The following is a 288,358-nucleotide window of genomic DNA, read 5'->3' on the forward strand; positions in this document are numbered from 1 at the left end:
CTAGAGATTCACGTTCATATTTTATTTAATATGCTAGAACATATTAGAAAACAAATAGAATAAGAAAACAAAATGCAGATAAGTCTTAAAAGAATCGTTAGTGTCGATTTAAGAATAACTTAGAAATTTAGAATTAAAGAAAGGATGATTGAACAACTATCGATCCATAAATCATTTAAGTTGATCTTCGACCCAATGTATATAATGAATAGAAATCTTAATTTTTTCAATCTTTTTTCTTGCTCTACATATGAAAGTATATAGCTCAATCCCAAATTGCAGCTTTACTAGCAATATTCAGCATACAAACGATGCACAGGGAGTATAATTCGACATCAAATTGGTATTAATACATCGACAGAGAATTCATCCTGACTTCAACACAACATCTAGCCAACTGCATAATATAAGGAGGGAGACAACTAGCTATTCTATTCATTCCTAAGAGCATCTCCATCTCAATAAAATCTCACAGAAAGATGAATGACTAAAAATTAGTCTAAAACATATCATTAATATACGCACGGATGAGTTGAGGCTTAAACTGAAATCCGAGCTAAGTCCTCAGCTTTGATCAAAGATATCTTGACCTACCATGGATGAACTGTGCAACTAAAAAATATTAAATTTTTAGCTGAAATTATCGAATTTTAGAAGACGATAAACTACGTATATTAATTACCAAATACTACTTCTTTTAAGATACATACAAACAATATGGAAAATATCAAGATATCTTGCAGTTAAAAGAATATAATCCGAACACTAAGATGCTAGTTTTCAACTTTGGGGTATAACCATTCCAACAATACCACAGATTATCTTCGTACATTTGTATATACTATATTCATAACTTAAAAAAACATTGTGTTCTCGTTGTTCTAGTTTACATTAAAATTTTGTACTGTTTTAAAGTCCATTATATTTTGATAATAGATATAATAAATACTAAATTATTTATAATATAAATTTATTTGTATTTTTTTTATTATTTCTGTCGTAACTACAACATTGAAAATTACTTAAGTTGGATACAATATCTTCATTATTTCTGGTTATGTATGTAGATACTTTATGTAAACACTATTATCTGCTATTGCTTTGCTTTAAATAAAATTCTGGTGTCACGTCCATTAAGATATTCATTGACCATCATGTTCACTGGTGTGGAGTTATAGAAAATTTTTCTTTTTTACGGTTTCAAAGCGACTATTTAATGCAACAAAACCAAGTTTCGTTTAATTAATACAATCAAACTTTTTAAAATGTCGCCAATAAAAAATGGATCTCAGGTGCAATCTATATCAAGAAAGATTATAAGACTGGCTTTATTGCTGTAATCATCTCACTATAATGGACCAACTTAAAAGTTGAAAACTTTAATTGTAGATAACAACTTAATTAAAATTTCTTTTTCTTAATTATTAAATATAGGAGGTCTTCTGGTGAAGTTCAGGATTCAAACTCAGCAGTTTGTAGATTTAGTATTCGAATTTATGAAGAATCCGACACATGCTTGACAGTGCGAATATTAAATATTTTTAATTTGAGGAATTGATGCCGGTACAAGTGTCTCTCACATCATCTATCAAAGTTTCCAAATTACCAGATTTGTTCCAAGGAAGCCAGGCGTGAGAGAGAGTTTCGACCCAATATTAATGGAAATTCAGCAGTCATTTCATTCTAAAAGCTAGTTTGCGCTGCTCTATAATTGCTCTAAAAAAGTACCCCCCCCCCAATGAATCATTTTACTTTCAGAATTAATTATATTCAATAGATACTATAAAAGACAAAATATATATTACTGCTTTATTTGACATTAACCTAAGCATTTCGATATTCAATGAATTTTTTTATTATTATAAATTATAAAAAATGTTTAAAGCACATTTTTACAACAGCAGGTGATTATTTTATTCTAATACTTCAACGTTCGGTAAACTTAATAATTAAAAAATCGCAAAAGGCTCAATTTATCAGTGAAAATGATATATACATTACCTCTGATTTTTTGATTTGCATTACTTTTGATTTTTTGTTGATTATATACATTACCTTTGAATTTTTGGTGATTATGTACATTAACTTTGATTTTTTGGAGAGTTTAATGAATGGATTTATTTTGATTCTTTCAAACATAACAGCGAAATTAATGAGCTTAGTAAAGAATTCAAAATTGCCAAGGCAGGAATGCTTTCATAAAAAGAATTATTGTCAAATGTTTTGTTATATTATGGAGGCATTCACATTAGCTCTTAAGGACTGGCACTATAGAATGGGTTCCGAAAGCTTTATCTTTAATAACGTATTTTTATTTCAAGAATTTAATCGTTTCTTTGTTTTTTCCTTTTAAAAAATTGGAAACAAAGCTAATCTTTTGTTAAATTCTTTTAGAATGTCAAAGGATATATAGAGGTATATTTCTTTAATATTCTTGCCTTCACAGTGTTTTATGTGCTATATAATGCAAAATCTTCAAATACGTTAACTATAACTAAACAAAGAGCAATAATTTTATTAAATATATAATATTAACCAAATAGAAAACCTTATATTTTTAGACCCATGCAGTTCGAATTAGAAATGACCTGCCTTATATTTCGAATCTAATTCACATATTTTACAAAAAAATCAATTAATACAGATTTTGATATTTTGGTATCATTTATAAATAACTTCCATAATAGGCAAAAGCCTAGTATGGCAAAATAAAAAAAATAAAGAAAGAAAGAAAAAGAATCCAGATTGGAAGACACTGGAGCAATGAAATCTGGACAAAAATTTAGTAACAAACTTTAACATTTGATGAGATTTTTGCCATTGTAGGAACAGAAGATGGAACAGTAATTATAATGAATATAAAGTAAATAGAAAATACAAAATTTCATTAACGTGCAAGCAAAAAAAAAGCACAGACAGAAATAAATAATATGTAGTAATAAATTAATTGAGGAAAAAATTTTAAAAAGAAACGAAACTGTTAAAATAATTCAAATTATTTGGAAGAAATGTGGGGAAAACATGACAATTAGAGCGCGCAAATGCTGTAATATAAAAAAAAAAGGGTTTTTTTCGGGCAGGAATTCAAACCATGGATTCTTTTTTTCCTGTGAAAGGTATGACATTTGCCCAAAAATTAACCCCTAATTTTTGGAATAATTGTTCAAATCATAAAATTAATAATTAAAAACTTTGGTTAAATATATGGTTTTTAATAAAAAGAAAAACATTATACTTAAAAGGTTCATAACTAAAACAACTTTCTTGCGTTTTTTTCTTAAAAGTTTACAGTTCATTTGATAAAGACCAAAAATTCTATGTTTATTTTACTCGAGACTTTGTTAGCATTAAAATATTGTAAGTTTGTAAGTCAACATATTATTTTTCATGTAGAATTTTCAACCGAAAAAATTACTTTTCTTTTACCTTTAATGGAGAAATATCTCTGGAAAAACTAAGAATCAACAATTTATTAAAATTCATAATGTACCGAACTACAATAGGCCTAATCATTTGCATTTATAATTAAGAATTTTGTTTTTCTTCATGAGAGTTGATTCGTTTTTAAATATAATTATAATTAAGTCTCTTTTTTTAGCAGAATATTCAGTATAATTGTATTGATATCTAAAAGAAAGTCGGATCATTGTCATTTATTGGATACAACAAAGCATTATAAATATTAAAACACACTTGAGCAAATAAGGAAAAATTAATAAGTCATACGGAAAAATATTATGTTATGAAAGAAAGATCTGACCAATGAAATAATTGTGGGTTAGTTTGGGCCAAATGTAGGAATTTCATTAATTCATTAATTAAAAATAAATGTAGCAATTAGAATATTAAAATTGGAGAAAAAGTTAGAGGTTTTTAATGCAGACTTAAATTATTTTAAAGTTTCTTAATAAAACTCAAAATGGAATTCACCCGGAATATTTTATAGAAGATCAAATATTAGAACAAACGAAAATTTTACTGCACTTAATTATGAGATTAAAGCTAAAAAGAAAACGAACAACTATAATTCAGCTTGCCGCATTCAACCATTCATTTGTTTACCTGCTTCGAATCATATAAGTGAGATTGAATTAATTTAGATGAGAATCCGAAATCATGCAAAATTACATTATACCTTGACCATTGAATAATTTATTTACACTTACGAAAAACGTCAACAACAATATTCATTTCCATTTTTTTTTCTTTCAAAATCACATTAGTTTAGAGAAAGTTTAAAGAATCACACAGTCCGCTTAGTTTCCGTATTTCAACTCAGTTTTTGTTACTTTTAATTCTTTTATGTATTTAATGTAATCAGTTGTCTTTCGAGATGAAGGATAAGAGAAATCTGGTTGTGAACACATAGAGATGCATACTCCACGATTTTTTGAATCACAAATAATATTGCTATTGTTATTTTTAAATATGCGTTCCAAATATCTGTTATTTCAATCATATTATTAATTAAAAATTATTACTTAATATTAAATATAAAATTTATTAATTGTAATTAATACTTAATTTCCTAATTTAAGTAACGTGTGATTGAATTAATTTATCTGTTTCAGCTTACTTCTTAAATTTTATTTCTTTTCTCAAAACTATTTATTTAATAGAGTGAACCATTTTCTGGAAAAGATGAGTTAAAAATATATGTCATTTCTTTAAAATGATTACTTTAGTCCTATATTCTACCAATAGATGGCGCCAGCAGTAAACAGAGTACATGTAATCAAAGTCAATCATGTCACGAGCAATTAAAAATGATCTGTATGGAATAGTGCATCATCAAATACGAATATCGGTCACTCCCGTAAAGTGGAGCGGTGACTTCGCACTTTCCAGTGAAGCCTCGCACTTTCTGGTGAAATCACCGCTCCGATAAATTTCAGTGATATGCAATTCAATGATACGATACGATAATTCTAATAACCGATCCGTTCACTTTTCAATCCAATCACATATTTCTTTCGAGAGCTTCCATTGGACAGATAGTATCGATTGTTACTTTCCAGTGAAGTCACCACTCCGGCAAATTTCAGTGATATCGTATCGATTGTTACTTTCTATCGTGATCCAAAACCTGTAATCGAAATATCATCAGTATCAAGGATTTGAATCACACCCCTCTTTGAAAAGTATTGATCACTTGTATTTGTGACTTTTTGATATTGGCTACGTAATAACCGCTCTGAAAATATTCGTCATCCCTATGAACACATAGAAATTATTGTTAATACCAAAGTAACGATCATTCTACTTCGTAACAAGTGAAGAATAAAATTCCTATCCAGTCCATCAAAAAATATTTGTCATTTTTCTTTACATACACAGTAACAATAATAAGATATTGGGATGGCAACTAAGTAATTGCGGATTTTTTTTAGAAAATCAAAGAAAAATTTTTCATGGAACTAAATAATTTATTCTGTAATGTATTGCCCATTTTGATCAATGACCTTTTGCAATCTTTCAGGCAGCATCATAATCCCACGTTCATAAAACTTCTGGTTTTTATTAGCAAAAAAACTGAATCAGGTTCGATTTGACATCATTGTTACGAGCGCCTTTGGCTAAAAACTAATTTTAACTTTAATCATTCTAGAGCTATAACTTGCTTTTACAACTCTAAAATCAGAATTAAATGCGCGCGAAACCAATGTATGTTTTTGTATATGGCAACTAAATATAAATATAGCATGTAAATAGAATTGTAATATAGAGAGATAATAAAATGGAGTCAGATTAATAACGAGTGGATTATTTCACATTACGATCCCACATCTTTGAATCTTATTAGCGGAGAAACTACTGAATGAAATGAAATTCAGGTAGAGTCTCGACAATCATCATCATTATTGAAATGTTTACCATTCAAGGAGTTTTGTAAAGCTCGAAACAAAAAGTAATCAGATGGTGCAAGGTCAGGACTATATGGTGGATGTGGCAAAACATCCCAACCAAGCTCCAATAATTTTTGCCGAGTGACCAAAGATGTGTGTGGCCTTGCATTGTCATGATGGAATACAACACCTTTTCGATTTGTCAATTCGGGCCGCTTTTCTTCAACTGCATTGTTTAATTTCGTTAGTTGTTCAATGTAGACATCAGAATTGATCGTTCGGTTGGGTGTTAAGAGTTCAAAGTAGACAATTCCTTTGTAATCCCACCAAACTGATAACAAAACCTTCTTTTGATGAATATCAGCTTTTGCAGTTATCAGTCGTTTTAAAAATGGATCGTTTTCATTACGTTTATTTAGCAAATCGCAGCTGTTTATGCGTTGCGTTTCTTTCAGTTCGTGAGGAACCCATGTATCGAGTTTTTGAACATAGCCAAGTTATTTTAAGTGATTTTCAATGCCTGTATGTGATACATGAAGCTTCTCTGCCATCTCACGTGTTGTAATGTGACGATCCGAATCGATTATTGCTTTGATTAAATCGTCATCAACTTCAACTGGACGACCAGAGCGTTTTTCATCTTTGAGTGAAAAATCCCCAGAACGAAATTTGGCAAACCAATTTTGACACTGCCGTTCTTTTAAGGCTTCGTCACCACAAACAGCACATAACTTTTTATGAGCTTGCGATGCGTTTTTCCCTTTGCGGAAATAAAAAAGCAAAATATGACGAAAATGTTCCTTTTGATTTTCCATTTTTCAACGAACGCCAAACGAAAACTACGCAACCGATCAAAAAACCTTTTTTACTGATTGACAGCTGAATTGCCAACTATCAAATAACAAAATGTGTTTTACATTTGTACTACGTCTGCAAAGCTAAAAATTCAACTGAAGCCATATATGAGTGAAATCCGCAATTACTTAGTTGCCAACCCAATATAAGAAAAAGTATATGTCGGCTTAGGAAAAGGATCTCTATAAATGTATTTCACTTGCTGTTTAAAATTATAATTTTTTCGAAATATACTGTATGAGAGGTAAAATTAATTATTCAAAACGAAGATGAAAATCTTTAACATCGATTGAGTAGCCTTACGTTCGCGCGTGGATTATACATTAAGCTGAAAAGGCTTCACGGGCGGATATCTAGAGTTATTCCTTAATTTTTGTCTTTGTTTATTTTTTATTATTATTATTTTATCAACATTTGGTGAATTTCAAAAACAAAATGCGTAATCATCAACATTTAAATAAGGAAATGAGATGAAAATCTTCGAGGCACAAGAAGTAAGAGAATCTGAAATGCAGATTGTAACAGATTTTAATATAACGTCCAGCATCATGCTCGACTTATGATAACTGTGGTGGTAACATTATAAGCCAGATAACAACTTCCGGAGAAGAGAGTACTCTTTTGTCTAGTGGTTATGTTACTCGGCTATGAACCCTAACGTTGCGAGTTCGAACCTCAACCCGCACAATAACCATTTAAGGATATCTTATTCGTAGAGAAGGTTTGAAAAAATTTTAAAGAACCATGTTCAACTAATGAAAGTCAATATTTACCCATTAAATTTAGATATAATAGCAATGGAAAAGCTTTTTTCTCTATCATAACTTTCAGTAACAATATTAAATCGTGTTACGAGGGACAATGTTTCCAGAAGGCTATGAGAAATATAAGCTTGTAAAAAAATCATGACGTTTACATCCGATTCATTCTGAGCACGGGAGTACTTATTATTATTATTATTATTATTTTTGATGATGAGAACATTTCTGGGCCGATAATCATCTCCGTCTATTCAACAAAGGCATCTATAGTTGTGGAAGAAATTTGTGCCTTCATATATTTTCAAACCCTTAAAAATTTATTGTTTGAAATCCAATTAGAACGGATCAGAAAATAATTAAATATTTAATACAGAAGAAATTTAATTTCTCCGTTTTCGCCCATATCTTCTCCTTCTGAATTATCTTGCCCTATTCTTGATGTCATTTCCATCGAATTGATTTTATAGCGATTGGTTATAAGCGAGGACCGAACTCGCAACGTTTGCATTTTTTGCTGAAATGTGGTGAAGCTTTAAAGCCAGATAGTGATGACGAATATTTTCAGAGCGATTATTATGTAACCAAAATCAAAAAGTCACAAATACAAGTGATCAATACTTTTCAAAGAAGGGTGTGATTCAAATCCTTGATACTATCTTACTGATGATATTTCGATTACAGGTTTTGGATCACGATAGAAAGTAACAATCGATACGATATCACTGAAATTTGCCGGAGTGGTGACTTCACTGGAAAGTAACAATCGATACTATCTGTCCAATGGAAGCTCTCGAAAGAAATATGTGATTGGATTGAAAAGTGAACGGATCGGTTATTAGAATTATCGTATCGTATCATTGAATTGCATATCACTGAAATTTATCGGAGCGGTGATTTCACCAGAAAGTGCGAGGCTTCACTGGAAAGTGCGAAGTCACCGCTCCACTTTACGGGAGTGACCGATATTCGTATTTGATGATGCACTATTCCATACAGATCATTTTTAATTGCTCGTGACATGATTGACTTTGATTACATGTACTCTGTTTACTGCTGGCGCCATCTATTGGTAGAATATAGGACTAAAGTAATCATTTTAAAGAAATGACATATATTTTTAACTCATCTTTTCCAGAAAATGGTTCACTCTATTAAATAAATAGTTTTGAGAAAAGAAATAAAATTTAAGAAGTAAGCTGAAACAGATAAATTAATTCAATCACACGTTACTTAAATTAGGAAATTAAGTATTAATTACAATTAATAAATTTTATATTTAATATTAAGTAATAATTTTTAATTAATAATATGATTGAAATAACAGATATTTGGAACGCATATTTAAAAATAACAATAGCAATATTATTTGTGATTCAAAAAATCGTGGATTATGCATCTTTAAAACCAGATAATAGCTACGGGACACGAGTAATTACTTTTGTCTTGTATGCTTGTCACTCGGCTACGAACCCAAACGTTGCGAGTTCCGTCCTCGCTTATAACCAATCGCTACAATTTCATCGATTCATTTTTCTTCCAAAAATTTATGGAAATTCACTATGCAGATCACCAAAACAATATCTATTTTTAGAAAAATGTGTAGATTAGCCATGTTATTAATGGATTTTAACAATTTTTAATTGAAGAGCTTCTTAGGAATTTCCTTAATTTAAATAAACTATTTTTTCTTTATAAGATATTTTGTTACTCTGCTTTGTTTCCCTACTTTCATGAGGTTAGAAATCAAAGTAAAATACAATTATGTTTTAGAATAGAATCAATTTAGTCAGCATCATGACATCTCATCTCCACTCTTTTATTTAGTTTTCGTAAAAACAACAATCGGCGAAAACGTGCTTTCTCATATTAGTTATTTTGACATTGTTCAAGTGGCATCTTTTTTTCTCGTAAGTCAAAATAAATGTCAGAAGCATGATGTATGCTTTGTGGATAAATTTTAATTAATTTAATTTATACTCTTAGATTGTTTTATTATTTGCAATTCTCAATTTTATATATTTATAATTTTATGATTGAATCAAAGTTTTATTAAGAATTTTTGTTAGTTTCTTTGCACTGTTTTCAGAAATTAGAAGTTACCAAATTATTAATGCTTTTAAAATGTAAGAACCTTGATGTCAGCTAATTGTGTCCAATACCGAGGATTTTTTTTTTTTGAGTTGTATTAACCCTTAACTGGGGATGTGAAATTTTAGGACTTATCTGGGGAGGTTCGGTCAACGAGACCGCATTTCATTTACACTCAAATTAAATTTTCTTATGAATGTAGTAGTATGAAAAGCTGCCACTATATTTTGCAGGTATTTTTCTTGCTATATAGATATGTTTTAGAAATTTTTCAAAATATATTATCACTGAAAAAAAGTAAATGCGTTGGAACATACATTTTCATCTCAAATTACATGTTACAATAAATAATATTCTTGAAAAAACATATTAAATTTTACTTTTTAAATAATATTGATTTTTACAGTATATGGAGATATATAGAAAACATTATAATGTAAAATTCAACAATTATGTGAAAAATAAAAAATAAAAATGACAATGGGTAAAATTGGACCTTTTTTTAAGGGCTTGTATGACTTTCATAGTACGGTTTTCTAGGGCATTTTAAGCGTACAGGTTAAAAACTAGTATAAAAATCAACCTATAAATTATATATTTATATATATATATCTTGGTATATTTATAAATTTTTCAAAATACATTATCACGAGAAAAATTAATTATGTATGAACATACATTTCAGAATCAATTGAATGCAAACTTTCATTGAAAAACTCTTCTGTACAATTAGCTTTATCACTAAAATCACTTTCTACTTCATTTAAAAGTATCTGGAGCACTGCTTCATAATACGATCAGTAGATTGGATGATATTTCGGGGCCCAAGTTTTAGCTCCATCTACTAAGCCTTGTTTATCACTGGGACACTAACAGGGAGGTGCTATTTTAGAGACCGCACTCAAAGAAATAACTGAATTATTTTAAAAAGCATCTGCTGAAATCGATTGAAAAAGTGCACATGTATTGAAGGTCACAAAACAGGAAGCTACAGGGTCAATCCACTCAATTGAGCTAAAAATACAGTAGAGGTGACCGAAAATCCATCGCTAGCGGTCTCACTGACAGCACATCCCCATTTAAGGATAATTACTTAAAATAATATAAATGAACTGTGTATCGTAATTTTAAAATTCTTCTAAGAATTGTCTTTTATTCTTTTTTTTTTAATAATAGGGACAATTTTGAAGAATATATCTTTTATCAATATCTTTTTTGTTTGCCCCACATCATTTTTATCTGCTTCACTTTTTACCTGTTTAATTTTTTTCATTGTTGCTTTTTTTTTTTTTTTTTAAATAAAATAAATCTAATGTGTTTCCTTTGCTAATCCTTTTTTAAATGCACAGTTTCTTCAAAACACTAATAGTTTTGTTCTTGGAATTAAATTATCTAAAGCTCTTAAGGAATAAGTAAGAATTTTCTTTGCATAAAGAAAAAAATGTCTTATTGATATTTAAAATCAAATTTTTCTTTCAATTGTAGTTAGGAATATATTATAATTAAAAGTGCAGAAGCATGTCATACAATAGCATTTATTATGATTTTTTCTACATTGTACAAGGATTGAGGAAAAGTGTAAATGCTCATAAAGTTATTGTAAAGCAGAGTTTTTATGTTTATTTTAGTATTTTGGCTTTTTTTTTAAAATTTATGATTACACTTATTTGTTTTGTGAATTATATATATAAAATAACATATATAAAATCCATGTTAAAAATTCTTTTAAGAATAGGAATTGTTTAAAAATCCTCTAAAGAGGATTGAACGAAAAACATTCAATATTCAGCAGCGCCCTCTTAAAAATAAAATCTATAGTCAAAGCATTTTTATTTATTTCAATTTCTCAGAATGTGCAATAAAATTTTAAAAGTAAATAAAAATCCTAGTTTTTGTTGTACTACAGTATACGAATTCTTGCTGCATATATAGCATGAAGTTTTTAGTTGTATTAAACATCAAAAATTAGGATATCTGTATATTTGTTTTTGTTTATTTATTTATTTGTAAGTAATTATTTTCTGATATAAAACTAGTATAACTTTTAATGAATTTTTTTTAACCGCTTTTTATGCAAACATTTCGAAATATAAATTTTGGTTGTGAAAATTAGTTTATCTTTGCTTTCATTATATCATTGAATATGTCATTTTTAAAACTTTAAAATAGTTTGATTTTAGAAATTAAATAATTTTAGTAACCAGTTATACTAAATACAATCTATGCAATTTTTGTAGATTTGGAATAATGTTATATTTTGAAACAAGAAAACAATGTATGTATTGTGGAAGAAATTATGCATATTGATTGTATTATTATAATTTCCTTTTGAAGATCTCAAGAAATTTCATCATGAATTCCATGTCAGGGATTTTTGAAAAAGAGCAAAAAAAGAAAAAAAGCCAGAAGAAAAACATAAAAGAATTTGTAAGCATTAATATAGTTTTACTTAATCCTCTATTGCTTTAAAATTATGTTTTATGGCATTTTTTTATGTGATAGTATAACCATAACTTATAATTCATGTTATCAGTTGCATTGACTTTATATAGTTCATTCCTTGAAATTTTACTTTTTAATATTCTATTTTAGTTTTATTTAATTTCTATGTAGAGTATATTATTTTGAAAGGGCTAGCACTCTTTTTTGTATTTTTTATATAACTGTTTCCTTGCGAAAATTTATTATTAAATTACAAATGTCCACGATGCTTTATACTTTCACTTGTTTTATACATGTGTTTCAAATTATGATATTTTTAACCCCAAATTCATGCACAGCCAATACAATGTAATGAATTAAAATGCTTAGATATTTTCAAGATGAAAGCTACTTGCTAATTAGAAAGTAAAAAAATTGAAATGATTGTGTGACAAAACCTAATTTTTTAAATAATTTTATTTCCTGTTCACAATAGTATTTTACTCTTAATAATGTATATTTAGTGATAATTTATGCAAGTTTCTAAAACATTTTTTGTTGGAAAGACATAAAACTTTTGCCTTTTTAGCAAATGTTGTAATGAATTTTTATTTCATTTTTTAGTTTGAAATAAAATTATATTCCATATCTTAATGTATACATTTTATTTATATTGTATAAAATTAGTTTTTCTAAAAAAAAATATTTAGTGATGTAAAATTTTTGACAGAGAAAGAAAAAGAAATCCGATGCTTCATTAGAATCACATAAAGATATTTCTAAACCCTTGTAAGTAAACATTTGAATGATTTTTATTATTTCTTTTTTCAATATTGTAATTTTTAATTCTCCCTCCCTATGTATATATCATAACTGTATTGCTATATGTATTAATATGTAAGCTAAATGTAAGATGTATTGTTCACAGTTTACTTGGTTTCATAATTATGAGTTCTCCATATTTTTTTCTCTAATTTTTTTCCCCCCATTCTTTTTTATTATTACTTTTGGCCATTTAAAGTAGTAAATGAAATTCTATAATAAAAGACTATGTGATGGCCTAACAATTTTTATTGCTGATAACACTTTTTAATGTGTAATTAGATAATTATTTAAATTATACCATTTTCAGAATTACTTGAGTTATATGAAGCAGAAAATGTTTTCAGACAAGTTAGTTATTCGAGTTTTCCACTTGATTTTTTCCTCCTCTCTTGCAGAAAACGTAAAGAATCCAAATTTGAAGAAGATGTTGTTTTAGTAAAGCCAAAAAAATTGCATAGTATGAAAAAGAAATTGGTAAGTTAATAGTACTTAATAATTTGATCTCATATCTTGAATATTGTTATGATAATATTTTTATATTATGGCAAATTATAATTTCAGTATTTTTAATCAAATTAATACTTGTGTAACTTTTAGGTTAATCGAGGTTTTCAAAAAATTGTCAAAAACAAATGAAATTATATCAGTACTGATATCCAGATATTCTTATAACCAAGCTTTCATATCTGAAAAAAGAAATAAAGTTGTTTTTAAATTACCAAGGTTTCAATTGTGTTAATTTATTCTTGTAATACATATAAACTCTAAGTGAAATAGGAAGAGAAAAGCATTTTAGCATATGTTGATAAATATATATTATAGATGCTGGCAAAATTTGTTCTATATAATTTATTATAAAATCTAAACTGTCATCTAATAATGTAATTAGTACTGTTTCACTCTTATCCAAATGCATTAGCCTATTGTACATATTGATTCAGCGAATTAGTTTGATACATTAATTTTTTCCTCCTCCCATTTATGCATAAATACAAAAATCTTCAGATCTGTATAAATTTTTGCTGTCAGAACTTCTAAATATTATATGCAAACATATTAATGTTACATATGTGTGTGTGAGAGAAAGACAGGGACAATTTGGAGAAAAATCCTGGAGCTCTTTAACACTTTATTCTTCATAATTTTGAGGAAATAGTCATTTTTTTTTATTTATTATTAAGATTTTTTATCTAAACCATGGCCAGACAATTAAGTAGGAATAAAGCAGAAAAGAAAGTATTTTCAGTTCACACAATTTTAGAAAAGAACTTCCACCAACATAATGGTTTGGTTCTATAGCAAAAATAATAGCTCATACAACTCAGAAATTGAAATTACAGTGAAAAAGTTCAAATGATTTGAAAGTTAGTCTTAGAAAATAGATTAATTAGAAATTATTATCTACATATTGTTACAAATCTGCGATGCGGCTTTCCAGCATAGTTGGTTCCATGGGAGGTCCCAGAGCTTGGCGACTTTGGCGCCAAAATAGATTATACCTGAAACATTGAGAATTTTCCCAATCCGTCCAGTAGGAACGGAGATACACCTCGAACGTTCCTGATTGGTTGAGAGGCTTCTAGCCCTGCCTCCTGAGACCTATAAAAGGAAGCACCCGCAGCTGCTGGGCAGCAGTGAATTGGGTTGCGAACCAGTGGAGTTGAAGAGTAGTGGTGAACCGGGGGGGGTGAATTCAGTGGTGGACCAGTGGAGTCGAAGAGTAGTCGGAAGCGACGGTGAAGAACTCGTCTTCCAGGGACTAGCGGAGCAGCGACGGAGTAGAGCTGCTGTGTATACTGTTGTATGCTGCACATCTTGGCTGAAGATAATCGTCTTCTGTGCTGTATATAGTTGTTTTCTCTGTGCTATCCTATGTGTCTTCGTGCAAATAAACGTCATTGTTTTATTTTCTACTGCCGCCTGGTGATTGATTGTTCTCCACACCATATAACTCCCACTATCCAAACGAACCCCTGGAAATTTCGTAACAATATATATACAGGGTGATTATATGTAAAGTTACGATTTCAAAAATCAATAATTTTGAAACTACTAGTCAGAATGACTTGATATTTAGCAGAATAATCGTGAGGCAATGGAATTTTGTTTGGTGAAAAAAAAATAGTTCCAAAATATGCCAATAGATGGCACTGACAGGGTTCACATTGTCTAGAGATATGTTAATTACTTATTCTTGGCATGCATACCGCTGACATAGCTGCCATAAAAGTGCAGAGCACCAGCTCTTTGCCTGAATGCTTCATCATGACTCTGACTATGAAGGATCCCGCTCTGCTCTTTTTTATGAGAACGTTGTCTGTGCACTTACAGCTATCAGGAAGTTTAGGACAATAAAATCCATAAAATTGGGTCGAAAAAGCCACAAGTAGTCTGCAAAAAATGATTGCTAAATTCAAAGAGACCAGTTCATTTGACATGAAACGGGTTTGAGGAAGGAAACCGGTTTCGGCTGCGGCAGTGGAAGTTGTTACTACAGCATTACAAGAACAGATTAACAATGATGCTGGAATTAGCAGTGCACAGAGAGTTGGCCGAATGCTGGATATGAAAATCAGCATAGTGCGTAAAGTCCTATGGAACATCTTATGCTGTTATCTGTATAAGATAACTCAGGTGCAGCAGTTGCTACCTGCTGACCTGAAAACATGTAAATCTTTTGCACTACTATTTCTTGGCCGGTTAGAAGTAAACAATGAATGGCCATGGAACATTCTGCAGTCTGGTGAAACCCACTTCCATTTGCATGGTTCTATAAATATGCAAAATTGCAGGATATGGGTGACCGAGAATCTGCTCCAGCTACAGATATTACCTCTTCATTCTGAAAAGGTCACTATGTGGTGTGGAATAATAGCAGCATTTATCGTCATTCTGTTTTTCTGTGAGGAGATCACACCTGCGGGTCCTGTTACCTGTTATTTGCAAGTGTTATAAAGCACTTTAGTGTAACCATGTTCTTCAGCACTTCAACAGCAGTGACAATGTGTGGATTGCACAATATTCATGCAAGATAGCACTCCTCCACTTATTGCTATTCCTGTGAAGCAGCTGCTGAATGCTCGTTTCAGACATGATAGGATCATAAGTTACCATTTTCAAACAATGTGGCTGCCACATTCCCCTGACTTAAACCCATGTGATTTCTGGCTTTGGGGGTGCCTGTAAACAATCTAGCAAACTTGAAGGCAAGTATCACACTCTACATTCATTGTATCAGTACAGATACCCTCCGATCTGTTGTGGAGCATGCTGTTTTGCACTTCCAATTAGTAGCGGAATAAGACGAATGGCATATTGAACAACTTATGCCTTAACCATTCATCAATAAGGTGTTTGTTCCATGGAGCTCTTTTTTTCTTTTCATTATCACTGTTGTTGCTATAAATATGTATTCTTGTCTTATCGCTAATTAATTTTTAGTGAACCCCTGATCCCTAATGTTTCCTTTTGGCTAACAATATTCCTGTATTTAGCAATTCTTTTTTTGGTCTTTCCCTTGACAGCACCATCTACCGGTACATTTTGGAACTATTTTTTTTCCTTTGCCAAACAAAATTCCATTGCCTCAATATTGTTCTGCTAAAATATCAAATCATTTTGACCAGTAATTATAAAATTATTGATTTTTGAAATCATAGCTTTAATTATAATTATAATATATAATTTAATTATAATCGCAAATTTAATTATAACTGTATGTATATATAATGTAAAACATATTTTAGCTGTCACATGGCTAAATAGAAGGAACTTTTGATTAATTTTAACAATTCCATTTTTTCCAGCACATAGGCATAATTTATGTACATGTATGAGGAGACCATAATTTATGTATGAGGAGACCGTATGAGATTCTGATAGGATTTCTTAGACATGTGTAATCTTAGGAAATGGAAATTTAGATATCTTTAAAAGAATATTATAAGCATTTAAGATTATTATTCCTTTGCTCAGAGAGTGGGAACCTGCTGAGACTGGCAGTTTTATAGATCATGTGATAAAAGTAATTAAATTAAAAGCAGAATTGGATCAGGAAATAAAAGAACATTTTAGAATGAAATTAATATGAACTAAATTAAGATAAAAATTAGGAAATTAATTAGGTTTTAAATTAGATTAAGAGATATCATTACATGTTTATATATGCATACACAGTAATGTAAACTGAATAAAAATACAACAATAAAAATAAAAGATAAAAGCTGAATGTAGTCTGCAGAAATGATGAAAAATGCCTATAAATATGGAAATATTAGAAAAAAAGATACATGTGATATATAGTATTTTTCTTCTACTAAATGAAACAGCGCCAGCAACCTCCCCCGCCCCACTTAGTTCAAAGTTTTCAAGAAATGTGGTAGAAAATGTGTAATGAGGAGTAAATTGCTGGCCATAATTGTCAATGAACTTTGGCAGTACATAAACATTCTACTAAGGAACAGGAGTTATCTTACCTGTAATCTCTTAATTTACATCGACTTTTTTCTTTTTGCCAATTCAGTTTGTTTTTTAATATAAAAACAATTTTGATCAGAATTTTTGTAACAAAATTAGAAATTATATATAAAAATCACACAAATTTTAGAATTGCAACTGAAATTCAGATATATGTGTTTAATGATATTTGAAATTTTTTGTTTCATGAAATAAATGCTGTAACTCATAACAAAAAAAAAAAAAAAAGTGGCTTGGTGCATAGAAAGATGCATTTTATCTAAATTTATGACATACTATGGCTGGATAACTATTGAAAATGATCTGAAGCTCCATTTATAATTTAGGTTCTTACTTTTTCAAACTTTTGAGAAAGAAAGAAAAAAAAAAGCATTTATTTATGTTTTTCTCAAAACAACTGATTTCAAGTTATGGTAATCTCATGTTCAATAATCTGCCATCCTAGTCCCACTAATAGTTCAAAGTTTTCAAGAAAGGAAATAGAAAATGTGGAAGGAGGAACAAATTGCTGCCCATCATTGTCAATGAATTTTGGCATTACATAAAAAAAATAGATTGCTGCTCAGATTTTATAACATTTATTATATACAGTTTAAGTTATATATTTAGTAATTTTAGTCAATCATCATGAAATTGATAGAATTTCTGACCGTTTAAAGAATTGAAAAATGAGGATTGAAAGCTTCTTAAAAAGACAGTATTGTAAATGTCAGTCTATATTAGTTTATGTTTGTGCATTTTCTCTTTTAGGTTTCTGAATTAAAGGAAGCCCAAGGAATCTTGGGTGCTACAAGACCTCCTGATGAAAAAGAAAAAGAATTACAGGAACTTCTTTTTGGCTGCAATCCAGAAGATCTTGAAGAAGAGCATAGTGATAATAAATCAGATTTGGAGGAACCAGTTGTTGAAGAAGTATGAGATGAAAATTTTATTTATATTATTAATTTAATTATTCAGAAAATATGAATTAAAAAGAGGTCATTCTGGTAGAGAGTAAAACATCCATTTTTCCAAAGTGATTCAGCATGGATTTCATAACAATTTTAATTACTTCTAATAATTAATAATTACTTCTATACAGTTTTATGATTTGGCAAATGAAAAGTGGAATCACCCATTAATTAGTTTATTTCCCACTCTTACCCCCCCCCCATTTAGCATAAATTAATCTTTGGAAATCTTACCAATTCAAAATAAATATATTCTTCTTGAAAGTGGAATTATAGTTGTAAATAAAAAAATTAACTAATCTTTCTGACAGAAAATGACAGATTCCTATATTTTACTTACAAAAATCACTATTAATTTTAAGAATCTTTCTTGCCTTTGTTGTGATCTCCATGCTATATTATTTATTACAATTATCAATTCTTGCAATTTATATACAATATATTAGAAAAAAATATATTCATGAGTTGTAACCTCTTGATACTTTTCTTAGTTTGTCTGAGTATAATTATATTAACTGTTTTTTGTTTTTATTTGATAGTAAAATAAAAAGGTATAATTTTTTGCAGACTGAAAAAGATAAGAAAAAATTAGCTGCTTGGGAAGATGAAGATGATGAAACTTTATTGTAAGTTGTTGTTTTTTCCCTCCCATCTACATAACAAGAGTTACAAATTACATTTTTAATACAACGAAAACATTTTGACCATACCTTAAATTATTCAGCTGTAAAAAGAAAAGTAAAAGCACTGCCCCCCCCCCCTTTTTTTGTAATTTTATTAAATTTTTATTGTAATTTTTTTTAATGTGTCGGAAGAATATAATTTTCCCAATTCACCTTTTCGTCATTACTTAATTGTAATTTTGTTTAAACTTAATATTTATTTCATATCAGAGCTTTTACAGTTTATTCAAGTTATTTACTAAGAAAGACAGTTATGTGATTTTTTTCTCTTCAGTTGTACAATAATTAATATTCATTTTTGTATCGCATTTAATTCTTATCTATATAAATTTAATATCTGCACTGTTCAATATTTAATTACTCTTGTTTCATTCTTTCTTTCTGTCCATCTCTTATTACTAATTCCTTGATTCAGTCACTGGTTAATTCATGAAGATCCTATGAAATATTGACTAAGATTTTTTATCTATTGCTTTAAAATTCCCATTTTCATGTTATAAAAATATGGCAGTCATACTTTTCAGTTTCTTCCTGCCAATCCACATTGTTAGAATCTTTGCATGCATTTGCATTTAATTTTTCTACGATAATATTGGTTAGGGAATAGCTATAATTTAAATGGTATTGTAAAATATAAATTCTCAACTATAAAAGATATAATTTACTAAACTGAACCTGCAATTCTGTAAAATATCCTTAGCAGCAGTGTTACCTATGTTTATATGAAAATTATACAAGTGGCTATTATTATTTTGTTATCAGATTATTTTGTTACAAAACAGCATACTTTCCAATGGATCGTGCCCTTTTTCCTGCTTTTAAAATAAAAGATAGGAATTCATTTAAATATTTTTGTAGACTTCGTTATTCTCAATTATCATTAGAAAGATCAGTTATTTCTATATTCAATATATGATTTATTATTTTCCCAGAGTTGTAGACTTTGTTATTCTCAATTATCATTAGAAAGATCAGTTGTTATTATTATATTCAGTATATGATTTATTATTTTCCCAGAGTTGTAGACTCTGATATTCTCAATTATCATCAGAAAGATCAGTTGTTATTTCTATATTCAATATATGATTTATTATTTTCCCAGAGTTGAAGAAAAAGCGAAATCTCTTAAAAATGTCCATCGAAGTATTACAGTTCGAGGAGATGAAAAATATTCTAATTTTGTTCAAGAGAAGTAAGTTTGTATTTTTATAATGAGATTTATATTTTCTATATATATGCATGCTTTTGTTGAAAACAAAAACTTTATGTAATATCTTTTAAATTTTAATTTAAATTTTTGAAATGTCTTATTCCTTTCTAATTTTATTGAATAAAATTTTTTTCTCATTATAATTAAATAAAATACTGTAAATAGCTGTTTCTGAGCCATACTAATATTTAAGATTTATAAAATGTTCTTCACTTTTTATTATATTTTTTTTATATATAGACTTATTAGAATTTTATGAATCCATGAATGATTAAAAGTGACTATGGCTTAGAAAATAGAAATTATTCTTGTATTTTGAGTCAAATATTTTGAATTTTAATAATTAAATTATAATTAGACAATAATGTAATTATTCTATTTTTAGTTGAAATTATTCACTGCTAAAATAAAATTTAATCTTTTCCATTATTTTGAAATATTTCAACCTATTACTTTTTAACTTTTAAATGTGAAGATTTAATTCAAACTTCATTGAATGATAAAATGTTTGCATGCATAAATGTTACAGCATATTTGCATTTTATGCAACTACCAAAGTTCAATTTTAATAGTAACACATTTATGTTTAAAATTTTCTTAACTCATAAACTTATTTCTTGCTCACTAAAATTTAAATGTTGAAAATTTTAACCTTATTATTTTAATTATATTTTTACTTTCAATATGTCATTAGCTAACCAGCTAATCATCATCAATTCATTAAAGATTTCATTAGTTTTCTTCTTATCTAGATTCATCAAGATAATGGGTAATCCCAAATGGGCTGAACAAGATAATAAAAGTAAAGATTCAGGTGGTAAGTAGTTTCAACAACACTAATATTTTGAAGACATAATGAATGATTCATTATATTGTTTCTAACTCAACAGGATTTTTTAAAAGTTATTTTTCTGTCTTGTAAATTGTTGTTAGAGCATTGATTATATATATACATATATATATATATATATATATATATATATATATATATATATATATATATATATATATATATATATATATATATATATATATATATATATATATATATATATATATATATATATAGAGAGAGAGAGAGAGAGATAGTTAGAAATAAGCTATTCCATTAAAAGTACTCTCACTCCCCTTCCTTGACTTTCAGTTGTTGCTTTTATATTTTAAGAGTTACATAGGTCTTCCTTGAAATCTTTTTGTATTTTTCACTTCATTCCATTAATTAAAAATGTTTACATTCATTGTCATCTCAAATTATTATTCTCATATATAAGAAAAATTTGTGTAACAGATTTAATTAGTTATTCAGTTTTTCATTTTTAGAATTATTTTTTATGAGTACAATTAATGAAAATAATATAATTTTGTTTTCATCAAAGAATTTGTTTTGATTATTCAATCTTTGATTTTTATTTTTTTTTTATTTTGATAAAATGGGGAGATGTCATTTTTGTTTTCTAGTAAAGGATTTGAATTTCATTGAATCTAATGCATTCATTAGATTCAATGAAATTCAAATAAAAATTAATTTAATAAAAAATGCTTATTATATAATTGAATGGTAGTCATTTGGTTCTTTATCTGCTGAAATCATTTAAGATGCAGATTAGAATATTGCAACAATGAAAATTTTTAATTTAGATTATCAGTTAATTTCATTTTAATATTGTCTATCAAAATGCTAAAGCCTGTATATCATATATAGGTAAAATGGGACTTCTGTTATTTTTTAGTTTCAGTAACAATAATTGTAAATTTGATCATTATGAGTATAAAAAATCAATATTAAAAGTTTTGATATCCAGTACATTTAAAACTTAGGTTTATTTAGTTGCTTTACATGTAGTAATAGCAATTGTTGCTTGCTGAATTTCCTGCAATACAAAAACAAAACTAAGACTATAAATTTCTTAATTTTTGTTGTATCAGTAAATTAATTTCTAGATACGAAAGATGGATCTAAAGATTCATTGAAATTTAAATCAAGCAATATTTCCCCTATGCTGATTCTAGTATTTTAAATTACATACCTGTTTTTAATTTTGGATTGAGGATCTTCAGATTTATCCAGATAGATTGAAATATGTTCATGCATCTGTGCTAATTCTTATTGCTATCTTTTAAAAAAAATCACAAATGAACAACCCTTAATTTCACTTTTTTCAAATATTAAAGGATTATAATTTTTTTGCCTTCAAAATCCTAAGCAAATGTACCATAAGATTAAATTCATTAAAAGCTATTTACGTTAGAAAAAAAAACAATAAAATTTTAAGAATTACCTGCTGTTTTAATTTTGAATTATATGCTCAACAAGCATAAGCTTCTTCTATAGTAATATATTAATTGTCATATTTCTAAATGGAAGCTTCACTCACAAATGGTTACTTTTTTTATTTAATAACTCTCTAAATATGCAATAATGAGCTGTGATGTATTTTTCAAATAATATATTTGATTTTTGCATACATAGTATTTTTGTTTAAATCGTCAAAATCTTTCTTTAAAAATGAAAATTACTTATTTCTATGATGTTGTGTTTTTCTGGCTATCTGGTTTTTCAAAATATCTCTCATAACATTAAAAAAAATGTTCTGGATCATTTTTAAAAGTAATTTTTTAATTTATGAAAAAAACAATGACATTGTAATCTTATCTAATTTTTGATGATTTAAAAACCAAACCTTACAACCTGCCTTTTTTATGTAGCTATCAAATTATAAAGTAAATCTGTTTTCAGTTTTCATTGTTATACATGCTTTTATTATGAAGCAAAGGCATCATATTTGATGGATACAATTATTTTAAGTTTAAATAATGGCTGAGCTCATTTCTCTTTACAGTTTTTGTTTATTTTAATTATTTAGTGTTATTTTCGACATTTTTGATTAAATTGAAAGTTAACAATAAAAGGTAAGTCATTATGGCTTCACAAAAAAAAAAAAAAAAAAAAAAAAAAAAAAACTGTGAAAGGAAAATGGGCAATTCTAAATTTCAATATTGACAAAATTTGATATACTCGAGAGAATTATTAAGAAGAAAAAAAAAAGCATCCTCTATAATTGACGTACCTTGGAATGAAAAGAGAGAAAAAATTATTTTACAATATACAGGTCTTGAAAGCAATGCTTCTTTTTCATGAAATCAAAAATATGTAGAAATTACTTGAAACTTTTCTAATTGCATTATGTTATATTTTGAATTAGGATTTCTATTTTCAAATGAATGATTACTGTCATATTAATTTCAATTGATAACTACATGCCTTTTGTGACCGGTTTATTTACTCTATTAATAATTGTTATAGATTTCATTTGAATATTTTATGTAATTTTGGAATGGTTTCATCAGAAAAATATTTTTAAGCATCAAATTTTTACAGACTTGTAATCAGTTAAAATAACTGTTCTGTTTGATATACTGTGCATCTCCTTAATCTTCTGTCATCTCACTTAAAATTTGAAATGGAAGTATTCAAATCTCTACTAATACAATAACTTTACATGTTTATGAAATGTAAAATCATTCAGCATTTAAATTTTGATATACGGTAGAATGTTTCATAATTTGCTTAGTATCTAAGAGGAGTATTCAGTAATAATTTCTCTGGTTCAACAAAAATGTCAGTTACTAAATTAAGAATACAATTTTTAAATTACTAAAATGATAATATTTTTTGATACTCTAGTTATATTGCAGCAATAGTGTTTAAAAAAGGATGCACTTTAAAAAATTTCTATCTTTATTTACTTGTGAAATTAAACTGAACTGTAAGTAAAATAAAATTTAAAAAATAATTGATAAATGTATACTTTAAACAGGAACTTACTCAATGTAGAAAAATACACTTAATCTCCATACTGTCATTATCAGCAATGGAAAGAAAATCAATGGTTGAAATTTTTGTAACAACAATAGAAAATATTTGTGTTTTGTTATAGCTAATAGTGTAAAATATGCATTAAAATATTTTTAAAAATGAACAATAAAAACTGTACATCTAAATCAGTATCATTCAGATTATTTTTTGAAATTTATAATGCAAAATGATTTTTTGTTGTAATTTTTTTCAGCAGCTATGATAATAAGAGGTTAAAATTTTATATAATTTTTAGTTATTTAAAATTTTAATTAAGATTTTAAAAAAAGAAACGAAGAAATTGCACCAAGATGCATTTTTCTACCCTTCTAAATACATTTTGGAAGGTTGGAAAGAACAAAATTTGCATATTTGGTTGATCTATTGTGATATTTTGTCTTGTTAAATACCAGACACAAAAACACCAACTTTCTTATTTAGTTATTTTTATAGAGATAAAAATTCTGTTAACAATATAAAGTCCAAAAACACTAACATTTATTTAATTAGTTATGTATCAGAAAAAAAAAGGATCAAAGTTTTTACTGAATATAGAAGATTGCTATTGATCTTGCCATTATTAAGATCTGTTTACAAGGAAGAGGATTATACTATAAAATTTAAAATTACAAATAAATTGATTAAAGATGACCCTTGATGAAATCTTCAGGCTGAATTCATTGTTTTTCTTCAAATTTTCTTTAATTTTTCATTTTATTCTACTTTAATGCATCATAAATTCAAGACTTTTTGATTATTTTTGGTTTTATATTTTAATTTATTTTAGATGAAAGTGAAGATGAACTTCTTCAGAAGACTGGAAATTTTGTGAAACAATCTGAATTTCTGCCTAAAGGAACCATAAATATACGAAAAACTCCCAGTCTAGTGGATCCTAATATGAAAGCAGTAGGTCTTGTCTGGAGCATTATCTGTCATTTTAAAAATAAATGTCTTTAAGAAATTCTTCTATTTAGAAAATATGTTTTATGTTATTTTAATGATAATTTCTTTCTCTCTTTTTTTAAGTCCATGATAAAAAGTGTTGAATTTCATCCAACTTCAAGAGTAGCTGTTGTTGCAACTGTAAATGGCACTGCAAATTTATTTCAAGTAATCTTTTATTTTTCTTCATGGTTATGGAATATCTCTACTTTCTTTTATGCATATAGAATATTGATGTGTGTGTGATCATGAGTGTATGCAGATTCTGACTTGTCATCAAGTTTGGAAATTTCTACTAAAAATGCTTAAGCTTTGAAAAATATCATAAGTTTGAATTGAATTATTTTTTACAATGTCTGAAATTCAGAGAAGTTTTAAAAATTTATTTCATTGTAAAAGGTTCATTTACTTATTATTACATAATTTTTTTTAATGAATTTGCTGAATTCACTCTTTTGTTTGTTATTGTTGTTGTGAGAGAATATTTAAAGTGTGAAATGATTTTTGGAAATGTTTTTGACTTTATTTTCATCATTCGTTTTTTACAGATAGATGGAAAAATAAATGCAAAAATTCAGTCTATATATTTCGAAAATTTCCCTGTTCATACTGCTCATTTCAGTGTTGATGGAACTGAAGTAATTGTGGGTTCTAATAAATTTGTACATTTCTTCTCTTATGATATGCTTGCTGGAAAAATAAGTAGGATTCCATGGCAAAAAGGTAAATCTCTTTTATTAATATTGTATTTTAAAATCTTTTTCTCAAAATAAATTTGTAATTGATTATTAAGGTATTATATCTGTACTTTATTGGTAGAATATTTACTTATTTGCATTTTCTGTTAGCAAATATACAATTCATTATTTCCCTTTGAATATCTACAGGAATGGAGCAAAGAAATATTCGTAGGTTTCAAATGTCGCCTGATGGCAAATACATTGTAATTCATGGAAGATATGGCAACATTCATCTTATGAGTTCCAAGGTTTGTAAAATTTATTGCAAAAAAAAAAAAAAAAAACTTTTTTTTTTTTTTTTTTTTAATTTGTCAGAAAATTAATTTTTAAATTCCTGTGGTTATAATAATAGTCTATCTATATTTAGTGTAATTGCTATTATATATATTATAGAGATACAAGAGCAACTTTTCTGCTCTAAACTTTTTACTGTGATTATTAATTGTCAATATTTGTTTTTTAGTCAAAGGAATGGATAGGCAGTTTGAAAATGAATGGTGAAGTTATTGCTACTACTTTCAACAATGATGGCTCAAAAATGTATTCCCATGGTGGTATGTTTTTTACTATTATTTGACTGAATTCTAATTGCATTTTATAAATATAGCTTAATTTGATTCATGATGTTTTACTTATTACTTTTTATTTATTAAATATTTCTTAATTGGATGTCCTTTTTATGGTATTTTTAGTGTTCTCTGTCAATAATGCTATCTTGTTTAAAAAGTTTTTTTTTTTCTTTCTTTTCCCCCCTCCCAGATACTGGAGAAGTATATGTTTGGGACATGTCAAACCGAAAGTGTATCCATAAGTTCGAGGATGAAGGTTGCATCACTGGTACAGCTATTACAGTTTCACCTAATGATCAGTTTTTAGCAACTGGGTTAGTGCATTTGCTTTATTTTTTCTCCCCTCCGTTTTGGTGTGTATTTCAATAGCATTGCTTTTATGTAATATCTACTGAAGCTTAAAAGCAATAAATATAGATTCTGAAAGCACTATTAATGGTGAAATGGCAAATTATTGTTACATAACTTAGGTGTGAGTATTAAAAATATGAATTCAAATCTATGCATAGGTTTGATTTCCATTTGTTACAATTTTAATATATAACTAAGGAATTATTCAAAACCAATAGTTTTAACTTTTGCTGTATATTAATACTTTATAAAATCAATCATAGTGCTACAAATACATTTAAAAGTGCACGTGTTTTAAAGAAGATTAAATTTCAGTACAAAATCATAAAAGAAACTTATATTAAATGAAAAATTTATTCATATTCAGTCTCTGAGAATGTTGTAGGTAAATCATAACTGAATAAATTTACCCTGATATTTGGGAAAAAACTTATAAATTAGAAATTGTAAGTTAAAATTTAAAAAATAATGTCTTTAGAATTTTTAAAATAAATTATGAATTAAAAATCATTCTAATCCCAATATTTAATGCAATAATAATATAAATTATATGCTGACATTGCTAAAAGTCATTCTATTTTTAAAAATACTATGCTGTGTAATTGTAATCTATTCTTTCTTATAAACTTCCTTTTGTAAATTTGAAATAAGCTTATAAAATTGTACTACTTTAAAATTCATTGTGCATAGTATTAAGTTTTATACATCTTCTGATAAAATTGCATTCAAATGTGTAAGAAAAATGCATTCATAATAATTTATAATTGCTTAATTTCAAACGTACTACTTCCAAATAATATTTATACTTCTTTCTGGGGTTCTGTTTAGTTTTTCTATTTATTTCTGGTTACATAATATCAGTTTATTAAGTTATTTGTTATACTTTTGTATTAATTTTTTTAATCTCTCTTTAGGTCTGACAGTGGAGTTGTAAATATTTATGATAATAGTACAATTTATAATAACCCTTCACCACAACCTATGAAAATTTTATTAAATCTTACGACTGAAATTACTAACTTGAAGTTTAATTCCACATCAGAAATTCTGGCCATGTCTTCATCATTTAAGGCAGAAGCTCTTAAACTGGTTTGTATTTTTTTTTTTCACCCACATAAAATCTTCAATATAAACTTCCAATTCTATTTTACATAAATATGGTTTTCTTTTCATGCATTTTTTAATTCACTGTAAACAATTTTTTAATTATTTATTGTATTAAGTGATTTTGTTTTTCAATTTTATATAATCCTTAAATGATTGTCAAATAGAGTTCTCAAATGAATGTTCAATGAAAGAATGGTGTTTTAACTTTTGTAATCTTATATTTTTGTGAGAAATTTTCTCAAAAGATAGCATTACATATTCTGATAAAAGTGTTTATGATATTAAAAATTCAAAGACTGAAGATTACCAGTTGTAAATTTTTTTATTTATTGCTGCATTTTACATAGCAAACAGTTATGCAGTTCATACATCTGCATTTATACTTAAGAATTGTTTCAATTTCTGTATTAAAAATTGTTTTAATATATATCGCTTTTTGTTTGAATTGATTTGAATACAATTGTCTAATTTGAAATACTGAATCCAAATGTCAATTCCAAAAAGTTATATATATATATTTTTAATTTTCTTTTGGCCCTTATTTTTAAGCATATACAATATGGTGTATTAACATTTCAATTAAATTATTATTTTTACTGTATTAAGCCGAATAAAATTTGGAAGCAAGATGAAAAATACTGGGAGCATTTTTAAATATTTTTTTGAATGCCAAAATATAGCAAAAAGCAAAGTTTCCAACATGGGAAAGTAGTTGGAAACTGCATTGGTTGTTGTCTGCAGTAATTTAGATATCATGATGAAAGATCTGATGATAACATTTGCAACTTGCCACTTTCTGCATTTTACATTCAAGTCTTCAGTTTTCATAGAAAGAATGTTTGGTCCTTTGTTTTCACTTATAAAATTGTTTGGTTTAAATAAAACAAAATAATTTTAATTTTCAATCCCTTCTGCAAAGTACTGTGTTGTAAACAAGTCCAGAAAGATACCAACCTCATTTATGATCTCATTTGGATTGAAATTTGCACCATCAAGACACAACTGCAGATGTAAAAACAGATAGAAATCTGAAGGGGTCATGTCTGGGATGCATAGTGTATTTTGTATTGAAGCCCATTCCAGCTTGTAAGAGCATCCAGCTGATGATTTTACTAGCATGTGAACAGATTTTCTCTTGATGAAAGAAATTTGCCTTCCTTTTGAGAGTTTTTTCGTCTTTCATGAATAGCCGCATAAAATTTGATTAGCATATTACATAGTTCATAGTTTGTCCAAGTACTATTCAGATAATTCCATTAGATACAGAGAAGTCCTTTCTTGTTAGTAGGGGCCCATCTTGCAACCAAACCTGCTGACCACCCTTTTTTATGGCTTATATTGTTGTAGTTCGACCATTTTGCATCATTGGTCACAATTCTGCCCAGAATTTTCTCTTTCCTTTGATCTTTGAGAAGAGCCAGACAAACCACTTTTCTCTTGCTCTTGTCTTCAGCCGTTAATTTGTGAGACCCCCAGCACATTAATTTAATATTATGCATTATTAGATGTTAACTATTGTTTTTTGGTAAACATAGTACTCTAATACAATGGTTCTGGTTGAAACATTTCTTTGTTGAACAATGATTTGCTTTAACTGCTTATAATCAATGTCAATACAGCAGCTAGAATGTGCTTCATTTTCAGTACCAAAATTCCAGCTTTAAACTTCTGAAACCAAACTTTATAATAAGAAATAGTATTGTTACTTAAACTTTCACTGATTTTCTGGTGGTAATCAATCACACTGAGTTTTTATGGAACTTATAATATTCATTCTAATCTGCTGATGTGTTAGCTCCATTTTAAATACTTTTTTGATACACAAAACAACAAATTACACTAATATATAGTTCTGATTTTCAGCTTTGAAATGCAAAATCCCACTTGTGGAAATGCTAACTATCACAGAAATTTTTTAATCAACCGAATTCAGTATTTTTAATCAAAGTATGTAGATTTCTTAATTTAAATAAAGTTGGTCCATAGAAGTACTCGGGAAGTATAAATAAAATCTGCTCTTACATTTGTGTTACTATTTCAGTTTGATGAGTAATATATTCAGATAAGATTTTGTAATTTTGATTTAAAAATTTCCTGTAGTTAAAATAACTCAATAAAAATAAATCTATTTTTGTACTAATGATACACTATTTTTGTCCAAAGCCTATAGATTTCTTCATAAGGAAAATTAGATTTATGGAAATTTTGTGAATTATGCTTATATTCAAAAGTGTTTCATTATTTGGAATAATTTATCTAAATGTTTTTTTTTGTTTTGTTTTTTTTTAAATTTTAGGTCCATTTTCCTAGTATGACTGTATTTTCTAATTTTCCTGTGAGAGGGGAATTCATTAAGAATCCTAATTCATTAGATATCTCTGTCAACAGTGGGTATATGTGTATAGGAAATAATGTAGGCACAGCATATATATATAGGTAAGGTTTCCCTTAGTTTGTAAAACAAGTTCTGAACTACACATTTCATGTATGTTTTTAATTTTAATTGCTTTTTTTTTTTTTTTTTTTTTTTTTTTTTCCTTTCAGGTTAAAGCACTACAAGAATTACTGAGATTTTGTACAATGTAAATATTTTGTAATAAATTTTTTTATATAATTATGGTGTATTTAATATGATTGTCTTTATGTGCATAGCCATTAGTATTTTATTGTAGTTCATATATACTTATATCTCCTATATAAAAAAACCCAAAATTAAAAAAAAAAAATTAATTAGATTTTGATTCAAAATTTAACTTCTATTTTGACTATATTTTCAACTGTTTGTTCAAATGTTTTTTATGCTGTTTTCAGTATTTGTATTAAATGAATAAATAATTGTATTTCTTTATAAATGATAAGCTAATTTCTTAATCAAAACTTTTTAGCAATTTAATCTTTTTAAATGTTTTAAGAGATTAGTCTCATAAATTTGAATATCATTTAATTTGGAATTAATTTAAAGTACTTTTAAAAGTTAGAGATTAAATTTTTTAAATATTTCTTATAACTGTTTTTTTTTTTTTTTTTTTTTGCCTTTATAAGAGGAGCACAACAAAGTTATGTTTTGTAACAGATAAGGAAGCTACAAATTATTTTCCCTTTACCCTAATATAATTTTATCTATTGGCTTAACTAATCTGTAATCCAGAGATATCATTAATCCAAATACAGTAGACTCCCGATTATCCGCGCCTGCCGCACTAAGTTTTTTTTTTTTTTTTTTGCTTTCAAGCAAAGAGAAAATGCTTCGAAAGCAAGAAACAAACACAAATGACTTATTTCTTCAAAAAGGTGTAGTTTCACAGTTATGCTTTTGTAATTACATAATATATTACGCATTAATTTTTCTGTGTATCCTTGACGCCGCTCGTAAGTACAAAGCACTTTTCTGATTTCATTAACAAAATGCATTTTAGGTTAGTTTTGAGTGATATACTAAAATATTAAGAGTTAGTTAAGCATTTCCTGCTGTTTATTTTACGTTTTATTATACATAAAACGATTTTTCAAAGTTGGAATGACTGTTTTCTCTTTTTTCGGATCATCCACGATTTTTGTTATCCGCGGATAATAGGGAGTGTACTGTATTACAAAAAATTTGCTAATCTAATACTTCAACTATAAATCAAAAAAATTATTTAGTTATAATTTCAAATTAGTTACAAGTACAAATAGTAAAAAGAATTATAACTAGATTGTCATCTATTTTATAATATTAAATAAGCATATTAATTAATTCAAAAATATTTATGGAAATACAATAATTGAAAACATCTTAAATTATATATCATACAAAATATCTTCATTATGGAATCTGTGCTGCAGAAAGTTATTTTGATAAGTCTTTGATTTACAAAATTGTAAAAGGTAAAATCAATATTTTTTCCCTCCACAATTTTTTTATGAGATAAGTATTTTTTTTTATGGCTGTAGTTTTCAAATTTATAGTTATAGTTCTAATAAAATGCCAAATGTCTTTAACCCAAAGTACTCAATTTTATTTAGGCAGCCTTACTTTCCCTTTATTTGTAAAGCTGTTACTTCTTTAAAACATATGTACTATTAAGTATAAAAATTAATTCATTACTCAAAAGAAAAAAATAAGTACTTAGGAGTTAAAATATCTTGTAATTGCTAATTTATGTTTCATTGATTTCTTTGAAAATTTTCTTATAAGTTATAATTTACAAGAAAATTACATATTTTTTTTATCTGAAGTAAATAATTTTTCGTGTAAAAACTAGATTGAAGGAACACACATTTTTAAATAAAAAAAACTGCATTTTGGAAAAAAATCTTATTTAAAAGTTTTTCAAAATAAACAAAAAAAAATGCTTTTTTTTTTTTTTTTTTGTCTGTCGAGTGGAGTGAAAATTCTTGTCTATTTATTAATAGCTGTAAATATTATCTGAACAAAGAAAAAAAAATTATTAGATAACAATTGGAGTTACAATATTAGATTATATGGAGTTTATTTATATATCAAGTGCACTGATCACAGAATTATCTTTTCTTTCTCGTTCACAGAATTTAAAAAAATGGAATAAATGTGAACTATTATTAAATAAAGTACATTCTTATAAAATTTAAAATTCATTTCTAAGCAAAATGAAAATTATAAATATGAAACATAATATTACTTTAATAGAAGTAAAATTATGAAATAAATAATTTAGTATTAGATTTTTAAAAAAGTCCTCACGATCCATTCCAGTGAAGACTGTTTACTGATTTTAGTAAGAAAGTTAAAAGGTATCTACTGCATAATTGTGACATTCATTCTTTAAATTCTTTTAGGTGATTCCATAATTTTTTTAAAAATCATATTAGAAAACCTTGATTTTAAGTAGCAAATTTATAAGACATTTTGAAATTTTAACTTTATTAATAGGATAGTAAAATGGCTACACTAAAGTCTTTTGTTTCCTATGTCAGTGAAATAGTAGATCTAAAAATCTATAATAGATAAGGAGAAGAGGTAATGGCTTCTAAGAGATAACTTTATGATTAATGGATTTAAAACAAATTTTCTTGCCATTTTCTGCTTATAAAATTGAAGTCGATGAAAAATTATTTAAAAATTTTGATTAAAATGATTATTGTTTTTGATATCTAATTGATATGTTTCTTTAAATTGTTTTACTATGACATAATTTTCTAATTGTTATTATGAAATGAATAATGAAGAATAAAAAGTCAAGAAAAAAATTGATAAAAAAGAAAAGACATCACTTAGTAATATTTAGGAAATAACAAGCACCTTTACAATTATGAATTTAAAAATAAATTTTTTCCTCCCATTCTGAAAAATTTCCTGAAATTCATAGTTTTTTAAATGAGAAACAGGGCAAGAGATTTTGCAAGATATAAAATACATAGGAAAATCATATCTAGGATTGAAATGTAAATATGATGACAAAATCTAATCACTAGCTTTCCTTTTAATGAAATATAAAATAAATTTGTCTATTTTTTAAAATCAAAATTTTTAGTTTCCAAATGTAAAAATTCTTAATACAGTTAAAGAAAAATAATTATTTTTGAAATTGGTACAGCAAAAATTTTGTAATAATTTGTTGGTCTATTGTAACAGTGGCATTTTATAACTTGCTAATTCTGTTAGTTTTAAAACAGAATTTATGAAAAAAATTATTGAATTCTTAAACTAGTTTCTGAAAATAACTAATATCTTTTTATTTCATTTTTTTTTTCTTTATTAAAATAAGCAACTGAAGAAATCTTATTCTTAACATAGAAATTTCATGACTCTTTAAAAGTGACAGATAATTTTTCATTTTCAAAAAATTAACATGCAGTGTCTTTTTTAAAAAGAATGTTTCTCTAATTTTTAATTATTCATGTAATAAAATAAGTTCATTCTTTTTCTCTGGCATCATAATTATCAAAGAAAATGTTATTTTTTTCCTTCAAAATCTTTATTTTTACTATTTTAGTAATTAATGAAAATAATTTTAATGTTATGGTTTTAAAAAATTACTTTTGCTTTTTATTGTTAAGATTTTTTTTTTTAATGTTTCTTTTATAAAATGTCATATAACAGAGCCTGAAAAAATATGAACATTTACTGTGAAAATGTATATCAAAACAGTTGGTTTTGACATATTTATGTCTAGAGTGGACAGTTTTATCTGCTATTATCATAATTGTTAGCATCTTAGAATTAGCAATTTTTCAATAGTGCAATCATTTTGAAAGACTTCACTTTAAGCTCTAATTTGATATATATATATATATTTGTCACACAGCTGTTGAATTCTATAATATTCAAAGTGCTATAAATTGGATAATTCTATATAGCAATAGGATGAGGAGGGAGAGTAACTTATAACTACTATAATTATGACAAGCTATATATAAATTTATATACAAATTATACATATAGAAACTTCCAAAAATTATTTCGGACATTTTTTTTTAAATAGAGATTTTACGGCATAAGGATTTGAATTTCCAACTGAAAAAATATCAATAGAATAAAAAGAAGGAATTGAACAATCTTACTAAGAAAGTAAGCATGGCTTGCAATACTGCCATTTCTTCAAGGACATTATTATGAGCCAGATAGAGATTCTTGAACTATGGAGCAAGCTCATAGATTATCATACCTGTAAGATCTTTCATATCCATAACACATATGGTAATTAAACTTAAAATAAATGAATTTCAACAATACTGACCACAGTTTTCAATTAATAAAATATGCTCTCTTTTATACATAAGGTAAAGAATATAACGAGAGAAATTTGCATAATAGAGAAAAAATATGCATGATCTTAAGAGATTTAAAAAAATAATTACTAGAGCAAGATAAAATGAAATTGGTTTATTGCTGACACATTTTTAATATATTATTTATGAATGCTTTTTAGGAAATTTAAAAACACTAGTAAAAGATTTGTCATTTTGCAATCATGTACAGATGGTCTATTCTTTAGCAGATTTCGCATTGACTTGCAAGTTTGGCAATAAAACCAATTTTTTTTTTTTCCTTCAAATATCTCACTGAAGTATTAAATTTACATAAATTAATTTGCCCTTGATGTTTCACTTAAAAACTATGTACCAAATTCCATTCAAACAATTTTTAGTGTTTTCAAGTTACTCTGTTCATAAAGAGGCATTTTTCATTCACTTAGACTGGAAATTTAAAAACACAAAAATTTGTCAAAAGCTATAGGGGGTTTTTTTCCCCTCTCTCTCTCTCTTTTTTTTTAATGAAAACAATGCCTTCTGTTAAGTGTTCTTCATGTATGAGAAAATATAAGAATGAAAGAATACTCCATGAACTTTTAACATTGATCAATATTATGCTTATGCAGAACACTGCAAATATGAAAAAAAAAAAAAAAAAAAAAAAATTAAATTCTATCCTTTTATATTTTATTGTGTCACTATTAAAAATTTATCTGAGCACATAAATAATTTAATAATATAAAATATCTGATTGTCTGTATATTACATTTCAAACTCAAATATAATTTTCAGAATGAAATAATCTATAAAGACACTGCGCTCAACATAAAAATATATATTTCTTAGAATAATTAACTATACATATAAATATATAATCTTTACATATATTTAACAATAAAATTAATCCATAAAAGGGTATAGCTTAATTATTCTCTATGAATTATGTACATGTATGTAAATAATTTCTTGTATTATTCTGTTAATTAACATATCAATTCCAAACAACATTTCATACATAAATTAGTTTTATCCATTTTAAAATTGTATAAAAAATTTAAATCATAATATTTAGAATTTACATAACTAACTGATATTTGAATTTATAATGTGTTAAACTATGATAAAAGTTTTCAGAAATATAAACTTTCCCAAAGTTCAAAACGGTGATAAATTAATTTATAGAAAACAAAAAGGAGAAAAAAAATTTAAAAACATTTTAGATTGAAGCACTTACATACTTAAAAATCAATATGTCAAGCATTATTCATTCATTAATTTAAGAAAAAAACAGATTTTGAGAATATCTTCTTTAAAAAATAAAAATATTAGAACATTGGAATGACAAAAATTAACTTTAATTAGAGAATTGGCAGATATTGAAAGTTGCAACTTGAATTTAAGACTTAAATTGAGAATCTATTTAATCAAACCCACCATCTAGAGATGGATTTCCATAAAAAGTGTTAAAGTATTTAACATATGCTTCACAGTGTTCCCCTGCTTCAAAATCTGGGGAACCTCTGAGACGAATATTCCTCCGCTCAAAAAATTTATATACAGAATAGAAAATTCTAGGATCTCCAGTTTGTTTGGCAGCTGCTAGATATTTTTGTGCTGACAATCCATCTATTCCACCACAACTTCTAATAAAAGATAAGGCTTGGAGAATCTTCTTCTGTGATAATAGAACCTCAACAATTTCTTCATTAGAATTTTGTAATCTTCTTAACATATCTAAAGCAAGTTGATAAGCAGGTGGATAAACCCCTTGAAGCGACAACATCAAACATACCAACTGTTTTGAATCATTAAGGATTTGATATTGCAAAAACTGATGAAGCTGATAAAACTGTTTATTTTGAACTAATATATTAATGAGTAACTTACACAAATAATGCTGGACAAACTGCTGATATTGAATCAAAGAACGGATATACTCAAGTAAAACAGATATGGAAAATTTGTAATTAACATTTTCACCCTCAAAGACAGAAAAAACATGAGAATACATGTCAGATTGGTCCACCATAGTCGTTGGTCTAAATATAGACACATTCTGAGGACTGTGCTTCTGATCCAATTTTTGTAAATCGATATTATGTCTATACACAGCATTTAACTTATCAAAAATTTTTGCTAACGTAGCAAGAGGTAATGAAGCTCCAGGTAGTATAGCATCATGACAAACTTTTAAAATAAGAGATTTTGAGTTTTGACGCAACAACAAAAAATTAATCAGCAAGCACTTATCTGATATGATATCAATTATAGGTTCATTATTCATAACTACATACCACAAATATCCCAATTTTGGATCAATAATAATATTGGGTTGAAAGACAACCCAGTTAGGAGAGTATAACTCACATCCAATCTCTTGTTCCATAGTTGGGCTATGACTAGGCATTGCTGGGATTTTTATCATAAAAGGTTTAATTGGGCATCTGACAATAGGTGTATGCTCACAGACATAGCCATCTGATTCACAAGGGATCTGTATATCAAACAACATAGATTCTTTAGATGCTTGGTGATGAACAACAATGATATTATTGATAACATTTATTGCAAAACGTCCACTCTTATCTAAACGAAGAATATCAGTTTTACGAGGAGGACCATCTTTCATCATGCTGTAAATAGCAATCTCTGCACCTGGTATCCCTGCTGATCGAGGCTGATGACGTAAAACAAATATACATGTTTTATTATACACTGTACCAATACTAACATCTCTTTCCAAAAGACTTATTTTCTGAGTTTTGGGAGCAGCTGGGAGATCTATTTCAAATTTTGATAACTTATAAACAGAACCTGGTCGGAACTGGAAAGGATGCATGGTGTTGCACAAACTCCCAGAAGATAGCAACAACAAAGAACTTTCTGGATGATAAACGTACCAATTGACTGACACACTGTACATTTTCAAAGACTTTAGAGTATGTTTTTCGGGTATAACTTGAAAATGTTCAATACCACGATCCATGACGAAAACTATTTCATTGACATGTGTCCAAGAAAATCCTAATATTTTCATATTCTTCACCTTACAGCTTTGGGAATATTCAAGATTATCTGGTTCTCCATTGAAGTTGATAAATTCAATGGATTTATAACCTCTTTGAACTGACAGAATCTTTTTGTCAGGAGAAAATTTTATAGACATTACATCTCCCTTATCAACCATGCGAAAGCTATATGATGTTTTGTCCAATAGTCCTTTGACAACAACACCCGTTGTTCCACCAGAGCGAACGGAAAATACTTGCCGATTGGCATCATCATAAAACACATTTGTAAGTTTACTCACAGGTTCAAACCTGACAGCATCTGATCCCAATTCTAAAATGTAGTTATCTTTAGAAGCCAACATTGCGTTTAATGTCAATCTTTACATCAGCAATCACGATTACCTGCCATCCACCTCTGTTTACTTCATTCAAGGAAAAACAATTTTTTTATCTGTCATTACTTCACTTCAATTCTGTAACACGTTTTCCTTTACAGTCGAAATAAATAATTACATAGATAAAAACAGCTGATGGGTTGTCAAACCTCGGGACAATTTTTTTCTGATGGATTTTACTGTCAAATCGATGACTATCGAAATCATTAACTTTTGTACTATATCCAAGAGTTCTAAAACATTAGGAAATTGAAATTAGTAGATGCATTTGACTGCCATCGATCTATAATAAAATGCTAACAAAATCCAAATAACACATTCCAAAAACTTATTATTCTTATTTTAAAGATAGTAACATGTTTTATTCAGCATGTTTATAATCAAAATGAAACTTCAATAGAAAGACATTTGTAGTTCCGGTAGGCTATGCATTTCGCTACGTGACGTCATTCTAACTCAGAAAAACCTTCCCTACTGCTTTGAACTACCAATCAGCTTGCGTCTAGTTCTTACCGTATCTGTTTATGGGATTATACAAATTGTTTTGGTTTTCTATTAGGTCTAAAGCTAGAAATACTGAGTTATAATCGGAACTCGGATTTTAGATTTTTTTTTTTGTGTGTGTGAAATTAAATTATATACACTTCATAATTTTTGAATTACACTATTTCTAAAGAATGATTCTGATATCTAAAAATTTGAATTATTTATTTCAAAGAACAGTTAAATGTAATCAGAAGTCAAGATTATAAACATCATTTTAATCATATTCAACTCTTGTCATATTAAATTCCTTTATGTTTATCTTAGATTATTAACTTTTATATTGCATAAAAATAAGTTAGACGATATTTTTGTAAAATATAATTTTAATTTTCAAATGTTGTTTTTACTGTCATTTGTTAGTAAACCATATTACAGCCGCCAAGTTAATTATTAGGTGGGTTTCCACGCTTTCTTTTAATAGTCGTGAAAATATTAATTTTTTTAATGATATACTGCTTTATAATGGCTGAGTTATGCTTTTTAAAAAATTCTGTGCACTGCATATTAATCACTAGTTTTTTCTGAGTTAATGAAAATATATTTTTCATGAAAAGTATAAAACAATCAAACAAAACTTGTTTAAAATTTGCTTCTTGATTTGTTTTATTTGTTGTTTTTATTTTTAAAACTTATTTTTTTTTTGATAAAAATTAGTTTTTAACTTTCTTTGACATTTTAAAATATTTTTATTTTTAAGAGTTTTTTAAAGCAAATGTTCTTTTTTGAATTATCTGATTGAATGTTAATTATTTATCTATATTTTTCTTGTTTTTTTAATTATTTTTTTATTGAATTTTATCCAGATTTAAATATTGAACACTGAGATTTATAATTTTAAACTTGATATTATAGGGCTAAAATAAAGTTAAATTTTCCCCATTGATAAATTTTTGAGTGAATTGAATGTATTTTATTTTTTTTATATATTAAAGAAAAGTCTTGAGCCAGAAAAATAACTTTTTGGATATGTTTCCAAGTTAATTTTTTCTTTTGTTAAATTTTCATATTTTTTAGTTGATTATAAGAATATCGATTACTATTTAATCTACGCGTTTTCCTGTCATTTTAGTAATTTCACTGAAATTCTTAATTGTTTATTCTTACTTCATAAAACTATTATAAGATTCCATTAAATCAAAAATTTTAGGCAAAATGTTTAACTGAAGGACAAAAACATATCACTAATTGTCAAGAAATGCCACCTTCTTCAGGAGAATTGTGGGGGCATCATTTGATGCCCCCTACCATTACTGTAGATTGCTTAATGCCAACTGGAATAATCATTCCATTAATATGTGTTCGAGATGCTACTCTGGAAACTGTCAAATGTAAGTACTATGTTAAAGAATTTTTTTTCGTTCTAACATTGTATATAGTATCACTGCATTTGTTTATCTAGATCTAGAAACTTATGCATTCTGCATTCTTTGCTTCACTGAATTTTGATTTTTATGTGTAAAGATTTGTATTAATCATGTTTGATTTTTAATTTAATTTCATATTCTTCTCCCTAAGTTTGACTACAGTTTTATTAAGCATAAATTTTGCTTAAAGTATCTGTTTTCCATTATTGTAAAAAAAAAGTCTTTGTCAGTATTGTTAAAAAAATTCCATCTCTTTTTATTGCAATTTTTGTGGATTAAAATGTTATCGAATAATAAAAAAATCTTCACTTATGAATATATATTTTTTGCTTTTTCAAAGCAAATATTTGTGTTGATTAATATAAAAGTAATTTTAATTATTTTTTTAATGTTTCTACAATGATTAGTTATTGGTAAAATTTTATAAAAAATTGTTTAAATAAATTTGAAAATAATAAATAATTTTTTGAATAAAATATTTTATATGTTGTTTGTTTATGCTTGAATAATTTTTTTTTAATATTTTTGATATAAATTGAGAAATAAGTTGAATTAAAAGAAGAAATAATATTGGGACATACAGTAACTTTATTTTATTGGAAAGGAAATTTTGTGGGTAAAATTTCTATAACTTTTATGAAATCTTAACTAACAGTCATTTTAATTATCATAATGACATTAAATCCTAATCGTAATTGATATCAATCCTGATGATAAATCCATATTGAAAATTTTATTCCTGGATTTATTTGCACAAAGGGTGCTTGTATACAATTATTGCTTGATATGTGAATAATAAATTAAGTTGATTTATGTGAAATTTCAAAGTTTTACGAATTCATGCTTGCATAAAATTGTTACATTCTTAATAGGTAGTAATGACTATTTTGTTTAACATGCAATGAGAGATTTGTTTAGAGTACCGTGTTTCTGAAAATATATACTAAATATAAAAATAGTTCTTTAAAAATTTTGTTTGTCGAAATTTTTAAGATACTTGTCATTTTTCTTCCCTCCCATTAATGTCAAGTTTAGCTAAAATTTGATTAGAAATATAATTAAAGTTCTTGTAAAGAGTAATATAGCAATTATTTTTAATATGATTTTTTTTTCACCTTTCTGATTATTTAAAAAATGATAGTGTGTATGTTGTGTGTGAGAGAGAGTAAAGATGGTAGTTTTCCAGTTAGAGAAGGAAAAGTCCTAGATTTTAAATCATTAGTAATAATATTTTCATTGCTTAGTATATTAAATCAAAAAAATTTTGTATTTGATTATATTTATTTATCTTATTTCAAGATTAGCCCATGAGCATTGTTGAAGGAGAGAGAAAAAAAAGGACAATATGTAAAATATATTAAATTTGTTTTGTTGATTTAACATTTTAAGAAGTTTATGATAAAGGCTGATCTTTATGGAAGATTGTAGATAATTGAAACGAAGAAATTTAAAAATTTAATTATTTATTAATGAAACTTTAATGTTTTACTCAGTATTTGCAAGAGAAGTTTTCAGGTATTGCAAAGTTACTATTTTCTTAAAATAAACTAAAGTGTAATTTCATGATAAAATTTTTTATTGTACTTATAAAAATATTTTTATTTATTATTTTTTTAAAAAAAAGCTTCTTCTTTTCATAGCTGATTTGTGGCATGAAGCTAAACGATATCCTCTTCACCATAAATTGGCTGAGCAGATGTCTTATATATTTGTGTCTGTCACACAAGATGCAGAGATTGAAGAATTTTATGATGAGACTCGACGTCTTTGTGATCTGCGATTGTTTCAACCAATTCTCAAAGTGGTTGAGCCAAAAGGCAATAAGGAAGAAAAAATGCTCAATTCTGAAATAGGTATAAAAAATTGTTCATTCATGTACTCCATTTGAATTACAAACAATATTTTCTTTTAGTCAAATCAAAATTTATTACCATTAATTGGAGTTCTGGACATGTTAATTTGTCTAGAATATTTTGATATCAGATTTTTAAATATTAATATTAAATATTTTGCATTAAAAATTTTTCATTTATTTTCACTATAATATGGCCAGGAAAATAATTATTTTTATGATTTATTAGTTAAAAGATTTTTATAAATCATTAAGATAATGAAACTTTTAATGTTTTTGGTCTGTTAACATGTCTAAACTATTTTTAAAAGCAAAATTATTCAATTGTAAAATTAAAAACTGCCCAGGAATAATGCGTAATATTTTCCAATTTTAAATTTTAGTTAATTTTATTATATTATACCTTTTCTTATTTTAGAATTATTGTATGATTTCATTACAATTGTTTAAAGTCTATAAAATAAATTGATATATTTGATTTTTAAAGTAGCAGAAAGATAATGTTTTTGATTTTTAAATAAAATTTCCTGTTACTTTTAAAGGTTTGGCAATTGGAATGCCTGTTCATGAATTTGATGAAATGAAAGACTCAGAAGTTATTGATTTTCGTCGAAGCATTTTAAATGTTTGCAAAGAAACTGTTGAAATCCGTGACTCAGGTGCAGAAGACAAACTTGCATCCTATGTGTATCCACCAGAGATAGAAAGCTCTAGAGAATTTCCACCCAGTCTTGAAAGAAAATTAGACAGAGGTATGGTTTGTGCAATTTTTTTTTTTTTTTTTAAATAAAATAGAAACACAATTATTTTTTCCCCAAGGATATGAATTTAAAAATAAAATGCAGTTTTTTTCAGTTTGATTATGTACTAAAGATACTCTTATTTTACTATAAATGTATATATATCTTCTCCCGTGAAAGTAAACTTGTATTTCTTGAAAAGCATCTTTAATGTAGTTAAGTCTATATTAATGCCAAACTCTGTAAGGTTAGGAAACAAAATTTGTGATTTTCTATTAACTTTTTAATTTATGAACTATTAATTTATAAATTATTGTTATTTAATTTTATTTTTTTATTATTAATTTATGAATTTTTAACTTTTTAATTACTTTTTTATTATAAATGTAATAATTATTTTGTTAACAAAGGGATGATATTTCATGCAGGCAGTTTCCATGTTTAGTTTCAAATATTATAACCTAATGCTAAAGTACCCTTGTTTATATACTTTACTTTCTTTATATAGGTTTAGTAATTGTGTGTGTTTGGGTACTTTCACCAACTGGGGAGAAGCAGAAATACACTGTTAAAGTTTCTAAAGATGACTACCCTGAAAGTGTGACACAAGAAGCTATTTTGAAAAAACTAAAGTGTATGAAACTTACTAAAGAACAACAAAAGGAACGTGCTAGAGAGCATCAGCATAGTTATCTTCTTAAAGTGTGTGGAATTGATCAATATTTATTAGAAAGATTTCCTCTGTCGCAATACAAGGTTAGTATTCTATGAAATTTTAAGATTTATATTTATTTATATCAAACCTTTCTTTCTACACTATGGATTTCTGAAAAGAAAAAAATACTGATGTTTACAAAGATTGGTATAATGCCTGAGTTTATTTTTAAAATTTACTTTATAACTTTGATATCTTGGTAAAAAATTTTCCGATGGAAATGTGGGGGTGAAAAATTTTGCCAGGATAAAAGACTGATAATTATAAAGTATCTGCTTAATGTATAACCATATGAATTGTTAATCATTATATCTAGGAAATGTACCCATCTAGACCTGCTATTATCTTGTTAACAATATCTTAGATTTGATTATCACAAATTAATTAGCAAAAACTGTAGTAGAAGATTTCATGTACATTGTCAGACCGTTTAAGAAATATATATATATATATATATATATATATATATATATATATATATATATATAATATTAGTTGCTGCACACTTTAAATATATAGCAACAATAGAAGTTTTGCTTCTTTGCTATGAGATCTTCACTATACATGGTTTCATGAACACTCAAATCAAAATTAACTAATAAATTGAAATTGAAATAAGTAGTAAATATTAATGAAATAAAACAAACAATAAAATACAATTCCTAGTAAAAAATGATTATGAAAGGAAATATTAACAATAATCTTCAATTTTGTCTTCAAAAGAAAAATATAAGAAATCAGGATAAATATAAAATAATAAAAATTGCAGGCATTTCATTGACTTGTAGCTCATTCACCAGCATTAAAAAAAAAATTGTAAATAAAATGTGAAGTTTTTGATCCTATAGCTAATTTTTATATGTGGTCAGGTTTATTTACATACCACTAAATCTTTCAGTTGAAGCATTAAAAAAAAAAAATGATTTGTTTGGCAGCCTGACAGAAGTTGGGATTTGTGCTTCTAATAATGGCTTAAGATAAATGGGTAGATACTTTTTTAACTCATCCCAGCATTACAGATTTTATTGGGCATTTCTATTATAGATGAATGATATATCAATTATAGTGATTACCAAAAATTATATAATATTTTTATTGTATCACTGTCTTATTACTGATTATAGGGCCCCATTCAAAAAGTAAAAATTTTTATTAAATTAATTTTTGAATAAAAATTTTCTGGTTGATGTTTTTTTTTTTTTTTTTTTTTTTTTTGTGTGTGTGTGTGTGTTTATACTATATTGCATGTTATTGGTATTATACATATACCATAAATGAGGAAAAGCTCAGGCAAGAGAATCACAGGCAAGAGAATCACAGGCAAGAGAATCGTATGGATCTTTTAAGAAGAATGTGCTTGGCTGGGCAGTTTTTATCCCTTCACTCGGAGTGTGGGAACTTGTCGGCTTTTAGCTGATTCAGCAATTTTAGAACTTGCGTTGAGTTAATTAAATATAAGAAGTGGAATGAGATCAGGAAATAAGAGAATATTTTAGAATGAAGTTGATATGTGCTGAATTAAGCTAAGAATTAGGAAATTAATTAAGTTTAAACTAGATTTTAAAATATCATTACATATATATGTTAGCATTTTCACAAAGGAATCTAGATTTTTCCATTAGCTTTAAATGTATGTTGTAAACATGATATGGTATTTAACAATGTAATGTTATTATATTTATCCCTCTTGGTGGAAATTTAGTTGATTCCATTACATGTCCAATTTGAAAATGCTCAGCATGAATGTATTCTTTATCAATGCTAAATCAAAAAAATAGTATCATGCTAATGACAAATTAAAAAAATGCTATTATTTGGTAATGTGATGAATTAGAGATTATTCTTCCAGTAATTTGAAGAAGCTTATTAGGAACAGTAATCAAATTAAAATGGAATTATAGACCCAAACAATTAGTTCTAATTGAAAAAAGTGCATTTTTTTTTTAATTTAAAAAAAATATATTGTTTATGTTTATAATGTTTTAAAAATGCTGCTTTGCTGTTCTTTCATTTGACTTGATTAATTTTTTTTTTAAATCCAGATAACTTAACTGGATTAAAAGTCAATTTAAAGGTAAAACTGAAGAATTCTAATATGTATAGATTTTTTCCACCTATGTCTGAGGCCTTCTTTATTTGTTTAAGTGCATTTATTCCTTTTGAAAGTTCATTTGGACTGATTTTTTTTAATAAACTATTAAGATTGGAAGGATGTAAAATCATTAATGAATATGTCATTTAAAATTCCAGTTATTTGGCAATTTTGATTAGTACCGAGTTTGAACTATCTATTGTCAGTTGCAAAACAATTATTAAAAACATATTTTAAATGGAAAACATTCAAACTAAAAAATAATCTGTTTATTAATTATTATATAGAAGAGTAGAACATCTATGCTTATTATTAATGAAGTAATTTTATTTTGGATATATTTATTCTGCTGAAGTGTTTAAAAGAGTTCCATAAAATTTTTCTTTCATTTTATATAAGTAGATTTATTCTGAAAAAGTAAATTTAATGAGTATTTTATAATTAATCTTTTTTTATGTATTAGTTGATCTAAATAATATAAATTTATAGTGCCATGTTTTTTAAATCAAAAGTATAATCCATTTTTTTTAGTATGTTAGAAATTGTATTGCCAAGGGTGAAATCCCTCAACTAATGTTGATGTCCAAAGAAGGGGTGTGCAATTCTCTCCCTCACTGTGAATTTAGGATGCCTTCTTTTTTACGCCGTGCTCCACCACCACCAACCAATGAAGAATGCATATCCCTCTGGAATGTTGATGCTATGCTGAGGATAAAAGTTCTGTGGGCCACTTATGTAAATGTCCGTGATGTTGATAAAGTAAATAGTTATTTTTTTTATGTTTATAAATGCATGCTATATATATATGTATCTGTGTAGACATATTTTAGCAAATATGTTGCTGAAAAGAAGAAACTTTTGAAATTATAAAACTTTGATTTATTCCATCCCGGGGGCATAATTTGTACAAAGCAATTAGTGATGCATCAATCTACAATGCAACACAAGAACAGAAGAGACCAAAATTTTTCCCTTCAATGATTTTACTGTGATGCTTTGTTAGGGATTTCTTTGATACATTTAGTCTTAGGAAAGAGAAATTTAGGTATCTTTAAAAAATGTTGCAAGCATTAAAGATTTTTATCCTTTCACTCAAAGCATGAGAACCTGCTGAATTCAGCAGTTTTACAGAGCATATGCAGAATTATTTAAATTAAAAAGGGGGGGGGGATTGGACCAGGAAATAAGAGAACATTTTAGAATGAAGTTTATATGATCTAAATTGAAGATAAAAAGAAAATTAATTATGATTTAAATTAGATGAAGTATCATTATATATATATATATATATATAATATTATTAAATGGGTGTTTTTATTTGTGTCAAAATTTTTATAATTTTTAAAATATTATTATAAACATATTTTTGTCTATTAATTTATGTTTCAGGAAACAATTCTACAAAATCTTTTTGTACATTTTTTGAGCTTAAAAAGATTTGCTGAAATGCCTGATTATTGATTGTTTAATAATCAGCTAGTTAGGTAAAAATATTGGCAATGCTTATTTTTTAAAATTATATTGTGAAAGATATTTAAAACCATGTTACTTTATTAGTCTTTTCTGTTTGTTGTGTACATGAAGCTATCTAAATGAATCAAGTCACATGACATTTGTATTAAAATAAGTATCATCTGTGCAATTTAACATTCAGTTGTCCACTGTCTTGAAAATTACTGTTCTTTCATTTTCCTATTCAGCCATATCTTATTCATACATATTTTTTAAGTATGTATGCCTGATTTTCATTTTAAAATGATACAATGCATATTATTTGTGTTATATCAGTTTGTATAATGTTATATTAGCCAGATTTGAAAATACTTAAATAATTGTTTATTAATCAAATATAATCTTACATTATATTGGATGTATTATTTGGAGAATTTTTTTAATCAACTTCAAAAAGTTAAATAAAACAAGATTCACATTGACAGTGCCAACAGACATAGAAACATAAGCAGAATTTTTACACCCTAACTTCAACAATGAAAAAAATATTAAAGAAGAAATAAATTAAATATTAACTAGATATTCATAGAAACAATGAATCCATTTCAATTTCAGTGTTACAGTGAAAAATAGTGTTACAAATTATGCATAAAAATATTTTTACAAAAATCAGCAAAATTAAAGAAAAATTGCAGGCCAACTAAAAAATAAATTATTAATCTAAAAAAAATGCACACCATAGTTCTAGCCTTAACTGAAAGTATCACTAAAATGATAATTTTTTTAATTTAAGATGTTGTAAAAATTATATTTGTATGGTAATACTTCTAAATATTATCAAAAGTGCCCAAAATTTGCTTAATTTTTAGTTAGCTAAATTTTTTTAAAAATTGCTGCTTTCAAATATTTTTTTCCAAAAATATCCTTCCTCCAAACTATGTATCAAAGTCAATGGTTCTCATATGCTCTGTGCAAATGGTCACCCCATAGCTGCACCAAAAAGCACAACAAACATTCTCTTTTATTTTTTGTAGATTTATAATTCTAATTAAACTAAAAAATATATTTTTTAATAAGTATGAAATAAATCATTAACATTTTATGTTTAAAATAATAGATAAATTTTATTTTTAAAAAAGTCAAATTGCATTAATTTATTTTTTAGTCAGATTTATTATCTGGTTTAAAAAAATTATCATCATAACTTACTGATCAATATTTTTAACTTTTTTGAAATATATTTATAATTTTGTTTAATTTACAGCTTATTTTACCATTCTTACAATCCTCTTTTTATTATTCAAAAGAAATGGCATTTTGAAATATGTTCACAAATTATGTACTTGTAAAAATATTTACAAGTTTTGTCTTGTAAAATGCTTGAAAATTCTGTGGTCAACATTAAAAGTTTATTAGCACAGAGGCCTTTAATTAGCAGCTTTATTTATTTTTTGTAACAGATATTGTGAAAGTCATACTTCTATCTGCATGTTAAATCCCCTATCTACCTATTTTATTATAGATCATATTTTCAATAGAATTGGTTGAAAGAAAACTATGCGAGAGTAAATATGAATTTGATCCTTCAATTAGAAAATTAAATGTAATACTAATTAATTATGAAATATTAGGAACAGTTATATATATTTTTGTAAATAAAAATATGAGATTTTTGTATATATATAAAAAAAGCTATTAAAAGTTTTGTTTTGTAAACTTGTATTGTAATAAAATTATCAGTGCCTTATAATTCTGATTATGAAAAAGCTATTTTTCTTGAAGTTACAAAATTAGTTGAAGAATAAGAGTTAATTATTATTCTTTTCAAGATCCTGCAACCAGTTTTTTCAGACAATTTAACTTTCCGAAGGGATAATATGTTGTAAGATGTGAGCATTTATGGAATTCTTTGTTATACCTTGACATTGACTTCTGTCCTGTTAGATACATTTTCTTTTATCTCACCCTATTTTGTCAAAATAAACTCCTGCTGCATGTAACAAAAGCATAGGGTGTTTCTATATCTGAAAATTGATTATATATGGCTTTAAGAATAATATGCCCCCAAAATTCTAAATGTTTTTCAAAATTCTATATATCTTATAATGTATTTTTTAAAAATTTAGATATATGTGAAAACTGGTATATTCCATGGAACTGAACTTTTGTGTCCAACACGTGATACATCTCAGGTTGTCTTCTCCAATCCTAAATGGGAAGAATGGCTTGAATATGACTTATTTGTTCCTGACATTCCTCGTAGTGCTCGGTTATGTCTTTCAGTATGTAGTGTATCTCGTAGAAAGAGGAGAGAGGTAAGATGCTGAAAAATATCTAATAAAAATATTCATATTATTTGAAAATCAGATTTATTTTAATTTATAGCCTCAGAAGACCTTCAGATTTGATGATAATTTATGAATTTTTAGGGTTTTTTTTTTGTTTTTTCTCTAGCTCTCTCTTTTGACTCTATAAAAAATAAAAATGATTTTTATTTGACAAATTCTATTTGTTGTGGAAGTTTTGGTTATGTAATGTATAATATTTTATTTTGCACCTTTGTAGTACAGCTTGCATTGTTTGTTAGATTGCATTCACAATATTTTTTGAAAAAGAAATTATCATCATCAAAAATAAGTACATTACAAGATTACTAATTAAGTCATTTCTTTATTTTCAACATTGATTTTATACTTTAAGGGAGAATAATTTTTTAAAATGTTGAATAAAAAAAGATAAGTCACAAATGCTTTCCTTGCTTTACAGGATTATCATCTTAAAAGTGATGCCATTAATATTTCATCTCTCTTTTATTTATTTCACAAAACATTGCAATAAAATGTAGTAAGAAACAAATTATTATTAGAATATCTATTCTTGAAATCCAGACAGTGTAATAATGAAGTTATGCTTTTTTTTTTGTTAAATAATACATACAGTTTTAGAGAACATTAAAATTTTTTTTTATTATAGATCATCCTTCATAATTAAATTATAATTAGTTCTGATACTACTAATAATTTTTTACCAAAAAATGAAAAAAAAAAAAGAAATGCTTTCCATATATGTATGCATTGTTTTATATATCAAGAATGAGCTATTATGTTAAAACCAATAATTTAGTGGCTGTTAGATGTATGTGTACAACCACCCATATTAGAAAGTTTTGTACTATTAACTAATTTTACACAAGAAAAAAAAAGTTTTGTTTTTGATATTAAAAAAGTTTGTGTATATATATATATATATATATATATATATATATATATATATATATATATATATGTAATATTATTTGTGGTGAAGCATGATTCAGTTTGAAGGCAATGAAGATACTTTTAATTTCGTGACGTCGTTTTATTTCTTTTTGAAGAAGCAAGCATATGTACAAGCGACGAGCACACAGAACGACACAGAAAGGAATGAGGGAAGAGCTCTCGGACATTTTATCCCTGGTCTTATATAACCTATGAATCTGATAGGGAAAACATTTCTTCACAGTGCTAATGTATTATGAGATTTCGATAAGGATTTTCATTACAGGCGCCGAGAAGGTAGGGGAAACAAAGGGAGATTTTAAAAAAGAATTTGCTTGATCAGCGGTATGTTATCTCTTCACGCGTAGTGTGGGAAAGTTAGATTTTAGCTGATTCAACAATTTAACAAAGCTTCTCTTGAATTAATTAAGTAGAGACAGTGGAATTGGATCACGAAATAAGAGAATATTTTAGAATGAAGTTACTATGGGCTAAATTAAGATGAAGTTATTATGAAAATTAATTAAATTGAAATTAGAGTTAAAATATCATTACATATATATATATATATAATATCTTCTAATATGTGCCTTTTCATGTTCACACATCTATGATAAAGCTGTCTTTAGTATCATTACTTTCAAATATTTAAAAAAAAAAAATTAATTAATGGCAATCTTCCCAAATCTTGCAAAAATTTAAATGCAACTTAGCAAGATTTAATGAAATCAAAATTTGTCCTTCAACTTTTTTTTTTTCTTTAGGATCTTCATGATGTAACTATTACAATATTTATTTAAAGATAATATATTTAAATTGTATCTATATTTCATTTCTGTTGTAAAATTGTAATGGTCTTAGCAATTACCATTGTATCTACAGAATAGATAGAAAATAATATTAATAAAAGTTGGTATCTAGTATTAATCAAGAACAATTAATTCACTTTCTTACTTATTTTAGTTATTAAATTCAAATCAGCCCAACAATTAAATCATGATGTTATTAATAGATTTGTTATAAAGCATACATACCATATAATATTTGCATATATAAATAAAATAAAATATTAAAACTTTATTCTGGAAATTCATATACCAAGTTGTATTTAATATTTATCAAGCAATTATTTTTCATTTGATTTATTAACAATAACTTGTGTGATTAAATGTTAACTGTATAAAAATTTGTTATGCATTCCTTAAACCTTTACTAGACCAATCTATGGAATATAATAAATTGTTTTTTGTTATGAAATATGTTTTTAAACCTGAAAGTAAATTTTGTACCAAGCCTTTTTCTCCCCCTGGTTAATCTTGCATGTAATGGCAATTTTAAATCTCTCTCTCTCTCTCTCTCTCTCTCTTTTTTTTTTTTTTTTTGTAATTAAAATATACTTAAATCAGATATTTTCTAGAAAGATTGCTATTTTACAACTTGTTCATTTAAAATATTTTCTGCAAACTGATGCTTTTGGTATTTTTGTTATGTTATTGAGATAAATATAATAGTCCTTGTATTTTAGAAACTTGGTCAAATTTTCTATCAAACCTCATGTTTTCAATTGCTTGTATATTTTGTTAGTTATAATTAAATATATTTTTGTTAATCTCAAAATATAATATATAAGAACATATTATTTGTATTTAATAATCAGCATAATTTTAAATACATTTTTTAATCTTCATGTATTTCTATTTCAGGAACATTGTGCAATTGCATGGGGCAATATAAACTTATTTGACTATAAAGATCGACTCTTGTCTGATCGTGTTAGTGTTCATTTATGGGCTATGCCAAAAGGAATGGATGAACTTTTAAATCCAATTGATACAACTGGATCTAATCCTAATAGAGACTCTCCATGCTTAGTACTTGAATTTGAAAGATTTAGCAGTACTGTTGTATTTCCAACTATGGTGGAAATAGAAGAATATGCAAATTTTGTTTCCAAGCTTGATGTGCAAGAGGAAAGTAAAAGAATGGTAAGTTTATTGTTTTAGTACTATATATACAATCATATAGTTTGCATTTTCATTTAAAATCCTTATATTTAAAATAAAATTTAAATTGCAAAAAAACTCCCTTGAAAACACATAATTTTTATATTGTAATTACTGATTTAAGCTATATTAATGAAATTTTAAATTTTAGGTATATTAATGAAATTTTAATTTGAATTAAAAAAAAATTATTTCTCTTTTCTAGCCATCTGATGCTCAGTCAGAATTTGAAACATTGAAGGAAATAATTGAAAAAGATCCATTGTCAGAAATTTCAGAACAAGAAAAAGAACTTTTATGGAGGCTGCGTCGTGAATGTATGGCTATTCCAGATTCTCTGCCTAAACTTCTTGAGGCTGTAAAATGGAATAGTAGAGATGATGTTGCTCAGGTTTTGTATTATTAGAAATTAAGCACAAATTTAGAATTTAATTACAGATTACTAATTTGTGTTTAAATATCACTATGGTACAACTGCTTTAAATTAAGAAAATAAATATTTACATATATTTATAACATTTATTGCAGAATATAATTGAAAACATCTTTATTATTTTTTATTTCGATTATTGAAAAAAATATTTTTTGATTAAAAATTTATGCCTGCATACTTGGAGAAAAGATTTTATGTTTTGAACAATTTTGTAAGAAAGAAATTAAAATATAATTTTCTACAAGTTATTTATCTTCATGCTGCACTTAAGATTAATTTTTAAAAATTTTGTTAAATATTGTGTAATTCTGAAAATTACACTTAAAAAATTCCTATACATATTTAAAATATCTTGAAGTAAGAAAAGTTACTGGAACTTTTTACAGTCATTTGTCACATTTATTCTATCTGTAGGACTGTATAGGATAAGTATTTTAAGTTGCTGCTTTAATATATATATATATATGTGTAATGGTAATATACTGTTTAATGAATAATTATAATTCTCTTTGTAGAGAAAGGCATTAGTTTCATTTAAAGGTTTGACTGTAGTACTGATACACCATGCAATATATAGTGCCAATGTAACCATTAAATTAGTTATTTAAATGCAAAGACATTCGAATCACCTCTTTAATTAGTAATAAATATGATTTATCAGCTTATTTGATAAGCCATATTTATTTCTAATTATAATAATTATAAGTCTATTTTTCTAATAACTCCAAATTTCAAGATTTCAAATAAGTAATGTTTATGATCTGGAACCAGTTAGCTGCTATAGTAATTCACTTCAATATTAAATTTCTCTTACATTTTTTTTTTTTTTTTTTTTACAATGGTATCTTTCTAACATAGATGTATATGCTGTTTAAAGAATGGCCTCAGGTTTCACCAGAAGTGGCTCTAGAGTTGCTTGATTGTAAATATGCTGATAAAGTTGTTCGAGACCATGCTGTATTGTGGTTGAATTCTGGTCTAACTGATGACCTTATGTCACAATATTTGCTTCAACTTGTACAGGCAAGTTCTAAATTTAATATTCACTAAGTTTTTAAATCTAACTGTTTATAATTTTATAAACCAAATACTTCAACAGAATTTGGGTAAAAGTTTTGAATGAATAAAAACTTTGTTACATTTCTTTTAAAGTTATGTTTTTCTTAAATAAACCCAGTTTATAATTTGTAATTTTTTGAAAACTTTATAATTTTATAAAAACTTTTAGTCATCTCCTCCAAGTCGAAATTTGATAATCCTCTCAAAGACTAAAGTCTAAAATTGTATTTATTTAAGTATATTAATAGTATAATCTATGTTTTAAAATTCAAATATATAATTGACATTTACTTTTTAAATATATTTGTTATCTTAAAAGCAAAGACAACAACAATGGCAATGAATTTAAAAAGTAGATGCCAAAGAACTTCAAAGCAATTTTACAGTTTTAACAGTCTACATCTTGATACACTTCTATAAAATTTGTATTTACCCAATAGTTAGAAAAAAAAATTGCAGCTGTAGTATTAAAAAAATTATTAATAATCTTTAAATTTTGTTAATACAATTTCAAAAAAAGAATATTTTAAGTTGTCACTTACATAATTTTGCATTTTTTAAAAAATTCAATTATCTTACTTCAACCCATAGGTCATCAAGTACGAATCTTACTATGATAATAATCTTGCTAAGCTTCTTCTTAGAAGGGCTTTATCAAATAGAAAAATTGGGCATTTCTTTTTTTGGCATTTAAAGTAAGTATACTTATTCAATGATTTTCATTAATAAAAAAGATATCTTTAATTACAACTGATTTTCAGTTTTATGTATTTCATGTATTTTAATTTAATTTTTATTGCATACTTTTATTACAGCCAAAGAATAGTAGTACTATTTTGCCAATACTTAATCAGGTTATAATTAGCATTAAAATTATCATTGGTAAATTCTGAACTGTTTTGAAATTTATCACAATAGTTTGTTTGTTCGTACTTTTGATATTTTCATCATGATCTATAATACTTTTGAATTTTTTAAAAATTAATTAGGACAATTAAGGTATAAAAAGACATCTCCATACAAAATTTTTAGTTATTTTCCTATTGGCTAATAGTTGAAGGTCATAGCATTATGAGAGACATTGCTCATTTAAACAAATATTTGCATTTATTTAAGTTTTATATATATAATAGAAAATAACTTTCACAAACATAAAAAATATATTTATTCAGAAAATATTGTAATAATTCTAGATCTAGGACATCAGTGCTTAATGTATTTATGTCTATTTAGTATGTTCACAATCGGCCATGGTTTTCATTAGACTCGTAAAATAAAAAGAAGCCTTTGTACAAAATTATTGAAAATTTAATTTTTGAATTAATTTCTTTTATAATTTGGTTTGTTATTGACTATTATAAAATGGGAGTTCTAATAAATAATTTTTTTTTATAATATTACATGAAAGAGTATACTTTTTCTGGTATGTGTGTTAGAATAAATCCGATTTATTTTGTAAGAAATTTAGGATTTTTTAAAAAATTATCTTTATAGTTTTAAAGATTTCATACATCATATTAAGACACATATGATGATTGAAATCATTCTGTGCTTTATTTCTCATTGATTGAATTAGTATTTTGAATAATATATATTTAAAGATTTGTTCTACAATTTGTCCATTTGTAGGCGATTTAGATATTTTGTTTATATTGTGAATCTGCTTAAATAATGAGCTTGTATATTAGTAAATTATATAATTTTGGTTTTTGTTCTAGGTCAGAAATGCATGATCCATCTGTAGCAGTTCGTTTTGGTTTAATGCTTGAGGCTTATTGTAGAGGTGTAGGTTCGCATTTAAAATCCATAGTAAGACAAGTGGAAGCACTTGAAAAGCTTACGAAACTTACTGATACATTGAAAGCAAGAAAAGATGAAACTCAGAAGGTAAATTTTATTATTATAGTTCTAAAATTCTACTTCACAATCTTTGTTACTATTTAATAATTTTAAATTTAATTAATGTTATTGGTATTTGGCTTGGAACTTTTTATTGAATAATTCTTTTACACTGTTTACAGGAGAGGCTAAAATTTTTATATGAACAAGTGCAACAAGCTGACTATTTAGAGGCTTTGCAGAATTTTCCATCTCCTCTTAATAATAATCATGTTCTAGGAAATCTCATGTAAGTAAATAACTATAGCAACAGCTTTGTAAGTAATATATTAAATGATATATTATTCTTTTTCAGTTACTTCATATAAGCTTCAATGTTAGCCATTTTTGCAAATGTCTTCTAATAAACATTCAATTTTAAAAAAAAATCAGTAAATTATCTGCAGCATATAAGAATTACCTATGTTTAAATCATTAAGGTAGGATAAAAATGGTTTTAAATATGTCAGAGTTGAAATATCCATAAAAGTAAAATTTTTTAATACATGCACAAAACATTTTTTATCAAATTTCTATTTAAATAGCTTAATAATTTTAAATCTTGATTTCTTATAGTGTTGAAGATTGTAAAATACTCGATTCTGCTAAACGCCCCTTGTGGTTAGTTTGGCTGAATCCAGATCCTATGGCAGAATGCTTATTTAAATATAATTCTATCATTTTCAAAAATGGAGATGGTAAGTATAATTTTTCATTTAATAGTAAATGTATTGAACTAATGATCTTAAAATGATTAATTCATTAATTTTCTTCTATAAACAGTCAAAATTTAAATCTTGAATAATTTGTATTTATTCTCTATATTCACTCTTAGTTTCTTACTCATACAGTTTCATTCAATAAATGATTGCTGTGATTTATAATTTGTTATTGTAAAAAAAAATATATAGATCAAATTCATTGTTTATAGTTATATTTGTAATTGTGAATTGCTATGAATCATACCTGCAGTTTTGTTAAAATAAGGATAAGAAAATCAAAGCATTCATAAATTTTGTTTAAAGGGTTTCCAGTTATTTTTTTATGTTACTGGTTTAAACTTTTAATTTTATTTTCTTGCTCTAGCCCAGAAAATTTTTCAACATTCTAATTATTTAAATACAAATTTGTCAACTAATTTATATTTTATCAATAAATTATCATAAATTAATCTATTCTTTTTATTTCTATGAAAGAAATTTCTTTTAATAAATGACTTTTGCCATTCACTTTTTCATCTATGCTATTAAAAACATCTAATTTCAATGCAGATCTTAGGCAAGATATGCTGACATTGCAAGTCATACGCATCATGGATTCTATATGGCAGAATGAAGGTTTAGATATGCGGTATAAACTTTCTTTTATCATCTTTTAAAAGATAACATATAACAATATTGCAAGGCTTATTTTATAATTTTTCTATTATAGAATGATGCCATATGCTTGTTTAGCTACTGGAAAAGATGTAGGTATGATTGAAGTAGTGAGAAATGCTAAAACTGTGATGAATATTCAGAGAAAAGGAGGGAGAATGGCTGCCTTTCAAGTCGATTCTACTCAACTTCATAAATATATCAAAGAAAAAAATAAAGGAAGTAGGTAAGCATATTTCTTTGTACAGTGACAATTATATGCATCCATGAATTCGAAAGATGATTAAAATTTTAATGAAATATTTTGGAAGACTATAACCTTTTATTTGTCCAGACTAATAGCCTTTTCAGAAACAAAAATTGTTATCAAAATTAATATTGGTTATCAATTTTTTTTTCCTTACAAATCTTATGCAGTATTGTTTAAGAATAGAGCTATGCAAGATGGATTTATATTCAAATAACTACAACATTAATTTTTATATGTTTTAAAATTTTCTAATCTTCTTTTTCTTGAAGGTATGATCAAGCAATTGAAACATTTACTCAATCCTGTGCAGGATACTGTGTTGCTACATTTATTCTTGGAATTGGTGATAGGAATCCTGATAACATCATGGTAAATGAGGAAGGTCAAATATTTCATATTGATTTTGGACATTTCTTGGGACATTTCAAGAAAAAATTTGGCATTAACAGAGAAAGAGTTCCTTTTGTACTTACTGAAGATTTTCTGTATGTCATTGCTAAAGGTGCTGAAAATCCCAAGAAAAGTAAAGAGTTTCAAGCGTAAGTTATTTTTAAGATAAAATATGAAATTTCTTTTATCTTAATACCGATTTTTAAGTGCTTCTTATAAAATTTTAACTGCAACTGCATTTTTATCAAGCAAGTCAGTATTTACATTAAAGGAACATCTTAGATTGTACTGTATAAAACATTTCATAAATGAATGCATGTAATTTTATCTGAAATTTATCTCCATGGTTTTACACTAATTTAAGCAGAATTCTTAACTGTCAATGCTCAGTAAGATTTTTATTCTCAGCAATACTATGACTCAAGATATTTTGCTTTCATCTTATTTGAAATAGCATCCATCATAATGGTTTTTCTGAATAAATTAATTCTGTAACTATGTTGCCAAACCAGTTTTTACAGAAAGTATTCGAGAAGTTAAGAAGGAGGTAGGAAACAGGTTCCACCTAGTTCAAAGTTACAGGTTTAAGTCCTTTTTAAAATCAACTGTATATGTAGGCCAGATTCTTGTGTAAGTTTAGATAGTGGGCATTTGCTTAGGTGTCATCCAGCAGCTATTCAGATTTACTAAATAAACCATACTTAAGAATTTAAGAATGTTTCATTCAACCATTTGTTTTAATCATTACTATCATACATGATTTCAACTATATTACCATAGCAATTTTAAAAGCAATAATGTAACAAAATTGCTCAAAACTGCCTGTCATCATCTAGTTGTATTGTTACCTTAACCCAATGTGTTCGACTTTTGAAAATTATGATTGATAGGCTAAACGAGTTAGAAGTCTTGACAAATCAAAAACACAATATATATTTCACATCATTTAAAAATATTTTCCATTTATTAGGTTTATGCAACTGTGTGGAAAAGCTTATCTCATGCTAAGAAGGCATGCTAATTTATTGATCACTCTTTTCATCATGATGTTGTCAACTGGCATACCAGAACTGCAGTCTATGAATGACATTGGATATCTGCGAAAAACTCTGCAGGTGGAAAAGACAGAAGAAGAAGCACTTGAATATTTCCAGAATCAATTTTTTGAGGCTTATGGTGGTGCATGGACAACAAAACTGGATTGGTTTTTTCACAGTGTAAAACATCTGTGATTTTTTTTTTTTTTTATTGCAATCATAAGGTTACCTAGTCACTTTTCTCTCTCTCTGAATGGTGTAAAAAAAGCATTCAGGTTTTTTTAATAAAATCATATTCATAAACATTTTTCATTGTTATCTAGGGCTTAAAAGATTCAGTTGAAGATTGACGATGAATTTACATATCCATACTTTTTGAATTTGTTTATGGTTTTTAATAAATGTTATTGGATGTAAATGGATTCATTTATAAGTAATAATAATTTACATCACAGAAAGTTGTCTTATTGTATCAATAACACATTTTTACAGTTCAAAAATAACACCATGTAACCTTTTTAACAGAAAAAAAAAAACTTGGTGACCATAAGTCTAAAGGTTTTTTTTTTTGTAACAATATATGCACAAGGAGAAAAAAAAAATCAATAAACATACTAAAATTTTTATATATTGTAATTCTAACATTTCCAGTCACTAGTTATCTTACAGAACACTTGTGAATGGTTTGCTTTAAAATATTTGCAAGAGAAAAAAATTAAAGATGTTAATTAACAGCTGTTAGTACAGACTTTTGATAATGGAAATATAATTACTTATTGTTGAAAAAAATAGTGTAAAATAAGTTTTAATGTATTTGACAATTCCACATGATTAAAAATAATTCAGATTTTTGACTCTAGCAGAATGTTAAAAAATTTTTTTACAAAATGGAGATCAAAAGAATAAAAATGTCTGTAATTTTTAATTAGGTTTCAATTAATTATATGTAAAACATTTTATTTTCAAATTATCTAAAAAAAGAATGTTAAAAAAATTTCTATTAAGAGTATAAATTTCTTTCTCGTACACCTTCCAATACACTACATGACATACAAAACTAGTTACAGTAGATCTTGAATAAATAGATTTCAATACCACATTTTAATCTTAACATAATTTACTGCAATAAAGTTGATTACTCATTTAAAAGGATAAAGATTTATTATGTAAATTTTATAAATATACAAAAATTCTTAAAGGCATGTTGATTTTAAAATAGTAAATTTAAAATGTATTTATCTACATAAAAATTGTTAACCATTTGCCAGCAAACACTGATCCAAATGATTGTTGATATCTGCACTTGGTAAAAGGATTGAACATACTGGGCACTCAACTTCACTGCTCTCATTTTGTTGCGAAACAGATCTAAATGTTGGAGCATCATCAGTTTCTGAATTTCTGAGAGGTGATGACACAAATTGGTCCAAAGAACTTTGTACAAGTTTACTTTTTTCAACAGTACTTAGAGTAGCATTTAAAGAGTTGCTAGCTGAACAAGGAGAATCTAAAAATTAAAGATTAGTTCTTATTTAAATTTTTTGAAATTGAAAAAAAAAAAAAAATCATAAATAAAATGCAATCTTAGCGAGAAGATAAATTTATTTAGTTTGCAAATATGCTGAAATTAATGATAAAGAAATACTTAATTTGATGCATTGCCTTGAAATAGTATTTTATTTGGAAGAGAATAGCGAATTTTTCAATGAGGGATTTAATTCAGAAGAAAATATTCTTTATTTATCAAAAATAATTTGCTGAATTTGTTGATTTAATGTATATTCAATAACTCAGAACAATTTTATCATGAAACTATATTCAGTGTCACTTAATTAAAAATTAGCACAAAATATAAATATTATTTCCTGTGTAATCCATTAAATGTAAATATTTTAAGCTGGAATTATTATTCTGGAGAGGAAAAAAGTTTTAGAGATTCATAGAAACTGTAAACAAAAATTAAAATACATAAGTTCTATTAATAATCATAATCAGAAAATAATTGCATTAATTTAATGCAAATATGTTTGAAACATATTAAAATTAAATAACTCCACAATTATTCAAAATTCGTTTAAGGTAACTTGATGAAAAACTGTTCTGGTGATTTGAACAGACATAACTTTTGCAACCATGAATAGTACAATTAATAGTCTTAACTTAAAGCTCCTAAAAGTCATTATTTTTTTACTAAAGTTCTGCAGATCTCATTTATTTCTTATCTCTAAAATCTTAATAAATGCAGCCATTAAGCCTCTTTTCCTTATGAGTAGATAAATGAAATCTGGAGTACTAAAAATTAAACATCTTACCTTTTTTATTAGTATCTGAATTTTTTACAACTTCATCCTTGCAGCTGTTTGGCTGAACACATTCTTTCTTTTCTAAAGAAGTAACTGATGTAGAAATATTTGATTTTAAAAGTCCATCTTTTCGAAGTTTGGCTAGAAATGATCTTGGAGTTTCAGATGATGACGATCCTAATGTGAAGCCTCGTCCAGCAAAAGGCACAGGAGGATTCATTTCTTTAACAGTAGGTAAATCAGGGGTAAAAGATCCTCCACTGTTCACAGAAACTATATTTGCATCCTTACCAAGAATTGACTGAATAGCACTAATGTCTATTCCTTTATGTTTTTTGGTAGAATTGAATGAAGATGAAACAGATTTAGAAGTGCTAGCTTCAAAATAACTTTTTATTCCTTTCTGATCTTTTTCTATGGAAAACAAGGAATAGAAATAAAAATCTCTTAGCATAATTTAAAAATTATAATATACGACAAAATATTTTCAATCAAAAATTAAGGATTATAAAATTATATATTTTAAACAAAAATGCAAATATCAAATATTTCCACAATTAATATTCAAGTGCAAAATTACTTTTCTTCCTTACTATGTATAGAAGATTTAAGGAAGAACCCCAAGTGCATTTATACTTATTCTGCAGTTAGTAAGCCAACATTTAGAATTCAAAGATGGCAAAGTTCCACACATAACTTCCCTTTACTGGATTTTCCAGCTATGGCTCAATGCATTTTTGACCTATTATGTTCATAGGCAAATATAATTCCCCCCTCCCATTTTTTGAGGGGGAGGGATTCAAAATTGAAAAGCAGACTCATTGAAATCTAAAAGTTATATTTTTATGATTACAATGCCTTTTCTTTGCATATTTTTCAAATAAAGTAACTAATGCCAATTTTACAAAATAATACTATCAATCCTATAAAATGATCCTGAAGTCACTGTAATGTCATTTGAAAAGGGGGGGGGGATACTGATGAACAGTGTAATGAGTTTACATTTCACAAACCTAGAAATTCTGGATTTGAAAAATTAAAAATCTGGTATTTCTACCATCATTACTGATTTAAGAGTTTATATATTTATTTAAAATAAACAATAACAAAAATAAAAACATTGAAAAATAAATATGCAAATTATACACTAACATTTTGAAAGTTGAAATTTTTCAAAAAAAGATTTTACAATATCCCCTCCCCCCCAACAAGGTACATTAACTATATTCACTTCTGACTCATTATACTTATAATGGATCAATAATGTGAGAAATCTAGATGTAGGAAATATCATAATATAAGAAGACTAATAATTCTTCAGCTAAACTTTTAATGCATCAAATGAGTGATATAAATTAAAATAACTATTATATGTAAATACTAAAACTAACATTTTTGATAACTCAGATACAATTTACCTAGAAGTTTCCTTTTTAAAGACTTTTGTTTGTAATTATCTGGTTCTTTTATTTTTGTAAAGGTACCACCACAGGTGGATTGATGCTGAGCCCACCAGTTATCTCTAGGTCCAGGAGCTCGATTCATTGCTCTTTTGACTATGCCATAAAATGGCCGTTTGTTTTGACAAGGTCCATTACACTTCCACCAATGTGTTCGGTATGAATCCACTTCATCATGAAAACTATGGTAAACCTAGAAAATATATAGAAACCATTACTAATAACCATGTTCCAGGTAGAAATGGTACAAAATAAAGATCCTTTTAAAAAATAAATACAAAATTTTACAGATATGATAAATATAAATTAGTTCTTTTTTGTCATATAAAAAAGAGTATATAATTAAAAATACATTAATATTCAAAGACAATAAAATTCCAGTCTGTAAAAAAATGTGAAATAAAAGAACATAAATATCTAGTAAAATATATTAACTACAAAGTTATATATAAAAAATAAAACACATATGGAAGAAATTTTTCTTCAGAGTATTATAATATACCAAATAATTTTTTTTTTAAATTATAACATTACAGTGTATTTTATAATTAATTTGATTAAAAGCATTCAAATTTAAAGTAATTTGTAGTAAAGTAAAGTTTGATTAAAGAAAGTTTTTTCTTCTAAATAAATATATACAATTTATGCATTCAATTTCAAAAATAACAATTTCAATGCATTCAATTTCAAAAATAATAATTTTAAATTTTATGTTTATTTTTTAAATATTACATCATTAGCCATATGAATATAAAGCTTACAAAAAAAATCAAAATTAGTACTAATAAAGGTTCTCATATCACTGAAAGAAATGTATCTAACCACATCCATGAATCAAGGACTTGCAATAAAGTGTTTGTAAAAGCAATCTTGGAGTACTTTAGTAACATGTGAAGTTGTTGTTTATTTAACTCCACTAAATAAGAGGATATCAGCCTGAAGAATGTTCAATGCACACTGGCTTATCTTTGTGCTTAAATTAGAGGAAACCTAATAACAAGCAAACCAATAACAGGATGAAAATTCTAGCTAAAACATACAACAGTTTACCTAGTTTTAAACAATGGTAAATAAGAACACACCTAGAGGATGGGATAACTTTCATCCACTGATTCATTTTTCTTTCTCATGCTTTAAACAATGGATAAACAAGCCAAATGCCTTATAAAACATCCATACAAAATAAAGGAAGTAGCAGGTATGGAAAAAATGGTGTACTTATACAAGCAATTTAGAAAACAAGCAAAAGAGATTAATAAAGAATTTTTAAATCTTCTTTTTTATATATCACAAAAATCTACGCCTGTTCAAAACATGTAAAATAATATATAAATATATAAGCATAATTTCAAAATTTTCTTTAAACTAAAAAAATTTGAAATCATTAAAAAAAAATCTGTAGCTGGGGGAAAGGGAATGACTTAAAAAATTAAGCAAGTCTACTTATTGTATTAAAAAAATGTTATTACACTGCATGCGAATATATTTTGCCATGAAATAAATATGTACTTTTACATGACCTATGACCTACAGACTGTAAAAAACAAAAAAGTTAAACTAATGCAATGCGTTAACAATGGCCTATTTTTTGGTTGTCAAATATTTTAAACATTGGTTATATGCTTAGCTAAGGCTTATGAGGAATTTGTAGTTAAATCTGCCTCCATTATTAAAAATCATTCAGAACTATGAAGAGACATTTCCTAATTTTGAATCACAGTCAAATGATAAGGATTACATCTATATCCCTGATCTCACATCAATACCACATTTTAAGAACACTTAACCTTTGACTACTAACAGGACTTGTACAAAGCAACTAACCTTTTGAAATTAGTTTAAATAACTCTTAGTAAAAGTACTTATTTAACCATCAGATCATAGCTTCTAGCTTTACAATCATTTGGAAAATATTTAGAACAAATTTGTTTTAATCAGAATCAGTTATATTCATATGATAGAAAATGAAGATAAAAAGGTTTCAAAAAAATTCATATCCAAAGGATTAATTAATGATGGCCAATCTAACACATAACAGAATCAACAACAACATGAAGGTGTCAGATGAAGAACTCATGATCATCAACTCTCAAAGCTAAGGGACTGTAATCAGACTACTACAGACTGAAAAAGTTCTGAATGTTTACAATACAAAGCAATATAAAATTTTTACTAATGAAAACTGAAATGAAAAATTAGAACTCACAGATATTCTTGTACCAGCTTCCTTATTTATTCTGTACATATGCTTTAAAAATTCAGGTCCATGAGCATCATGATCCTAATAAGATAGGATATATTAGTACAGTTTTAATATAATTATGTTTTTTATATCCACTAAAACAAAAATAAAGAAAATATAGTTTTAATATAAAAAATAAGCAAATAATTTTTAAAAGAAAATAATCTGTATTAAAAAAAAGGATAATGAATATTTATATAGTTTAAAAAACAATTTAACTTATCAAAGTAGCTGTGGCCATAACAATCCAATGATGATGCCAGCAAGTGCGTTTATATAAGAAAAACGTAAGTTTTAAGTTAAAAAAATAATTTGGAGGAAAAAAAAAAAGGTATTACTAGGTGTATTATATTTATTTATACCTATAAAATTTATGAAATTCAAATTAACCTTACAAAAATCAAAACTAAAGTCAAAATCTCTTGTATGTTATTAAAAAAATTTAGATAAATAGTGCACTTTATATTTCCAAATTTAAGAAACATTTAATTTAGTTTCACATAAAATATTCTGTACATACAGTAATATATATATATATATATTAAACTCTTAATTTAATCCAAATTAATGTCCAAGATTTTATCTTAATTTAGCCCATCGTAACTTCATTCTAAAATATTCTCTTATTTTGTGATCCAATTCCACTTTCGGTTTAATTAATTCCTCTGTAAAAATAATGTGCCATCAGTACTATGTATCAAATGAAAGTGATACTTCTGTTACACTTCTCAAGGTCAACATATGTATTCCCTTGGCGCATGGCCAGAAATCCAATGTTATATAAGACAAGTAATCATTTGTTCCTCCCTTTTTGCTCTTCTTTACTTTTGCTTTGTGACACGCTGGCTGCTCCTCTTGTTAATAATTATGCTTTCCCGAAATGGATATTAAAACGAAATTAAAAATACAATGTCTTGTCTCGTTTATGTCTTCAAACCTGCATTCAGTTTCAAACAAATAATGTTACATATTAATTAGCCAACAGGATTCGAAATTCATTATATATCGTAAAAAATACATAAAAAATTATCTTTTGTCATTTTTTTTCCTATTATTAAAATTTTCTTAATGCAGGTTTTTTTAGATTATAAGTTACAATTTAATGTCAGTTGAATAGATGAATCAGCTGACACAAAAGATATCTTTACTGGTTTTGATTAGATTCTTTTTTATAAATAAAAAAAGGCACAATACTTTATTAAAAGTTTCATAAGAGTACTCAACAATTAATTTTAAAAAATGCATCTTTTCCTTAATAAATAGATAATAATAAAATAAAAAATATATTCTTTTATTAAGAAATAGCAGTAAAAACACTCTTCTTATATCCAAAAAGCTGTTTGAGGTAAAAATGTTAATATATTGTAATTCAAAATACAGAAACCTTTAGAAATCAGACTGCTTTGTTCTGTTTGACTGTATATATATATATATATATATATATATATATATATATATATATATATATATATATATATATTTCAAACCTACAAAGTAACAACTGAATTATAATTATATGGTACTATATATACTATAAAACCTTACCTTATTATTTGCAGTAACAAACAAGTATGCATGAATCATTTCATGCTGATGAGTGAATTAATGAATAAACAGCATATGTAAAAGAAAAAAAAAATCATTCAAATAATAAGAATTAAAACTTACAAAATAAAAAATTGGAACATAAATAACAAAATACACTTAACAATATGCAATATTTTTGTTATTTTCAGAATAATCACTGTCATATTTTTTAATATTTGGATTTAACAAATTTTACATAAGAAATTTAAATGAAATGAAAGGGACAAAAGATACCAATATTATTTTTTATGCAAAATTAAAAGCAAAAATATGTATAAAGTTCTTCATAAATACATACATAATAAAATATTCAGTATTTTCAAACAAAATCACTGGTTAATTCACAGGCTAAAAATGGAAAAAATTATACATTTCAATGAAATAATGTCTAAATGTGTTTCCATCTTTTTTTTTTTTTAACTCTAATTTCATATTTTGTAAAACAAGAATCACTTTGTGCACGTGTATCAAAACAAAAATGCATAAAAGATGAAAAAATTAGATATATTGAAAATGCAAGCACAAAATTTCCATTAATAAAGTAAAAAGCACATAGAATATTGCCATTCATTTATTAAATTATAAAATTCTTAAGATAGAAGACAAAGTTTTTTTCTCTCATGCTATTACAACCAGATAAAACAGTTATAATAAATTTCATATATATTTAATTTCACATCTTTTTAATCATCACTTCCAATGATGAAATCAAGTACACTTAATTAATTTTTCCACCTTCTTTCCTTATTCAGTAAAGCTACGAGAAATTTTGGATTGATATGCACAGATAATTTTTAATGTATATTTGAGCTCAGCTGCTTTTGGTTTCTAATCAAAAATATTCATTTTAACTTCAATTAAATATTATTAACAAAGTTTGGTTTTCATGGCTTACTCAGTAAAATTTTCTTATATTTCAAATTGCAACAAACATTTAACTTTACTGTTTTAGAAACCTTATTCATATTATGCTCAAGCACATCATTAAATACATTTCAGTAAACTATTCTAAAATTGGGATGCAATGCAGAAATTGATAAGAACAAAATTTCAACATATCAAATGAAAAAATTAATTAAGGGAAAAATCAGGGTAATTGAAATTTCTGCTGTTTGATGTCCCTTGGCTTTTCTCTATTATTTCCAGGTTTTCTAAAACATTTCCCCAACTATTTGCAGAAGCATTTAAAATCTTCAATCTGATTTTGTTTTATTCTCTACCTCTTATTCACTCTTCTTAATAGTATGTGTAAAATAATTTTCAATGCTTTCTAAAAAAAATCAACATTAAATCACTTTGAATCATTAGATTTCAGATATGCATATTTTTAGTAAACATTTCTCTAATTTTTCAAACATACTAATGGACCTATACAATATATTAAAGCATGTGCACTTGTCTAGATGGGAATTTCTCAGAACTAATTGTCATAGATTTATTTAATCATGAAAGATGAAATACAAAATCACATACATATTAGCCGAGTGTTTAGGAATTTATATTTCCTTAAAATGGAGATCTTCTTTATTTAGACCAATACACAAAATCATGATTAAATAATATTTCTACTAAAAAGAAAAGGAATCATTTGGGGCATAAAATAAAAAACATCTGAAAGAGGTTGGCAATAATAATTGTGTACTTTTGAAGTAAAAGTATATAGTATTGTATCAAAATAAAAAAATGATTCAGTCACAGCAAAAGCATTAATTTTTAGTTCCCCAACCATAGCAAGAAATCTCTTGCACATTGACAGAATGTTTACTGCATTTGTATCATACAGAGAAAAATGCAATTTCAGTTCTTATCACTTAAATTTCCTTCTTATTGTATAAAACGAGCTATTTGTATAATATTTTTTAAAAGGATAGAATTAATGGATTTTGCAAATTTTTTATTAGTTTCATATTCTAATTTCATATTTTATTTCATATTCTAATTAGTAATTTCTTTTTAGTCTTGAGATATGACAAAAAGTATTTTTAGAAGATAACTGTTTTAAAGGATGTAAATATCAGTTTTTGTAGGCAATCACAATAATTGCAGCTAGACTGGAAAATTTTTGGAGTGATTTCTTGCCAAATATAATTTTGTGACAATTTTTTAATTGCAACTTTAAAAGCCTTTTGTTAGCATTTCTGGTATATACCCAAGATCACAAACTTTTACAGAGTTTTTGTTGATTAACGTGCTAGGCGAGAATATTAATCTTAAGTCTTACCATGATTACTTATCTGACAATGATTAAACCTATTTTTGCACTTGATTGAACTTTTTGTTTGATGCCTATTTCCTGATTTTTTTTTTATATATTCTTCCCTCTGACTGCATGGCCTTTGATAACATGGCGAACTATCTCCATAACACATCTAACAATATTTTGATGCTCCATTAATTAGTTGCGCAAAGCAGCTGCAAAAATGTTCAATGAATTAAAAGTCTGAAATTCGTATGATGTTTTGCTTATATTTGACTGTTACCATTCAACAATTAGTAATAAGCTCGATTTCTATGCCACATGCGTTAGCATTTCATATATACAGATATGCATTAAATAAATTATGGTGATTAATTTCCTTTTTTTTTCCCCTCTCTATAGAAATTTTGAAATTCTGAATATTAGTATAACCAACTTTACCATTTTTAAAATGTTTCATCTCAGACCCAAATGCTGGAATGAGTCTCAATCTCAATTCAATTTAAAATCAATGAATTAGCAAATTACTATACCAATGAGCTATCATGATATCATATATTATGCATGAAAATGCAATAAAAGAATAAATTTTTTAAGAAAAATATCGATAAACAAGAATAATATAGCATTTTATAAGACAGGTAATGGACAAGTTTGTTGTTTTAAAACAGTCAGCGGAAGCAGAATCCATCATAAACTTGATGTCAATGACATTGTGACTTGATGACAATCTTACACATCCAAAATTTCAATTCCTCATAATTTTAATGTAAACATCCTGCTACCTAATGTCTGTGTAAAAAGAAAATAGGATGCAACCGCTTTTGACCAGTAAACAACTGATTTTTACGACTTCCAAATGATGTTTCATTCTTTTTATAAAAAAGGTCAGTGAATTATTCACTATGATAATAATTATTAAAACAAAATCTCAGTTGTAGAATAATTTTTGCTGATTTTTTCCAATCTCTTAAATCCAATTCCTGACCCAGTCAGGGTTTCCTGCTTCTCAAACAGCTAGCTGCCCTGAAAATGCCAATAACCTAATGTAATTCATAATTTAGCTAGATTGGATTTTGTTAACAGATCTAACAAAAAAATTCATATTATTTTCTCCCCATTGTTGAAATTTGATGTTGAACCGAAACTATAATTACTTCAAATCTAAAGCATTCTATCCAATGTCAAAAAACATCCGACAAGAAAGCATAATCAGTATAAAATAAATAAACAACATCAATTTTTAGTTTTTAATAGAAGAAAAGATTTCATCGAACCTACTGCAATATTTGATTCAACAAAAACAAAACTAATGAGATTTATTTATATTTCATAACAACAATTAAAAGCATTGTCGCAAGCTATATTCCTTCACCCCTCAAAATATGCGTCAAACTGTCAAGTTCCTGGCCCAATTATCTTTCTTGAATTGTGGAAACATGCACACATATTTTGTCTTTATTATTATTAGATTTCAATATATTTAAAATAATCATGAAAATGAAAAAATCATTGGTCCAATTTCAACAACTTTTATTTTATTATGACCCCTAGAAAATCACAAATGGTCACTGCCTCTTGTCTGCCATTTTTGGAAAACAAACAATACTTCACTGCATATTCTCTAGGGGAAGAAAACCACAACCCTAATTACTCTACTAAATTTACCAATTTACATTTTGTTTGAAAGCTCATGATTTTTAAATATCAATGTGCTTTTACACATCTCTGACATCCATTTTCGAAATAAACAGTAAAATAAAATTTAAGTAGAGCTTCTTCAACCAATTAATTAGACTGCTCCATGTTTACCATGCAAAGAGTTGAAAGCAGCTATTATTACTTTAAAGCAGAATAAACCCTTTGAAATAATACTTTTAAATAGAGTTTTTGATAAATAATCCTTTAATAATCAATATAAATCAATCTGACTTCACCATCTGAACATTAAAGTCAGAAAAATTATAAACATCTAAGTTACATGGCCATTTAAAAATAAACAATATTATTAAAACTCATTTATACATACAAACAAATTGAAATTCCACTATTAAATCTTCACGAAATATAATAAATACCATTATGAAATATTACGAGGGGTGATCCAAAAAAAAAGTTTACAAGCAGCAGCATTTGGAAAGTAGAAACTGTGGATTGGAATGTTGTTATAAAGAACTACTATTACTGTTTATAACTCTTTATAACTGTAGGAACTACTGTTATAAAGAGTGGATACAGATGGCCCTAGTTGTCTTGGACCAGTCGTTCGAGCAGATAGTATTAGTAATGAAACCTGAAACAGCGACAGTAAAGGCAAGACATCTAGAGAAGTGATCTCACACAGAAGTGCAATCCATGATACGACTTCTATGGGCCAAGAATGTGTCCCCATCGGACATTCACAGACAAATCGCTGAAGTGCATGGGGGTGAAGCAATGGGTACACAACAGGTGGCTAAATGGAAGCGGGCAGAGATTGCTGGCAATGTTTAGGTGGGAGGTCTGTAGCCACCCCTGATTCGGCTTTCAGTGACTACTTCCTTTTCCCAAAATTGTAGAAAACAAGGTTCATATCAGACGGTGATGTTCAAACTGGCTCAATAAGCGGGGACCCGAGTATTACCAGACAGGTTAAACAAATTGGTACAGAGGCGTGATAAATGCCTCAACAGGTTTGGTGATTATGTAGAGAAGTGACCATCACATATCTCTTAATTACCATTTGTATCCTGTGTCTATTGTTGATAAAACATTTTTCCTTTGCCTTGTAAACATTTTTGTTTTGGATCACTCCTCGTAAAATGCAGTTATAATCTTGAATAATTAAAAAATATATATCTATTAAATCTAAATAAATAGCCATCATAAATAGTTTAATTCAATTAATTTTTTAAAGTTATAAAATAAATATGAAACAGAAACATTTTTTTAAAGAGGCAGACAAGTAATTCAGTAACAATTACAATGACCTTAATAAATGATTTTGATATAATTTTCCTTTAAAAAATATTTCAAAATAAATTCTTTATTCTTAGTAATATTCAAAGTTAATCCATGAACATAAAATAGTATTTATAAAATTTATGTTTATATTGCTGATACTAGTAATATAGAAAATGCTAATAAATGTAACTTAAAGAAAAGCTTTATTCATACTCACTAAAAGAGTTTCAATTAAATCTTTACGAGGCCGAAGCTTCAGCAAAGGTAAACTTAAGCGGACTGAGCATAATCTACCTCTACCTTCATAGCAGCACAAACCAGCACACCTGAATAATATTCATATTTACTTCAACAACATACACACAAAATGAAATACTGAAATTATTATTGGGGATTTTTTAAATTACACTTACACCAAAAATTTATCGTGAAATAATTTACTTCTGTATCAGGAGAAGAATCTGATAACAATAATTTGCTAATATAATAATGAATACTACACAAAACAATATCAATTAATAAATATCTAAAATAACTACAAAATTAATAACAAATTTTTAATCTAATAAAACAATTTTAAATTATGAAGGATAAATTCACTTCAATCTTGTCTTCTACTTTATCAATTATTTTAAAAAGAACTCTAATAAACATAATGAAACAATTAAGCTATAAGTTTTTCTAATTTCTATTAAACAATTAACTATTATCAAGCAAAATCACTAATTTGAAAGCATTATTTTAATAAGAAAATTTTCATTACTTAATAATATATAATTTAATTTCAGCTTAAGAGGATATGCGATTTAAAAACTGATCAAAATATCAATTTTTATTTTATTAGCTTATTTCATTGCTCATGTTATGAAAATAAGCTAATAAAATAGTAGTATTACAATGTAGTATTTACAAGTAACATCGCTATTCTACATATTATGACAAAATTTCAAAGTTGTATCTTTAATAGCTCAAAAGTTATTTCAATTTTTTCAATGATAAAAACAAAATACAAATAAAATAAAACACAAAAATAAAAAGTATTGTTTAAACCCTTTTGCTCTGTGTTAAGCTTTTCATAATTATAAAGTTTCAAAAACACTAAAATTTCTAATTTTAGATGGAATTTTAAATTTATTTAATTTACCATATATGTATTACAAAACTGTGCATCATCCAGTGATTAAATTTATACAAAATAGATACATAAATAAATACATATTCATATAATAAACATAAAAAGAAATGATGTTGTTTTTTCCTTTTGCATTATAAATAATAGTAAAAACATTAGATTTAGATGTATTTTCAAACCCATACGCAATTTTGAGTAATATATTTCAATGAATTTATAAGTACAATTTGAAACAAAAAAGATTCATAATGAAAAAAGTTATATTGAATTTTGTAAAAATTATTTAAATTTATTATTGATTAGGGAATTTTAAGCAAAGAGAATTAAAATTACTTGTTTATTTGAGTTATATCACAATACTTCCAAAATATTTTCACTATTAATTTTTTTTAAAATATATCGTGAAAGCACTATGTCTCCTTCACTTTTGCATTTGACATATTATGACATGTGATATATATCATGGTCTATTATAGAATACATCATACTTTTAATTTTACAGGGAAATTTTTATTTTCTCAAATTATTGGAGAAAAATGATAAAGAACAATTACAATGTCATTCTTGGACTCCATCTTACTTCTACAGAATCCAATTTTCCATAGAAGAACTTGGCATTAAATTCCAAGAATAAGGCATGGATATCTGGATTCGGATCAATTAATTCCCACTGAGAATCAATTATACTTAAAGGTTTAGAATTTGATTCAGATGAACTTGCAGAATCTTCCTAAAATAAAATAATTTATATATCACAAGACAGAGACAGAAGAAAAAAACTCAATAAAAAAATAGAAGCTATTTTTCAAACATTCACATGTATCAATACCATAAAAAACTTGCAACATCCTACTACGTTTAACAATTGATTAAAGCGTCAAATATTGGAGAAGTCTTTTAAGATATCCTTCATGATTTCTCATACTGAGATTTAATTTGAAATAAAGGGGGAACTTTTTTCTTACTCTTTGTGATAGTTTATAAAATTCAAAGTTTAGAGATAAGGTTTACATAAAATAAGTTTTTTTTTTTTTTTTACATGTGTGTGTGTAAGTTTTACCTAAGCAACATTTTTAGAAAATTTATTCAAGTTGAAAGTACTAATCCCACCATAGAAGGGTATTCTATTCTTTGAATAGTTGTGGAAGTCTTGTACATGCTCATTAGCTGCAATTCAAGAATCTTGTGGTAAAAGAACTGACTCTCAAATCAAAACTGGGATGATCTATAGAAAAAAAGGAGAGAGTTTACCACATTACACTATTGTGAATGGTAATTGTTTCGTTTTTGTAAGCTATGACTATAATCTTTAATTCTTGCAATCTTTAAAGATTGACACTTTTTGGATGGGGAAAAAGAACAAAAAAACTAAGAAACTTAAAATTTCCTGTATTTTCTGTTTTTATGAAAATTTGCAAATTTTCCTGGATTTTTTTTTTTGGGGGGGGGGTTTGGAAGAGTTTTAAATTTGCTATGTTTTTCCGATTTTCCCTGTTCTCCCAGAGATGTGGCAACCCTGATATATACATGAATATTCAATATGGTGACCGTTAAAATGCAGATATTGGTTTCATTAGTTTAGTTTAGTTAATTAGTTCAACTATATAAACTTAATCCATAACAGTTTATGATAACTGAAATCTGTAAAGTTTTGCTCTAGCTGAATCCAATTTAATTCAAAAACGAGTGACAAGAAGATTTAATTTGTAATTAGATGGAAGAATTTGATATTGAGGTTTGATGCATTTTAATTGTGTGAATTTTGAGAAGCATCTTTAATATTTACAGGTCATTTTTTGTTTCTCTTTATTCAATTATTAAATACTAACTCAAATCTTCATGGAAAATTAGCTAAGAATGCAAAAACTTTGCACATTTTAAGACAAGAATCCAAGAATCAACAAGTTTGTTTATATTGTTATGGCTCTTCCAAATCTATTTCTAAGTCCGTAAAAGTCACTGGGTTCATTTGTAGTGGGTGTATGATGTGAAAACAATCAGCAGGCCTCAATAACGAATGACAATGATTTTTATTAACATGAAGGACACAAATATGAAGACGACAAATATACAGCCGAGACGAACACATGGCAACACGAAGCAGCACACTATAACACACACTAGCCCAAAGTAGTAATCGGTAGCAATAACAACTACAGCACACAAAGCGGCCAGACAGAATTCAGCAGAAAAGGGAATCTTCGTAGCTTCACTTTTTGGTCTCTCTAAACGGTTGCAATTCTTCACTGTCTCCTCACTTTAGCTGTATCCAGCTGCTGAGACATTACTGGCTATTCCACACACGACACAATGCTGCTTCTACAATAAAAAACAGGACTCGGCACACAGCTCAGTCCAACAATCGCTTGAACTCCACATGATGCTTGTTCTTCATTGTTTCATTATCCTCTCGACAACTCGATACTTGTTTCAGACTTCGACTGACTGCAGCTTGAGAATACCAGACTTTTATAGTTCCCGGAGGCAGGGTTCTGGACCAATCAGGAGTATCTCAATTCCTATTGGCTGGATCACTAAAATTTTCAAAGTTTCCACTGTTATTTAGTTTGTTGCCAAATTCGTTGCCAAGTCACCAAATAATGGTCAAGTTCTGGGAGCACTGACTAGGCACCCAATCCTCATCCAACAGGGCTGATCGTAAAACGGTCTTTCCAGTGATTTAACTAAACATGCTGACAAGCAACATTAAAGGTTTACAACAATATTATTCTTGTATGATCAGGACCCGAACAAAATCAATGGATTTGTCAAATGTCATGTCTCCAAAAGTATTGAAGACATATTTCAAATAAATATTTGAGTACTAAAAAGCTAATATCAGCTAATAAAATTTTTACTATATAATTGGTGATTGCCAAAAGAATTGCAAATTAATCAACAGTAATGCTATTATGATTTGAAACTGGTCTGCCTTTTGATAATTTTACTGTGATATTTACTAGAGCAATTGAATATTTTCTTTAGTGTTTGAAGCATTTATAGCAATAATAATTTTAGCTTTCCAAAAAGAACTTTTGTATTAATTGAAATGACTTTGGATGGTTGTTATTAGATTGAAAAGACTAAGTTCTACATGGAACGGAAATTTTTCTTGCTTTTGAAGAAGTAAATTTGGTGGAATAAGAGATTTTATATGAATGTTGAAATTACTTAGCTAATCTTTAAATAAAATAAAAAAATAACTTGCTTATTGAAGAAGACTGTTGATGATTAAAGACAGTTGAATAAAAGGAAATACTCTTTCCAGGTAATACCAAAATTAGTCACACTATTCAAAAGCAATTCTTATGTAAATATGATCAATATCAATTATCTATCATTTTAACTAAATCAGTTGAAAAATCTTGGATTTATTTATATTTTGGATACAATTTTTTCAAAACAGTTTGTAAAGAAATTATACATTTCTAATGAGTTTCTTCATAAATTAACAAAATAATAATGAGGATGATGAAAGTAAATTAACTTATTACAATTATGTTAAAAGATTAAAAATTTAGAAGGTAAATAAAAATGAATTCAATAATTAAAATTTTACTTCGGACAAATTGTAATATTAATTAAACTTAATATGAAAAATACAAGAGAAAAGTGCATTTTATGCGCATACATCTACAACTGCTTTAAAAACATTTTAAAGCTTATAGATTATCATTAACTTGCAAAATATGAATTATTTTATTTCAGTATCTTTTTGTGAAACTTAAATTCTACTAAATAAATTACTTTTATGTTTTAAAAAGAACCATTATCCAATTATTAAAAAAATGAAAATAATCTTTTTTAAAATATGTCATAGCAATTTATTTACCTGTTTGTTAGCTGAATGAGATTCTTCACTGAATTCTTGTTGCAATGATAAAGCAAAAGCTAGGTCAAGATCTTCATCAATCTGATTAAATAGGACTTCATCCTGCAAGCATATACATGTTTTAAGAATTCAATATAAAATTATATAATTTCCATGTTTTTTTATTTAGTCATTAGTAAAATAACCTGCACTAAAATTTGATGCTTTTCTTAAATAAAATCAAAGTCATTAGTATAAATACTTGAAATCTACATATTTAAAAGAATAATAAAATTGTGTGGCTCCTCTGCATAACTAAGCATTTCCACTTATATAATGTTAGTTATGTTTTAACTGCATTCTTTTTTTAATTCCTATCAATCTATAATTTTTCTGAAATATATAACCTAAAAGCACAATCACTGCAATTGAATATCACAAAACAAATAGATTTCTAGTGTAATTAAAGCTATTAATTTTGAGAATAGATTTAAAGTATTTTAATTGAAAGTAAAATATGATGATTTTGTTCCTCACGCAAATAATCCAAATTTGAGCTAAATCACTGACCTTTTAATTTATACAACTAAGAGGTTAATTAAAATTTTGTTATAAACAAGGCACTTACTTCAATTTCTTTAAAAGAATTTTGTTATTATTTAAAAATTTTGTAAAGACATATTTCATTTTATTTTATGAAAATTCCCAATTCAATAATGACTTCAAAAAAAATTTTTTTTCTTCTAGAACACAGAAAGGAAGTTTAGAAGCTACTCCTTGTAATAATTAAAACTATAAAATCCTATAAAATTTGTGTTGCATAAGCTTGTATCTAATCAAACATGCTATTGCTCTATAAATTGAATTTTTTTTTTTTTTTCAAATTACAATTTACCATAGATAATGTTATAAACGTGTAAAAGAACTTGTTATTCAGATGCTAAACTACATACTTTATAAATCATCAGTGATTATACAATATTTTTGATGAAACTCAATTCAATGAACATTAGAATTTCATCAAGTTAACCTTCTTTTTCATTGTTTTATATTTTGATAATGTTTTTCAATACACACAAAGCACAATATCTAAATAATTGAAATCCTAAGTGAATATTATAAAGCAGCACAAAATCTATATTACTAGATATTTATGTCTAAATGATTTTCACTTATGATATATAAATTTTGCAGTCATATTTTATATTTTGGATTTAAGTTTCTATCTTTTAACAAACAACTATTAGCATATTCATAAAATTAGTACATCCTGAACAAGTTGTGATATTTTATCGAAACATACGTATTCTCTGAATTATTATTAATATTGAGAGGGGGGTATTTATTTTCCCAGGTTTCAGAATTAAATACGTATGATACTTATTACAAACAACCTGAATTAAATAAATTTCACACACAATTCTTTTCGTGAATGCAATATAATAAAAAAGTTATTTTAAACATTTAAGAAAATCTATAAAAAGATCAATATTCATAACAAAACTCTGTAAGAGTAAACAACTCATAATAGTAATATGAAACGCTAGATATAGAAATTGTAAATGATAAAAAGAAATAAATGACCCTATAATACTAAGAAGATATTTCTGCATAATTTCAATTCGAACTATTAAGAAATTAACATACATCTTGAGGAACATAGATGAACTCTTCAATTTCCATGACAACCTGGAAATATTAAAACAGAAACTATTGTATAATAAACTGCTCGCGCGAAAGAAAACAGTTAGTTAGAATTCGCTTCGTTTCACTTCTGAACATTAAGTTGATTTAAAAAAGTACAAATAATGACAACGCTTTTTATATACTTTTTTTAAGTCAGAATCATTTCACAAATAATAAATTTACCTACTTATAATTATACAAAATATAACTTTTTTCACAAACGTATTATTGCTGTATTTATTTTTAAAAAATGACAGCAATAAGAAAGTTCCTATACGTCATATCCTCTTAAACTCTTGCATCAATGTAAATAAACAAAAGATAATACATGTGTATTCAAGATTTAAAACCCCAGGAATTGTAGATTATCAGAACGATTATCAGGTGGTTGCCGGTACCGTATGCTACCAGAAATATCAACGTTAAATTGAAAAAAATCCTTTGGTAAGACGCATTTGTGTTTGTTTCATGATTATATATTGTATATAATTTTATCAAACTTGGTAATATTACAGAATAAAATTATATTATTTTAATATTTTAAATAAAATCAGAGCGAATGTGTATGTCTGTCTTTCAGCAAGCGGAATAGACAATTGAGCTTGGAGCAACCAAAATTGGCGTGAAAATTGTTATTCTTGTGCAAGATTACACAAAAATTATTTTTATATTATCATGAAGTTTAGGAAATTGCCTTTTTGTAATTTTAATTTAATTACTGAGTTATGTCCTTTTAATTTTAATAGTTTTCTTAAAATACTTTTATACATTATTCAAAGCAATACTTTTCATTATTGTAAAGAACTCCAGTGTTTCATCAAATGTTAGTGCGTTATTTTATCAAGTGTTTCAAAGATATAATTTTACCACTTTAAAATAAATTTTAAAGAAAAATTAAAAGTATCTTAATACAAAGATTTTTCTGAAGAAAAGAAAGAAGTCCTGATTTTTTTTAAGTGGTTAAAAAGTATTGATCTACAATTTTTCTTGATTGCTGTAAAAGTGCTGTTTATAGATTTCCTTAATTGTAATAGATTATCCATCACTTGTGGATGATTGATTGGACAGAAAGTGATCAACTAGATGATTTTAACAAAGACCAGTTAATGAAATGGGGATGACAGATTACGCTCTAATCACTTAATGATATATCAGTTCCAATAGTTAAAAACTGTAAACACATTTTAGTACATTTTAATGAATAGTTTTCTTTGAAATCAATTGAATTTTTTAATTGTTTATCTAATTTTTTTTTCTTCATATTTCTAGTATTTTTCGATACATCTAAGATCTGGGATAGCTTTGTTACTATTCAAAATAATATATAGAAATAAAAATATTAAATAGCCATTGTAGTAGATTTTTATAACTTTGCAGGTTTTAAATAATCATAATTGATAAAAAATAGTATTATTTATCATCAATTTTATAGTTTAAATATTTTTAAATACGCTTATTTTCTTTAAAGGATTAATTTTCATAAATTTCATTTTGTTTTTCATTAGTGAACATTTTTGAGATGACCAATCTAAAAAAGTTGATAAAAATATTAATTTCAAAATGATAAAACAAATTACAACACAAAAGGTATACCATCACTGGTTGACTACAGCCCATTTTTGTTTTAATCTTGGTCTAGATCAGACCCAAAATAAAAATAACAAATGTCAAATAAATTATAAAATATTTTATATTGTAAGAAAAATCAATTCTTTAAAACAATTAGAAGATATTGGAATTCTTATTTTATTTCATTATTTTTAATTTCTTCAAAAAAAGATATGATAATACTGAAAAAGATCATAATCACTAGATGATAAGCATATTTCATAACACAAATCATGTTAAGAAATATAGTCACCAACTAATTTTTTTTAGATGTGTTATAAATATTTCTAATAGACAATAATGGCAATAATATAGAATGAGATCAAGAATATTAGTTAACAAGCTTTTTGCTAAAAATGGTAGGGTTGAATAAATTTTGTTTACCTCATTATATGTTAAACTTTTTTATATTTGATCTCTACTAAAAGATATGACCATAATGCTCTTAGGTATTAAAAAACTCCAATATGTTAGAAGCTATTCTGTATCAGAGGGGAAAATTAGAAATTCTTGATCAACTCCTTTTGCCTGCTGAAACATCCTATGATAATATAACCTCTGTACAAGAAGGATGGGATGCTATTAAATCTATGAAGGTATTTATTTGTTATAGTATATTTTGTTTTAAATTCCAGATATTCCATTTCATATATGGTACAGATATTCTGTTACATATATATGTTATTTTTATAACATTATATTATGAAAAAGGTCAAGTTTAAAGATAACCAAATAAATTGCATTTGATTCATCCATTTATTTATTTTTAATTTTTTTTTTTTTTTTTTTTTTCCCCACAGGTTAGAGGTGCTCCTGCTATTTCAATAGTAGCTGCATTAAGTCTAGCAATAGAATTAGTCAAAAAGGATTTTAGCTCTAAATATGATCTGCATGATTTTATAATCAAGAATTTAAACTACTTATTGACATCTCGTCCAACTGCAGTGAATCTGAGCCAAGTTGTAAAACTAATTACCAGTTTATCTGAGCAATATTTAAAGGATGACAGCCTAACAGAAAATGCAATAAAAGAAAGGTATGATTTTTTTTTTTTTTTTTTGTTATTGCCTGTTCCTCAAATTATCTGAAATAACATTGACAAATATTTTAAAAACAATTTTCTGAATAAATCCATGAATTTATATAACCAAAATTTTTTGATGCCATGTGAAATATATTTTAATCAAATAACAGCAGTTAATTGTGCTATATTTTTTAAGCAAAATTCATTCTAGGGACCATGATTATTTATTCTGTGCAAATGCCAACTACATCTGGAAGCTTAAAGGTAGAACAGTATGGTACAAATTGAACAAATCAGGAAAAAAGAGCACAGTAACTTATTTCAAAAATTTATGGTCCATATGGTTTTAACTTATTTAAAAGATGTTTAACATGACTGCCACCACAAGGTATTAAGCAAGTGAGGCACCTAACTACGCCTATTACAGCTGAGTGTAGCATGTCGATATCGATGGGGCCCGACAATCAACTGAATGTCACCGTTCAGTTCCACCAAAGTGGCTAGAGAGCACCGGTATACATAAGACTTTAGGTATTCTCAAATCCGCTGGAGTAAAGTCTGGCGATCGTGAGGGCCACTTAATCTTACATTCTTGGCTTACCACTCTATTCTCAGTGAATGCATCTGGAGGAACATGTAGGAGGAACAATGCAGCGAGCAACAATGAACGGGCAAAACTTGGTTTCACAAAAACGTAAGATACCATTCTGCTGTGACGGAATAGATTTTTCCAGTCGGATACAGAATAATGCTATTCATAAAAAAAAAAAAATAAAAAAAAAAAAATAATCTTTTTTTTTTTTTTTTTTTTTTTCGTTTGCGCGAATTTATGGTGTGTCTTGTACTAAGTGTAATAATACACATAGATGTTTTGTTGTTGTTTCTTATGGCACTTGCCATGGACAAGCCCGCTGTTACAAAGACAGCGATTTAGATGTTTTAATATCAATTGTTACTGAAAACAAAATTCCGTAATTATAAAGCTCATATAAAGCGCAGTAAATTTTCATGGAGTAAATTGTAACATAGAAGTTATGTAACTTCTTGCTTTATGGATTTGAATGCTTACAGGTGTGACTGTATTTTTTGTAAATAATTTTGGTCGTGGATATTTTTTTTGTGTGAAGTTTTTGATTTTGTGCAGATTTTTATCACTGGAAGGTTATGGAAGGATCTGCATAATTCGCTTCCTATTGTTCCTATCGCAAAAATTCATGTTGATTCTGGAAATTTTCATTTTCTCGGCAAATTCTCCTTCTAAGCCCGGGTGTCATGTTCAAGAGAAAACATGATAGTCTGTTTCGGAGGGCAAACCTATCTATTTACAACAATAAAACTTTTATGCAATTTCTCTTCTTTTAATTCTTCTCATGTCAATTCTATATGACCAACACACACCCTCCGTAAAATAAATAAATAAGATGTTTCAATAAGGTGGAAAAGTTATTTTAATACATCGCACTTACATGTATATGATTAATTGCATAAAGAGCAGATAAAAAATAATTAAAACCTATCGATCTATGACCTCTTAGCGAGCATACCGATCGTAAGAACTGAATAAAATTTTGAATGCAGATATTATGCATAATGCACTCAAGAACGATGTGAAAAACAATAGTCCAATTCTCGAACACAGAGACAAAATTTCGAAGTTTCAAATAAGCAGTCTCTATTTTTTCTCCCCTAAGGAAACTTAATCTAGCATTAAAAAATTTAAAATGGAATTGGAATGGTATTTTTACCGAGAAAAATGGTAATGGTATACTTAGACGAGGATAAAAGTGAAAACAATAAAAATCAGGAAAGTAACAGTAAAAGAAAAAAAAAAAAAAAATGACGCGTTTGCTCTCCCTCACGATGACAATTTTCATTCAGATAGTATATAATACTGCATTATGTACCATGTGAAGAGGAATCTGTTTAATTTTATATTGGATTATTATATTTATTTTTCAGATTAGATAGTTTGCATATCTGGTGTCGCACGCTTTTGATTTCGGATATTTTCACATCTAAAGTTACAGCCTACTGGAGTAAGATAAGGTGATCATGGCGGCTATAAAAATATAAAATGGCAGGATATAATTCTTTCTCCAAAATGTTGCTCTAAAAAGCTTAGATTGAAGATTTTATGTATACGGCAACAACATCTTGAATACCCTAGATGCCAGGCAAAATATTTCACTGTTCCATTGCTGTTAATTAATAACGCAATTAAACGACACTGGTACATCACCAGTAATTCGCTGTCAATTCATTATGGTACACGCATAAAAGAAATGGAAGACGGAGGTTCTTATTATCCCTTATTACAGTCACTTTCGTGTAATGGTAGTATTACCGCATAATGGGAATTTGAATCTGCTCAGTGTTTGCATTTTTCGACTAACATTACCAATCAGAGGAAATGTGCTAAGTCTACCCATAGAAGTAGTAAATGCCAGCTGTTATTAGCGTCATACAGGATATAGAATTCATTTTTGAAATACAGTTGTAATTTTTGATCATCTATGTATGGTATCTAAACAGACTGCTGTTGAAACGTGTGAAAATTACGCACAGATTTTTTAGATCTTACAGCACACCTAGAACGTGTGAAATTCCACTTGCTTTTGCAACGCGATCTTCGCCAATCACCTGTTTTACTTCCGCAACACCCTCAACAGGAATATAAAATTATCCATTACGAAATCGACCACAATTGCAATCATATTCTTCAAATTTGCATATCAGATTCCCTGTACAGCTTATACTGAATTCAAATCTTGTCGAAGCCGATGGTTTTTGCATTTGCAAACTTTATATTTTCTGATTATGTTCAGGGTAGAAGATACGAGTGGACTGTTATTTCAATGAAAACGCAGTTGGTACGTTAGTGAACGCAGTCCATAATGGCTCAGCCTCGGGGACGGAGGGCTCCAGGTTCGAAACACGATTCCATTAAAGATCCGTTATGCGGTCAAGTACTTGTTAATTCTGATGTCGTATTCAAATGTCCTCCTGTTTGTGTGGTTCCGAAGTTCGGAGAAAGGAGTGCAAGTTCAAGTGCCGTCTTCATTATCTGCCCCAATTTAAAACTACGAGATTCTCCCCAAATAGCTCTAGTGTTGTTTTCAAACAGATGTTAATCCTATTAAACTAAACTAAATCTGGTGAATGCTGTGGTTGTTGTCTTCGTATATATGTGTGTGTGCGTGTGCGCGCGAGCGTGTGTATGTGTGTGTAGGTAACAAAGGATTATCATTTAAAATTTTTTAATAATTTTAAGATTTTCACCTTGCCTAATTTAAATTTTCTTTTTAGGAACGTGTATTAGAAACACTTTAAACATTCTTCTAATATTGTTCGTTTTTTTCGTACTATAAAAATGACAATAACATTAATTGAAATAAGCAAATTATGTCGGTCCTTAGTAATTAAATTATGTAATCTTTCACTATTCTTAAAATGTAATTAATATTTAAGCAACAAAATATTTCAAAATGGCTTTAAAATGTGATTAATGACAAGAAATTAATTATTTACTCTCTGCCATTAGAGAAATCAACATCATTTTCATAATGGTATTTATATGTTTAACTAACCATCTTTGGTGACTGGCCTGATCTCCCAGAATATTAACAGTGCTGGGCTTAAAAAAGGTATCACTATTTAAAATGTCATTTTTCTTGTTTGATGAGGCTAAAAAATTGGAATTAATGAAGATTTATGCGAAAATGGAGTACTTTTTTCTATATCTGCTTTTGAATTAAAGCATTTTAATACTAATTGTTTTGAGTTTGCACATGATCAAACATAAATTTTTAATAGCAGAAATTTACAAGCGGGAAAAGTTGTTTAGTAACTATGTCATCATATATATTGGAAAAAGAATAATATTAAAAGAATATCCATCGAAGATTAAATGCAATAAATTTTCAAAAATAATATTAAAAACCGTTTGAAAACAGCTGATTGTCAGAATTTTCCTATTAATAAATTTTGTGAAGAATAAATCTCATTTCATTTTTTTTCCCCTTAGTCAAAATATCTAGAGAATATGAAACGAATTAAAATAGTAGTAAAGTTAACCAGGGTGAGTGGTCTCGACAAAACTTTCTCGTATACTTTCTAACGAAGTTCGCCCCTTCTTCCCTGCATAAAATCGCAAAGCCGCGAATGCTTTGTATGGCAATGTTTAACAATAATTACAAAATGTAAGTCTTCGGCGTAAATCTTTTGTATGATTTTTTTTTTTTTTTTTACTTAGTTGTAATTTTTTGGTGATAAAACAACCATAAAACGGTTGTATGACAGATGCGTACAACCATTTCCGTACAGCTCATAAAAAAGCCAATAAATCACACGTAGCTCTTTGAAAAAAGGGGGTAAGGAGTAATTAGTCTAGGTTTGCTAAAACATATGTTATCTGTTGGCAAGAGTATTTGGCGAGAAAATGTATTGGTATTTTAACTAAATTTTGACGCTTAAACACAGGGGAAAAACTTTTGTCTCTATGTGTATATGCTGGCTCTGTACACACCTTGGCGTCTGCCTATCAAATTTGGCAAATATATATTTTGGAGGGTAGGAAAGTGATTTTTTGAATTTTTAATTAGAATTTTAATTTATCAAAAAATAAGAGAATTATTTGATAACTTTCTAAACATTTTCAGTAAAAAATAGTTTTTACTTCCAAATCATATCAATTCTCTGCATTATTCCTTCAAAATCAAAGTATGCTAAATATAGTTCTCATGAAATGAAAATCAATAAACTTTAAAAAAATCCGAAATAGAAATTCCATTCAAAAAAAAAATACACCTGAACTTAACTATTACCATCACAAACGATTCCCATTGTTTTAAAATAAGTGGAACATTTAAATGTGCATTTCAGCTAATTAATAGCACATAAATCAATAAGAGAATTTAACAGTGATAAATTTACTACTATTTGAAATTAAATCTGTTCAAAGCTTTTGAATTTCTGGAACTCAAATAAATAATTCAAATACACATGAAATAAATAACTTAACAAGCCTGTATAGTTATAAAAATACATCTTATCTTATATTTAAAAATCTAGTATTCTCTTTTATGTGAAAACTTTATCTTTTCGTACGTAAATATAAACGGAAGATCTTGACTATAAAACATACATGCTATCTAATATCTGTATTCTTTTTACAGAATAAAATTAAGCAAAGACTGATAAACCAATAAAATTAATGAATTTTTTTTTAATTTTAAAATAATTTACGTAAAACATAACAATATTTTTTGTATTAATATTTTTAAATGCACTGAATTGTATATTTTTTTTCTTCCAAATATACGTGTGTTAAATTTAGTATCTCTACGTACAATGGTCTATATTTTAAATAGAATGATAGACGCATATATATACATTCACTTTTATTCTTGGAAGAAAATCTTATTTTGTTAATTAAAACTTTTAGATTAAAGTCTGAATATTCCACACTTTAATTTTTGAATAATTTTAAACGAAAAATTTGGAGATATCTCTGAAATTTAAAATATATGCTTCCGTGTTAAAAGCCAATTTTTTCCATCACCCCCCCCCCTCCTTTGTGTGTGTGTGCGTATGTTATTAGGTAATTTTTTATTTAAGTTCCTAAAACAGTCCTTATTTTATTTTATGAATCAAAAATAAAACTCAGGATATTTTAATGGAACATTACAACTGGAAATGGAATAATAATACGTAAGAAAGCATTTTTCACAATTTTTAAACTTATCCCGCATTTACTATTTATTTGATTTTTATAATATTGCAGTGTATTGAATACTATGATCTAAGAAATCATTTAAATTATTTTTTTGTACATAGTAGCATTAAAGAATTAATGCTCTGTGAAATATTCCTTCAAATCCAATACAAACTCACCAAACTTTTAGCCTATATTGAGAAAAAAAATTATAACTGTTACATAAGTATTATAATGCAGTTTTTTTTTATTTAGTAATATACTAATAGGAAATTATTCATTTTATTTTAATTACAAGATTGCAAATTTCTATAATGGAATACTGAAGATTTAATCAAAGTTTCATGTATTATGAATGAAAGTAAATTACAGAAATAGAAGTGAATGTTCACTTATATAGTTATGAAGAAATAAAACATCTCTTTAAAAACTTCTTTAATGTTACAGCAAGAGTTTCTTCTGCAATGCAGTAAAAGAAGTCTGACTTTATTTTTTTAAATAAAGAAACTAATGTTCTAAATTCATTTGCTCTTAAAATCTTATATGGATCTCGACTGGACTTCTGAAAACTATGGGCTCATTGTGAGATAACCAGACTTTTTCCATAGCAAAATATCTGCAAATTGTGCATTGTTTTCACGAAAAAAATCGCTTAAGAACGTCCGAATCAATGGTAAAATCGAAAGATGCCGTTGAAGCCATTTCTATTAAATATAATTAAATTCCCAAGAGATTTGAATCTACTATACAGGAGCTGTTATGTCAACAGTCCAAAAAAATTATTTAAATAATTCTAATCTGGGGGGGGGGACAAGATTTTTAAATAGGTAAAGTTGGCAATTGTCAAGGAACCCCTCAGCTCTTGATAATTTTTAATAGTTGTAGAAAGGTAAATAGTTTTATACTTTCATTTAATGACAGTGGGCCGTGCAGTCAAATTTATTCAAGTTATAATCACAATTATAAATTAGTTTTGAGACTTTACTCTAGTAATATTTCTAATTACCATTTACTCGTTATGCTATTTTATAATTCTAAAAAATTTGAAGCTTTACAGTTTAAAGAAATATATTCCCCCCTTTTACAATATTGCTTAGAGTGTTATAGAAAGTTTTCTTTTGTTTTCGATATTTTGCTTAAAATTAATTTTACGTTTTGACAGTGCACTTTTTTTATTTGTACAATATTGAAATGGACTTTTTAGAAAGGGACTTGCGACTTCAGTTTTCAAAATTTACTACATAAAATTGCTGAATAAAAATTAAATTAAAATCAATAAAAAATTTGGAGGGAAAAAGGGGCTTCGAGATTTATATTATCTCAGGCCCCCAGGAAGGTTTAAAACGGCCGTGAATTCTTTTGAAATTAGAAATAATTACATTGTTTAAAATATGGAAAAAAACGCATAGCTAATAAGTAAACATTTCAATAAAGGGGTAGATGTATATTGTTGAAGAGTATTTTACCAGAACGTCATTCAACACTATTTTTAATGACTTTTTGTACATATAAGAACGATCTTTAATGAAATTAAAGTTTCTGAAGAACATATACTACATATATTAATGTAAAAATCCTTTTTCTTTTGTTTTATATTTAACAGCAGATTTCGATTATAGTTTAATGAATAGTGCAACTAGAAGAAAATTAAATTTGAATTCAGCTAATATTTCCTACAAATTTTCGCAGGTACAAATGATCAGTTAGCAAAATATTAATATACTTCTGATTTAGTAAGCTGCTTATTTTACGCACCTTATACTTAAAATATATCATACATTAAGTGCAAAGTCGTATAATGAACAAATAATTTATCAGAGTACAGATTTTTGAAAAAAATGTAACAACATTTAAATTAAATCTACGATGATAAACAGAAAAGTTTAAATTTGAATGGCGCTCTACTCTGGAAACTGATTTTTTTTAAAACAAATACAAATCCCTCCTTACAAATCCTTCCAATTCCACTAACCTCATTTAATTGTACTTTAAATTTAAGAAATAATTTTTAATTGCCTATATTTAAATAACGAACTTATTGAATTAAATAAACGAATCAAGAAGAAATAAATCAAAAATTAATGAAGCGCAAACTCTTTCGTTTAATGCAAAACGTTATATTTATGTAAAGTAATGCATTTATATCTGAAATCTAGAAAAAATGATTATTATTTCGAAGTGGGTACACTATTTATATAAGCAGAAATATCTTTCCTAAATGTTTTTATCTTACATTTTTAAATATATACATTGAAAAGCAATCCATCTTTCATAAAAAGCAAAGTGGAAATTACTCCTATAGTATTAAAACGCATGAAATTATATTAATGAACGTATCGTTAAGTATTCGAAATTGTGCCAAACCTCAGGCTAACTCTCGCCAAATATGACACTTTTAGATAACGTTTAAGATGTTGTAACCTCTTCTAGAACTGAACCTTATCAGTAACTCAACCGCATTGTAAACGAGAAAACTGATTGACAGTTTTATGATTCGTACGCAAATGGTTGTACGCATCTGTCCCACTACCGATAAAACTCTGTCATGAGGTTAGTAAACAAGCACCTGAAAATTATATCGGTATTTTGGATGCTTTTGTTCCGAGCAACTGAAGTCAAAATTTGATTTAACTACAATTGTAGCAATGATCCCATACAAAATTTTATTTATTTATTTGAAACATTGTGTTTTTTCAGTTACTGCGCTTAAATGCATCCGATAGATCTCAACTTTTTGACAGATCTGATTTAAAAACCGATAAGCGTCTACATTTTAGATGGGAAATCGTATACCAAACTTTAATTATCTAGCACTTTTCGTTTCGTAGTAATTGTATTCACTTATATTCAGCCAGACAGACTTCCTTTGAATAGATTTTGTTCAAAATTTGATAGCAATTCACAATATAATTGTAGATCTATACAAAATTACATTTGTTAAGTTTATATACCAAATTTCACTCATCTAATTCAAAGCGTTTACGAATTATCATGCTCACTGACAGATACAATTCCAAAACCGTGTTTTACTGATTCAGTGAGATCTAATTTATCAAAATCTTGAGCTCTAATTTTCTGACAATTACACAATTTAACAGATTCTCTATAAATCTGTGAAATAAAACATAAAAAATCTGTGATATGTACAAAAAGTAAAATATCAGTGATCAAATGATCGTAACAATTTAGCAAAAAGTATTACTTTTAAGTTGGTTTGAGGAAATATTTCAATACACAACACTTATCAAATGAATTAAAAATCACTGTATTCAATTCAGCGAGAAGGTAAATGTAAATTAGGAATTAATCTACTTAATGTATTAAAAAATACTAAGTTTATTTGTCATAGTTTTAACTATATGAAAAGATAACGTTAAAATATTTTATGAAATAATAAATATTAATTTAATTTTCATTATAACAATGAAACGTATTGTCACATTATTAAACAGTGTTTAACAAATTTTTTACGGTTTGTGAAAAAATTGTGCAATGTAACTGACAAATCAATATTCATATGTGTTTCGAATCTGATGCGAGTAAGCACGTGTGCATGAAGAATAGAATGGAAAAAAGATACGATGATGCTGCTTTGTAAAATGGCGGAAAGAAATGTTTTTCTAAATATATGTATGCATTAATTATTAATTATTTTTAATTATTTTTTTTTCTAAATCGACTATAACTATATCTAAATTGGTATTATTAAAAATGTAATTTTTTTGATAAGATGTAAAAATCTTTTTTGTTAGGTGATAGTTTTGGAAGATAACGTGGAAAATCTCTAAAGTATTGCTAAAATTTTCAATCATTCTCTCTCTCTCTTTTTTTTTAATATTAATTTTGAAGAACACTTATGCGAAATTTCATCAAGATTGTATGAAGATTTATATAAGAAACACACAGACAGTGCGCTTTATATAAATTGATTACATAATGCTTTCTTCTGAATTATTATGTAAAAAACAAGAATAATTACCTTATTTCACCGCGTCATTATGATGCACAATACACATACAAATTTGGAATCGTTTTTGGATACTTGTGAAAATTTGAATTCTAACAGAATTTTGAAATATTTATAATGCTTAGTTTTCACTTTTCGCTAAATATGTATACAATTTTTAAGAAATGACTGAATGAACTTTAATATCTGTATTTAACATGTTTTTAGATTGCTGACAGAAATGGAAAAGCTACTCGCTAGCGATATTCGAATCAATAAAAGTATAGGTGAATATGGTGGTAAACATATTTTGGAAAATTGCTCAAAACCAATTAATATTTTAACTCACTGTAATACTGGAAGCTTGGCAACTGCAGGATATGGGACGGCTCTAGGTAAAATAATTAATATTCCCTTATTAATTAATAGATTTCATTAATTAACATAATTCATAATTTGAATATAATAATGCAATTTTTCATTGATAAAAAAGTTATAATGTATAAATCCAAATGAAATTTATTTAAATTGTTTTTAATTTAAATACAGCTATATAAATTGAGGAAACATTTTAATGAAATTCAATTTTTTAACAATTCATAACTGATGCATTTATTAGCAAAGTATTTTAAAGTAAATTAAGAATTTTCGAAAAGAACTAAACAAAAAAAATCTTTAATACAATAAATATTTTTAATTATTCCCTTCAGATTTTTACAATTGTGCCACAAATGTGTAAAATGTTTATTAAGCAAGTTTAAGCATGCTTCAATAAATGGACTTAAACTAATCTAATTAAATTGTTAAAGATAATTGTTAATGATTCAACTTATTTATACTTAGTGTTCAAATGTCAAAAATTGCATTTTTAAAAGCATATAAGAAATGGCAATTAAATAAGTTTACAAAATTTCTAGAAGTACTGCAGTTTTTTTTAATAACAGATAAACATAATTTCATTTTTTAAATGTAGATTTGTTTTTTTAATGCTCTTTATTATAAAAACAAAATAAAAAATGAAATGATTATTTGTAGATACTGTACCTATGAATAAAATGTTATTTGCAGATATGTTGTATATATGTATTAAATGTTGTTAACAATTTTCTATCTAATTCAGTAGTTTCTTTAGATATTATGAGTTATTCATCTACATGAAATATAAATTTAGTGAAAGAAAATTATTGTTACTTTGTTGGTATTTTCAGTGTTTCTTTGAAGACATGTTTCGCATTTGTTGCCCGTTTTATTTGAGCTTTAGTAGGTTGGTTTTAATTAATTCTGTGCTGTACCTTTTCACAGTCCAATAACATGGTTGTTAAATCATAATTTATTGTGATAAGTTCAAATCCAACAAGCAAGTTGGGTGCTTTTTTCCTCCTCACAACAGAATGTTCCTGTTCTGTTATTCTTGAATCATAACAGAATTTAATTTTGGCTAATCATTTTTAAATATGATGTATGTAAAAATTCAATATTTTATTCAATTTTGCTCTTTTTTTCCCAATAATTAATTTTCAGTCATGTTTTTAAAAACTATTATTATTTTCATTTCCCGATCCAATACTTCCATGTGTTCTAAATTCAGATACATACAAAGCGGTTTTTTTTTTTTTTTTTTTTTTTTTTACTGACAGTAAAGAGAGACCTCTGTAGCTCAAACTATCAGCCGCAAAGCCATCAAATTTTGTACGGAGACTATTGACGACATGGGAAAAAGGAATCCGCGAAAAAAAATGTTTAGTTCGAAAAGTTGCCGATAGGAGGAATGTGGCGCTTTTGATCTAAATTTTAAGTTTAACTGCATGATAAAATTTTAAAAAGCTACAGTAAACAGATAAATGAACATAACAAGGAATTAATTTTTTCACAAATGTGCTTTATTCGAAAAAATAACTTCTGTAAATAGTTATAAATTAAAAAAAAAAAGAAAAGAAGAAGAAGAAGATTCTATTTGACTTCCTTTTTATTCTTTTGTTTTTATTCAGTAGAATCGCTTTCTCGGGGGAGACATCGGCTATTTTCAGTATGACCTCCATTTTCTTGGATCAAGCATTCATTCGGTACACCGTACTCTCTACAGCTGAATGCAACATTTCAGAAGGCATGTTCATAACCGTGTTATGTTTTCCTCTAAAACTGACAAGTTAAATAACCCCACAGAAAAAAAAAGTCACATGGGATTAGATCCGGGGAACGAAGTGACCAGGCAACACGGAAACAGCGACTAATGAATCTTTCTTTTATAAAGTAATAGCGCAACAGTTGCTGTACGGATGTACCAATATTCCATCCTGCATAAAGACTATTTTATCTAAGCATTGCCTTTGCTGAAGTTGTGGGATAACAAAACTATTCAGCATATCATGATATCTTTGAGCGTTTACGGAACAGATCTGCTTGAGTAATAATCTCAAAAAAGTATAGTCCGATGATAAAATCTGCTGTGAAACCACACCAAACAGTTACTTTTTGAGAATGGAGTGGGATTTCTTGAAATGCATGGGGTTGTTCAGATGCCCGAATTCTAGAATTCTGAATGTTAAGAGTCCCATTCAAATTAAAATGGGACTCATCACTCCAGAGAATTATCCAAGGCCAAGCCTCGTCGACCTCCATCCTGGCAAGAAATGTCAAAGCAAAGGTTAATCGAAAATCATAATCTGTAGATTTTAATTCATGCAAAAGGCTAATTTTATATGGATAAAATTGAAGAATTTTTCTTAAAACTTTCCATACTGTTGAAGCACTGACATCCAGTAGTCGGGCAACTCCACGTGTGCTGCTATTACCAGCAATGCTCGTCTGATTTCTTTCAACGATTGCAGTAGCAATATCTGTGATCGCATCCTCCGATACTGGTTTCCATCCTCTACCAGGCCGAGCTGCGAGAGAACCTGTTTTTTTTTTTTTTCAAATTTTTTCATCATTGCTTTCACTGCATTAATTGATAGAGGTTCTTTACGTAAATTGTTTCGACTTCTAAATTCGCGAAGAGCGGCCGCTGCATTGGATTGATTAAGATAAAAGAGCTTCACAAGTAATGCATGCTGTACTAAAGTAAGACGCATTTTACAAATCAACTGATACTTGAAATGATTTTCAATGCCCCGCTTCTTTTTTATAACTCAAAATACTGGCGCTGGTGTCGACTACATAATCGGGACTTTGCAATTTTTCCCCGTGTAATATGCAAAATTTTATCTGTCTTAAAGTGTAAAGCGCCACATTTTCCCCTATCGACAACTTTCAGAACCAATTTTTTTTTTCGCGGATTCCTTTTCCCCATGTCGTCAATAGTCCCCATGTAAAATTTGGTGGCTTTGCAGCTGATAATTCAATCTACAGAGGTCCCTGAGTACCGTCAGTTGAAAAAAAACAAAAACAAAAAACACCCTGTATATAAATATTTATACTGAGGTCTTTTCAGTTATTTCTGCAGAAAATAAATTCAATTGAATAGAATGTACTGTAAGTTAAATAATGTTTTATTCAAAAATCAGTAATTTAAAATCATAGAGTAAAAAAATATTCAGAATCTTTATAGATTTTAATAATGGACTAAAAACAAAAATAACTAAACATTTTTATAAATGAGGAGAACAGTTTGAACAATGAGAAATATAGTTATAAATTGTATTTAAAAATATTTTTAATTGTATATTAAAATTAGAGAAAAATTCACTATTTATAGGTATTTCATCCATTGTGACTAATACCACTTTATCTAGAGGCCAAAGCCATGAGTCTACGGACTCAAAAAGAATTCCAGTAACACAGGATGTTATAGGAATCCTTTCTCAAGCAGCCCTAAATATTGATAGTGTGCAATACAGAACAACTGTAGTGTAATAGTTAGACAGCAAACATACAGGATATCTTACCTACAAATAATGTTGTGTTTTTAAGTGTATTAACAAATAATTCTGCAATTACATATAGAGTATGGATTCTTTTTATAATTAGATTTCATCTGCAGTACAAAATTTTAGGATTTTTTTCCTGAACAATCGTTTTATATTTGTCTTGGGCTTCATTGCAATATATATTCCCAACTGCAAAAATAAAAATAATAAATATTGGTTATTATGTTTTATAACATTTCTTTAACAAAATCTCAAATTAAGATAATTTTAAAAGCATTTCACAATACTACCTGGTTTGTTTACCTATCATAATTATAATTGAACATATTGTAACAGGTGTCATCCGTTGGTTGCACCAGAATAATGAGCTGCATCAAGCATTCTGCACTGAAACCAGGCCATATAACCAAGGTGCAAGATTAACAGCATATGAATTGGTGCATGACAAAATACCATCAACATTAATATGCGATAGCATGGTGGCTTCCCTCATGAAATCTGGAAAAGTATCTGCTGTGATTGTTGGGGCTGATCGAGTTGTTCTCAATGGCGACACAGCAAATAAAATTGGTACCTATCAAATAGCTGTTTGTGCCAAATATCATAACATCCCATTTTATGTTGCATGCCCAAGGAGCACTCTAGACTTTTCTTTAGAATCTGGAAACATGATTCCAATTGAAGAAAGACCATCACAGGAATTGCTCTGCATAAATAAAACTAGAATTGCAGCTGAAGGTAAATTATTTCAAGTTTAACAGAATGAAATGTGATTTGTTTTTAAATTGATCTTTTTTTATTTAAAAAAAAATTTTTTTTACTCTTTTAAATGATTATTATCATGTCTCTATAATTTGGTATTAAATATGTTGAGTTTTAGGATCAAATGTAGAAAGATATTTTCTTATAAAAAGAAATATGCTTCAATCCCACATAAAAAATGCAGAACTTTCTACTGTAATTTTAAAATTCATTTTCTTTCAAGTGCTTGACTGAATTAGCTTATAAACTAATATCTGTTGATACCGAAATCTTAGCTTTTATCAATTACAGAAATATAATACAATTTAAAACTTCATTGATATTTTATAAATTATGCATTGATAAAAGAAAGCAGAGTGCATATAGTATTTATAATTTTAGTTACAATAAAAAAAAATGTGTATAATTATGTCTGATTAATTTATGAGAAAGTTTAATTCTAGAAAGCAATACCCATTAGGATATAAGGAATAGTTTTTATGATATCTTAATATAAAATTTCCAAATTCTCTTAAAACAAAACTGCTAAAGATAATTCACAGAAATCATTTAGTAAAAATTAAACCTAGCATTATTAAAAGTATTTCTAGTTCATAGTGTTTGAGTTACTTTTAAACTATTTTTTCATTCATGAAATCGTTTTCAATTGATTTTTTTTCTTCCAGGAATTAACTGCTGGAATCCTGCTTTTGATGTAACACCAGCTTCTTTAATAACTGGAGGTATTATTACAGAAATTGGAGTGTTTTCTCCTAGCAGTCTGAAAGATAATATAGAAAAATTATCAAATGCTGATCTTTTTAAATAATTCATTCAATGGTAATTTTTTATTATTATAATCATATTTTTGTTATAACATTTCAAATGTTTTATCTCAAAACCTTTATATTTAAAGGGATGAATTGTATTTCGGGGAATTGTTCGAAATATAAGTTCATAAGTTATATCAATAAAATAAATTATTTACTAGTAGTAAATTTTTTGTGCATTAAGTTAATCTGGAAATAGTTGATTGATATCGGCTGTTCTAATTTCAAGATGATATCAACCAAAAAACTAAAAACGAAATGGTTAAAAACTGTGAGATAATTTAGAATGTTAATATAGTTCAATACATATATTTGTGATAAATGGTGAATCTCTACAAAAATCTGGAAATTCAACTCCAGAGAAAGTAAAATAATAGAAATAAATCCAAAACACATGAATATTTTGGATTTTTTTTATTCTATTTCAAAAGCTGCATAGAAAGGCACTATTATTATTTATAAATTTAACACAAATTTCAAAATATACAATTTTTTTTTATTTCATAACATAATAGATAATATAGATAAAAATTATTACCAAGCACGAAAAATTCTAATTGCATATATATTCAGAAAAGACATTTTGCTCTAAGTGTATTTAAATATGAAATAAAATTTTATTTCTCACATCAGCACACTAAATTTCTATGATCAATGTAAATCTATGACTTTTTATGGTATTATTTATAATTTTATTACTTTGAATTAAATGCTACTAAATTATACATCAGTATGAACTATGTTAATTTCTTATTATGTTATTGATTTTAATAGTTTCAGTAATATAACATTTCTAACATTATTAAACGAAATTTATAACTCAGCACAAGAAGCAATTCTGCACTTCTTAAATATAAATCAAACAGGTATATACATGACTTGGAAAAAAAATCTAGTTATAAAACAAACTCACTTTTCAATATCACTTACTGTTATATAATAAATCTTTTAAAGTATTATTTTTTACACTGTTCTTTTTACATATGTCAAATTATTTAATGCTTTCTTTGTGTGTTTAAGAAATAAAGATTCCTGGTGACTAAATCATGTTGTATTATAAGTGAAATTATACTAAGATACATGTAAACACAACTATATAAGCCGTCATTTTGCTTTTAAAACAAAACAACCATAGGAATAATTGATCAAGTATATATATATACATAACAAAATTCCCTGAGAAACAACAACATAAAAGAAAGAGTCTAAAGTCTTTTTTGATTGGAGGACCTTTTTAATTAAAAATGTAATATTTATCTTTTACTTTACACAATTAATCCAGCTCTGAAGCATCATCTCAATTTCATGATATTTACAATGAATAGCAGATCTTATATTTGCACAATAAAATATCATAATACAGTTTAAATGCAAGAATATAACTTTCAAACCACATAAAGACAAAAAAAAAAAGAAAAAAAGAATGAAAACTTTATATAGAATTTCAAACGGTCAACAAGTTTTCAGCCCAGCTGAAGTTACCAAAATCTTCCCAAAAATTCATAACCCCCTCCAGGAAATAACCAGTTGGAAGGACGTAAACGGGAACGTAAATGAGGAAAAGCTTGTTGAATAACTGGATCCACATCTGGAAAGGATATTTATATGCTTGAAATATAAAAGTCATTAGATAATAAACTAAAAAATTTTAATCAGTTTAATGTATTTAGATTTCTTTAAAAAGCATGACTTTTTATTTCTGATAATATTTCAAATTAATAATTTCAAAGCATTTGCTCTTTTTATTAATATCCTTTAAAGCACAAAGATCTCAATAAATAAGAAAATGCATTATAATCTAAATTATAGCTAACATCAATTTATAAATATCTTTCATGTTAAGCTATTTAAAAATAAAAAAGTTTTTATATTTTAATTAATCCATGATTATGATTTATGTCACTAACATTTCATCTTTTATTAAAATATTTCAAGGAATTGCTACTTAATAAAGTAAGAGAAATAAAAAATAAAAATTAAAATATCAGAAACAAATTCCAAAATTAACTTTATAAACTCAGCAATGGAGATAACTCTAAAATACAGATTGAATTAATAAATTATTACATTGGAACAATGAAGGATCATTGAAATTAGGAGCAGATGGATAAACTTGTGGATAATGGCATGGGTGGTACATTGGAAGTGGTCTCAACCTTGACCTGTGCTTTCTCCTCAAATATTCTGCTTTATATAGCTAGAAATATATGAAAAATGCATCTTTATTGCACAGTAAAACTATATAAAGATAATATTGTTACATATAAAGGAAATTTCAATAAATTAAACACTGTTGTGATTCAAATTCAAAATTGACAAAAACCTTAAATTTTGATAAATAGACTGTACTTTCTTTTTATATCTAAATATGCATTGAAGGAATTGTGTCAACACAAACTTATAATAATTAAGGACGTTTTATTTTATTGCAAGAAACCATATCTGATTAACAGAAGATAAAATAGTTTTAAAAGATATTGCAATACAATTTTAAAAATAAAGCATATTTTATACCTTGAAACTTATTTTTCATCTTTAAATTATTTTCATAAAGAAATTATATGTTGCTATTTTTATTTTGAATTTGTAAAAGGCATGGAAAATACTAAAAGTCAAATAAGCCAGTCATTGAAAATTTAAATGGATAGGAAAATCATATGCATAACTAGTTATATGAACAATTAAACTCATTAATTTTTAATGAAAATCTACATATTAACAGATAAGTAAAATTAAGAATACTAAGTTAATATCTGTGACATTATAAAACACTAAAGGTACAAGAACTACTGTGGTGGAAGCTTATAAGCCAATTAACAGCTACGCTACCCGAGCAATTGCTTTTGTATCGTCGTCGTGTTACTGGGCTGCGAACCACAAGGTCCCAGGTTCTATCCTCGCCCAACACAATCCGCCACATTGGTGACCTCGGACGATGAACTTTCAACCTTCGGACAGTTGTTGTGGCGCCATCTACCCACAGCAAACCAAATCGTCAGACTCAGTTGACGCAACAATTCAAAGTCGTCAGATTCACTTGATGCAGTAACACAAAAAGGCCGCAGCAACGCAAAGCCAACAGACTCACTTGACGCAGCATCAGCAATCACTCACCCACACACGCTCGCCATAAAGCTTGGCGCTACTCAAATGGGTAAAGGTGCATTAGACTCAACAGCTAATAAATAATGCATCACCACTCAACATCCATATCGTTCGACTCACTGGAGGGAGAGTCTGTGGTGAAAGCTTATAAGCCAACTAACAGGTACGCTATCCGAGCAATTGCTTTTGTATCGTGGTCATGTTACTGGGCTGCGAACCACAAGGTCCCAAATTCTATCCTCGCGCATCACAATCTGCTACAATACCTACCAATAACCGATCATTACAAATAGCTATATAAAAGTTTATAAAATGAAAATGTTGCAAAAGAAAAAGAAGAAATGAGAAGAGAGCTAAAACTTACTGCTTTCCAATCTCTATCCGTATTGGGGTCAAGAACTCCATCTGGAAATTAGGAAAAAAAAATTATTTTCACAGTAATTAATGCTGAAATAGTTAATAAAATTCGAAAACCTTGATAATAAAATGTATGAATATTCTTTGATCAAATATTTTCCCCCTTTTTTTTACCTATCTCTAACTATGACAGCACAGATTTAGAAACAAGCATTCATTTTCATGTCAACCCGGCTGTCAATGTCAGAAGAATATGACATCTGAATTCACAAGAAGTTATCATGAATACCAATTTTTAATGAGCTTTCCTTCAAGGCAACATAGAAAAGATATCGATAAATAATTTTATATGATTCAATAAGCATTTTTCGTTTCATGGCATCCAGCCTTAATTTCAGTTTACTTCAGTAGCAGAATTAGCTGCGGCGGATACAGACTAACATTTCGGTGAGAAGGGGAGAGGTACTCCACAGAAATACGGTCTTGTGTATGGAAATTTTCTGGAAGGAAAGCGTCCGGTGCTAAATTGGGCCGATATACGCCATATGAGTTGACTTTAAATGCGAAATTAGAACTGATATTTTCAAACTAGTTAATTAGTTTCGTAAAAAATACAAATGCAAATCGTTACTTAAAACTTCGTTACTGCCATTCGACAACATTAAATTTACCCCAAGTTTCGACCAAATAATATTCTAGAGTTTACACATACATAATATATAGAGAGTATATTATAACTATTTGATAATACATAACGTGCAGTACTCGTTCATACACATGCCGATTTCATTCAACTGTATAGTATAATAGTAATATAGTTCATTCGACTGTATAGTGCACAGATTTCATATCAGTGATTTTCCACGAGAATTCCCGATAGCGAATTGACTGCTCATCAACGAAAGTTTTAAAAAAATATATGTAAGGCCACAAAAAGATGTATTATAAAAAGAAATTTTATTTAATTATTTTACTTAATCGGTTTCTATCAATGTTTTTTCAAACAACCATATACTACAGCTTCATTAATTGTGGAAATGCGACCAATCTTACGGGAGTTTCCTTTCAAACTACAAAACAGTCTAAAGTTTGGGTGTATCCTGATCTCCTTGAGCCATCCTTCCTCCCCTCTTATATTCGCCTTTGGCCCTGACCAAGTTACCAGGGAGCACAAAATTAAAGGAGCAGTTCAATATATTTAAAAGAAAAGTAGACTTTTAATAAGCTATTATTTCTATGATTTTTAACAATTAACAGATTTTTTATGGCTTAGAGACGATTGCAATAAAATGAGAGGAAACTAAAAGCCTGCCTAATTGATTATTTTATGTGTTAAACAGAAAAGAAATGTATAAAAAAACTCATTAAATACTTCTTTTTTTCTTGCATGAAAAGTAAGGAGTAGAGATTTAAAATCTTTCCGATTTTGGAAAAAAGAAACAGTTTTGTTTTTCAATTCTGGTAAACAAATGAATATTAGACAACATTATAACTAGATACCGTATTAATTTGAAATCTTTCAATAAAAATATCATATATGCTTTAAGGGACGAGTTTATTATCATGTAAGAGAGAATTAAAACAAAACAATGGAAACTACGTTTCCTGAAATCGAATGCCAGAAGCATATTTTTTATTGACAACTGAGACATATTATGAATGAAAAGGTATTCACAATCAAACTAAATTCCTAGCTTTTCTTATTTGGAATGTCAATAGAAGAGAAGGGGGGGGGGGGATATGCGGTGACAGACTCAAAATTTATTTTCATTCATTGAAACCTCTATTAGACAGCAAGAAAAGTTATTCAAGTGTCAGCATTTTTCTGAACAGATGTTTTTGAATGAGAAAAACCCAAAATAACTTTCATTAAAAATAAATGAATCACCAAGCAAATTATAAAAATCAATGCTATGATTTAAGCTGGTATAAATAAATAGCCAATAATCAATCGCATTAACACATTTATCATTCATAAATTTATTTCTTTATTGTTAAACTATTTGAGCCAGCTACGACACATGATGATAATGCTCTGAAACACATCTCAAATCCCGTAATACTAAAATCCAAACAATGTCATTGAGAATAGCACTTGGCATCACCAGCTGGACCCCCAATATAATTTTATTAAAACTTTTAGGACAAGAAATTCTTACAGAAAAAATTAAACGCCTTGCAATTAAATTTTTCATCAAACAAATGGCTAATTTTTTGATGAACTAAATGTCCTATTGACTGAAAAGGACGAAGAAATGCCCAAAGCTACGTTTCAAAACCTTAATTGTTCTCCGAAGCATCTAATAAAAATACCATTTTTTTTCTCCATTCTAGCTCCGATCTTTGTGAAATCTCGAATTCATTCTCCAAAACAAAGAATTCCCAGTTTCTGTAATCGCTGCAAATTTTATTGAATGCACCCAGAACACATTTCCGAATCATTTCATCATAGCCACTTATGGTTCAAAATCATAACTCTTCACCTCAATTGCTGGTATTTCTTGTTTTCAGAAATTTATTTATCGCATTCATGCCATACGTTTTGGCCATCTGTCAAGCTCTGGATGAGCTTACAGTCCTAAATAAAGACACCCTAATTCTTTCGGATAGTTATTTTGTTTTGATTGCCCTTAAAAACATCAATTTCCATTCGCCTAAAATTAGTCAACGATTAGTCTCAAAAATTTACACAAGGAAAAATCTGAACCAAAAAATCTCTCTTCTATGGGTACCTGTTCACTCTGGCATCGCATGAAACGCAGGGTCCGACTTAGCCTAATTGGGGTCCGTGGCAAAAACTTATTTAGGGGCTCCCCTCTGTTTCACTACTTTAGTAATGAAGAACCGTGCATAGAACTTGTCTATGGTATTTTTCATTTAATTAATTCAAAATACTATTTAAACTTAAAACTAAAAGCACTCTTAGTCTTAACTCGAAGTACTACATTTAATCATTGAATTTAAAATGCAATCTGACAAAATTCAAAATGCAATCTGACAAAATTTTAAGGCAAGATTTATATTAGAATGCTTTCTATAACTATCTTGAGCATCTGTCTATAAGAAAAACTCCTAAATCTCATAAACTAAATATTAGTACATTTTTAAATGGAAAATATGCAAATTTCTCAACAGTTATTTTCATATGTAGGAGTATTTAATTATTTCTTGCATTTATTGCATACAAACAAAAAGTACTTTTGAAAACATATCGCATTTTGCGATATGTAAAAATACAGGCTTTTGATTGGCCAAATTTGTCCATCGTAAAATTTAGCTGAATTCCACCCTAGAAAGCTATGTTTTTACGAAATATAGATTTTTTTTGTGTGTGTGGGTTGATACGATAGAGTAATGATGAAGCTAACATAAAACTTACGGATTTCACTGATATTTTGTTTTCAAAAAGTTCATTAAAGAAGGAAACATAAAATAAACTTTCAATTCGATTTACCCCTCCCTCTTTTGTGGGGGTTTAGGTCAACTGCCCCGTATGCCCCTGCCTTAGTCAGCCTCTGGAAAAAGCAGACGTTCTTACAAAAGCAGTCAAGGAATATACGCCATTCATAGAGTGGATCTCCCCGGAGGATACGATCTCCATTCTGAGAAAGAACTCTACCTCAAGTAATTATCACAATAGCAAATATCTAGCTTTGATAGGAGATTTCCAAGACATCAGCACAATCACTAATTGAACTAGAAGTAGGATTCAAGGTAAACTTACTGCACGGGTGATTTGAAAAATGATCATTACTCCGTGTCTTTTTCACAGGTTCAATCTCCCAGACAGTCCCTTGTACAACAAATGTAACGAAGACAAAGACATTTCCCATATCTTGTTAAAATGCTCAAAATATACAGTCTATAGAGAAGCTCCCTGGAAAAAACTCAACATCGAACATTTCTTTTGTCTCAAGCTCTCGAAGCAAACATTATTCAAGCGCTCAAATATTTTGATATCCATTAACTGTAACCTTTTCGCTCCTATGGATAACAGCCTTTGTCGCTATATCCCTCATTTTTTATATTCAAGATACATGATGATGTAATATTGGAAAGACTTCCAGCACACTGTATTTGTGGACTCTCCCTGATCGAATTGGCCTGCTCAAAATTTTTGATATTCCACTTTCTTAATTCCATTAGCAAATTTACTGTAATCAACTTTTATACGTTTGTCTAATAGTTTTATTTCACTTTTCAACGGCTTTCGATAATTAATTGCTTTCATCATGAAATAATTTGAGAAACAAATTATTTCATGATTCAAATTTACTGTAATCAACTTTTATACGTTCGTCTAATACTTTTACTTCACTTTTCAACAGCTTTCGATAATTAACTGCTTTCATCGTGAAATAATTTGTTTCTCATTGTCATGTAACGTATTGACAGCTCTCTCTCTCTCTCTCTTTCCCAACAAACTCTCTCAATGACATTTATGTTTCATATTCGGAAACTTTCAGGTCCACTTAACCGAGACATCTGGCTTTAAATAATTTCGCTTGAGACACAATTAACACATTTCTGAAGAGTGTCACTTTTGTGGCAGCGGCCATGGGAAAACAAAAACACTTGCAAATGACACGTCCTGCACGACTGGATTGTTGATTATGTCATTTCGGCGCAGTCATCGACATTTGCTTCGGTGATAAAAAGAACTGATTAGATACGAAATAAAATTTGCACATTATTAATGCACAGACATCTGGTATTAACAATTTCCCTAGAGACACACCTCCAACGAGTGTCACTTCTACGACAGCGACTATGGATTGATAAACATAAACACTTGCAGACTATTTCTCCTGCATGACTGGATTGTTGATTTGCCACGGTGATAAAAAGGATTAATAAAATCCAAAATAAATTATTTCGATTAACTTCTTAAATCTATTTTCTTATATAAATTTAGTAAATATTCATAAAACATTCAGCACTAAAGAAGGAAGCGACTGGTACCGAAGGGCGTAAAAGATAGAAAGTAGAAGTAGCAAAAACTATTAAAAAAATTACAAAAATTTTTCATTGCTAAGGCAGTATCTAAATAATTCAGATAATAGATGCTCACATGAAGTTTGGTTTAACAAAATATAATTGTAATCAAAATCTGCAAAATTACTTCTACAGTACTAATGAAAGATGTAAAAGAAACATTGACCTTTACAGGCTCATTCACTTGCACTTATTATTTATTTCTCAGTATCAATATGCATAATTACATTTTTAATGTGATAAAGGATTTTGAAGATCAGAAGATTTTAAAAAAAAGAGAGTATAAATAAACAAAATAAATAAAAACAAGTAAATTACATCTCATGTTGTTCTACATAGTAAGCTTGAGTTTCAGCTCTGATAAGAAATCATTATGCTTTTCATTAAATATTACGAATGTGAATAATCATTTATTTTTGGGTAAGAGGAAGTAATATTCAATTGCAATCTCTGATCATTGACATGATTTTTAAGCTAATATAAAAGTCCAGTTTTTAATTCTGATATATTTATTAAACAATGTTTTAAATTCTTTTCATCAAGATAAATTTAGATTGAGCTTGGAACTGAAGTTTTAAGTCCATGTATTCACATTCTGCAAACTTGCTAATTGAACATATACTTCAAAAGATGTAGATATTTGTAAAGCTGTTAACAATTATCTTTTTGCCTCCACCCTGCTTTCCATAAAGGAAATTTTTGCAGTCATTATAATTCTAAATACAATAGAGTTTACAGATTAAATTGTATAATGGTCCTTAATTTTTTATTTGCACATCATTCTCCAGTATAAAATATATGTGTAAATTTTATATTTTATATCTGTAAAATTCATTTTTTTATCATTCTCAAGATTTTTTTCTTTAAACATAGGACATGAAATCAAAATTATAATGAAGTAGAACTTTGAAATGTGATTGAATAAAGAGGTTTACATAGCATTTTAGACATAATGAATTCAATGCTTTTAGTTTCAACTAAGTTGAATTACTTATCACTAGAAGATTTAGTACATTTTACAGAATTTAATTTTATAAATTTGTGAATATAATGATTTTGAAAGAAGGAAAAAATAAATTTTCAAAACTTAAAAATTTTGCATCATTTTTTTAATAAATTGCTGAAATTTGAATGCATAATTGATTTGTAATTTATAGATTAACAAGACATTTTTATTGAACTAGTAACTATGTTTCATAATCTTGTAATTTTTAATTTACATTTTTTTAAATATGCAGAGCTAGTGATGCATGTTGCATCCAGACTTAAAGTAACATAACCTTAAATAACCTAAATACTGTTAGTTTATTTATAATATGTATACTTTAATTACAAATCACAGGACTTACATAAATGAATTTTATACATTTCAAGCATAACATAACAATATTTGTTTAAACTTATTAAAGAAATTGCTATAGGAAATAACAATGGTGTATGGTGAGACGTCCAACAAACCAATAATGAGGGTTTATTCCACAGGAAAGACATGAAACACAGGCAGCAAAACATAACAAAAGCATACATTAAGATAGTGCTTGCAAAAATCAATAACACACAAACAGCAAATTGTTATTAAACAGTAGCAAAGATCAACAGTACTATCTAGATCAATTTGTGGACAATACTCCAAAGAGATAATTCACTTTTATTTGTATTTGCTCTTATAAAGTGTTCATGACTTATTTCCTAGAAGTAATCAGATTAATATTTATACTATTTACTAATAAACTAATATTTATTCAAAATTTTATGTGTTTTTCTTAATAATCTGGTAAGTTGTTTTTTGAATGTAATAGTTAAGCCAGAGAAACCAGATTAAAATTGGATCACAAATCCTAGTTAATGTATATCCTACTCTCCCCCAATTTTTCATCCTTCCTCATTAATGCCTATCTCAGTTCAGTACATTATACATGTATACCATTTTGAGCATTGAATGAGAAAGCTCTTAAATGTTAGTTCATGTTGTGATTGAGATAAATGTTTACAGAGGATGAGAATTCGTTGGATTGTTTCTGCTACAATTGTAGTAACTATGTGTAACAATCCGATAAAAAAGAAATATGATTTTGTTGAAAAAATGTGCTTATTTTGGTATGAAATTAGAGGATCAAAACAAATCTTGGGCTACACAAAATATGATCTATGTCCTTGGAAATTTTCATTAATAACTATAATCTATGTCCTTGGAAAGTTAAAGAAAGGTTTTATTTCTATCACTTTATACAAAATTATACCTTAAAAAACAATTTGTTAATTACACAAAGAGATGATTATTTCAAATACCTTCATAAGCAGTTATTAGGTTTATTTAAAATAAAGATGAGCAAAGTGGTATTTGAAGGTAAATTTTAAGCTAAAAATGGAAACAAAAGAGAACAGCCAGGAAGTATTACAGACTTAAAATAAAAGCCTTCTAGGAAAAATATAGAGATCCAAACAACACATTTTTTAAAGAAGAAATTTCAAAGATATGATGTAATATGAGCTCAAAAGTTAATTTTTTCCAATCACACCTGGATTATTTAATTTCAATGCAATCAATGAGGAATAAAGAGAAAAATTTCACCAAGACGTAGAGAAAATGGAAAGAGATAATAAGGAAATTAAAATATCAGTTTGAATGTCATATATTACTGGATATTGAAAATAAATTATCCCTGATAAATTTACCAGTAGAAAAGCTAGTAAGAAATTTTAAGAGGGAAAAAGAAAGCTGCCATAGGGAATTATAACTTTTTTTCATAAACTCATTTAACCTTTGAACCAAGACAGGACTAGAATATATATAAATATACATATATGATACGATAAAATAAAAATTTTGAGCTATTTCTCTGAAAATATGAAAAAATTCAGAGAATAAACCTTGTAACATTTAAAGAGGCAAAAAAAAAAAAAAAAAAAAAAAAAAAAAAAAAAAAACGTATTTATTTTTAGAATAAGCACTAGATAATACGAAAAAAAAAATAGTTATTAAAATTAGAGTAATTTCCAAAAAAGATTTTTTTTTCAATGTAATCAGCAAAATTATCTCTTCTAAAGTTAAAATCCAACATTTTTTTAATGAACCAATTTAAAATAACTGAATGATTTCAAATGATAAATTTTTTAATGAATCAAAAACAAAAATTTAAAAAAAAATACAGAAATCTAACATACAATTAAGAGTTTTATAACTAGAAACTCCAATTAAATATTTTCTTTCATGGAAAATAAGATGAAGTCACTTAAATATTTTCCTAATTAATAATAGTGAGAATAAAACCAGATTTAATTTTAAAAAATAGGACTTGTAACATGAGCACAGTGAAAAGAACAAAAACAAAAACTTTGGAAACAACAACAAAGTAAACATTTCTATTTATTACTTTCTAATATACGTAGTATAGAGAAAATATAGTAATAGTCACAAAAATTTAAACTCAAAATTTTGATGAATCTTCTCATTTTAAACTTTCCTGAGTTCAAAACACACATTTCTAGAAAACGTCCATTTTTCTGTCTGTGACAAAGGTAACTCAAAAACGCTTCGAGCTAAATGGTTGAAATTTGGTAAACAGTCTTTACACCAAATTTGCAGATTTCTATCAAATTTTGATAAAATCTGTTCAGAAGTCCATCTGTTCGAATGTAAGTTAACACAATAATTACAAAACAAAAAGAACTATATAGGTAAAACTTGATACACAGATTTAACATCTATTGCATAGACAACTGTCAAATTTTGAGCCAGATCCAACAACGGGTTGATTGTCTGTCAGTCTGTATTTTCGCAACATGTAAATGTGATAATTAAAAAAATGCAGTGACTTAAATATATGAATTCTCGTATGGGATTTTGTGACTACAAGTGGAATTTGATGTTAAATTTTTTAAATGTTAAAATTTTATAACTTACTTGAACCATAATCTCTAGTGTATAAAAATCTCCATAAATAGGGTGAATTTGCAAGATTATGAAACTCTTTGTTTACAGCAGACAATGCAACAACAGCTTCAACAGGCAAAAGTTTCATGATCAGATGCTATGACAAAATTCGGAGGAAAAAAAAAAGCAATTTAGAAAACACTATCAAAATTATTTCAGTTATCGATATGTACATTAATAACATTACATTACAGAATCTTTTCATAGTAGATTATAATATACTGGCACTGCAATGCAGTATATCATAGTATAGCTTATCCTTAGTATAGCATAGTATCCTTAGTATAGCATCATTCTGAATAATAAAAACTTAAATAACACTCATTTAAATCAAAAAGTATGTCTATTTTAATTAATAGAACTGTAATAGAAATAGTAACTGATTTCAACTAGGATATAACTAATTTATGAAAAATTTACATATCAGAATTTTAAAATAGCACCAAATAAATCTTTCTACTTATAGTTATGTAGTAGAATGTTGAAGCCACCAAAACCTAACAATAAAATTGGTGAAATTTACTACTTATAACCAATAACAATTAAGAAAATAACTTTCATTAAAAACATAATTTAAAGATTATCAATCGGCTGGACTAAATTCTTTGACATTTACTATCAATAAATGTTTTTATTCCACCTTTCTAAATGCATGCATATAATATTTTCTAAAAAATATTCATAATAGTAATAAGTGAAAAAAAGTACAATAAGTGAAAAAAAAGTGAGAATTACTTTTGAAACAAACAAATATATCTAAGAGACAGATTTTTAAAGAAATTAAATTGATAAATTTTTTTTGTTCATTATTTTTTTTAAAGTTATTTACTTTTGTTGCTCAACTTGTGTGTGTCTGTGCAAATTGCAAAAAAAAAAAAAAAAAAAAAAAAGTGATGGATCAAAATTTATAATTTTTGCTCATGATTTATGAAGGAATTTTTTTTTTTATTGAAATTGCAATTTTCTATTGAAAATTTGTCAATTGAAATTGAAAAAATTAATACATCATTGTTGATATTGCATAATTCAAAGGAAATACAAATCTAAATATCAATAGGCTATTGCCAGAAATTTTTAATTAATACTAAAAATCCATAATTTACAAACAAAATTTGATTGTAAATATAGATGATATTGTAATGTGTGTATAATATGTATTTAATATTATTATAATTACATTAATATGTACTTAATACTAAAAATCCATAATTTGCAAACAAAATTTGTTTCTTATCATGATGCCAGATTGTTTTGAGTTTAATCACAAAATAGGCTCCCCCCCCCCTTTTCTAAGCATATGAGAACAAAACTGTTCATGATGCATGAACATTATTTTTAATGAGATACCCCATGGTCATAAGATTTCTTCAAAACAAACTGTGGAATTTATGTGTAAGCAGCAATAAAGATAATGTCCAAAACTTATGTCAATGCTAATTAAATGAATAATTGCTTAGTTATATTTTCAGAGTTAATTTATCGAGACAAAATTATTCAGAATGATGTATTCTTATATTTATTATGTGCATAATAATAAAAAAAAAATGGAGTTAATTGTTTAAATTTAGTATTAAATTTTATTTGATAAGCATGAAAAAATTCAAAATGGAACAAGACATAAACAAAAAAACAAAACAAAAATACCTTCAGTTCAACAATTAATCCACTGAGCCCAAAAGATGGTTTATGGTTAGCACCTAAAAATAAATTAGAGAAATTACATGAAATATACATTTTTTTAAAGTATTAATCTCAAAAAGTCTCTTCATGTATTCTCAAGAAACAGAAGGATATTATTTCCATGAAAATGAAACACTTTCATATAAAAGAAACAAAAATTTAGAATAATAAAAAGATGCTAAAATTTTAATTTATTATAACATTCTTAAAGGAAGTGCAAAACATTTATTCATGTTCAGAATGAGAAAAGACAAGATGGCAATTTTATATGTATGTGAGTAGATGCATTAATAAAGCAAGCAGTTCCTAAACTAAAAACTTTCTATATTTCTTTACTTATTTATTATAATAGTTAAATATGATTTCTGCAAAAGTGTTAACTGTACTATTAGTCAAAACAGCAATAATATTTATTAATAGCATATCAATTTGAAATACATTTGGTAACACAGCTTTGGATGATTAAGAGTAGTATGGAAAGAATGCTGAATGTATTAGGAAATCATTCCTGTGTAGTTTCAAGGTGGGCAGGGAAACTTCTAAAATTTCTAATTTTTATATTTAAAAGGAACTATATACAAATGCTTCAAAATATATTGTTTTGTAGTTAGTGTATCTGTTGCTTTTATTAGTTCTAATTAATGCATTTGAAAAACATCTCTATCAGTTGGAAATATATCATGTGGTATAAAGTTTTCATTTTAAATACCTTTGAGGAAAAGCTTCATATAAAATTCTTCCTTTATATGATTCAAATATGCAAAATAAATAAAGGATATTAAATAGATTTAAATTGCAAACTTCTTTCATACTCACTTTGATTTTATATAGATTATTACTGGTTTATAATGATAAATAACAAATAACTAAAAATTGAGACACCTAAAATCCATAATCATATTTGAGCCAGATTATTATTAACAAAAGTGTAAACATTTTTTGCTGTTCTAATAAAAATATGCCAAGTTGCATTCTATAATATTCTTCATTTGAGTTAGGTCTTTAAAATATTATGAATATAAACAACATAATAAAACTATATTGGTTTCCAATAATTAAGCAACAAACTGAAAACTGATGACAATACAAAAGGTATGCTTGTAAATTGGATTAAACTAGGTAATACTATTTATTACACCATGCATAGCTTAAAAACTTAGAGACACAAGAAAATGCTATACAGAGTTTTATATTTTATAATGTTAGCAGAAACATGAAATGTTCTAAATTCAAATTTAAAAATTAAAATAACAAAATTTCTCAATAGTAATTATGATAATGCCAAACAACAATACAGTCTTGACAGCAATTTTCATATTGTTTAAGATTTTGTCTGTGAGTTGCATGGGAAGCAATGTCCATTTATTTCAGAAAATAGTTCTACATCCATGTAGGGTTTGAGAAAGGACTAGTGGTCAGCAAGAAATCTCTCAAGAGCATACTACACATGAAAAATGAAACAAAAGTCTGTAAAATTTACTGATTATTCCATTTGAATTATATTTTTTTTCAAGAAACTGGTACATGAAACAAACAATGCAAGAATAAGCATCATTCATTTGCACAAAAAAAGATATTGCCAATTACAATAACTGTAGAAGAACAAGAGGAACCAATATGTCATCTCTGTACTTTAAATTGAAACAGTTTCCTGACACACATACATTTCTGTACATACATGTAAAAAAAAAATCATCCAAAAAAATCAATACAAGAACACCACTTTCCACATAAGTGTCCCTTTCTTTTACGCTAATCAGAAAATATTGATATTTTCTTCTCTCCATATATAAAAATATTGAGAATAATTCTATAAAAAAAAAGTGCAATTTACAATTATAAGAGCAGACTCTGATTGATTCTCAGTCCAATTTACATGACTAGAGCCTGAGTCAAACTCTCCATCTGTGGAGGGTGGTAACAAAAAAGTGAAATACTATTTGCCTAGAGAAAAAACCTCCTTCAAACAGCCTTTAGTGCAATGTCTCTGTTGATATTATCCTTCCTGCAGTAGAAATATGCATAGATCTAAGTGAAATTGAGTTGCAGTACATGTAAGTATTGGTCATCTGAAAAAGCAGTAACCTTTGACTTTTGAGAAGCTGAATCAGTAGCTAAAAACCAGTTCAACTACTAATTTACTTTTGAGTGATCAGGGGTGTTTGTGGGACCCCAAAAAATCCCCGGAAACTTTTACGGACTTACTACCGACATTTTGGAGTTTCGAGAAGGGGGGGGGGAGAAATGAAAAATTACGATTATGAAGTATTGAATGACCTAATTATAAAAGTTCAATGAATTACTTTTTTTGCAAAATTAAGACCTTTGAACCCAGGTCACGTGATCGCACATCTGGTCGAACGAAGTCTCTCCCTTTTTTTTCTGCCGCGCCTACTTGCCGAAAAGAATCCAGAAGAGAATGTCCGAGAACCGGGGGAATGAGTCATAACTCGCAATAAGGAAAGAACAAAAAAGAAGTTTTTCCCCCTTTTCACGCATTATCACTGCCTTTGGAGAAAGAAAGGAAAAGTTTTCACCACACACACTGACCTTGCGTTTTCTGCTTTCAAAGCAAACAAAATTACCCAGATCAAAATAAATAATTCATTATTATTCCTACTTCCTTTTGAACGACGATCCCCGGAATTTCCGGGTATCGAAGTTCAAAATCCCCGGAATTCCGGGGTTTCCCCGGAGCACAAACACCCCTGAGTGATGAATATTTATCCATCTTGTATACCAAACTATTATTGATCAGCTTCTATGTGGTCTAGGCTCTATAAAAAAATTTTGCTGTCAAATGTAACATGAAAATCACTTCTACACTTTGGCTATAATGAAATATTTAACATGTTGCTTTTCTTTTAATAAGAGTATCCTGAAATAATTGTTTTAACGCTATATCATATTACATAAATAATTGTAATGCTATTATTTTGCTTATTGCTAGTTGATGCAACATGCTTTTATTTCTAATATTTGAATATAAACAAAAATTTGAACTAGTAATAGATTTATTGTAATTTTTTATTTTATTGCTTAATTTTTGGAAACTAGCACAGATTATTATTAAAAATATTATATAAATAATCCTTTTCTATTAACTAATTTTAAAAATAAAAACATAATGATGATATTTAATCAAAGTTTCTAAGAAGCAAATAATTAATAGAACAATTTAATTTTTTTCTAAAAATGATTTGATGTACTAACTTTCTTCAAGGATTGTCAGCAAAGAATAGCAAAATTCATCTTTAAACAATCTTGATAAATCTTCAGGTTTGCAAAATAGATTTTGATGATCTAAAATAAAACAAGAAAAACAATAAATTGCCTATGATAAAAAAAAATGAAAAAATATATTTAAACAATACTATATCATAAAGTGAGATTTATGAAATGATTAAAGAAATTGGTGTCATAAAAGAGTAAATTATTTTTAAAAAGATTTTTTTTTATTTGCATATTAGAAGCTCATTTTGCTTATCAGAAAGATTTGAAATATGATATAAACAAAATTTTGACTGTTTTATGCAAAACATATCACACTTACACTTTAAGAAAAGATATTTCAATAAATGCCTTGGGCAACACATTTTAAAATATTATTATTTAATAATTGAAACCTATAATCAAGCAAGTTAACAGTTTATTTATTAGACCTATATTTCATTTTTTATTAACTCTTTATAAAAAAGAAATAATTATTTGCTTTATTGCAAAAGGTGATTGAGATATAATAATGACTACCGACAAGCTTTACAACAAAGAATCAATTTATCTGAAAATTTCTATTGTACATCAAATATATAACTGGTACGACCGGAGTTTAACCCCCTGTTTTGTGCAATTTTCCAACTCACTGACATCGGTCTTGCACCGTGTTTTGCAAAATGTTCAAAAGCAAGGGAGCAATATCCAATCATAACGCATATTAAAGGTGAAAGATAATAGGTTTGCCAGTCTGGAGGTTGCCAGCTTTGGCGCGTTATCGTAACTTGGTGAAGAAGGGGGTTAAACTCCAGTTCAACCATATAACTTTCAATAAAGACTATTAATTTCATTTGTTAGATTTTATTATTGATTTAAAATTTCTCACAGTGGTCATCTCTACTTAACAATTTTCTCTCACAATTATCACTTTTATTTGGACTGGTATTTGCTGATCATAAGAAAAAAACATTAAGATAAATCACACAGACAAAAACTTGAACCCTTCCAAACGGAAACTTTTATGAATTCATTGGTCCATTTAACTTCAATGAATCCATTACTTTCATCTCCCAAACTTGCAGTCTTCTATTAAAGAGAAAGGAGTGAGAAGAAAAAGGGCCTAAAATTATATACATTTAACAGCAACAGTAAAAATCAAATTCCTTTAAAAAAAATGAATCAAGCACTTTAATGGAATGAAAGATTTAAGTTGACAATGTTACTAAATTACAGTAAAAAGCTATTTTCATTACAAGCTTAGTATAGCTAAAGTTTGATTTTTTAAAAACTGACTAGATCTAGAAGTCAGCATCAACATGATAACAGAATAATGGTAAATAAGCTAGTTGAATCCTTCAATTGTGAAATAACACACATAATCAAAATCATATGACTCATTTTATAATATTATCAATGATCTATAACTTATTACCAAGCAGTTATAAAAAAAAACCTACTAATATAAAAAAAAATGATACAAAAATCCTGCAAAAATTTGTACATATAAAAGGAATATCAAATGTCAAGTGAAAATATATAAAGTAATATATAATAATAAAATAAAAGTGTAAATGTGATAAAACCTTATTTAAAATGAAAAATTAATAATTTCAAAAATCTTGGAGTTAGACTGAGAACATATATATATATATATATATACAGTGGCTCAAAAAATTGAGAGTACACATTACTTTTACTTGATAAATCCGACTTTCAATATAAGTAACACATTACCGGGAAGTGTAAACATGTTTTTATTTTTACACATAACAAATGGTTTCATTTAGAGCAAAAATAAAGAAAAATTAATGAAAAATTTCTAAATTGAAAAGTTTTAGAAGCTTTTTAAATAAACATACGCAAAATTTTGCCTCAAAAAATTGAGAATACACCAAAGAAATTTTTGCAAGATCTCGCATAGAAACTAAGTGTCACTATTAAGTTGCATGTCTTTTGGCTCTTATAATGGCCTCTAAACGTCATGGTACCGATTCGACCCATTTTTGGTGGTATCTGAAGATATTTTGCCGCATTCTTCTTGCAACACTTGTTTTAAACGGGTTTTGTTTCTAATTTTGTGTTTTTGAACCACTTTTTGAATATGGCAGACGAATATTCAATGGCATTGATGTCGGAGTACTGTGGTGGTGATGTGTAACTGCTGTTTACAGTGAAAAAGACACCATATTTTGACGTTACGTACATTCTGTTTGGGTTGTTGTCTTGCTGGAAAATGGAATTTCCATCTGCACCCAAATTTTTAACTCTTTCCTTTAGATTGCTTTCCTTTAGACCATATGGTTCATCCAACTTGTTGCAGAAACTTTTCAAATCATAGGCAGAAGTGTAAGTGCTGAAACTGTGCTAAATGCTATTAGACAAGCTGGGTATAAAAGTCGCATTGTTAGAGAGAATCTGTTCATCAGCTTGCAAATTCAGAAAAAGCATTTCAAGTTTGTAAAAACTAATCAATTGCAGACCAATAACCTTTGGAAGAAAGTTATATTTATTAATGAAAGAAAACTCAACATTTTTGGTAGTCACAGTAATTGTTCTGTATGGAGAAAGCCTAATACTGCTTTGGATCCAAAAAAATTTACGTCCTACAGTTCAATATGATGGTGACTCCATCATAATTTGAGGTTGCATGCCCTCCTCTGGGGTAGGAAATGTAATTTTTATAGATGGCATTATAAACGATATGGTTTACTTGGAATATACTTCACAGCAATCTAAAGGAAAGTGCTAAAAATTTAAGTTTTAATGGAAATTTCATTTTCCAGTAGGACAGAAACCCCAAACAGAATGCACGCAACGTCAAAATATGGTGTCTTTTTCTTTGTAAACAGCAGTTACACACACCACCACAGTACTCCGATATCAATACCATTGAATATCTGTGGGCCACACTTGAAGCAGTGGTCGAAAAATACAAAATTAGGAAACAAAACCCATTTAAAACCAGTGGTGCAGGAAGAATGGTGTATCTTAAGTTACCCCCAAATTTGGTCGAATCGGTACGACGACGTTTAGAGGCCATTATAAAAGCCAAAAGACATGCAACCAAATACTAACACATTCTTTCTATGCGAGATATTACAAGAATTTCATTGGTGTATTCTCAATTTTTTGAGGCAAAATTCTGCGAATGTTTATTTAAAATGCTTCTAAAACTTTTCAATTTAGAAATTTTTAGTTGATTTTTCTTTATTTTTACTCTAAATTAAACCATTTTTCATGTGTAAAAATAAAAATATGTTTGCACTTCCTGGTAATGTGTTATTTATATTGAAAGTCGGATTTATCAAGTAAAAGTAAGGTGTAATCTCAATTGTTTGAGCCACTGTGTATATATATATATATATATATATTAAGTTAATTTAAAGTTTGGAAGGAAGGAAAAAAAAAACTTTAATTCTACTAGTACATTCCATATATTTTTTTTCTTTTCATTTTTGTATGGGCTTTCTATAACAAATGAGTTTAGAAACAGATATTTTATTTTTATTTATCTTATTTAATATTTTTCTTACTAAATCTTGTGTTTTCCACATTCTTTAATTATAAAATTACAAACAAGTTTGATTTTATATATTTGAGAAACTTTAATGATTCTTATAAGTAAAGACTCTAAAAAAAATGATTAATTTAATGATAAAAACAATACTGATTAAATATACATCAGAGTTATCCAATATTGATACATAAATAAATTTAACAAAGAAAAAAGAAAAAGCACTTTTTAATTTAAAAGATTTGTGAATACAGAGAATCTGACACAAATTTTAAAAAATACTCTAAAATTTACCCAATATATCTCCTTGCGAATTAATGTAATTTTTTGCTGGTAAAGTCACATGCACAGTATTCTCTGATTCTTTATTCTCAACTGTTCCTTGTGTAACCAAATTGCCATATAAAGGAATCCATGTCACCCAACAGAGCACATCTGGTACACTAAAGTGCAAGTACTGGATTTTAAAAATACCATTAGACCTCCAATTATTTGGCATGCAGCTATATACATCAGATTTCACATCCTAAAAGAATTAAATGTCCAATAAATAGAAGTAAATAAAAATTAAGAAAAGAAAATTCATAGGACAACGCATTACAGAGCTAAAGTTGATGAGTTATAGGCATGAAGAAATTTCCATACGATTCTTTTTTTATAAGTTCATATGAAATATCACCATATGCTTGTAAACATTCATTACTAGGTCAGAAATAATATTTGCTTAGAGAAGTTTGTAATGCATGAAGTATGAAATGCAAAATACATGAAATATGATGCATTAAAGCACAATGCATGAAGTATGAAATGCAACTTACAACAACAGTTTGAGTTTCAGAATTATTCTAGACAACTGAATTAACAAAAATATTAAAATCTGAGAAAATAAGAATAAAAAAAATATATTTATTAGATTCATATAATTTATTCCACAATCTCTGCACCTCCTGGTGATGACACCCTGAATATTTACCTGCTTTAATATTCTGGTAATTATCAGAATAGCTGATACCTATACATTTCTTCTATTAAGGTTTAGGTAAGATAATAATTACCTATTACCTAAGTTATACCATTGGCACTAGTTTAATATTTGTCAGGAAGATATATTCTATAGGTGCATTTCTGCATGAATCTTCCTATAAAGTCATGTTCTAGGGCATTATAATACCATAAGAAACTTAAGTGTTTGTGTAATCTATTTCAAGTGAATATTGTCTTTTAAAGGTAATGTGACATCACTTTCCAGTTTTTCATAAAACTAAGCAGATATTATAATTGGATTTTAAGCAATTTGTTTAATGTCTGATAGACAATGAAAGCATTTTTAATTTCATTGCAACAATGCAACCTACTGTTGAATATTATACAAAAACTATTTTCCGAAATTTCTCAAAATTCAAGGGAAAAGAATTGTCTGAAATTAAATTTGTATCATTATAAAAAAATTTTTTTTTTAAATTTTAAAAAAGCATAAAAAATTCTTTTCGGCACAGTTATATTTTCAGAAGTTCAAAAAAAAAAAACAAAAAAAAAAGCCAACACTTTAAATTATTTTAAAAGATTGCTCTAAGGTGCCCATTCCCAGCTGCCAAAATAAATCTGTGCTTGGTAGTCCTATGCCAAACAGTCTGTCCTCTAGAGTAATAGTTATATACAAGTCCTCATTTTTTTTTATTGTTAGAAATATTTTCAGGAGCTAAGGAACAATTACATGTTTTTATTTCTTGCTCATATTTAAGAAAATTAAGCAGTAAAATATCACACATATTAAATTTTATAACCAGAAATACTCTAAATATAACTTACTTTTGGTATGAATCCTACTTCTAGCAAACAGGCATGCAACAGAACAATGAGCCCCTCAGTTGCATTTTGAATTTCAGAAAAAGATAATAATTGTAAGAAATTTTTAGGAAAGATATCTTCTTTGTTAACTACTTCATTTTCCGTCATCTGACTCATTAAGCTATAAAGAAAAAGAATTCAGCCAGAGACAAAAATCAATGAAAGCAATCGAAATAAAAAAAAAAATCATATAATTTTCTATTTCAAATACCTAAAATTGTACTAAAAAAATTCTAAAACCAGTTAAAAGCTTATTTCTTTTTTTAAAATGATTTATCCTATGTAAGCATTCAAAATTATATATATTGTTTTATTTATAACTAAAGCAAAGAAAATAATTAAAAAAAAAACTTTTTTATATAATTTTAAATAACAATAAACATTCACAAGTGTGAAAATTTGATTTTTATTTTGTATATTCTTACAATTATCTTCTTACCTCCTAAAAGTATTATCGACTGTTGGAATTTAGTGATAAACTATTTTGGTTTACTTAAATGTGATCAGCTGATTTATTCATAAGCAAATAACTTGATAACATGATTTACCCAGATAAGAGAAATTTTGGAAAGAATCTATATACAAATATTAAGTACTCTAATAACTATAAATGCAAACTGAGTTAACGAACAGTTTGAAAATTTCTACTAAACACGAGCAACGATAATTTTGAAACGAGCAACTTTTAAATGCATGATATTGCATATTTGGGTTAAATTATATAACTGTGTATGGTAAGGGAAGGAATAAGTAAAAAGAAGGGGGGAAAAATGCATTTCTATGCTTACTTTTTTTGAAAAAGAAAACGTACGATGGCATTAAAACAAAAACATACATTTATTTTATTTGTTCAAATTTTGAAAATGCATTACGCATCCACTTTACGAAATCAAAACAAAGATAAAAATAGCGTCAATTCTCCATGACAACAGCAACATCTATGTTTTTATTTTGATTTTGCTACTGCATCGTGAAACAAATATTTCAAATGATCAAAAAATTTAAAAAGCGAATATTCCCAATGTTTTAGTTATAATTAGAAATAAAAATAAATAACACTCTTACAATAAATTTGTAGCTCAAAATATTATTGCTAATTATAAGGAAAATAAATAATTTGTACTCAGCTGATATATTTCTTAGAAAACCAGAGAAATTTGAAATTCAAGTTTACTTTGAATTCAATATTTTCTTTATATAACTTCACCATTATATAAAATTTATAATGTTTATACTAATTTAATTAATTTTGATAAAAATTAGTGCGTTAATTGTGTTACTTCATTTTGGCAATGACACGAACAGAAATTTCGGGCGGACGAGTGTAGAAAATATAGTTTCTATAACTACTCAACACATTTTATTTTAATACCATATACAATTTTTTAAAATTTGATGATTTGCATATATTTATGATGGGAATGCTTCCTTCACCTTCTCAGGTATTTGAAGCTCAAATAAGTTCAGCATTTAGAAAAATAAAATTTAGCATTATATTAGATGTCAGATTAGTGTCAATAAATTATTACTGCCTCCTCTAATATTTTTTGTATTACTTTTGTATTTCAAGAAATTTATCCTTGACATAAATACGAGACTAATTGCAAAATTAAAAATATATTTGGAGATATATTTTATTTTAAGGAAGTTCACGTTACGATATAATTATATAGTATTTTTGCTGTTTCTTTCTTTTAAGAAAAATACTCTTTCTAAATTATACACATTGTGATAAAATTTGTACATTTGTTTCTCTATCTATGAGAATTTATAATTTATTTGATAAGTTTTTAGATTTATCTGACCTGTAAAACTTTCATGTGACACATTGCATGACTTTTATTTTAACACTATTGATATTTTCTTATTTATGGTTCAAATTTTGAGTACTATTAAAATAAAAAAAAATACACGTCAGAAATGTTACTTCATAGAAAAATTTATATTTTTATGAGATGTAAATTTCATAAAACCAAGTATGTATGTAAAGTCAAGTTTCATGTATAGCTAAGCTTGTCATTATTTATAGATTTTTAATTCAATTTAAATGAATGAAAATATGCAATTTTTTATATTAAAATTACAGGCCAAGTAGAGCAGAATTCTGAAAATTATAATTTCTATTTTTTAATTTTTGGAATAATGGCAAACTATGTTTTTAAAAAGAAAACTTTAGAAAACACCCTTGCACCAAAATTTCAAGCAGTCTAATTCTCCTGCCACTTGAAATTTTTATTTTATTTTTCATTGCACCATTATATTTTATTCAGTTTACAACTTAAATTCTTATATAATACCATTTGTTATTTGTTGAATATTAATTTTATATGTAACTGTTTTACATTAATATTAAATATTGTTAAGAAGGTAATAAATTAAAAATATAAAATTCAGTTTAGGAACCATAATTTTTTTTTTTTTTTTTTTTTTAATCCTATGAGTAGAAAACTTCAAGTTCTATCGTTGTTTAAAAATATAAATAATTTGATAAATTTTAACAATTTGTTTGCTAATTATAAGAAATATTACCTACTAAAATTGTTCTGATATAATGTTCTGTATGTGTTTAAAAAATATATGTTCAAACGGTTGTGACTTTATTTCTGTTATTAGAGTGGTATATATTAGAGTTACAAATGATTAATTCTAAGGAGTCTCCCACTTTGTGAATATATAAGTAATTTTTTTAAAGTTACAATTATATAATGCCTCAGAACATGAACAAGTTTATACACCCTTTATCAATATATATTTATATATTGTCTAGCCGAGTATAAAGAAATTTAATATTTTTTTGTTTAATGAAATATTGTTTAAATTAAGAAGAACATGCAAACTTTAATTATATTATTTAACTTGTATTTTAAACATTAGCTTTGCATTAACATGTATATTTTTTGCATTAATAATTGCATACATATTGTATTTCAATATCTATCAATGCATTGCATGGGGTATATTTAGCTATAGATTCTTCAAAATAGTTTAAATATATACTTAATGAAAAATATATTGAATTGAAATTTCAACTCTGTTGCCAAATGATATCACTATGTAAACCAGTTGAGATGAAAGACTTCTGGATGAAGCTAGGAGTTACTAGAAATTACAATAAAAAGAGGCAATTCTCCAGAGAGTGTTCTGGTAAAATTAAAGTGGAAGAATAAATTATATTAAATAGTTTGATAAAAAGTATTTTATATTAATTTTAAAGCATATATTTCATATTTTATGCATTAGATATTAAAAAAATTCTTATTATATAGAGCAGAAATTTAAAAAAAAAAATAATATAATAGCATATGCATTAATAACACATTTATTGAAAATCTTTTCATTCAATTTTAGCATATTAAGCTATTTTTTTAAAAAATGTAAAAAAAAGTATTTGAGAGTAGCAGTAAGGAAATCGTTAAGCAATAAGGTATCTTTTCCCCTGGAGCCTGCAAGTCTAGTCATGACCTCATAAACCATTGTAGGGATTTTGCTAGAAATTTATTGATGTAAACCTCTCTTTAGCATAGGATAATTATATGTATTGATTATGATTGGTAACATTATGCAAATAGACATGTGCTTTGAATTAGATTATTATTGTTGTTATTATTTTACATCCTTGTATTGGAAATACAAAAAAAGTATCATAATCAAAAAATTGAATGAATTTTTTATAAATCTCCACATTTTAGATCTCCCTCAGTTTGAAAAGCAAATTCTTGGCATTATGTTTATCTGTGACAAAGATAACTTAGAAATACTTTGAGCTAGATGAATGAAATTTAGTATGTGATATTTACAACAAATTTATAGGTTTCTAAAAAAATTTTGAGCTAAATCTGTTTAGAGGACATCTAGATTATTAGTTAACATAATAACTATAAATTGAAGAGAGTTAGATAGATAAAATTTGTTATGTAGATTTAACATCTAAAGAGTAGATTCCTGTCTGATTTGGAACAAAATCTATCAAGGAATTGATTTACTGTCAATTTGTACTTTCTGAAACTAGAGTCTGTGTAGACGGTTCAAGGTCACATTTTCTATAGGCAGTTCAAGGTCACATTTTCTACCTTGTTACTGGTTGTCTGCCTTGAAACGCTGGGACAGATAACAGTGCCACTCTTTTTTTACACAGCTGTTTAGGTATTCCTGAAACATACTGCTGTGGAAAAAAAAAAACAAGCTTTGTTGAAACCATAGCAATGGAAAAAGAGAAAGAGTGAAGAGTAAGGAAAACAAGTGTCCTTGAAATGCCTACAGAAACTACACAGACTATAAATACTTCTCAAAAATGCAATGACTTCACTATATTAAATTTTATGCAGGATTTGTGATCTCATTGGTGGAACTTTTCTAAGAACTCAAATTAATCGGCTGATTCCTTATCTGTTTTATTTATTTTTATAAGGAAAGATAGTTTCATTTTCCCACTTTATTAATAATGACTTTTCTAATTTATTCTTTTATTATTTTTATATTTCATCTCAGCTAATCAAATTTTAAATTTCTAATCCAATCAGTATATACAGTTGTTTTTTTCATGTCATATAGAGCAATTATTTAGTATAAGAAAAAACACATAGTGGTGGTGAAAATAATATGTTTGGGTATACAATAGATAACCAAAACTTTTTTGCTGTATTTCACTGACAATAAAATGAAAGATGCAGAAGAATTGAAAACTGATTTCAATCATTGGAAAGAAAAAATTTTACCTCTTTATCTGTTATAAGAATTGTTATCATTATTTAGCCCATTTGCCATCATCATTTCAATATGATTATAACTCTATAACTATTTGTAATAAACATTTGAAATGTTTTGTAACTTTCAACATTGTGTGTTATTTCCTTATTTTAATTTATCACCTCTTACCTTATTGTTTGCATTTCCGGTTTCCTTATAGAAGCAGTACTGCTTCTTAAAAACAACCTTTCCACAACATTAAAATGTTTTTGCCTGTTTTTTTTTTTTTTTTTTTTTTGAAATTACATAACATAATATTTCTAAAACAGCATATTTCAAAATAATGCAAATTTTTCATTGATACTGTTAAAAATCCTTATTAAACTGATGTTCTGTAATATTCAAGAAGGAACAATCAGATTAATTAGAATTTTTAAAAAAAGTTTTTGATTATTTGATGCTTGTGATTTTTGTAATTTATTTTTCAATGCATTTGATACTATTTTTCTGTTACAACTAACTTGCTTACTTGGAATTATTATATGTATTGAATTTCTTATCCTTAGCTAAATCTCTTATTGACTCTCAGCAAAAAAATTATATAATTCTCTATATTTTTTTAAAAAATTTCTTCAGTTTAGAGCTAACAGAATAATGTTCTAGTGAATTTCCATGTTTTTTTTTTTTTTTTTTTTTTTTTTTTACAAATAAAAATACTTTTGTGATATTAATTACTACATGTGAATGTTGAGTATATTATTTTTTTAAATATATATTGATATATTGAAAATAATATATTTAAATGCAAGTGGAATTATAAAGTAGTGTTTATTATCTTGCATTGGTACATTTTTAGTCATATTAATTAAAGATCAAAGTAATTTTTAATTGAATTGAAAATAAGTCTAAGCTAATAATTTTTTTTTCCCCCCCAAAAAAATAGGTTGCAAGGTCTCACTCGGCACTCTATGAAGCATTCTATCGGCAGGTACTTCACTTTTCTACAAATGTTACTATAAAGATACTGATCATTACATATATATGAAATTTCATAATTAGTTAACATAATAATTTGTTATGTTCTTTGCAAGAATTTGCAAACATTTTTTTGCATTAAATTAGAATACTGAGCATTAAAATATTTTTCACGAGTAAAATGTTTGATAAATATCTTTTCATTTAAGGTTGATCCTGCAGAAACAGATCGTGTTTCTGCTGTTGAAGCAGCTGCTTTCCTTAAACGTTCAGGGCTTCCAGACACTATATTAAGCAAAGTAATGAATTTATCATTTCTATTTTTGTATAAGTGTATTTTTTAAATAATTGTTTTTACATAATGTTTAAAATTGCTTTTTTTCAGGTTAAAAGTATATTCATTTAATTAACTTCAGTATCATTAACATCAAATATTTTTATTATTGAATGAATTAGATTAATTATGGACAAAAGTTCATTCTTAGTGTCTTCTTAAGCACAGCCTTAGGTCTTTTTACGCCTTTTGGAACAGTCAAAATTTATATTATTAATTCATAATAGGACATTTTTCTTTAATTCAGTTTATGCTCAGCATGATTTTAAAATATTAACTAAACTTAGTGGCACGACAGCCCATGTGAGCCAAGGCCTACATTGCCCATATCTGCTTTCTTGACCAAGGGCCCTGGGATGCAAGGCATATGTCCCACTTAGGTGATCAGCCTAACATGAAACCCCCAGTGTTCAGTTAGTAAGCATGCTTGGTCCTCAATTTATCGACCCACTGAAGGACTAAGTCGACTTTGCCCAGCCCGAGGATCGAATCTTAGACCTGTGCATTGGTAACGCGAATCACTACCACTGCACTACTGGGCTTTGATTTTAAAATATGCAGAAATATATTTTCCAACAATTGTCTGAATGTCAAAGCTGGATTAAAGAAAAATATAATATTGTTTTAATATTACATCATATTTTTTAAAAATACATTTTAATTTTAAACAAACTGGCCATATAAAGAAGTCTTTATTCTTTAAGCTGTACTTCATCTTACATAATCAAAAGAAAATGCTATAATTTTGAGATTACCATTTTATAGAATTCTTAACTAAAATTGTGGAGGTCTATTTCATTTTTATCGAGCCGACAATGATGATTGTGCTAATACTTTGATTACACCAATAAATAATCTAGTATCATTCTCAAAATAGCGGTTATTAAATTTTGTAATCCATGTCTTGTAACTATCAGAGTATTTTTTATTTGAATTCTTCACATATAAGATGTCTATTTTGAGAAATAAACTTGTTTTGATGCCTTTTATTCTCTACTTTTCTTTCTTTTAAGAAAATGTTTTCTTTAATAATTGTATTTTTACTTTTTTTTTTATACATAATCATTTTTTTTTTCTCTTATACAAAAAATTTATACAAATTTTTGAAAAATCTGAGTCGAGATAATAACGGAATTTTCATTCCTATAAAATTTCTCACATTTGGAATTAATATATATTTTATAATCTATTTGTAAATACCAGGGGTGTTTGTGCTCCGGGGAAACCCCAGAATTCCGGGGATTTTGAACTTCGATCCCCGGAAATTCCGGGGATCGTCGTTCAAAATGAAGTAGGAATTATAATGAATTATTTATTTTGATCTGGGTAATTTTGTTTGCTTTGAAAGCAGAAAACGCAAGGTCAGTGTGTGTGGTGAAAACTTTTCCTTTCTTTCGCCAAAGGCAGTGATAATGCGTGAAAAGGGGGGAAAAACTTCTTTTTTGTTCTTTCCTTATTGCGAGTTATGACTCATTCCCCCGGTTCTCGGACATTCTCTTCTGGATTCTTTTCGGCAAGTAGGCGCGGCAGAAAAAAAAGGGATAGACTTCGTTCGACCAAATGTGCGATCACGTGACCTGGGTTCAAAGGTCTTAATTTTGCAAAAAAAGTAATTCATTGAACTTTTATAATTAGGTCATTCAATACTTCATAATCGTAATTTTTCATTTCTCTCCCCCCCCTTCTCGAAACTCCAAAATGTCGGTAGTAAGTCCGTAAAAGTTTCAGGGGATTTTTTGGGGTCCCACAAACACCCCTGAAATACATTAATAAAAAATGCAGCAAGCTATACAAATGAAATTTTTGTATGAGAACTTTTTACCAAGATTTAAAATCTATATCAAATTTCAACCCAAATCCATCAATCGAAATCAGTGTTTCATTTAAAAGTCTGTTCTTTGAAATGTCTACTGTCTCTTAATTCTGCAATATCTATACAATCATGTAACTGCATTTGTTATGTTATTCTTTTCCAGTATTGTTAGATGCAGAAATGATGAACATTTGAGTTCAAGTACTCTGTTAATCATCATCTCAAATGAATATCTAAAAAGATAACTCAAAATAAGATAACTTAAATATTGTCCCTGATGGACAATATTTAACACATATATTTGGCATCACGATTGTAAATCTGTTATCAAATTCATCTACTAGTTGTTTGTCAGCCAACTATTTCATTCTAATTTGTGTATATGTTTTCTTAAAAATGTAACAAATTAGATAAATGAAATTTGATATGTGTTGCCATCAAAATTTTAAACATTCAATCAGTCAAGGAAGAAAGGAGAGAACTGCAAAAGTTTTATTCAGATATCTTCAGTTTAAGGTGAAGTTACATATTCACCAAAATTTGAAAATACACTAGAAAATTGAGGGGAAAATATTCCTAATGTTTCCTCCCAGATTGATGGCCTCGGATACTAAAATAGTACTTCTGATTCTATGACACATAAAAAGTCCTCTTGTCTTGCAGATATGGGACATGTCAGATCCTCAAGGAAAGGGCTTTTTAGACAAGCAGGGATTTTATGTAGCTCTCAAATTGATTGCACTTCATCAAAATGGAAAAGATCTCACCTTAGCAAATATGAATCTTGATTTGCCTCCTCCTCAGATGGTATGTTGTGAAATTTTTACGTTAGTGACAAAAGTTGCATCTTGCATTTGTTTTATATAGTTGTTACTAGATACCATTTGTTTTAAATTATGTAAGAGACATTCCAGAAATTTTTAATTAATGTAATTTTTCAGACTTTTTTTTCTTTATTTTTAGATTTTTGTGAAATTTTTTGATATTTTGGCTATTGAATTGAAGCTTGGAATTAGTCTTAACCTAAAAATCTATAAAATTTTCAAGTGAGATTGATAATTCAAGCAATATTTTACATAATGAATGTAAAAAGAATAATCATATAATTGTGCTGTGTAATCAAAGTTTATATTTATTGCACTTCTAAATTTAAACAAAAGTTATCGAATCTCCTAAAGATGTGTATGTTTCTTTTCTTTATCTTTTAATTATTTTTAAGCAATCTTGAAGTTCAAAATTGAAATACTGTACTGTTTCTTAAAATTCAAAATAGAATGCATTATATTGTTTTCCAGCAAATATCTAATATGCTTTCTCTGTAATTATGTTATTATTGATTATTAATAAACACATATATTTCTTGTTTTCATCATTTTTTTTTTTTTTTTGCTTCCTTTCATATTTTTTAGTGATTGTATGCTAAATAAATAATTTACAATTGTTTTTGTATTTTTAAAATATCTTAAACTTTTAAATCTTTTCTATCAGCAAACTGCAAGTGGTCGAAATTCACCAGCTGTAGACTGGAATATAAAGGTCTGGTTTTTCTATTAATTCCCTTTTTTAATAAAATTGTGTGTGCATAATTTGACAGATATTTTCCCCAATTTATAATTTAAAGAAATTTTTTTTCCCCCATATTTTTTAGGCTTCTGAGAGAAAAAAATATGAAGAAATGTTTTATTCAATGGGTCCAGTTGCAGGAAAACTCCCTGGTGATAAAGTTAAACCGGTATAGGATAATTACTTCTATAATAAATAATGCTAATTTGTTTCATTATAAATCATATATCTTTAAATTTTCTTTTTTCTCTCTCTTTCTTGTTAGGTTATGTTAAATTCTAAACTACCGCTGGAGGTGTTGGGAAAGGTAAGAACAATTATCAATTATTATGCAAATTTCTCTTTTTTTCATATCAGCTGTAAATTATAATCCGTTTTGTTGACACATAATATTGTATATATATATATATATATATATATATATATATATCTAATATATAAAATTCTCGTGTCACAGTTTTCGTTGCCATACTCCTCCGAAACGGCTTGACCGATTTTGATGAAATTTTTTGTGCTTATCCGGTATCTATGAGAATCGGCCAACATCTATTTTTCATCCCCCTAAATGTTAGGGGTAGTCCATTATTAATTAAAAACTAACTTTCCCGCCAAAAAAATCTTCCATTTTTCCCAACGCCAACTTTTCCGCCAAAAAAATCTTCCATTTTCCCCATCGCCAAATAAGTAAGGCATCAGTTGTTTTTTTCTCCCAACAGTAATTAGGCTAGGGTTAACATTTTTCGACGGATTATTTCAAACGATTCTGTTTATTTTCTTAATGTTTTATGCATTTAAAATTAAACATTGTTAATTAATCCATGTTTCACATTCATTCTGAAGTACTTTTGAATTAAAATAACACAGAATAAAGGAAATTAAAAATGTCTAATCTGCATAGCGTTACCCCAACTGGCGTAGAAAAATTTACGCATTTGCGTTGACGTAACTGGCGAAGAAAATCCACGCATGCGCATTGTTCTGATTGTTGGCATGACAACCAACGGACGATTTAAATTATTTTTAGGTTAGTTGCATGCTTTTGTAAGTAAAATGTATTTATGTTAGTTATATATTTTTTGTATATGCTTATAGTTTTAAGTACATCGTTTTTTAAGTAGATTTTTTTAAACCTGTTTTCGACCGATTATTTTAAACGATTCATTTTATTTTCTTAGTGTTTGATGCATTTAAAATTAAACATTGTTAATGAATCGATCTGTTCATGATGAATCTGAGAAATTTTTGTTGACAAATTCTTGAGATATTACATAAATTAAGAAAGATATTCTTTAGTGACCATAAAGTTTAAACGCTCAGTGACTCTATTATCAGTAATCATATTATTAAAAAAAATGCTTTGTTTCAGTAAAAAATATTATATTAATTGCAGATTAATCATTTACACTGTAATTTAAAGCATAATTTCTACGAGGGGTAACAGAAAATTAGAGAGATATATATCACGCTATAACTGAAGGCCTTTATAATATTATGAGTGAATTATATGACTATCAAAATTTGAAGTTTTAAAATATTTTGCTGAAGAATCTATTAAAGTTGGAATTGCGTAAAATGTTTAATGGTACGACCGGAGTTTTATCCCCTGCTTGGCGAAATTTTTAAAAATCGCAAACAACGGCCTTGCGAAATGTTCAAAAGCAAAGAAGCAGATGTTCAATTATAGTGCATAATAAAGATTGCCAGCTTTGGTGCGTTATCGCAACTTGGCGAAGAAGGGGGTTAAACTCCGGTTAAACCTATTTAATTATTAAAATTTAAACGAACATTAAGATTGGCGAACCGGCTGGTCGCCAAAGGCGGCTAGTATATATATATATATATATATATATATATATATATATATATATATATATATATATATATATATATATATATATATAATCAATTTGCTGAGCTGTAGAGTAATGGAGTAATATATATTCTGCTTTTTATGGTATTTTATTTTACTCTTATGACTAGATTTTTGGAAAGAGCTTTTAATTTTTTAACTTTATTAGACTATGTTAATAACTTTGAATAGAGCATCAATCTCTAAAATTGATGTTATTCAGCTCCTATCTGTGATGTGACTTTTTTATATTGAATGTAAATAATGAGAATATATACATATGTTGAGTCTACATATATATATACCTAATGGGCACATGTTTTTCTGCTTAAATAGCATTTCAAATATGATTTTAAATATATGAAAATATATACTTATATATCATATGTGCGCATATATCATATATACTTATATATCATACACTCACACCACACACGCACACACATATATATATATGTCCTTACATACTTTCCAAATATATATCAGATTTTTTACAAATGTATAGCCAAAAAAAAAAAATTTCTTTTTTAATGAACTTCTGTATATATTTCCATAGAAAGGGGGCAAGGTTTGTACATGAAAATGAAGCTGGAATGTGTTAATTCATGCCATAGCACAAGACAAAAGTCAGAAAAATTTTCCCCATCAGTTACTAAGAGATTGTGATGGGGATTTCTTTGACACATGTCGAATAAGGAAAGGGAATCTTGGATATCTTTGAAATAAATTTGTGTAGGTGTTAGGAATTTTTATGTTTTCACTTGTGATGTAAGAACCAAAGCTTCACCAATTTTTTTAGAGCACACTTTAGAAATAATTAACTAAAAAAATTTATTTGGATCAGGAAATAAGAAATTTTTTAAAGCAATATGGGATAATTTAAAATAAAAATTAGGAAATTAATGAAAGTATTAATTAAAATAAGAGGTATTGTATATATTTATTAAACTGTTTGAAAAATATGTAGAAAACAAAAAAGGGGGCACACACCTTTGAAACTGATAACAGTTTTTGTTGCCAAAAATCCTAATTTCATTGCATTCCAATTGATCAAAACTCGTAAACTATCAAATTAATTTTTTTTTTTAACTTTTATGACTTTAAAAAATGAATTTTTTACATTTATTTTCACTTTATTTGCTGCATTAAAAATAGAAAAAGATATTCAACTTTGATAACAAAATATTTTTATAGACATTGCATTTATTAATTTAGAAAAAAATTTACTAAATATTTTATTTTTGTAACTAAATGCATCAATTTCTATTGATGTTAGATATGATATCTTAATATTCTAATTACTTGGATTAGTTTGTTTATTACATAAAAAGTTTTAAGTCGTGAGGTGTGATTGAAAATATTTTCATGTTTTTGCATTTATCAAGAAGAATTAGATAGTCTTTTTTTATACTAAATTTAATTTACTTCATAAAAAAAATTGCAAAATTAATAATGCTTCTGCCCTTAAATTTTTTTATTTTTGATACTTTTTTTGTGTGTGTGATTCAAACAAGTACCGTGTTCCTTTATATCTATGCAATGCAAATCTTACCAGCCACTTTTATAATTAGTTATGTAAAAGAGTTTTTTTTTTTTGTCTGTCTAATTATTTATTTGAAATGTGTGTTTACAGATTTGGGATCTTAGCGATACAGATCAAGATGGTTTCTTAAGTAAAGAGGAGTTCATATTAGTGAGTTTCAGCTTTATTGATGAGCTCATTTCTCCAATTTATTGATTTTATCAGTTCAGTTAATACTAATTTATTTTTTCTAGGCTATGCATTTAATTTACAAAGCTTTGGAAAATATACCTGTTCCATCTGTTTTACCACCTGAATTAATTAGTATTTTAAAAAGAAAGCATAGTATACCTGGAATGGTACAAGTACTTCCTGATGTGTTACCTCAAGGTATTGATAATATGATGACTGGTCGAATCAGAAGATCAAGTACACCTTCATCTGATGTAAGAAAATCTTAATTTCCTGAAAATCTGAATATTAATCATCTTCTCAAAATAATCTTAGTTGCACATATCATTACATAAAATATGTACTATATAGAATGCTATCCTAAGAATTTGTAATTTAATTAATAGTTTGTCATAATCAATTTTGTCAGTACAGATTTCTAGTATGATTCATATTAAACTTTAAAAGTATTGTTTCTTGACTATTGTTGATAATTCTCCTATAACTGCAGATGATTTAACTGTTTGTATTTATTTTGAGTATATCCTGAAGTTTTCAAATTTTGTGCCCCCATCCCCATATATCTGCAGTTATAAAGTGAATGTTTATTTACATTCTTTGATAACTTTATATTTAAAAAATATATAATTTAGAGTAACTATATGTCATTTTAAGCAGGTTCTTTTGCTGTAGACATTCCATAATTGTTATTTATATACTTATATTTATTCTTCTTACATTTAAATTTGAAGATTACCTAGTGGGAATTTTAAACAGGCTTTTATTATTATTAATTGTGGTTTGTTATCTGTTTTGCTCCTTTATAATAGAAAAAATATTCAGTGTTCTTTATCATAAATAACCATAATTCGTAATAATTTTTCTACATATAATAAGTATATTCTGAATCTGTAAGTACTTCTTAGAAATATAGAATCAGATAATTAGATTAAAATTTTGTGTGTTAAGTAAATTGCTTATTGAATATTAAGATTTTGAAGTTTCCTTTTATTGGCCAGTTGTATTTTTAAAATTTTGAAATTACTCTATCAACTGATTTGTATTTGAAATATATATATGCATATTTTCATCTGGAATAAATATACATCTTGGATGAATTAAAATTTTACTATTAACTTTGTTTAAGTGCTTTGATGATTTCATTTTGTAATTCATTAAATTTTTTTATATATGTAGATTATTGGCAGAGGGTCTACATGGATAGTCAATGCTGTTGATAAAGCCAAGTTTGATGAAATGTTTCATACATTGGACACAGACAAGAATGGATTTGTAACGGGACTGGATGTAAAAGATACATTTTTGAAATCAGGATTGCAACAAGCAGTTTTAGCCCATATCTGGTATTTCTTTCTTTCTTTTTTTGTTATAAAATTTACTTAATTTTGTAATTGAATTCTCTTAGTATATCTGATCAAAATTATGCTATTAGTAAATGTAATTAACATTTTATAAGTAAAATGTTTTCTAGATTTTATTTTATTTATTGAAAATCGAAAAAAAACATAAATTTTCAGTTTTAAGATTGATTGATGGAAGAAAGAAAAAAATAACGAAATTGTTTTATGCAATTCAGTATTAATCTTTCATAAGATTTTTTTTTTTTTTTTTTTTTGGTTGGGCTCTTTTTATTAAGTGAGAGCAGTCAGGTTTGAAGTAATTATAATCTTGTGAGATTATATATTATGAAATAAAACGTGTATTTATACCTTTCATTGTATGAAAAAAAAATGAATTAATTCTATAAAAATAAAATGAATACTCTAGGCCTAAATTTATTCGTAATATTTTTTTAATTTGCTATATTTATTGTTTCATATTTTGATTCAGTTGAATTGCTAAAACAAATGTATCTTGCATTCAATTTTCAGAAGTAAAAAAATCAGCTTAATTTATAATTTTTTTAATAGGAATTTGTGTGATATTAAACAGAATGGAAAATTAAATTCAGAGCAATTTGCATTGGCAATGTATTTAGTCCAGCAAAAAATTCAGGGCTTAGAAGTTCCTGCAACATTATATCCTGAAATGATTCCTCCAACTTTGAGGCCCAAACCATCAACTGATATTCCGCAGGTAATTCAGAAGTTATTTTTCTTTTAAATCTTAATTTTAGATATCTATATTATGTAATTTGTATAAATTTCTTTAAGAATCTTCCTTTAATACTTCAGAGCATAGTAATTCGTCGATATAAGATCCTGTTTAAAATAAGGAGAAAAAAAAAAGAGATTGTTTTGAAATGTTCTAGCATTTAAAATGCCATTTTTATTATAACGTTTTATTAATGTTTGTTTTGAACAATTATAAATTAATGATCACAAGTACTTAAAAGAGTAAGAGGTAATAAAAATGTTTCAGATTGGGCTGTTGGATCGAAAATCAAAATAATAATTATTAAAAAAAAATCCAAAGATTAGGTATTTAAGTAATTTATTCTCAGGGTTCATAGCATTATGAAATGCTGTAATTTGAAAACCTTTTTGGACCACCTTAAAAAGTTTAATTTTGGGGGGACAGTGTCCTTAAAAGTGTTTAATTTTCTAGAAGTGCCAAGAAAATTTTGTTCCAACAGACATTGAATATGATAGCTGAAAGCAAGGTTATAAATCTATTTGCCAGATGTGTAAAGAAATATGAAAATTTTAACGTGTTTCCATTATAATGTCAAAGCATGAATATTATTCTTACACTGTTTTAAAGGTTTAAAAAAAAATAGCTTTTCAATAATACCAGTTTTTTTGAATAATGGGTTATTTAGTTTTAATATTTTTAAAAATTAGTTTTAGATTCAGTTTGTAACAGTAATTGTTTTTGTAATGCTTCATCCAATTTTTGAGTTGTGGGATTTTATGCTGTTACTAATGTAATGAAATATATATATATATATATATATATATATATATATATATAATATATTTGAATCACCTTTCCTCAATGGAAACACTCATTTTTCCGAAACTCTTCTGCAACTTATGTCATTTCTTGTTCCTTTTCCTTGACTTTGTAGCCTAAAATTTCCCAGCCCATTCCTTCAAATCCCTGGAAAAGTTTCATTAACTGGGATAATAGAAAAGTTTCCCCATTAAAAACTTCCAAATCTAATGTTTTGGTATAGTATTCTAGTGGATGCTGTCCTCTTTGAAAGCTACAAAAAAAAAAAAAAAAAAAAGGTAGCCACCTGCATTTTATCATTGCACTGGTATAATCAGCAACCCACATAAAGTATACAAAATAAAGTATGCCATGAGAAATAGGAGCTAAGTTTTCAAAAGCAGCAGAAAATGATGAATGAGATACTCGAACATTCTGAGAAACCACAGTGCATTTTATGTAAAAAGAAAAGATAAAATAAACTGACAACATGTTTTTATATAAGCTAGCAAATTTTCCGGAAAATAAATTCAGGCATGCCCAAAATAAAATAAATTCAGGTATCATTGTGACATTTTTATTAATACATTTGTACCTTAAAAATGAAATATTTTATTGTACTATGACTAAAAATGTACTTCACTATGTGCTTGCTCTTTGGAATTAAAAATAAAGGGGAGGGGACTTAGAAAAAGAAATTTCTGCAATGGAAAAAAAATTAAAGAACTGTCATAAAAAAACTAGTAAAAAGAAGGATTTTTTTTTTTTTTTTTTTTTTTTTTTTTTTTTTGCTATTGAAAAAGTGCAACAGCAAACAAATAAAAGTAATAGAAGAACATTTTTTTTTTACATAGTGTAGAAACTGAAACTGAAAATGATAAATTTAAAAACTGTAAAATTAAAGTCACTCATAATTATAGTGCTTATTTACCCTTTCTTTGTTTTTATATTTATTATTTCTGTTCTTATAAATATTTTTATTATGTAGCTTGTTATAAAAGTAATGGATTAAAAGTTGTATGTATTACTTCATTCAAACTAACAATTCCAAAGAATGCTTTCAGACCTTTGTTATTTTAAGATTTCAGTTAAAGATTTTAAAAACTGAAAAGTCGGTTACTTTTTATGTTTATTTTTTAAAATTACACATAAAAAGATCTAAAAGTTACTAAGATATAAAAAATAATTATATTTTTACTGATAAATTAAAATTAGCCCTAATTTTAAAAAGTTAATACTGATTTTTTAAATTCTAAACTTAAAATAATAAATAAATAAAAATAAATTTTTATCTTGTATTGATAAATTACATTTTCTGAATTAATGTATATGTGGTAACTGATTGATTATGGGTTTTTTTTTTAAGTAACTAATATAAAAATTTGTATAAGTTTAACCTATTTTTGTCCAATGTATGTCCAATATACTGAACATTTAAATCTTCAGTGTTTGTAACAATTATTGATTCTATTGAGTTTCCTCATAGCCTAAATGTTCAGGATTTTCTTGTATTAATTATTACTTAATGTCACCATTCTAAATAAGTGAAGTTCAATTCAACCTCTAAACAAAATTATAACCATTTATAAAATTCACCATATCATATTAAAATATTTTGATTAAAACATGAAAAAAAAATGTTAAAGATTAAAAAAATTTTTAAAAAATGCTCTTTTAAAATTAAAAAAAAAAGTATTTTTAAAATTTTTTTTATAAAAATTGTATTATAAGATAGAAAAAATCCTATGCCTAGTAAATAATTGGTCAGTGTGTCCATGCATTTATGAATGTGCTTTATTTTATTATTTTGTATATTTTGCTAAAATGCTTTAAAAATTTTTAATTTTTGCATCAATTTTTCATTACACGCCTTGATTCTTCAATAATGTGATGGTAAATTGTCTTTAACTTTTTTTTTTGTTTTTTGTATAAACAAATGTTTAAAACCGTGCAATGACAAAGATAAATATGTATTAAAACTAACTAAATTTTGATGATTCTGATTTTGCAATTTCAGTTACTTAATGTGAGGAATCCATTCTCTTTAAGATTATCACAAATAATTTTTATGATAGTTTATAATTCCTTAGATAACCTTTACTATTATGTCTATTCAGATTGCATAGAAGTAAATAGTTTTTTACCAGCATTATTTTTATGCTCTTTCACTTTTAGTTATGTTGTACTTGTTGAATCTTCTAATCATGGTTTTTATACATTTTTGGAAACGTAGTATAGTCTATTCAATTTATATTAATACATACTAACTAATATTCATTAGTTAATTTCCCTTGTCCTCCTAAACTTTCTGTTCTGTGCTTAAAATAATCTCATACAATAATAATTATCATTTTATTGTTTGAAATTGAAACAGATAAAGCTTGTTTTCAACAATATAGCTTATTTCTGTAATTTTTCCAAAAGAGTTGGAATGGCCTAGTCAGAAATATGTAGATAAATTTATTTTTTAATTCAATCCTTGGTGAAAAAGTGACCTAGATTAAAAATGGTTTTTGATTTTTCTTTTAAAGCTTGACAAATGCAGTGTTTTTTAATGTAATGCTACCAATTGCTGCTATATCCATTTGTATTCATCAAATTGTTTTCTAGCATATCTGGATTTATTAATCTACAGCATTCATTTCTATTTTACTGATATTCAAGAAAAATTTTTGTTTGTTGAAGGTAGCAAAAATTTCATTTTTTTTTTTCCCACCCCAAATTGAAAACATAAAAATACATCATATTCTATAATCTTTTTAGATCAATTGGAAATTTGTCTACTTAATAATATTTGATAATTTATTTTATCATTGGTGTTCAATAAAGATATAAACATATCTAATCTAATCATGTACTAGATAAACAGCTGCTAGTTCACATTTGTTATTGCTTATGTATTTCTTATGAAGTTTAACAGTTTTCTGGAGATCATATTAATTTGTGGTCAAATTGGGCCCGGCATTGTGGCTGAATATTTTACATTCATTCATTCTGAATTAATGGCTAAATAGAGATTAAAAATATAAGTTTGAGTGAATTATTTAACTTGATTTTAAGGGTACAGCACAATTTAGTTGATGCTTTTTAGAAAATTGTAAAATAGAATTATAACAAAAAAATACTTAAATTTTCTATGATGATTCTTTTAAATAATTTCTGCTTTATTATTAATTGAAAGCCGCAATCTATTATAGTTTTTGATTAAAAGGAATTGTATGCTGGTCTGATTTTTATCAAATTACATTGCTATGATAACTTTATTGAATATTTCAAATTATTCATTTTAAGTGATATAATATCTCATAATTTTAGGATGTTCCTTTGCCAATAGCCTCAGATTTAGATTCTTCAGGGAGCAAGGAATTGGATATGATAAGTAATGAAATTAAAGAACTTCAGATGTAAGATCAATTGCATTACTAAGAACTATGTAATTTGCATTTGTTCATTACTTCATAGATTACTTTATCCGTTTTTATCGTGCTTTCTTAGGGAAAAGATGACATTAGAGAAAGATCTTGCTCAAAAAGAAGCCGATGTTAAAATTAAAAATGGTGAATTGAAGAATTTGCAGAATGAACAAGATGCATTAGAAACTATGCTTAAACAATTAGAAATTCAAAAAGGAGAAGCTCGTAAAAGGTTAAATGATTTAGACAAACAGGTACTATTGAAAATTTACTCCTTTTGATGTTTTAAAAGGCATGCTTTGGTTTACAAAAATCATTCGATTTTACAACACTTATATTATTTCTTGCATTTATTTCCTTTGAATGTTAAAAAAGAACTTAATACTGCTTTATAATATAGTTGTATTTGCAATTTAATTGTAGTTGTATTTGCAAAAAAAATATTAACAATAATTTTTTTTCTTTGCTTTTTTTTATGTGAATTTAATTAGTTGTTAGTTCTGTAGATGATTGTTACCTTAGGCATGCTCTGCTAATAGATGTTTTGTATGCTCAATTAATTCCCTTTTTGAATTTTTTTGAAATATTTATTATTTTTGCATGGAATTAGAAAAGCTCTCTAGACCTTACCCTATGTGATTTGCTGGCACAAACTGAGGATGAAGTCAACCAGGTAGAACAACCTTTTAACCTTGTTTTTTTTTTTTTTTTTACAATTTTCATATTTAATTCTTTTGGTTTAGCTCATTTATGTCTTTTTGCTCTTTCATATCATGTTTATTGTTATTGTATACTTTCTTTATAAATGTCACTGAAAACTTTCAGAGTTTGAAAATAGTAATGGCAGAACGTTTTCTTTTATTATTTTTTAATTCTAAAATCAATTCTAAAACTATAAAATAGCTTTTTATTAAATCATGCTTTTAAAATAATTTTAATAATTATTGTATTTAGATTGTTGAAGATTAAGACTAACTTTCCTTGCTGAATTATTTTCAAGGTTGCAGTTTCAACAACAACATCAGAAATTTCCATCATAAATGCAAAAACTGTTTTGAATTGCTTATAATATAGCAGAAATGAGTAAATATTTGTAAATGAAATAATAACACAATTTGGTGAGATTTTGCCTGAAGAAAGCTTTAGATGAACATTTTATGTTTTTGTATGTAATAAAATGTCTTAAATAATAAGCATTATTAGTTAATAATTTTCTTTAAGGATTATTTAATAGTATTAATGTTGTGGATTGATGAATATTTAGTGTAAATTATACAAAATCACATAAAAAAATAGTAAAATGTTGCAGGGACTGTTGTGTTTCCATTGCTTCTCCAAATGAAGTTCGAAATTGAAAATTAAAAGTTCTCAGTTTTTTTTTTTTTTTTTAGTACATTTCATATAGAAACTTCAGGATTTTTGTTTTACAAAGTTAGTGATACAACCGTGTTAATATTTACCTGGGCGATAAATAAGTTTTTTTTTTTTTTCCATATATATATAATTTCTGAGAAACTTTAGATAGAAGATTAGATGTCAGGAATTCAGTTTATTTTTAGGAAATCCTATATAAAGTACTTAAGAAATTGATTTCGGCCATTTAAAAATTGTTAAATCAGAATTTTTACAATATGTATTTCTTTTTTATTCTTAAAACATTTTGCTCTATTTAATAATTTAATAAATTTGTTTCACTTTTAGTAAAAATAGAAAAGTAGCGAATTTTCGTTTTATGCAATATTCTAATTTGTTTTAGTGTATGAAATTCAGTTTTACTTCTTTGTAAACTGTTTTAATTTTTCATATTTCAATATTTTTATTTTACTATTGCCTAGAGAGAGAGATATATATAAGGTTTTGTATTCTGCTTTATTCTGAAATTTCATTTCAGCTTTACTTTTAAAACAGTATATTTTTTTAACTATAAAAACAATTTTTAAATAATTATTATATTTTTATTTCAATGTTTCATCTCTAGATTGATGCCATGAAGAAACAGAAAGAAGATCAAGAATTGGAGTTGGAAGTAATATTCGCATTTTTCTCTTGTTATAAGTTTTTTACTATTTAAAAAAATTAAAATATGCATCATTAACATTTTTTTTTATCCAGGCTCAAGAAAAAGAGCTGAGTGAAAAACGTAGAGAATTAAATGAATTAAAGCAGGAAGAAACAAAGCTTGATAGTCAAATATCTGCTGGTAAATCTCAACTTGATGCCTTAAATAATTCATTACAAAGTACGATACTTCAAATAAGTCAGGTAGGTTTTATTTTCCAGTTAGACAATGAATATAACCATGCTATCAGTTATGAATATTCAGTTTTTTTAAATTTAATAGTTACAATTATATCTGTATATAATTTTTAAATATTACTTCATGTTTTTAATTTTTGATTTTATGTTTCAGCTGAAAATAAAAATTGATCAACTTCAAGAACAACATAGATTAATGAGTGAAGCAATTAAAGATATGGATAATGCGATATCATTTGGGGATTTCCGCAATGTTTCTGAATTTACATTGACTGGATTTGCTCCTCTTCAAGATGATGACTTAACAGTAGTTACTCCTAATGTAAGTATTGTTCGTTTGAATGCTCATTTAGCAGGTTAAATTTCACTGTAATCTAGTGGTTAATGTAATTCACCTTAATTGTTTACATCAATTTTTAAAAGTAAGGAATAAATAATCTCCCATGACTGAGTATGGGAGAATCAAATTTCTCTGATTTTACAAATTTGTTTCAATTTATCTCATGGTTGCATATTGAATTCATTAAATAAGAGGGGGAAAATCTATTAAATTAATGTCGGTTTGCAGAATATAATTTTGATATATTTTTAACCCTAAGGTTTTGGCATTTTAATGTTTTATGATTTGAATTTCATTAGTTATTTTAGTGTTAAGGAATTCTAAAATTAAAGAAGATTTGAAGATTTTAAATTTATTTATTCGTTTTTACTGTGATATTATTCTCATTTGTATGCATACTTTTCCTTTTCCCTGTTAATAATAAAATAGTTCAATATCTTCTAGATTTTGTGATAGAAGTATTTAAAAAATCATCATAATTTTAAAAAAAAAATCAATCTTTTGTTCTCTTATAATTTTACCTCCTTACTCTTTAAGTATAGTTAGTAATAATGACTTCAACTCTTCACATTTTCTAAGCATATTCTGTATTATTTCTAATTGGCATATTTGCATACATAATATGTATAATGAATGATTTTAAAATCTGTTGCAAATGATATATTATGATGAAAAGAGATGTGAGACATAAAGAAAAATCCAATCCATAAATAGCTGAGAGAGAAAAGTATGCAGCGTAGATTTATGCCCTTGAGTTCATTTAGAATTTTGTTGTCCCAGCTGGAACTTTGTTTACTCATACCACCTGTCAAGCTGATTCCTTACATAGGTTTCTCTTTTATATCAAAATTATGTTGATACTATAATACACAATCAAAAGCATTAGAATAAATTGTAGGAATTTCTTATTTCTCTATTCTATCAAATTTTCTATTTACATATAACTGAATTATCAAGCTGAATGCTTAATGCAATATTGAGAAGTTTATATTTAGGTAAGTTCTTGACTACTCATATAATTTCATATTAAAGATGGAAATGATGACGGAGACATCAAAGACAATTAAGTGAATAAATAACAAAAAAGTAAAATGAATTATATAATTTTTTGCCTTGGTTTATCTTTGATAATTTTATATTAGTGTTGTGATTTTTTTTTTATTTCATTATTCTTAAATCATAAGTCAAATTAAGGAGGATTGGATTCTGCTATGAAAGTAGAAATAATCAAAATGCACTGTTTCAAAGAAAGCTGCATTTGCAAGATATAAAAAACATTCTAATTTTTTTTTCTCTGAAATTAGAATTATTTTATTATGTCTAACAGATCAAAGTTAGCTTAATTTTACATAACAAATTGCACACATTTAAGTACTGTTTATATTAATATTCCTAAAATTCATTAAATAATTTTTAATTCCCAAATGCTTGATAATATCCTATTGTTATTCCAATGTTTTTCTTTATTAATGAGTCAATATTTGAAGAACTTATTTGAAATTATTGAAAGTATTTTATAGTTTCACCTATTTTGTATTGCATTTTTATTTTCTACTGGCTGTTAAAAATGCTCCTTGTATATTATAGCTTGCATTAAATATTGTTTTAATTTTTTGATATTAATCTATTCTTATAGATTTCTCCAACTTCTGTAAAAAATATGGAACCTGTTGCTCCAATTGGCGATTTTCAGGTACTTTTTGTCATGTACCAAATTTAAAACATTTATATTTTGATATCGAATAGCACTATTTAATTTCATTACTTTAATTTTGCAGGAAGATCCTTTTAGTAGTAAAGATCCATTTGAAGGTAAAGTGAATGGATTCAGCAGTGATCCATTTGCTGGAGAGGATCCCTTTAAAGGAGGTGACTTTTTATTTTAATAAAATAATTTATTTTACAATGGGTAAATTGTTTTTTTTTTTTTTTTTTTTTTTTTTTTTCATTATGTTCCAGCATTTTGTCTATGATCAGAATTTGACTGATTTGGTAATACAAAGGGAATGAGAACTAATAATTGTTTTAAGGACAGTTTTATGTTTTTTTACTATGAAATTAAAATTATACTAAAATAATGAGAAAATTAATTTATATAATCTTTAAAAAAAACTTTATGCAATCTTTAAATAGTCATAAATTGCTCAAATTTTTGAAAAAATTTATAAAATTAATTTTAAGATTATAATACCTATATTGTTTAAATCATCTATTTATATTGAAAACAATTCCTTTAAATATTCTTTCTTTATTTATTTTCTTCATCTTGTAGATCCATTCAAAGAGAGTGCTGTTGTCTCAACTTGTGATCCATTTGGAGGAGATCCTTTTGAAAATGTTTTCAATGTTACTGCAGCTCAGACAACTAAGGTAAATATTGTTTTATGTTATATTGTAGGTTTAGTGCTGACTGGCTGATATATTAATACACTGCAAGCATGGAGGTGTAGGCTTCTGCTTGCTCTTAGCCCCCAGGAATTACAATTATGATTTTTTCAGATCACTATACGATTTCAACTTGCTTACTGGCTCACCATTTAATTATGCATTTCTGCTAGTAATAAGTAATCATAAATACATTCATTACTAAAAAATAAATTTCAAATATTTCAAATTACATGAACTATTAACAATAATTTTGCTTCAATCATCAAAAACCAAATCATCTAATTTCTAAAATTAAAATTTCTGATAAAAGTGAGATATGTATGTAAATATTTGAAAATAAAAATATATAATTCAGAAATGTTTAAAAAATCAGAATTTAATTTTTTGATATTGAAATCGGCATTGAATACTTTACTCCTTATTTTAATTAGATGTGTTTCATAAAAATTAATCAACATAATGTCAATGAAATTAAAATAATCACTGAAGATAACTATTTATAAGAATAATTTATTCTTGTTAGTCAGCTTTGATTAATGCATTTTATCACGCACACACACACACACACAAAAAAAAAGATACTGTATTATATTTATCAAATTATTTTAAATTGTATTTAAGCAATCTGAGTATTTAACCATTCTTCAAAGTGACAAAATTAATTGATAACGAAATTTGACAATTCTCCTGTAATTCAGAAACTTCTTGTAAGTAAAGCATACACATTTCTTTTTCATTATTTTTGACTGGATCTTATAAATAATTCTACCGCACTTTCATTTGCCCTGGCCTCCATTTTTGGAACGTTTGATTTATTTTTTGAAACTGATTTTCACAGATTTTATTACATTAACTAATTCTATACAATAGCTTGTCTTGCATTTTCCACCAAGGCAAGCAGAAAAACACACCTCTATTGTCAAATAATGATTAATAAATTTAACCTGATTTAGTGTCTGTGTAAGCTTTTTATATATAGATATAAGAACGATTCTGTAACTAAAAACATTATATTAACAAAAATATTTGGAAGCAGAATAAAGTATTGAGTAATGATAGCTTAAATTTAGAACTGTTAATCATTCTTCTGAAGAGTTATGTATTCGGAAAGAAATTTTTTTTTCTATGTATTATGATACGCTTAAATGACATACTTGTTCAAATTTGATCTTCATTGAGGCAAATAATTATTTTGCCCCTTTAAACTAAATATATTTATTGTATTGCCATTCCTATGCAAATTATTAAAATACTTTTTTTGAGATTTAATACCAGAATTTTATATTAGCAAAACCTGTATTCATGACATAGTGCAAAATGGCAAAAGCAAAACCTCAGTAATAGTTTCTTTTAAAAAAAAAAAAAAAAAAAAAAAAAGTGAAGAAAAAATTATTTAAAATGTTTATATTTTCTGTATGATAACTATTGTTTGGTGAACAGTAGGTTTTTAAAAAAAAATGAAATAACTGAAAATAGATATTATAAAAAAGAGAGGGATAATAAAATTAGAAAATTATGTGGCAAATGTTGTTATTAGAACTTAGATAAAAAGTCAAAGGTTGCATATCCTGTTTATTTTTCTCACCAACCCTCAAGAATCACTACACAATTTTAACTTACTTTACTCCCTCACCATATAGTTATGGTTATCTGCTGGATTTCTTTTCTTTTGTAAGAGGTCATACAAGAACCTATGGCAATAAATGTGTCAATTGGCTTGCCAAAGAAGCAACAAAATTAATTAATTTCATTCCTATGAGAATTCCAAAAATGTCTCCAAAGATGGGGTTATATCTGATTGGATTACTTTATATCAAGCATCAATTAATGTGCAGTTCACTAAGAAATTCCTTCCTTCCATATAGAGATTCGTAAAGGCTTACTAATTTGAATGTAATTTTAAGCTACCCAGTTTTTGACTGGGAACTCTAAAGCATATTTAAAATGGTCCAGTTTGTCACTGACTGACAAGTGTTCATGCTACAGTGGTGCAGGATGCCAAGCATTTGATATTTGACTGCACCATATTTATCCCCGAAAGATGTAAACTTAGGAATTGTTCTTTAAAGAACAATATAGCGTGGCCTCATTTATCTGCCTTTGTACAATGTACTTGCCATGTCAATGAAGAAATACAACTTTTCCTTGTAAATCATAAGAAAAAACTTTGATCTCATCAGGAAAGCAATCAATTAAAAAGCAATGAATTATATTAGTTTGATTGTTTTTGCTTAAAATTTGAAATATTTGAATAATTTTCACAAAAAAATTGAAAAAGTCGCAGAAAGCACAATTAGAATGTCACATTCAGAAATTTTAGTTAAAAAAATGTATACTTTGGGAAATACTTTATTTCTTAAAATACTGTGGGAAAGCAGACTAATTTTTAATAATTTCTCAAAATTGAATAAATTATGCCTACTGTTACGATAAACAAATTTGTCATGAACAATAAAACAATTGTTTTACAGTACACTGATTTTATTAACATAATTGATGCAAATTATCTTCTGAATTAATTCATGCAAAAAGTCTTCCAAAATAACACAAAACATTAAAAAAAATTATCTATTTTAAATTTTGGCTTGCATTGACTCATTAGTATGATACTTGTGTGCCAAATATAATAATTTTTAGTGCAATAGAGTTGTTTGGAGACTGCATGCGTACACAAACACTCTCTTTTGTGAATATAAATAATGTTACATTCATTTATTTTAAAAGCAATTTAAAGCAAAATCTTTTTTAACATGTATGAATTTCAGGATGATCCCTTTTCTGGTAGCGACCCATTTGGTGGTTTCTCCGCACCTCCTGCAAATCCTGGTATGTATGAATTTATTTGTATATTGAGTTAAAACATTTAATCATTTTAGATATATTTATTTAAATAGCTGTGTGTGAATGTATTTGTTTATTCTTCTTATACATATCTATATTTTTTTACCAATTTTGATGAAATTTGTACACAATTTACAAAATATGTGTATATATATCGTTTTGAAAAATTCAATCAATTTATTCTTTTACCAATATTAAAGTTATTTAATAAATATTTTTGGTTATTAACTCCAAAGTAGAATTTTCATTTCCATTTTTATCTCATAATATATGTACTTTTATGTACATATAGTAATTTATTTTTTAAGCTCTGCTTTTTAAAATTGTTTGAATTTAATTCATTTTTTAAAATGGTTTATATTTCCTTGTATATTTTGATATATTTAATATTGTACTATCCATATTGATCAGACATTTTGAGTCTTGTTTTTATTTGTGTCTTTGTATAAAATTTTATTTCATTTGTTAAATATCTCAAATTTTTATTGCATTATGCAATATTTCCACCAACTTGGTTTCAAAATCCTACTTTTTAAAGCAAACATTTTATTCATTTATTTTAGCTTGGATTTCTAGCTACAGTATTTGAACTTAAACTTATAAGTTTGGACTTTTTTAACTTATTTGCATCTATAATTGAGGTTGTATCTTTCCCTTCACATTTACGATCAGATACTAAGATATCGTTTTGATTCTTTTGATGAGTATTTAATCACATGTTCCTTTTGCTGTTTTGAAAAACTGGGATACTTAAATTTTCCTGGCTTTTTAATTTGAAGTATATGTCAATGCAATTTAACATCAGTAGGTATGAAATGATAAATTCAAATTTTATAGTTTACATTAGTATTCATTCCTGTACATAATACCAACTTTTCATGCTTTATCTGCTTTACTTGACAGTTATAATTGGTTGATTTTTATTGCATTTTTGAAGAAGAAAACTTTTCTTAATAATTAAGCTTTGAAACATATCCAATATTCTTTTTAGATAGGGGAGGGGGATTTATATAAAAAATTCTAAGATAGTATGAGTGTGAATGCAGATCATAAAATCTAAACTTTCAGCCCCTTTCAGGAATCTTAAAGGCAACAAATAAAAATAATAAACATGTTTAATGTATAGGCACTCAAATAAAGAAATAGGCACTCCTACCAGATCATCAAGATGTGAATTTATATCATGATTTTTCACATAATGCATACTTTACATTACAGTAAAGCTAAATGTTATTACTCTTGCTTGTTATTGCATGTGCAAAAAATAAATTCAACTAATTTATCATAAAATCTCCGTAGAATAAGAAGTTGGAATGACAGAATTGTATATGTTAAATTTGGGCTTGCAGGGTTATTTAGTTTTCACATAATATTAAATTGCTTTGTTTTAAAGGCAGACTAAAAAAGATAATTTATTTTTGCATACATTTCAATTCCCATTACATTTATCTTTTAGACTTATCAAATAAAAAAAAGTGGATTTTTTTTCTTCTTGCATTTTCAAGCTGGTTCCCAAATGTGGCTAGTAGATTGTTAAATTATCCATGATACTTTTAATGTAAATATGACAAAGTTATTTGTTTTATTTCTATGGAATATATTTTTTTTGTTTATACACTTTTATAAACAAATTCATTTTTAGAATTTTTTATTTTTATGTGTTGACAGATAACATAAGTTAAATGATAAAATTGATAATAAATAACTTTTTTGTCTGTTAAAATAAATTTTATTTAAAATTATTATTCTAGCTTAAGGAAATTTTTATATCATAATAGAATCTCTTGTCAGAATTTATCTGTTGTATTCCTGATAAAAAGTAAATACAAGAAATACTAATTTGAAACTGTTTCTGATGTTCAACATATGAATCGATTTAATTTTAATTATGCTCATGCATTCTTCAGTTGAGTGTTCTTACTAAAGTCATGTTAACATTTTTGATCATTTTACTGTTTTGAATTCTAAAACATTGTTTAGTTTATGATATTTTTTTTAATTAAATAATGTTTCTTTTCTTTTTTATTACAGAAAAAGACCCATTCGATCCATTTGGGTTGTCTAAATCCAATTCTATTCAATCTCCTGTGGGGGTATGAATTTATTTTAATATTCCTTTTTCATTAATTTAAGTAAATATTTTTTAGAATTTAGAGTTTCTGAAGAAATGTGATATTTATAAAATTTAAACTTCTTTTAATTCATTTTCTTTTTTCCTTATGAAAAGAATTTCCAGAATTTATTAACAGGTAATACAAAAAATATTTAATTAGTTTCATAAATGTATAAAGCATTTTCTATATTTTGTATGTTTTAATGATATTTCTTCCTGTGTATATATATATATATATATATATATATATATATGTAATAATATCTCTTAATCTAATTTGAGTCTTAATTAATTTCCAAATTTTTACTTCATACTAAAATAGTTTCTTATTTCCTGATCCAGTTCCATTTTTTTATTTAATTAATTTTACTCATGCTCTATAAAACTGCTAGTCTCGGCAGGTTCTCATGCTCTGAGTGAAGGGATAAAAGTCCTTAATGTTTATATTCTTTTAAAGATACCTAAATTTCCTTTTCCTAAGTTTATACATGTCAAAGAAATCCCAATCAAAATCTCATTGTAAAAGAAGTAAAGGGAAAAAATTTAAGTATTTTTTTTCTTTTCTGCTCTTGTATCAAAATGTAGACTGATGCATCGTTTACAATTATTTATTTATATGTAAATTATGCCTCCCAAGATGAAATAAATTGAATTTTGAAATTTCAAAAGTTTCCTCTATTTGGTGTTGCAACTGCTAAAAGTATATTATTTATTATAAAGTTCAGACAATTTATTTATTGCAGATATTAAATTCAGCAAATAAAAGAAATTAAATTAGAAAAGTCACAGTATTTTAAGATTTTAAAATATTTCTTATATATCATATTTTATTTTTAAAGCATATTTATGAGGTTGCTAATATGCTCTAGATCTCTCATTGATAAATTATGCAGTTGAGAAACTTGTATGTCTCTGATAAAATATAAAATAAAATTTTATAAACATTTAACACCCTTCAATTAATTATATGCTTTGAATTATTGTAAAGCATAAATTATAAATTTCGTAAGAGAGAGAAACAAAAAGATTCTTTTTAACCATGAAAGGGAATTCATAGGGATGTACCAATAAATCATAATTTGGAATAAAATTTTGCTTATTTTATATAAAAATGTGAATTTATTCAAGAATTTGTAAAGGATGTTACTACCGAATTTGTAAATGTGGTTTCTGCAGAATTTGTTATGTGATGCATATTATTATGTCTTATAACAATTTTCTGTCAAAAGTTTGACTTTATTTAAATATTTAATTTTTTAAAAATAGGGCTTTGATTCGGATCCTTTTGGTGCTGACCCTTTTGGAGCAAGTCCTGCTGCGCCCCCTCGTCCTGAAAGCCCAACTCCAGCCTTGCCTCCAAAGAAGAGCAAAGCTCCCCCTCCACGACCTGCTCCTCCAAAAGCAAAGGGCCCCTCTCCCAAACCAGGACCAACCAGAGCAGCTCCAGCTCCTCCTGTTCCTCCACCTCCTGCTGTGGATCCTTTCAAAGCAGATTTTGAAAACACAAGCAACAGTTCTGCCTTTCCTGATCTGTTTTCCAAGACAGCTAAAACTCAAGATGCTTTTGATCCTTTTTCCAATCCAACAGCACCAGCAGCAGACAATTTTGCCAACTTTGACAATTTTGCGGATTTTGACAACATCAAGTGAGGAGGGACTCTTGCAGATAGCCAGTAGTTGTAAACGAAATAAATTATGTACATTTTTTTAACTTTAGGGTCAACACACTGCTGACATCTCAGACAATGTATGTGAAGTAGGCATCGACTTGATAGGAGTTAGGGATTGATGCAAAGACAGTAAACAAGTTGGAATAATTTTTCTTGTAACATTGCTGATCCTTTTCATTATTTTTTATTCCTGTTTTCTTGAAATATCTCATGCATAAAAATTAATAAAACTTGTTTTCTTTTATTAGAGACAGTTGGAAATCAGTATATTTTTTAGCATTTAATATTTATATATTCACTTATTATTTTATTTCAAAAGGAAGTGACTTGAATTATATATTTGTGACTATATGTGAATTGATGTCTTAGAATATGTTCCGAGTCATTTAGTAACTATATAGTGACAAAAAAGAAAGCTATGGTGCTTAATATATGTGCTTATCTATCTGTCAATCATGTTATCGAAATAAATACAGTTGAATGTATACAGCTAATATGAACAGAGTGGTTAAAAGTAATTAATTATAATTTTTTAATATTTGGCTAAATATTTGTCATTGTGTTGAAAAGGGATCTGGGCTTTGTGAGTGCATTACAAGTATTACTTAAAGAACAAATTTGGCTGCTAAATATGGCCTGTTGCATGATTTGTTAATCTATATTATTTAATCTCTAAGATCACTAAACAATGCATAATAACTTTTAAAAATAGTTATAAAATGAATAAAAGGTTAAGTTTATGAATTTGAAACTCAAAGCATTGCATTCATGTTTTAATTCAATATCTTTTAAATAATTTGTCTGTAAAAAAATATAAAGGCAATCGAAATATAATAATTTATTATCTCATATTGTCCCTCTCCTCTGTACAGTGAAACTTTGTATGTTGATATGCTTTTTAGTGAAATTGATTGGTGATCCTAATGGCCTATAATGTTTATTAACAAGCCTTGTTATTCCTTGTTATTCAAAGCATTCTTGTCTCTGTATAAAGTTTCTCTGTGCTGGTATGTAATATGCAGTGCCTTTATCATAGTTAAATGTTTTTTATATCGAATAACTGAATAGTTATGTAGCTCTGATTTTAATATATAATTCATATGCCACATAATTCCTTTTGGGTTTATGTTAATTTATGAAATCTTCCCTATCTTCCTATAATATATTTATTTTCCTATCAGATTATAGAAAGAAATTGAATACTTTTTTCTGTTAATTTATTGTGAAACAAAATAATGTCCATAATTTTTTAATTCAAGTTCTCATAGTTTATGTGCATATTTTCATTCAGAATTGAAGCTTTTTGTGTTGTAAATATTGTGTACTTAAATGTTCTCACCAATCTATACATTTTTGTTATATTCGGATTTGAAGTGTATTATAGGAAAAAGTTAGTTTCACCCTATTCCATTTGTTAAATATTTCAATTGCATTACTGTCACTTGCATCAGAGTTACATGTTATAACTCCAGTGATTAGTAGTATGATGGAACTTATGTGGAACATTTTCTGACAACATAATTATACTTGAACTATGTAAATATCTGTTGCTTATATGTGTAATGTCATTGTCTCATATTGTGAAATGATATTTGAAGTAGATAAGCTAGAATTAAATAGGAAAAGAGATATTCTTCAAATGCATGGCAGTGCTCAAAGGCTGTTGCTAAATATCATTGTAAAAATGTAGTCACTGCTTCACTATTTTCATTATTGTTTTCATCTTTAAATGAAAATAACTGTTTATAAAATATCTTTTAAAATTTGTTTCATTAAATTTGGATGGTATATTCTATAAATTAGTTTATAGAGTATGTATACTATTTGTAAAGAAAATCTGTTAATTAACTTAAATAATTTTCTTTACAATTTGAACTTTTACTAAACAAAATGAAATTAAGATATAAAAAAAAGTTGTATGCAAAATATTTAAAGATTTTTTTGTCACATTCTAAATTCTTAGGTAATTAAGTAATCCTTAATTACCTTTAACGAAGAATGATTACTTTATAGTTTCTGAAAAAGGATAAATAAGCTGATAAATTATTTTTTATTTAAAATATTTCTTTTTTAAAATATGGATCCCCCCCCTTTACTCTACTCTAAATATAAATTTGACTAATTTCTCTACATAAAATTTTAACAGATACATAATACAATGCATTACAGATTGAATTACTTGCTTAAAAAAGAGTAGTAAATATAATTCGAAAAGAGCTATATAATCGTGGTTCCATATCTTTTCCCCTTCCTTAAGTGTAGAAATATTATACTTTACTGCAAATGAAACTGCTGATTTGGTGAAAAAAGTACATTATTATATATCGTGTTTTGTTGTATTTTTAAAGAAAAGTATGGTAGATCTCACTTTCAAAATAAACAGCCCAACAGTATTTTTATAGATAGTACCTTATTTTAGTAAGCTGTATTGTATTACTTTGTAATTTTTTTTTTTTTTTTTTTTTTGAAATTTTATATTTGGATTGATTGTTTTAAAAGAAATTCATCTTAAAGCTTTTCATGTAAATAATTGGGTTTTTTTTTTCTCTAGATTATGATAAATTTAATTAGGGAAAATGTAGTTAATGGATAATATGCTGTCTGAAATTAAAAATGGTTTATAAATGTATCTTCATAATAGATTTTATTTGCATTTTAAATTAGTTAAATATTAAGAATAAAATGAAAATTTTACAAGAATTGTTGTTTTTTGTATTTATTAATATATTATTTGGACATAACTTATCTTAAACAGCTTTAACTTCTTTTTTCTATAGGTGGGTTTCAGATTATCTGTACATTGCCACTGCCATCTGTGTTATCAGTGTTAGATAGAAAACCATAAATTACATTGCTGAAAAATCAAAAGCTGTGTGTTTTTCGATTATTAGTTGAGAGAATTATTTTTTTCGTAGCAAATTTTGTCCTAATATATTTTTTAAACTTTAGTCAAATTTATTATTTAATTTTATTTAAAAAGGAAAAAAAGATTTACCGATAAAGAATGTGATGAACGATTTATTTTTTGAAAAAAGCATTTTTGTGTGTTACAGTTGTATGGTTTTATTGTGAGCTTTTAACTGTATAGATTTTGTGATTGTTTAGCTTGAATTCTCTTGGAAATTTATTCCTTAGTGTTTAAAATTGATACTTCCATGGTTACAAGAAAACTGTCTGCATTTGTTGATAAAGTATGTTTTGTATGAAATCATTTCATAATCTCATTGTTTTCTAGTCTCAACTATCACAAAGATTATTTAATAGATTTATTTCTTCAAAGTTATAGCAATTGTTGAAACATTCTTGTTTGTGTGTATGAGTGTTGAAGAATGTGAAAAGATTCTGCGACCTAGTGAATGAATTCGTTAAAACATAAAACTAATTTTCCCAATAAATTTTATTAAAAAAAAAATTGTTTGCCATTTATTTTCATTTCAATATCACATCTTTCTATCTTTGATTTTCTTTGCCAGTTTTCTATTTGTAATGACTTATTAAAATCAGTAACATTCATTTTTTTAAAAATTGGTACTAAAAATTAAACGAAAGCATATTGTCTCTTCTCCCATTCCGTAGAGGGTATTTAAATGCAAGACAGAATCACCTAAAGAAGATTTGGAGGCATTTTTAAAATGTTAGTTATTTAGGAATTACCACATTACTTACTTTTTATAAAATTTTAATTTTTTCTTACAAGAGCTGGTCATTTAGCTGTTTCTACAATTATTTGCATTAATACACATTTTTATAATGATTTTTATTTTAAAAGTTCTAATTTTCTTGTTGATAAGAATCATGAATAACAGCAACTTTATTGTTTGCTTTTTTTTTCTTAGATTATTCTATATATATTTAAAAATATTGGGAAAAGTATTTTTTGTAATTAAAGTAGCAGAAAAGGTTTAGGAATTTTTACTCCTGTATTAAAAATAAGAAATATTAAAATCTAGTGAGTAAACCATGTATGTGAAAATTAAATTACATTATGGCACATAGGTTAAATGTAATTACATTTCTTTTTGAAATAAAGTTTTTAATTTTTTTTTATTTTTTTCCCCTAAGAGACAGTTTTTTTTAATAGTTGTACTTATTTTCAGATAGCTGTACTACAGGGTTTAGCAAAACTGGTATATATATGATTAATAGTATATATTTTAATACTACAATTTTTATTCAAAAATATTAACACATATAAAATAGGGCCTCATAAACAGTTTATCTTTTATTTGCAAGTTGCATGCATATATATATATATATATATTTTGGTGCCTAGTATAAAGGGATAAAAATTCTTATTGTTTGCTATATTCTTTTAAAGATACCTAAATCAAAACATGGCAAAGAAACCCCTATCAGAATCTCATAGTATAAAATAATCAAGGGAAAATTTTCAGTCTCTTTTGCTCTTGCATTGTGATGTAGACTGACGTATCTCATTGCTTCTTTTTTGCATGTAAATAATGCCTCCTGGGATGGAATGTCAGAATTAAAAAAATTCAACAGTAACTTCTCTTTGATCACGCAAAAGCTTAAATAAAATTTCATGTGTATATATGTATATATAATATTTATTTTTTTTATTTTGTGGCTCAAAATTTAAAATATTTGATAATCTCTGCTCAACAAAATCTATGCTTTTATAGCAGGACACAAACTAACTTAGTGTATTTTAAAAAGATATTTTTAATTAATTTTAATAATGTTTATATAATATTGATTCTAAATATTATAGAAATTTGGAATCAGTTTTACCTAAATCGTTATCAGATTTTTCTCTCGCATGGAATTAAAATTAAATTAAGTTCTGAAATTATTAAAATTGTGAATTGTCATCAAGACCTTAGAAATACACAAAATTTCAAAAATTGAGAGTTAATTGCTTACAATATTCTAATTGAATTTTTTTGAAAAAATGGTTAAGAGCATAATTCCAGTTATAAAAAACTGATTGAAAAAAAAATAGCTTTTTTATACTTGTAAAGTTGTGTATTGAAAAATGTTGATTTTTTAAAGTTTAAATTGTACTGTCTATCAATAATAGATAATGTAAATATTAAAATTGTTAAAATTTGTTTAAAAGAGCCATGTAACAGTTTTAAACTATTTGTGCAATCAGTGGCCATCGGCAATCATTATTCCTAATTGTTTTTATTTTCGAAAGGCCTAATTCATGAAAATATATAATTTTTCAAATTGACAATGAGAACGTACGGTTGGAAACCATCTTAGTTTGAATATGAACATCTAAATATGTCTCTAATGATTCATTTTTAAACTTGAAAGTATGAGGTTGAAATGCATAGCAATAATGGCTATTATCTCCTGTCTTCAGAAGTACACACTTGGTAAATTTGTCAATATGCACACATTCTATAAAAAATATCACAGAAAAAATTAGCTTTCATTTACAGTAGCAGAACTAAATCACTAATGCAGTTCTATCTATTATTTTCAAACCAAAAGTCAGGGATTCGTACTTTATCTGTAAACTGGTATCGTTTACCATGTTTAAAACTGATTAATAATCAAAATTTTGATGCTTTATCTCACTTTTAATTAATTATCCCAAGTTATTTTATGAGAAACAATTATTGATATCTATTGACTGTAACACCTCTTTAGAAAAAATCAATTTTTAAAGATAAAATTCGGTGCACAGATTTAACATCTATAACGTAGACACATATTAAATTTCGAATCAAGTCCAATATGGGGTTGACCATTTGTCACTCTGAAGTTCCGGAACATGTACACAAAGATAACAACGAATGAGTATATTAAATTTTGTAACTACAAGTGTAGTTTTTTGTCAAATTTTTGTTTCTGTCGGTTGGGAAAAACGCGTCTAAAAGATAAATTTTATTTTCAGATACTATTAACCAAAAGTCAGGAATTTAGCACCAAAAAACTCGCCACAGATCACGCGATATTTTCTGCAAAAATGATAAATTTAAGTCAAAGGTAAATATTTCGTAACTATTGTACGTCAGTACCATGCAAGACGTATAGTGAGATAACACCTTTATTAGAAGGTATGCGAGAAAGTTGTGGGAAGACCACCCCGCCGGTTTCTGTTACCATATAATGAGCTTTTCTCTTGATTTTCGATACTCGCTAATAGGATTATTCAGTTCATAATTCATATTTTTCTCTTATAACATTAGTACCAAAGGAATAGAAACCAGTGGTTCTGTTTCTCCTTTCTTCTGTATTAATAAAAACAAATGTGTGTTTTGTCGGCGCTCGAAATAAAAAGACAATCAGTCGTTAGATTATCTATTGTAGGTGACAAATCAATCCACCGATAGATTTCGCTCAAAATTTGATATAGATCTACAATATTAACAATGAGTTCGTATGTATTGTAGAGGTATGAGAATGCGCGGAGGATAGAACCTGGGACCTTCTTGTTTGCAGTCCAGTAACAAAACCATGATACAAAAGCGTACGTTCGTGTAGCCTAGTTGTTAACTGGCTTATATGCTATTCACCACAGTATCTAGCTTGCTGAGTAGTCGATTTATCGAGCTCACATGTACATAGATTGCCAATCAAATAAATAGACGTAAATGGATTTCATCCAAAATGTGAGAGAAATTTACATCTTTCTATAACGACCTCGTAACTTCATTTTTAAAAAATTTATGTTGTAAACTTTGCAGATATTAAATATAATCCTTTTTTAATTTTTGATTGAAGAAAATCTCACCGTTCAATATTTGATGAAACAATGAAAAAGTTTTGAATTTCAGAGCAATAATGTTAACAACTGTTAAAACACTTGTTAAAAGTAAGCAAATGCAACAATTGTAAATAATGCAACAGTTGTTAAAAATTAAGCAAAACATATTTTTAAAGGAAAAAAAAATTCAAAATTCAGGAAAATTTTGCACGACCATTTAATTGGTATTATAAAAAAGACAATTTTTTAAATGGCGTTAAGATTTATATGTGGGCAATAATATTTTCGTTATCGCAGAAAAACACCAAACTTCAGCCTACTTTTTAATTAAAATTCTAATTAAATTTTTTGAAAAATAATTCTGAGGTGCACATTCACATCAGCCTATGTATAAATGTGATGGAATTGGTAGCTGTAGGTCAAACAGTCTGATTTGTAGAGCGCCAACATGTACATACGTGCACTCACACTTTTTAATTAATAGTGATGAAGCTTAAATAACAATTTTTCAACTCCATTATGTAATTGTAATGTTTGTAGGCAATATAAAAATAACATATTGTATCATTTCTAACGATTTTAAGTTATATTTATTTTATACTAGTAGTTCGTGTTGATTAACTGTTTGCCAGGGATAATGGTTACATTTAATTTCAATTAAATCTAACTTTATGTCCTGGATTCCGTTAGCGTATTATTTTTAAAATCGAATTGCCTGACATATGCTCTATTTATTGCGTTTATGAACCTTTCAAAAGTCACATCATAGTGCTATTAATCCATAATTGTCCGGTTAACTTTTGCGCCGGGGCCACTATAGAGAGAAGTATCATTCGTAGAGAAAGAATCATCATATCGAAAGTAAAACTGATCACAAAGTTTAAGATGCCTGCCCGTCTTCTCCCCAAAAAAGTACAGCGAAAGAATTTGGCTTTGGATTACGAGAAATGTATGCATGCATGTGTATAAAGAAAGGTGTATTTAAAGGAAAAATGGTAGATCTGCAATAGAAACTTTTGTTACTTTTTTTAGCTGTTAATAATTTTTTTAGATTTCTCGCAATATTTATGATCGATACTGGCAACGATTTTGCCATACTTGTTGTAAACAATGCTTCTCCCGCGTTAAACGAATGTCTTTATTGCATTTATTTTTTGTTTCTTAGTTTTATGTTGCCCAGGGTAGAATATGCGGAGAAGTTTTGCTCCTAGTCAATTGGCAAAGAGGAAAACATCTCCTCCATTGCTTCCTATGAAACGAAATAGGAATATTGATTCTCAAACATTAAAAGATAATAACGGAGAAAGAAAACCCGGCGATTATAAAACTGGAAGTGAAGACGCAGTTGGTAAAGAAAATATTAGTCATGAAGAATTAATCAGACAAATACTTTCTAAGCCATTTCGAGTTCCGATTCCTAATTATAATGGTTCATATCGACACCGTACTTTGGGTCTTCGGCGATCTGGAGTTAAAACGGCATTGCATGATCCCGACGAAGAGGGCTCATTAGTGTTATATACTCCTGTTGCAACAACCGTTCATGAACAACTTCTGAAAACAACTACTGCAAAAGTTGATGTACATGTTGTAGTCGATCCTTTATTATCTAAAATTTTACGACCTCATCAACGTGAAGGCGTGAAGTTTATGTGGGATTGTATAACTGGACTGCAGATCGAAAACAGCTATGGTTGTATTATGGCAGACGAAATGGGACTTGGTAAGACTCTGCAGTGTATTACTTTATTATGGACAGGCCTACGCCAAGGCCCATCTGCAAAGCCTATTATAGAGAAAGCTATTATTGTAGCTCCCAGCAGCTTAGTGAAAAACTGGGAGAGAGAAGTTGGAAAGTGGCTTGGTGGCAGGGTAAGTGTACTTGCCATAGACGGAGGAAGTAAAAGTGAAATCGACAAGAAGTTGGAAAGTTTTGTATATGCTGTTGGGAGAGCTGTCATACCAATTTTAATTATTTCTTATGAAACTTTTCGACTTCATGCGAGTGTTTTGTACAAGACTGAAATTGGTTTGGTGATTTGTGATGAAGGCCACAGACTTAAAAATTCAGAAAACCAGACATATCAAGCTCTTGATAAATTAGTGGCTAAAAGAAGAGTATTATTGTCTGGTACTCCAATCCAAAATGATCTTCTTGAATATTTCAGCCTTATACAATTTGTTAACAAAGACATATTAGGGACTGCTCAAGAGTTCAAAAAGCGATTTGAAAGGCCAATTCTTCGATGCCGTGATATTGATGCTACTGCTGAAGAACAAGCAAAAGGTAAAGAAAAACTAGAGGAATTGATTGCCATTGTAAATCGGTGTATGATTAGAAGAACATCTCAATTACTGTCTAACTATCTTCCAGTAAAGATTGAGCTTGTAGTTTGTTGTGAAATGACAGATTTACAGAAGAGCTTGTACAGTCACTATGTAAATTCTCAAGCTGTTTCCAAAGCTCTGGACTCAAACAGCAAAATAAGTGCTCTTTCAGCTGTTACAAGTTTGAAAAAAATTTGCAATCATCCAGATTTGATTTTGGAACTGGCCCAGCAAAACAAAGATGGTTTAGGATGTTGTTTGAAATTATTTCCTTCTAAACATAATGGTAAAAATTTAGTCCCAGAATTATCTGGTAAAATGAAAGTTCTGGATGGTATTTTAGCAGTTGTTAAGGCTACAAGTAATGACAAAGTTGTCTTGGTTTCCAATTACACTCAAACTTTAGATTTGTTTGAAAAGCTGTGTCAGTTGAGGAATTATACATTTGTTCGTTTAGATGGGACTATGACTGTGAAGAAACGTGGAAAAATTGTTGAGAATTTCAATGATCCTAATAGTGGTTTGTTTATATTTATGTTAAGTAGCAAAGCTGGTGGGTGTGGTTTAAATTTGATTGGTGCTAACAGGTTAATAATGTTTGATCCTGATTGGAATCCAGCGAATGATGCTCAAGCTATGGCACGAGTTTGGAGAGATGGTCAAAAGAAGGAATGTTTTATATATCGTTTGTTATCCACTGGAACCATTGATGAAAAGATTCTTTTGCGACAAACCCACAAAAAAGGTCTTAGTAGTTGTGTTGTTGATGAAGAAGAGGTTGAACGGCACTTCAGTCTTTCAGAACTTAAAGCTTTATTTCGTTTAGAGTCGGATACTTTGAGTGATACACATGACAAAATTCGATGCTCTCGATGTGTGAATGGCATTCAAGTAACACCACCTCCAGAAAGTGCAACCTGCAATAATGATTTGTCACAATGGCATCATTCTAAAGACAAAAAGAATGTTCCAGATCATGTTCTTAAATCTTGTTGGAATACTGGTGTCACTTTTGTATTTTTCCAGAAATCTCATGAAAAACGATATATACCTTAAAATATTATCAAATACTATGGCATAAGGATCTTTTTATTTCATTTTATTGAAAAATCTTTAGAATACTCAAGTTTCATTCTGTTAAAGCTGGATATTTTATTTACAGAACATTTAATGTTTATGCTGACCTTACTGCATTCAAGTAACATTATTAACTGAATGTATTTTTGAGGATTTGCCATTATTGCATTGTTTTAAGGACAAAGAGAATGTCCTAAATTATTTTGTTAGCATTTTTTACAGCACTTAATTTAATATTGTATATATGTTCTACATTATAATAAATTTTTCCCGATATATTTTTTATATGTAAAATTTATAAATCATAAATTGTATAGGATAAAAATTATTTAATTGTCATTATTTTTCATTGTTTGCTATTCTTCATTAGTTTAAAAATTGGAAGTATTATTTATTTATGAAATTGACATGAATTTGTATAAAATGTAATAAATATATAATTTTGCTGAAATAAAACTTTGACAAATATTCTGTTTCATTAATTTGTGAATTATATTTTATTATTTATTTTTACATAATATTATATCTCATCATTTGTTACATTTACTTATAGAAAAGTTAAGTTAGTGGGACAATTGTGACACAATTTTATTTAAATTAATTTATAGAATTAATGTGGCATTTGATTCTGTTTACAGATTACATTAATAATTATTCTGTTTGTCAATATACATCACAAATGTTATTTATTTAATGTAGCAATTGTTTTTTTTTATTTGTAACTATTTTCATAATGTCATTTTAAAGTTTCCAATTTTATCTCAAAAATATTTTCAATTATATTATTTTGTTTGTGTAATTTTTTTTAAATGTTATTAATTAATTTTTAAAAAAAAATCTGAATGTTACTACAAAAGTTTTTTTAAGCTAGCATAGTAAAAAAAAAAGATTTTTTGTTTGTTTAGCTAAGCTATATTAAATTTAAAATTTACAGCCTCTGTCAGAATTTCATGTCTGCTTTCTCAGATTTTAACTTAAAATTAATTTAGCTCTTAAAATTTGTGTTATTATATTTTATATCTGATCTTGATAATACATTTTAAATACTTACATAATATATTTTTTGTGATAAATTTTAATGCTTTTAGTGATTTTCAGGTTATTGAACTATTGCTTTTATCTTTTCCTTGAGCTTCCTAAATTGTAAATATCTTTTATTTTTAAATATCAAACAAAATTTTTTAAAATTTACAAAAAATGAAAAAAAAAAAAAATGGAGTAAGAAATGAATTATATGAATATGTATATATATCATTATATAAAAGACCTGTGTTTTAATATTTTTAAAAAATCTGAATATCAGTTTTGAAAGTATATATATATATATATATATATTGACTTGAATAATGTAACAAAAACTGTAAAAATTAGTACTTAGTATATGATATTTGTATTAAGTTTCCAAATAAAAACTAAAGTTAACTTCTAAAAAAGTTTTTTTTTAAGTATTACATTTTTTATTGCTCCTTTGACTGAATATATTTTATAGTTATAAAATTTTCAGATGAATTAATATAGACTTTAAAAATTATTTACTTGTGATCACTGAAAGACTCTTAAGTTAAAAACATGTATAATTAGTCAAAATAATTTGTGATTACCATTTTTTATATTTTTGAATTTTTTTAAATAATAGATAATTTAGATAAATTTAAACTATGGTTGACTATTTTAAAGTCTTGTTAACAGGAAATTCAAGAGAACAGAAAAAAATTAATTACAAATTCAATTGTAGTTTCTGTAGAAGTTGATGAAAATTAAAAAAAAAAAAAAAATTGAGAATGTAGATATGTAATCTGTTTTATTCTGCTTTAATAGAAATTCTTGTGTTCTTTTGCACTATACTTGCATGAAATAAGTCATGGACTTGAAAATTTATGACTGAACCATTAAAATTTTATTTGTTCAATTAAAAAAAAAAATATTTGTATAATTTGGGAAAATAAAATTGTATGAAAATGATGAAAATAAAATTTCATGAAAAAGGGAATTTTAGATATTTAGCCAATCTATTTTATGTTTTGAATTTGGATTTATTCATTTCATAAATATTATATTGAATAAATAATTACATAAAAGTATTAAAATTTAAAAGTGAATTTGAGTGCAAGTATATTGCTGATTATTATTATCTCGTGTGCTGACTATTACATCTTGCATGCATTTTTAAAATTATTGTTCCAATCTATTAAGCAAACTATTTCATACGTTTCTAATAAAATTGATTTAAGATTTAATTGTAAAGAAGAACAAAACCTTACAGATACATATTTTTTCCCTCAAATTTTGAGAAAAAGATAGCCTTAGTTCCTTAATAAAATTGTAAAAATTAATAGATTGGAGTAAAAAATCTTCAGGATTTCTTTTGGTTTTCAAAAATTAATTTTTTTCTAGGTGTCGGCTGGAATTGAAATTATATTTCAATTCATTGTTTTCAAATTTAATTCATATAGGATATTGGAGTTTGTTTTTTTTTTCATTCCTGAATTTATATTTTTGACCACCTGAAATTTGTTACAACAAATTACACTGGATTTAAAATAATTTTTTTGGTAGAAAGTGCAATATTTACTTTATTGTGTAAATTGCATATAGTATATCTATATGTAAATTTCTGTATTGTATCTGCTATATTTCTTTTGCATCACTTTTATTATTTTTAAGAATTTTTCTCACTTAAAAAAAAAAAAATTGTTCAGGTTCATCATTTGCATTATAAATCAACGTTCACATGAGGTCAACTATGGCACGCAATAGTGTGAATTCTACTTAAGTAGAGAAGAGTAATCTCTATTTATAACGAAAATTTTACACCTTACTGAATTCCAAGTAATTGGTATTCTTTATTTTTTTAAAAATAACGTTTGAATTAATTTAAATTTCAGGAAATTAACATCTGCAGTTTATGTATTTCTGCCGTAATCATTTTGCTTGAAACTGCATGTTATATGAAATATTATTGAAGCACTGATATATAATAAAACATGAACATTATAATTTCGGATTTATAGATGAACGTTTGAAACATATTGTATGTAAATTGTTTTCAATTTTAACGAATCGTTTTAATTTATAAAGTAGTGTGTTTGAGAAATTAGAAAAAAAGTTGCAGAAATTGGAAAACGGGTTCTTTATTTTATTTATATGTATAAAATCAATCGTTTTCAATTTTTTTTAGGGTTTTTTTCGTTTGACTTCTTCGATTGCTTTTTTCGGTTTTTGCTGTTGCTTTTATTCTCAGGTACCTTTCCTTTTGAATTTTTCGAGCCTCTAGAAGTTGAAGCTCCAGAGTGAGTGTCCTCTTGATTTGTAGACGCCCTTTCTTTTGAATTATTCGAAAGTCGTTCAGTCGGTCTACGGTCTTCCTTATCTCTTGAAGTTGATTCACTAGAGGGAGTATCCTCTCGACTGGCAGGTGCTCTTCTTGAACTGCCTGAAAGTCTTTCAGTTGGTCTTCGGTCTTTCCTACCTCTAGTAGTTGATGCACCAGAAAGAGTGTCTTCTTGACTCGTGCATCCTTGGCAAATTAGTACGTTCCCTTGCATTATGAATGGAGTGTCAGCCAAGGAACGCTGGCAAACTCGACAGATGAAACATTCTGCATGCCATTTAAATTCTCCGTAGGAATAAAGAACATCATTATCACCTGCAAAAACAGAAATAAAAATGTGTTATATTTTAATTCCGATTAAGACAGGATAACAAATTTAAAAAAAAATGCATGAAAGGTACAAATTTGTTCAGAGAATGTTGGAGCAAACATGAATCGAAAGCACAATACAGGTGGGCCGGCTTAAAGGATCCCGAAGGCGTTATCTTATACTGAAAGAACCATGGAAGAATAGTTATAAAATATAGTTGCATCAAATAAAACACTTTTTCAAAGGTTTTTTTTCCCCCCAGTTTAAAGAAGTTTATTGCGAACACGCAGCATTACAGATGGCCAAACAACAGGTGACAGGTTAAATGTTTTCTCGAATAAGTGGTACTAAATTAACTGCGCAAATATACTCTATTTCAAGCATTCTTTGATGATTTATTTTTTTGATACCATTTTGATATACAATTATATCATACAGTCCCAAGAAGAAACATTCACCGACAAAAAGTTTAGAAATCTGAGAGGCCGTCATTTCCGTTTGCTAATTGGCGTTCAATAAGTGACTTCTGTGAGAAGAGGTACAAACAATGAGCAATTGACAGTGCTCACGAGCGACTTTGTAGAAAACTTGGGATTATTTCCTATCGGTGGCACATCATTTTTCTAATTAATAATGTGCTTATTTTTTTTTCTTTTGAGTATAAACATTGTTTTTTGGATACGGGCCTCTTACACATATGATTTTTCGTGAATGCTGAGATATGTTATGCATGTAACGAAATTAAATAAAAAATTCCTTTACAATGGGACTTCTGAAAACAATCTACATTATTTTTTGGCTCGTTTTCCCCCAATTCTAACTCAGACAATCTCTTTTGTCTAACTTATTTAGCAACGGTTTGATTGCTGTCCTAGAAAGAACCGGATCTTTATTAGTCCAATCGAATTGTACTTTAATATGAAAATATATATAACGGCAATTTCATTGCTTCCAACTATTGGTTTGACCATCCAGAATAAGACTATGATATTTTCCCCCCGAATAATGAGCTGAGAGGGTGAGAAAGTTGAATTACACGCATTTTGAATTTAAATAAAAGATTATTAATGTGAAGGGAATAATTTAAAAAGGAAACTTCAGCTCTTAAAATATCCTTTAGAATGAGCCGTCCAACAGTAATATAGCTTAGTTAGGCCTGGTGTAAATCTAGAAATATTTCTCCTCGCTAACTCACTTATTCCCCGTTATTTTGCCACTGAGTGTTTTATGCTTGAATTTCTCGTATAATTGCACGATATAACATGCCGCACACCCAGCTTCATCGAGTGTGAGGAGAACTGAATATGCCTTTCGAATTTCTTAACCAAATACCGCCAAATTTGATAAGGATATCTTACTTACTGTGTTTGTGACCTATTATTTCATACTTAGGACAGGCACATAAAAATACTACTTTTTAACAGATTTAGTTCAAATTTATGTATGGATTCACTATAAATAAGTCTGGAAAACTAGACATTCATTTGGAATGCTTTTAAATCACTCGTAAGCAAATCACAGGTGAACCAAATACAGTTTAAACACGAAATAGCAAAACATTGCGAGAAGATTAATTATACATGCACATACAGAAATATATTTTCAAAATTCTGAACGTGAAAGCCCAACTTTCGTATTATTAAATTTTATTTCTTATTTCAAATTTTATTTTTGATGTGCTTTATTTTCCATAACTTTTAGTGAATTTCATTTTCTAGTCAATTCATCATTTCAAATATTAGTTTGATTATTGCACCGTTGCATATACCTAATAGAACCAGTTTTACAAAACCGATTCCCAAGTAATTCCATGTTTCCAAACATGTAAGAGGCTCTTTGAATTTTGTTAATGCGCTTTCTTGATATTAAATTTTCCTTAAAACCATATTGCCCCTTCCCCAATTCTTTGAGCAAGAAAATACAATTTTTTGTTAGATAATAAAATGTTAGAAGAATTGCAAATACTGGTATTAGCTCTATGTTTTAAGGATGACTTAGAGCTTTAGATAAAAAAATTTCTTAGTTCATATTTGTGTTAATGAATAATACATATAACAAAGAAACTGAACAATGAATATTTTCATGAAAAGTTTTTGTTTTGATAATCAGCCAACAAAACAAATATAAGGATAGAAGTTGAATGTAAAAGTGGGAGAACAGAGTGTAACTGCAGTCTGTTGGTTCAGCCGACAGTAGGAAAACCAAAAAAGTCCCAACAGTTGCAACGAATTCGGCAAGCAAGGTTATAGGTTTAATTTCATTAAGATGTCACGGAGTTTGATTCCATCAAGAAAGTGTGCACAATAAACAGTAAGTATAGCTATTAAAATAGCATTATCTATTACATTAAAATACTTTGTGGAGGAAGCATGAACAAGCTCAGCTTAAGAGATTCAGGCAATGTTAATTAAATTTGCAATTTGGTGGGATAAAATTTCCCAAGTGTAAAAATTGCAAGTGATTCATTTCTATCGCATTCCGTCTTTTTTTTTTAATTGATTTTCAAAATCAATCAGTCATTTTTTAGGACGCCCAGTACATTATCGGCGAACCAGTTGGTCTCTAAATGCGGCTAATAAGTAATATATATATGACCAGATATTATTGGTTAGATAAGGAAGGATCACAAACCTATCAGAATGGGCTGTCCACAAGAATGACATCGCTTACAGAAAGTTTCTCCATAGCAATTCACGCAATATAAATCGTCATCCACGTTCTTGAATGTTTGTTCCGCCAGTCGCGCTTGGCATCTGTGGCAAGTGAAACACTCATCATGGTACGGCTGCTTATTGTACATGACTGCATCGTCATCAGTGATGGCGTACCTGCACTTGAAGCACCTCACCCCAAAATTGCGTCTGTAGCATTCAAAGCAATAAGGAAAGTCTCCATGCGTGTGGAAGGTACCCGTGCCGATAACATTTTGACAGTCAGAGCACTTAAAACAGTTTATATGGAATTTTCGGCCCTAATAGAAAAAAAAATGCTTTTAATAATGAGAAATTGGAGTTTTCAGTTCAAGCATCCAGGGTCAGTTTTTATCATAAAGCAACAGTACCTTTCTAGCATAAGAATATATTGCGGCGTTGAAGAAAGACAGTTGAATATCCATGGCCGAATGGTCATGGCACCGGTCTCATGATCAAGAGACCTGGGTTCGAATCCCGCTGGTGACAATGCGATTAACAGTATATGTAAATGCTTAATTCTTTGATTTTATGTTTTCCTTTATTTCATGTTCCAGAAGATACTGGACATTTCTTTAGTTTACCAGACAAGTGTTTTGGACTTTTTTCTTACTGTCTCCAGAAGAGTATTCTGGAACTTTCTCTGCTTGTATAAAAGCAGAAGATTTGTTAGTTACTGTATTCTCAGTTCAGTTAATAAATTGGTTTAGCTCTATCTCTTGTGTGTGTCATTGAGTTCTATACTATACTATACTACTACGTGACAATATGATACATTCATGATATTGCTCGATGTTCTGAATGCTGACCAATATCATGAAGTTATTGTAATAATATTGTTGGTAATTTTGTGCCAATAGTGTAGGCAACTGTCTGTGATTGTAGTGAGAGTAATTTGGCAATAAGTTTTAAATTTGAGCTTTTATTTAACGTGGTGGCGGCATGATGAAAAGCTAGTTTTCCCTCTTGTGCATAATGTTATCGTTCATTTTAAATTTTATTTTGATTTCATATTTTTGTAGAATTGAGTACAGTTTTTAACTTACACATGGATAAATTTTTGACTTCGACAACACTCAACATCATAATAGTGACAATAGGTTTTACAATTTAAAGTGGAGCGTAAAATACAAAAAGAAATCCTGGCATCTTTTTACCTCCAGAGCAATGTGATCACACCTAGACAAAGGACGGCCGCCACGTTGATCAAATTAACAGCATTGAGTTAATTCTCAAGGCCATTCCAAAAACGGGACGCTTGCCTATTTTTAATTGATATATTATTTTAATGATTCAGAAGCGCAAAGGTTTGAAAAATCAATTTTTCGTCATAAATTATATTATGTTTTTAATTTAATTTCTTAATATATTATTAAATATTTTAATGAATTATTTATGTTTAAAATATGCATTAAAGAAACTTATTAAGCCATTTTCGTTTTTCAACAAAATTTATTTACTGTTTTCTTAATCATATAAAAAAATAGACAATATTTTATTCCACGTATTTGTCTTTACATGTGCACATACAAATACATATTGATTAGAGGCCATTGCATAAGGACGCCAGAGAGTCTTACGCCTTTTTCCAATTCATTCGAGGTATGGTATGAAAAATATGATTAAAAGACCTACAAATATACTGGAAGTACTGGAATCTTCAGTGATTTGGTAAATATCAGATCAGAGGACAGCAGGATTATCGAAAGTGGGGGTTCATTTAAGAAAACGCATTTTGATGGTGCAACGTATGCTTATTGCATTATATATATATATATATATATATATATATATATATATATATATATATATATATATATATATATATATATATATATATATATATATATATATATATATATATATATATATATATATATATATATATATATATATATATATATATATAGGGTCCCAAACGACGATGAATGAATGAAAATCGTGAAAATGTGACGGTGAAGAAATAGAGAAACCAATATAAAATAATTTACAAGGCAACTTATGACACGCAGAACAAACAAAATTGTTACATTAGTAGTTTAAAGCAACTCCAACAGATATCATTTCATAGAGCACAGATGCATAGATAGCCGAGTAGAGATGTTCGAAAGTTTAGAGTATTCTGGATTTCTTTTGCTGCGGTTACTATCCACATTATCAAATAATTCGTTATCTCAACTGTTTAGTTTCTTATTAACGAATGATTTCATGGTACCCCCCCCCCCCCACCAAAAAAAACGAAGTTAAGGTCTGACGAGAGTGGAGAGCCAAACTCTTCTTAGAAATACATTTGCCTTCCGTCTCCCGAAGTTCTTTCTTCTACTCCCAGGGTGGAATTACATTCATTTGTAGAACACACCCATTGATGTCTGATGTAAACCGTTGTCACATGATCAATCGTTTAATGACGTCCGCTTTTAAAGACGCATTTTCGAACACTCATACTTAGTAGTAGCATTTTCTATTAGTTGAAATACTTGTTCCTTAACTCCGTAAAATTAACGATTTTCTCCCCTATCCAAATACCATAACTTTATAAATTGCATTCTGAATTTTACTTAATTAGGATAAAATACAAGATTTTTGAAATCATAAAAGTCATATAACTCTACATCAGTTTTTTGCAGTTAATATTAGATATATATTTTTGCAATTTCGAATTTTAAAGCTTGATCCACAAGCATAATTCGAATACATTTTTTTAAACTTTTTACTATTTATGAAGATTATAAATACAAGGGTTATTCAGATAGTAAGGTTCGAATCGCCGTAGGTAATTGAAAATTGGTCGAAAATTGAAATATGCATGCACGACTTCTTTTGTGCCTTGCTCATCAGACGACACCACTTGTATTAATATTGTTGCAGTATGCTGTTTACAGTATCAGCTCAAATGATAAGCCCTCTGACTGAGAAATACGGCTAGTGATTCGGTTTCGATAACAAGAAACGTTTCAGCGACGGAAATTCATTGACATATAAGTGAATTCATATAAGTGAGGTGCATGTTCTCAATGCGAAGAGCGACATCTAAGTTCGTATTTGGGTGGAAGTTTTCAAGGAAGGATGGGAAAATGTTCGTGATGAACCGCGATCATCAATGATCCGGTGGACCATCAAGGATGGAATTGGTCAATGATTTGAAGTTTCGGTCAATAATGGGGACAAAAAGATTCTTGAAGACTGGCGATTCACAATTTCAACTTTAGTATTCGAATTTCTGAATGTGGAGCATAACAGCTTTGCAAAAAATTGCCTCTGAAAATTTGGAAGTTCGTAAATCGTGCGCATGTTGGATTCCTATGCTACTTACTGAGAAACACCAAATGAAAAGAATATATTGTGCTCTTAATTTTTTGAACCGATATCATAAAGAAGATGATCAATTTTTAGAGAACATTGTCATAGGGAATGAGACGTGAGTTTCTCACATGATCTAAGAGTCTAAACATCAGTCAAAGGAATTGCGTCACTCGATATTACCAATCAGAATCACGGCCAAGCAGAAATCTAAACACGCAAGATTATGGCAACCATGTTTTGGGACAGACATGGAGCTTTGTTATGCAGTCGCTTACCCTGACTAAACTTCGGTTGCAATACAAAATAAGTTAATTGGCCTTCTTACATCTGGGATTTTGTTGCTACAGATCACATTCAGACAATTCCAGACCACATTCTGCCATATACATCCAAAATCTGATAGCATTTTTTGGACGGGTGCAAATTGGCCACCCATCGTGCAGTTTAAGCTTGGCGCCGAATCATTTTTACTTGTTCCACTACATAAAGGAATTTCTTGGCGGCAAGTGCTTCGTCTCAGATATCGAGGTGAAAGAAGTTAAGGACTGATTGTCCTCACAAGCGGCCCACTTCTATGACTTGGGGAAAGTTAAGACAAATGTTTAAACAAATTTGAAAATTATGTAAGAAATAGAGAAATCTGTAAGGAATTTAATAAAAGTTTTTTTTAGAAAAGTATCGGTGAACCTTATAAGAAATCGGACCTTACCCTCGTAAATGAAAGAGAATCGTACCTGGAAATTAACGTACTGCTGTTCTTTATTGATGATTTGCTTACATGAGTCACATTTAAGTGCTATGTGATCGATGTAACATTTCATGCAGTAGAATTTGCCATCATGGTGTTCAAATTCTGTAATAATTTCTCCGCATTTTTCACATGTGAAACAGCTGTAATGCCAACATTTCCCCTGAAAAATATCAAAACGTTAAAGTTACATAATGTAAAGGATTGATAATAAGCGTTAAAAACAAAGTATGAACATCTTAACTCTACTCTTTTCAATTCCAGATAGCAAGCGTCACTTTCCTACACAAATATGTCTGCAACACAAAGGAATGAAAATACAGACTACTGCTTATTTTTGATAATTTCGGTCATTTGCAAAGTATGCCTGCAAAGGAGAAAGAAATTCCTTCAAATTTTGTGAAACTTGTTACTGTATAAAATGTATTACAGAGTTAGGGATAACAAAGCGAAAAATGCAATCGTGCATCGGAAACAAATGCTATGAAGAAGGGTTTTTTTTTTTTAAAGTTTTTATTTTTAAAACCTTTTCTGAGTGAAAAAAAAAAACATTTCTTTTTTCTTCCAAAACCATTTTTTCTTGATCCTAAATTTAAAAAAATAAATAAATAAGATAAGTATAAAGCTTTATAAAAAATAAAAGAAAGTGGACATAAAAGTTTTCTGGCTTTCTTTAATGGACAATCATCTTTAATGAAACCTTCTTGAACAACCTAATTTTCCAGACTATTTTTATTTAAAAATATTGAGCAATCGGAATGAAGTGACCATTCTCTCTACTTTTCAGTCACACACATGAGTTAAAGATTTGTTATACAATGGAAAAATATAGGGCCTTTGCAAGGGAAATCTTTAACTCCCAATCTCTACACGTATTCAAATTTTTAAATAATAAATTATGATTTATCTTGCCTACTAAGCATGCCTCACCGAATATATGATATGTAAATGTATATAACTATAACTTCACCTTTTTTTAATAGATGGTTTTGGTTGAGCTGCTTACCAGCAAATAAAGTTGACAACAACCTTTAAAAATTAGTGTGTGATTTCTGGTTAATATTAAAAAAAAAACATTTTTTAGCTTAGAAAACATGTCAAGTTTTGCTTCCAATTAACACATTTACGGGAAATTATGTTATATTATTTCCTTGATAACAAAACTGCAGCAGAAAACATCGCTTACTAATTGACATTTATGGTAAACATGCCCATGGAATACAACTTCCTAGAGTGGTTTCAGTTATTTAAAAAATGATGATTTCGATACAGTTGACATAAAGCAGGTTAAACCATCTGAAAAATCCAAAATACAAATTTGGAAGCATAAAACTTTCAGCAGTGAAAGATATAATCAACAGTTGGAGAAATGTCTAGAATATGGGAAAAGACATGATAAAGTCGTTTACCAATGCGATAATGATCGGCCAAATGCTATAAGATCATTGAAAGAAACTTTTGAATCATTTCGGTGGAATATGGTGTTCTACCTATCTTATTCATCAGATGTTGCTCCTTCAGACTACTGTTTATTTCGCTTCATATAGAGTGCCCTTTTCGGCGAGAGTTTCAATTCCTAAACAGACATTGAAATTGATTTGATAACTGGATAAACCATCTAAATACCTAGACTTATTTTTTATCTCAAAATTTATTTGTTTTATTCGGAAGTTGGAAAAATATTGTTGTTCTTGAGCGTAAATATTTTAATTAAATCAATCTTTAATTTTTATTGCAAATAAGTGTCTTTTTAAATTTATAAAAGGACTGAGTTCATATTTATACCCCAAAATCTTATAATGGACAAACTGAAACACAAATATTCATTTTATATAATCAGAATTTTGTTATAAAAATAATTATTCGATGCAAAGTTGACTTATATACCAATAAAAGTATTTCAAGTTCTTGCATTTGGATTAGTATATAATCTTCATTGTGATAGGGTGGGGATTAACATTATCAACCATCATTATTCAAGAATCACGTTATAATTTTCCCCTTTTTTATGGCTTAAAATATTCGAAATCTAAACTTATCAAGCAAGAAACTTAAATTTTATCATATAAAAACATTGCCCGATCTCCTCTGAATTATATATTTGAGGCTTGAATCATGATTCAAAAACTTGAATTTTCTTTTGGCTAATTTGAAAGAAAATTTTTATGTGAATAGAGTTGGATAGTTGGATATGATATAGTGACTTTTGGAACTCCATTAATTAGTTACACGAAGTGCTGAATCAAGACAACTGTAAAAACGTAACGAAACACTCAAAATTCCTATGAAGTTTTGTTTGCATTTTCATTTTACTTCTGCTGTTCGACAACAATAAATAATAAGAGTGATTTTTGCGTCACGTATATTAATCTTTTTTTTATAGTGAGAGAAATAAAGATATATATATATATATATATATATATATATATATATATATAGAAAGATATTTCAGTTAGTGAAATAAAAATTCAATGGGATTTTTAACATTATTTTCTCTTCAATGAGAGAGTCTGGATTAAAACTTGACGATTTGAATCCTAGGTCACTTTCTACATTCCTATATTTTTTTTTTTTTTGTAATTATGTTCCAAAAATCGCCTAAAAGTGAGAAAGTACGCTCACAAAGACGTGCGGTTGAGAACATAGACAAATGCTTTAGTGAAAGTTTGGCGATATTGTTGCCGAACATTTTTCCAGAATGGAACCATTGATATTCTTTTAAAAATGAATATGGGTTCTGATCACATGAGAGTTCATATAACAAATGTTTTTCATTTGAAGAAATTTTCAATTTCTTTATGCATTCTTTTCCAAAAAATGTTCTGAGTCATTCTTTCACCATCTTGAATTTTCGAAAGTAGCATGTTAATACGAAAAGTACATATGCCCGCGGCCCATTTGTACATGATTAGCAACCCACAAATGATCCGCGAAAAAGTAGGTTGGAGTCTTCTGGTTTAGATGATTACTTTTGCTGTGCAGCAGGAAATGACATAATTCATTTACATTTGAAAAATATTTCAAAAGTTCTCACACTTTTTGAACATAATAGTATTTTGTTCTGAAATTATGACAACGCAACATAAGCAAGGAATACAAAAACAACTTAGAAAGTATGGCAAAGACATCAAATGGTATTACATCAAATGAGATTTGTTTCGTCTCCAGAGGGATGCGCTGTCCACATTTCTGGCAATCGTCGCCATACATATCCTCGTAGCAGGTCATGCAATACAGTTCTCCATCTTTGGCGAAACCCTTGTTGTCCTCCAACGGATCATCGCAGTGGAAACAACGCAGATGATCTGTATGGTAGAAGGCTTCCCCTGCTTGTGAATATTGCACAGAAAAGATGAGTTCGTCACAAGCGTGACACCTGTTGATTTAAATAGTGTTTGTTCATTCATTTTTTTACTAGATCTTTTGATGACCACTTTGTTGGCCAGGAATAATGATTGTGTATAATTTCAATTATATCCCATAAATATAAATTTCACGTTTCTTTTAACAAAAAAGTTTCAATCTTGAACTTAGAAAGAAGCTAGAACCATGTAAAATCAGATGTTCACTGTAAATATTTATATTCAATCTACCAGCCCTCACCCTCACCCTCTTTGCCAACATCAAATATCACGCCTATTTCCCAGATCCGCTATTAAAAAATATAAATTTTTAAGCGATTAGTTATAAAGATAAAATTTTAATTAGATAAACCTGATGTAATGATTTTTTTTACCTGATGATATTTTGTTTTTCTTCAAAATCTACTTCTGTTTTTCGTTGCAATAATATGCTTATAATTTTTGCTCTTTATTGTAAAACAATAAGGTATTATTTGCTCAATGTATTCCTTCAGAAAAGTGTTTGCCAACTTTCGTAAGAGTTTCTTCCTAAGTAGTTTTTCTTTATTATTTGTCAAATGAATAGCTGTTGATTGCAGTTATATTATTAAAAAAATAATTGTTTTAAAACAACAGCAACAAAAAGAAGATATAGTAAAAACTTACGTCCACGATTGCGAATACCTCTGAAAAGCAAATAAAAGATTCGCACAGTTTTATTATTCCAAATGTTGACTAACAGCTCATAGAATGGAGCTGCAAAAAACACTAAAGTCATGCTTTCATACCTGCTTGTGATAAAAGGATGTAAAACGAAAGTCTTCTTTAGTGTACCTTTTACATATGCATGCTTGCTAGAAGGTTAAATAACTGGAAAAACAAAACATACAACTCTCCAGCCAAATTACGACACTGATTTCTTCTATTTTTTTCAGATGAAAGTTAATGACATGTGGATGTATTATCAATGGCCCTTGCTTTCAACCAATGACCATTTTTGATAAATTGCTCAAAAACACTACTTCATTCTACATTGTTTCTAGGAGGGGGTGGGGGTGGAAACCTAGACAGAAATCTTCAGTCGCAAGCATTAAATTGAATATTTAATGCATCGAGGAAAAAATTAGGATGGCAGTTGCCAAAAAACAAAATAAGTGTCTCCAGAATGAGAGGTCAATGTAATGAGAAAGTAATCTCTTCTATTTTTTGAGGCCGAGTGACATTACAATACTGATTACTTCTATTTTTTTTTAGATGAAAGTTAATGACATGTAGATATATTATTATTGGCCCTTTGCTTTCAACCAATGACCATTTTTGACAAAATGTTCAAAAATACCACTTCACTCTACACTGTTTCTAGAGGAGTTGGTGGAAAACTTAGACAGAGTTCTTCAGTGCCAGAAATCAAATAAGTGACTCTAGAATAAGATGCCAATGTAATAAAAAAGTAATCTCTTCTATTTTTTGAGGCCGAGTGACATTTTGATAAAATAACGAAATAACGTGCTCTAATAAGCTCTTTAGTTACTATTATTCGCCAATGGCATGCAATCAATAATACATAAATAATTTTCTTACTCTATTACGAAACTTATAATTCCCATATGCAGAACTGAAAATAAACATTTGAACACACATGGTGATTATGATGTGGGTGTGATTACACATTCATTACAGAATATACGAAAAAATTTCAGAGAGACCACTTTTACTGAATTTATCCTATGTTAACTCACCTTTTCCTTAGCGCATCTGAATAGTGCCTCACGCAATATATTTTCCCATCCACTTCGAAACAATGCACCAAATCCACCAAATGTTCCCTGCATGTTGAACAGATGAAACAGGCCGGATGGTACGCTAAGGAGCTCTGTAAGGCAGGAACAACTACTAGCTCATCTACTTCCAAAAGGATCAAACAGGTGGGACATTGCATAGGCATTTTCTCTGTCCTAGGCTAAAAGAAATTATTTAAAGATCAAATATTTTTCCGTAAAATTTTTTAATGGTTCAAAGATTTTTAATATATATTGTAACGAAACTTTTTCTAACATAATGCGGACTGAATGGTTCAGTGGTGGAATGATATGAACTGAAAGCGACAGTTCTCAAGTTCATATCTGCCTGCAGGCAAGTTGCCTAAAAATTGTTTTGTTATTGATTTACGTTCTGTTATTTTACGTTTGTTCTAGAATGTTCTTATAATTTCTGCATCTTTCTAAATCTGGATGATTCGAGTTATTTCGTATTGTGGATAAAAACAGATGTAAGGTTTAGTTCCTTAAATAAAGTCTCGAGTTGGATTAGCGAGTGTTATCTTTGACTTTAGTTAACACATGGTTGATCTACGCGACAATATGAATCGTGGTTTGGTTTGATTTATTGATACAAGGGATGTACTGAGCTAAATGTTCACGAGTTGTCACAAAAAAATATATATTCAGCAAATAATAAACACTCCAATTGATTAATTTTTTTTATAGAAAAAGGCGAAATAGAGAACCATGTATTTTACAAAATGCCGAATTCCTGTCTTTTGTGACAAAACTTTTGGAAGATGTCGTCATCCTATGACAGAATGAAAAGAAATTTTAAGGACATCTTTGAAGAAGTGGTAGTTTTATCTGAATCGGTCGAGTTTTCTACTCTTAATTTTTTTTATATTAAAGGGCTATTTGTTTTTAACTGACTATCAATCTTCGAGAGATGTAATGAAATGCTTGAAACGCTCGCTCTTAATTTTTCTATATTGCCATTATTGAAAGCAATTCATCGATTAAATGAATTTGAAATGTTCCATATTGATATTTAAGTTTTTATGCTATTTAGTAGGATTTACAGAATTAAAATTATTGTCAAGAAATATTTTTTTAGCATTCGCCGATGACAACATGCACGAGGCATTTTTTCCATCTTCATACGAAAATGGTTATGAAGTAACCTAAGTGCAAAAGATTGAGTGCCATTTAATGGTCTTGTCATATATAGACGTTTTTTGCCATATTTTGTAACCAAAGGGTTGTTTGAAACTCTAGATCGAGCGTCATTATCTCGAGTCAAGCTGAAATAAAAAATTTTGCAAGAAAATACCAAATTTATCTCTACTTATGAAATTATTAAGAAAATTAGGAAAAGCCTTTGGTCAGCCGAGAACTTTATTTAAATAACGAAAATGAACCTTGAAATGTATTGTGTTCAGAATAATTAGTTGGTATCTTCTTTTAAAAATAGATTGTAATGATTTTAAGGTGGCATTTGGGCTGAAAAATTTCCTTTATTCCATCTTTATTTGTGAATAAATTTGCCATTACCTGTTTTACCCTGAACGTCCACACTTGAAATATTTGAAATCCTAACGAGGACGATTGAATTGAATGAATGAAGAATTTTTTCAAGTAGTTTACTAGCCTAAATAGAAATGAATTCGCATCAGTACCTGTACGTATCCAAAATACATTGTCTTTTTCCTTATATTCTCAATAAATTCTTCCAAATCTGGGAAATTTTCGGGTTCTACGAACCTGCAGGCTGATGGGGAGACGTCCGTCTCAGGAATTTGCTTCATAAGCGTCTTTAGATGCCATTGAAGACCTTCTGAATTATGCTTTGGGACCTAGAGAAATAGAATAATGACAATTAAAAATGAAAAAAATAAGCAAACATGAGAATGGTTTTTCTGAAACTTTCTTACACATTTCTTAATACGAATGGTATCGCCCTGAATAAAAATTATCAGAATTGGGAAAAACTGTGATCGTTGCAAGTGCCCAGTTTTTACTTTCAGAGCCGGCACCAGGGAGCTTAATATTTCTTAGAAGGTAATCACAACCCAAAACTGGCTACTCCGACCGGAAGGCGCACAGAAAAATCTGAATGAGTGTACACGAACCTTCTATATTGAACAAAAACACGTGACATGGCAATTGCATGAGAAGTTGTAACTTCATTTTCTCAACTCTCTTGCAAAATACGCAACTGATTCCAAAATTAAAATGTGGAGAAATTTACATGTATTAAGTAGATACGTGAGTTTTTTTTTTTGTAATTGCAATTTTAAGTTTTATTTAATTTGTTGTTGCCTTTTTTTTATGTTCGTAAGTATCATATTTGAATAGACGAAATTGCGTAGGAAGTTTGTCTTTCACTTCCCTATCCATTAATGCTCTGTAATTTTGTACACTCGTGTATTCTCGATGATCGCTCAATATTTTAATATTTTAAGAACTTAATCTTCTGTCATTCTATTAATTATAATTCATATGAGATAGAGTGATTAATTCTTTGAAATATAAATTCATTTCTGTTTGAGAAGTAAAATTTGATAGTAAATCTAATTAAAAAAAATTATTATAATAGGAAATTATTGAGGATATTAAAACTGCTGGAGTGGTCTCCACAAAACTTTATCGCATATTCTCTATTAAGTTTGCCGTGTCAGAGAACCCCTTGCATGGTACTAACTTACAATAGTTACGAACGATTAATTTTTGGCTTGAGTTTAGCATTTTTACTGAATCTATTATGTCATGCCTGGCGAGTTGTTTTTAATCCCTGGCATTCGGTTGATATTATCTAAAAATCGAATTTGTGCTTTAGACACTTTTATCTCAATCGATTAAAGCAATAATTTAACATAAAACTACACTTGTAATCACAAAATCCCATATCAAATTTAATAAATTTAAATCATTAAGTTTTTGAATTATCACATTTGCATGTTTCTGGAAGTACATGCCGACAGACCATCACCCCATAGTTGGATTTGACTGAAAATTTGACTGGTGTCTGCACAATAGATGATAAATCAGTGTGCCGAATTTTATCCAGTTAGATCTCTTTTTTTTATATAGTTATCGTATTAACTTATATTCGAACAGCTGGACTGACAGATTTCCTCTGAACGAATTTTGTTCAAATTTTGATAGAAATCTGCAAATTGAGTGTAAAGACCGTACACCAAATTTCATCTATTTAGCAAGAGTCGTTTTAGAATTCTCTTTGTCGCAGGCAGATATAATGCCAAAAATGTGTTTTTCCAATTTAGAGAGGTCGAAAACGTGACGATTCGTTAAAATCTTGATTTCGAATTCTTTAAAGTTTGCGATACTTTTTCTATATTACGTGCACGAGAAAGTAAAAACAAAAGGTGTATTTTTAAACTTTTAGATTCTTTTGTGTTATTTTTACATATATAAAATCGATCATTAACGATTTTTCATTCACTGCGGAGAGATTCTGGTCCATTAAGAATAAAATCTTATATTCTATTCCTTCTTCTTACCTCATCATCCCGAAAGCAGCTAAAATAATCATCGAGGCGTTCTTCTGGACACTGGGGAGGAATCCACGCGTACACGCTGTTCGATTTCGGATCTTCAGCCTCACAGTCATGGGCTAACGACGTTACGAGGTTGTGTAATTGCTTGATGTCCTCTTCGCTGAGGGGGTGTCTTTCCCTGGGCTGTTTGCATTCTTTGCAAACTTTTCGTCTTGGATGGAGTCGAAAGCTTTCACAAGCAGGGGTGTCCTCGGACTCATCGGTGTTGGCGGACATTATCGGAAAAGGCTACACAAACTCATTTAAATGCACTATTCCAGGAATGAGAAAAATACGAGATCATAAATCGTTGCTGCTATTATTTGATTCTGTTTTATTTTTAAATATTGCAGAAAATTGTTTGTAAACAATTATTTTGATTTGTATTTAAAAGCATTTTTTTTCTCCATTAGCTAAAAGTAGCTTCTAGAAATAGCAGATAGAAAATGTCACCAAACTGAAATGTTAATGCGGAATTCTTTTCCGATGATGTCGATGAATTATAGAATTCATGTTTTCAAAATATGTTTGGTATGTTTAGCATTTCTGAACTTGGTCTACATGCTGGCACAAATTTCAGACCTAATACCATTGATAAAATATAAAAGACCATATTTCTTTTTCGAATTATATATGCCACGTTTAGAGTTTCTATTCTTGTCTTGTATGTTTGAGTGAATTTTAATCCTAATGGCTTTGATATGCTATGAAAGTTGTTCATGTTTTTACATTTTATTTCGGTATGTTTTGCTGTGCTATATTTGGCTTGTTTGCACACCTTTATTGAATAAAGTATAATTTTTCTTATACAAAAACATTCTTAATATTGCTAAAATATTCTACACCTAAATTTTGAAACAAATCGCCTTTGAGGAAGCACAAAAAGCAAAAGTTCAGCTTCGATAAGATTCATATTTCACATATTGAATTGGAATTAGACGGAAATTTAATAGAATAGCTTAATGTGTGGATTGTATTAAATTTCTAACTAAATTTATAAGATTATCCGGTACTTTGGAATAATCCACTCGACCATTTTTGTACTTCGGAATTATCCCGTCAATCATTTTCGCCAAACCCGATATTATCGACAAAAGGTAGCGAATGGATTGACGCATTTTCGCGAGCAGGTCGACGGGATAATCCCAAAGTACAGGTCATTCTTAATAACTTTGGTACTTTTACGTTTTCGAGGGTCTTATAAAAATATCTCCTAATTGTCTAATTGTAAATATCTCCTAATATCCTAATTTTTTAATGATTTTTCGGTAAAAGTTTAGAATTGGGTGCCCCTTGATTTTTTTTGGCGATTTTTTTTTTATGCCAAGATCGGTGCCAAGGGATTTTGGGTTGATAACCCAACAGTAACGTCGATGAAAACAAAACATCATGGAACGCAGAAGTAGGGCTTCATCGCTGAAATTTGTCGCCAATCGAAGGGACAATCAAATATACACTAGAACCAATTTTTTTTTTGTTGGAGATTTGGAGAAAACAATTTAACTGTCGCCAAAGGCCCCCGAAATATAATGGCACTTTTCCGTTTCCGAGGGCCTTAAAAATCACCAAACTGTTGGCGAGTTTTTTTACGATTTTTTTTTTTTTGTTGGCGATTTGAGGAAAATAATCTAATTGTCGCCAACGGTCCTCAGAAAAGGAATAGTGCCATAACTTTTATGTAACTTCAAAACGGACATTAATTCAACGAAACGAATTAATAAACTATAAAGAGATAAAAAATTCAAAATAGAATTATTTTTTATTCTTTGTTGATGATTTAGTAAATTACTGTGAATTCAATTGATTGCTTTAATTAGAATTTAATTTATATTTCTTACTAACACTTATCTAAGGCAATGTTAAAACTTTTTCTTACCACAATGTACGGAGTGTGTTTACTTCGGAGTTATTACTTCTACACTGGTGTTAAATTTTGTTTTCATTGCGTTTCTAGAACTCTGACAGGTTAACTAATCACTTAATTTTTATAATTCAAATAAAATTGCCATATCTTTTATACATAAAATAGGTGCTCACGAATTAACACGCCGCAAGTGATCTTTTTTATAAACCATATACTTATGGCGAACGAAGTCAAATTTTAATTACGAAGAAATCTATTACTGTGAAATTTTTGAAGATTGGTTTTAGTGGTTAATCTCTGGCATCCGGTTCATGCGTACCTTCCCGAAAATACCAAATATCAGGAACTTTTCAAACGAGTACAAATTATGAAGAAGAAATAGGCTACCCTTAAGAACATTTGTAATCTTAAAAGTTTATGGCTTTTATCTAATCTGTATAAATGAACGAAGATTTGTTCTTAAAATAAGATTATGCTTGGATATCAAACGATATTCTCCATACCCTTTGAAATTAGTTATTCTTCCAGAAATTAAGATTTATTTTTAGAGAACAGTTTTTAAATGAAATTGATTAATAGCCTATTATATTTGACACCGAAACCATATAAAAACCAGCTTTCTTCGTCTACCGTTGCTTAGAAGAATGCAGCAAGACAATCTTTGTAAAAGCAAGGAGTCAGAGCATACATTGAGCATTTTCATCCATAATGAATTTCTATTTTTTGTTTCGTAGTTAACTTTATCTTTTTAAAATCGCAATCGTTATTTTAAATGGTTATAAGAATTTAGAAGGAAAAATAAAATATTTACTCACTTTGTAATTCAGATGAAGTAACTATTTGCAGACAAATTAAAATTTTAAAAAATAGTTGTGCAATTTATCTGTCTAATAATTTTTGAAGATGTTTACAATTTGATATAACTACTCTGGATACAAATAAAACGTGTCAAGTGCGTTTATAAGATTGTCACGTGATCACTTTGAAGATATTTTTTAACGAAATGAAAATAAACGAAACTGTTAAGATTAAAAAAATGGATTGAGCTTTCTGAAACGAACCAGTTTTAATTTTGTTTATAAATAAGCATCCAAACCTTAAAAATGATAGCAAAGAACTTCCTGTATGACGCTGGGACAATAAAAATTTACAGCTTACCACGAACTTTTTACCTTGTTTTATAAAAAGAAAGAAATTACCATTAACAAAATATTTTGAAGAATTTCACATTTTAGAGAATGAAATGAACACATATTTTGGAATAATGGTTGTTCAGTCTATCTCTCCACCGATTTGCTTACAAACACAATAACTGAATTAAATGCAACGGTCTGGAAGATTTTTGGAACACAGTCTTAACACCAAAACTGTAGTTTTATTCCATATTTTAAACTTAATCTGTCAATGGATTGACTATATGCATACAAAACGCTGTAACTCAAAAACCCGACATTATAAGAATAATTAATTTCAGGATTTGATCTTTACTCCAAATATGCATACGTGTCTATTTTAGACCAAATATGTTGAAGGATAGACTGCCTGTCAGTGTGTATATAAATATCTTAGCAGAAATATGAGATGAAAAAATTGAAGTTAATATTGTGGTTTTTGATATTAATTCAATTCATTTCTACTTGAATGCATGAAAGTTTTCCTTTCCTATATAACAGAAAATTGAATATCTTTTGTTATTTAATTTTCTCTTATTGCACAAATATCTTTAAATATTTAGTTCTTAATTTTTGCATACTTAAAACCAAATGAAATTGCTTTTTTTGTATGTATATATACCGAAATTAGGGAATAATGTCACCATTCTCGATTATAGACATTCTTTTCATCCGGTATATATATCTCTCTCTCCCTATATATATATATATATATATATATATATGTCTCAAAAGCCTTGACCGCGGCTTTTATTCCTTAAATATTGATTACAGATATATACTGTAAATTACGAAGTTGCGTAAAAATAGGTGCAAAATGTTATGAAATCGATTAAAATATTCCGGTTATTAAACTTTAAAAAATACAAAATTTAAATTTTTATACGGAAGCCGTACAAAAAATTCCCAGTGATTAAAATGTGCCCCATCTAATAAGGTCATGTACAAAATTTCAGAATTTTATCATGAAAACTCTCAAAAATATGTTAAAACAAAGTTGGTGAAGGCTCAATCACAAATTAAAATGCAAATGTTTACAGATTCAGTGCAGATGACGCGAAGCAGGAATGTATCATAAGGAAATAAAATATGCTTAAAATCTTTAGTTTTAAATACAAATTTAAAAATCTATGCTTCCTGAAAAACACTTTAAAATTTTATATCATGAATTGCAGAATATAACTTAAAAATAGCACAGTCAATGAACTTGTAAAAAAAACTTATGTAATCTTTCTTTAAGTTAATATTTCTACAAATTTTTAATACTTTTGAACCAATAAATAGAAATATTATTATTTATTTATTCAATCATTACTTTTTTTTGTTCATTTGTGTACGATCCCTAAAACACGAACATCCGACATGATTTTTCCTCTTTGCGAACTCATATCCAGGCATCGAAAAGTGGTTTAAGTAAGCATTTATGTAGTTTCATATCTTTGAGACTTTTTGTGATAAATTGCTGAAATTTTGTACATGACCTTAGAGGATGGAGCACATTTTAATTATGGGAATTTTCTTGTATGGGTTCGTATAAAAATTTAAATTATATATTTTTTGAAGTTTAATCCCCTGAAAATTTCAATCGATTTCATAACATTTTACACCATTTTTTACTCAACTTTGTAATTTATATGTCTATGATCAATATTTAAGGAATAAAAGCCGCGGTCAAGGTTTCTGAGACACTCTGTATATATATATATATATATATATATATATATATATATATATATATATATATATATATATATATATATATATATATATATATGTGTGTGTGTGTGTGTGTGTGTAGAGTACCATTCCACTGTTATGCTGAACGCATCCAATTCAATTTAGTTTTATTGTATTGTAATGGATGCCACCATGGGTTATACTAATCCAAAGTGCTAAGTCACATGACCATAAATTTTAATAAAAAAGCGAGCTGTTGGCATTCGCTCGAGAGAAGGAAGGAGAGAGGATTCTTCGTGTCCCATATCGGTGTGTGGTTAATAATCTTGCACTACGGCGGCACATAGTTTTGCTATGGGCAGACATCTTGTTAGGCTTCGTCCTTGGTTCCATCCAAATTTTCCAATTTTAATGCAAATAACCTTTTCTGTCCTAATTGTTAATGTCCTTTTAATTTTGTTTACTGTAAATAAATTGTTTTTCTTTAAAAGTTTCTTAATCAGCACCCTAGACACTGATAAAAATGGGATTGAATGGACATTTTGTCCCACACATATACTATATATGTGGGACAATATATAATAATAATAATAATTTCTAATTAATTTAAGCTCTGCTCGGCTTGCATCTCAATACTAACAATAACTACGCATTCCTGTTCAAGTGGAGTCATCTCGTTGTTCAAGTTCTTCTGAAAACACCTCCAGAGAGTCCATTAGTTTCATCTCCAGTGTATGCATCCAATATACTTCAGAAGTTCTTTCAACAGCGGCGATCAGCAGTGTCTCAGTCTAAACATCGATCTCCAAGGAGAATTAATAATTAAAATATCTTAAAACGTTTCATACAACACCAGTGAGATATCGCTATATCAGGTACTGTGTTTTTGTTGTTTTATCAAAAAAAAAAAAAAAAAAAAAAAAACACCTTGAAGAGAGACTTTAGAAGAACTTTCTCACGCTTTCTTTATCTACTTTTCTACCTTCTGAGTTGGATCGCTGTACTGTTCTCGGCATTGTTTTAACAAAATTCTTGACAAAATATAAAAAGTGGACTATTTCTTTGCAATTATGAAGAAAAAAAATTGCTTTAGAACTCCATGACTGTTTTTTCAAAGTTTATAACCATATATTTATTTTTGTTGTACATATATTTATTTTTTATTGAACATGTATTAATTTTTTAATATATATATATATATAATGAGAGCCTTTGATTTTAAATATCTTGATGGAGTCAATATATCAAAATAGATTTAAAAAATATAAAATCGCGAATTGAAGAATAGCAGTAAAATAATATCAAAATTCACCATTAAGTATCACATGAATCAGCATCGTCATTGGAATATTTGAAAAAATTTAATCTTTCGAGTTTTTCATATATTTTGAAAGAATATCACAGCAGGTCTTTCTGATCATAACAAAGGTAAAGTCGTTTGTTTCAGTACTATGAAATTCTGCTAGCTATTTGGCTCTTACTGCTTAAAACATTCGAGAAATCCATTTCTCATTCTCCATGATCAGCTTTACATGTCAGTTCAACGAGTTATAAATGTTCTTTTGAAGTTGCATTAAAAAAAAACAAATACCTCTAGAAGTATTCTTTATTAATTAACAAAAAGAGATAGTTGAAAAAATTACTTAATTAAAACCGATTCAATTTGTAAATAAATTTTAAATGTAAATAAATAAAATAAAATAATTTGCTAATAATAAAAGCAAGCTACAGCAAGAGAAAAATGCTAGAACAAATGGGAAAAAAACCTATCGAAATTGGATATAACAAATGAATATAAAAAAATCTTGAACAAAGTATTCTTATCAATGAATCTATTAAGGTATTATTACAATTATTCGTGTAAAAATTAAAATCTTGAAACTTTGCCAGAAACAAACAAACTACAACGCATTTTGGTTTACGAAATTATTCATATCTTATGATGGATACAAAAGAAATTCACCCTTTCATGCCCTTCTTTGTCTTATAATACAAAACATTACAGCATGTCTTGTTCATACCAAATGCATATACATTCTAATTCATTTTCCCAAGATTAAATTCAACTGGTAATGATAAGACTCTTTCTATTTAAAGCTTTCTGTAAATGCATTCTTTATTCTTGTATAATATATCACAACATCGGTTCAGTTAGTTACAAATGTCCTTTTCTAATTGCATTCAGATGGTCTCTATAGTGCTATCCTTTTCTCACAAAACCGACTGCCGCTGTGAAACAAGAGGAGGACCAACCACACGCTCTAATTGTTCCGAAACATTAGCGATTCACACGGATTTCGAACAGTTTCGTCATGTATTAATTGCCTTTCCCCCCTTTCCTCTTACGTCCTAGAATTTTGAATCACAAAAGCACGGCGGTTAAACGCTAATCAATAAGCAAGTTCCCAGCGAATGTTGCAACGTTGTACCTTATGAATTATTAAATGCTGCTTGCAGCTCACGCCACCCTTAACAAACCACCCCACCTCTTGAATACTGCATGTTTCAGACTGCTAATTCATACAATCCCTCCCTCTCTTGAGTGGCGGGAACACTATGTTCTGTTGCAAATCCTTGTCCAGAGTTTACTGTGCGCTCTTTCGTTTACATAGCGGTTGTAGTATGTGGATTTGATTCGAAATCTCGCGGCCCCCTTCCCTAGTCTCCTTTGTGGAAAGATCTCTTGGTTTGATCAGAGGGTTAATTTATTCCGTTTTCAGTAAAAGGAATGTATCCGAATAAGGCTTTGGAATTCGCGTTCTTGTTCACAAAATTTTAGTGAACTTTTGCGGACAATGGTAGAATTGGAAAGTTTTGGGTTTCCGTTATCTGAAAGATGCATGTTTGTCAAAGTAAGTAAGAAGTTATATGCGTGAATTTGGAGATGCAAAATGGGAAAACACAGAATATATTTGGAGAGCATCATTTTCTTTGGTCGAGGGCATTCAGAAAAATAACTGTGCTTGTCACAGTTACATGAATGGAAAATTTTCAACAATAATCAGAAGGTGAAAGTAATGTGAAATTTGAATTTTTTTGAAATTTTTATCATCTTTATCTTTACTTGTAGTAAAGATGAATGTGCGTTTTTTTGTGTGCATTGAAACTCTAGGCTAGACCATTTGAACCAGATCTCTACTATTTATTTAATTAATTTTGAAAAAAATATTTTAAGCATATTTTCCAGCAAGAATACAGATATATGTATGAATTCAGAATAAATATTAAACGTTTAGCATAATGCTTCTAAAATAGCGTGAATTAAATATTTTTCCAAATTTGAAGCTTAAAAATATTTTGCCGTATAAGCTGTTAAGATCAAGTAACATAAAAATAATTAATTGAAAATTTTACCGACCATTAATCCCAGATGATTACCAAATTAGGCTGGTTAATAAATTAAGATTAAAATAGTGTAATTCTAAGCAATAAAAGCACAAAAAAATAATGAAAAATTAGCATATGCTGTAGCCATTCCTTATGATATCACCTTAACAAAAAGTCACAAAATTTAAATAAAAAACTTTATGCATTTGGAAATGAGAAAAATGAATAAAGTTCACATTTTGATATTTTTTAGATGAATTAGATAAGCGTAGCATTTTGAAACTACATGAAAGCTATTTTTGGAAGAAATTCATGGCTTTGGTCAGACGACGTAGACGGCACATGAGTACATTACTCTTGGAACTTTCACATTACACTAATATAAAGACTTCCACCTATCTATAGCCTATTTAAGGAACACAAAACTACGTATACATCGGATTATAACTGGAATAGAGTCTTGAATCCATGCTATGATAATTTCAGAACCAAAGCCATTATAATGTCGTAACTCGATGTTTCGCAGAAATCATTTGTTAGATTAGAGATTTTAAGATAATATCTCAACCATATTTTTCATATTTAATAATTTAAAAAAATTTCTCACCCTAAATAATCAATGCAATGTAAATAGGAATTTAAGAGTGGGTTGATAACTATTATTTCATATTTACATCATTTTTCATCATGTAACATAAAATAGTGAAATCTGTAGTTTAATCCTTTGTAGTTACCATTCTATTTTTTTACTGCGCTTTTTATTCTGAAAGTTTTCATGCTTAAATTTATGTACTTATGAACAATAACGACAGGAGTGGTATTATATTCTGGATGGCGGGGTGCATGTCTGACAAGTGTGGTAGAGGTACGGTCTGTCGAGGAGAGGCATAGTAATGACCCTTTCAAATTTTCGAGAGGTCTTTAATTATTTTATAGCTGAATAATCTTTTGTGTAAATGATATATAAATTTATTGTTAAAATTCTTAGAAGAATCTTTTTTTCTTTCTAAGCTTGCTATTATTCTGGTTATATATATTTAAAAAGAAATAATTACCTCATCAGTGAGAAAGTTAACTTCAAATTACTTCTCTTTCCTAAATTAGAGGCGTTTTTAATTTATATCAAGTTCAAACAAAACGCAGAAATAGGACCTGACTGTCAAATTATAAATCTTTGAAATCAATTTCGATAACGTGTTATTTACATATCTCATAAACTTTATAAAAGTAATATTCAAGCATTTTTCTTACTATTTATCTCTTACGATTTCTTATTATAAATTTTTACTTTCTATATTACATGGATTTAACGTGTAAGAATGTTAGAATGGATATAACATATTTAAAAAGGAGAAAAACATTTAATTGAAATATTTGCAAATAGACAGATTTGTTTTGCGTCCATTCCTGGATATCCAATGATACATTTCACATTACAAGGGGAAAAAAGCTTTGAATGTATCTATTTATACTAATAACTAGCAGACCTGGCCACTCGTTGCTGTGGCTAAGGTTTTTGTTATATTACATAGTAGTAAACTATTCAAGGGAAACAGTAGGAGAACACGGTCATGGGGACCACCATGCTTTTTTACACAGATGCCATTTGTAAAAAAACATGGGGACCTCCGTGATTAATTTTCTAGTACTGTTGATATTGAGCAAAAATCAATACAAAAAAAAATTTACATTTCTTTATTTTTTGTATTCAAGTTTGTAACAAATGAGTACATTACAAAGTTGTTAGTAAAAAACACGTAACACTTAAACTTATAAATGAGGTAGGTAGGGCAGATAGTTTTAAATCTTTGACAATAATGTTTATTATTTTGAATTATAAACACTTTTAATTTCAATTTAATTTAGCACTAATCGGTGCACAATATTTTTGGTTAACCTGTCTTTAGCTAACACAAATAGATTTGACGGTTTTCCTACACGTGAACATGCAACATATAGTTGCCCATGAGAAAAACATGGGTTTTTCAAATCTAAATCACAAATGGACATTGTTTGGCCTTGAGACTTATTTATAGACATGGAAAAAGCTGAACGAATTGGAAACTGTAACCTTTTGAAGGGTATCGTAGATTCTGATGGTATCATCGGAATACGTGGCAACAGGACCACTTCTCCTTTAAACTTTCCAGTTAAAATGGTAGCTTCAAGTATATTTCCGGTGATCTTTTTTATGACCAAACGCGTACCGTTGCATAATCGTGGTGGATTCAAATTACGCAGGAGAATAATAGGTGAACCATTCTTTAATCGAAGGTTATGTGGTGGCATTCCAGGTATATCTAGTGAATTTAAAAATTCAGTTGGAAAATTTACACTATCATTTTCATCAACAGCAGTATTGATTGATTTAAATGACATCAGATCGCCTGGTAACAACTGTTGTATTTGGAAGTTAATTTCGTCAACATCAATATTTTTGGCTGCCAAAATAGCCCGATCACTGAGCCAGTTATGATTCAAGTAATTACTCTATATATCCGGAAAAATATTCTGAATCAATTCATTTTTTCCCTGAAGAACAGTCCAGAAATTGTCTGGCAGTTTAATGCATTGGGTATTTGGTTACAGTTCTATTTTACCGTTCCCAATATCTAGTAATTGTTCAGAAAATATTTGTGCTGATGGATCATTTTGCAATTGTACGCTCATGTTTATGGCCAATCGAAGTGTTTCAACACTTCGCCATAAGAATGATTGTTTTAAACATGCATTTTAATTAAAGATTGTTGAACAATTAAGCACTAATAATTAAAAAGCAAGAAGAATACCACTGTATTACTTTTACTATAATATGAATTCAATTTATACTTCAGTCTAAATAACATGTGGTCGGCTATGCTAATACCAAAAATTGAAAAAGTAAGAACAATTGAATTTCATTGTATTGTGTTTACTACGAAATAAATTTAACTTATACTTTAGCCTCAGCAACACGTGGTGGTTATGCCATTAAATTGTAGCTTATGTGAAACGTTGGTACTTTTAACACAGCGCCATCTGTTAGAATATTTACTCAATCCAGTCAACAGATATCGCCATCTGTTAGAATCGCTTGGAGCTAACAGATAATTGTGACTGTCAAATAATGAACAAATAATGTGTTCCTTCTTAATACCTTCCTTCTTAGTATAAACCCTTTATGATGTATAATAAATCCTCTAACTTCAGTGATACAGATTCTGGCTTCCTCAGCTTAAAGGAAAGATTTTTTTTTTTAAAGTTATATATTCCACACATGAAGTTGCTCTGAGATTTATTCCGTGATTGATACATTTGTCTCTTGCAATAATTCAAAATTCATTTACAAAATGAAATCAGTTTTAGAAACATTTATTAAATAATGATAAGCATTGTAGCTGAAGTGAATGATAGCTGAGTTGATGATAGCTGACATAACTTGATACGTACATGCAGTTTATTAGTAAAGAAATGAAAAACTGAAACGATTATTGTAACCATTTTTTTATTATCATATCTTCAATAATTTATATAAAAAAAGATTAAATTTCATTCAGCATACAAATGAGTTAATATTTTTTTATTATCCGATTAGAGGAACTTATTATTGGCTCGTTCACTTACCTTTTTTACGATATCATTAACAAAAGAAATAAAATCATTTAATTGAAAATTCAATGAAGGTAACAAAATGTTATTGCCGTACAACATTTTTCTTAGTAAACAGTCAGGTAAAGAATCGGAATTCATTCAAAACGAAAAATAATAATTATCCGTGTGCACCTCCGAGTATTTTTCCAAACTTCTTTATAATTAAAAAAAGCAGAATTTTAATATGTTATATTAATCAGTGATCCGTTAAAACGTTTGTAATTAATCATTTTCAAATAAAATATCTTATTTCTGAGAATTGCCACCGTGCACAGTAATACAAAATTCAAACATAAGATCGTGATACTTTATCCTTTGCAACGTATCAAATTTATTGTATGCATTAAAAAATAATTGTGGAAAATGATATCTTATTCCTGAGAAACGTTTTCAGATAGGATCATAAATAATTCGAACATTCGGATTCAAAACGTAACGCAAATGCGTGAGTTTTTCTATGCCAGTTGGGGTAACGCTATGCAGATTAGAAATTTTTAATTTCCTTTATTCTGTTTTATTTTAATTCAAAAGTACTAAAGAATGAATCTGAAAGATCGATTCATTAACAATGTTTAATTTTAAATGCATCAAACATTAAGAAAATAAATAGAATAGTTTCAAATAATCAGCCGAAAAATCTTAAGCCTAGCTTCATAACTGTTGGGGGAAAAAACTGAAGCCGTACACATTTGGCGATGGGAAAAATGAAAATATTTTTTTGGCGGGAAAGTTAGTTTTTAATTAATAATTAAAATTCTAATTAAAAATTCAAAAAAAGGGCTATCCTATCTTTTAAGTTAGATCAAACTGCACACGGTGTGCAAATTTGATTAAAATCGGTTAAGTAGTTTAGGAGTCCATCGCAGACAAACAACGTGACACGTAATTTATATATATTAAGATAAAGATGAATGTATGTGTGCGTGTGTATGTGTTGACGCCTTACAGAACAGACCATTTAATATAAAGCGGCAAATTTGACTCATGTACACCTAAGAGGTAGAAAATATGCACTTCCGGTAATTTTTTTTTGAAATTTTAATCAATTAAAATTAAGCGAATAGTTAAGCGTTAGCGTTTTTCCTCGATAACTTTCGAAAATATTATTGCAAAAAAGTAGACTTTACATCGTTTTAAAATTTAGAAAATTAACTTTTCCATGATTTCAATTTTATAGTAGTGTGAATTTTTGTTAAATTTTGATAATATTTTTTTTTAAATATTTTTTTGCCTGAATTTTCAACAATAGATTACATTGTTTTCCTGAAATTCAAATTGTTTTTATCATTTCATCAAATACTTAATAGCATGACTGTCATTCATTGTTGAAAGCTAAACAGGATGGATTCTCTTTAATACCTCAATAGTTTACAAGACAAATAAAAAAGTGAAATTACGATATCGAGAAATTTAGAAAATAGATTAACCGAATATTTAGGTCTTTAACAGCACTATGATGTTATGGTACTGTCCCAATTAGAAAAGTTTATGTACACGATAAACAGAACTTATTAAAAATAACTAAAATAACAGGCTTTAATGTCAGCTAAAAGTAATAAGATCAGGATTGCAAATGATCATGATTTTGCATCTCTATTTATAATATGGATGAATGTATGTATGGGAGTCATGAAGTTATATCTAAATAACTTAATTGAAATTAAATTCACCGCTGGCTGCCAAAGGTGAACAGTTATTAATAAAACTTATATTTCTCTCTTGTACTAAACAAAGTAACTTTCAAGGAAAACTAACGGGAGGGTTTTTCCCTCAACTTTCTAACTAATATACTAACATAATAGGCGTATTTTGTGCTTCTTAGTACAGTGTTAAAAAACAAAATGAGTAGGCTCTTTAGATACTTTGTTTACCACAAACAGGGTCCAAAATTGCATTCTGTTCTACAATGATGGTGACAAAAACCCAAACCTGAATTTTTTCATGTCGTTCCATATCACACACTTACAAACATATAGACCGAGAGACAGTCAGCTCTTCAAAGGATTGAGTATAAAATTTGATACAGATCAAATGATAATCTACAGGTTTAATTTCATGCATATAGTCTTCTTAGAGTCTTTTAGTTTTCGTGTTTATTTGGATGTCCGTCTGTAAGAGAAAAAAACCCCCTGTAAATTTGATGAAAAGTTAACATACTATATACTTTATACCAAAAGTCAATTTCATTTTTGAGTTTTCGTTTTTAGAGACTGAAAGACAGATATAGTACCAAAAATGGGTTTTTTTTGAATTTTCGAACAATCAAAATTTTCATACGCATAGGTCAATGTCGAGAAACCCTGGCAGTAGATTGGCGTTTCGGTTGAGGAAGTGGTCTAAATCGCCAGTTTTTATAAAAGATTGATATTCTAATTTCATAAATTATTCGGTTTTAGTGATTGATTTAGTTGATTAAATTTCAACAATTTTTACTTAAAATATTGATATCTCAAGAATTCATAAAAAAAATTCATAATTCATCAGAGGCTTTTATTGATTCAAGTTACATAAAATATAATTATTTAGTTCGTATAGACCATTTTATTAGCGGATGTATACCCCAAATCAGCTGATGGGCACTGATTAGAGCTATTATCCTATGTATATTAAGCCATGTTTGCAGTAAATTTAACTCTTTTATTGAATAAATAATATAGATATTGTAAAAGATCATAGAAATTTTTTCTTCCATTCACTTTTTAGAAAATATCATATTTCAAATTTTTGTTCACTTCATACAGACACGTGCTGAAAATTACACTTTCATATATTTAATGTTCAATTATAGTTATTTATTTTTTTAATTTGAACTTCTGTAAATGTGATGGCAACACATTTGATAAAAGCCCATTGACGTGCTCGTGCAGATTACATTTTATTTTTATTTTGTGCGAAATATATTGTTGAAATATATGGTTAAAATATTTCTTTAAAAATTCGTTAAAAATCGAAACTTAATTTATAGGTTAAAGCATTGGTATCATTAAAAAGCAAATTGTTTTAGCTTTAACTTGATGCAAAAATCAATTTTGTGCTGTAATGTTTTCGGAAGATATAGCTGAAAAACGCCGAAATTTCGCTTAATTTTTAATTAATTCTCATTTTATATTATATTCTAATTAAAATTTTTTAAAAATCATTCCGAGGTGCAAATTTTAGGCCTCCAAATTGTACACATGCCAAATGTGGTAGATGTAGGTCGAACGGTTTGGCTTGTAGAGCGCCAACACGCACACGCACACGCACGCACACACGCACACGCACGCACACACGCACACGCACACACACGCACGCACGCACACACACACACACACACACACACACGCACGCACGCACACACACACACACACACACACACACACACACACACACACACACACACACACACACACACACATTGATCTTTATTATAAGTATAGATTATCATAAGAAGTGGTTTCCCTTAAAATTCTCGCATACTCTCTATTAAAAGTGTTATCCCCAAACATTCCTCCTTAAATTGCGGATATTGAGTAAGGTAGAAAACACCTTGGCGCATACTGAATACATCATGTGAGATTTGACAAGTGTTTTGGCGATTAATCCCTGGCATGAAATTAAAAATCGAATTTGTGTTTTTACGAGTCTTTTCCCAACTAAATGAAACAAAGATTTGACTCAGAACTACATTTGCAATCACAATATCAAGTAACTAATTTGATATATATATAAATCATTATGCTTTTGAATTATTGCGTTTGCATGTTTCAGAAAGTATAGATTGACAGATGCCAATTTCCCTATGGATTTGGCTCAAAACTTGACAGATGTCTATATAGTTAGACATCTGTCTATACAGATGTCTATTTATCGAATTTTAATTATCCAGCTCTTTTCGTTTTTATTTTTCGTGTTAACTTATAATCAGACAGTCTGACATATAAATTTCCTCTGAACGACATTTTGCCAAAATTCGTTAGAAATCTAAAACTTTTTTATAAAAACAGTATAAGGAATTTCATCTGTCTAGACCAAGGCGTTTTTTAGCTATTTTTTTTTGTCACAGATAGATATACATAATGCCAAAAATATGTTTTTTTGAACTCAGGGAGATCTAAAACGTGGAGATTCATAAAATTATCGAATTCAAATTTTTGACTATTATAATATTTTCTCTAAATTTCGTGTATGAGAAAATAAAAATGAATGAAATGAAATGCTAATAATATGGATTTCAAATCTTCTTATAAACATCCATGTCTTCTTTAAATATCTTAACACATTTTGAATTGATTTTGTAATTAATATATATAAGTATTTGTACATTTTTGTGAATAAGAACATACCGACAACAAACGTACTCACAGAATTTATTTTCCAAAATTATTTACAGTTTTTACACAACTTCATTCTATATACATAATAAAATGTAACAATGGTGAAAACAACAAAATGAATGAGGAATAAACACAAATAAACTTATAATATTAAATAAAATAGAATAATTTCGTAAATGAAGATAAAATTTGTACATTAAATGGTATTTGAGCTATGAAAATGGAAGCATCATCAATATCCAGCAAAACAAAATAATATTAGTACGAATTCAAACATTTGAATTTCTACATTTTATATGAGTAAAACTTTTATTGTTTTCACAACTTTGAATCGTACAAAAATCTGTTTTAATTATTCTTTTTAATTACCATATTTGAGATTGATAAATTTTCCAAAATAATATAAAAATTATTTTAAACATATTAGAGATAATTTTTTTTTATACTGAAGGTATTTCTGTGGCTATCCCATAGTGATTTATTTTGTGTCATTTATTTTGGTCTCGAAGAAAGGAAATAAGTGCACGAATTTGAAGAAAAAGCTATAATATGTAGAAGAAATAAAATATGATTCAAATAAAAGCTAATAATTTTATATAGAAAGAAACATAATTTTTTAAATTAAGTTTGAAGCTTAGCATATGATATTCATTGTTCTTCGAAATATAATTTTTATTTTTAACTGAATTCCAAATATTTTTTAATTCTGTTTGGCAATGACACCAGCGACTGAAAAGGCTAATGCGATGAATTTCTTGAAAAAAAAATGAATTATTTCATTGCAATAAATATAATTACAGAAATTCGCATAAATAAAATCGGTTCTAATTTTAGGAGAAATAAGTGTTTATTCTAAAAATATTTCTAATGAACAGCTCTTAGTTTCATGAATATAATTATTGAACGACTAATATAATAGAAACGAAAAAATTAGTCACATAAAAGAATCTTGGATTCATTATTACATATAATTGAAAAAAAAAACATTAAGGAATTTGTATAACATAATAAATGTTAGAGAACAAAATTTAGCACATTAATTAACATTTTCAATATAAAGCACTGGAGATATTCATAATGCTGATACGTCATACTGATGAGACCAAATATGACACAATTCTTTAAAATAAGTTTTCAACTGATTTTATTTTATAAAAATGTAACAACTACAAAACTTGCAGAAATGATCATATAAATTTTCTCAACAAACGTAAAATTTGATAACAATTGTTGCTCACTTTTGAAGTGAAACTTAAAGCCATACTGTTTCGATATGACATTTTCAAAAGTATGTCACAATTAAAATGATGTTTTCAATAAATGGCATGATAAATTATTTGATTTATGACATGAATATTTCATAATTTGCTTTAATTTTAACATTCTGTCTTGGCATCTTATAAAAAAAAAGGATTACGACCACTCCAAGACACGTTCTAATTACCATCTTGTCCCCATACACATCAGTGACATATGTTAGACGTCCAATCGCCTTTTCTCAACATTTAACATTCATTCGTCTCTACCAATAACGAGTCCAATATCGTGAATGTCGTGTCATGTTTTAGCCGCTGATGCGACCCGTGGTGATTTGGGGGCTCTTCTCTGTGGCAGATTGACGCTGCGCCTGAAGAGCCTCAGACACTCTCTGTCGCAGAGAAGGCGACCCTCCCACAACTGGTACTTGTCCCCGAGGGCCAGGGCCCCGTGGCACCTGGAACACATGAAACATTTGAGGTGGTATGCCAGGCCTTGAATCTTCATCACCATCTCGTTTGCTGGAATAGTCTCCCTGCAAGCGTGGCATTCTCCTTCACGACCGAAGAGCCTGGAAAGAGGGAAGTGATAATGATGTAAAAAGTGGAATGATTTTATCAATAGGATTGCCTAGTTATAGGAATTGAAACTATTTTTTAGAAAAATTCATTTTAATATATGAAGTATCCACGCTAGTAAGGGATCAACAGTATTTTCTGAATCATTAAAGATTGGTAGATAGTTCCAATTTTGAAAATACTTTAATAACGTGAAGAATTATTAAGTAATTTTTTTTCGTTGTTTGAGTCAATAAATGAATTGCTGAAAAAAATGAAATGTAATTTTTATGTAGTCTGCTAGTTCTATTAAGTAGAATTTTCTTTGTACATTCATATAACAAGACTGAGTGGTCATCTCAAAAGTTTCTCGTATACACTCCAATAAAACTATTATCTCAAAGAAAAACTTTGTACGGCATTGACGCACTATTCTTACGAAATACTAACCTCTGGTATGAACTTAGCAATCTGACTGAATCTATCGCGTGATCCTTGGCGAGTGTTTTGGCGATTAATTATTAAGATGAGGTTAATAGCATTCGAAAATTGAATTTGTGTCTTAGACGCGACTTTCACAACCGACTGAAAAAAAAATTGACATATAACTACACTTTTAGTCACGAAATCATATACAAAAACTGGATATGTTTAAATCATTGCATTTTTGAGTTATCACGTTAAAATGATTCTGGAAGTCCAGATTGACAGAAAGTCAACTCTTTCCTTGGATTTAACTCAAAATTTGATGGATGTCTACGTTATAGCATTTAAATTTATGTAACGAATTTGATCCATGTAGCTCTCTTCAATTTGTAGATATCGTGTAAGCTTTTATTCGAACAGCCGGACAAACGAACTGCCTCTGAACGGATTTTGCTCAAAATTTGATAGACATCCACAAATTTGGCGTAAAGACTGAATTTCATCTGTCTCTAGATCAAAGCCTTCAAATTATCTTTGTCACACACAGACGGATCGGTAACTAGACATAATGCCAAAGATGTCTATTTTGTCAAAGATGTCTAACTCAGGAGATCCAGAGCAGGTAGATTCGTCAAAATCTTGCGTTCAAATTTTTTTGACGATTACAATACTTTCTACGTATTTTGTATACGAAAAAGTAAATAAAAAAATTTTTTGTGTGACCAAAACAACAATATGAAATTTCGAATATCATTGTTTTAGAAAATTTTGAACCGTTTCAATAGCTGCCTCAAGAAAGATCAGCCAATCAACGATAACCATTCCCCTGAGGTCTTCGTTCATTTGTCTAAAATTACGGAATTTAAAAGCTCTTAAATTGGTCAATTTTAATTGCAGAAAAGTTAAACTTTTTTCTGTTCGAGTGCGCGAAGAATATTTTACTAAATGTGACTAAAAGAACTTGATGGATTTCATGGAAGTTAAGATTTTATATAGTTTTTCAATATTATTGATCGAAACAACATGATATATAATTCTTTAAGTTTTTTTTTTTCTGAAAGTATATGTCTATTTCTAATTGTTTAAAAATTAGCTGGGCCCCCTGTATGAATCTAGATCCTGCATAAATCAGAGGACACAAAATATTATCAGAAAACTTCTGTATAGGACTCGCTAAAAATTCTATTCAATCAGAGAAAACAAGCCATAAAAAGATTTAAAAATAGGCGTCAAACAAAGTTTAATTGATCGCGAAAATAGGTTTAACTATTGCCAGATTGGTAACTGTTACAATTCATCTATAGTAATTGATGACCATATCTTTCTAGACTATGATATCTCAAAAATAATTTTTGCACTTTCTTAAAAAATTATCTTTTTGACTGAATCAATTTAATCTCAAAACAATGTTTTCTCTATTTTTCATAAATTTTTAAATGTAATATACAATTTGGAACAAATTTTAATGTTATTATGAAATTTAAATATCAAAATATTCAACTGCATATTGTTGCTAATCTTAAAATTAAGATTAAAAGACTACTTTCTTTGGGCATTCATTCCGAAGTAGGATTTTCACCAGCTTTTATTTCGTGATATAAATACTTTTTAATTCACGCGCATTATAATTTTTTTGATTTATTTAGTTAAATTCATATTCTTCTGTCTTACAAATAACAAGATGAAATTAAATAAAAAATCTGCATTATACATTAATATTTAACAGCCTAAAGAGTTAACAAACGGGGTGAACAAGCTAGTCACCAAAGGCGGCTAGTTATATATAATGTCTACAAAATATGCAGGTCCTACAATATCATATCAAACTTCTATTATATTTACATCTAAAATATTTTTATTTTATTTTAATCAGTATTTAATTAATTTCAAAGTATTTTATTTTAACAATAAATCGGCAATTTCGGCCAATATTAATAAAAACATATTCAAAATATTTTTGTGGTTTTAAGCAATATTTACTAAGTATTCAGCGATTAAATCTCTAAGCCAAAAATGAATTTACCCATGCTCATTTGACAACCGATGTAACGTCTTTATCTCTGACTTATTTTGTGTAATTCGGATAAAAGGAAAAAAAAAAAGAAAGAAAGATTTCAATAATTATTTTATCTTGTATATAATTTAACTCATATATCTGTAAAATTAATTTAACCTTGTCTTTCAAGCAATAAAATTTCAATAATATTTAGAAACAAAACTAGAACTAATATCAAATGTAACACTAAAATTATGAATTGTTATACTAAATGACACAAATAGGAGGCTCCTCCTCAAAACCTTCTACTATATTCTTTAATAAAAGTGTTATCCTTCCCCTGCATGAAATTGCGGACCACTGGCAAAGCTGTGAAAGCTTAGGCGTTCAGATTTTTATTTTCAGAGTTCCACACACGAGAGTTTTGTGCTTCATAGCACACTGAATAAATTCAAAAAAGCATTTTGAACGCTTTTTTTTTTGATGATTTGAACCAAAATTTGATTAAGAACTAGAATCTTAATCAACAAGATCACATGTCAAGTTCATTTATTTAAATCGTTCCGTCTTTAAATAATCATGTTTACAAGTCTAACAATGTATAGATGGACATAGAATCCCACCTTGAGGGATTTGATTCAAAAGAGGATACAAATCTACATTTCAGATGCTAAATTTTCGTAATCTAGCTTTTTAAATTGTGTATTTACCAGGCTTTCTAGTTCTGGGACAAGCAGACAGACTTCTTACCAATGTATTTAATTCAAAATTTTTCAGAAATTGACAAATTTGTAAAGAACACATAGCAAATTTTATCCGTCTAACTCAAAGCGTTTTTCAATTATTATGTTCGCAGAGAGGAAGACAAATTCCAAAAAGTTTTTTTTTTCCAGTTTCAAAAAAAGCATAAAACGTAAAAATTTCGAATTTGAACTTTTTGACGGTTACAGTTCTTTTTATATTTCATATACAAGAAAGTAAAAAAAAAAAAAGTATGCTAAATGGGTTTGTAATTCAGAATTTACAAAATTAAACTTTGGGCTTTAAATTAAAAGCAGAAATTTGGACCTTTCATTAAAGTATTTTTTTTATTTTAACTTTTTCTACTTCTATCTCTAAAAGAAACTTATTAATTTCATAACTGACGTAACTTATTAAAAATTAAAAACCCAATTCTCAACAATATGAGAGAAATAAGGATTGAAGGTGATATTAAGGCATTTGCTTTGAATTATTGCAATAAAGGAAAATAACAAATTTACAAATTGGAAAAGGCATAATTTTAAAATTAATGATTGGAGAATGAATGAAATTAATAATTGCTTACCCCTTCCCATGAGTACCCTATTTATGGCCAATTTATTCGATTTACAAATATTTCTCTTCTAAATACATTATGATTAAATTCTCTAAGTCTGGAACTAATGCTGGAGAATTCATAGGAAAATACTGGACTTCCTCTTCAATTTAAACGACTATTAATTCTCTACATCAAGATTTTTTTAACGTCTCGTGTAAGTAAGTCTATGTAAAAAAAAAAAAAAAAAAAAAAAAAAAAGAATGCAGGGGGGGGGGGAATGACTAAAAATTTATTCTGACAGTAAATTTTAATTGCGTGAATTCTAATCTGACAATAATAAATGATACTCCTAATTGTTTAATTTCATTTTAAAGTCAAGAATAAAGCAAATGAGATTTTATAAATCAATGATTAAATAATTTTTAAAAAAATGATATAAAGAATTTCAAACAAATATGTATATAATTGGGCAATTTCTTAGTTTTACTCGATTCTTTGAAATTTTGAATTTTCATGTCAGATTCAAAAGTTTGACAATCATCTCCGTCGTGGTAAATAATCAAAGGCGGATAATTATGTGAATTTCAGAAAGATTTTTTTAAGTAGCAATATGTGGAGAAGGGAGATCGAAATATAAAAATAAAACCAAAAATAAAGTAAAAAAAAATGAAAAAATAGAATTATGATTAAGCATACATTAAAGAAATATTCATAAGTACTTTCAAAAATATATTTAATATTTTATTACTTGTTAAGCTTACTGAAAATATTTGTACTAAGCCAAACTGTATATGAGAGTGAAAAGAAGATTTTTTTTTTGTATAATATTTTAAAGAAGTGAATACAAAATAATTCATTCTCAAAAGAGTATTTTCTAAATTTATAATCTCATGATGGAATCTAATTTTTTTCAATGAAAATTGTTAACCAATGTTTAATTGCAGGGCTGGTTATATATTACAAAAAAAAAAAAAAAAAAATTGTTTTCTTCAGAAATAATTTTTTGGTGGACGCGTGAGATACATTTTTTAGATGAGGTGCATATTTGCAATGCTATAAATATGAATTTTAATTACATACTATAAAATTACAAATTCTTTCTCCGGAACAGTTCTTAGCATATGATTAAACTTTAGCCCAGAAATGCTGCGGTTCAGGCAAGATTTCATGAAATTTACATGATCATCGTTATTAATACCCTGCCACGTCGAGAGGTCACAAAAATGCAACGATGTCCCCCTGTGATGAAATGCTGCAAAGGCGCCGAGACACGAGTAAATAAGAATATTCAAATTCCACAAACTAATTTAAAATTAAATTGGATTCTGTCGGTCAATTTATCGAGCTTATTTCTCAACCCCCCCTCCCCTTCTGCAATCATATTACACCTTAAAACTGCAAAAGAAAGGGGGAGGGAAAGTAGGGGAAGGAAAAGGGAATTAAAACGAAATGGACAAAGGGAAAAAAGGGCTAACAATTTGACACGCGAGGAGAAGGGGGAGGAGAGATGAGTAGGGAGAGTGGAAGGAACAGCTGATCGAAAGTTCAATAGAAGGCCGAAATTACGCGCCGGGCGTTTATTGCGTCGCTCACAATGGCCGATCTCATACTTGCTGTGAGGACCGAAGCAGCTTTCAATCATCCAACGGCTTCAAATTAAACATCGTCCTGAACCAATCTCGTCTGCCGAGATGATTAAAAGTCCCCCCGCGCTTCTTCTTCTATCCAGGCGCAAGTAAAATCCGAAAATAATAATAATAAAAAATAAAAAGAAGGAGGAAGAGAAAAAATCGTTTGGGGACGCGTTGGCAACAAATTGAAAGCAAATAAAATCCGGCTCATGGACTAAAGCAGGCGAGGTGTTCGTAATTAGAAGGGAAAATTGGAAAACCCCCGCTGACTGTTAGCAAGTGCCAAATATTAATTTACAAGTCTCGGCACGCGCGTTAATCTAGGCGGCTGCTGCCACCGCGGCGGTGAGAAATATTTGCTCCTCCCAAAAGCGGCCGCTTTTAAAAAGTCGTTTGGTCCGATGTTTAAAAGTCTGCTGCCTAGCGATATTAGAAACTTTTCCCCGCCCCTCCAGCTCCCAAAAATCAAATCGCTGCACTGGAATAAAATAGAGAAAAAGAAAAGAAATAAAATGAAAAAATATATAAAGAGCAAAAATAAATTACTTTCCTTTTAAAAGATGCACGATGTTCGATGGGAAATCACTTTTGTTCGATGAAATTGCAGCCAGTATTCAATAAAGAACGTTATTACGAGTTTCCGAATACAAAAGAAGGGGATGCAGTATTTTTTTCTCTTTCCCTTTCTTGGGGGGGGCTTTATTATTTTCTGAGTGGCTCGAACTAGTCTAAAATAGGGAAAAAACCTATTACCTCTCTATTTTATAAGATTTTTCCGATTGCTATGTTTCTTTGTGTTACGCTGAATGATTCTAAGTAAAAAAAGAACTAAATTCTCAGACCATTCCAAACATGTACACTAACGAATTTCTGTACATTAATTTCTTGGTATTCTATTTTCAGCCGTTAATGAATGCTTTTGAATCTAACTTTGAACACGTAATAGAGCTTTTGCAGAGATAATTCATTAAAAAGACATGCCTATGTTTGTCAAAAAATAATTAAAAAAAAGATGATTAAAAAGTTACATTTTATTCACATTTCTTTTCCTGTTATAGATGAATTTTTCTTAAATTTCAATCATAGATTTATCTTTTGATAAAATGCTGCTTTGATATTTTTTTACTTGAATTCTGCTTAATTAATATAAAAAGCTAGTGCTAAAAATAAATGGCAAAGTATATATATTAACAGATATCAAAACATGAAAATGAACTCATGAGGATGTGCAAAGGTCGATCAATCATTTCACAAAATTTGATGAATGTAGTTGAAAAAATTTAAGTTGAAAGAAAGAAAATACAGAATAAATTTCGTCTGGTGCTTTTAATAGCGAACTTCCTTTGATTTTTTATTAATTGCTTCGTTTGCACTGAATTTTGCATGACTGAATGAATTAATAATTCTATCTCAATAGTCAAATCCGACTTTGGATTTGTTTTTGTATTTCGTGTGAAAAAAAAGCACTTAAAATGGTTAAAGATCGTAATCATTCATTTTTAGAAGTATCAACTGACAATGGCTTCAACAATCGACGGCTAAATATGGCTGATAGCTTGAAAATATACACCTATTTCTGGTGGTCTAGAAATTTGCTACTAACCGGCGATTAGAATTTATTCATGCTATGGAAAAATCCATCCGGTGAGTGTACGAGGAAACATCCAAAAAGCCCTATAACTTATAACGATGCTGTATCGATATGAAAGCACTGAAATTCATGTAACAAAACACAGCCGCCAAAACTACATTTTTAAAATTCGACACCACACAGACAAGAAGCAAATCGTTAGTAATCAACTGCAGCCCAAAGCATTCAAATGGAGATTAGCATTCCGAAAAGAGGATTCACTGGATTATGCTTCAGCTTTGTTTCTTGGGCTTTTATAGTATGTGACAGAGCAAAGAAGCTTCAAGAAGAATATCGTGCATTTGTTCCTACTTGGGATATCGTCAAAATTCTCGAATATTCGATAATCTTTATTTTTGTAGCCACAGTTGCCAAAATCGTTGCTAAACTGTCGCCAAGGCCGGGTATGATAGCAAGGCACACATTCAACAATCATTAGAATTATCTGTAAAACTATCTTCCTTATTAGGAAGCTTACTGAACAGAGAAACAGTATTACAGATTCGTAAGAGATTTTTTTTTCTGTTCTTCCTTACGACTTATTCCTTATTGAATATTCGAAACCGATATTAGAACGGTGCAATATTCTGTTTTCTGCAATTTTCTATTTTCTAAAGACGCTTTCTAATGCTCTGTAGCTTGATAATTAGATGCCATCAGAAACATAACTTGTAAAAAAAAACCCGTCTCGCAACTCAATTCTTCTATCGTAAAAAGTTGTGAGATCCATGTAATACCAAGTCGGTCAATTTATTCAGTCCCTACTTAAGGGTCCTTCTGTCTTAAGTTATTACATAATTAGTAAATCTAACAAGATCTTATAGTTACCATATCAATATTAAAACTCTTTTATGGTTTAAATAAATAGATTGACTTGGCCATCGCATGAAAACACAATGTATCTTTACATTAAATTAGATTACATTAACATATTATATTAAATTAGATTGTTTAGTGCGATTGCCAAGTCAATCTATTTATTTAAACCATAAAAGAGTTTTAATATTGATATGGTCACTATAAGATGCTGTTAGGTTAGCTAATTATGTAATAACTTAAGACAGAAGGACTCTGAAGTAAGGACTGAATAAATTGACCGAATTGGTATTACATGGATCTCACAACTTTTTACGATAGAAGAATTGAGTTGCGAGACTTGCGAGGTTTTTTTTTACAAGTTATGTTTCTGATGGCATCTCCTTTCTTTTTGTAGATAGTCCTTTTCTTATTTTTGTATGTAGTCTTCCTCTTTTTCTTTTCCGGTACTATTTCTTGAGCTTCAGCTACAGTTTTTCTCAAAGCCCACTCCCTGTCTCTATGTGTTTTTCTCGTAAGCTTTGATGTTACAATTTTTGACAAGTCTGGACGGTAAATGCTTCTTAGTCTGTTGTATTCACGAATTGAGGATTCCTGCACTTTAATACTTCCAAAGTCAACATTAATTAAATGTAAGCCCTCCAAACTTGTAACTCTCGAAAGTGCCACGTAAGCGTGACCGGATGTGAATACTGCGGAACCGATATCAGTGCATTATTTAGACCTAGGCCGTGACTTTTGTGTATAGTTATAGCATAGGCTATAGATATCATACTTTGAACATCAGTTTATTTTTCTTCTACCAGATTGATTCTCTAAAAAACACCCATTGCGTTTGCAGCTTCCACAGCTTCAAATTGAATTATTTCAAATTAGATATTCAAAATCCCAGTGCGGATTATTTCAAATTCCCAGTGCGAATAGTGTCAACATACGAAAGACCATTTTATTATACCATTAATCAGTATTGGATACTGTTGGATGCCGAGCCAGTGATTCCAGAGCTTGGTGACAGACTTGGCGACCATTTGGCAACTTGGTGACGAATTTGCCGACAAAATGGATAATGCTCGAAACTTCAAGAAATTTATCGATCCGTCCATTATTACACGCATATTTTAGTTTTTCCTTGATTTATACACTAAACATTAATTGTATTCTAAATTTGAAGCTTCTATATCTGCTAGAAGTGCCTTAGAGTTTTGATGATCGGTCAGTCAGTCAGTGACAAAATTCACAAACTTTGACTAGTTATAATTCTTAAACTAATGGTTCAAATTTAATAAAATTTGAAATATACCTTGTTTATATAATGACTGCTTGGTTACTGAAAATTCAGGCTTCTAGTTTTATCCACAACGAAGTTATAGGGGGTCGAAAATGGCCTGAACTGCTTCGAGAAAAGGATGGTACGGCCGTGCTGCTTGTTTTTGCTCGACTTGGAGGGGGCACTACCGTGCCCCCAGATATACTAAAAAGAAATAAACTTTTCTGTCCAAATCATTGTTTTTAAAATTATGAGCATGTATCTTCGAGGAATAGCTCAGAACAAATTTGGAACCTCAAAAATATTAATTAAAATTCTTCATTCAGATATTTTAATAGTTGTAAAAACATTGGTAAGAATATCGTTTTGCCTTAAAATAGATGCTCTTTTCAAATATTTAATACTTTTCTTCTCATTACTTATTCAATTCAGAATCAGTGATCAAATTTTTGTAATGAAAACGGGGAGATAATCCTCCCCCCCTCTATAATAAGATGATGAACGGAAATAATCTAAACATCTTTGATTCAAAATCTTCTGACAAAGTTATATGATTTCAGCAAAATAAATTTTCATGATTTTGAATTCTCTTCAGACTGCACTGTCCAAAATGAATATTTAGAATGCACATACATATTTAATTCAAGTGGAAGCTAATTAAATAGAATAGTGTATATATGCAATGCATTAGCACTCAGCTCCCTCGTGAATAATTTCTACATCACTATGCTCTGTTACGGACATACTATTTCTTTCACAATTAATTATCAGATTGGATTATTACAATTTCATCATTTGTTCAAATAATTTTAAAAATTTAATGATTTATTATATTTTTTGGCATTAATTTTATTCTCCATAGATGCAGATAAGGTTTAGTTTTTTTTCTGAATACCATTATTTTTTTTAGAAATGAATATTGCTTTAAATAAAATATTTGTGCGTGCTCATAATCATTCCCTTATAATTATGACTAATGTAGAAAGTCATAATTGAGTGCTAAAGGGATGTTTTTTTATTGCGGCAAATGCGAAATTTTTTACTTTTTTTATATGCAAAGAGAAAGTTTTGTAATCTTCAAAAAAAAAAAAAAAAGAAATCGAAGTCGAGATTTTGAAGGATATCCCTGGAGTCTGAAAATTATATTGTGTTTATCTGTAAACACGATAACTTAAAAACGCTTTGAGCTAGACTCATTAAATTTGGTATATGGAGTTTCCTCCAAATTTGTAGAATTCTATAAAATTTTGAATTGAATAAAATTTGAAGAAAGTCTCCTGAATACAAGTTATGACAATTAGAAAATAAAACCAGTAGGACGGTCTTCTCGAGACTTTCTTGCCATGCTATCCAATAAAGGCCTTATCCCTCTCGTGTTATACAAAGTTGTGAGCCTTCGGTATGGCCTTGAAATGTCTCGTAAGATATTAGATGGCAATAATTGCGAAATATAGAGCTTTGTCGGGAATCCAACAGTTTAACCGAATCTATCATGCGAATCTGTATTTTGGATTTCTTTTTCTGATCGATAGAGATCAATATTTAACACAAGACTACGGTTGCTGTCATAAGATATACCCAATTTCGTTGATGTAAGTTATTGCATGCATGTAGAGACTGACAGACGGTCAACCTTTAGACAGATTTAGCTCAAAGCTTAACAAATTCAGTTCAAATATACGTTTAGATGCTGAAGTTGTGCAGCAAATTTTATCTAACTTTCTATGTCTTTTAGGTTATCGAATTAACTTGTATTCGAACAGCCAAACAAACAGTTTTCCCTCTGGATGCCTTTCGTTCAATTTTATTATGAAGACCACAGACCGAATCCTATTCTTGTAATTCAAAGCAGTTTTTGAGTTTGACAAACATAATGCTAAAATGAGGTCTAAAGCATGGAGATTCGTCAAAATCTAAAGTTTGAATTTTTTTATGGCAATACTTTACGCAATACAGGCGCCTCAATCTCAGGAGACACCCGAGCACAAGTCAAACCTGATTAATTTGTCAGATCAGTGAATTGAAAACCGCCAAATTCGTTTCCCACCAATTTCACAGTAACCAATTTTTATCTGCGAAGCAGTAAGCATTGTTCTGTATTGCAAGGATAAGCAATAAAAACGAAATTCAAATGTGCATTATGCGGTGCTGAATTTTATAAAAAACGCAGTTATTTTAAACGCATTTTATAAAAAAACAGTTCATAATATTTTCTTTTAAAATATAGAAATAAAAGTACACTTAAAAACATGTAGCAGACTCTGATTTCTTCTATATCAGCTTTATTATAAAACAGATGCGAGTGTAAAATTTTAATCAACTGAATTACAAAACAAGATACTACAGTACTGATATCTATTCCTAAATTAATTTCTCCAAAGTACGCTTCTAATTGCCAAAAGGAAAGATAAATAGCCAACAGAAGATTTCCCATGGCGTATAGTTTGAAGTCGTGTGATCGAACGAACCAATCAGGTTTGACTTGTGCTCAGGTGTCTCCTGAGATTGAGGCGCCTGTTTATGCAATACCTTCTCTATACTTGTTGAAAGTAAAAAAAGCAAAATGTTGCTCAAAAGTAAAAAGTAAGATGGATAAAATTTAATACACAGATTTACCACCTAAAGTGCAGATCAATATCAAATTTTGAACTCATTTCGGCAAGGAATTAACCGTCTGCATTTTCTCGAGCATGTGAACTCATAAATGCAATGATTTAAACAAACGAAATTTGATATGTGATCATATGAACGTAATTGTTCCTCTATGCCAAATTTTGATTTAACATAAATAGATCGGTTTGAGAAAAAAGGATCCAAAATGTATGTTCTGGTTTTTGATACTAGTGTATTAAATGCATCTCAGCGATTATTCGTCAAAGATAGTAGCTAATAGGCTCTTTCGCAATTATTACTTACCAGTGACGTACGATAAATATATTAGAAATATTTTTTCATTACTATACTATGAAGCATACTGCTGTCATGAGCGAGACCGTGAAAATAAAAATCAGAGTACTCATGGTATTCATAGCCTTACCAAAGGCTCATAATTTTACGTATGGGGAGAAGGATAACACTTTTATTAGAGAATATGTGAGTAAGATTCGGGACCATCTTTACTGCTCATTTTGATCAGGGAAACATTCGTCAATAATGTTGCCCAAAAGTAAAGAATTTTATTTATCTTCACTATCATACCAACGAATATAGAAAGGACAGGGTGTTATAAAAACCTAACAAAACCTTTAAAATGTCAAAGTCGGATATCTACTGTTTGTATTAGATGTATGAGACGACAGAATCTATCTAGAACAAAAGAAGAAAACAGAAAATCTAAAACAAATACAAAGAAAGATGAAACTTTTACAAAAAGAGAGTTGTATATCGCCAAGAGAGGCATTAGAAGACTTGAAATTGAATGACCTAATTTAATCCTAACTCAAGGTTGATCAACTGCATCTTAAAGAAACATAACCCACATATCTCAAAAGAAAACATAGCACAGCGCTGGTACATTTCAAAAGTTATCTTCCGAAGAATTTTGAATTATAGGGTTCATGATTAGACGAAAGCAAATAAGATAAAAAATCATATGAAAAGTTAAACAAATAAATATTCTACAGACATTAAAACATGAAGGCGGAAACGTGATGATACAGAGTTTTTTTTCTAAAGATGTTGGTGAAATTGTGATGATGGATGATAATATGACTCGAACTATGAGCGTCTTTATTCTCTTCCAAAATCTGAGGAAATGTAGCTCAAATTTACGCATATATGGATGGCACATCCTTCAATAAGATAATGACTCGAAACACACGTTAAAGATTGCAAATGATTATTTCTCAAAAGATTTTTTAAAAAATAATTGCTTTTAACAGTGCATTCAGAAGAAAAAGAAAATATTTTTACCCCTTTCTCCTCTTCCTCCACAAAAAACAAACAAACAAACAAAAAAAAAAAAAACCGTGACTGAAACGAAATTGTAAAAGCATGAAATTTTGACAGAAATATACTAAATAAATTGGAGCTTTAACCGCATTTATAATATATTTCAACTTCAACGAATTTTCTTTTTTTTAATAAGTACATTATATCTTAATTTCTTTATAATATTGCTTAGTTTTCGATAAAAATATAATTTCTTGTACAAATAAAATGTTGTTTGAAGCTTTTTTTAGTAATTTTCCACTTTTTATTCTTTAATACATAGCATAATTCATGGTAACAAATAACTAAAAATCAAAATTTCACAAATTAATTTTTTGGGGCACCGCAACTGTGAGATTTTTTAGTTAAATTAATTAATATATATTAATTGATAAGAGCTTAAAAATTAAAAAATAATCTTCAAAAATTAAAATATTCTATAATGACCAAAATTTTTGAAGATACTTAATTCACAATTTCAACTATTTTTGATATTAAATTCGACTCTCCCCTGCCGACACCTTTAAATACTAAATCTATAGACTTCTTGCTTCTTCTTGCGTACAGCCGACCACCCCGCCACCACTGAACGTCAAATCTATAGACTAATCGTCAAATAAATCGATTATTTCAAATTGATTACCTTAAAAGCTAAACCATAAAAAAATTAATGGATTCCAATTAATTATAAGCAGCGTGAAATAATATTCTTGATTTAAATAAGGGAAGCAATTTGATTCGGTTCCGTACCTAGTCGATTAACTAAATATGTATATTTTTTCAAGTAAATGACTCACAGTTTAACTTAAAACACTTTAATAAAGATAGAGTATGAAAAAATAATAAACATATAAGTGGAAAAATGCAAAATAATAAATGATTTATGAGCTGTTTAAAGTGGATTTTTCAAAATTTTCGAAAATTGTTTGTCAAATAATTTTATTAAAACACAATTTACAGATAGAAATACCCGGCATTGTTTGGGATCAAAATATTTTCATATCTAAGCACTTATAGCACTTTAAAAACATCTTTTTCGATGCACCTTTTTGCGATGATTTATGTACACACTCTTCCTTTCATTTCACCCTCAACCAGCAGATTTGTTTTGTCTTCATACTTCGGATTGCTTGTCATGAGTATAGCAACCATTGCAGTACTTGAAATAAGTATACTTGTGTTACTTATGACAAGTTATAATATGTTATTTGTCATACGTATTGCAACCATTAGAGTATAGTTACTTGTCATGAGTATAACTTTCCGCAACAACATCAGAAGTTGCTTCGCATCAAGATATTTATTGCCTTTACCCGTACCATTCGCTTTTGTTTCGCGTTTCTATGCCTGACTGGTATTACGTATAGTTCTTTCCTTTGTTTTTAAGTCTTCAAGGAAAAAGACCTAAAAACAAAATTAAATTCAGTAATTTTGAATGACATTATACAGCGACTATAATGATATATACAGTGACTTTAAAAATTTGGAAAAAGTAAAAATAGTACCACATATCAGTTAAACCGCTACCATTGGATTGCTGTAAATGCGTATTAAAAGATATGCATATTACGACATAGAATAGATAAAAACTCTGTTTTGAACTTAAGTTCGGAAGAAAAACAATATTTTTTTTTATTACTTAAAGAGTGGAAAAAAGAATGAAGGATTTAATGAAACAATTTGACTATAAGAAAAGAAAGTACACATTGTTACGCATTAAGCTTCAAGTAAATTCGGAAAAAAATTATAAAAGTTAATAAAAATTCTATAACAATTAAGTTAGTAAAAGTTAGTTAAGTTAGTAAGTTGGCTTAATAAGACAATTTCCTTGCTTTTAAGATGCTAAATAAATAATTTTTGTGCGATAATTTTTCAAAAGTTATGGGTGAAAACGCCGATATTTTTAAAACAATTTTGTAAATTAAATATCTAAGGAAATGATTAATTTTGAAAGTTGAAAATAGCATATTTAATTTAGAAATGAATCTCGGAATAGTACATGCATATTTTACTATCGTTTAGGAGTAGTTTTCGTGATAGATAGACAGACGCGTTTAGAATTTTTGAGTTATATTCACAGACATACATAATACCAAAAAAAAAAAAAAAGTGTTTTTTTTGGATCGAGTGAGGTCTTAAACGACAAAAAACGTCAAAATCTTGAAATTGAATTTTTTGACGATTACTGTACTTTCTCTTTGCATACTTCCTATACGAGAAAGTAAAAAGTGCAAAATTAACACTTATCCAGACCATATTTTTCCGAGCTCACTTTGTCTTTGTTATTATTTGAATTTAAATTGCACATATATAATTCTATTGTATTTAATTGTAATTGGGTATAATGTTAATAGGAACCATTTCTAATGAGCCCATTTAGAAAAACTTGAGTTTTCACAACATAACAGAAAATGAAAACGAATGCTGTATCATATCAAAATTAATAATTGCCTTTAGTTTCTATTACAAAAATTGCAGTTTGTTTAATATCCCATTATAAACTACACGCTCTTGCAGATACTGAACGCAGTGAAAAGAAAATGTTAGAAAGCTTTCTTTGTTGCATAAATTTATTTTATTAACAGTTTGGTTCTTCATTTTAAAATTTAGAAAATATAACATTTGTTCAAATTTGGGTTTTATTATCTAATAGTTTCATATTTTCCCTTAATTTAAGGATTTTTCCAATATTTATTTCGTTTTAACATTTTGTTACTTATTAAAAAATCGTATCAGAATTTAATTCTTAATCGCTTTTCTTCTTTTTTTTAGAAATTTCAAACATTTACTCCCAAATCAATGACATGGTATAATTCTTCTTTTATACAGATTAGTGTCATTTGTATTTAATGGACAAAATTGGTTCAGTCATAGCTCAGACTCAATTTTTAAAAAGTTTTCAAGAAATTATAAATGTAAAAATAATTTAACACTACGTTTTTGATTTCAAGTCTGTAATCTTAGTCTATTGAAACCCTAAGTAGAAAAGAAATAATTGTGATGATTAAAAGATAATGATGCCAGATTCCAACAGAACCCCACTGAAAGAATTCCCGAAAAAAAAATTTTTTTTTAATAAAAAATAATATTTGCTAAACTTTCTGAGCAATCATGCAGCGTTATTTTTATTCGTTGTGGCAGTATCAAAACCACAGACCACAAAAAAAGAGCCACAATTTTGCCTCAATTTTTACTGAAAACGGTGAATTATTAAAAGGTAGAGAAAAAAAAGTGCTTTCATAAGTTAAATGAAATATGGAGGAGCATTAGGAGGTGGTCGGGGAATGTGATTTATAACAAATAGGAGCATTGAGACAACATCCGAGGAATTGAATTACTTTTCTTATTTATGAAGGCTACGTTGAAAAATCTCTCTTGTGATTCCTCGCCATTACCATATATATTGCAGAGGCAAAATTTGCGGCCCCGAAATGATAAGAACCGAGATGAAACTAATAAAAAAATGGTGGAAAATGAAACGTTGCTAAAGTAGCTACAAAATGAGAGAGCTGCTTTAATTTCCTTTTATTAAGTGTCAACGAGAGAGATGTTTCCCTGATAGACATAACCGTTATTGGTCCCTGCGCCCACTTCGACACTCAGGTTACCACAATCGATGAGTCAGTGGGATGCCAATTGGCGATGTTCTTGGCGCCAGTTTCCCGTTTTAAACAAGAGGATTATTTCATACAGAGGTTTAATTCCTTTTTTTATTTGTGGCTCTGAATTTCGAAAATAAATATTCCAATTTACTCATCAATTTCACTAATTCATATTGTAATAATAAACATACACACAAAAAAATTAAATTTGAAATAGTTGTTCAATGATTTTAAATAAATCTGTTTTAAATTGAGGATAATTATTATTATCTTTTTTTCCCCTTTTAAGTCCAAAGTATAAAAAATGTCTGACATAGGAAAGTTGATTAAAATCCACGGCAATCCGTTCTTGCTCTATATTATCCCATTTATGGTCACGGCTCACAATTTGTTAAGCCCTGGTTTAAAACATTTCATAAGCACTCTACATTTGATTTTGTAAAGAAATGACTAATTTTATTTGGAAAGCACATAGTTATTTCAATTGTAAAGGGCAACTGAAGTGATTAAATATGAGATATTATCTATTAAAATAATTACTATTTTGACACAATTACAGATTTAAATTTCAAAAATACCACAAATTCATAAATGAATTAGTCTCGTCATCCTATGCCAAAATTCTCAGAAGAAAAAATAAAATCCATGGATATTCTTCTTTTTTTCTTTTTATTTACCTTAGCATAGTATAAAAGTGGGAAAATTTAGCAGGATAATGAAAAAAAAAATATAATTGTTCTGAAAATTTTAATACATTTCATATAAAAAGTATATCGATCGCAATTCATTTTCGCCAACTCGTTTTGAGCGATCTGACAAGCGAGAACTGTTGCAATTGTCAGTATTTTTGAGTTCCATAAAATCTAAGGTCGTGTCACTGTTTCAGAAACGGATTCTATGACTTCAAACGAAGTTTAAATGTTGGTCGTGTAAGTTTTGTGATTCGAAAACTTAAAAATAAGAATGCTTTGGCCAATTATTTTTCAGTGCTAGAAAATATAAATTTAGTATAAAATATAATTTTCATTAAAGAGTATGCAACAATATTTATCAAATAATGTTATAAAAGAATATACAGTGGACACCGCTAGTAATCATCATTTAGAGTCCAAGCCAAACTGATGAGTACAAATGGAAATGAAAATGCCGGTCTATAAAGACAGACCAGACGAAACAGACCACACAGCATCATTCATATTAATTACAAACAGAAAAATCGATATAATATTCAGGAATAAAAAAAATAAATTCATATATGTTAATTTTTTTAAAAAAAATTCTTAAAAAGTTATTGAGTTTGTTGAGTTAACAAATATTCGTTGGATAAATCTTTCATCTGAATAAAATAATCAGCAAATGATTAAGCACAATAATGAATTGATCATCTTTTTAAAGTCATAAGTTTGCAAAAGTTTTGTGGGATGATAGCGATTTCTCTTCCTCTTCTCTTCATTGTCATTACTCTTGTGCACTTCGATTTAACTGAGTGCGACAGTTTTTTTCTCCTGTATTTTTTTAGTAGTTTTCTAATTTATAGTTTTTGCATCATTTTGAAGTTCAAAAAATTATATTTTTAATGATACCATTGTTTTAACCTATAAATTAAAATTTTATTTTTAATGATTTAAAAAAAGTATTTAATAATATTTTCCAACAATTTATTTCACCCAAAATGGAAGTAAAGTTTAACCAGCACGAGCACATTATGAATGAGGCAGAAAAGTTAGATTTTATCATTTCGTTGCCATCACGTTGACAAACACAAATTAAAAGATTAAATTAAATCTTACTGCAAACTAAACTTAGGAAAGCTCAGCACGTATTTTTATGAAATGGAATAAATATGAGATGCGATATTTTCTAAAAATATGAATGCCAGAAAAAGTTTCCTGTGACGTTTTAAAATAGCTATATTATTAATTCAATAATTCAGTAAGAGGCTGGGGTAGCCTGGTTGGTAGAGGGTTGGATTCTCATCCCTTGGGTTGTGAATTCAAACCCCGCTGGCCGAAGACTTCCCGTGCATGTGGTGGCTGGTGCACGTATAAATTTGTCGTGGTCACCAAGCCCTCCATGTCGAGACAATACCACCGGTGGCCGTGGTTCAAAGGTGATCGTTCTCCGATGCAGGTCTAAAATACGATCTGTGAATGAAATCCGTCCAACAAAAAGGGTTGTGACGTATGAGTAGCTAAGACGTACTCTTGGCCCTAGATGGCCTAATGAAACAAGAGAAGCTAATACCGGGCTTACAATTGCTGCCTTTGTCAGCGGGCTTGTGTATGACAAGTGCCATTAAAAACAACAACAATAATTAAATTTTATTTACGACATACAGTTTAATATATAAATAATATCCACTCTAAACCAGAACTGGAAAGCTAATTTTTAAAATTTTATTAATTGGCGTATGTATCTGATAAAAAGTGATCTAAATGTAATAAATAATTATATTTTATGCAGTTTGAATCAATAAATGTTCTGATGAATTAGGAATTTTAAACTTCCATACACATCCTCTGTTCTGTGAGAATCACTCTTTTGCAATTAAAACTAATTGAGTTATGAAAATTCGGATGTCTCCATTCTGTAAAAACGCGTGATTTTAAACTTCTGTATCGACTATCTTGTAGAAAATATGTCAATCAGAGCTGCTTGCACTTTTTCCAAAACTGTCTAAAATAATAAAATTGTTTATTGTCCTAAAATATAATAATGATATCCAAAGCTTGATAACTCGGTCAATCTTGATCTCAGAAGACTGACTCAATATAATTTTACTGAATTTGATTTATATGATCGAAGGACTGTATATAACTTAGACTTCATAATTATTTTCAGAAGCACAATAATTTATTGAATTAAAATAAAATATTACTTATAGCATTTAAATCTTTTTGAAGGTAAAACTGGATTTTATGATGAATCAAAGAAATTTTAGTGAATTATTCTTTGAAATATTGAATATATTTTCTATGGTACACACAAAATTACAATTATAAAGGATTTGATTTTCTGTAGTTATATTTAAAAAAAATATGTTTGATTTCGGAAAAAAACGTTTTTGCATTTATTGAAGTTTTATCTTTTTTATTTAAAATTCAACTTTAAATTTTACGGCAGTTGAGAGCAAATTAGAGAGATATAATAGTACAATCAAACAAAATATTCGTAAAAATTTTTATAATAATTTGAGTTATGTGACTATTGAAATTTGAAGCTTAGAAATATTTCGTTGAAAAAGCTCTTAAGGGACGAAGGTGCATAAGTATTTATTTAAAATTTTAGGGAGCATTATTACTCCTGACGAACCAGCTGGTCGCCAAAGGTTGATAGTGAAAAATAAAACTTTAGCTTGCGATACATGAATAATCTGGTGAGGAAATTTTGCAAATGCATCAATATAAAACCAAGAAATTTATTTGATTTTCATTGCATAGAAATCATGGAATTATTCCGAAAAAAATTAATGGTAGTTAAATTTCGCAAATGCATCAATATATAACCCAGAAATTTATTTGATTTTCACTACATGGTAATCCCAGAATTATTATGAAAAAAATTAATGGTACATTAATTGATACAATTTGTAAGGCAATTTTTTAAAAATTTAAGACAGTGTTAAAATAATTTTTGTGAGACATTTCAGAAGATATAGCGGGAAAAAAAAATCCAAACACTTGCTTAATTTTTAATACTTTTATTAGGAAATATTAAAAAAAACGGATAGTGGTATTCATTATATTTTAAAGAAACCTTTTATTATAAATCATATTTGCATCTAGAATGAACAAAAATTATGTGTATATCTAGGACACACACACATTCTAATTCTATCTTTCATTTTTATTCTAAGTAGAAATCATAGTGAGTTTGCATAAATCTTTTCTGAAATTCTAGAAACAGAGTAGATTAACAAAAAATTAGGTATCAAAAGATTAAAAGAACTATATTTACTACAGAATATATATATATATATATATATATATATATATATATATATATAAAATTTTGAGCAAAAACTGTTTAAATATTGACTGTCTGTCCGATTGTGTTTTCTCATGCATGTAAACGAAATAATTCAAAACCTCAATGATTTAAATAAATGCATTTAGATACACGACTATGTGAATTTTGTAGTTTTATGTCAATTTTTTTTTCATTCGGTCTTCAAAATTTGTGTCTAAAATATATATTCGATTTTCTAGTACTTATGTAATTCACCGCATTAATAACCAAAAGAAAAAAAAATTTCTTCTAAAGATAATGCTCAAGATTCGTCAAAGATTGATATTCATAATTATTATTCGACAATGGCATGCTACTAATAAACAAGTACTCCTTTTCTTAAAAACATAACGAAGCACACAACCCTCATGTGTGGGGCAAGGAAATTAAAAATCTGAACACTAGTAGTATTTATAGTTTTGCCTAAGTTCCATAATTTTATGTTTGGGGCAGGGGCAGGTAATTATTTTATTCGAGGACATCAAATTACCAAATTATACATCAAATTTGGTACGGATGCTGTGATTACAAATGTAGTTTAGCATCAAATATTTGTTTCTACCAGTTGGGAAAAACACGTCTAAATAGTTTTATTTTTCTAGTTCGATTTCCGAATACTATTCACCACATGCTAGAAATTAATCACCCCACCCACGAAAAAAAATAACTTGTCAAGGATTACATGATAGAATCAGTAAAAATGCTAGATTCACGTCAGACTTTTATAATCCTTAACTATTGTTCGCCAGTGGCATTCAAAATGCTTTCCGGGATGATCTTTTTATAGAAAGTAAAAAAGATTTTGGTGGACCATTTTCGCTGGTTTGTTCTATCAGTCCTTATGTAATCGTGATATTACAAGCACAGCCTTCCTAAACCGGGCCATTTTCTTCAATAATATAAACCAGAAGTTCTCTTGGTTATAAATGCTGTATGATAAACAAGCTGATTTTTCACAAAATTAACAACTGAATTTTCGAATAAAATAAAAGTTATTTGAAGTTGCTTATGTTATTTCTTTTCTTTCGAAAATAAAAGATTTGATGGATTTTTTTTTAGTTTCTATGATAAACTGACAATAGCACGTATTGCGTTTTGATTATCAATGTGTTTTTTTAGTCCTCATATTATATTTGTATGCAAATAAAATATGCGTAATTGTCAAAATTACTTAAGAGTGAAGAGTCACAGCTCAAAATAAGCAACAAACTGTAAAATTTTGTCACTGAGAAAAGTAATCAATTTTTGTTATTTTTTATGTAGTATAAATCACACGGCAATTATTTTAAATGTAAAATTAAAAACAAACAAACAAACAAACTCTGCTATCAAATTTATTATGTCACTCAGGAGTGTATGAAGCTTGTTGGAGGTCTGTAGAATAAAGTTCCTTTGGGATTCTCTGAAAGCATCATAAATATGCATTTATTAACAAGTAATTAGTTTTTAAAATAATATAAATAGCATATTTTTAATGATTGTAACTATATATTTATTATAAATTTTAATGCTTTATAATTGCTGCCCAGTGTAAATTAGTAATTAGTGTATCTAATCCATGCTGATAATTAAGATGTTTTGAATTGGCATAAATATTATCGAAATGATCCCAGAATTCTATAAATAAAAGAAAATTCCCATATTTCTTGCTTAGAAAAATTGCTTTTGGAATACTATAGTACTATTGTTTAATACTCAAAGAGGGAATTATGTAGTACCAGACAATTAAATATTATAAAGTGTGATTAAAAAAATCTGATATTTAATATTAAATAATTAAACTCACATAATTTATGCTTGTTTTCATTAATTCCTCTTGAAGAACAAGTTATTGATAAACCATTTCATTCTTCCCTTGCATTTTTTATAAAAATTTTTTAAACTTATTAACAAGTATAGTATTAACTTATAATGGAGAGAAAAATATTCCAAACAATTTTTAAACAGTTAAAATTTATCAAACTGAATATTAATACAAAATAGGATTCCGTCGGAAATTTTTTCAGATTTTTCCACAATGCAACAAAGATTTAGATCATATTTATAGGTCTTTCGTGATAAGCTAAAATATCTTTGGCACATACATCGAAAATCACCGAACTTATAACAGAATAATTTAGATGAAAAATGCATTTAATTTTAATAAAAATAATTTAGGTTGCGATTGAAAAAATGTAAACATATAAGTTCAATAATTTTCATTGATAACTAATATAAAGTTTTAACAAATTATAATTCAATAATTCCATAAATTAGTTTTGAAATTTTAAACCGACAATTTAATAATAATATCTGCATAATTTTCAAAATTCATCAGATCTTTTTATAAATTAATTATTAGGTAGCAATATTATTTAGTTCTTCTTATTCTACATATAACTGTATCATATTATTTGACACAGACGTTGATTATTGTTGATTATATAGAATTTCTTCAATGGATTATTTTCAATTCTACAAATTATTTAGGGATTATCTACAATCTATTTAAGGATGCTACCTCTCTTTCGATGTCAGCGGAGCAAAATCGTGGCTATGTAATGTCCAATAATGTATACTCAACGTTGCGATAGTACGCCAATCTTATCATTTCAATCTGCATTTTACCATTAATGACTTTTGCGACATAAATATAGCCCATTTCCTGGCTTTTAGTAAAAAAATATTAAGATATATAATTGAAAAATACAGTGGTGGTTAAAGTTTTCACATTATTTTGAATAAAATTTTAACAGAAGAAGGAAAGAAAATGAGCTGAAATATTTATTATTTTATTTTATATTTCTATCATGTCAGTTGCATTCAAAAATTCTTATTGAAATCTTATTTTTTTAGAAAATTCTCACTTATTGGATAGATCCATCAATCGAATGACAAATAAAATATTGATAATTAGTGAAAGTAGAAATTCATTGTTCATTCTAATCATTTGAAGTAATAGCTTTATGAGAAGGTATTTTAAATAATAATTGAATAATAAAATAAATAAATAATAAATCATTTTGATTCATCAATTCTTTATTAAAAATTAAAATAAAAAAAATCAATTATTAAAAATTCATAACGAAACTCGTTACATAAAGAGAATTCATCACGACATTGGGTAGAATCTTCGCACTTCACGAGTATTTGCTCTGGTGCACTTTTCGAAACAAAACTTATATATTGAGAGAATGCAAAATGCATTAATTGGTACTTACAAATAAACAAATATAAACCATATTATTGGAATTGCAAAATATATTTTATTTTAATTTAATTGTTCTTGTAAATTGAGATTGCTGTCTTATTGTGTCATGCAGTTTTTGATATGAGACCAAACTATAATAATTAAAATTAAGTACCGAGATGACTACTTATTAGAATAATATAATTAAATAAATAAGCACTATATAAAATAGAAATTATTATAAAGGGTTATTGAATAAATAAATACTGTATAAAAGCGGGATATTCAGGTAGTTTTGACTTAAGATTTTATCATATCTATGTGCGACATGCTGTCTGAATGGTATTAAGGTCTAATTTCAATGCGCTTTAGTACGGCTTCTAAATTTAGTACCCATCTAAAGAGTGATAAATATTTCAAAATGGGATACCCAACGAGCATCCCGGTTTCCATGGCTACCGTTGATGAGGCAGCCAAGTCAACAGCTGATGCTTCGCGACCATTACCGAAAGACGGGCCGGGCAACATGTGGCAAACCCGTATTCTCGATGGAAATGCTAAGAACTTAAAACACGAAAAACTAAAAACAAACAAAAATAAAAATCGTAGAAGAGCATTTTCTTCAACGAAAAAAAAAAAAATAATAAAAAAATTATCTTCTCCCCTCTCCCCTAGTTTGCTATTGGCCTCAGAGGGGGTGTAAGGAGCTTTTCATTTAACAAAATCGATCACGTGTTTTTGGCTTTCCGTAGGAACCGATGGTGGTATGGTTCTTGACACCAAGCTTAAATACGGAAAAAGTAAGTATGTAATGGTTTTGGGGGACAATTTTAGGGCTGGAGGTCTGGCCCTCTGGGCCTATTTTTCATCTACATTGTAATTCTGTGTCCTAGAAAATAAATGAAGAAGCTCGTTCGATGTTGCTTTGGGGAGAGCGAACTCTCGTTTAAGAAACCCGCTGACGAACCGTTATTTATTCTGCACGAACTTTTTCCCCACAAGTTTTTTAATAAGTCGTCTGCGCCTAACACGTGGGGAAATGCTTTGAAATGAGGAAAATATTACGACGTACTTTCAGAAAGCTGATGAGCAATAAATATCTTCTTTGACATCCTGATCTTGAATATAAGAGAAGGTAAAATGCAAATAAATTTCTGAGCAGATCAGGAAGGAACCATTTTCGAATATTGCGAAGAGAAACGGAAGCCTTATTTTTCATATTTTGTTTTCCTACAAATTCTACTATTCCTTAAGAAATGCCAGAAAACACTTTTAGATATGCAGTTTTCGCAAAAGGGATCAATTATTTTCATTTCAAAAAATTCCTTTGAAAAAATATTTCATTTAAAAAAATGTCAATTTTATTCAGTTTCATTAAAAAAAATTAATATTCTTACCAGTGAAGACAAATATAATGCTTGGTTAATTGTATTTTCCTAAATAAGACAATTCTATAAAAATCTCAGAATTAAAAAAAAATTGTTTGTTATTCTTGGAAACCATTCATTCCATCACATTACAAATTGGTTTTAAATAAAAATTTGCCCTTTTCAAGCTGAAATTAAATACGAATAATGATCAGGTAATCAACTGATTAGATAATTCATAAAACAGAAATATGAATAATATTCAATGAATTTAGTTCAAAATTTCTTCTAACATATATATAACATAATATATATCTTTAAGAGCACATATTTCTACTTAAAAAGAGTAACTTCCAGGTGTGATTGTTGCATCTAAATGTTAAACTGATTTTTATGAAGTCATCAAAAACACAAAATGATGATAGTAATAAAATTGCAATTCTATTTAAAAGTTAGTTAGTTAACTCTTATTAATAAATTTTAAAACAATATTTCTTTTAATATTTTATCCAAGTTATCAAAAATAATTTTATCTTTATAATAACTGATTCAAAATCAGTTATCATAAAGATAAAACTTGATAAACATAAAAACATAAAGATAAAACCAACTTCATAAAATTTGATAAATTTCACAAACATATAAAACTGAGCAGTTAATCAGCTATGCTTATCATAACTGATTCTTTAATCAAATACTAACGAATTTTTTTTAAATGAAATAATAGAATCATAGCATATAGTGTTAAGAACTTTTCAATTATATTTTAAAAAGCAGTAGTCATGCATATAAGAAAATTATAGAAAATTACCTTTTTGACATTATTGATAAGTAAAAGAGCAGAGTGATGGAACAGAATTAGTTGAGTTTATATTACTAAATTATAGCTCCAAAATAGCACAAGAGCTATTTTGTGATGGAAATCGCAAGTTTTATATATAATCAAATGGGGAAGACGATGCATGGGTTGGCATCTCCAACTTCCTTTGTTACACTAATGGGAGGATGTTTATCTTTCGATTAAACATGCTCTAAATCCGCACACTCTGCAGGTCTTCAGTGGAAACCGGAATTTTCAATCATGATTTGCGGCTGTAGTCAAAGGTTGTTACCAGGCTATATGCTGTCCATAAACACGCATTCAGATCTCAGTTGTAATAAAGATTGCTGTATATAATAGAGATGTGCTGACTATTCTTAAAAGAGCAATGTGAATGTCTTTAGTCTATGTGAATGTCTTAGTCAATGAACTTTTAGTCGCAACTTTAGTCTATGTGAATGTCTTAGTCAATGAATTTTTAGTCACAACTTTAGTCTATGTGAATGTCCTAGTCAATGAACTTTTAGTCGCAACTTTAGTCTATGTGAATGTCTTAGTCAATGAATTTTTAGTCACAACTTTAGTCTATGTGAATGTCTTAGTCAATGAACTTTTAGTCGCAAATTTAGTCTATGTGAATGTCTTAAGTCTTTGAATGTAAAGATTGCTGTATATATAATAGAGATGCGCTGACTATTCTTAAAAGAGCAATGTGAATATCTTTAGAATGCTTTACTAATTCAGCAGCCGCTTTAACATATATTCCGCTTCAAAAAAGCAACACCATTGACCATTAAATATGATTTAAAATTGGTTTTATTCTTCAAACATCCATACCATATTAATAAAATATCTTTTAATTTGTTGTAAATTTATACAGAATCTGAAATTTCAATTCAATCAAACTCGCATTAGCAGTTTTACGATTGCGATGACAAAATTCATTAGATCAAAGAAAAGTTCAAAATGCAGTCAAATGTTCAATAATTGGATTAATTATTAATTTTGCAGATATATTTTACCATTTTTTATGCGGGAGATGAACTTTATGTCCTCATATAACATCAGGTTAACATAATGTCGTTTCCTGAAAATATTTCTATTTGCTGCTCAACCCTAATTCTACGCTTATGGTATAACTTAACGGAAAAGTAGTGGGATTTCAGACAATTAATCACTTTTTTTATTATAAAAAATCTTAATGTGCTTTAAAATGGATCGAATATATAGTTCAATTCAATATTACAACTATTATTACAATTAATTATATGTGGCTACCATGATTTATAGAGAATTTTGCAAAATTATTTATCAAAATTTTCTTGCACAATTCCCATTGTAAACATCATTTGGAATTGAGAAGAGAAGTATATAATAAGCTACCAATCACCACAATTTCTGATAAAAATGATCCAAAAATTAGAATTTCACAGTATAAAATCCTTTCATTTTCTATATTTGTAATTTATTATTTATCTTCCTTTCATAATTATTATGCATTCAAAATGAAAGAAAAAAACCTCATTTCCATAATCTTAAAAAATTGTAAAACTTGCAGTTAATAATATGATTGGTTTTAAAAGGGAGAAAGCAACAATTTCAGAGTAATTAAAAGCCCCACTGATTAGTTGTGTGAGCAGTTGTTCCTTGACTGGGAAGTAATTTTGTAGGGAAAAAAAGCGGATGATTAAAGGTTTTCTACGCTTTCAGCGGCAATTTAATTAACGGTGTTTGCGCATTTGATGTAGCAAGCGTTTGCTGTTTCTCTTAATTGAATCAAGAAGTATTTTCTCATTCGAGAGGGGCTTTTTTTATTACAAAGTTTCTACGAGTATCCAAATTATGTAGTTACAATGAAAACGCGAATCTATATCATTTGAGAGCGTCAACAAAAACAGAAAAAGGAATACAAGTAAATGAATTATGCAAAATCGCATTTGAATGATATTTTAATATATGTAACGGTATTTAAACAATTTCAAATGGATGAGGTTGTGGTAATACTATTAAAGTTTGATGTTTGCTACTAGTTTTTTTTAAGCAAATAAAAAAATTAAAAGAAATTCTATCCAAAAACACTGTACCATGTTGAGGATTTAAGCTTAAATCCCCTCTTAATTTTAGTAATGCCAACGTATATATTAAAAGTATATTTCATGTCGTCACTATCTAATGTGAACGTATTAACTAAAGCAATAAAAAGTTTTGCTGTAAAATATACTTAAAACGTATTAAATAATTATTAAATTTAGAACAAAAAAAACATAGATATAAAATTGTCATCAGTGAAAATTTATTTTTACCTGGTCGTATACAAGGCATTGAGAAAGTTTTGTAATCGTTAAAAAATTCGAAATCGAGTTTTTGACAAATATGCATGTTTCAGAATTCCCCGAGTTAAAAAAACAACATATTTTTGGAATTATGTCTTTCTGTCTGTGAACACGATGCCTCAAAAATGCTTTGACTGAGATGGCTGAAATCCGGTATATAGAATTACGACCAAATTTGTGAATTTCTAGAAAATTTTGAACAAAATCCATTCACAAGAAATCTGGCTGTTCAAATAAAAATGAACTCGATAATCATAAAATGCAAAGAATTAGGTAGGTAGAATTTGATACATAGATATAGAATATAAAATACAGAAACATTAAATTTTGAAACAAATCAATCAAATAATTGATTGTATGTCGGTCTATACTTTTGCATGTGTATAAATGCAATGACTTAAATCAATGAAATTTGTTATTTTATATTATGACGACAATCGTAGCTTTGTGTCAAATTTTAAAGTCAATCGTTTGCCATAAAGCCGTCTAAAATACATATTTCCAGATAGATTCAGTAAAAATGCAAGCTTCACGGCTAAGATCTGTATTTCATAAATACTGTTCATCAATGTCATATCAGCTAATGGCGGCTTTAGGCAAGATTCACTATCTAATCGAAGAAAGGAGATAATATCTTTATTGGTGAATATGCGAGAAATTTTCGGAGTGAGTATTCTTGGTGGTTTGAATTTTAATGTGATGTAAAAATGGGTTTTGGCCAATAATATGCTTTGAAGTCCTCGAGGGAGAACGTTAATATATCGATTAAATTGTAGTTAAAATCAAATCAAAATTTTGAAAACTATTTTTATTGAATACCTATTACTCATGAAGTATGTATATAAGCTTTAGATCAAACAGTCTTGTCCTGCATCATGTTTTGAATTATTTGTATCATACAAATCGTTATTGCTTGTATAAATCAATTTAAAGAATATCTAGTCTATAAACAGTATCATGTAAGAGAAGAAATGCTTAAGTTGCAAATTGCATAAGTTGAGACAAGAACCATATGAAAAAGTTAGTACAGAGTATAGAAAAATTAATTCCTTAAATCCATTCCTTAACACTACTTGCATTTTGTGTTGTCATCGTTCTTGCAGCTGAAATTGATTTTAAATATTGACAGGAATAAACCATCAGATTTAGGTTCGAGGACTTTTCAGGCTATTCTAATTAACACAAGAGTACTGACAAGTTTTTTAAGAAAGTTGATTTCAGAAATTAAATTTGGAGACCAGAAATAATGCTTGCATTCACACTATTACCGAGAAAGAAATTTCTCTAATCTTATATAATCATTTCATTACATCACAAGCGTTATGACTATATTATAACTTAGCAGATATAAAGAATTCTAAATGATATTCTATTAACGAATTAATTATTTTGAAAACTGAAGGAACTGTTTTTTTAAATTACACTTTTAACTATCTTATGCAAAGAGAGAGAAAACCTTTTGATAGTTAAAATTTTTGATTTCAAGATGGAAATAAATTCATGTTTTAGACCTCTCCTAGATTGAAAAAAAATCATTTTTGGATTCACGTCTCTCTCCTAATTAGTTCATCAACAAGCAAGATGGCTGATATCTTGTCATCAGTTATATATTAGTATCAAATTTTAAATGGAATATGCCAAATTAGAAGCCTGTCTGTCTAACCGTGCTCGTAAATACAAAATTGAAACCTCTAAAATGGTATTAGCTAGATAGACGGAATTTTATACGTTGTATTATCATCGAATTCGAAGGCCGGCATATAATTTTGTACTAATAAATCTATCAATGTGTTGAATATCTATTTATCTGTACATCTTGGGTCCGAACATCCTTGCTACAAAATGCAAAAACTAAATAAACTAAATAAATGAAATTTAGATTGGGATCCTTGCACTAAATTTATTAATTTTTGTGAAAGTTCGGATGTCAGGATGAAATTCAAAACAAGTAATTTGATTTTTTTTTCATTTTACCATGAAGTCAAACATAAGATATGGAAGTATGTGGAAGCGGGAAATTTTCTTTGATTTCATATCAATCAATTCAAATGGGCACTAAAATTATTCAATACAATTTGTTCTGCTGATATTGTGTCATAAGAATTCAGCATATGCATTATAGAACAGCACTATGTAGATTGCTTGAAAATAGAGTTTATTGTTTAAAGAGATGTAACAAACGGAATTTACAGTATCTCTTTATATATAAAACGTAACGTAAGTAGTACAAATATTGTTCTTATTGCTTATTGCTGAATAGCAAGAAAAAAATATACAAATCAGACTGTTTCATCAAATGTTTTTACAGTTGATTCAATGTTTCGTTAATCAATGAAATTACAAAATGTTATTAGACATATTTTGGAGAGGACTAGCATTCCATTAATTCAGAAGAAATAAGATGTAAAAGAAATAGGCTTGAAACAAAAAAATTAACACTCGCTAAAATAGATTTGATCGTCACCAGATGGATAACTTATATGACTTAACTATTCCATATTAATCGCTTATAAAGTTCAATAATCTAGGCGAACAATCTGGTTGACAAAGACGGCTAGTTTATTTTAATAGCTAATGCTTGTAATTTTTGATTACTGAAATTCAAACATTTATCGGCATTTATTCTGTCATCAAAGCTTCTAAAAACAAGTTTCTTGGGTATTATTTAACATAATTCTAAACAAAGCAAATTCCTTATATTAGGGAATTATTAGGAATTATTCCTTAATATTAGGGAATCGTTATTTATTTTTCTTGAATTGAGTAGAATGTTTTAAGAATATGTAACAAAGATCGAATGCCGAAGTCATATTTCTTGATATATTTATACATTAGATACATAAAATTCTTCTGTTTTCATAGAAATATTATTTTCCTAAGAAATAAAGAAAAATGAAAATTAATTCCGGATTATTTAAGTTAAATTTACTCCGGAATTTATCTTAAAATATTGACATTCGTTTAAAAAAACTTTGTCTATAATTACTAGAATAAATAGGTTAAATGACATTTTGGATACTTTCAACAAACATATAATGAACATAATTTTCATTTGCAGAATAATCGTGAAAAGAGGTTTTATTTCAACTAAATTCTATTCAAGAATTCCCTCGAATAAATTTTTTTTATTTAGTTGATTTTTATAAGTTTCCTATATAAAAACTCCTATATAAAAATGAAGTTGTTTAATTGCTTGATAATACTTTTAATCAAAAAGTTTTCGAAGAATTAAACATGCAATAATTATTAATTATATTTTTATACAAAAGGACAACACAGAGTGACCAAAAAAAAGTAAACAAGCTTTTTTTAGAAATCAAAAACTTTTTTATAAACTGTCGTCTATTCATATTTACATTGCTTAAAATTTAACAAGAACATACTTGATTTTATTTTTACATGTATTCTTATTTAAACGCTAAATATTCATTAAAAGCATGCTTAATTTTATTTTCGCATGTATAAAATATTCCAAAATATATATTTTATATTTTAGAATCAATAATTTATTTTTTAGATTAAGGAAAGATATAAAAGATGAAGATAATTCAGTTTCAAGAAAGATGTATATATCAACAAAAACAAAGAAAATATTTTTAAATTTTCCATTTTGCATCTATACTTATAAAAGGAAACGTTTTCGTGTGTATCGACACTATTCAAACGACTCTATCGCACTTACAGTTATGGAATTTGGCACACTGATATTAATGCGACTCAATGCACATAAAAATAATATATTTTTATTTTGAATTATTAGGACTTTTGAAATTTAATGCAGAAATTTTTTTTTAATATTTTATGTTGTTCTGAGAATAAGGCAAGTGTACAGTACCATATTTTTTATCCATCTTTAAAAAATTTAACTGACTTGTTGGCCATCTGGTATAACCACAATTATCTCCAAAGTAATATTCGTTTTTGGCGAAACATCCGTATTATTTAGCTGTATTAGTTCCGTATTGTTTTCGGTAATTATTTGCAACATATACCCATGTTTCGTTTCTGATTATTGAGAAAATATTGACTTTGTATTGAATGTAACAAACAATTGCCGTTTTAAGGGAATTTGTTTGAATTAATATAATTTACTGAATTTTGACATATTAAAAAAAAACTAATTAGTTTTCTCAAAACATACTAAGAAAACTAAAAGACCTGCATTCAACATTGTTATCGTGTTTAATTTTTTTGATGCTATTATCAGAATATTTCTCCTTGTTTTAACACAAGAACCGTCACAATAACTTTTATTGTTGGTTTTGAATTGATGAATTCAAAAAATGAAATTCAACTTGAATTTTTCCTGAGAGGTGAAAGATTTTCATCGTAGTTTTTCTATAGTGGTATAAAATTTACTTCCTTCGCAGCAGATACGAAATATATTACGAGAAATGTTAATAGTCGATATCTTCACTGAGCATTGGCAAATGACATAATAAATGTGTGAACTTTTATTAAAAATCTATAAATGAAACTGAAATTTTTTTATTTACATAATATGTTATAATATATATCAGTTTCAAAGTTTAAATTGATCAACATAAAAAGTTTTCCAGATTTTTTTTTCTTCTTCAGATTAATATCGCATTTGAAATCATTTATAATCACTCTGATTTCAGCATTTCATTTGGTTTACAAATGAATATTCTGATAAATGTTAACGATTTATTGGCACAGAAATCAATTTGTCACTCGGTTGAATAGCTTTAATTAAAAATAACTCAAATAACCTGGAGTATTTTAAGTGACGTACAAAGAATTTGTTACCTTATCTTAAGCTAAATCTTTATTCCATTTTCGGGCGCGAACCTATCTTTTTCCAAAAATCAAGGAACTAGATTTACCCAATTTAAATTCGAATTGCATCATTTTAAGAAAAGAGTTTTATCTCAATGGCTCTTTTATAAAAGTTATTTCATTTTCAATTATTTATTCGGATGATTATCCATGTTCGAATTATTCGGATGTTTAATGTTGTTGTAAAGAAAAGATAAATATGTAAAATTTTTATAATTTACTATTTTGACTTCATTTTCATAATTTAATTTTATATCGCATTTTATTTGGAAATTATCATGTCACGGCCAACACCATGTCGATAAAATTAGTTTAATTATTTTGTTTTCACACACACAAAAAAAAGAATTTAAGAATAATAAAAATGTACTTCTTCAAACACCAGCGGGAATTATCTTCCGAATACTTACTCACCAAACGTATACTCTCTAATAAGTGGTGTTATCCCATACAAAGCCTTGCATGGCATCCACGTACAATAATTATGAAATATTAGCATTTTTACTGAACCTATTGTTGATCCTTGGCGAGTTTTTTTTGGCGATTAATCCCTGGCATAAGTTTAATAGTATCCAAAGTCGAATTTGTATTTTAGATGAGTTTTACCCCATCAAATGAAACAAAAATTTGGCACAGCACTACATTTGTAGTTACAAAATCGCACACCAAATTTGATATATTTAAGTTGTCGAATTATCGCGTTGATATTTTTTTGAAAGTACAGACAGACTGACGTTCTATTATTGGATTTGGCTCAAAATTTGATTGGTGTCTACACTCTAGATGCTAAATCATTGTATCAAATTTTATCTGTCTAGTTCTCTTTGTTTTATATTATAGTGTTAACTTAAATTACAAAAGCAAGACAAACTGACTTTCTCAGACTGGATTTTGCTCAAAATCTGACAGAAATATATAAATGTATATAAAGATCGCATACCACATGCCATCCATCGTGCTCAAAGAGATTTTGAATTATCTCTTGTCACAGACAGATAGACATACTTTTCCAAAAATGTACTTTTCGAACTCAGATTGGTCTAAAACGTGGAGATTCGTCAAAATCTCGATTGCAAATTTTTTTTTAACGATTGCAATAAGTATACGAGAAAGTAAAACGTGAGAAAATTTTCTATTCTTAATAATTTTGTTACTAAGTAATGATAAAGATTTTATATTCACTATGTTTATAGAAATTTAAAATTCTGAATTTTTATTTTTATTGTAATATGTTTAATCGATGCATATTTATATAGCTAAATGAATGGTGAACTTTGTTTAGTGATATATTTAATTTAATAAGAAAAAATTGGATTTTCTTAATCCCGTAAGATGATTTTTAAAAGCTTAAGAATTTTTAATAGTTCAAACAGTTTGTACAATATCGATATTTAGAATTTTTATTAGAGTACCTTCGTATTATCACTTACCTCAGGTAATCATCTCTACAGAGTATGAGTCCGGCTCTTGTGTAACACGATGCTCCAGCATCCGCTAGCGTGATCCGGCAAATACTGCACTTCAAACACGCCGTGTGCCAGTACCTATCCAGAGCATATAGGAGGTACTTGTCCCGAATTGTCTCGCCGCAGTCCCAGCAATATTGAGACAATGTTTTCTTCCTGTACTGGGTGTCCATCGAGAGAAAACTGCCCACTTCTTTTACAGCATTAGAAATTCTGTGAAACAGAATAAAAAAATTTTTGCAAGCAAATCTCTCTTTGTATAAAAAAAAATGTATGTGACAAAGAAAAAAAGAAATTGATCGTATTACTTATTAACCAATTGCAACAGTCAAATGTGCGCCCTAAGAACGAACTCTACACGAACGCTTTTACAGCTGTATTTAAATGAATCTCTCTTTTAGCTATTTAATGGAGCCACAAATTAATAGAAATTCTCCAGAGAGGACTCCTCTGTTTTTCTAGAAAGAAATGTCACTAAAAACTCCTTTCAGTTGTGAAAAAAAATTAGAATTATAGAAATAGGTGTATGCTAAAGTTTAATTCAGCTTTGAAAATAGGCTAGGATTAAAATAGGCTTAACTGACACTAAATGAATAATCGATAAGACAAAGAAATTGATATTTAACGTCAAAACTATTATCACACAAAAATGGTTTTTGCATTATCTAAAAATTAAAAAAAAATATTTTTAATGATATCAATTTTTTTTCAATTCAATGTTTTAAAAATAATTTGGTACACAATCGCTTTTTAAAGTTGTGATAAAGTTCAAACTCCTTTATCAAAACTCCCAATCTCATACTTTTACCAATGTTAAAATATTTAAAAATTGCTTTCCTTGGACATTAACACCGAAAAATGATTTTCACTTTCGATTTTGTTACATCTCATATACATTTTTTTTAATTTACACTCACAGCAGTTTACAGCAGACAGATTCAATTAAAATCATGTCTTTCAGGCGTTTCAAACAGCACTGAAAACTTAACGGTGCACTCCATTTAAATGACGATTAACACCTTAAAGAGTTAATGACCTGGAAGAAACTGCCTGCCAAAGACAGCTAGTGTCCATAAAATTATGTAGGTTTTTTTAAAAAATCAGTTACATATATAAATTTTATTTGATTATGAATGGAAAAAATTCTTAAATATAGTCTTCTATAAATTCTTAAGCGCATTAATGTCATGTAGAGATTTCCTTCTTTTTCTGAAATGTGCAATATTATAAGAATCTGTTTGAATATTCAAATATATAATAAATCACTCCCTCTTTGGGAAATTTTTCCTTGCTCTCTTTAAGAAATAATATCCTAGTACACAAACAGCACTTTGTCCTAGGTTGACATAGACAGCCCATATCTGAGTATTTTGAACTTCAACAGAATAAAATTCTCTACATCATGACGAATGGACCATGACGCTTAAGAAATGATATCACACATAACAACTTGAACATTACATTAAAGATTGTATCCAGAAGATGCCTAAGAATTTTTTCGATCAAATCAGGAATCTTAATTAGCAATTATCGAACATTCTTTGATAATAATGAGGGAAACATGCATACTTGCATGAAACTACCAAATGGTCCCTTACTCTAAAACCACTTTAATTCGATGCAATCTGAAATTAAAATCTTATACAGAAATTCTTTGAACTGAAATATCGAAATTAGTTAAACTTTTCCCAACTCACTGTGAAGAGGGTTTTGTAGAAATTTGAAATGCTGTTCAGTTAAATTTCTGATCTTTTCAGAAAGTCTCGCTGTTCATTCAGTAGCTTAACCAAAATGTCACTCATCAAAATCAGTACTGTAATACCCCAATTTAATTATCAAATTCTATTACTTTTCTTGCTTTTTTCTTCTTCTTTTCCTTCCATCTTTCGCTCATCCAATTAGTTATATAACTCAAAGTTATAGTCACCGAGGGAGCAGGATGGCGTTTTGTTATATAGTAGGTTTGAATTGAAGAAAAGAGACCTGGAACTAGTATCGACACTCAGAAGCATATTTAAGTCAAGTAAATTGATAAATAAGCAATCGTTTCGTTGAAAATAGTTTTATTTTTTCGATGATTATTTCCTCAGATTGCAAAATCTTATGATGCTTGAATTATAAATTGACATCTGTAAATAAGAAAATGTCAATTTAGGCTATGTTTTCTATGTTAAAAGGCTATGTTTTCATTTTTTTCCAAATGAAATATTTTATTCTTTATTCAAAGGAACTGTAAAAACGTTGGATTCAATACATCTAAAGATAGGTTAAGTATCACAGTTAATAATAATGACAAAAAAAACTTAAAAAGTTTATGATTTATTTTTAAAAAATTCCAAAAATATCTAAAGAAAAAGTAAATTTCTGCTTATATTTCCAACTTTTAGCTGCAAATGAAGTAATAAATAATAAATTAAATTTTGAAATAAATTCTAATTTTCATTCTCTTTCTTTGAGACTTCAGATCGAAATAAGAGTTCGGTGAAAAAAACATACGTATATGAAGAAGAATTATTTCCTTCAAAATAAGAAAATGATATTACATTCAATGAGAAAAAATTAATGTGATAAAATAACTTTCATTTATTAACGTGAAATTTATTGTTGTTGTTAGTTTTGTGTATGTTACCATTAAAGTGTATAATTTAGTTATTTCAAGAAAAACCGATCATATTCTATGAAATAACAGATACCATACATTGGCGATAACACAGACACTAAAAAATTAAAATCAAGGAGAAACAGAAAAAAAAAATCAAAAATTAATTTCTAATATAATGAAAACAATATTTTTATTGTCATTTTTTAAAGAATAAATAATATCATTACTGTATTTATCCAACCTTCAAAAACTGGAACTCCATCAAGATAAAGTAAAGAAACATACGTCTAAATCCAAAATTAAAGTTTATGGAAACAGAAATCAAAAACTGGTACCATTTAATCCAATTTTTTTTAATAATAACATTCTTTTTCTATAATAACATTCTTTATAATAACATTTTTTCATTCATTCTCTAGAATCCATGAATTTTTGCAGGTTTGATCTACAGCGAAGAGCAATTGAACATTGTTAATGGAAAATTGTAGAAAACGATTGAGAACGACTCTATAAAATAAATGAATAATACATGAAGTAATTATGGAAATAAAAAAATATATTTATATTATAATTAAGGACAAGCGAACTCAAATACAGCATTTAAAATTTTTTTATAAAACTCTGATTTAAGACAGAACCATTAAAAATGAGTAAACAGCCTCCGTAGTTCAGAATTTTTACAGTATTTAAAAATTTTAGATAATCTACACGCCACATAATCAGATATCAAATAATATAATTTCATTAAGTTAGTGGATTTATAGAAAGTCCATTTATAGTAGCTAAATTAAGGACTATGTCCTTCAGAATAAATTCGCTTTAAATATTTCATTTTATTTTTTCAAGTAATGTATAGTTTTGTATTATTTATAAATTTAAATTTATTGATTAATTTATACATTACTAAATATCCATTAAACTAAAAATCAAAATATTTTCAGCACTTAAAGAGAAATTTATCAAGTTTGTTCAATTAACAGTTTATCAAGTTTGATGGACAATTGACTCTATAATTTCATGCATAAATTTCAAGGTAGAGTCAAAAATACCGTTCTAGCATTTAAAAAAAATCATTATTTCGAAAAGCATTACAGATCTATTGATTTTAGTTGAAGAATTATTAACATTAACACAACATGCTTTTCTCTCATAATTAGTTAATCTTCAGAATTGCCTTTTTTAGAATTTCATTTTACGATTTCTGATTACTCTTAATTTTTTTGCAGCATTTTCTTTTTGTATACGAACTGACATGTGAACATTTAATGTATTTTTGATGCTGCTTATCAGTTTACGTGATAAAATGCTCAGGATAACGAGAAATGGAAGTTTTTCAATATTTTAAAATTAGTTTACCGAGAACCTACCTAATAATCGGACAGTTAATATAATAATATTAATTATTCAGTTTTTATGAAGGTTAAGTCTGGAAACTCGATTCGGTTTAGCAAATTCTATTTTGCTCACAGACTTTAATTGCTATGGCATAATAATTAATTTTTGTTAAATTCTACAGATAAACTGAACACGGTTAAGAAAAAAATAAAAAATCTAGAAAAACTGAAAGTAGTCTATGTTGCTGTTAAAATGATTTGTTTTATATGTTTGATTAAAAAGTTATCATTAATATAATATATTTAGATAATCTAGAATGCAGAATTATTAACATATTTTTTTTGGATTTGCTTTTCTTATATGTTAGTAAATTATTATATTTTTTAAAGGCAGAAAATTTTGGAATAATAAGTAATTTTGGCAATAAAAATAGTTTATATAAATTCTTCCGTTTTTTTAAAAAAAAGATGCAAAATTTTCTTTAGTATATTCTGGAAAAATAGTTAAAAGAAATTTATCTAGGAGAAAAATAAATAAATAAAAAATCAAATTAAACGAATTTGAATTATGAAATTTTCATTTTTTGTAACAGTATTCAAGGAGGTTGCAAAGACAGCTTAAAAGGATATAGTTACAATTCATGGCGGTTTAAATCCCACTTAGTCTAACAAACCTTGCTAAATCCAAGAGACAGTTGCTAATGGTGAAGGATACGTGTGATATCCTATGTTAGTTAAATCGATCTTAGAGCCTTTTAGGTTGACTTAGCTTTAATTGAGTGATAGTTTTCACCCTGGATGAATTTTAGGAGTAAGTGGCTCACATTTGTGTGTCATTAGAAAGAAAACCAGAAAAATGTTTGAGATGTGTATTCCATTGTTTAAAAGACAATTATAAGACAATCATTATTTTTGAAAAATGGAGTTTAAGAGCACGGCCAAGGGATAAAACATCTGAGCTGAAATAATAACATACCTTAAACTACAAAGTCACTAATGCAGTTTATAGTCTTTTAAGCAGGCACGAACTTTTTTCTCCTCTCCTAAAAATTAAGGTTTGCTTCTTTTATCTTTCAATAAAATAATAATAATTTAATAAATGTTAGTTATTTGACACGTGCACTTTCATCTGGAAATTAAGGTCTTGTACATACCAGAAGTTAGTTTAAAGATAGATAAGAAATATGAAGATCCAGGCTGGAAAGCCCTTAAATAGTGTTGTTACACTATCCGATTATATTTTAAACACACACACACACACACACACACACACACACACACACACACACACACACACACACACACACACACACACACACACACACATTCTATAAACACAAAGAATACTTTTTAATGTGGAAAATTACTACATTATGATTATAATTACATTTTTTGACAATTTTTATACGCTTTGTAGCTTTTAGCACTGTAGATTACAAAAGTTCTTTTTTTAAAATGATTAAACTTTTTTTCCCTCAATGTTTATTAAATTTCTAAACCAAAGTTTGCCTGAGCATTCTAAAAACAAATCTTTTAGATTATATCATTATTTTATTTATTAAAATTTTTGATCAGAATATGAAACAAATAAATTTTAACATTACCATTATCCGTGTAAAAAAGTATTTAATCACCCGAAGACAAAACTTTAGTTTTGAAACAATTGCAGTTTAAATAATTTTAAATTCTCGAGGCAAAAAAATCCCTCATGTTTACAGAAATGCATGGAATCTAAATTAGATGAATAATAAATATTTTTGTATAAATAAATTTCAATAAAGCGTAAATAAATTCCAATGCTAAGTTAAAGAAGCGCGAAATATTCCAAACGAAATTTGTGTCTTCTTCGAAGAAAACATATTTGCAACAAAGTCAAACATAGTGAGTGCTTCGCCAAGCACAAAAATAGGAAACCTCCTTCGAACGTACCTTAATAGAATTCCAATTTCGAAGTCCCACGTCAAACTTATTGGATATTTGGGAGCAGAGAATATTGGCTTTCCGCTCGCTCAGCTTCCAACTTATTTCTGACTCATCCGACTTGCCGTTTTCATTTAGTTGTACATATAAAAGCGCCATCTGTCTTTACTTCTACGCAACTCAAATAGAGCTTGCTTTATTAATGTTCTAAACGTTGTTTTTCAAACCGTTTTCCTGAGAAAATCGAAATTAGAAGTCTGAGATTTACTGTTTTTATTTGAATTATAAAGTTTCACTTTACATTGTAATCTCAGAAATTTTCGAAGTAAAGTTTGAGGACTTCAATTAAATAAAGTAATCTAAAATTAGAGAAAATACTATAGTTATTTCGTTTCATAACATTTATATAAAGATAATTTTTATTTATTAATTTAAGCTTTATCGTGAGGCAAATTAATTTCGAACTTTAATTCTACTAGCATCGAATCGCAATGTATGCAAAAATAATAATTTTTAAAAAATATCTGCTGCAATTAATGATGAAGATGCTTTTTTTTCTATAATAAAATGCGATTGCAATCTGATCATAGTAATAATTGCTTTTATATGACTAATTATAGTAATTTCTGATCAAATTGAGTGGGAGATTTATGATAGAACTTTGGGAAAGAGACAGATAAACGTAAGACTACCTGTTCTAGCTTTCAAAGATCTTTTGACTATTTAGGCTCTCTGCTTGAGGATTTGGAAATGAATATTCAGTTAAGAAAATGTATTATTTCATATTATACGAATTATAAGTAATTTATGTAATAATAAATAGTAACATGGATTATCCGCAACTTATATCCTCCCCTTCTCCTCAGATTGTAGTCTTTTAATTTTTATTACTTACTTTAAGGAATTCTTTTTTTCTATTGGTTTCTCAGTTCGTCACAGATTTTATAATGACTTAACAAAATGTTATAATAATTTTATTATGTCATTAAAAGTTAAAAGGGTTGTGCAAGCGAGTGTGTGAGTGTCATCTTCATATGAGAAATCAGACTTCTGCCCTCGGGTGTTCAGGGGTTTTTATCTTCAGAAGCTACAGCACCCCTCCCCCCTTTCGGTTATAACGAGGACACGATATCATCACGTTATAAATATTTCATTATCAAATCTCAGCACTGAAATAATTATTATCGTTCATTCTTTCTAAATGCTTTCTTCAATCTATCACTAATGTAAACAACATCATTATTCAAATAACATAAATAATAAAAGCTTTTTTTCCTTCTTGGTTTCCATTTCATAAAACATGAAGAGTTATAAATGCGCAAAACAATAAAAAATGCATAAATCGGATTATATTATTGTTTTTGACGAGTTGATATTCGATTTCATTACAAATGACGAATAGAGATTATTCCGCTGAATACATCCTTAATTTAATCCTAACAAACAGACTAGTTGTACAACAAAACCTAATCTTTTTAGGTTTTGTTGTACAACTAGTCTGTTGTACAATATTTTGTGCAGTTTTCGCACACATTTCGCGCACTTTCCTTTTTATTACCGAAAGCCTTGGTTTCGGTTTATTATGGCAAAAAAAAACACCGCGATTTGTCAAGAGGAAGAATGTGCTCATATTATGATGAACCAATAATCTAAAAAGGTAGAAAAAATGACTACGTTAGGACTTTATTTTTTGTGAATTTTTTCAAAGTTAGGCTTAGAGACACAAAAGCCCCATTCTGTCGGATGATTACTTTCGTGTACGCTCCGTCGCGTGCATGCGTCTAGGATAGAAGTCTCCCGTCCTGATAGGGTTAATCAGGTAAAGTCTTAAAACACTTGTCTTAAAAATGTCATTACGAATAAAATACGTTGGGAAAATAATCCTAAATGGAAGACAATGACAGTTAAATTGTTTTTTTCCAATTGGGATGAGTTAGGATTAGGAAAGTTATACCAGATTTTTCAGCAATAAATCGAACGAGTCTTTAAAATTGCATAGCCTTTAACTATCAATTCATTATTTTACTTTCTCGTATGAAAAGTGTAGAGAAAATATTATAATCGCCAAAAAATTCAAACTCAAGATATTGACTAATAAGCGTTTAGATTTTTCTGAATTCAAAAAGCATATATTTGGAAAATGTCAGTCTGTTACAAAGATAACTCAAAAAAGTTTAGAGCTACTCGGTTACGAAATTTAGTATACGGTCATTACACAAAATTTATAAATTTCTATAAAATTTTGAGCAGAATCCATTCTGAAAAAGCCTATCTGTCAGGCTGTATGAGTATAAGTTAACATGCTAACTATAAAATGAAGACATCTAGATGGATAAAATTTAGTACAGAAATTTAAGATGTATAATATAAAAAATTTTCAAATTTTGAGCCAAATCTATTAAGAGACTGACCTTCTGTCTGTCTGTATTTTCAGAAACATGTAAACGTGATAACTCAATAACGAAATGACTTAAATGTATCAAATTTGATATGGGATTTTGAGACTACAAGTGCAGTTTTGCATCAAAATTTTATTCCAATCGGTTGGAAAAAATGGGTTTAAAGCAAAAATTCGATTTTTGCCCACTATTAACCACATGTCAAAGATTAATTGCGAAAAAATTCGCAAAGAGTCACATGACAGATTTAATGAAAATGCAAAATTCACACCAGTGGTTAATATTTCTGAACTATTGTGCACGATTTTTTAAATATATGTTTTTTTTTAATATTATTCGCCATAATAACTATGCTATTATTGCGAATTTTTGCAAACCTTATTCTTTAATAATAAAATTTTACGTCGAAACATCTATAAACTGAAGTAAAATTTTATGTGCCAAGATTTGCACATGCGCAGAAATCATGCTCCAATGACGACGGTTTCGGTTTTAGAGAAGTGATGATTTCCTGCATTTCCTGTAACGTTCCTTCGATCTTAGCATAGGGCGAGTTATAGATTGCAATGAAAGTAGTTGGTTGATTTAACCACAACATATGCATATAAAAGTGTATATAGATATTAGAAAGATAGTGGAATGATCAATGTTTTTATCGCCAATTAGCTGCAACGTCTGTAAATCATTTTCAACTCAGCACAAAAAATAAGTTTAATATTTTTTTTTCGAATGCTACGAATAGAATACAAAACACATGAATTTGTATGATTGATGTGGCTAAAATTTGTGTCATCACGAATAGACTATATGTTTCGAAAAAAGTTTTAGAAAAATCCTTAATTAATTAAATACACTTCTTTATGCAAGTTACAAGATAAATTGACCATCTTTTTGTTCTTCAAGCAAATTAATATTTTGAGTACGTTAGCACAACTGCTTGTGTTAAATTATTCAGATCATTTCTGTTTTTCTACAAAAAGAAATCTCTTTTGAGTCTACTTTTTACTTTCTCGTATACGTAGTCAAGATAAAGTATAGTAACGGTCAAAATTTCTAATTTGAAATTTTGATTAATCTTCACAATTTAGAATCTCCCCCTCCGTGTTCGAAAAACACATTTTTGGAAAAAGTCTATCTGTATGTCTGTGACAAAAGTAACTAAAAACCCTTAGATAGCAAGTTGAAATTCGTAATGTGGTGTTTACACCAAATTTGCAGATATATGCCAAATTTTGAGTAAAATTTACCGCGTTAATTTCAAAATAAAGAGAGCTAATAAAATTTGGTGAACTCAGATTTCACATCCATAATTTACCTGTCGAATTTTTACCGAAATCCAACTAGTTTACTTTCTGTCTGTCAATACTTTTAGAAACATTTTTAAGCCGTAATTGAAAATTGCACAAACTTAAAGCTATCAAATTTGATATGGGAATTTATAACTACAAATTCAGTTATTTGTCAAATTTCTGCTTTAACCGGTTGAGAAAAAAAAATTTCTAAAATGCGAATTCGATTTTTGGATACTATTAAAAAATAATTAGGGTTTAATCGCTAAATAACTAACTCGTCAGTGATTATACGATGTATTCAGTAAAAATGCAAAACTCCCGCCAAAAGTCAAAATTTTGTAACTATTGTACGCTAATGCCGTGTAAGCGGCCTCTGGCATGACATGTTTATTTGAGAGTATGCAAGGAAGTTTTGGGGAGACCACAAAAATGGTTTAAATATTCTTTGCATTGAATCAAATGTTGGCTGCTAGTTTGATAAGCTGTTAAACTGTTAATAACTCACGAAGTTTGGAAATTTCTATATGCTTCGCTACAATGACATATTGTTTGCTCAGTTTAGTATGCGAAAAGTCGTATTTATAGAATTTCTTACTCCAAACAAACTAATACTAATATTAAATATTGAAAAACTATTAGGTGCAAGAAAAATGCTTTTGGAATATTTTTACATTAACTAGCTGAGTTGACCTTAACTTTTTGATTTAAATTTTAGAAATTAAGGAAAGTGTGAAAGAAATGGATTTTGAAGCAATCGCTCGTCTCGTCTTGTTATCTTAGCATCATGGACAAGAAGAAGGTATGTAAATTAATTTTTTTCTTTGATTGAATAAAAGAGCATTTGGAAGAATTAGAGCAGAAGAGCAATCGGTACATGTACCGTTTAAAGAAACATAGAGCTGAGGCTTCTTTATAACAACAGAAATAAATATTTTGAAGCTTTCATATAAATTACGCATTACGCATTTTGTGTCCTCGCTTATATTTCATTTATAGTGTTTGGCGATAAGCCACGCAAAAATTTTTTTAAATTCGACTACGTTGGCATCTAATTGTTTACTTCGGTATTTGTTCATTTTTCGTGTAATTTAGGTGATTTTAATATCAACTACCTGCCACTGGCGAGCATTGGTTATAATAGTCTATTATCGTGTGCTGTGCAACGATTAATCGCCCGAATGGAATTAATGCACAACTACAGTTCTTGTAAAAACGGATCATCAGATCTACATATTCACTTAAGAATAACAGATACTCATGTAAATAATGCAATTATGAGAGTTTATAAATATATTATCAAAAGCCAGTATTAGGTACAATTATTCAACCATTTGAAAAATCTCATTTTCATATATTCAGAAAATTTCTCTAACGATACATTCAGGGATGTACAGCAATAATGTATTGTGGCAAAACTGGCGAATCTTTAATCAGCTGTTAAGATAAATACTATCATCAAAGTTCTACCATCTTTTATCTAATTACAAGTTTTATAGACAGATCGCTTGATTTATTTGAAATTTTTGAGAAGTTTTTGTAGAAGCAGTATTACCAAAACAAGATGGCTGTTTATGTAATATTAGCAGTGAATTCGGCCTTGGTGTTTTTTTTTTTTGGCGCAAGAGCTGTGGATTAATATCACCAGTGCAACAGTTGGAATTCAACGGAAAAATTGGTTCTCAGTTTCTTTATGTTTTAGCTCCACCTAATTCATTCTACCATTAAAAATTTGTAAGGGAAAATCACTTTAATCGAGGGATTTGTTTTTGGAAGATTGTTTCATTATAGCTATCTCCCTTAGCCAAGAAAGTTAGAGGAGATTTGCATTCGGTATTTGACCAATACGTTTCTTTGCATGTTGGTACTTTGGTAGAATCCAGAAGCAAAATGAGTTTAAATTGTGGAAAGAAAGAAGAGTAAATACGCAATTCGTAAGCCTCTTATCGACAAATTAGTTCAAAGTCAATATGAAATGTTTCGAAATGCAACGCTAAATTAGAAATCAGCGATATCCTTTTTTTATGAAATGAAAAAACTTTATAGCTTTTACATGAAATTGCATTATCCTGAATGTCACTCAGTCATGTTAAAACCCATAGCTCCAATGGAATCGCAGGACGTTTTTAATAGCGTAAGTTTTTTGGTATTAAGATGAATTGATATGGCATGGAGAAGAGGATGAGTAATTATTAAAGCATGAGTAGTAAACCTTATAACGCAATTCAGTAACAAATTTACAAAGTTTTATCTGTGAAGAAATAGTGTAATGCTTTTAAAGTAACATTAAATCAATCAAGTTTTCCTATTATTTTTTGGCGCATAATATGATATTTATATATAGACAACCTTAAATATTTCAGTGAAAGAGAAATGTAACAGACTTTAATAAATTCAATTGATGCTATAACCCTTTTCGTTAACAAAATTAGAATTCTTAAAGCTGTCAGATCGCTGAATGTTTTTTTCCTAAATAAATGGATAGTGCTGATGTGCATGATTCTTCCGCCACATCAGAGCTTTTAAAGGATAATTCTTAAGTTTAGAGAGGAAGAAGTAATTGATCGAAATAGAAAGATTGACTTCTATCTCAAATCACTGAAAAAGCATCACACCGCATCGGAACTTTGAATATAACTCATAACGAAATTTATATTTGAATAAATTGGCCGAATTTTAACTATTTTAATAAAGTCAACCTATGTACTCAACTTCCATTTGAAAACTAAATGACAAAAATTTTTTAACAATGGGAAGCCTTGTTGGAAAAAGAATGAACTACAACAAACATTAGTATTGTTCACTAAAGTTCTTTTATTGTTCTATACTTTGTTTAGATTTACCTTTAAACAATGCATTTCACATGACATAAGAATGTGCAAAATCATTATTATTAGGACTCTTCATCGGAAAGCGTCTTACCTTCGCATCTTGAGAAGTTGCAAGCATAACATTTAGAGCTGTGATCCAATTCGAATAATATCCTGATTTTAAAGTGTGTTCATCGCTTCAATCGAGGTGAGTAAAAGTTGTTTCAATAAAAACCACTGACTTTCTTCCTTGGAATATAAATAATGAATAGGAACTTTGATGTTAAATAGAAGACTCTTGTTTTAAATTGCTTTATCTTGGCACCTGAAATTTTATCTTTTACGGAATAAAATAAGATAATGATAAAATTGATTCAGATTCGCCTTCTGGAATTTTTGCCTCAAATTTTCCTTGCCTTCAACTTGACATAGTGAATAAGTATAAGAGAGGAAACAAAAACAAAAGTGGGATTACAAAAGTTTTGTTTCCAATTTATGCAAGTTTATTTTCTATCGAGACGTAACGCGTCACGAGATGTTTATTATCATTTTGTTATATTTACAAATGAAAGTTTTATTTTTATGAGACTTACGAAAAAGTGAAATATTTAAATATATTTGGTACAATAACGCAATTTGCAACACTTAAATATCATCACGCGCATTATATATTTGTTAAAATATCATTAGCATTTGATTTTGACACTAACTTCATTTAGATAATCTTTACTCTAGATGAAGTTAAAATCCATTATCTGAAAACTTCCGAAATTTAAAATTAAATAAATTAAAATCTTTACAAAAATCTGAGTATAGAATGCAATTCTGTATAGTATAGTGGGGTTGCGATATTTGACACTAAGGATGCTGCTAGTTTGCAGCAACATTAACTTCTGTCTCGGTTATTTTGAAATTATTTAGAATGATATGACGCCATTCTTCACATATTTCGCTGCACTATCAGTATTTTGGCGATTTCATAATATAAATCGTGTATTATCCAAATGCTGTCCTAGTTAAATTTTTAATCCTTATGGAAAAATTTTAAAAATATGAAAGTTTAACTGTGATTCCTTCAATCTTCGAAGGCGAATCTATTAAATAAATTGAATGTTAATTCAGGAAAGTGTCTCAAATAAAATTTGCATGTAATGCCTTTTATTTCACTTTTACACGTTGCTTTTGCTTAAATGACTCACTATTACGAGGGAAGTACTCATATTTAAGTCATCTCTCTTTTAACACGGGACAAATTCTTAATTGCCTCATTTATATATGCATAACAGGATAAAAATTGAAAGGAAAAAATAACAAGGAATATAGACGAAACAAGGATGAGCTAAAGAAAATTAAATGACATTACATATTTATTAGTAGTTTTAGAAATGGATCTTAAGTATATGATGATGCCCATGTAGTATTTGGTTCCTGAATCGTAAAAGACTGATTTTCATAGTAAAGAAAAGTTTGCTTAGGTATAAATGAAAGATAAATCTTATCTTACATTTTCCTTTATAAAATTTATGTAAGAAGAATACCCTATTTTCAAAGCTCTACTGTTATACAGGTGTTTGTTGAATTTATTTCAAAAATACATGCAGCAAGAAATATTATATAAACATTTTCAATATAGGTATCATATTTTTTACTTTCTCATTTAAGTATAGAAAAAGTAATGTAATTGCCGAAACTTTCGAACTCGAAATTCTGACGAATTACCGAGATCTCATGTTTTAGACCTCCCTGTGTTCGAAAAACACATTTTTGCCGTCTGTCTGTTGCGAAGATTACTGAAAATCGATTTGAATAACATGTATGAAATTTGGCACATGGCCTGCCGACCACAGTTGTAGATTTCTTGCAAATTTTTAATATAATCCGTCCAGACAAAGTGCGTCGGCCATTCGAGTATAAGTTAAGACGATAAATACAAAACAAAAAGAACTAGATGAATAAAATTCGGTGCACAGATATAATATTTCTTGAGCCAGATCGAAATTGCGATTGACCGTCTTTAGGTTTGCAATTTCAGAAACATGTAGATAACTCAAAATCGCAATGATTTAAATATATCAAATTTGGTATGAGATTTTTTTGACTATAAGTGTAATTTTGTGACAAACCTTTGTTTCAATCGGTTGGACGAAGGAGTCTGAAACTCAAATTCGATTTTCGGTTAATATTAACCTTATGTCAAGGATTAATAGCCAAGGATGACTCGACAGAACTAGTAAAAAAGGTGTACTATCACCAAAGTTTAATATTTGGTACCAATTGTAAGCCGAAGCTATTGTAAACCTATTGTAAGCTATGCATTGTAAGCATTTTTAGAGGTAACACTTTTATTGGAAAGTATGCAAGGAAGTTTTGGAAAGACCACTCCACCTGGTTTAATAACCGATCCTGTTGTAGTGTAGATTTGGGTGCCCCTTCGATTGGCTACAAATATTAGCCATGAAGCACTACTTCTGGTTTCCATAATGTTTAGTTTTCATAGACTTTACTGTTGAATTACCGACCGAAAAACCCTTGATACAAATATTAGCGTCAAAAAAAATCGCCAAAAATTCAAGAACCTTCCATTTGTAAACCACCTATCTATCTGTAAAAGAGATATCGTCACGTCTGTAGCGCATTTTTCGTCAGAATTTCTCGTAGGTGTATCTGTAGATACTGACAATGATAAATGAGTACTTTGGGATTTTCCTGTCGAACATTTTCGTATTTTGGGGTTATCCCGTCGAATAGTTTCGTCAAACCCGATATTATCGCCAAAAAGGCGATAAAGATAGTGAAGGAATTGGCGCATTAACGCGAGAGTCGATAGGTCGACGGGAAAATCCCAAAGTACTGATAAATATTATACGGACAATTATTATGAGAGATCATTTTTGTATATGAATGTATATAGATGGAATATTCAAAGCACCTCGGGAAAACTCTTCACCTGAGTGTTGATGTGAATGTTATAATTCCTACTCTTCTCTTTTCTTTTGTGACCAGGGATATGATGATGTTAGAGAATCCATTTGGCAGCAACAACATATGCATAAAAAGATGAATTCACATTTTTGAATGATATAGGAAGTATTATTTGTATCGCCAAATGGCTGCTACATCTGTAAAACGTAATAAATACAGTACGAAAAATATATTTAATATTTTAACGTTTCGAAAAGAATCCAAAAAACTTGATTTGTATGATTTGTGGAGAAATTACAGTAACTGTGAATAAATTTGAACTCGAGATTTTAACAAATCTCCACGTTTTAGACATCCCTGAGTTCGAAAAATACATTTTTGGGAAAAGTCCATCTGTCTGTCTGTGACAAAGGTAACTCAAAAAAGCGATCAGATAGATGGTTGAAATTTCCTACACAGTCTTTTACACCAAGTTTGCAGATATCTGCCAAATTTTGAGTAAAATTTGTTCAAATGAATTTTACATGATAATTACAAAACGAAGAAAGGCCGATAAAATTCGGTTTAACATCTGTAAGGTTAGATTAAACTACGGATTTTCATCTATAATGTGCCTGGTGACTTTTGCGCTAAATCCAACTGGATATGAATACTGTACTTTTAGAAACATGTAAACGCGATAGTTGAAGAACGCAGTGACTTAAAGCTATCACATTTTATATGGGATTTTGCAACTACAAATGCAATTATTTTTCAAATTTTTGCTTTAATCCATTCAGGAAAACATGCTTAAAGCACAAACTAAATTTTGGAACTAGTAAGGCATATAGAGATGAATAGCCAAATAACTCGCCAGGCATTACATGATATATTCAGTAAAAATGGAAAATTTTCGCCAAAAGTTAATATTTTGTAATTATTGTACCAATGCCATGTAAGGCGTTCTCTGACATAACAAATGTATTAGAGAGTATGCAAGTAATTTTTGGGGAGAATTCACAGTCTGGTTTAAATAGTCTTCAATTTCAATCAAAAATGAGTTGCGTGTTTGATAAGCTGTTAAAATGAACTTTTAATACATCTCGAATATCGGCAATTTCTGCTTGCATCGCCACAGTGACATATTGTTTACTGAATTCAGTATGAGGCAAGTTGTATTTGCAACATTTTTCACTTCAAACAAACTAACAATATTCTTCAATTATTTAAAAAGGATTAAGAGTAAAAAAAAAAAAGTCTTTAAGAATATTTTTATTTTAACTATGAGAATTTATCGGTTTTTGCTATAAATTTCAGAAATTAAGTTAAGAATAATAGAAGTGGTTAAAGATAAAGAAATTGTTAATGAAAAATTCACCCATATGATTTTGCTATCCAAGCAACATCAACCTGAAGGAAGTATGCAAAAGGTTTTATTTTTTGTTAAGATAAGAATAAAAGAAATGGATTTTGAAGCAATCGCAGTCTCATTTATTTTTCTGAGCGACAAATATTTTGTTGACTTAATGTCAATCTCATTCCTCACACATTTTGCTCTCACACTTATACTTCACTTACAGTTTTTGGCGATAAACAACTCAAAAATTATTAAAATTTGTCTATGTTGGCATCTTTAATTATTTACTTCGGTACTTGTTCATTAGGCGAGTAACTTCGGCGATTTGGCAGCCAACCGCCTGCCAATGGCGAGCATTAGTTACGAAAGATTCTATTATCGTCTGATTTATCACAATGAATCGTCAGAATGCGATCAGTTACACAATTACTTTTATATCTATTGTAAAAACAGTTTACCAAATCTATATATATAATTTGGAAAAACAGATATTCATGTGAAGGTGTAGTTATGAGAATTTATAAATAGATTATTTACAAATGGGAATATTTGGTACAATTCTTTATCCATTTGAAAAATCTCATTTTCATATATTCAGGAAATTTCCTCAGCTAAGTTTTGATATACAGTCATTTGGCGCCTTGCGAGTTTGGCAATTCTTTGGTGGCGCTTTTTCTACCGTTTCGCTATTGCTGCCGTTCGTGCCATATTCGGCCATTTCGGTAAATCTTGGCGATAAACTATTTTTTTGGTGAAAATTACTGTATATCAAAGCTACTCCATTTTCTCAAACAGTACATTGCTTGATGCACAGCAATAAAGCACGGTGGCGAAATTAGAGCTCTTTCATCTGCTTTTATGATAACCAGAATCATAGAGTATTTGCCATATTTATTATAATTTCAACTTATTTAGACAAATCGCTTGAAAGATTTGAAATTCGACAGTAATATTACTTCTCGAACATTACCAAGATGAAGATGGCTATTTGTATAATAATGGCGGAAATTTGGGTTTCGATTTTTTTTTCGGCATAAAAACTAGAAATAAGTTTTGACGGCTTGGGGAACAGTCGGCATGCAACTGAAAAATTGGTGCACATTTTTTTTAGATTTCAGTTCAACCATTCTACCATACAAAATTAGTAAGCGGAAAGTATATTAATCGGAAGATTTATTGCTTTAAGTTTATTTTATTTACTTTATCTACCTGAAGCCAAGAAAGTCAGATGAGAACTAACATTAGTATTTTTTGCTTATACGTTCCCCTTTATTTCGGTATTTCGATAAACTCCAGAAGCAAAATGGGGTTAAATTGTGGAAAGAGAAAAAGAATAAATATTCTATGCTTAAGCCTTTATCGAAAAATCAATTCAATATCAAAATGAAGTGTTTCGAAAATAAACACTAAATTAGAAATCAGCGATATGCTTAATTGCGAAATAAAAAAAACAAATTTATAGATTTTATATGAAAATGCAGCTTCTCGAATGTCACTAAGTCATGTTAAATGTCATAATACCAATGGAATTGAAGGAAATTAGACTTTTAAATAACATCAGTTTGTTGACTTAAAAGCTAATATGGCAAGAAGAGAGGAATTATCAAGGCTTCTGCAACAAATCTTATAATGTAAGTCAGGAACCGAATTATAAAAAGTTATCTGTGAAGAAATCATATACTGCTGTTACAAAACTAGGAATTTATATAATAAATCGGATTGTACTGGATTGATGTCTCAACTATCGCAAAAATGTCAAAGTGTATCGCGCCTTTTGTATCGAACTCATAACGAAATTGATATTTTATTAAATGGCTGAATTTTGATTATTTTAATAAAAGTCAACCTATGCAGTCAACTTCCATTTGAGAACTGAATGACCAAAATTTTTTAACAATGGGAAGCATTGTTGGAAAAAGAATGAATTTCAACAAATATTAGTATTGTTCCCTAAACTTCTTTTATTGTTCTATACTTTGTTTAGATTTAACTTTAAACAATGCTTTTCACATCTAAAGAATGTACAAAATCATTACTATTAGGATTCTTCATCGGAAAGCGTCTTACCTCCACCATCTTGAGAAGATGCAAGCAGAACATTTGGAACTGCGATCAATTCAGAAGAATATCCCTATTTTAAAATGTGTTTATCGTTTCAATCAAGGTAAGTAATAAAGATCTTGTACATACTCTAAAACGTTTGCAAATTTGGGTAATAGTTTTTTCAGAAAAAAACAATAGAGTTTCCTTCTTTTGAATAGGAATAGTGAATGTAAACTTCAATTTTAAATAAGAGACTCTTTTTTTCAATTGCTTTATCTTCGCAACTGAAATTTTAACTTTTGTAGAATAAAATAAAATAATGATGAAATTGTTTCAGATTTATCTTCGCATTCTGTCAGGTTTGACCTGAATAATTCTTGCTTTCATCTTGACATTATGAATAAGTATAAGAGAGAAAAAATAAATCAAAAGTGGAATTACAGTTTTGTTTCCAATTTATGCAAGTTTATTTATTATCGAGACTTAATGCATCGCGAGAATTTTATTATTATTTTAAGAAATTAACAACTGGATCCCTTTTTTATTTTCGTTACATTAACGAAAATGTGAAGTATTTAAAAATATTTGGTGTAATTTCATAATTTGCAATACTTGATTTTTATCTCGCGCACTGCATGTTTGTTAATACAACATCAATAATTGAATTTTTCTTTGACTTCACTTAGATAATCATTACTTTAGATGAATGTAAAATCCACCATCTGAAAACATCCAAAAATTAAAATTAAATAATTTAAAGTCTTACTAATAATAAAATTATAGATTACAAATTTGAGTCGTATAATTTGTTTGCGATATTTTTCACAAAAAATGATGCTAGTTTGCAATAACAGAAACTTCTACTCCTTACTCAATTATTTTGAAAGAGTTTAGCATGATTTAACGCCACTCTTCACATTTTTACTAAACTGTCTATATTTTGATGATTTTTCAAATTTCCAGCCATATCATCAAAATACATACTATCAAAACTCAGTATATTGGAAAATTTAAAAAAAAATATATCTTTTCACAAAAACTGTTAATGGCACTAAATTCTTTCAGTGTAAAATTCAAGTTTAGCACAAATTTGTTTAATAAAATTTTATTTTTAACTGACAGAAGGGTCTCTACAATTTGATTTAGAATATTTGAAATCAGAATTAAAAATTAAGTTTCATTTTACAAATAATAGCGAACCTTCTCACATGCTCTTTAATATTTTTTTTTGCATAATGCCATCCAAAAGGACATCTTGCATAGCACTGGCGTACAGTAATTTTTAAATATTAATCTTTGGCAAAATTGAAGCATTTCTACTCTATATGCATGGGTTCCTTGGTTTGTTTTTTGGTGATTACTAAATGGCAAGCGGTTAAAAGTATCCGAAAATGTAATTTAGGTATTAAAGATGTTATTACGAAAAGATTGAAACAAGAATTTGATACAAAACTATGCTAGTAATGATAAATCAATCATATAACAAGACGGATATAATTACGTCATTGCGCTTTTGAAATACCGAATTTACATATTTCTGAGAGTACAGATCGATTAATACCTTGTTAGATTTGGCTCAAAATAGTATAGCTGTCTGTAAATGGTTAAATCTGTGCACCGAGTTCATCCATACATTATCGTTTTAACTTCTATTTAAATTTTCTGGAAAGATAGCTCTCCTCCGAACAGACCGTACTCAGAATCTGATGGAATTCGATAAATTTGACATAAAGACCGAATACGAAATTTCAACCGTAGAGATCAAAGGGTTTTTGAGTTACGTCTCGTATGTCGTTGTTTAAGAATAAACTGAAGTATTTAAAACTAGACGAGTAGAAAGGCCCATCCAGGGGAATGAAGATAATCCAGACTTAGAAAATCTAATGAAGGAAGCCCTTTACTGCAGAAACTAAGAAATTGAAATATTTAAATTTTTTGGATATTAAAAATTCACCTTATCCGGAGGCACTTCCTCTCTATATGGTAATTGTTGAAAAATTTCTTTTATATTCCATGCCACCTTCAAACTCTGCGCATTCTTGACTCGATATTATTCTTTTATTTTCAACCGTTTATTTCTTTTGTAGATGAGGGTGGGTTGTTGGAGAGTTGTGAGTACCGTGATGAATTTTCACTGTGCTTCGCACTTGAAGCATCTCTCCTGCATTGTAAGTTATAATTCTATATATTTGATTTATTGTTTTAAATATAGCTCTATTAATTCTGTATTTTCTCTTTTTTTAGAAGCAAGGATAGGGGGTACACAGGGCCATCCAGGGGAAGGAAGAAAACCCAGAGTCAGCAAATCTAATGAAGGAATCACAAAACGACGGAAACTTCTATTTGGACATTGTTAAAGAATTAATTGAAATATGTAAAACATAACGGATACTGAAAATTCATCTTATCCGGAAGCACTCCTTCTCCATAGGGTAAGTGTGGAAAAAATTATTTTATATTCCGTAATACAATCAAACTTTGCGCATACTAGAATCCATATTAATCTTTTAATTTCAATCTTTAATTTTTTTTGTGGATGAGGTTGGGTTGTTGGAGAGTTGTGAGTGCCGTGCTGAATTTTCACTGCCTATGGCACTTGAAGCATCTATCCTGCATTGTATTTATAATTCTATATATTTGATTTATTAACTGTTTTAAATATAGTTCTATTAACTGTTTATTTTTTCTCGCTACTTGAGATGGAAGGATCATGAGTAGACATGCCATGTAGGCGTAGGAAGAATATCGAAACTAAGAAAATCTATTGAAGGAAGCACAAGATTACGGACAATTAGTATTATAGATTATCATTAGATATTATTGTAGAAAGAAATCTGAGTGTTGATGCGGCATCGGAATACCCCCTGTCCTCTTAGTTTCTGTCACCTTTGTGGTGAAGTGGTATGATGATAATAGAGCGTCCATTTGACAGACAACACCGTTTCTTTATTTAGACAGTGTAAGGAGAATATTGATTACAATTTCGTAAGGAGAGTTTAATACTGGCTAAAAGAAGCCGAAAGCAATATTCTGGTTGAAATTCAAATGGAAAATGGCTTAGGTTTACTAAGCAAACTATCAAAGAGAAACTGAAAACTTACGCTACTCTACATAAACAGACTTAGAATTTATTTGTGTACAAAATTTTGGAAAAAATAATAATAAAATTAATATAAAAAGGCTGCTAGAAATGTGGACAAAAATAAAATAAAAGAACAAGACAAATAAAAAAAATACAAATAAAAATGCAAATAAGTTCTTTGCAGAAACACGAAAATAGCAGAAAATAAAAATGTAAGTAATAATGCTACTCTTGGAAAGAGTGTTCTTTAAATCTAAACAGATCTTGATTTTCTTCGAGATGACGAATCATTCTCTGAATTTTTATCCTTCACCATTGTGAAAAGGCTACACTGCGAAACCAAACTTGTTCTAGTTGAGATGTTGGCTTGGTCAGGTGGAACGTGGAGATCAGGATACATTCTGTTGCGTAGTGGATTGGAGTAGCATCAAGATTTCCTCAAGGGTAGAATGCATTTGAGATCAGATTAAAACGGTGAAGATATGAGTTGAATGGCCCATGGAATGTATAGAAACAAATATCTTCCCTTTTTCATTTACTTGGTTGAAAAGAGATTTTGAGGGAGAATATTAAATGCAGATCTTTCCATATCTCCGTCTTCCCAATCCTTTTGTAACTCTTCCATCATTTTCTTCTTAAAGAACAATTTTAGGAGGAGTTTGGTACCTTCGTGTGACATTGTTTGATGTTTGATCCTGCGTCTTCCTTCGCCAGTCTGTCGGCTTCTTTTACCCCTCATATCCAACGTGGGCTTAAATCCAAGAAACTCTGATTTGTCTGTGTTAGATTAGAATTTTGGAAATGGTACTCGCAACTGGATTTCGGTTTTTGGGGTTAGCTGCCGCTGGTACACTGGTTTGGCTGTCAATTGTTGTGAAGTGTGGTGGAGGGAGGTCAGTGGCATTTTTTATGGCTTGTTGAAGGGCTAGAAGTTCAGCCTGAAATGCTCTATTATAATCTGTATTTCTGTTGACCATCTGTGTATAATATTGTGGATTTCCATGACAGAATGCAGCGTCAACCCCATTATCTGTCTAGGAACCATCCGTGTAAATACGACCTCTCTCGGAGATGTGCCTATCATCTTCAATGGAGATCTGATAATGAATTGGATAATGTGATGGGTGAGCATCTTAGGCTGTTTCAGGTTTTTAAACATCCTTCGGTTTGATCCTTGTGAGACTCTTTGGAAGGGAAAGTTGAGTCTGTTTAATGGATGTATATCTGGCTTCTTGCTGAAGCTTGAGATGTAATGGGGATATTCCGAGGATGACTTGGAGAGCTGATATTGGGGTCGTTCTGTAAGCTTCCGAAATTGCCAACAGGAATTGTCTTCCTAATGTTGCTAATTTCCTTTTTATTCTTACTGGTGTATCCAAGCTCTAGACGTCTGCTCTATACGCAAGCATCCTTTCAATTGCATTGGAGTAAAGATTATTTTTTTATTTTTAAAAAATTCCTCAATCTTTGTTCATTTATTTAAGGAGGCTAAGGTGATATCTAAAATGTTTAAAGGTGAGGCATTTAATGTGTGCATTCCAATTGAGTTTGTCTTCGATATGAATACCAAGGTATTTGATGGATCTGTCTTTGAATGACTTGTCAGTGAATTGTTGCTGATTTTATGAGCTTGCTATATAATATATATTGTGTTTTTTGTTGAAGTTCGTAGTTTTTTCTTATTAGTCCAGGAAAAATGTATTTGGGTAATGTTTCCGGAATTTAATTTTCAATCTTTCTGTCCAGTGTATGCATAGGGGACTATACTAAAGTCGTCTGCAATTGCTTGAGTCGATGCGTATTCTGGGAAGGTGCATAATTTCATTTGCTTCAAGATACCAGAGAACTGAGAGATTCTTGTGAATTATAAGAGTCTTGTGGACAGTCATCCTCTGTTCTCTAATGGCTGGACCTCCCCTTGAATTTATTGGGATTTTTCTTTTAAGCAACAAATTTTAAAAAATTATTGCCAAGTGCTTAGGGCATTGGCTATTGTTAAAGCTGGTCGCAATTTGTGAATTGTGAGATTTTTTTGACACAAGATCCGCATTTGGCGAAGCTGCGCCTTGCAAATGGTAAAATATAAAATCAGGGATAAAATACAAGTTCAGATAATAAACATAATGTAATGTTAACTCAGTACTTATATCTTGTGAAATGTGACAATGCATTAATAAAATTTCAGAATTTTTTAAAAAAAACCATCAATTTAAATCCAAAGGATATGGTTTCATATCATTGTTAATCACGGTGTGTAAGATGTCTGATATAAAACAGGTATTAGTTGCATTATATATAAGCATAAAATTTAAAGATATTTGGGCCTCAATTTTCACTCACCAAGTCCTTAAGAGTCAATGAAGTTCAATGAAAAAAGCTAATACGATGGGAGTTAAAATCAGGGCACTCAATTAAAAGATGTTTCACAGTAAAATCCACACGACATTTGGGGCACTCCGGTGCAGCTTCAGCAAACAGAAGATGTCTGAGCGTGAAGCGAGTATGTCCTATACGGAGGCAAGTCAATTTGACATCCTCACGTATAGAAAGAGCAGACCACAATCCGATAATAGGCTTGATGGAATGCAGTTTATTTTCGGTACGCTGATCCTATGCTAGTAGAAAAAATGTATTTTGTCAAGGACTTCTTAATATCACAATAAGGAAGCATCAGACACAAGAAGTCTGTTGCTGATTTTGCCGCTGAATCTGATATTTCATTTCCAAAGAGACCAACATGACTCGGCACCCAACAAATAATTATCTGAAACCCATTATTTTGTAGGGCACACAAAGTGAATTAAATTTTAATTGCTATAGGATGCTTAAAGCTGGTCGCAGTTGAGCTGTACTGAACCTTATTAACATTATTAATGTCAATTGATAATACCTGGATATGATGGTTTTGCTTACTTCCCTCTGTTATTTTTTAATTAATTGATGTATTGCCAAATATGTCAACCGATCTTCTTTGACTCCATTTTGATGCTCATTGATTTGATTAGATTGCACTAGATGATAAGTGAGCTGTTGTGTAAGGAGTTTCTCAAGAACCTTACCAATACAGCAGAGAAGAGTGATAGGTCTATAGGAAGTAGACTAGTCTTTCAGTTTTCCTTCTTTTTGAAAGAGAATAATGCATCCTATTGTCAGTGGGTACAAATAGAATCAAAGATGCAGGCATTTACGGAACATTTCAAAAAAGAGGATTGGAAATTATTTGTATTTATTTGTTGGAGAATTATATTTTATATTCTGTCTGGTGCTGGTGCTTTACCCTTATGCAACTTTTTAATTATTGTAACTATTTCATTTCTTGAGAATGCTCTGCCATCTGGTGCTATTAAAGTGATTATAGGAAGATCCCCATTTACTTCAGAGGTGTGGAAAATCTCTTCTGGGACTTTCTCAACAGTTTTCAATTGACCTCCTCTCCGATCGCTATTTTCGAGAGATATTAATTCAGCTGATGGAATTGTTTTTCTGAAGACGGCCTTATATTGCTTACCAAAGTGATTGGAAACATTTATACAGAATATTTTCCAACTTGACTCTTGTTTTGTCATACTTGACTCATGTAAATCGTATGATTTTTCTTTAAAAGTTGGAACTCTTCTGGTCTTGTAGGGCTCTTTCCGTGCGCCATCTCAGTGAGTCTATTTTTCTCTATCTCCTGCGACGTTGTGTTTTAGATGTGGAGTTTCAATATTTATTGCTTTTTAGTTTTGTAGGAGTTCTTGCAAGCTTCAGTTATTGAATTTTAAATGTGGCTTTTTGCTTTATTAATTGTTTTCTGAGAATCGCATTTTCTAATTTTTTTGCTGAAGAATATTGATAGTTGGTTTTAGAAGATTGTGGAATTTCTTGTGATTCCCTGAAGAGCCTTGAATCTATTAAATGAACATTGTTGAATTTGGGTGTTAATTTGAGTGATTATGTATTTATGATCACTGAGAGACTGTTCTTCAGAGACATCTCATTTTGCAATTTGTGAAATTAGATTATGTGTGCAGATAGTTAATTTTCTTGAATATGTTTCTGTGAAATGTTTTAAGGGGGACATCTGGTCTGTTTATAACTGACAGGTCATTTTTCATGATAATATCTAATACTTTTTCACCTTTAGTGTCATTATATTTATATCTCCACAATGTATAATGGCCGTTTAGTTCCACTCCAATGATGACGGGTTTCTTTTTAGAGAAGTTTTGATTTCCTGCATTTCTAGTAACGTTCCTTCCAGGTTAGCGTAGGGAGATTTAGTTATATGTGGAAATGAAAGTAGTTGGTTGATTTAACAACAACATATGCATATAAAAGTGTATATAGATATTAGAAAGATAGTGGAAAGATCAATGTTTTTATCGCCATTTAGCTGCAACGTCTGTAAATCATTTTCAACTCAGCACAAAAAATAAGTTTAATATTTTTTTTTCGAATGCTACGAATAGAATACAAAACACATGAATTTGTATGATTGATGTGGCTAAAATTTGTGTCATCACGAATAGACTATATGTTTCGAAAAAAGTTTTAGAAAAATCCTTAATTAATTAAATACACTTCTTTATGCAAGTTACAAGATAAATTGACCATCTTTTTGTTCTTCAAGCAAATTAATATTTTGAGTACGTTAGCACAACTGCTTGTGTTAAATTATTCAGATCATTTCTGTTTTTCTACAAAAAGAAATCTCTTTTGAGTCTACTTTTTATTTTCTCGTATGCGTAGTCTAGATAAAGTATAGTAACGGTCAAAAATTCTAATTTGAAATTTTGATTAATCTTCACAATTTAGAATCTCCCCCCCCCCCCGTGTTCGAAAAACACATTTTTGGAAAAAGTCTATCGTTATGTCTGTGACAAAAGTAACTAAAAACCCTTAGATAGCAAGTTGAAATTCGTAATGTGGTGTTTACACCAAATTTGCAGATATATGTCAAATTTTGAGTAAAATTTACCGCGTTAATTTCAAAATAAAGAGAGCTAATAAAATTTGGTGAACTCAGATTTCACATCCATAATTTACCTGTCGAATTTTTACCGAAATCCAACTAGTTTACTTTCTGTCTGTCAATACTTTTAGAAACATTTTTAAGCCGTAATTGAAAATTGCACAAACTTAAAGCTATCAAATTTGATATGGGAATTTATAACTACAAATTCAGTTATTTGTCAAATTTCTGCTTTAACCGGTTGAGAAAAAAAAATTTCTAAAATGCGAATTCGATTTTTGGATACTATTAAAAAATAATTAGGGTTTAATCGCTAAACAACTAACTCGTCAGTGATTATACGATGTATTCAGTAAAAATGCAAAACTCCCGCCAAAAGTCAAAATTTTGTAACTATTGTACGCTAATGCCGTGTAAGCGGCCTCTGGCATGACAAGTTTATTTGAGAGTATGCAAGGAAGTTTGGGGGAGACTAAACCAATGGTTTGAATATTCTTTGCATTGAATCAAAAGTTGGCTGCTCGTTTGATAAGCTGTTAAACTGTTAATAACTTACGAAGTTTGGAAATTTCTATATGCTTCGCTACAATGACATATTGTTTGCTGAGTTTAGTATGCGAAAAGTCGTATTTATAGAATTTCTGACCCCAAACAAACTAATAGTAATATTAAATATTTAAAAACTATTAGGTGCAAGAAAAATGCTTTTGGAATATTTTTACATTAACTAGCCGAGTTGACCTTAACTTTTTGTTTTAAACTTTAGAAATTAAGGTAAGTATAAAAGAAATGGATTTTGAAGCAATCGCTCGTCTCGTTTTGTTATCTTAGCATCATGGACAAGAAGAAGGTATGTAAATTAATTTTATCCTTTGATTGAATAAAAGAGCATTTGGAAGAATTAGAGCAGAAGAGCAATCGGTGCATGTACCGTTTAAAGAAAGATAGAGCTGAGTCTTCTAACAAGAGAAATAAATACTTTGAAGCTTTAATACAAATAACATTCATCACACATTTTGTGTCCTCGCTTATATTTCATTTATAGTGTTTGGCGATAAGCCACGTAAAAAAAGTTTAAAATTCGACTACGTTGGCATCTCTAATTTTTTACTTCGGTATTTGTTCAATTTTCGTGTAATTTAGGTGATTTTAATATCAACTACCTGCCATTGGTGAGCATTGGTTATAATAGTCTATTATCGTGTGCTGTGCAACGATTAATTGCTCGAATGGAATGAATGCACAGTTACAATTCTTGTAAAATCGGATCATCAGATCTACATATTCACTTAAGAAAAACAGATACTCATGTAAATAATAGCATTATGAGATTTTATAAATATATTAACAAAAGTGAGTATTAGGTACAATTATTCAACCATTTGAAAAATCTAATTCTCATATATTCAGAAAATTTCTCTAACGATACATTCAGGGATGTACAGCAATAATGTATTATGGCAAAACTGGCGAATCTTTAATCAGCTGTTAAGATAAATACTATCATCAAAGTTCTACCATCTTTTATCTAATTACAAGTTTTATAGACAGATCGCTTGATTTATTTGAAATTTCTGAGAAGTTTTTGTAGAAACAGTATTATCAAAATCAAGATATCTGTTTATGTAATATTAGCAGTGAATTCGGCCTTGGCGGTTTTTTTGGCGCAATATCCGTGGATTAATATCACCAGTGCAACAGTTGGCATTCAACTGAAAAATTGTTTCGCAGTTTCTTTATGTTTTAGCTACACCTAATTCATTCTACCATTAAAAATTAGTAAGGGAAAAATACTTTATTCAAGGGATTTGTTTTTTGAAGACTGTTTCATTATATCTATCTTCCTTTAGCCAAGAAAGTTAGAGGAGATTTACATTCGGTTTTTGACCTATACTTTTCTTTGCATGTCGGTACTTTGGAAGATTCCAGAAGCAAAATGAGGTTAAATTGTGGAAAGAAAGAAGAGTAAATATGCAAAGCGTAAGCCTCTTATTGACAATTCAGTTCAAAGTGAAAATGAAATATTTCGAAATGCAACGCTAAATTAGAAATTAGCGATATCCTTTTTTGTGAAATGAAAAAACTTTATAGCTTTTGCATGATATTGCATTATCCTGAATGGCACTCAGTCTTGTTAAATGCCATAGCATAAATGGAATTGCCGGACGTGTTTAAAAGCGTAAGTTTTTTGGTATTAAGATGAATTGATACGGCATGGAGAAGAGGATGAGTAATTATTAAAGCATGAGTAGTAAACCTTATAACGCAATTCAGTAACAAATTTACAAAGTTTTATCTGTGAAGAAATAGTGTAATGCATTTAAAGTAACAATAAATCAATCAAGTTTTCCTATAATTTTTAGGTCCATAATATGATATTTATATATAGACAACCTTAAATATTTCAGTGAAAGTCAAATGCAACTGACTTTAATACATTCCATTCATGCTATAACCCTTTTCTATAACAAAATTAGAATTCATAAAGCTATCAGATCGCTGAATTTCTTTTTTTTCTAAATAAATGGATACTGCTGATGTGCATGATTCTTCCGCCACATCAGAGCTTTTAAAGGATAATTCTTAAGTTTAGAGAGGAAGAAGTAATTGATCGAAATAGAAAGATTGACTTCTATCTCAAATCACTGAAAAAGCATCACAGCGCATAGGGCCTTTGAATCTAACTCATAACAAAATTTATATTTTAATAAATTGGCCGAATTTTAATTATTTTAATAAAGTCAACCTATGTACTCAACTTCCATTTGAAAACTAAATGACAAAATTTTTTTAATAATGGGAAGCATTGTTGGAAAAAGAATGAACTACAACAAACATTAGTATTATTCGCTAAAGTTCTTTTATTGTTCTATACTTTGTTTAGATTTACCTTTAAACAATGCATTTCACATGACATAAGAATGTGCAAAATCATTATTATTAGGAATCTTTATCGGAAAGCGTCTTACCTCCGCCATCTTGAGAAGTTGCAAGCAGAACATTTAGAGCTGTGATCCATTCCGAATAATATCCTGATTTTAAAGTGTGTTCATCGCTTCAATCGAGGTGAGTAAAAGTTGTTTCAATAAAAACCACCGACTTCCTTCCTTGGAATATAAATACTGAATAGGAACTTTGATGTTAAATAGAAGACTCTTGTTTTAAATTGCTTTATCTTTGCACCTGAAATTTTATCTTTTACGGAATAAAATAAGATAATGATAAAATTGATTCAGATTCGCCTTCTGGAATTTTTGCCTCAAATTTTCCTTGCCTTCAACTTGACATAGTGAATAAGTATAAGAGAGGAAACAAAAACAAAAGTGGGATTACAAAAGTTTTGTTTCCAATTTATGCAAGTTTATTTTCTATCGAGACGTAACGCGTCACGAGATGTTTATTATCATTTTGTTATATTTACAAATGAAAGTTTTATTTTCATGAGACTGACGAAAAAGTGAAATATTTAAATATATTTGGTACAATAACGCAATTTGCAACACTTAAATATCATCACGCGCATTATATATTTGTTAAAATATCATTAGCATTTGATTTTGACACTAACTTCATTTAGATAATCTTTACTCTAGATGAAGTTAAAATCCATTATCTGAAAACTTCCGAAATTTAAAATTAAATAAATTAAAATCTTTACAAAAATCTGAGTATAGAATGCAATTCTGTATAGTATAGTGGGGTTGCGATATTTGACACTAAGGATGCTGCTAGTTTGCAGCAACATTAACTTCTGTCTCGGTTATTTTGAAATTATTTAGAATGATATGACGCCATTCTTCACATATTTCGCTGCACTATCAGTATTTTGGCGATTTCATAATATAAATCGTGTATTATCCAAATGCTGTCCTAGTTAAATTTTTAATCCTTATGGAAAAATTTTAAAAATATGAAAGTTTAACTGTGATTCCTTCAATCTTCGAAGGCGAATCTATTAAATAAATTGAATGTTAATTCAGGAAAGTGTCTCAAATAAAATTTGCATGTAATGCCTTTTATTTCACTTTTACACGTTGCTTTTGCTTAAATGACTCACTATTACGAGGGAAGTACTCATATTTAAGTCATCTCTCTTTTAACACGGGACAAATTCTTAATTGCCTCATTTATATATGCATAACAGGATAAAAATTGAAAGGAAAAAATAACAAGGAATATAGACGAAACAAGGATGAGCTAAAGAAAATTAAATGACATTACATATTTATTAGTAGTTTTAGAAATGGATCTTAAGTATATGATGATGCCCATGTAGTATTTGGTTCCTGAATCGTAAAAGACTGATTTTCATAGTAAAGAAAAGTTTGCTTAGGTATAAATGAAAGATAAATCTTATCTTACATTTTCCTTAACAAAATTTATGTAAAAATAATACCCTATTTTCAAAGCTCTACTGTTATACAGGTGTTTGTTGAATTTATTTCAAAAATGCATGCAGCAAGAAATATTATATACACATTTTCAATATAGGTACCATATTTTTTACTTTCTCGTTTACGTAGTATAGAAAAAGTAATGTAATTGCCGAAAAATTCGAACTCGAAATTCTGACGAATTACCGAGATCTCATGTTTTAGACCTCCCTGTGTTCGAAAAACACATTTTTGCCGTCTGTCTGTTGCGAAGATTACTGAAAATCGATTTGAATAACATGTATGAAATTTGGCACATGGCCTGCCGACCACAGTTGTAGATTTCTTGCAAATTTTTAATATAATCCGTCTAGAGAAAGTCTATCGACAATTCGAGTATAAGGTAAGACGATAAATACAAAACAAAAAAAAAACTAGATAAATAAAATTCGGTGCACAGATTTAACATTTCTAGAGCCAGATCCAAATTGCGATTGACCGTCTCTAGGTTTGTAATTTCAGAAACATGTAGATAACTCAAAATGGCTAATGATTTAAATATATCAAATTTGGTATGGGAGTTTTTTGACTCTAAGTGTAATTTTGTGACAAACCTTTGTTTCAATCGGTTGGACGAAGGAGTCTAAAACTCATATTCGATTTTCGGATAATATCAACCTTTTTTCAAAGATTATTCACCAATGATGACTTGATAGTACTTGTAGAAAGGGTGTACTATCACCAAAGTTTAATATTTGGTACCTATTGTAAGCCGAAGCCTATTGTAAACTATTCATTGTAAGCATTTTCCGAGGTCACACTTTTATTGGAAAGTATGCAAGAAACATTTGGTAAGACCACTCCATCTGGTTTAATAACCGATCCTGTTCTAGTGTAGATTTGGGTGCCCCATCGATTGGCGACAAATGTCTGCGATGAAGCACTACTTCTGGTTTCCATAATGTTTAGTTTCCATGGACGTTAATGTTGAGTTACGGACCGAAAAACCCCTTGGTACAGATCTTGATGTCAAAAAAATGGCAAAAGATCTAGGACCTTCCAATTGTAAACCACCTATCCCTTTGTTAAAGATATATCATCACATCAGTAGCGCAATTTTTGGCTGACTTTCTCGAAGGTATATCTGTAGATACTGACAATGATAAATGGTTATTTTGACGACTATTTTCGCATTTTGGGGTTATCCTGTCGAATATTTTCGCCAAACCCAATATTATCGCCAATTGGGCGCTAAAAGATGGCGCATTTTCGCGAGAATTGATAGGTCAACGGGATAAACCCAAAGTACCGATAAATATTATAAGGACATTTATCATGAGAAATCATCGCTGGATATGCATGTATATAGAGGAAATATTCAAAGCACCTCGGGAAAAATCTTCACCTGAGAGTTGATGTGAATGTTATAATTCCTACTCTTCTCTTTTCTGTTGTGACCAGGGATATGATGAAGTTAGAGCAACCATTTGGCGACAACAACACATGCATAAAAAGGTGCATTCACATATTTGAATGATATAGGAATTATTATTTGTATTGCCATATGGCTGCTACATCCGTAAACCGTAATCTATACAGTACGAAAAATACTTTTAATATTTTAATGTTTCGAAAAGAATCGAAATAACTTGATTTGTATAATTCGTAGAGAAATTATAGCAAATGTCAAAAAAATTCGAATTCGAGATTTTGACAGATCTCCACGTTTTAGACATCCCTGAGTTCGAAAAATACATTTTTGGGAAAATTCCATCTGCCTGTCTGTGACAAAGGTAACTCAAAAAAGCATTCAGATAGATGGTTGAAATTTCGTACACAGTCTTTTACACCAAGTTTGCAGATATCTGCCAAATTTTGAGTAAAATTTGTTCAAATGAATTTTACATGATAATTACAAAACGAAGAAAGGCCGATAAAATTCGGTTTAACATCTGTAAGGTTAGATTAAACTACGGATTTACATCTATAATGTGCCTGGTGACTTTTGCGCTAAATCCAACTGGATATGAATACTGTACTTTTAGAAACATGTAAACGCGATAGTTGAAGAACGCAGTGACTTAAAGCTATCACATTTTATATGGGATTTTGCAACTACAAATGCAATTATTTTTCAAATTTTTGCTTTAATCCATTCAGAAAAACATGCTTTAAGCACAAACTAAATTTTGGAACTAGTAATGCATATAGAGATGAATAGCCAAATAACTCGCCAGGCATTACATGATATATTCAGTAAAAATGGAAAATTTTCGCCAAAAGTTAATATTTTGTAATTATTGTACCAATGCCATGTAAGGCGTTCTCTCACATAACAAATGTATTAGACAGTATGCAAGTAATATTTGGGGAGAATCCACACTCTGGTTTAAATTGTCTTCAAATTCAATCAAAAATGAGTTGCGTGTTTGATAAGCTGTTAAAACGAACTTTTAATACATCTCGAATATCGGAAATTTCTGCTTGCATCGACACAGTGCCATATTGTTTACTGAATTTAGAATGAGACAAGTTGTATTTGCACATTTTTCACTTCAAACAAACAAACAATATTCTGCAATTATTAGAAAGAATTAAGTGTAAAAAAACAAAAGGCTTTAAGAATATTTTTATTTCAACTATGAGAATTTATCGGTTTTTGCTATAAATTTCAGAAATTAAGTTAAGAATAATAGAAGTGGTTAAGGATAAATAAAGGGCTAATGAAAAAATTCCCCCATCTCATTTTGCTATCCAAGCAACATCAACATGAAGGAAGTATGCAAAAGGTTTTACTTTTTGTTAAGATAAGAATAAAAGAAATGGATTTTGAAGCAATCGCCGTCTCATTTAGTTTTCTGAGAGATAAATTTTTTGTTGACTTAATGTCAATCTCATTCCTCACACACTTTGCACCCACACTTATACTTTACTTATAGTTTTTGGCGATAAACCACGCAAAAATTATTAAAAATTGTCTATGTTGGCATCTTTAATTATTTACTTCAGTACTTGTTCATTAGCCGAGTAACTTCGGCGATTTTAATGCCAACCGCCAGCCAATGGCGAGAATTAGTTACAAAAGATTCTATTATCGTGTGATTTATCACAATTAATCGTAAGAATGCGATCAGTTACACAATTACTTTTATTTCTATTGTAAAAACAGTTCACCAAATCTATATATATAATTTGGAAAAACAGATATTCATGTGAAGGTGTAGTTATGAGAATTTATAAATAGATTATTTACAAATGGGAATATTTGGTACAATTCTTTATCCATTTGAAAAATCTCATTTTCATATATTCAGGAAATTTCCTCAGCTAAGTTTTGATATACAGTCATTTGGCGCCTTGCGAGGTTGGCAATTCTTTGGTGTCGCTTTTTCTACCGTTTCGCTATTGCTGCCGTTCGTGCCATATTCGGCCATTTCGATAAATCTTGGCGATAAACTATTTTTTTGGTGAAAATTACTGTATATCAAAGCTACTCCATTTTCTCAAACAGTACGTTGCTTGATGTACAGCAATAAAGCATGGTGGCGAAATTAGCGCTCTTTTATGATAACCAGAATCATCGAGTATTGCCATATTTATTATAATTTCAACTTTTTCAGACAAATCGCTTGAAAGGTTTGAAATTCGACAGTAATATTACTTCTCGAACATTACCAAGATGAAGATGGCTATTTGTATAATAATGGCGGAAAATTTGGGTTTCGATTTTTTTTTTTCGGCATAAAAACTAGAAATAAGTTTTGACGGCTTGGGGAACAATCGGCATGCAACTGAAAAATTGGTGCACATTTTTTTTTTAGATTTCAGTTCAACCATTCTACCATACAAAATTAGTAAGCGGAAAGTATATTAATCGGAAGATTTATTGCTTTAAGTTTATTTTATTTACTTTATCTCCCTGAAACCAAGAAAATCAGATGAGAACTAACATTAGGATTTTTTTCTTGTACGTTTCCCTTTATTTCGGTATTTCGATAAACTCCAGAAGCAAAACGAGGTTAAATTGTGGAAAGAAAGAAGAATAAATATTCTATGCTTAAGCCTTTATCGACAAATCAATTCAAAGTCAAAATGAAGTGTTCCGAAAATAAACACTAAATTAGAAATCAGCGATATGCATAATTGCGAAATAAAAAACAAATTGATAGCTTTTATATGAAACTGAAACATGTCGAATGTCACTAAGTCATGCTAAATGTCATAACACCAATGGAATTGCAGGAAATAAGACTTTTAAATAATGTCAGCTTGTTGACTTAAAAGCTAATATGGCAAGAAGAGAGCAATTATCAAGGCTTCTGCAACAAATCTTATAATGTAAGTCAGGAACCGAATTATAAAAAGTTATCTGTGAAGAAATCATATACTGCTGTTACAAAACGAGAAATTTATACAATAAATCGGATTGTACTTGATTGCTATCTCAACTATCGCAAAAATGTCAAAGTGTATAGCGCCTTTTGTATCGAACTCATAACGAAATTGATATTTTATTAAATGGCTGAATTTTGATTATTTTATTAAAATTCAACCTATGCAGTCAACTTCCATTTGAGAACTGAATGACCAAAATTTTTTAACAATGGGAAGCATTGTTGGAAAAAGAATGAACTACAACAAACAGTAGTATTGTTCCCTAAACTTCTTTTATTGTTCTATACTTTGTTTAGATTTATCTTTAAACAATGCATTTCACATCTAAAGAATGCACAAAATCATTACTATTAGGATTCTTCATCGGAAAGCGTCTTACCTCCACCATCTTGAGAAGCTGCAGGAAGAACATTTTGAACTGCGATCAATTCAGAAGAATATCCCTATTTTAAAATGTGTTTATCGTTTCAATCAAGGTAAGTAATAAAGATCTTGTACATACTCTAAAACGTTTGCAAATTTGGGTAATAGTTTTTTCAGAAAAAAACAATATAGTTTCCTTCTTTTGAATAGGAATAGTGAATGTAAACCTGAATGTTAAATAAGAGACTCTTTTTTCCAATTGCTTTATCTTCGCAACTGAAATTTTAACTTTTATAGAATAAAATAAAATACTGATGAAATTGTTTCAGATTTATCTTTGTCTTCTATCAGGTTTGACTCGAATAATTCTTACTTTCATCTTGACATTGTGAATAAGTATAAGAGAGAAAAACAAAAACAAAAGTGGAATTACAGTTTTGTTTCCAATTTGTGCAAGTTTATTTTCTATCGAGACTTAATGCATCACGAGATGTTTATTATCATTTTGTTATATTTACAATTGAATGTTTTATTTTTATAAGACTAACGAAAAAGTGAAATATTTACAAATATTTGGTGTAATTTCATAATTTCCAATACTTGATTTTTATCTCGCGCACTGTATGTTTGTTAAAACAACATCAATAATTGAATTTTTCTCTGACTTCACTAAGATAATCATTACTTCAGATGAATGTATAATCCACCATCTGAAAACATCCAAAAATTAAAATTAAATAATTTAAAGTCTTACTAATAATAAAATTATAGATTACAAATTTGAGTCGTATAATTAGTTTGCGATATTTTTCACAAAAAATGATGCTAGTTTGCAATAACAGAAACTTCTACTCCTTACTCAATTATTTTGAAAGAGTTTAGCATGATTTAACGCCACTCTTCACATTTTTACTAAACTGTCTATATTTTGATGATTTTTCAAATTTCCAGCCATATCATCAAAAGACATACTATCAAAACTCAGTATATTGGAAAATTAAAAAATATATATATCTTTTCACAAAAACTATTAATGGCACTAAATTCTTTCAGTGTAAAATTCAAGTTTAGCTCAAATTTGTTTAATAAAATTTTATTTTCAACTGACAGAAGGGTCTCTACAGTTTGATTTAGAATATTTGAAATCAGAATTAAAAATTAAGTTTCATTTTACAAATATTAGCGAACTTTCTCACATGCTCTTTAATATTTTTCTTGCATAATGCCATCCAAAAGGACGTCTTGCATAGCACTGGCGTACAGTAATTTTTAAATATTAATCTTTGGCAAAATTGAAGCATTTCTACTCTATATGCATGGGTTCCTTGGTTTCTTTTTTGGTGATTACTAAATGGCAAGTGGTTAAAAGTATCCGAAAATGTAATTTAGGTATTAAAGATGTTATTTCGAAAAGATTGAAACAAGAATTTGATACAAAACTATGCTAGTAATGATAAATTAATCATATAACAAAAAGGATATAATTACGTCATTGCGTTTTTGAAATACCGAGTTTACATATTTCTGAGATTACGGATCGATTAATACCTTGTTAGATTTGGCACAAAATAGTATAGCTGTCTGTAAATGGTTAAATCTGAGCACCGAATTTATCCATACATTATCGTTTTAACTTCTATTTGAACTGTCGGAAAGATAGCTTTCCTCCGAACAGTCCGTGCTCAGTATCTGATGGAATTTTATAAATTTGCCATAAAGACCGAATACGAAATTTCATCCGTAGAGATCAAAGTGTTTTTGAGTTACGTCTCGTTGGTCGTTGTTTAAGAAGAAATTGAAGTATTTAAAATTTCTTTTATATTCCATGCCACCTTCAAACTCTGCGCATTCTTGACTCGATATTATTCTTTTATTTTCAACCGTTTATTTATTTTGTAGATGAGGGTGGGTTGTTGGAGAGTTGTGAGTACCGTGCTGAATTTTCACTGTGCTTAGCACTTGAAGCATCTCTCCTGCATTGTAAGTTATAATTCTATATATTTGATTTATTAACTGTTTTAAATATAGCTCTATTAATTCTGTATTTTCTCTTTTTTTAGAAGAAAGGATAGGGGGTACACAGGGCCATCCAGGGGAAGGAAGAAAACCCAGAGTCAGCAAATCTAATGAAGGAATCACAAAACGACGGAAACTTCTATTTGGACATTGTTAAAGAATTAATTGAAATATGTAAAACATAACGGATACTGAAAATTCATCTTATCCGGAAGCACTCCTTCTCCCTAGGGTAAGTGTGGAAAAAATTATTTTACATTCCGTAATACAATCAAACTTTGCGTATACTAGAATCCATATTAATCTTTTAATTTCAATCTTTAATTTTTTTGGGGGATGAGGTTGGGTTGTTGGAGAGTTGTGAGTGCCGTGCTGAATTTTCACTGCCTATGGCACTTGAAGCATCTATCCTGCATTGTATTTATAATTCTATATATTTGATTTATTAACTGTTTTAAATATAGTTCTATTAACTGTTTATTTTTTCTCGCTACTTGATGGAAGGATCATGAGTAGACATGCCATGTAGGCGTAGGAAGAATATCGAAACTAAGAAAATCTATTGAAGGAAGCACAAGATTACGGACAATTGTACTATAGATTATCATTAGATATTATTGTAGAAAGAAATCTGAGTGTTGATGCGGCATCGGAATACCCCCTGTCCTCTTAGTTTCTGTCACCTTTGAGGTGAAGTGGTATGATGATAATAGAGCGTCCATTTGACAGACAACACCGTTTCTTTATTTCGACAGTGTAAGGAGAATATTGATTACAATTTCGTAAGGAGAGTTTAATAATGGCTAAAAGAAGCCGAAAGCAATATTCTGGTTGAAATTCAAATGGGAAATGGCCTAGGTTTACTAAGCAAACTATCAAAGAGAAACTGAAAACTTACGCTACTCTACATAAACAGACTTAGAATTTATTTGTGTACAAAATTTTGGAAAAAATAATAATAAAATTAATATAAAAAGGCTGCTAGAAATGTGGACAAAAATAAAATAAAAGAACAAGACAAATAAAAAAAAAATACAAATAAAAATGCAAATAAGTTCTGTGCAGAAACACGAAAATAGCAGAAAATAAAAATGTAAGTAATAATGCTACTCTTGGAAAGAGTGTTCTTTAAATCTAAACAGATCTTGATTTTCTTCGAGATGACGAATCATTCTCTGAATTTTTATCCTTCACCCTTGTGAAAAGGCGACACTGCGAAACCAAACTTGTTCTAGTTGAGATGTAGATCGTCTCATATCTCCGTCTTCCCAATCCTTTTGTCACTCTTCCATCATTTTTTTCTTAAAGAACGATTTTAGGAGGAGTTTGGTACCTTCGTGTGACATTGTTTGATGTTGGATTCCGCGTCTTCCTTCGAAAGTATGTCGACTTCTTCCCCCCCCCCCCCATATCCAACGTGGGCTTTAATCCAAGAAACTTTGATTTGTCTGTGTTAGATTAGAATTTTGGAAATGGTCCTCGCAACTGGATTTCGGTTTTTGGGGTTAGCTGCCGCTGGTACACTGGTTTGGTTGTCAATTAATATTTTGAAGTGATGTGCAGGGAGGTCAATGGCATTTTCTATGGCTTGTTGAAGGGCTAGAAGTTCAGCTTGAAATACTATATTATAATCTGCATTTTTGTCGACCATCAGTGTATAATATTGTGGTTTTTCATGACAGAATGCAGCGTCAACTCCATTATCTGTCTAGGAACCATCCGTGTAAATACGACCTCTCTCGGAGATGTTCCTATCATCTTCAATGGAGATCTGATCATGAATTGGATATTGTGATGGGCGAGCATCTTAGGCTGTTTCAGGTTTTTAAACATCCTTCGGTTTGATCCTTGTGAGACTCTTTGGAAGGGAAAGTTGAGTCTGTTTAATGGATGGATATCTGGCTTCTTGCTGAAGCTTGAGATGTAATGGGGATATTCCGAGGATGACTTGGAGAGCTGATATTGGGGTCGTTCTGTAAGCTTCCGAAATTGCCAACAGGAATTGTCTTCCTAATGTTGTTAGTTTCCATTTTATTCTTACTGGTGGATCCAAGCACTAGACGTCTGCTCCATACGCAAGCATCCTTTTAATTGCATTGGAGTAAAGATTATTTTTTTATTTTTAAAAAATTCCTCAATCTTTGTTCATTTATTTAAGGAGGCTAAGGTGATATCTAAAATGTTTAAAGGTGAGGCATTTAATGTGTGCATTTCAATTGAGTTTGTCTTCGATATGAATGCCAAGGTATTTGATGGATCTGTCTTTGAATGACTTCTTGTCAGTGAATTGTTGCTGATTTTATGAGCTTGCTATATAATATATATTCTGTTTTTTGTTGAAGTTCGTAGTTTTTTCTTGTTAGTCCAGGAAAATTGTATTTGGGTAATGTTTCCGGAATTTAATTTTCAATTTTCTGTCCAGTGTATGTATAGGGGATTATACTAAAGTCGTCTGCAATTGCTTGAGTCGATGCGTTTTCTGGGAAGGTGTATAATTTCATTTGCTTCAAGATACCAGAGAACTGAGAGATTCTTGTGAATTATAAGAGTCTTGTGGACAGTTCATCTTCTGTTCTCGAATGGCTGGATCTTCATTTGAATTTATTGGAATTTTTCTTTAAAGCAACAAATTTTAAAAAATTATTGCCAAGTGCTTAGGGCATTGGCTATTGTTAAAGCTGGTCGCAATTTGTGATTTGTGAGATTCTTTTGGCACAAGAGCCACATTTGGCTAATCTGCGCCATGCAAATGGTAAAATATAAAATCAGGGATAAAGTACAAGTTCAGATAATAAACATAATGTAATGTAAACTCAGAACTTAAAACTTATGAAATGTGACAATGCCTCAATGAAATTTCAGAATTTTTTAAAAAAACCCATCAATTTAAATCCAAAGGATATGGTTTCAAATCATTGTTGATCACGGTGGGCCCGATGTCTGATATAAAACAGGTATTAGTTACACTATATATAAAATTTAAAAATATTTGGGCCGCATTTTTCACCCACTAAGTCCTTAAGAGTCAATGCAGTTGAATGAAAAAAGCTAATACGATGGGAGTTAAAATTAGGGCACTCATTTAAAAGATGTTTCACAGTAAAATCCACACGACATTTGGGGCACTCCGGTGCAGCTTCACCAAACAGAAGATATCTGAGCGTGAAGCGAGTATGTCCTAGACGGAGGCGAGTCAATTTGACGTCAACCTCACGTATAGAAAGAGCAGACCACAATCCGATAATAGGCTTGATGGAATGCAGTTTATTTTCGGTACGCTGATCTTATGCTAATTGCCAAGTAGAAAAAATGTATTTTGTCAAGGACTTCTTAATATCATAATAAGGAAGCTTCAGACACAAAAAGTCTGTTCCTGATTTTGCCGCTGAATCTGATATTTCATTTCCAAAGAGACCAACATGACTCGGCACAAAACAAAAAATTATCTGAAACCCGTCATTTTGTAGGGCACACAAAGTGAATAAAATTTTAATTGCTATAGGATGCTTAAAGCTGGTCGCAGTTGAGCTGTACTGAACCTTATTAACATTAATGTCAGTTGATAATACCTGGATATGATGGTTTTGTTTACTTCCCTCTGTTATTTTTAATTAATTGATGTATTGCCAAATATGTCGACCGACCTTCTCTGAATCCCTTTTGATGCTCACTGATTTGGTTAGATTGCACTAGATGATAAGTGAGCTGTTGTGTAAGGAGTTTCTCAAGAACCTTACCAATACAGCAGAGAAGAGTGATATGTCTATAGGAAGGGGTCTCGTCTTTCGGTTTTCCTTCTTTTTGAAAGAGTATAATGCATCCTATTGTCAGTGAGTACGGAAAGAATCCCAGATGCAGGCATTTACGGAACAATTCAAAGAAAAGGATTGGAAATTATTACTATTTATTTGTTGGAGAATTATATTTTATATTCAGTCTAGTGCTGCTGCTTTACCTTTATGCAACTTTTTAATTATTGTAACTATTTCATTTCTTGAGAATGCTCTGCCATTTAGTGCCATTAAAATGATTATAGGAAAATCCCCATTTTTTTCAGAGTTGAAGAAAATCTCTTTTCCAACAGTTTTCGATTGATCTCCTGTCGATCGCTATTTTCGAGAGATATTAATTGAGCTGTGGGAATTGTTTTTCTGAGGACGGCCTTATATTGCTTGCCAAATGAATTGGAAACATTTGTACAGAATATTTTCCAACTCGACGTCTTGGTCTGTCATATATGCCTCATGTAAATCGTTTGGCCTATCTTTAAAAGTTGGAACTCCTCTGGTCTTGTGGGGTTCTCTGCCTGTGCCATCTGAGTGAGTCTATTTTTCTCTATCTCCTCCGTCGTTGTGTACCAGATGTGTGGTTACAATATTTATTGCTTTTTAATTTTTTTGGAGCTCTTGCAAAGTTCAGTTAATGAATTTTGAATGTGGTTTGTTTCTTTATTAATTGTTTCCTGAGAATCACATTTTCAAATTTCTTGCAGAAGAATATTGATAGTTGGTTTTAGAAGATTGAGGAATTTCCTGTGATTCCCATGAAGAGCCTTGAATCTATTAAATGAACATTGTTGGATTTGGGTGTTAATTTGAGTGATTATGTATTTATGATCACTGAGGGACGGTTCTTCAGAGACATCCCATTTTGCAATTTGTGAAATTAGATTTTGTGTGCAGATAGTTAATTCCCTTGAATGTGTCTCTCTGAAATGTTTGAAGTAGGGCATACGATTTTTTTATAACTGACAGGTCATTTTTCATGATAATATCTAATACTGTTTCACCTTTAGTGTCATTATATTTGTATCTCCACAATGTATGATGGCCGTTAAGATCCACCCCAATGAAGACGGATTCGGTTTTAGAGAAGTGATGATTTCCTGCACTTCTAGTAACGTTCCTTCGATGTTAGCTTAGGGAGAGTTAGTTATATGATGAAATGAAAGTAGTTGGTTGATTTTACAACAACATATGCATATAAAATTGTATATACATATTCGAAAGATATTCGAATGATCCTGATTTTTATCGCCAATTAGCTGCAACGTCTGTAAATCATTTTCAACTCAGCACAAAAAATAAATTTAATATTTTATGAATGCTACGAGTAGAATGCAAAACACGTGTATTTGTATGATTGATGTGGCTAAAATTTATGTCATCACGAATAGACTATATGTTTCGAAAAAAGTTTTAGAAAAATCCTTAATTAATTAAATACACTTCTTTATGCAAGTTACAAGATAAATCGACCATCTTTATGTTTTTCAAGCAAATTAATATTTTGCGTACATTAGCACAACTGCTTGTGTTAAATTATTCAAATCATTTCTGTTTTTCTACTAAAAGAAATCTCTTTTGAGTCTACTTTTTACTTTTTCGTATACGTAGTATAGAGATAGTAACGGACAAAAATTCTATCTCGAAATTTTGATGAATCTCCACAATTTAGACCCCCCCTCCCCCCGTGATCGAAAAACACATTTTTGGAAAAAATCCGTATGTCTGTTTTTGAGAAAAGTAACTAAAACGCCTTAGATAGGCGGTTGAAATTCAGTATACGGTGTTTACACCAAATTTGCAGATTTATGTCAAATTTTGAGTGAAATTTGTTCAGAGGAATTTAACACGGTAATTGCAAAATAAAGAGAGCCAATAAAATTTGGTAAACTCAGATTTAACATCCATAACTTACCTGTCGAATTTTGAGCGAAATCCAACTGGTTTACTTTCTGTCTGTCAATACTTTTAGTAATATTTTAGAGCCATAATTGAAATATGCAAAAACTTAAATCTATCAAATTTGATATGGGAATTTATAAATACAAATTCCGTTATTTGTGAAATTTTTGCTTTAATCGGTTGAGAAAAAAAAACTTTCTAAAATGCGAATTCGATTTTTGGGTACTATTAAAAATTAATTAGGGATAAATCGCTAAATAACTAACTCGTCAATGATTTTACGATATATTCAGTAAAAATGCCAAACTCCCGCCAAAAGTCAATATTTTATAAATATTGTAGGCTATTGCCAAATTGCCATGTAAGCGGCCTCTGGCATGACACATTTATTTGAGAGGAGACAAGGAAATTTTGGGGAGATCACACCAATGGTTTGAATATTTTTCGCATTGAATCAAAAATTGACTGCTCGTTTGATAAGCTGTTAAACTGTTAATAACTCACGAAGTTTGGAAATTTCTATATGCATCGCCACAATGACATATTGTTTGCTGAGTTTAGAATGAGAAAAGTCGTATAATGTCTTACCCCAAACAAACTAACAGTAATATTAAATATTTAAAAAGTATTAAGTGCAAGAAAAATGCTTTTGGAGTATTTTCATATCAAGGGGCAGAGCTGAACTTAACTTTTTGTTTTAAACTTTAGAAATTAAGGTAAGTATAAAAGAAATGGATTTTGGGAGCAATCGCTCGTCTCGTTTTGTTATCTTAGCATCATGGACAAGAAGAAGGTATGTAAATTAATTTTATCCTTTGATTGAATAAAAGAGCATTTGGAAGAATTAGAGCAGAAGAGCAATCGGTACATGTACCGTTTAAAGAAATATAGAGCTGAGTCTTCTTTCTAACAAGAGAAATAAATACTTTGAAGCTTTAATGCAAATAACATTCATCACACATTTTGTGTCTTTGATTATACTTCACTTACAGTGTTTGGCGATAAGCCACGTAAAAAAATTTTTAAAATTCGACTACGTTGGCATCTCTAATTTTTTACTTTGGTATTTGTTCAATATTCGTGTAACTTAGGTGATTTTTATATCAGCCACTGGCGAGCATTTGTTATAAAAGTCTATTATCGTGTGCTGTGCAATGATTAATCACTCGAATGGAATGAATGCACAATTACCTTTCTTGTAAAAACGGAACATCAGATCTACATATTCACTTAAGGAAAACAGACACTCATGTAAATAATGCAATTATGAGATTTGCAAATATATTGATAAAGGTGAGTATTAGGTACAATTATTGAACCATTTGAAAAATATCATTTTCATATATTCAGGAAATTTCCTCAAACGATACATTCAGGGATGAACTGCAATAATGTATTGTGGCAAAACTGGCGAATCTTTGATCAGCTGTTAAGATAAACATCATCATCAAAATTTTACCATCTTTAATCTAATTACAAATTTTTTAGAAAAATCACTTGATTCTATTTGAAATTTGTGAGAAGTATTTGTAGAAGTAGTATTACCAAAATCAAGCTGGCTGTTTATATAATATTAGCAGTGAATTTGGCCTTGGCGGGTTTTTTGGCGCAAGAGCCATAGATTAATATCGCCAGTGCAACAGTTGGCATGCAACTGAAAAATTGTTTCTCAGTTCCTTTAAGTATTAGCTCCACCTAATCCATTCTACCATTAAAAATTAGTAAGCAAAAAATACTTTAATCGGAGTTGTTGCTGTCGGATTATTTTATTATATCTATTTCCCTTTAGACAAGAAAGTCAGAGGAGAACTACATTCGGTTTTTGACCTATACGTTTCCTTGCATGTCTTTATTTTGGAAAACTCCAGAAGCAAAATGAGGTTAAATTATGGAAAGAAAGGAGAATAAATATGCAATGCGTAAGCCTCTTATCGACAAATTAGTTCAAAGTCAATATGAAATGTTTCGAAATGCAACGCTAAATTAGAAAGCAGCGATATGCTTAGTTGTGAAATGAGAAAAACATTGTAGCTTTTGCATGAAATTGCATTATTCTGAATGTCACTCAGTCATGTTAAATGTCATAGTACCAATGGAATCACAGGACGTTTTGAATAGCGTACGTTTTTTGATATTAAGATGAATTGATGTGGCATAGAGAAGAGAATGAGCAATTATTAAAGCCTCATCAGTAAAGCTTATAACGTAATTCAGTAACAAATTTACAAAGTTTTATCTGTGAAGAAATAGTATAATGCTTCTAAAGCAACATTAAATCAATCAAGTTTTCCTATTATTTTTGGTGCATAATATGGTATATATACAGACAAACTTAAGCATTTCAGTGACAGATGAATGTAACTGACTTTAGTAAATTCAATTAGTACTATAACCCTTTTCGTTAACGAAATGTGAATTAATAAAGCTATCGGATCACTAAATTTCTTTTTTTTCCTAAATAAATGAATATTGCTGAAGTGCATGATTCTGCCCCACATCAGAGCTTTTAAAGGATAATTCTTAAATTTAGAGACGAAGAAGTAATTGATCTGAATAGAAGGATTGACTGCTATCTCAAATCACTGAAAAAGCATCACACCGCATCGAGCTTTTGAATCTAACTAGTAACAAAATTTATATTTTAATAAATTGGCCGAATTTTAATTATTCTAATAAAGTCAACCTATGTAGCCAACTTCCATTTGAAAACTAAATGACAAAAAATTTTTAACAATGGGAAGCATTGTTGGAAAAAGAATGAATTACAACAAACAGTAGTATTGTTCCCTAAAGTTCTTTTATTGCTCTATACTTTGTTAAGATTTACCTTTAAACAATGCATTTCACATGATCTAAAGAATGTCCAAAATCATTACTATTAGGACTGTTCATCGGAAAGCGTCTTACCTTTGCATCTTGAGAAGTTGCAAGCAGAACGTTTTGAGCTGTGATCAATTAAGAATAATATCCTGATTTTAAAATGTGTTTATCGCTTCAATCGAACGTGAGTAATGAATATCTTCCACATACTCTAAAACTTCAGCAAATTTGGATAAATGTTGTTTCAATAAAAACCATCGAGTTTCCTTCTTTGTAATATTAATAGTGAATGGGAATTTCGATGTTAAATAGAAGACTCTTGTTTTGAATTGCAATATCTTCGCAACTGAAATTTTATCTTTTAGGTAATAAAATAAAATAAGGATGAAATTGATTCAGATTCATATTCGCCTTCAAGCTGTTTTGTCACAAATTATCCTGGTTTTCAACTTGAAATAGTGAATAAGTACAGGAGAGAAAAACAAAAACAAAAGTGTGATTACATTTTTTTCCAATTTATGCAAGTTTATTTTCAATCGAGACGTAATGTGTCACGAGATGTTTATTATCATTTTATTATATTTACAATTGAATGATTTATTTTCATAAGACTAACGAAAAAGCGAAATATTTAAAAATATTGGCACGATAACGCAATTTGCAATAAATGAAATGCATCACGCGCATTATATATTTGTTAAAATATCATTAGCATTTGATTTTGTCACTGGCTTCACTTAGAAAATTATTACTCAAGATGAAAGTAAAATGCACTATCTGAAAACATCCGGAATTTAAAAATAAATAATTTAAGGTCTTTTGCAAAAATCTGATTGTAGAATGCAATTCTGAGTAGTAAAGAGGGGTATCGATATTTGACACCAAGGATGCTGCTAGTTTGCAGACACATGTACTTCTTTTCTTCATTCTTCTCACTTTTCGCTGAACTATCAATATTTTTTCGATTTCATAATATCAATGATATATAATCCAATTGCTGTGGTAGTTAAACATTTAATATTTATGGAAAAATTTTAAAAATATGGGAGTTAAAGTTTATCAAACCAATCTTCGAAAACGAATTTATTAAATAAATTGAATACTAATTCAGGAAAGTGTTTCAAATAAAATTTGTATGTAATGCCTTTTATTTCACTTTTACAAGTTGTTTTTGCTTAAATGACTCATATTTAAGTCATCTCTCTTTTCATACGGGAAAAAGACTTAATTGCCTCAATTGGTATATGCATAACAGGATTAAAATAACAAGGAATGTCGACGAAACAAGGATGAGCTAAAGAAAATTAAATGTCATTACATATTTACTAGTAGTCTTAGAAATGGATCTTAATTATATGATGATGCCCATGTAGTATTTGGTTCCTGAATAGTAATAGATTGATCTTCATAGTAAATAAAACCTTTCTTAGGTATAATTGAAAAATAAATCTTATCTTACATTTTTCTTAACAAAATTTATGTAAACAGAATACCCTATTTCCAAAGCTCTACCGTAATATGAATTTATTTCAAAAATATATTCAGTAAGAAATATTATATACACATTTTCAATATAGGTATCATATTTTTTTACTTTCTCGTTTACGTAGTATAGAAAAAGTAATGCAATTGACGAAAAATTCGAACTCGAAATTTTGACAAATCCCCAAGTTCTCATGTTTTAGACCTCCCTGTGTTTGCAAAGCACATTTTTGCCATCTGTCTGGGACGAAGAAAACTAAAAATCGATTTGAATAACATGAAGGAAATTTGGTACATGGCCTGCAAACCGCATTTGTAGATTTCTGTCAAATTTTGAATATAATCCATTCGTGTATATGTTAAGACTATAAATACAAAACGTTAAAACTTAAAGACTTAATAACGCTTTTAGACGAATAAAATTCGGTGCTCAGATTTAACATTTCTAGAGTCAAATCCTAATTGCGATTGAGCGTCTCTAGGTTTGTAATTTCAGAAACATGTAGATAACTCAAAATCGCAATGATTTAAATATATCAAATTTGGTATGGTATTTTTTTGGCTATAAGTGTAATTTTGTGACAAACCTTTGTTTTAATCGGTTGGACGAAGGAGTCTGAAACTGAAATTCGATTTTCGGATAATATTAATCTTATGTCAAGGATTAATCGCCTAGGATGACTCGATAGAACTAGTTAAAAAGGTTATTACCACCAAATCTTAATATTTGGTACCTATTGTAAGCCGAAGCATGTTGTAAATATATTGTAAGCTATTCATTGAAAGCATTTTCCGAGGTAACGCTTTTATTGGAAAGTATAGAAGAAAGTTTTGGAAAGACCACTCCCTGTATTTTAATCGATCCTGTTCTAGTGTAGATTTGGGTGCCCTATCAATTAGTGACAAATATCAGCGATGAAGAACTACTTCTGGTTTCCATAATGTTTAGTTTTCATTGACGTTACTGTTGGATTACTGATCGAAAAGAGATCCCTTGACACTGATCTTGGCGTTAAAAATCAAGGGGCATCCAATTGTAACCTTTTACCACCGATTCCTTTGTTAAAGAGATTTCGTCATGTCTGTAGCGGATTTTTTGGCAGACTTTCTCGAAGGTATATCTGTAGATACTCTCAATGATAAATAGGTACACTGGGGTTATCCCGTTGATCATTTTCATATTTTGGGATTATCCCTTCGAACATTTTGGCCAAACCTGATATTATCGTCAAAAGGGCACTAAAAGAAAGCGAAAGAATTGGCGCATTTTTGCGAGAGTTGATAGGACGATGGGATAATCCCAAAGTACCGATACATGTTATACGGACAATTATTATGAGAGATCATCGTTGGATATGCATGTATATAGATGAAATATTCAAAGCACCTCTGGAAAAAACTTCGCCTGAGTGTTTATATGAATATAATTGTTCTCTTATCTTTTGTAACCAGGGATATGATGTTAGAGCATCCATTTGGCAGCAACAACATATGCATATAAAGTTGCATTCACATATTTGAATGATACGGGAAAGATTATTTGTATCGCCATATAGCTGCAACATCTGTAAACCCTCATCAATACAGTACGAAAAATACTTTTAATATTTTAATGTTTCGAAAATAATCCAAAAAATTATAATTTGTACGATTTCTGTGGCTAAAAATGGTGTCATCAGGAACAGAATATATATTTCTAAAAGCCTCTTTCGAAAAATTCTGAATTAATTAAATATACTTCTGCATTGTTATCAAGTAAACTTACGAAGAGTTTCAAATCAGAAGAGAAATGTACCATGCTCATATTCTTGAAGGCAATTAATATTTTAGCAACTTAATACAAGTGTGCTTGTGATAAAGTATTCAGATCGTTTCTGTTTTTCTACAACGGAAAATCTAGATGCAGTCTACTCTTTACTTCTAATATATATATAGTATAGAGAGATTATAGTAACTGTCAAAAAATTCGAACTCGAGATTTTGACAAATCTCCACGTTTTAGACTTCGCTGTTTTCGAAAAATAGATTTTTTCGGAAAAGTCCATCTGTCAATTCAAAAGAGCATTCAGATAGATGGTTGAAATTTGGTATACAGTCTTTTACACCAACTTTGCAGATTTCTGCCAAATTTTGAGTAAAATTTGTTCAGAGGTAATTATTACTATAATTACAAAACCGAGTGAGATCTATAATATTAGATTAAACCACAGAATTAACATCTATAATTACATACAGAACATACAGAATTAACATTCCGGATTTTGAGCCAAATCGAACTGGCTGACTATCGGTCATCCTGTATTTTTAGAAACCTGTATACGCGATAATTGAAAAACGCAGTGTCTTAAAGCTATTAAATTTTATATGGGATTTTTCAATTACAAATGCAGTTATTTGTCAAATGTTTGCTTTAATCCAGCGTTTCTCAACCTGTCAATATTTGCGGCCCAGTTTTCAATCATAATTTTCATCGCGCCCCCCGCTTACAATAAAATGTATACAACAATAATGTATATTGAGTATTTTGGAATCTGTTTTTAAATTATTTTTAACTTACTGCCAAAACAAGAGTAAAAGCAAGCCACCGTTGGCGAGAAACCACATCTTGCATTTTGGGCAAGCCATCAGTAAACAGATGAAACGAATGAAAGCGAGGAAATTTAAATATTATATTTGAAATGAAAGCCAAATAGGGAGATAACGTTAAAAGAATATGAAAGTAAAAAAATTCGTTAATGAAAGTTAACCTAGACGGGATGAGCTAAATTTAGAAACTGGAATACATTTTTTCGAATAAAAAAAAATAAATAAAACAGAAGCATGACTAAACAAAAGTGAAAAAAATAAGCTATATTTGTGGAAGGGAATCCACACGATCTATGCCGTCTGCAGCATGCGCGGAGCAAATGTTTTCTCATAGGAAGAAGGAAAATGTTCGATAACGCAAGTTTCAATTCCAGCCAGTCTCATTCGAGTCGGTCCTTTTATCGCTATCGAATATATAGTGAATGTGTATGTTATATATGTTTTCGTGTTAATTGCAATTCACCATATAAAATATTCATGGCAGTAGATTTATGCAGACTCATGGATAAATTTTTAAGCGGAAGTAAGCAAACATTAGACGATAGTCAAGCATCAACAAGTACACAGACGAGAGTGGTTCCGAAAATAAAATCAAGAAAATATTTTCAAGAATACTTAAATTATGGGTTTACCAGTGCTGAAGTAAATGAAGAAGGAAGGCCCCTGTGTATCATTTGTTCAAAAATGTTGGCCGCAGACAGCATGAAACGTAACAAACTTGAACAACATTTGGAAATACTTCATTGTGAGTACGTCAATAAACCTAGAGAATTCTTCGAATTAAAATTAAAATCATATAAAAAGCAAAAATCATTTTTAAAGAAACTGTCTGTGAATAAAAAAACTTTTAATTGCATCTTACAAAGTTCATATAAAATAGCCAGATGTGAAAAACCTCACACCAGTGTTGAAGAGCTAATTTTGCCAGCAGTAATTGAGATTGTAGAAGCTATGTTTGGAGATAATTTATCAAAACAATTGCTTCGGCGATATAGCCGAAGATGTACAGTGTCGGCTTTTCTCGAAGTTGCGTGACACAGAGAAGCTTTGGTTTCGAAAGCAATGACTCCTGGTCTGAATATTGTGTTAACTACGGTTGTAACCGTAGTAAATTATATAATAATGAGACCCCTGAAATCGAGAATCTTTTCCACACTTTGTAAAGACATGGGTTTCAATACATTTAGCATTATTATTTTATTGCTAGGCAAGATTGTCATCACGTGGGAAATTTTTGCAACGTGTTTATGAATAAAGAGAAGAAATCGCCAATTTCCTAGCAGAAGAAAACAGACGGAGACCGAGAATTTTCGCGATGGTTTATTTGTGATGAAATTGAGGCACTTGGTCGACATATTCGAGAAATTAAATAACTTGAATCTACAACTCCAAGGAGCAAATATACATACAGTGGGTAAAAATAGTTTCCGTACAGAAGACAAAAATAAAAATGAACTAGCATAATTTCTAATCTTTGCTTTTTATCTTTATAAACTACTTATATATTGTTAATATGAGTCTTTAAAAGGGAGTTTCATAATAAATTTCTCTTTTTTACAAAACTTAACAAGTCCGTTTGCAATTTTTATGATAAATGACGAAGTATTGTGCAAAAAAAGTTTTCGTGCGCAATGTGCAAAATCCTCCTGATGAGCTCTACAACTAATCCACAGTAAATATTCGAAGTCTGATGGTTTTTCAGAGTGAAGAATACGATATAGCAACAGTTGTTTAATTCCAATGTTTCGCTGATCGTCTTCAAATGGAAGTTCAAAAATCCATTCGAGAGTTAGTGATTCGGTTGCGAAAAAATAGAAAATTTATGAAAAAAAAATCAGTGAAATGACTTACAATTCAAAGTCTACAGTGGAGTATATTATTAAAGATACCGTGATGTGTAAACATTTGAGGATAAAGACCGATCCGGAACTCCGAAGTTAAATCGCTTGCATAAAAAAAATATCATGTGTAAGGTGTTAGATAATCCCTCGGATAAGTGCACCTCAACTTGAAACTGATTTAACGGTTAATTACAACATTAAATTCGCATCTTAAATTGTAAGAAATATCATTTTAAAAAAATGGTTATAATGGATGTGAGGCCCGTAAGAAGCCTGTTATAAGTATCTGCTACAGAAATAGCGTCTCGAGTTTACAAAGAAGCATATAAGCAAGCTTTTATCTTTTTGGGAATCGGTCCTTTTTAGTGATGAATCAAAATTTAATATCCTTGGGTCAGATGGTCGAGTTATGATCTGGAGGGAATAAAAACAGCATAAGAATTTATGTGGAACTGTGAAGCATGGTGATGGTTGGAATATAGTATGGGGGTGCATAAGTGCTGCTGGTGTCGGATATTTATGTTTTATAAATGGAAATATGTATAAGTATTTTCATCTTGACATTCTAAAACAAAACGTTTTAACCAATGCAGATAAACTGTCCCTTGGAGTAGACTTTATTTTTCAACAGGACAACGATTTTCAGCACACCTCCAAGATTTGTCAAGAGTAATATCTTTATAATGTTAAAAAAACAGCTTCATAGCCCTCCTCAGTCACCCGATTTGATCCTTATAGGACAGTTATTGGAGGAAATCGGTCGTGAACTAAAAAAATATGACATAAAGAACAAGGTTGAACTCAAAAGAGTCATTCAAGACATTTGGAGTAATATTTCCCCAGAAACAACAAAAAAACTGATGGGGATTATGCCACAACATTTGACAGAAATGATGAAGGCCAAAGGAAGGCCTACCGATCATTAAAAGCAAATTGGTCAGCATGAAAAAGGTTTCTCATGTACTATATAAATACCGTACGGAAACTTTTTTGTTCCTTATTAGTGGCATTTTTCTTTATACTTTCAATTTAAGTATTTAATTTTCGTCATAGTTTTTCCTTTATAATATTCATAAATAATAAATGACATTGTGTTAAACCAATTTTAAAATTTTCATTTTCATAACAAAATATTTTGTGCCAAAAATAAAACTTTTATTAACAGTCATAGCTGCGTACGGAAACTTTCTTTACCCACTTCATGTTGGGTACGAGTGATAAAGTTAATGCCTTTTGTAGAAAATTGGAATTGTGGAGCAGAAATTTAAAGCAAAAAACCTAACAATGTTTACAAATGTGGATGATTGTACTAAAACTTATAAGGCTGAAGAAGAACATGTAAAAGTTTTTTTTTTGTAACCATTGAAAATCATTTAGCAATGCTGGGAAAGAATTTTAAATAGTATTTTCATGCTGACGACAAAATAATAGCGAGTGGATTAGGGATACCTTTCATAAGACTCCCGAAGGACTCTCAATTCATGAGGAAGAAAAATTCATAGACTTCACAACAAGTGGCGAAACTAAAAGACAATTTAGTAATAAATCACTATTTGAATTTTGGGCAGGAGTAAGGATGATTTTTCAGCACTAAAAATAAGGACATTTCACATTCTATTACCATTCAACATCCTACCTTAGTGAAATTGGATTTTCTGCTGTGGCTTCTTTGAAGACAAAATATAGAAATATAAGAAACAGAACTGAGAGTGGCTATTTCTAATATTAAGCCATCCTTCGAAAAACTTTGTTCTGCAAGACAGACCCAAGGAAGTCACTAATAATTATTAAATTTGTTTTAATTTAGTATGTTTTGATAAAGTAAGTTTTGATTGAGTAAGTTGTTTTACTTTAATAAGTTATTAAATATGTTGAAATGTATTTTGTTTTCTATGTGTATGTGTGCTTTCCTTTCAGTCAGTTAATCAATTTTTTTAAATAATATTTTCTCTTGGATATTCTCGCCCCCCCCCGTCTAGTGTTCTCGCGCCCCTCTAGAGGGGCCCGCCCCACAGTTTGAGAATCTCTGTTTTAATCGATTCAGAAAAACGTGCCTACAGCACAAACTCAATTTTGGAACTAGTAATACGTGTAGTGATTAATCGCCAAATAACTGGCCAAGTATTACATGATAGATTCAGTAATAATGCCAAATTTTCGCCAAAAGTTAATATTTCGTAATTATTGTACCAATGCCATGTAAGGCGTTCTCTGACATAACAAATGTATTAGAGAGTATGTAAGAAATTTTTGGAGAGAATCCACACTCTGGTTTAAATAGTCTTAAAATTGAATCTAAAATGAGTTGCGTGTTTGATAAGCTGTTAAACGGAACTGTTAATAAATAGCCAAGTTTGGAAATTTCTGCTTGCATCGCCACAATGGCATATTGTTTACTGAGCTTAGTATGAGAAAAGTTGTATTTGAAAAATTTCTCACCTCAAACAAACTAACAATATTCTTCCATTATTTAAAAAGAATTAAGTGTAAAAAAACAAAAGGTTTTAAGAATATCTTTATTTCAACTATGAGAATTTATCGTTTTTTGTTATAAATTTCAGAAATCAAGTTAAGAATAAAAGAAGTGGTTAAGGATAAAGAAATTGCAATGAAAAATTCACCCATCTCATTTTCCTATCCAAGCAACATCAACATGAAGGAAGTACGTAAAAGGTTTTATCTTTTGTTAAAATAAGAATAAAAAAAAATGGATTTTGAAGCAGTCGACCGTCTCATTTTGTTATCTGAGCAACATCAACAAGAAGAAGGTATGTAAATTAATTTTATCGTTTGATAGAATAAAAGAGCATTTGGAAGAATTAGAACAAAAGAACAAGCTGAATATTTATTTTTTAAAAAAAATTTAGCTCTGAAACCTCTTTATAGCAACAAAAATAAATATTTTGTTGACTTAATGTCAATCTCATTCCTCACGCATTTTGTGCCCACAATTATACTTGAAAAAAAATGATTAAAATTCGTCTATGTTGGCATTTCTAATTGTTTACTTCGGTACTTGTTCATTAGCCGAGTAACTTAGGTGATTTTAATACCAACCGCCTGGCACTGGCGAGCATTAGTTACGAAAGGTTTTATTGTCGTGTGAATCGTCGGAATGCGATTAGTTACACGATTACTTTTATTTCTTTTGTAAAAGCAGTTAACCAAATCTCTATGTATACTTTGGAAAAACAGATATTCAGGTAAAGGTGTAGTTATGAGATTTTATAAATAAATTATTAACAAAGGCGAGTATTAGGTACAATTCTTCATACATTTGAAAAATTTCATTTTCAAATATTCAGGAAATTTTCTCAGCTAAGTTTTGATATGCAATCATTTGGCGCCTTGCGAGATTGGCAATTCTTTGGTGGCGCTTTTTCTACCTATTGCTGCTGTTCGTGCCACATTCGGCCATTTCGATAACATTTGGCGATAAACTATTTTTTTTGTGATGAAAATGACTGTATATCAAAGCTGTTCCATTTCCTCAAACAATACATTCAATGATGTACAGCAATAAAGCATGGTGGAGAAACTGGCGGATCTTTCATCAGCTTTTATGATAACAAGCATCATAGAGTATTTGCCATATTTAATATAATTTCACCTTTTTAGACAAATTCCTTGAAAGATTTGAAATTCGACAGTAATATTACTTCTCGAGCATTAACAAGAGCAAGATGGCTATTTATATAAAATTGGCAAAAAATTTGGGTTTCTGGATTTTTTTTTGGCGCAAAAGCTATAGATTAGTTTTTACGGCTATTGGAACAGTCGGCTTGCAACTGAAAAATTGTTGCTCATTTCATTTTAGATTTCAGTTCAGCCATTCTAAATTAAAAATTAGGGTACGACTGGAGTTTAACCCACTGCTTGGCTCAATTTTCAAAAATTGTCAACTCGCCGACAACGGTTTTGCGCCGTGTTTTGCGAAATGTTCAAAAGCGAGGGAGCAATGTCCAATCATAGCGCTTAATAAATGCGAAGGATAATAAGTTTACCCTCTGGAGGTTGCTAGCTTTGGCATATTATCGTAATTTGGCGAAGAAGGGGGTTAAACTCCGGTTCAACCAAAACTAGTAAGCGAAAAGTACATTAATCGGAGGGTTTATTGCTTTAAGTTTATTTTATTAACTTTATCTCCCTGAAACCAAGAAAATCATATGAGAACTAACATTCGATTTTTTAGCCTATACGTTTCCCTGTATGTTAGTATTTTGGAAAAATTCAGAAATAAAATGAGGTTAAATTGTGGATACGAAGAAGAATAAATATTCAATGCATAAGCCTTTTATCGACAAATCAATTCAAAGTCAAAATGAAATGTTTCGGAAATAAATGCTAAATTAGAAATCAGCGATGCGCTTAATTGCTAAATGAAAAACAAATTTATAGCTTTTATATGAAAATGCAACATCCCGAATGTCACTAAGTCATGTTAAATGTCATAACACCAATGGAATTGCAGGAAATAAGACTTTTAAATAGCGTCAGCTTGTTGACTTTAAATCTAATATGGCTTGTGGAAGAGGATGAGCAATTATTAAAGCTTCTGACACAAATCTTGTAATGTCATTCAGGAACCGAATTATAAAAAGTTAAATGCTAAGAAATCATATACTGCTGTTGAAAACGAGACATTAGTACAATACATCGCATTGTACTTGATCGCTATCTTAACCATTGCAAAAATGTCACAGCGCATTGGACCTTTTGATTTGAACTCATAACGAAATTCAAATTTTAATAAATGGCTGAATATTATTTATTTCAGTAAAAGTCAACCTATGCAGTCAACTTCCATTTGAGAACTAAATGACCAAATTTTTTTAACAATGGGAAACATTGTTGGAAAAAGAATGAACTACAACAAACAGTAGTATTGTTCCCTAAACTTCTTTTATTGTTCTATACTTTGTTTAGATTTACCTTTAAACAATGCATTTCACATCTAAAGAATGCACAAAATCATTACTATTAGGATTCTTCATCGGAAAGCGTCTTACCTCCACCATCTTGAGAAGCTGCAGGAAGGACATTTTGAACTGCGATCAATTCAGAAGAATATCCCGATTATAAAATGTCTTTATCATTTCAATCAAGGTAAGTAATAAAGATCTTGAACATACTCTAAAACGTCTGCAAATTTGGGTAAAAGTGTTTTCAATAACAACCATTGAGTTTCGTTCTTCTGAATATGAATAGTGAATGTGAACTTCGACGTTAAATAAGAGACTCTTGTTTTCAATTGATTTATCTTCATAACTGAAATTTTAGTTTTAATAGAATAGAAAAAATAATGATGAAATCGACTCAGATTTATATTCGCATTCTGTCAGGTTTCACTCGAATAATTCTTGTTTTCATCTTGAAACTGCGAATAAGTATAAGAATAAAACAAAAACAAAATAGGAATTACAGTTCTGTTTCCAATTTATGCAAGTTTATTTATTACAGAAACTTTATGCTTCGCGAGAAATTTATTATCATTTTAAAATATTAATAACTGGATGTTTTTTTTTAAAATTTTCGTTATATTAACGAAAATGCAAAGTATATAAAAATAATTGGTGTAATTTCATAAATTGCAATATTTGATTTTTATCTCGCGCACTGTATGTTTGTTAAAACAACATCAATAATTGAATTTGTCTCTGACTTCACTTAGATAACCATTACTCTAGATAAAGGTAAAATCCACCATCTAAAAACATCCGAAATATAAAATTAAATAATTTAAAGTCTTCTTAAAAATAAGATTATAGAATGCAATTCTGAGTTGTGTAATTAGGTTGCGAT

General features: G+C 28.5%; 10 protein-coding genes across 14 annotated transcripts; 5 read left to right on the forward strand and 5 right to left on the reverse strand.

Annotated features, from left to right (window-relative positions):
* Positions 1-9,741: 9,741 nt before the first annotated feature.
* Positions 9,742-30,297, forward strand: LOC129969542 (U3 small nucleolar RNA-associated protein 18 homolog). 2 transcript variants are annotated; one of them, XM_056084159.1, is made up of 17 exons: positions 9,742-9,783; positions 11,885-11,977; positions 12,702-12,760; positions 13,192-13,270; positions 18,023-18,184; positions 18,790-18,848; positions 20,008-20,097; positions 20,868-20,932; positions 24,759-24,880; positions 25,001-25,084; positions 25,465-25,639; positions 25,804-25,904; positions 26,120-26,210; positions 26,416-26,539; positions 27,491-27,665; positions 29,980-30,119; positions 30,228-30,297. In XM_056084159.1, exons 1-17 carry the CDS (start codon positions 9,757-9,759, stop codon positions 30,250-30,252), a joined length of 1,671 nt encoding a protein of 556 aa, XP_055940134.1. In that variant the 5' UTR covers positions 9,742-9,756; the 3' UTR covers positions 30,253-30,297. The 2 variants fall into 2 exon arrangements, with proteins under 2 accessions (XP_055940134.1, XP_055940135.1); XM_056084160.1 differs by having other exon boundaries at positions 12,708-12,760.
* A 5,282-nt stretch (positions 30,298-35,579) lies between these two features.
* LOC129969694 (regulator of MON1-CCZ1 complex-like) lies at positions 35,580-37,851 on the reverse strand. Its single transcript, XM_056084380.1, has one exon. It carries the CDS (start codon positions 37,768-37,770, stop codon positions 35,818-35,820), a length of 1,953 nt encoding a protein of 650 aa, XP_055940355.1. The 5' UTR covers positions 37,771-37,851; the 3' UTR covers positions 35,580-35,817.
* Positions 37,852-38,339: 488 nt separating this feature from the next.
* LOC129969244 (phosphatidylinositol 4,5-bisphosphate 3-kinase catalytic subunit alpha isoform-like) lies at positions 38,340-58,632 on the forward strand. 2 transcript variants are annotated; one of them, XM_056083708.1, is made up of 18 exons: positions 38,340-38,532; positions 39,497-39,677; positions 41,354-41,566; positions 42,108-42,317; positions 42,814-43,061; positions 45,644-45,871; positions 48,691-48,879; positions 51,525-51,806; positions 52,030-52,215; positions 53,116-53,280; positions 53,908-54,011; positions 55,035-55,203; positions 55,338-55,444; positions 55,771-55,892; positions 56,466-56,544; positions 56,626-56,796; positions 57,090-57,359; positions 58,181-58,632. In XM_056083708.1, the coding sequence occupies exons 2-18, from the start codon at positions 39,545-39,547 to the stop codon at positions 58,440-58,442; spliced, it is 3,138 nt and encodes a 1,045-aa protein (XP_055939683.1). In that variant the 5' UTR covers positions 38,340-38,532; positions 39,497-39,544; the 3' UTR covers positions 58,443-58,632. The 2 variants fall into 2 exon arrangements, with proteins under 2 accessions (XP_055939683.1, XP_055939682.1); XM_056083707.1 differs by lacking the exon at positions 38,340-38,532 and adding an exon at positions 38,554-38,743.
* Positions 58,633-59,371: 739 nt separating this feature from the next.
* LOC129969090 (DNA-dependent metalloprotease SPRTN-like) lies at positions 59,372-77,712 on the reverse strand. Its single transcript, XM_056083499.1, has 9 exons — positions 77,570-77,712; positions 75,944-76,045; positions 72,666-72,841; positions 71,197-71,305; positions 65,798-65,842; positions 64,217-64,291; positions 61,969-62,203; positions 60,560-60,964; positions 59,372-59,754 (listed from the first exon to the last, which is right to left on the reverse strand). The coding sequence occupies exons 1-9, from the start codon at positions 77,603-77,605 to the stop codon at positions 59,501-59,503; spliced, it is 1,437 nt and encodes a 478-aa protein (XP_055939474.1). The 5' UTR covers positions 77,606-77,712; the 3' UTR covers positions 59,372-59,500.
* Positions 77,713-77,898: 186 nt separating this feature from the next.
* LOC129968588 (methylthioribose-1-phosphate isomerase-like) lies at positions 77,899-95,458 on the forward strand. The gene is made up of 6 exons (XM_056082643.1): positions 77,899-78,052; positions 79,666-79,812; positions 80,017-80,252; positions 90,128-90,294; positions 94,102-94,503; positions 95,193-95,458. The coding sequence occupies exons 2-6, from the start codon at positions 79,684-79,686 to the stop codon at positions 95,333-95,335; spliced, it is 1,077 nt and encodes a 358-aa protein (XP_055938618.1). The 5' UTR covers positions 77,899-78,052; positions 79,666-79,683; the 3' UTR covers positions 95,336-95,458.
* Positions 95,459-95,825: 367 nt separating this feature from the next.
* LOC129968589 (F-box only protein 7-like) lies at positions 95,826-118,913 on the reverse strand. 2 transcript variants are annotated; one of them, XM_056082645.1, is made up of 9 exons: positions 118,422-118,565; positions 117,944-118,103; positions 116,429-116,660; positions 112,621-112,710; positions 109,372-109,424; positions 107,698-107,824; positions 98,806-98,846; positions 97,404-97,533; positions 95,826-96,924 (listed from the first exon to the last, which is right to left on the reverse strand). In XM_056082645.1, exons 2-9 carry the CDS (start codon positions 118,097-118,099, stop codon positions 96,815-96,817), a joined length of 939 nt encoding a protein of 312 aa, XP_055938620.1. In that variant the 5' UTR covers positions 118,100-118,103; positions 118,422-118,565; the 3' UTR covers positions 95,826-96,814. The 2 variants fall into 2 exon arrangements, with proteins under 2 accessions (XP_055938620.1, XP_055938619.1); XM_056082644.1 differs by lacking the exon at positions 118,422-118,565 and adding an exon at positions 118,771-118,913 and having other exon boundaries at positions 95,828-96,924.
* A 371-nt stretch (positions 118,914-119,284) lies between these two features.
* Positions 119,285-149,060, forward strand: LOC129968811 (epidermal growth factor receptor substrate 15-like 1). Of its 2 annotated transcripts, XM_056083076.1 has the most exons (23): positions 119,285-119,424; positions 123,612-123,656; positions 123,853-123,942; positions 126,454-126,597; positions 127,279-127,326; positions 127,439-127,522; positions 127,619-127,660; positions 130,836-130,895; positions 130,979-131,170; positions 132,093-132,259; positions 132,827-132,992; positions 137,106-137,194; positions 137,286-137,457; positions 137,814-137,876; positions 139,182-139,229; positions 139,316-139,465; positions 139,614-139,781; positions 141,436-141,492; positions 141,578-141,668; positions 142,072-142,169; positions 144,953-145,013; positions 147,060-147,121; positions 148,408-149,060. In XM_056083076.1, exons 1-23 carry the CDS (start codon positions 119,395-119,397, stop codon positions 148,789-148,791), a joined length of 2,511 nt encoding a protein of 836 aa, XP_055939051.1. In that variant the 5' UTR covers positions 119,285-119,394; the 3' UTR covers positions 148,792-149,060. The 2 variants fall into 2 exon arrangements, with proteins under 2 accessions (XP_055939051.1, XP_055939052.1); XM_056083077.1 differs by lacking the exon at positions 137,814-137,876.
* Positions 149,061-156,607: 7,547 nt separating this feature from the next.
* On the forward strand, positions 156,608-159,162 carry LOC129969611 (DNA repair and recombination protein RAD54-like). Its single transcript, XM_056084258.1, has one exon. The coding sequence runs from the start codon at positions 156,682-156,684 to the stop codon at positions 158,875-158,877; it is 2,196 nt and encodes a 731-aa protein (XP_055940233.1). The 5' UTR covers positions 156,608-156,681; the 3' UTR covers positions 158,878-159,162.
* A 2,900-nt stretch (positions 159,163-162,062) lies between these two features.
* Positions 162,063-178,178, reverse strand: LOC129968388 (prickle-like protein 1). The gene is made up of 6 exons (XM_056082245.1): positions 177,906-178,178; positions 176,061-176,237; positions 174,361-174,581; positions 172,422-172,656; positions 165,171-165,510; positions 162,063-162,544 (listed from the first exon to the last, which is right to left on the reverse strand). The coding sequence occupies exons 1-6, from the start codon at positions 178,176-178,178 to the stop codon at positions 162,063-162,065; spliced, it is 1,728 nt and encodes a 575-aa protein (XP_055938220.1).
* Positions 178,179-194,981: 16,803 nt separating this feature from the next.
* Positions 194,982-236,256, reverse strand: LOC129969430 (LIM domain transcription factor LMO4-B-like). The gene is made up of 3 exons (XM_056083999.1): positions 236,168-236,256; positions 230,267-230,515; positions 194,982-195,755 (listed from the first exon to the last, which is right to left on the reverse strand). The coding sequence occupies exons 2-3, from the start codon at positions 230,473-230,475 to the stop codon at positions 195,485-195,487; spliced, it is 480 nt and encodes a 159-aa protein (XP_055939974.1). The 5' UTR covers positions 230,476-230,515; positions 236,168-236,256; the 3' UTR covers positions 194,982-195,484.
* Positions 236,257-288,358: the final 52,102 nt, after the last annotated feature.

The sequence above is a fragment of the Argiope bruennichi genome, chromosome 5 (assembly GCF_947563725.1).
Source record: "Argiope bruennichi chromosome 5, qqArgBrue1.1, whole genome shotgun sequence".
Lineage (NCBI taxonomy): Eukaryota > Metazoa > Arthropoda > Arachnida > Araneae > Araneidae > Argiope > Argiope bruennichi.

What these genes read in the sequence shown, in the direction of transcription:
- LOC129969090 (XM_056083499.1), bottom strand. Translation starts at nt 77,605, where the DNA reads ATGGAAATTGAAGAGTTCATCTATGTTCCTCAAGAT. An exon ending in CTCATTCAGCTAACAAACAG is followed by an intron (nt 72,842 to 75,943) that starts GTAAATAAATTG and finishes ATTTTATTTTAG; the next exon opens with GAAGATTCTGCAAGTTCATC. An exon ending in AAGCTGGTACAAGAATATCT is followed by an intron (nt 62,204 to 64,216) that starts GTGAGTTCTAAT and finishes TATATTTTCTAG; the next exon opens with GTTTACCATAGTTTTCATGA.
- LOC129969244 (XM_056083708.1), top strand. Translation starts at nt 39,545, where the DNA reads ATGCCACCTTCTTCAGGAGAATTGTGGGGGCATCATTTGATGCCCCCT. An exon ending in ATTTGCTTCAACTTGTACAG is followed by an intron (nt 53,281 to 53,907) that starts GCAAGTTCTAAA and finishes TTCAACCCATAG; the next exon opens with GTCATCAAGTACGAATCTTA. An exon ending in AAAAGTAAAGAGTTTCAAGC is followed by an intron (nt 57,360 to 58,180) that starts GTAAGTTATTTT and finishes TCCATTTATTAG; the next exon opens with GTTTATGCAACTGTGTGGAA.
- LOC129969542 (XM_056084159.1), top strand. Translation starts at nt 9,757, where the DNA reads ATGAAAAGCTGCCACTATATTTTGCAG. An exon ending in ATAGTATGAAAAAGAAATTG is followed by an intron (nt 13,271 to 18,022) that starts GTAAGTTAATAG and finishes TTTCTCTTTTAG; the next exon opens with GTTTCTGAATTAAAGGAAGC. An exon ending in TAAAAGTAAAGATTCAGGTG is followed by an intron (nt 20,933 to 24,758) that starts GTAAGTAGTTTC and finishes AATTTATTTTAG; the next exon opens with ATGAAAGTGAAGATGAACTT.
- LOC129968811 (XM_056083076.1), top strand. Translation starts at nt 119,395, where the DNA reads ATGATGGGAATGCTTCCTTCACCTTCTCAG. An exon ending in CTGGTGATAAAGTTAAACCG is followed by an intron (nt 127,523 to 127,618) that starts GTATAGGATAAT and finishes CTTTCTTGTTAG; the next exon opens with GTTATGTTAAATTCTAAACT. An exon ending in ATCAAGAATTGGAGTTGGAA is followed by an intron (nt 139,230 to 139,315) that starts GTAATATTCGCA and finishes TTTTTTATCCAG; the next exon opens with GCTCAAGAAAAAGAGCTGAG.
- LOC129969611 (XM_056084258.1), top strand. Translation starts at nt 156,682, where the DNA reads ATGCGGAGAAGTTTTGCTCCTAGTCAATTGGCAAAGAGGAAAACATCT.
- LOC129968589 (XM_056082645.1), bottom strand. Translation starts at nt 118,099, where the DNA reads ATGAGTCAGATGACGGAAAATGAAGTAGTTAACAAAGAAGATATCTTT. An exon ending in GCTGACAATCCTTGAAGAAA is followed by an intron (nt 109,425 to 112,620) that starts GTTAGTACATCA and finishes ATTTATTTTTAG; the next exon opens with GTGCTAACCATAAACCATCT. An exon ending in CGGATAGAGATTGGAAAGCA is followed by an intron (nt 97,534 to 98,805) that starts GTAAGTTTTAGC and finishes ATATATTTCTAG; the next exon opens with CTATATAAAGCAGAATATTT.
- LOC129969694 (XM_056084380.1), bottom strand. Translation starts at nt 37,770, where the DNA reads ATGTTGGCTTCTAAAGATAACTACATTTTAGAATTGGGATCAGATGCT.
- LOC129968388 (XM_056082245.1), bottom strand. Translation starts at nt 178,178, where the DNA reads ATGTCCGCCAACACCGATGAGTCCGAGGACACCCCTGCTTGTGAAAGC. An exon ending in TGTATTTTGGATACGTACAG is followed by an intron (nt 174,582 to 176,060) that starts GTACTGATGCGA and finishes AATTTCTTTTAG; the next exon opens with CCTAGGACAGAGAAAATGCC. An exon ending in TCAGATGCGCTAAGGAAAAG is followed by an intron (nt 172,657 to 174,360) that starts GTGAGTTAACAT and finishes TTAAATCAACAG; the next exon opens with GTGTCACGCTTGTGACGAAC.
- LOC129969430 (XM_056083999.1), bottom strand. Translation starts at nt 230,475, where the DNA reads ATGGACACCCAGTACAGGAAGAAAACATTGTCTCAATATTGCTGGGAC. An exon ending in TGTAGAGATGATTACCTGAG is followed by an intron (nt 195,756 to 230,266) that starts GTAAGTGATAAT and finishes CCCTCTTTCCAG; the next exon opens with GCTCTTCGGTCGTGAAGGAG.
- LOC129968588 (XM_056082643.1), top strand. Translation starts at nt 79,684, where the DNA reads ATGTTAGAAGCTATTCTGTATCAGAGGGGAAAATTAGAAATTCTTGAT. An exon ending in ATGCTATTAAATCTATGAAG is followed by an intron (nt 79,813 to 80,016) that starts GTATTTATTTGT and finishes TTTTCCCCACAG; the next exon opens with GTTAGAGGTGCTCCTGCTAT. An exon ending in GAAAATGCAATAAAAGAAAG is followed by an intron (nt 80,253 to 90,127) that starts GTATGATTTTTT and finishes ACATGTTTTTAG; the next exon opens with ATTGCTGACAGAAATGGAAA.